Here is a 288,358-nt window from a genome sequence, read left to right on the forward strand (position 1 = left end):
ACTCAGTGCCTTGCAGCAGCCCGGCTCCAGGCAAGGACCCGAAGCGTGGCCCACCGAAGCAGGAGGTGCACTGTGCTTGAGAAATCCCATCCCCGATGGGGGCAAGAGGGGCTGGTGGGATTGAGTGAACCTATAAATGCCCACAGAAATATGCCTGCATTCATCCAAGTGATACCAGCAACAGTAGCAGGCTATTTAACAAAATTTCAATTTTCAGTGGAAATTTTGCCATTCCTTTCCGCCTGTCCCCTGCACTCTGAAACAGGCTTAGGCTCTCTCACACCTGCAGCTCTGAAGCAATAGTTGTGAAGTCATTTTACTTTGCTGCAAGTGTCCTCGGTCCCCTTGTAACTGTGTCTGTCCTCTCTTAACACAGTCGGATATCTTCCTGGATCTCTACCTGAGTTCCTTTCTCCTCCTCCTCAGATCCTGAGATAAAGGACAAGTGAAGGCACATGACCAGAAAAGGCACTGTTGACTTGACCAAAATCCACAGTGACCCCCTAGGTGAGTGCTGCCCACCCCTTACAATCGATTTTCAAGGTTCTGCACAGGGTGACATCCAGCCCAGAGAGGTGGCCCAGGCCCATTGGAAGCTACGTGGCTTGGGCACGGGGACAGATGCAGGAGCTGGTTCCGGGGTCAGGCCCCTCCCCACCTCTGCTCCCCTCTCTCCCGAGGCCCCGCTGCCAAGCACTCAGGCTCCGTGATCTTAGGTCCTTCTCTTCTACTCTAATCCAAACCCTTTTCCTTTTCCTTTTTTCCCTAATTATCCCCAGCTGGAGTGATTTTTCAATCGCAGTATCTGAAAAAATTTCCTGCACCCGAAAATGAGGTCTCAAGAAGTCAAAGCACATATGCTACTTCCTGAAGAGTGCCGCTGGCTAGGGGGACCCTCACCAACACTCACGTGGCATCAGACATGTTTCAGGGTCGGCTACCCCCAACAAGAGTGTGCTGTGACCCCTATGCCCGCACAGCATCTCTGCTCACAAAAATATAGTTGGCCCACTTATCGGTTATTAAGAAGCAAAAATACAAAATTGCTCATGTTTCTTACTAAAATTATCTATGAAGCAGAAAAGGGAATTGTAATAGAAAAGAACAATTTTGACCCCATGTTAGGTCTGTTCCTTTGGCTTTAACCCTGTGCCCTGTTTTCTAGGCTCAGACTTGCTAGCTCTGCACCATTTGTAAAAGAAAGTTGCCTTTAGACTGAAATATCCAGGACAGCCTATTCTCCTGGCCGTGATCTTGAAGGATGCTAATTCATCTGCACTTATGTAGAGATGGCAAGTTGCAAAATAGAGAATAACCTTTGTTTTTTTTTTGGAGTTTTCACAGGGGCAACATGATTTGATCCGCATGGACAGCTGCAAGAACAGCGGATTCAAAGGACAAGCAATTCATACAGCAAGAAGTTTCCAACAACCAATCAAAACCCCGCCCCTTTTTAGTATAAAAGAAGACTCAATTCTGACTTGTGGAAGATGATTCTCCAGGACATCAGTCTGCCATCTTCTGGATCTGCCAGCTTTGCAAATAAAGTCACTATTCCTTGCTCCAACACCTCATCTCCCGGTTTATTGGCCTGTCATTTGGTGAGCAGAATGAGTTTGGACTCGGTAACAAAATGACTGCATTGGAGGTAGTATGTCTCCACTGTTTCCTCGTTTCCAATATGTAACATGCACATTACTTATGATCTAGTGCAAATAATTCATCAAAGACAACCACAAAAAGAAACTATACTCACCCAGCTATCAACACTGAACACAAAACCTGTCAATTTTATATGCTGTTTAAGAACACAACCGAAAAACCTAACATAGGGAGTTGATTCCACGGAAATAAAATTATTTCTACTCCTTCAAAACTTTTTCTTTTCTTTTCTATTTTATTTTGTTTTGCTTATTGAAAAGAAAATAAAAGTCAGATCATTTTATTTCACGTATTTTTGTTATAGCTACATACTTTAAATACTACAGAGACTTAAATTGCAATAAAAAATTGTTCATATATTAGTATAAAGATATATACACAATCAATGGGGATTAGGAATGGAGTGGACATTTACTAAAAATCCACTGCAATCCAGTCTTTTACAAGCATATCCTGGAATATAAGCTCTATTATCCAGGGGTCCTCACCCACATTCTCACTGCTGAGTCCCATAGTAATCAACTACTAAGGCACCAGCATAGAACCATGTGATCTGTATTTTAGGAATAAATGAGGGAATTGATTCATTCAATTCTAAAACAAAAACCCTAAAATAAATACTGAACTTATTTACAGATAAAGAAAATTGGTCCCTCAAAAAGTAAAGTTTCTTCCTCAAGGTCACAAAGTTAATAAATGGTAAAGGCAAGATTTGAACTAATCTGCCTGATTATAAAAACTATGGTGGAAATCCCATTAGACTGGGGAGAGTCCATCTGCACAGCCTATCACCCTATCTTTGTTCAGATCTAGCCTTAGACAGCCTGAGACAGCACTCCATTCCTATGGAACTCGAGGGCAAACGATAACATTAAGGATTTTATATCCAGGAATTTCTTAGGTCTCATGTATATAAAGTGTCAGCAGGTCAGCAGAAAATCTCTGGGAACCATTAGTCGGTCCAGACCTTTTTGCTGATTAGAAACTCAATCTATCAGGACATAGTGACCTTCCCATGAGAGGCCACATGGACATAAACTAAAGGCAGCTGAACAATGAAAATTAACAAGACCCTGGAACTCATGCAAGAAGGATCCCTGCCATCCCCCACCCAGTTTCCTCTTCATCCACGTGGACACGAAGACAGAAGACCCGGGTTCTTGTCCAAGTTACACTATCATGGATTCTCACCCATAAAAACTTACAACTCTATGCTGTCATAAGTCCTTTCCAACTCAAATACGATGACACCAATATCTCAGCAGAATATCTATGTCTCCACTTCCCCTCTTCTAATAGGAGAATATTTCTATGGACACAAAGCAGAAATCCAATTTAAAAAACCATGCACGAAGCCAGGTGAATTTCTGCTTAAGAGACTTTCCTCTCAAGCTCAGTGAATGAAAACTCAGAAAAAGTGGTCCTTCTCCTTCAGCAAACGGGAGGCATCCTGATTGTGTGTGTGTGTGTGTGTGTGTGTGTGTGTGTGTGTGTGTGTGTATAAATCAAATATAATCGTCTGGGTTGTGTACAGATTTTTTTTAATGTCACTGTAATTTCATGGGGATGAGCCAACATTTAAAGTAATTTGAATCTAGTGTTCTCAGTCTCAGTCTCTTTTGGTGGAGGAGGTGAAAGGGGAGAGTAAAGGAGGAAAGAGGTAAATGAAACAAAGAAGTAAGAATACTGCTAGGGAAAGGCAAGACGTTAATTTTGTTCCTCATTGCATCACAACAAATTAGGGACTGGCTTTCCCCCGATGTCTTATCGAGCACTGAGTTGCAGAAGAAGAGGCGACAACCCATTTCTCACTGAGATTGTGGCTGTACGTGGCATCTTATAGACACAAATCATTTACACTGATCAAACACTCTAGCAGCAGGCCGTAATTCTCCTGTTTTGAGAGACAAGAAAACAGGAGTTCAAAGAGGATGTATAACTTGACAGAATTCAGAGGACCAGTAAACTAAAGAGGATGAATTCAAACTCAGATCTGAATGCAGAGTCTGCTCTTCCCAATCCCAGGACTGGAAAATCCTTAACACACAGGCTCCCCAGCTCCCCTGCAGTGTTCCTGGCGCCAAGCATTTCCCATGGTAATGTTAGCCAGTTCTCACAGACACAGCGCTCTGTGCAGCCAATGACCTCCATCGGACCTTGATCATCTACCTGCCACGCCCACTAGGCTTCACCATACAGGCAGGAGAGCTGGCTTTCAAGTGCATACAAAGCCACCCCCGGTCTAACCTGGGCTCTTCTGTGGCTTCTCCAGCCTAAAGGCAGCCATGAAACTGCTCACAGTCTGTACATGAGCCACACTACCTCTCTCCATCTGTCTCCCCACCTATACTACTACTTAGCTATGACCATTTTGAAAATCTTGGAAACAAATTTTTAAAAACAGAAAAGAAAGGATTCTGGAACAAGTGCTTAATACTTACAATTTTAAATGACAAGTTACAAATTGAGTATTGACAAACAGAATCTTCCTTTCTAAATGTCAGTTTTAAGCATTTAAATATATAATAGCAAAAAATTCTCACAAAATTAACAAAAACATAAACAATAAACTGGAATAAATTCAAAAATAATGCCCATGTTCTAAATGGAGAAACTTCAGGACTATACTGAGTGTTAAAGTAAGAGGTATGAATGTAGAGACATAAACATATTGCATGGAGGAAAGCAGTTTTGTAGAGATGTAAGTTCTCCTAAGAATAATTCAAAACTTACTAAAAACTCCCATGAAAATTCCATTCTGATTTTTTTAACTTGAACAAAATATTTTGGAACCCTTCAGGAATAATAAAGTCATAATAGTAGACAAGAAAATTTGGGATGGATGAAAAGAATAAAAAAAAAATCAGATTGCCAGTGATTAAATAAATTTTTACAATATGTAAGATATGGTGCTGGAGTAAGGAAGGGAGATTGACAGAAAGGAACCATGAGTTCAAAAAGAGACTCTAGTGTATGTAATTATTTTGTACAGATGGGATTTCAAATCAAAGAGAAAAGTATGAATTCAATAATTGTCCTGGGACAATCAGAATCACCTAGAAAGAATAAATTCTCTTCCTGTCATAATGACCACAAGATAAATTGCACATAGTGATGTAAATATTAAAAAGTACTAATAACAGCAAATACAACCCTTTGCTCTTATTAACTCAACTTCTCCTCACTATAACAAGTACTATTATAATCACCACCTTAGAGATTAAAAAAACTTACAGAAGAGATTTATTCCATTATAAGGAAGTATTTCTAAGAATGTCAAAGATAAAACCCACAAGGAAGACATTTACTATCTTAAGAGTAGTTTGAGCCACAACAAGAATAAAAAACTTTCTGAACAAAATGAAAGGAAAGAAATGACAAGAAAAAGCTCTGTGATACATGTTGATGAAGTCACGAAGTAAATTTTCATAACATACAAAGAGCTGTCACAAAGCAACAAGAATCTCCCTCACTTAAATGTTTGCAAAGGACAAAATGAATCATTCATTTTAAAAAATTCAAAAGGCTAATGAGTGAAAAAAGCTCAAAATTTCACTGGTCATCAAATGCAAACTAAAACGATGAAAAAGCACTTTTGCTTATCATATTGGCGAATATTTTTAAGATATTCTAGTTAGTGTCCATCTGTTGGAGAACAAATCATGAGCGACTTTTTCAGAGGATGACATATCAATGGATATGTAAACTCTGAAAAACGTACATACACACTGACACAACTCCAATTCTAGGAATCGTTTCCTTTAGAAGAAAAACAATCAGTCCAAACAGATGTATCCATCAGGGCATTTACACAGCACTGTTTACAAAGGTGGGAAGAAAAACTTAAGTGAAATAATATCCAGTGATAGAGAATTGGTTACATAAGTAATTGTGCATTTTTTCATTCCCCAATGGAGAAGGAATTTCTAGAGTCACTTGAAAGGAATCTGTGATGAATGTAAGTGTCACATCCAGGGACTAAATTTCCAGAAGCCTTAACTAAAGGAATATACATACAAGATCACAGGAATGTCTGTACAAGAAGGATGCAAGTCAAACATTCTTTCTGACAGTGGAAAGTGGAGAAAACTTAACTGTCCACCATTAAGACAATGTTACGGTAAATCAAGGCGAGCTGCGGGCGCTGAGGGAACCGGCGTTTCGCCGTGGTCCAGGGCCTTGTCCACAGCACTCTCCCACCAAATGTGTCCATGGACAAGAGACGACACCCGCACATCAGGAGACCCCTCCAATCTATCTGAAAGGACCGGGTGAGTCTGGAGTAGGAGGACGTCTATGATATACCCCTGAGTGAATAAAGCGAGCTGCAGAAAAACATATAGTATGGTCTCATTTTTAAATAAAGCATATATACACACACCTATACATTGATTTCTCATATGTGTATATATATGTATCTCATAGGCATAAAGGTCATGAAATATATATACCAAATTTTCCACAGCTTTTACTCTCAGGAAATAATGGGAAGTGAGTTAGGGGCCTTCCTGTACCACCACAGTTCTCTTTTCAGTATTTCAGTTAAGTATACTTGGAATTTAAATGTTTATTTAAGTCCGAAGTAAAATGGACGATGCATTCCTTAAGACAGAATGCTACACTGGTCATTAAAAATCATGCCAGGGGAGAGAGAATATTGTAGAAAAACATGTAATAAGCCGAATGGAAAATGGAGATTTCCGCACAGTAAACGGGGACAGAGTGCTCACTGGTTTTTATGACAGAGCTGATACACACTGACGAAAAGAACAGAAAATAAATGTTAAATTGTTAATTTTTATCTCTGAGTAGCGGGACCAGGATAGACTCTTTTGCCCCTTTTTTCAGACTTATTATATTAAATGCAAATTATTTTTCATCTGAAAAAATCATTTTTAGGCGTGTAGTACCACGCATTGGGGAATAATACATGAATACTTACAGAAACAAGTAACTAGGAGACACCGCAGCAGCGCTACACAATGTAGAACGGGCGATCCTGATTAACATCGTGCAGTTACATAAGGACCCACAAAGTGAGAGCACCTGCTGTAACAGGGCGTCGCCCCCTTCTATTTGTCAGTTGTGTCTTCAGGTCTGAGGCAGTTCTGAGCACGGCCAGTGTCAGTGCTGGTGTCTGGATGGATGCTACTGGAGGTGAGGGCACCTGCAAGTGGAGAGGAAGAACAGAAATCATCCTCTGCCTTTTCTGTCTTGTTTCTTTGTTACTTTAAAAGAGAGGAATAAATAAGATAAACTGTGTATCTTCCCTACAGAAATTTCAGTAATGAAACCGTTTTTAAAGTCTTCACAGCTTATATTCTGCCTATAACTGTCTTTTCAACAAAGCATCATATTTATTAAATGTGAATTGACTCAGTTAATTAACTCCCTGTTGAAACATTCTAGTAAAGAACATGAAATGCCGTATGTAAAAGAACCACACCTGCAGTGACTAGCACAGCTGTCTTGACGGCAGTGCATTCAGCCCGCACCATCCTGTGGTCCTGAGCTCCTGATGCTGGTAAGAGAGCACGCTGCCGCCTCAGATGGAGAGATACTGTGAAAGAGTTTGAAATCTACAGTACTGACAAAACATAACTGACAAATCCCAGGTTCCTTTGAGGCTGTCATTTTCTGTTTCTGGCCAACCCCCGTCAATGAGCAGAACCACTCCATTCCCGAGCCATGGGAATCATGTGGGAAGCAGTTTTGGAGAAATTTCCAGGTATAGAATGTAACAAACTATACATAGATCTCTGAAAAAAGAAAAGATGCAATATTCTGATTTTGGAAGAAACTCAAAATATTCTCCTAAGCCTTAGTAGCTGGAAAGGCTGGGCATCTCCTAAGCCACTTATTTATTTCGCAGCCAGTGAGCATCTCCCACAAACCCTGTTTCCCTGTGTCTGCTGGAAGCCTCAGGCACACTGTTGCTGTCGATCTTATAAGTCACAAGGCAGACGCGTGTCTCTCATGCCTGCAACCCTCACACAGGCTTGCCTCCTAGCCTCACTGTCTGAACTTGGCCCCATTTTCTCACCTGTTTATTTGGTATCTGTTCTTCTGTAAGCTGCCTGAAATGCTTTTTGGAACATGTCAGAAGATTCAGTGGGTAGATAAATGGACAGATGGACAGGTGAGAAATGGGCAGACAGACAGAGTGACTCCAAGAAAAGGGGAACAAAGAAAATTTCCTATGCAGAACCCTCTTCTAGTCAGGGAAGAAAACCACCACGGAGAAGTGTGAAGAGGCAGGTGGCTTAGGACTGTTTCCTGGATTCCATGAAAAGTCCCACCAAGAGAGAGGGTAGAACTATAAATAATAAAAGAAAAAAGCATGCATGCTTGAAAAATATATCTACAATATGTACTTTCTAAAGAATAGATTCAAATCAGCACGGCCCAATAACACAATCCTTGGGTATTTACAGAAGTGAGAATCCCATCTCCAAACCACAAGGCATCCCTTCGGAGCACTAAGAGTCTACACGGGACGGTCTTAAAGCCGTAATCACAAAAGCTATGCTATCCTGCCCTTACGAGGAATGAGCAGCTGTGCTCGGGCTGCCCACGCGCCATTTACACCCCACAGCACCTCTAAGGGGGAGGGACGCCTAGCAAGCCCGTCTTTGCAGGACAGCAAACAAGTCCGGGAGAAGCTAAGCTGACCTAACATTTCTCCATCTCTCAGGACTGGTCACTCCAGAGCAGGACTCGAACTCGGACCCACGTGTGTAATCACGTTACTACCGTGCTTTGTGTGCTTTTTGTGTGTATAATACATTTGTTTCTGGCATGAAAGGATATTTAATAAATGATCGGTTGTCCTGTCTATCTCATTAGCTCACAATCAATGTTTATAGTGTTGAATTGTACTCTTTTTCCCTGGAGAAAGGAATGGAACGAGCGGGTGTTAGAATGAGGTGGGGCTCCATTCTTTATCTGGTACCTCATCTCATCCAAGTCCCCAACCAGGGAGAAGGAGCAAATGTTCTCTTCATCTTTTAAAGAGAGGGCTCCACTGATGGTGACTTAACTCCAAAACCAAGTCTGGGGAAAGGGCACATTCAGCAACCAGAGCAGTATCACCTGTAGGAAGGCGAAAACAGCTCAAGGGAGGGCTCAGGGGGTCAGCCTGATTTAATTTCAATCGATAAAACAGCAACACACTCTAAAAATACTAGCATGCAATCGATTGGCTCTTTCTGGACATCTAGCAATTTTCCACAGCCCACATGTAAAATGATCGTGAACCAGTGAAAGGTAGTGTCTACAGACAAGAAAAATCAATGCCACAGGTAGACTGAAACCCAGGCTGGAGGAAAGGAAGAGAAAAGGCATAGTAAAAAAGTGGGGAAAGGCTGGGGAAATAAAATCATCACAAGGACTCTGAAGCATCATCCAACAATCATACAATCATTCGAGAGAGAGAGAGTTACTGAGGTCCTATTCTGTGCAAGATTGTAGAGCGGGTGAAGCAAGTGCGCAGTGACCATTGTGGCAGCAAGTGGCGGGGCTCAAATACACTTCTGATTCTGGTACCTTGCACACTTGTCCTCAGTATAAAGGCAAAAAACAAAAAGTAAAATAAAACTCTGTAAACTCAAAGCATTGTTGAGAAAAAAATTAAAGAAGACCTAAATAACTGGACAGACACACCACGCATATTCCTGGATCAGAAGTCAGAGCTCTTGGAATGGCAGTGCTCCTCAAAGCGATCCGTATATTCAACGTGGTCTCGATCACAATCCCAGCGGGCTTCTCTGCAGAAACTGACTAGCTGCTGCTACAATTCATATGGGAATTCAAGGGTCTCAGTAACCAAATCGTACTTGAAAAAGAAGAACAATTTAAGAGGACTTGTAATTCTCAATTTCAATCCTTACAACTGTATCTCCAGGTGAGATTAGAGGCCATTGTGAAGTTATTACTGTGTTTATCCTTATTTTCTAAATTCTCTACAATGAATATAACTGTTACAATAAAAAGAATAAAAAGTAAAGTTTCTTTTAAAATATACACACCGATTCACTCATTGGGAAAAATATATTTTAACTATAAAGAGGTAAACAAATATCTAGTGAAAAAGGACTACTTAAAAACAAGAGTGTATTTACATTTTTCATTAATTGAAAACTGAAAAGCACAAACACATCAAGTTTCTAGGGAGACCGATGCAACAAATTAAGTTATTTTCAAAAATTCTAATTGAACAATGAAAACTCAAGAAAGGGAAAATTGTGATTGACACCCAAGTGCAAACACATGGAAAGCAAAGGCCTAGAAATCACAGTTCCTTTAACTCTGATACTAACACAAGAGAAGAGGAAATTCCTCACTAAGGGGACAGTGGAATCCCATGCATAAGACAGCATACACAGTACAAACTGCACTAGAATCTGAGGTGATTTTCTTAGAAGAATTGCAAAGTTACAACATTGCTGAAAAACTATAAAAACACTGACAGACAGAATAAAACACACAGTCATATATATTATATAGAAACATATGAAGTCTACTCCCATGTTGCATAGAAATACAAATATATTTGTTCATTTATGGGCACTGAATATTTTATCCCAGGTAGAATATTTCAACTAAAACAAATAATCAATTATACACTCCTCTTGTCAAATCTACTTGATAAGTTACTCTGCTATGTAACCATAATTTGTCTAAGATAGATCTAAAATTAGTGAAAAAGATCTTTGTATGGTTTCTTGAACTCTTCTCAAATTTCCAAACTTAATTTTAAAATAGATCTGAGCAGTATTTCTATATTAACTTTTCCCCCGTGAAATGAACAACACAGTCTGTTGTCAAAATTCTGTCCTTAGAATGATTCACAATCACCGTATCCTAACAAATCTGCTGGACAGCAAGGCACTATCCAGACACTGTGACCAAACAAATGAAACACAAGGAAGACAGTGACCCTATTCTGGAGGGCTTACCGTATGTTTCAACACCGGGTATTTATTTGATTGGTTTGATTGGTTAGCAAAATAAAATCAATCAAGTACTTTCTGCTTTGAGCATTCAGTAAGTCATGACTCTGTTGTTAGTGTCATGAGAAGGAAAGACTTAAGCATGACTTGATTAGGTCAATTAGCAAAAGCCATCACTCGGGAGTGAGTAATAAAGAAGTTAACTGATAGCAATGCTTCTGCCTACAAGAGACCTAAAATAAACCTACACTGATCTCTTTAAGGAAATGAGGAGATGAAGCCCCAATGAGAAAAAAAAAACTAACAAGAAATCAAAAAAGTAAAGACTTTTTCATTAACGGTTCCAGGAAGGAGTGGAGCATGGTGGTGAAGATCACAGATACTTGGGACAAACATGAGGGTCTGAATTCCAACAGCACTGTGTAGCTTTGACACTGATAAGTCAGTGAAATTTTCTGAATCTCAGTCTCCTATCCATAGACTGGGGACAACAACAGCACCCGTCTCCTAGAACGGTCCTAATAATTAAGTTATTTTATATATAAAAGGTTAAATAAAATACCTCAGATATTAAATATTACCACAAAAGCACAAGGAAAAAAGAAAACAGAGATAAATTGGAGTTCATCAAAATTAAAAACTTTGCTTCAAATGACACCATACAGAAAGTGAAAAAACAACACACAGGAGAAAATTTTTTCAAATCATTTATCTGATAAGGAATTTGTATGTATAAAAAAAAAAGGACCTCCTACAACTCAACAATAAAAAGGCAACTCAATTAAAAAATGAATAGATTATCTGAAAAGTATTTTTCAAGGAAAATATACAAATGGCCAACAAGCACAAAGAAACGATGTTCAATATCATTAGCTGTAAGGGAAATCAAGTCAAAACCACTAGGAGAAACCGCTTCACACTCACTACAATAGGTTATAATCAAAAAAATATTAACAAGCACTACTGAGGACACAGAAGATGCAGAGGTCGCAGCCGTTGCTGGTGAGGATGTAACACAGCCTGGCCACTTTGGAAAAACGCCTGGCAGGTCCTTAGAGAGTTGAACATTTGGTTTCTGAATGACCAGGCAATTTTGCTTCCTGAGCACACACGTAAGAGAACTGAAAACAAATGTTCATATAAAAACTCCTACAGGAATATTCACGGCGCCATTACTCATCACAGCCAAAAAGCAGAAACAACACAAATGTCTATCACGTGATGAATGGGTAAACAGAGGGGCCCAGACATACAGTGGAATATTATTCAGCAATAGCAAGGCATAGAGTACTGACCCAGGCCACAACTTGGACAAATATTGAAAACGTTACTCAGTGTGAAAGAAGTCAGTCACAATAGATGCTTCCACTTACATGAAGTAACTCGATTTACATGAAATTTCCAGCACAAGCAAATCCACAGAGAGAGAAAAGTGGCTTTCTGAGGCTGTGGGAGGATGGGGAAGATGGGAATGTCTGCATATGCGTAAGGGGCTTCCTGTTGGGGGGATGAAAATTTTCTAAGATTGACTGGGATGAACAATTCTGGGCATAGAGTAAAAACCACCGTACATTTTAATGGGTGAATTGTTATTAAAACTGGTAAGAAAAAAAGCACCTCCAGCCAGTTACCTTCCCATAGTAAATGCAAATTGCTAAATTTTATTACAGGAAGAAGAAACTGCCCTCAGCATGAAAGCAGGAGTTCAGCAAATGTGAGTTAACAGAAATTGGAAAAGAGCATTTCACTTGAAACAATTGATGATTGTACACAAATTATTAAGACATGACAAGGAAAATCAGTTTGACATCACGAAGAAGCATTCTGCTTCAAATGCAGATCAAGGATTCGGCAAGCCCAGCTGCTACAAATGACCAGAGAAGAAACCTGGTTCTTTAAACAAGCGCCAGAGCAAACAAGGAAATAATGGTGAGGAAAGCAGGCGGCCGAAAATCTGGAACAGTTTCCTACTAATACTTTCTCCACTGAAAATTCAAAAACAAAATGAAAGTGATGTGATGTTGTGTTGACCTCATGTGAATGGGCTTCCTCCGGTGCTCGACAGTTTTGTAACCCCGAATGAGAGACTCAGGAGAATCATCATGGCTCCTGGGAGTCACCAAATGACTGCCCACCAGCTCGCTGACCACCATCACATCTGCCAGGGTTGAATTGCAGAGAAGAGACCAACTTCTGAAAGGCACAGGAAATATAGACAAGGGAAGAAAAGGCTGCAGTCAGTCCTGGGACAGAGGCCTTGTGAGCAGAGGCCAGAAGTCTGCAGGTGAACATGAGTGGCCCTGGGGCAGAAAGGGACCACGGGGTAGCAGACCTCAATTCTCTTCTCTCTCTCCCTCGGGTAGGAGAGATAAAGTCTGCATCCTTCTCACCTGGAACTGTGGGTTCTGGCTGGCAGAAGTCTTACCAACATGGAATGAATTACTCAAGACTGTGGAAAAAGGAAAGAAAGCGAGAGGGATTAGGGAGCCAACTCCAAGAACCTCTCAAATGCTCCCATATTTATTGTGTATAATCAAAGGAAATAGTCTTTAACAGTTGTGTGTTAGTAAGGAGGAACTTCGTGAAAGATGGGATGAGGCAGAGATTGTAGAATCCGCAATGAGTAAAAAGGCTTAGTTTACCTTTAGGGGAGACATGGGGAGAGGGGAACAAGATAAATTCTTTAGATATCTTCATTACAAAGCAGACCACCAGATCAGCCAGGTCCCTGTTTTGGGAATAATGTACTATCTAACAGCAAGCACGCCCAGCGTTTATAGATGAGTGCCTGGGTCATTTCTGTGCAGAAATCTTCCACGCAGGTCCGCACGGGTAGAAGTGCCACAACGTGCTCAGAAATTATACCGTCAGCACCCCTGGGCTCCCATGGACTGGTTTCACATTAACCAAACTCATGAGAGACTGATGCAAGAAAACCAGAAATTGAATTTATTAATGTAGCAGGAGATGTGAAACTACGAACCAGACTGAAATATCAGAGTTCAACCATGAGTACAGATTCTCCTCAACAGCCCAATCACAGGCAGGCAGTCACATGACAAGAGTGGACAGAAGCAGAGCAGGAAGGGTTTCTAGATTAACTGAATGGACTAAATTTCTGTTATACGAAAAGATCTGCTGCCCAGAAGACATTTAACGCCAATCACAGTGCACTGTCCGTGGACTGTGGCTGAGACACGACTGTGAGCACCTGTGTAACTCTCCTTTCCCTGTCCTTTCTGGGCTAAGTGATGCACAGAGGTACAGATATCCAGGGATGCAGATACCTCTAAACACCCAAAGCCCATCCCTGGGAGCCTGGAAACCAGACAGCCAGGGTTTAAATACCAGCTCTGTCACTTACTAGCTCTGTGACTTTGGCCAACTTACTTACTCTATCCGTGCCTCAATTTCCACATTGTAAACCTGGGATAACTATCAAACCTTCCTTACTCACTTGTTGTGAAGATTGAAGGATTCATTTCTGTAAAACGCTCAGAAAAGAATGTAGCACATTTTTGGTGCTCAACAAATGTGAATTTAATAAGAAAGTGATTTACAAATCTCCCTTCTAATCATCTTCTGTGTTTCATGGCTAGTCTGAGTCCCAAAGGAAATCCTTATTTCCCCTCTTATAAACTCTTGGGGAGCACCCTTCTGTTGCATCCCACCACCTGTTTAAACTGACGGAAGGGATGCCTCCTCCACAATCTGGTCCATGGAGAGTGTTTTTCCCTTCACACCCCTGACCCCTGGACAACGGCTAGCCCTCCTCACACTAACAGATTGAGGTGTGAGTCCGGATCTACAAGCAGGGCATATGAAACCTTTCCTTTCCCTCCAGTGTTGGCCACCATTGGGAAGCACCCGGGATGCTCAGCTCCATGGCAGGCAGCCCTGTGCATGATGGGGCAGATCCTCTTAAGGGAAGGCTCACTGTGGCCCAGAGCTAACTGGGACTGCATGAGTCTCTAGTTCTGGGGCACAGTATCATGACACGCATTTTCCCACAGCCCTGAAATTCATGGAGAACGTGGCTTCATCAGTAATACAGGAGCCATTTATTGCCTGCCTGTTCTTCTGTGTCATCTCTCAGTTGGCTGCTGGAGAAAACATGTGTATAAGTATTGGGTCCCATTAAGCCCAAATATATATGAAGTAACAAAAAATTCTGTGGCTTAACATTGGTTCAGGGCGACTGTGTAACTCTCCTGACCCTGCTGATGCTAAATTATGGGTATAGGAACTATGGAACCTCCTCAAATATCTTTCAGCATAAAACCAGCTTTTCTTATTTTCCTGTTTCTTAGTAACTGCCAAAGACTGTAAAATGATGGCTTCATACAAAACAGGAGCTAAACTTTATGAGCCCTTTGACATTCCCACTGTGCTAAACACTTTACATAATTTCTAATTCTCACAATTCTGCAAAGCAGATACGAGCGTCCCCATCTCACAGACGAGGGAAAAACTCAGAGCAAACTAATTCAGGCTCACGTGGCTCAGTGGCAGCACGTGCACGCAAACCCAAGACAAAAAACTACACCCCTTCTTATATGTACAAAATCACCTCCCAAAAAATGATACACAGCTGCTGGGTCAATACTCAGGGAACTCAGTACACTTTCCAGCTTTAAGGTGCTCCAGAGGCCGCTCTTAGCTGCTTTATAAAATTCCGGCTCACTGGTTGCTAACACTGGAAGAAAAGACCGATTTTGCCATTGTTTGCACAGCAAGTCTGAAATGTTCACAGCGAGATGACAGAATAAGTCTAAGACATAAGCAGAATAATTTTTCCAGGTAGACAGACATAATGGACATTGTGCTATTCTGAAGCACTAAGCAACGGAATCAAAACAAAATAACATTTGTTAAACCTTCTTTTGCAAAAGGAATATTAAGACTGTTAGAAGGTGCAACAGCACCACCTATGGCTAAATACACCTTCCAGGTTGCTGGGAAAGATGCAACACAAAAATTGCCTGTTGGATCAGAAAGAAGAATCAGATAATTATATCTTATTTAGCACATACTGCACTTTGCTTCGGGGAAGGGAGGTGTATTCAGTATTTAATCTGACATTGCTAATACTCCTGAATATAAACAAAAGACACAGGCTCATGGAAACTTCTTAGTAGAGGAAAGAATCCAGTCCAGCCACTTCATTTTACAGGAGGGGAGACTGAGATCTGGGATCTGTCCTCCTGGCAATCAGCAGCAAATCTCTCCTAGGCCTCATGTCTTGCACTGTAGCAAAAACCAACAGATCTGTTCTAGGCCTATATTCATAAAAGTCACGTCTGTATTTTTCCAACAGTATTTAATCTAGGTATCTTGCAAAATACTTCTCAAAGAGCCAGGAAAGCATACAAGTGTATTGAAATTCAAAAACATTTATTTGCACATTAAAACAGCATGAGATTTATTCTATTAATAAAAGTGACATGTCAAATCAATATTTTGATATTTTAAAACCTATTAAGAGTGCAGAAAAATAAATCAAAATTTTCTTTAATCACAAAAGAGAGAAGCTTATTCCCTGAAAATGATCAATGTAGATTTTTCTAAACTTAATTATTCTGGTCAGATTCCTACGAATTTAAATGTCTGAGTGGATGGTTACACGGCAACATGAATTCTGAGTTGTAACAACACACATTCTGTGTAAATAATATTCAAGGCCGTCTGCTTAAGGTGATTTAACTAGTCTCTGTCTCACTAGAATGATAAAGATTTCATTAAAACTTCATACTGCACACACACACACAAAACCCTGAATCCTTGTTACTTTAAGCCATATTCATATATTCATAAATATGCATATTGAATATGCATCAGAAACAAGCCACCCTCTTTAGTATTCAGAGTTGATCCTTCTAAACTATCTGTCCTTGTGACAGCATATTTTTACTAAGCAGCTCTTGGGTGCTTCATATACAAGGCGTCCACATCTCACAGTCAAACAAGGTAAAGGGCATCACTCAAATTTCACAAATGAGGAAATGTACTTAAGCCATGAAAACAACTTACATATTCATCATCAGGAAAGAAAAGATTAAAGATTTTACTTACAATATTCACTGACAAAACTTTCCTCCATACTAAGACTACATAGAAACAATTCAGTTTTGGAAATTTTTCTGTCAATAAGCACCACTAGAGAAAAACAAGCAACATCATTAGAAATGGTTGGACTTTCAAAGTCCACTCCAATTTTGCAGTATAATCATTTTTAATGTTTTGATTTTAGTGTTTACAGAGCACTAAAATAAAAAAATATAATGTTTTTAACTCATTGCCTGAGAAAGCAACATTTGTGAAAATGTACAATTTTAATTTATGCCACTCTGTCTAACATTCTCACTGGTGTCTCTCCTTTGAAGGCTTCATGAAGCTGAGATCGCTAAAATCGGTCATTTATGGACTCACAGGAGTTCGTGAAACCACTCAACTTGGGGCTGATCAGAGGAGCCATTGAGAATGCATCCTGTGCAGCCTGGGTTCCAGCCCTGAGCCTGCCAACGCCAGCTGCGTGAGATTTGGGACAAGCTGCCCCGTCTCTCAACCCCTCAGCTGCAGAAAAGGAGACACTGATACCTACCCATAAACACCTGCTATGAATTAAAACATGAGGAAAGCATTTTAGCCTTAGGTAAGTGTCCACTCAGAGCAAGCTTGGTCATTATGATGATGAGGATTACTTTTAATAAGTTAAGGCAGACCAAAAATTAGAAATCACCATAAAGGAGAAACATTTTATGTCAATGAGCATTTCCTTTTGAATGGATTGCAGAATGTTCCATTGATTTTTTTAATAAATCAAATTTTGTCCACTAATTATAGATTTACAGGTTCATGGACAAGTCTCCAGAAAAAGAATTAGAGGTCACTAACATCTGCATACAAAGAAAGTAAAGTTTAAAAAAAATCAGGGGGGAGATTATACCTCACTTGAGAGAGTATGTGCTCAGCATGCATGCGGCCCTCAGTTCAGACACCAGTAACTCCATTTAAAAACTTTTTTTTAAGAAATGGAGAATTAACTCAAAAAGGTGGAGGAATGCAGAATTTTTTTAGAGAATCAACTCAGATTTAAGATGGGGAAAAAAATATCCATTTCTCACAGGAAATCTTGAGAACTATGTAAACCGGATCTGAGTTGTCTAATCTTTTAACATTATTCATGAATTCATATTACCAAGTCTTAAAACTGCCTGATAACCCACAGGGGTGATCCTGATCATAACAGCTGCCAACACGGATCGAGCTCCGGCTACGAATGGTCTGTTCTGCCATCTCTGCCCCTGAGGCCTCACCAGGCTGGGAGCACTAAATTCGGTCATTCATGAGCATCACGTGTAAGTCCTCCCTTTGTGCTTCTCACTCCCTCCTCACCAGACCCTCTGAGGGAAGCACTGTTATCATCTTCCCCAACCGAAGATAAGGCCACTGAGGCACAGAGACTAAACCTGCTCCAGTTCACATCGGCAATAAAGGACGTCTATAATTCTGCTGTTCTATTATTGACAAAGGAATCTGACATATCAATTCAAGGGAGACTGTTAAATAATCAAGTCTGTCAGGTCTCCACCTCAAAGAGCAGATACTATAGATTCCTGACGTAGGATGAGGCTGCCGCCACATACTGACTCAGCTTGAAATTAATATCCAAGATGAAGCAGCGGATACATGTAAATATTCACGACTGTCAACTACGCTCTCGGGTCTGGGCCCTTCACTGCCTGAACGGGGGTGAAATCCCCACCCGTGTCAGGGAGGGAAGCGCAGCTCTTCCGGGACTCACCCAGGATTCACGGGCTGTTTCCCACCCACAGGCTGTCCTCAACGATTAAAAAGCTCTCAAGAATTTTACACCATGCAAAACTAAAAGACGTTTCTGCAGATGGAGCACTTTCTCAGGCTTAAACCTTTTTTGCCTACACTCAGCATGTGGGAAAATAACACATGACTCTGCAAAGTCTCTGACCCTCACCACTCATAGGAGTAGAATGGCCTCAGCACAAGATGACTCTTCACGGATGAGAACAAAATAAAGCCGCCCCCAACCACAGGCACTCCCAGAGACAGCGCTCAGCAGTCTTCTGCACACTCACGGTTGTGCAGCCCTCACCACCATCTATTTCCAGAACACTTCATCATCCTAGAAGAACACCCCTGCCACTAGCAATCACTCCCCAGCCCCCCTCCACCAAACCCCTTGCAACCATCACCTGCCTTCTGCCTCTGCATGTGCCTATTCTGGGCATTTCAGATCACTGAATTCAACAATATGTGGCCGTTTGTGTCTGGTTCCTTTCACTTAACGTGCTGTTATCAAGGCTCGTCCAGGTTGAAGTGGTATCAGCATCTCTCTTTTTTTTTTTTTGAAAGTGTTAAAGTTTATTAGAAGGTGGTAAGTACTATCAAAAAGAGTAGAGAGGAGCATAAGTGATTGGGTTTCAAAGGGAAAAGTGCGGGTTGAGCAGTCAGTGTGGACTTCCCAGAGCAGGTGGCCTTTTTCATATTCCCCTATATTTATTTTTTCTTTTTTATTCACTTTTACGTCTGAATAATGTTCCACAACATGGAGATACTACATTCTGTTCATCCATTCAGCAGCTATGTATGGACGAGCTCCAGACTAATGAGTGTAAGAGGTGACTAGGCAGGGATGGCATTTAAGCAAAGGGCAAGATGTGCTTTCAAAAAAAAAAAAAAGCCAACAAACAGAGGCACAAAGAAATTCAGCGCGTTTCTGAGAAAGTGCATGCTTGCTTCACGATGACTGCCATGCAGGGCTGGGGGGGGAGTGTCAGGAGACACAATGAGGGAGTAACCTGAGAATATTCCCCATGCAAGCAGCTCAGCCAATTCTCCTCCCTCATCCTGTATTTTAGAGCCATTTTTGATAGGTTTTCTATTTCAAGTAACAGTACTTAGTTACACATCTGATCATCTGCATCAGATCACCTTACCTCCAAGCCACAGAAAGTCATTCACTGACTGGAGCAGCTCCAAGACATAAAGGTGATGGACCAGGGAGTCCTGCAGCATCCCGACCTGCAGGCACAAACCCCCACATGTTCCATGGTGATGTCCGGAAAGTAAAATGCATGGAAATATCTCACTGCTTGTGCACGATATCTGCCCCCAAATTGCCCCAAAATCATGCTGGCAAAGCACTACTGAGCCCTCTCACTACAAAAAAAAAAAAAAAAAAAAAAAGAGAGAGAGAGAACAGAAAAGAAAAGAATAAAGCTAAGAAGGCAAATTTAGGGTCTTCCATTCAAAACCAGCAAACATCACTGCCAGTAACTCAGCTGGAATGGTCCTGACTTCAAAAACCACTGCGCAGTTACATTGCAAACGTGATAGACATATATGTATTCCACGTAGATGATATTACAGTAGGATTTTTCTTTTCGAAATTTCCAGTTGCAACATTAACACAAGAAAGATTATGTTTCAGCTTTAAAAAAATCAATTATTTTCCACTTTCTTAATTTTGAACCTATTATTATTTTATAAAGGGTGCTATGCTGCAAATTATAAACCAACTATTTGGCTTCTGCCAACAAGACCTTTATGACTTCACTATTTCAGAGCAAGATTTAATGATGCTTTGAGAAGTGGGTCCTGGGGCGCTCACTAACAGCTCTTTAAATACTGACAAGGATGTGCTATTTCAGTAATGCAAAGGCTCTAACTCTACATTAACTCAGAAACCAAAGAAACTACACCAAAGCCTTACTTTATCATTTTTAAATTTTGCTATTCTTTTGAATATTAAATTTCTTAAAAGATAAGATTTTTTTTGAGAAACACAGCAGCTGTATTAAATTTCCTCTCACCAAGAAAGCAATCTTTATCAAGAAAAAATACCCCTATGGAAATCCAAAAGACGGGACGTTTCTAGCTAAGTGAACATGCAGATCTCAACACAAGACTAAATCCTATCAGATCTCACTCGAACGAGCTCAACAATGTCCTGTGCTACCCTGAAACTTAGCTCTTCTCTTCCAAATATTGGCTGAGCTAAGATCATCACACAATGCAGGGAAGAAGAGAAAAGTCCACCTGGTTGCATCCGTTTTCTTCCAGCCACAAGGTGCCGCTAGGGGGTCCCCGTTAATAAGCTCTCCCCATGAGGAAATCCGGCATTCACACTGCCCCTGCCGTCCCCAAGCAGCCCCGACGCCCCTCTCCCACTGGTGGCCCCCCAGCCTGTCAATGGTCTTCTAATGACCCTCCCAGTTGGTGGCACTCTCCCCCTCTTCCCTGCTTCACACACACACACACAAACACACACACACACACACACACACACACACACACACACACACAGCCAGGACAGCCTTCCCAAAGCACAAATTTGATTACATCACCCCCACTTCAAACCCTTCAGAGGCTCCCTGGTAGATTTCTAGCCCCACCCCCGACACTGCTCGCCCAGCCTCACCTCAGTACCCAGGTCCCCAGTGACCTCAGGCGCCCCCTGACCTGCTGCTACTTCCCACTTGCCTCCAAGCCCATTTTGACTGTTTGTCAAGGGAGACTTCCTTCCCTCGAACCTCTACACTTTGAGTTAGGTGCCCCTGCTGTGTTCCTAGAACATTCTACGCTAAGACAACTTCTGACAATGCTAAGCTCTCAAGAAGCAATACATTTTGCTTACTACTGTGAGTCCACCCTCTCTCCCCTGGACACTCAGAATTGCATGTGTTATGAATAAATGAATGAAGGGGTGGGTCTCAAAGGGACGGGCAGAGCTGCTCTCGCCCACCCCGACCCCTTCTTTCTGTAGAACATCAGAAGCAAAACCAGGAGTACCTCTCCTGAGGGTCACTTTCTGCTGACACACTTCACTGCCTCTTCTGTGTCAGTTCTAGTAAAAAACCAACCTCCTCCTAAGCCCTCCATCCCTAGGCCCACTCCAGTGTCCTCCCAAGCAGGGGCACCCTCCACCCTGGACCACACAGTGCACTCTCCCCGAGTCCCCACCCCACAAGCCTCCAGGCCTCTACCCGGGCTGCTCCTGCAACCTGAGTCACCATCTTGATTCCTTCTCCTGGCTGACTCTTACTCTGTCCTCATAACTGAATGTAGAGCACATTTCTTCAAGGAAGCCCTCTCTGATGATGTCCTTTAGCTCTTGGCTGGGCTCCCTCTACAGCAGGACTGCTTGGCGACCAACTGGTGTTTGTCCACCTGCTCCTCGGAGACCATGACCTCTTGGAGGCCACGTGGGAAAAAGGAGTGAGACAACAAGAGGGGTGGGAAGAGCAAAAAGCAAAATCACAGCCCAAGTCCCAGATTCAAGGATTCTGTCTCAGAAGAAAAGAATAAAATGTTTCATACGTATGTCATTTGGCTATGAGTTTTGTGGCTCATGGAAAGCAAGAGGTTGGTGTTCTAGTCTAAAATCCAAGTTACATGCAAAGAAATGTACATATTCATATCCAAAGGAAACCAGAGCTGCTCAACAACAGTTTGCAGTTAAAATCAAAGGAACTTTGATAAAGGCAATCTCTCTCTCTCTCTCTCTCTCTTTTTTTTTTGTATCATATAGTTGTAGAAGTATTTGTGTAACTAAGTGATGGCTACAGCCTATGATTCTGCACTGGAGTGTTTGGGGCTGAGGAAGCCCAGATTACATGCACTGTGTAAATACAATCACACCAACACACTGACAGGCGCCCTAGTGGCTGAGCTGAAGTTCCAAAGCAGACAACCTTACGTTGCAAGACAGCTCTCATTAGAAAGTAAGGAATGCAATATTCTGTATTCAATTACATACGTTATATGGGCCATTAAGCGATAGTGCATCTTGTCTAATGAAACCCCAAAATAAATTCTTAACGTCGATTTTCTCCATCTGACCCTTCTTTGCTAACTTTGGATATCAAACCCTCACTCCATACGGAAAGCTCAGATCTACGCTGCAGCAGGTTACATCCCGTGGAAGAAAGCCTATCAAGGGAGAACTGGAGAGTTTCCCTTCAGAAGCTGCTAAGTCTGGTTTTGCACCTGTAAGTCATTTGCAACCACGTCATCGTCAAAAGAGTAAGACCTTACCTCTGTGGGGCGAAAATCACTGCGGTGCTTCTGAACCGTTAAAGAACACTGAGCTTTGTGAAACAGTCCTGAGGCACTTAAATCGTACTTTTTGTGAAAGGCTCCAAAACTGACCCAATTCACCAATCCAGGTACAACAGGGAGGTACCGGAATTAGTAGATAGAACATGCCCTTGAAGTCTGACAAGGCCCTGCTTGAATCCTGCTACAGCATTGACTAGCCGCTAAACGGACCAATCCCTTAACCCCTCTGAGAAGGCTTCCCAATCTGCAAAAGTGGGCTGCCACCGCCCACCTGGGAGGCACGGATGTGAATGCAACACGCAAGTAGTGAGGCCGACTGCTACCTGACACGAGACCTGGCTAGTTTCCCTCTGCTGCCCTTCTTCCCCTTTAAACTTGCCCTGTTCCCACTGGTAAGGGTCAAGCCCCGGACCAGAATGCCCGATTCTTCTGTGTATCCCCGGATACATGTCTTACCCTTAGGAGGCCAGAAAAAGAACTATCTCCTCCAACGTCACTATCAGTGTTCTTAAGAGTCTGGGTTTTTTAAACTCTATTTTGCAGGGAGACTATTCCAGAACTGTCCAACCACCATTCTCCACTTTGGCTCCTTCTCACCTCAAATCTTCTGACTGCTGGCCTTTTGTTCGTGGGAAAGAGAGTCCGCTAGGGTGGAGACTCCCTAGGCCTCTGTCCCTCCTTCACAGGTGAGTGTGACTACCTTCTCAACACTCCTCACTCCGACTCCATCTTCCGAGGAGGTTCCCCTCCTGGAACATGCAGCCTCTGCATCATCCCCAGACGCGCACGCATGGCCACAACCCTCCATTCAGATTTCTTCCTGGGTGGCCCTGCCCACCCCCAAGACCCTTAAGGATAAATGCCATTGCTCTGAAAATCCCAAACGCCACTGAGTGACACGCCAAAGCTGCATGGTCTGGGCTTTCCTCCAACCCAGGCACAGCCCTGACCCGCCTCAGCCTCAGTCTGCACCTCTCGAGATGAGCTCATCCACCTGCACGGCTGTGAACACCAGCTAAGAATGACGACTCCCAACGTGTATCTCTAGTTCGGCTCCTTCACCTGAGCCCCGGGGCCATAGACCCGAGTGCCTCTTTGAAGTCCTAACTTGGATGACAAATGGAATCTTAAAAATGCCTCATGTCCACCATTTACTCTAGAGTTCGATTCCTGGCAGGTACCTCCCAGGCTCCAGATTTTAGTAACAGACCCAGAACCCACCTAGGTGTTTGAGGTCACATTCAATTTCCCCTGTACCTCAACCCGGCCCTGCCCTGGAATCAGTCTTGTCATTTCTATTGCTTAGCCAGTCTCAAGTCTGGTTCTGCAAGGACCACGGATGGAACCCCACAAGCTGACAGCAAGGTGCAGTGCATCACAGTCCTCCGAAGAGAGCTCCCTGGAGGGGGAGGCATCTCCTGCCTCTGGTCACCTCAGAAGGCACTGGATTCTCACAAAGGAGGCCCAGGAGAAGGGACTCAAGGTTCTCTTGTGGTCTGAACTTTGAAGGTCCCGAAGTTTGGGGGAGTTCCTAGTTAGCAGACACACCTGCCAGTGAGCAGATGAGGATGGGGGAACCCAGGCAAGGCTGTTCTCACTCCGACCCCTGGGCTCTCGGGAGCCACGGGAAAGGCCTGTGTTCAGGGCACAGCCCAGCCTTCACAGATCCCAGCCTGCATTTGCCAACCCAGAGAGCCTAGACTCCTACTTGCGATTCTTGTGATCTGTTCCCCCCCAGAATGTGATGTTCTCTTTCAGAACGTCTGGCCTGTCTCAAGCGAGACCAAGTCAGTGAAGGATGAAGTGTCCACAATTGGACCAGGGCATGAAAGGAGAAACAAGGTCTCATGGCCAGCATGACGGTGGTGGCCAAACCCTTCCCCCGGGTGAGATGAACCAGGGTGTGGGTGAGATTGCAAGGTCACTTCACAGCTGAATAGGGTGTTGGAGACTCACTACCGCAAACTAACGACACGGCCGTCAGTGGTGGACGTCAACTGCAACAGACACGGAGTCAGCTATTTACTGCCATCATGGGTAAATAATAAAGGCTGGTGCAGGGAGGACTGCATGGCTGCTGGAGCAAACCACAGACCCGGCTCTGAATGCCCACTGGCTGGAGCAGAGAGGAAGCTACGGTCCCCTTTAGCGGTCCCTGTGTCCACCAGATCCAAGTGAGCCAGCTACTTAGGAGAAGGCCATGTTGTTCTGATACTCAGAAAAACCAGCCTCGTAAAGGGAAAATAAGTGTGGCATGGAGTTTAGACCCGCTCCTGCCTCTCTATGAAGGCAAAGTTAAGTAAATGGCACCGGGAAAGTGAATGAAAAAACAAAAAACAAAAAACCGGTGACTGCTTCTTCCAACAGCATCCCCTGCAGCTGCTCACCCCCGAGACTGCCACTTTCTCACCAGTGACCGCCGGCCAGGAAGCTCCGTCACGCACGTCACACAGCGACAGCCCTGAACCGCGTGCCAAGCACGTTTGTCTAAAAGCCAGAATCAAGGAAGATGCTGCAGATTTTGACATTCCAAGTTTAAATACTCCTTGAGAAAAATCCCTCAGCAGCCGCCTAAATCAATTCACATCTCACTTCTTCAAAACAATCAAACAAATTTAATAAGGGCGCATTTGTCACCAAACATAAGGAGGACCAAACTGGTTCCTCAAAGCAAGGATTTTAACAGGTATCAAACACCAGTGGGTGATGTGCTAACAAAGCAAAAATTCCAAAAATCTAGAAAATAAAAAAATGACTAGGATAATATATGGATCAAGGCAACTATTAAGTTTTTGCTTTTTAAAGCGATGGGGACAGCACGGAGGACAATCTGGCTATTTCCAATGCAGGGTGTGCACAGTCCACTTTTCAGACGCAACAACATGCTCACAGGGCGGTACAAGATAGAAAGGGAAATAGAAAAAGGAAAAGAGGAACAGCGAAAATTAGAAACACATGAGAACAAAAATAACTGAGAGAAATTACAAGAATTTACGTGAGTTTGGTGAGGACAGGGACGAGGGGACGGTGAGACCCACCCTCACCTATTGTTCCAGGGAAGGCAGGGGCCTGAAGCGAGCGGCGCTGCCGGGGGACCCCAACGTGGTCAGCGCCCCAAACCTAAACTTCACCTAGATGCGTGTAAACAACTTTTGAGCTACAAAATCTGGTCGCATTTCAAGCTGGACAATTTTACTCACTCCCACCAAGAGTAACAGGAGAGAATTAGGCTCTGTTCCTGCACCAAAGCATTGTTTAAAAAAGTAATGACTGTGTAATAGTAAAAGCAACAATGGAGTAAAAGTGACTGGAGGAGAACTTACATGACCCGAGCTCACAGTCCGCGTTATCTCACTGACGTTCAGATGCTGGCTGAGCCCTTATGGTACCAAAACAGACAGACCCACCAGGAGGGAGGTTTAATGCGCAGCTGTATTTTGATGCCGGGAGCCATGCCTGGTACACAAGGTTCTGGGTAAACAATGGTGACAGTGTCAACCACTATGGGCTAAGCACACAACCAGCTACTCCGCCAAATACCAAGGACAGACTTCAAAAGGCAAAAACAAGCTGGCATTCTCTGGTGGGTCTGCAGACTCAGAGCCAAGCAGTTGCTGAGCAAACATGTCACCAGTGCCTCCTGTGACAAAAGAAGAGGCACTGGTCCGGGGGCTGGGGCAGGGCCCCAGGCTTCCACTGCTCACCCACCATTTTGTCCAGGGGGAGATGTTGGTCCCTGCTTACGTTGCACCGATGTACCGACATTGACTGACGCCTGGGGACTCAGCAGGAGGTGACAGGTGACGGGAATGGAGCCAGCCTGGGAGTGGCACGGTGCTGGCATCTGTGTCCTCAGCTTTACCCAGGCCAATACATCTGCCAGCTCATCTACAAGAAGCAGAAGGGGAGAAAGCAGTGTAGATCACGGGGCCCTGTGAGGACAAGTCCTGGTTATGGCCACGACATGCCTCGCCCCTTCCTTAAGATATAGAGGTATGTCCGGGGAGGAAGTGAAAATTCATCCAGAGCCCGCCAGGCACCACAAGCAGGTGGGACTCGGGTCCCCTGTGCCTGTCACTCACAGGACTGGTCTGGACTTTCTTTTTATCAATTTTCTGGCATCTTCTCCTCTAACTTACCAACAACCAGAAAATAGAATCTGACTTTAGACTCACAGAGAATCGCAGAAAACCTCCTCCACATCAGGCCCGGCAGCACGTGCCAGGCCCTCCGACCGTCACCTGTGGGACCGCCATGAGCCCTCTCCAGACTCAAGGCCCGAGGCCGTAGGTCGGGGGGGCACAGATTCCCACACTCTCCCCAGCAAAGTGGGACCACCTCTCGGCAAAGGCATCTCACCTTCTTCTGCCCAAGGGACATCTCGATAGATACACAGGGAAACAGAGCAGAATGTGGGGGGGTAGGCAGCCCAGAAGAGCTCGTCTGCACTTCCAAGGCAAAGTGGGTCCGTTGACCTAATCACAGGGACAAAGTGAGGACGAATCTTTCCCTGCCGTGCCCCATGCTCCGTGACACGCCTTTCCCTGCATAAGGAGCTCATTTGGAAGCCCCTGGCAGTGTTTCTGTTGTCCTAAATTGGCATGGTGGTTGTCAGGCATGGAGAGAGGGCCTGAGCCGTGCAGGTGCTGGACCTGGGAGGCAGGAGATACTGGCTCCACTCCCAGCTCAACCAGCACCTCATTCTGCGTCTCAGGATTCAGCATGACATCTATAAGCAAAGGAATGAGACTGTCCCAGGACATGCTGTCCAACAGGAATGAAATGACAGCCATGTAAAGAAAGTTTCCCAGTTGCCACATTTAAAAATGTAACCCCCCAAAAAAAAACCCTAGAAACTGATTTTAAGAACATATCTTACTTATTCTACAGTATGTAAAATACTATCATTTTGACATGTAATCAATAAAGAAAGAAACAACATAGTTTACATTCTTTTTACTAGACAAGTCTCAGCGTCTGATGTGCATTTGACCTACAGCACATCTCAGCTCAGAGCAGCCTCCTCCCCAGCTCTCCTAGCATCAGTGGCTTTGGCTACTCTATTGGACAGCAACTCCAGGGGTCACACCAGGGGAATTGGCTGAAAAGCGGGAGTAAGTGTCCATAATAACCCTAAAAGAATCTCTCTGAAACAAAGGCGGATTCACTTTTAAACGTCTGAAAACCGGCGGGTTTCACCTCCCTCACGCCTTGGCTACAAGACAGCCCTCCTCCTTGCTGATCCCTTTCTGGATGTAGGGAAGCAACACTTCACACAGCCAGGGTGTCCGGGCATCCAGGTAGAATTTCCTGCTCTCTGTGTCCAATCCCACAAAGTCCTCCTTCTCAAACAGGATGTAGAGAAGGAGGATCTTATCCCCAGTCTTGTCGGATGCACAGTCCAGCCACTTGGACTTGAGCATGATGAAGAGAGACTCAGTGAAGTCCTCGATCCTCTTCTCCACCACCCTGCAGTCCTCGTAAATTGAAGGCCACGTCGGTGCGCGGCTGCTCGGGCACCTCCCCATGCAGCACAAAGACAAAGAGCCGAGAGTCATAGAGCGTGGTGCCATACAGCTCCTCTGCACGTGGAGCTTCTCGAAGGTCTTGGCCAAGAGGCAGTCGGTAATGATGACAAGGCCCACGACCTTGCGGTGGGTCTGGAAGTCGCTCCACCTATTCTCGGGTGCATAGTGGTGACTCTAGTGGATACAGAGTGCCCACTGCGAGCCGCAAGGGATGATCTGCCTCACCAAGGAGATTCGCTTATAGATGCAAAAGAAATTCTCCTCTGAGATGATCCCCACGGGTTGGACCACCACGGGGAGAGTCTGGTGGTCCTAAGCACACTGCACGTAGTCAGGGATGTTCATGTTGCAGGCCCTGACGAGAGGGAAGAGGAGACCGAGGTACATACTGTGCTGCAGGCTGCGGGCCTCACTGGGTTGCGGTGACCTGGTGTGTACCAGTCAGAAGGCAGGGGAAGCCCAAGCAAAGCCGGGGGTACAGTTTGTCCTCAGCGTCTGCACATGGCTACCGCAGCTCGGATCACATTATGCAGCTTTTGGTCTCGGCTTCCGCCCTCTGCAGAAAAGGGTCATTTCTTGTTTTCTGTTTCCAAGCACCTAGCCAGGCCCTGATGCAAAGTCAATGCTCAAAACTGCTGAATAAAGGAATGAATAAAGGAACTGCTTCCACACCCTTCAGCAGGATATAATGCAAAGAAACACAGTAGGATCAAAAGACCTGGATTTCAACTCCAATTTATTTGAACTCCTAAGCTGCAGAATACTTGATAAGAAAACTTGCTTTGGGGAGGAGAGTACAGTTCAGTGGTAGAACACATGCTTAGCATGTATGAGGTCCTGGGTTGAATCCTCAGTACCTCATTTTAAAAAAAATGAAACAAATAAATTAACCTATTTACCCCCCTCAAAAAATATTTTTTGAATTCCAAATTCAAGAAAAAATAAACACCTTGCAATTGACACAACGTGGTAAACATGAGTATACTTCAATTAAAAAAAAATCCTTGCCTTACAAGAATATATCTGGATTATGGAACTTTACAAATGTAAAATGCCTAGGTTACCACCTGCATAAAAAGAAGGAAATGTACAAATTTACTGTCCCTCATTTATGAGCTATATTTCCTTTGGGGGGTTTATAACCTCTCAGAGCTAATTTTCTCAGATTAAAAAAAGAAGGAAACATTACCGGATTCTCCATAGTGCTGAAGAATCAGATAAACATATGATAACATCTGACCCACAGAGTTTACTCAATAAATGCTTGTTGAATGAATGAATAAACAAGCAAAGTGAATGCTGCTCCCTGCCACAGAGCATCATGTTGGTACTGCCTGGAAATTCCAAGCCCACGTTTCACCCGACTCTACACTAACCATGGGTGACCTGGGCAGGCCTGTGTGCTCCTCTTAACCCCAGTTTAATCATGAATAGAAATGAGGGCAATAACACAAACCTCAAAGGGTTAGTGAGTCATTACTGAATTGTATCCCAACTTTGCAAGATGGAACCTTTAAAGAAATTTGGGCAAAAAGTCCGTAGGCCCTCTCCATATTATCTCTTACAACTACATGGGAATCTACATTATATCTCAAAATTAAAAAGTCTAATTTATTAAAGAGGCTATTGAGGTTAAACGTGCTCACTGTCTCAAATAAGGAACACACAGTAAAAATAGGTCAATGCCCAGCCCATGAGATATACTCAGTAAACATTCCCACTGAGCCCACTGGTCCCTCCAACTTCGGAGCACGATGATGTGACCTCATGGCCAGAGGCCCCTGCACCTGAAACTAACAAAGCTAATGGTCCCCACTTTCAAGAACCCCTGCCACCACCGTAGGACTAATTTTGTACTTGTAATTTTTTTCTTTATGTTAAATAGAAAAACGTAATTGCATAGCCTTCAGGCCACCAAAACCTGACTACAGAGACCATGATGGCAGCCCTTCTTCGTGAAACAATAAATTGAAAAGCCATTTCCACAAGATCTCTGTGTAAATCTACTAGGGAACTTCATCCTGGACTGAGAGGAAGAGGACTGGGGAGGAGGGGGCAATCTGCGGCACACAGACCCATGGGCCACCTGTCCCACGATGGAGTTTAGACCCAACACTCACCCTCAAGGAACTTCAGAATAGACACAAGACAGAGTGCTGTGGACAAGATTATTTTTTTTTTTTTTTAAAAATCCCTTATTCCCTCGCAGGATTTGTTTCTACCGAGAAACAAATGTCTTATGTGTATAATGTTTCACAAAACACTTAAATTATTATCACCCCAACTTGACGCATTAAGAAACTGAGGGAGAGAGGTTTATCACATTGTGCAAGATTAGAGAGAGGCAAAAAAAAAAAAAAGATGAGAGAGAGGCCACGTCGGACACCGTATTTAAACCCAAGCCCCTGTTCCAGTGCTCACACTAGAAAGTGGGATATACTGCCCCTTTCCTGCCCTCTCCCTGCAATAAATCTCTGAAGACTCTTTTGTGTGCCACCTGGAATCACAATCACTTCAATTTTCCACAAAGAGCTATGTCACATTTTGGATGTGTCAAAATCTATATGTTGAATGGGAGGAGAGATTTGTATTTTCTGTTTCTCAAAGGAAACATGGCTTAAAAGAAACTGAAAAGCACTTTTCTAGTCTAAGTCTTCATTGTGCAGAGAAGGAAACGGAGGCTCAGAAGAGATGAGGAAAAGGACTTATTAACAAATATTGCCTCAGCGCAGCAACAAGCCAGCCTTGGGCACTTCTGGGGGAGGATCTGGAAGGCCCAGGAGAATGAGTCTTAGAAAACGGAAAGAGAAGAAGCATACAAGGCCCCGTCTCTACACCACCATACCATGAAGTTCCACCAAATTACCCAGTATGTGTGCAGCAAACATTAATGTGGGATAAACAGGTTATAGAAACCTGGAAGTCTCAACCATAGTGGAAATTCCAACATTTACTTTGTTTTTTTTTCCCAGTTCAAGCATCAGCTCAGTGGGCACTCTGTACCAAGCACTACAGGAGGCCTGGGGTTCTCCCAAATACACAACTCTTATATCACGTGAGCAAACCACACACAGGCCCACCAGAAGGAAAATGCCCACAGATAAGGTGGAATTACTGAAACTGAAAGCAGCCAACCAGCATATATTACTAGCAAAAACGGTGCTGCTAGAAATAGACTCATGGACATAGAAAGCAAACTGTGGTTAGCAGGCAGGAAAAGGGGGATTAACAGATACACGTTAATAAATATAAAATAAATGACAAGGACCTAGTATATAGCACAGGGAACTATATTCAATTTCTTGTAATGAGTTGTACTAAAAACAAACTAAAAGATATATAGATACATATGCATATGTTTATAACTGAATCTCTGCTGTACATCTGAAACTAACATTCTAAATTGACTATACTTCAATAAAAAATAATTTTAAAAAATAAGTAAAAATAAAAGCAACGCCATTTAGAAAAAATAAAAGAATACTCTGATCCCCTTAGCTGTAGGTGCTGGAGAATTCTGGTTACAAACACCAAGTCCACTGGGTCACTCCAGCACTGGCTGTCACTCTTTCTGACCATCAGAGAGTCACTTGGCTTCAGTGAGTTTCTTTTCTCTTCTGTGAAAGGCTTCAGTTTGCAACTAACGATGTATAGAATCTCATCATTCACAAACCCAACAATTAATGAGGACTTCCCATGGGCCAGGCTCTGGAAATATGAAAATATAGGGTCCGAGATATTTTCATGGGTAGAAGTAATTTATGCCATAAAGACATTAATTCTTCTTGCTTTGATAGACTGATTCAATACAATTCTGTTTAGATTTCCTACCAGATTTTTTATGGGTAACAAGATAATTTATGGTCAGGAACAACCAAGAATCTTCTTTAGAACCAGCACTGGGAAGGTGTGTATAGGTCAATCATTTCCACTGGTTTTTCTGAAGTGATGAAAACGTTCTGGAATATTAATGGTTGCACCACTGTGAATATGCTAAAGCTGCTGAATTGTAGCATTTAAGTGGGTGGACTTCATGGTGTGTGAACAATATCACAATAAAGACGTTAAATGAAAAAATATTTCTTGACAATTATTTTTCCCTCTATACAACTAGTCTGCCCCACAATTTAAGAAGAAGCAAAAAACCAAAACTAACCAAATTTTGCCAGGAGCTCTTTAGGACTGCAAAGTCCCTGAGTCTCCAACGCCTCTGGTGGTGCTGTTCCTGTTAACAGACCCTAGCTGGGCTGGGCTAGTTAGGGACTGTAACTATCTTTTTAAGATCGAGGTTCACACGTTTCACCCTGGGAGAGGGAAAGATGGAGGATGTCACAGCCTCATGCCTTCAGCTCATTTTTAACTGAATCAAGCCTTGCTTTCAACACTGTAATCCCTTTCACTATAAAAACAGTGACATCATCAAGCACCGCCATCATAACACGTGAAAGTGTTCAAGGTACTTACCTGGGGCAGAAACACTGAGGGAGGAGACGGAAGCTCGCTCAGCACTGACGCTCCCTTTTCCCGACTCCACCAGGAGAAGCTGGGGTTCACAGCCGGAGGCTCTCAGCCCGGGGAGCAGCGCCCACACCACTGAGCTGGTCCCCAGGGAGAGGGGAAGGGAGACGAGGGCAGCCCATGGGTCGCGGGGCAGGGAAAGCCGGGGGGGGGACGCGGGCTGTAGCCCCGCTCGGAGGCCAGCCCCAGCCCCAGCCGCCCGCCCCCATCCGGGTCCGCAGAATCCGCCCGCCCGGGACACAGCCCGCCCAGGGGCGGGGACGGGCCGGCGGCCGAGGAGAGGCAGCCCGGGAGGAGAGGACTCGCGGGTGGGAGAGGGGAAAGGGACGCCAGCCACGGACAGAGGGGAGCCCGGCTGGGGCGAGAGGCGGCAGGTGCACACCTGGCCCTGGACAGCTGTGGCCGGGGCGCCGGTGCAGGAACAAAAGTCCTACCAGGCGGAAGAGCTGAGCAGAATTTGGGGCCGATCCCCTGCTCGGAGCTGGAGCTTCCAACCCTCGTTCCAGCTGGCACCGACTGCGCATGCGCAGGAGGGACAGCGATCCTCTCTGGGTTCTGTGAGAGAAGGTGGGGAAGCAAGGGACGGAGAAGATGGGAGGAGGAGGGGAGAAGGGGAAAAGTGGAGGGAGAGAAATGGACAGGAGGAGCAGAGAGAAGGCAAGGATCTGGAGGGTTGAGGAGAGTAGCAGTGATGGAGAGAAATAGTTTTAACTCTGGGGCATCCTGAAGGAGGCAGCAGTCCTGCCTCTGCACACTTCTCTAACCCTTCAAGGCCCGCAGCTCATATTTTACCTCCCTGGTCCAGCCCTCCACACAAGGCCTCTGCAGGACACCTACGGGCATCACACCCGTTGCCGCAAAGTGGAGCTGGGTTTCCTTTTGCTCTGGGAACCAAGCACCCGCAGGTGTTGTCGCTCAGAACTACCTTGGAAAGAGTACATATTCCCCTTTTACACGCTGGGACACAGGCAGGCAAGATCTCTGCCTTACCACCACTCTCCCAGTTTTTGTGCTGGCGGGGAGCGGGTGGTACGAGGTCAGATACCAGAAGGATCATACTGCCTGAGTGTTGATGCATAGTCCCCATCCTTCCTGGGTAAACCACACCCCACCTTCGGGGAACCATCAAGGGCTCACAGTATGTCCCTGGGTGTGGGATAGCTGCCCTCAATTCCAGTGCCCAGCTTGCTAGGAAGATAGGAGTGTTACTGAGTCCAAATTCATTCTCGTTAGTGCAGGACAGGCCAGTAAGTTGGGAGACCAGGTGTTCGGGCATGGAATAGCAACTTTCTGTAGGCCTAGATGGCAAACTAATGTCCTGGAAAACCATCTCCCCAAGTCAGAATTCAGGCTTCTTTCTACGAGCTTGGTTTTTGCAATCTTCTTGATGTAGGGATTCTTTGTTGTTAGAATCCTTTGTTCTTGCAGCTATCTGCCTGGGTCAGATCCCTGTAAACCTCCAACAAAACAAACGTTATTTTCTATTATGTAACTTGTTATCTTTATATGAATGGAAAAGTGTTAAAAATCCTTACAGGACAGAGCATTCAAAATAGGCTCTCCTGTATATTTTAGGCTCTAGGCAACATTGTTTTACAAGCAAGATGAAGCCTAGGAGACAGAGCACAGGGTTAAGTCAAAGGAACAGATCTAATATGGAGTCAGATTTGCTCTTTTCTATTACCAGGGCAGAAGACACTTGAGGATTTAAATCCCTTTAAGTTAAAAATAAGTAATACTTTAAAGGAATTTACATACATAGGTCGGAATGTGCATAGCATATCTGGAAAACACACAAAGGATTGTAAACAGTGGCATCTCCAGGGAGGGCTGAAAGAAGAGAGGATGAGGGAAAACTTCTTTCACTTGTGTATTTTTGTGCTCTGTTTGAAATTTTTTAACCACATGCATGTATTTCTTTTTCAGTTAAAAAAATGTGTAATGGAGCAAAGGAGTAGCAAGCTCAGCAAATACAGCAGCCATGGAATCACTGAGCCATCACTTTTGATTTCAGCCAGGAAGCATTCATTGACTCTCTCCTATGTGCCCAGTGCTGTTTTAAGACTTCTTTTATTATTTTTCATAAAATAATTTAGTGCTATTCCTCACCCCTGCCCATGGCTGGTGGAAAACCAACTGAGTTTTTTTTGAGTTGTTTTCCAAGAAGTCGAGATCAGTTATAAACAGAACACATCTTCAGGGCAAAACAGGCGGAGTGGTTTTCCAGCAGGCCAGATAGCTATGAAGGGTTTTCAACAGAGGCACACAGAGCCTGAGAGAGAAAGCCTCCAGGACCCTAAAAAAGCTGCCCAAACTGCCTTCTCCATGGCACTACTGAAATAGGAAAGAAAAAATCTGACTCCATATTAGATCTGTTCCTATGACTTTAACCCTGTGCCCTGTTTCCTAGGCTTAGTCTTGTTGGTTCTGCACCTTTTGTAAAACAATGTTGCCTAGAGCCTGAAATATACAGGAGACCCTATTCTCAAGGCTCTGACTTTGAAGGATATTAACACTTTTCTATTCACATAAAGATAACAAGTTACAGAATAAAAAACAACATTTGTTTGTTGGAGGTTTACACGGATGTGACCCAGGTGAAGAGCTGCAAGAACAAAGGATTCTAACAACAAAGAATTCATACACCAAGTTTACAACAACCAAGCATTCCCACTTCCCATTTTTAATATAAGAAGAGCCTGAAATCTGACTTGGGGTGATGGTTCCCCAGGACATTATTCTACCATTTCTCAGCTGGCTTTCCAAATTAAAGTCGCTATTTCTTGCCCCCAAAACCTGGTCTCCTGATTTATTGGCCTGTAATGCACGAGCAGAACAAGCCTGGACTCGGAAACACAGACATTGAAAGTACCCATTTGGTATATTAAATGACCTGCTTCTACTCATCTTCCTGACGTTTTATTCTCTTGACCACTCCTGCTATGTTTATGAAAAACCTGTCATGTGGACACATTTCCACCTCTAGCCACTACCCTTCCAGGTAAGAACTGATGCCAAGAAGGCAATGGAAGTTGCTAGAAGGTATTACCTGGACAAAATAGAGCAGAAGTGGGTTCTGGCTGATGTTCAGGAGCAGGCTGGAACACCTGACAAGATGTTATAAGTACGGATAGACAGCTGGGCACCAAAGGAGAAGCTTCTAAACTTCCATGAGGGACTTATTGGGTAGGAAGGAAAAGTCCCAGACTATAGCTCGGATCCCACCACGAGCTTCCTGGGCGAGTCTGGGCAAGTAATTTAAAATTTCTAGGCCCGTGCTGTCCAACATGGAGCCACCAGCAACATGCAGGATTATGAAGTTATTATGTAGCCAGACAGAATTATAAAAAGATATTTTATTGCAAAGGCCCAGCAGGTATAATATTTAAAAACGTTATTGGTTATCTTGATCTAAAGAGTTATTTTTGTATGTGTAGGTTTCTGTGGTTTGTAAGGCCTGTGACTAATGATTCCGTTACAGTGAAGTATTTTGAAATTATAAGTTACTGGACACAGTACCCTCATATCACAGTTGAAAAAAACTGATCCACATAAGCAAGGTGATCTGACTTATTAGTTATGAGCAGGGGCTCTGGGGCCAGCCTGCCTGAGTATAAATTCTCACTCTGCCTCCAGGGGGTTCTGTGTGAATCTTGGACAAATTATTGTTGTTTTTGTTGTCGTTGTTATTATTTGTGCCTCTTTTTCCTTACCTTTTAAGTAGCGAGGAATATGTAGACTCTATCTCCTACTGTGTTGGCAGGATTAAATGAGTAAACGTCTGTGCTGCCCACTTCCCTGGGTTTCAGCATTCTCCAGGCAATCAGTGCCAAACTCAGAGGCATTCTCCACTGTCTTCGTCAGTCTGGGATGCTGTAACAAATTACCGTGGGTCGGGTGGCTTAAACAACCAGCATATTCCTTATGGTTTGGAGGCTGAGACTTTCAAGGTCAATGTATCCTTGAGAGGATTGCCAGCTCGAAGATGGCTGTCTTCCCAATATCTTCATATCCCAGAGAGCAGAGAGAAGCAAGCACTCTGGGGGCGTGTATAAGAACACTAATCCCATTCATGAGGGCTCTACTCTCATGACCTCATTTTATCCTACTAATCACCTCCCAAAGGCCCCACCTCCCAATACCATCACCCTGGTAGATGGGGTTTCGACATATGGATTTTGAGGGGATGCAAACATTCAGTCCACACAACGGCTAAGTCTCCCCAACATGCAGTCATCAAACCTGTAGCTAATTTCAAAGTAATATTTATGTCTCTCTGCCCATTTCCATTCCTACATCCACTATCACTGAAGCCCTGTTACATTTTATTCCTTATTTTTCTGGTAGAGATTTAATTGATTCATCTAACTCCAATGCTCCCCTCGCTCCAGTCTGCTTAACAGCCCTGCCAGGTAGGTCTTCCTTAAAACACCTTCCCACTTCACCTGGTTGTTTTTTAGTTGTAAATGTCAGAATCCTCTCCACACCCCATCCTATACCTTTAATCCGTTACACTAAGGCTCACTATGTTATTTTCCTCTTACCAATGTAAGAAATTTCCATAAGCTTAAGAGCTTAAACCAGCACAGATTTATCAGCTTATGGCTGTGGAGGTCAGAGATCCAACACAGTTCTCATTGGGCTAAATTCAAGGTAGCAGCAGGGTTCCTTCCTTCTAGAGGGTCTAGAGGAGAATGTTTCCTTGTTGTTGCTGTTTTTTTCCAGTTTCCAGAGGTCACCCACCTTCCTTAGCTTGTGCCCCACGACTTCCTCCATTTTCATGGTCAGCAGCCTTTCTGAACATTGCTCTATGGCTACACCTCCCTCTGATTTTAAACTCAGCTGGGAAATGTCCTCCATTTCAAGGACCCCTGTGATTACATTCGGCCCACCTGGACAATCCAGGCTACTCACCCTATTGTCTCATCTCAGGATCCCCTTGTCCCATCCCATTCAGGCATTATGAATGTGGCTGTGACACTCACCTTGTGTAACATTTCCTCTCATGGGCATTTTATGGTTCAAGGCACATATGGATGACTTTTTGTTTTTCTTCCTTAGCCTTTCTACATTCAGTATGTCTGGTGAGATTATATGAATCCTTTTTATTTGTCCCCCTGCACTAATCTTTAATAATGTATCATGGGTTTAAAATGCTAACTGATAGACAATTTAGAAGACAGAAATCCTCTAAGATTTTTGTCCTAAAATATCTGTCATGCATTTTGCCATTTACAGTAAAATGTCACAGGTGGCTACCCTGTGGCCGGGGAGGGACATGATTCTGCCATCACACTCCCCTCATTCTCACCAATGTGCTGATCACCTAACCAAGGACCTATGCTCCCCGCTTCGCTCACTTCCTCCTCCTTTCCATTGACTACCCTGTTCCCATCGCTTCCTTCATTCAGCACATCAGGATTTCATGACCACATTCTTCTCTAAATGGAATGGGTATCTTGAATCTAATGTCTGACAACTGTTCTTACTGTATATGCACACACTGACCTGCACATAACCCCGTCCAACTCTTTATTTTCCTAGAATCTCCCAGAGGAATCAGTTCCATGATGGTGGTGATGATGATGATGATACTGACAATGATGACAGGGACCTCTCAAGGATTCTGATAAAGAGGGAATCAATAAAGGGAGGGAATCATTGCAAAATTGCCCCAGAGACAGGCTTAAAAGTAAATAACTGCTATAGTGTTTAATGAAATTGACTAATATTTAACTATTTTTAAAACTTTATATCACTGAATTTAAAATTTTAACGGGAATTCTCATTCACCAGTAACCAAGATTCAACTCTAGGACCAAAGTCTAAGGATTTCAATCTTCTAACAAATTGTCCACTAGCCTTTTAAACACGTGATCCTTTTAAAAAGCTTAGTGCTGGGCTGAAAATAAGCAGGATTCATATAATCTCACCAGACACAGTGAATGTGGAAAGACTAAGGAAGAAAAACAAAAAGCCATTCATAACGTCTTGAACTTCACGTTGCTCACAGGAGAAAATGTTAGCCAAGGTGAGCGTCACATCAACATGACACCTGAGTGGGATGGGGAAGCTGATCTTCCTCATCAGACATTTATCCTGATTTGTTAGATGCCAACACAGTTTCCTCATTGGATTTGCTTCTAACAAGTATGGAAGAATTTACGTTCTACCAAAAGCAGTCTAAACATTTTCCCCTGCTGTCAGGTCTCTGGACTGAATGTCCCCACAAGAAGGACATGAATATGTTTCATAGGGAATTCTTCCTGAGAAGCAACAGGATTTTCGAGGGAAGAACTGCAGGCCCCCCATGGAGGGCTGGAGGAGGGCTAGAGGGGGCACTGGAAAAACAGCAGGAGTGAGTTCAGATACTACCGCTCAGGTTGCCAAAGACAGCATTGCTATCTCTGAGGATATGACATTCTCCCAAAAGTTCCATGAGTGAAGGTACCTGTGAACACTAAGCAGGTTGTTAAGAAAGAGCAGCACATAATTTGCGTCACAGCTCAATTACAGTATGTTTTGTTATTTGGAAAATAATTAGCCCATTTTCCTTTGAAACTGCAGCAGTAGCAATAGAAATAAAAAAGGCTGAGCCATCTTGGAGAAAACAATAAACAATTCTAAATCTGCAGGATTCCTTGACGATATGCAAGCAGTGAGCTAGATGTGTGCTGCAGATACCTCTTACTGCAGGTCTCACTCCTGCAAAGCTTAGAACTAGTTTTCTCAACAGACAGATGGAACCAAGTCAAGATTCCAAATCTTGAGAGATTTACTATATGGCAGGAAAGATCACAAAGTACATCCAGCCAAATATGAATAAATGTAATCAAATATTATCAAATGTGATTGGAGCACAGATGAAACAGAAATTCCTTTCACCTGGGATCTAGAGAGACTTCTTCAGAAAATGTGGCTTTGGAGATGGCCAAAGACATGGGTGGAAATTTGGCAGAACAGGATGTAAGGAATTTTAAAACTGATTCTAAAATTCATATAAAAATTCAAAGGATCCCAAATATCCAAAACAATTTTGAACAAGAAAAACAAATTTGGAAGACTTGCACTATCTGATTTTCAGCCTTTTTTTTTTTTTTTAACTACAGTAATCAGAAAGTATGGTGTTGGTGTAAAACAGGAAAATAGAATAATGGAGCAGAATAGAATGTTCAGAACTAAACCAACACTTATATAGACAATTGATTCTCAAAAAGGATGCAGTGGAGGAAGGATCTTTTCAACAAGTAGTGCTGGAAGAATTAGATAGTGAAATGCAAAAAAAAAAAAATGAACTTTGATCCACACCTCACAAAATATACAAAAATTAAGTCACAATGGATCATAGATCTTAATAGGAAATCTAAAACTATAAAACAGCTAGGAGAAAAAGCATAGGCTAAACTTTATGACCTTGGGTTTGGCAAAAATTTCTTTGCTATGACACCAAAAGTATAATGTATTTTAAAAGGAAACTGATAGAGTGAACTTTATCAAAATGAAGACTCTTCAAAGCTGTTCTAAACACTGCTAAGCAAATGAAAAGACAAGCCATAGACAGAAGCTATTTGCAGATCATATATCTGATAAAGGTCTCTCTTTGTATCTGATCCAGAATAAAGAGGTCTCAAAACTCAATAATAATGCAAACACCTGAATGAATGAATGAGGCCAGAAAACACACTTCAGTAAAGATATCCAGATGGATAATAAGCATATGAAAAGATGCTGATTAAAGATGCCATTAGTCATCAGAGAAATGCTTTTAAAAACCAAAGTGAGATACTAGTACACATACATACAAGAATGAATACGATTAGAAAGACTGACCTTACAAAGTGCTGGTAAGGAAGTAGAGCAACCAGAGCTGATACACACCACAAGGAATTTACAATAGTACAATCATTTTGGAAAAGTCTTTAACAGTTTCTTTAAAATAGGTAAATACCTATCTACCATATAACCCAGATATTCCTCATCTGGTGCTTTAGAAAAGAAAAGCATATGTCCATATAAAGACTTGTAACCAAATATTCACTGCAATTTTATTTATAATAGCTCAAGTTGTAAATAACCCATGCATCCATCAAAAAGTAAATGGAGAAACAAATGATGGTCTATCCAAACACTGCTCACAACAAACTCTTCAGTAAAAACTCAGCACTAAACAATACTCTGCTATAAGAAAAATAAGCTATTAATACAGCAACACAGATGACTCTCAAAATAATTACACTGAATGAAAGAAGTCAGACAACATAGAGTAGATACTGCATTAATCCATTCATACAAGGATCTTGAAAATGCAGACCAATATGTTGTGATGGAAAGCAGATCAATGGTTTCCAGGGGAAGAGATGGGGAGGGAGGGAGGGACAACAAATGGCAGGAGAGAAGCTTTGTGGGTGATGGGTATGTTCACTCTCTTGAATGTGGTCATGGTTTCTTGGGGATATACTTATGTCAAAACTTATTAGCTGTACACTTTATACGTGTGAAAATTACTTTGCCAAGTATACCTCAAAGCTGTTTTAAGAAAAAAGGCACTTCAGTCCTGATCCACCTCAGCGCCTGATTGGAGCGACATGATCAGTCCCTCACCCTGTTTGCCTAACAGGAAGGTAGAAAACCTCTCACGGAAAATAACATATGGATTTTTCATTTGCAATGTCTGCCATGTAATAAAGAATTTCAAGACATGCAACATGTCAAGACTATATAACGGATAATATGAGAATAAGAAACATTAGACAAAGGATGCAAACCCCCAGGTGATGTAGGCATCAGAGTTACCAATAAAGGCTATAAAATACTTTTAATATATTCAAGAAAATAAGGAAATTATGGGAGAATAGACAACAGGGTAAAGACTTTCACCAGAGAAATATACTGGAATGTATTTTTAAGAGAAATCAAACAGATACTCTAGAACTGAAGCTTTCAGCTCAGGAAACAGGTAAACAGAGCTAATTAGGATCCCTTTTAAGTAAAACTTTCAGTAATGCCGGGTAAAATACAACAACAAATGTAACACAGAGCTAACTATGGAAAGAGAAGTTCCCAGGTGACAATACAAAGAGGACACTTAAAGCCCAGAGTGGTAATCTTGTGAGCTGATGCCACCACACCCTGGAGGGAAGGGGTTTTAATCTGCACATAAATAGAGATACAATGTCCATTTAGGATAAAGGGTCCATACCAGATGTAGAAGACTCTTCCTTTATATCTATATAGTCAGAGACAGAGATGTAAAGTGGCAGCAGAGGTCACAGTGACACAGGGCCCTGGGCCAAGGAGTGTGAACACCTCTGCAAGCTGGGAAAGGTAGGAAGACGAATCCCTCCCTAGAGCCTCGGTGTGGAACGTAGCCTTGGCCACACGTTGGTTTTAGCCCACTGACAATGATTTTGCACTTCTGCACAATAGAACAGTGAGATGATGAATGTGTATTGCTTTAAGCCACTGAGTCTGTGGTCCTTTGTTACAACAGCAAAAGGAAAGAAACTCAGGAACCAACATGAACATGAACCCCAAGCTGCCTGCTGTGCTGGCAAGAAGTTCTTTGTCTCTGAACCTGGGGGAGTCTCCTGTCTTCTGGCAGCATCCACAAACTACCTCATGCTTACTTGACAGCTTGCAGAGGGTTAAATCTTAACCCTGCACAGTTCTTGATATTTAGTTAATAAAAATGATGGTGTCATCATGGGTATTTTTCCATCTTTTTAATACCCTTCAGTCTTCTAATAAAGCTACCTCTAATTGAGAGACAGTGTAAATAGTTTTCAAACTTCATAATAAATAACTGTGGTTTTATTTGGTTACTTAAATTATGAGTAATAATATTCACATTAGTAAAAGTTATTAAAATCAACATTGTTTAATGAAAATATCATTTCTTTTTGCATGAACATGTATTAACTACAATAAATGTTCCTTGCTTTGTTCTACGATTTACTGTTAGAGCCTTAAAGAATAATATTTTCCTCAAAAGATATTATGGCAAAGGGATTTCTTTTGGTGGAACAGTTCCTGCATCAAATCTGGTGCATGGCTCAGGCCACTGGGAGCCTAGAGATGATAGATATTAGGAGGCATTTTAAACACAAAATGATTTTTAAAGGAATTAAACAACTGGATGTGTGAAAACAAAGAATCTGAGAATATTCTAGTGAAATAAATGTATTTTTCAGCTTAAGCAAGACACTGGGTGAATAAATCTAAAATGAAAAAACCACCCAGAGATCAGCAGTGAGTCATGCATGCCGTGTGACTGATCAAAACCAAGTTGTTTCCAAACCAGTGTGCAGGCTTGATGCCTTCATGAATCAAGTCTGTGTGGCACCAGGCCATCTCGAATACATGTTGATGAGGTATTTATAAGCCCTTCACCATCCCAGCACAAAGCCCACACATGAGCCACAAGACCATCACCTACACATCTGCAAAAGACACAGCATGGTGAATAGCACTTTTCTTGTTCAGTAGCCGGTGGCAGGGCACTGTGAGCAGACAGAGATACAGGGACACAGAGACACAGAGGCACTTCCCCTCACTCAGCTGATAACCTTCCGTGCATTCCTGGGGACAGGATTGTCATAAAATGCACCATGGATTGATCCTCCTCCTAGGAAAGGAACGGTAGGTCTGTCCTCAGGTTGGAGCAAGGGTGGCCGGAGGATCTCAGAAGAGCTGTTTCAGCACAACCAATAGAAATGTCTGCCACCGTGACCACGAGAGACAGGTCTCCTGCCATCCCGGTAGGCACCTGGGCTCCTGACAAAAGCTGGGCTCAGTAAAGGCTTGAGTAGAAGGCACAGACCTGAGGGATGCCCCAGCAAGAGACAGGAGGTAGGGCCTGGTTTATACTGCTCTGGGTGTATCCCAGCCTCATCAGAATACGAAATCAGAAATTTGCAAAACAGCAGAGCTGGGATGGATCATCTACTCCAGACTCCTCACCTTACAGTTTAAAGGGTGGCAGCCCTGGGAGGCAAAGCAACGTGCTAAAGGCAGAGCGTGGAACTGGCAGCGCCAGATGAAACGCACCATGGCAACCCCGTTCAAGGCCGCTGACACTGAGGACGGGGCCAAGGTTTCCAACGAGGAGAATGAGACAGTGTAAATACTTTGTTCCCCCCAAAACCCCAAATGGCACAAAAACTAAGGCACAAAAACTCACCTTAACTAGCTCTCTTCTGAGGGGGCTCTCTTCTGTCTCCGTCTTTCTGTCTGTCTCCATTTCTCTCTCTCAGACACAAACACATACAATTTTGTGAAAGGGGACTTCCTGCCATACAAAGACAGACTTCACATCTTCAGAGAAACACTTGACAAAGCACATTTCCAATTCAAGTCTTTGTGTGAGGTCTGGGCAACTGGCTTATTTTCTAGAACAATAGGTGGTTCCAAAATCAGGAGATCATCTTCCCCAAAGGAAGAGTTCTGGTCCGTGTTGATGAAGCTGGGGGTGTCACATTTCATGAGCCCGTTCGGCTCCTCCTCTGGCCACCTGCTGCATCTGATGGCTTCCTGGAGCCGAACATCACTGTCAAGGGCTATGGTTGGGATACCAGCTTTGGCCTTGTCCAAGCGGTCCACTTCATTGACGTAGCAGTGAAAGAGGGACCTAGATTCGTCATTGTGCTGCCAGAGAACCCCTTGGGCAACAGCGGTCTTCCAAAGTCCGACACAAAGCTGTTCAGTCTGAATCTCTTCTCGGGAGACTCTGCATTGCAATAAAGAAAACCAAAATAAAAGATCGCTCACACTCTAGCTCGGTGACCTGAAGACTTATAGTTTTTGATACCTGCTGAGAGCAAATCCCTGCACAGAGCATGCTGACAAGCACTGGAAGTGAGAGACATCACTTTCGAACACATACAATTACACCCAAGGCAAAAGTCTCGTGAGGGCCCTTGGACCATCCTGAAAAGACATCGCTCCCTGAGAATCCTCAATACTGGTGCATCGCACACCAGTGTTTCTCAGTGGGACACTCAGATCATCTTCATCAGAATTAGTTGAAGTGCTTCTTAAAGTGCAGAATTCTGGGGTGCACACCCTCAGTGTCTCCAGAAGTAGGGACAGGCAGTCTGTATTTTCATAGCCACCAAGATCACTAAACATGCTCAAGTTTAGCACCGCGGTCTACATCGGGTCACCTGAGCATCGACAATGCTGTCTCATGGGGTGGGGGGGTGCCATGTGTGTCAGTGTGCTGTCCTACCCACGTGTATCCCCTGATTCTCAGAACTGACAGTGCAGTCCCATTGGGCAAGAAATACCACCATTTCACAATGCATACTCAGGGCGCCTGACTGACAGATACAATCAGTGCTAGGAAAGGGGACAAAACTCAGGTTCCTCATCGCTTGTTTCACTTACTGTGGGACAAATGATCAATTCAAGGGTAATAAATCAGTGTATGAGTGAATAACATGACTCTCGTTAGTCCCACGAGTGCCTGGAAGAGCGAGCCTGGGCACACTGAGAATCATAACAGCCCATCTACTTAATTGTCATCCTCCCCAGATTTATGTAAAGGTTACTTCCACCCAGGCAGTGACCCCTGAAGGGCAAGAATCATGTCTGAACACACTCTCAAATCCAGAACAGAACCTGACAACAATTAAGCTCTGGGGTCTGTGTTTAGCGAGTGTGGAATCTCAGTGATGCCAGCTCTTAGACCTTGCCTTCCCATCCCACCCCTCACGATATGGCCCTTATGACCAGCCCTCCCGGGGCTGGGGCCACGGAACCCATTTACAGGACTGGAAGAATCTGATCATGTAAACCATCCCCCAGATTATCACCAAGAGTCACCTGCATTTCAGGGATCAGTAATCCCAGAAGCTTTGCAGTTCAGGCAGCTGAGGGATTTTTATATCAGCTCTGTCTTCTACTGTGACTGCCTGGGTGACATCAGACAAGGAATTCTCAAAAGCCTGAGCTTTTCCTTTCAGGAATAATCTAAATAAAAAATCTCGTTGACCACTCAACAAGTGTGATGTGAAGATCAATGATTTACACAGGAGTACAACATTCACTAGGTCATGGATTTAGAATCAGAGAAAAATCATTTGAGAAAGATTGACAGAATGTAGCTTTAATGCAAATTTAAGTATTCTTACCTTTCAGTAAATCATCTTCTTCCCCAACTTATCACTTCACCCAAGTTTAAAAGATGTTTGAGAACAGGGATGAGTGTGCCAGCAATCTGGGACCCAATAACCTAAAATGTCACCTAGGAAAAAGAGGGGAGTAACACATTTTTAAAAAGCATGGTGAGGATGGCGGGGCCATCCCCCAACTCCAGACTAAGAAGCTCTAAGTAATAGATTTCCTGCCTGCCTGGGGCATCAGCTGATGTGAAAACCCACCCAGAAACCTCACTGTCCAGCAGCTCCTCCGTAACACAGGCTACACTTTCTCAGAATTAAGAATTGGGGCCAGTAACCACTTCGCTGAAGAATAAAGTCAAAGAAGAAGAAGAGAGTTCTGCCCCTCCCCAGGGGAGAGCCCAGACCTTGGGCTGCATGCACTGAGCCCACCTCCCAGGAGAAGGATAAACTGGAGAAGGGCGTCCTGCGAAACTGGGGCAGCAAATGTTCAGATGGGAACAAATTGACCGGCTGGCCAGGGACAGCCCCCTCCGTCGCTGCCTTGGCGGCTGCCTCCGCCCCCTCAGCACATCCTGCCCATTTCCGGTGGTTAAGCTGTCAGGGAAACAGTGCTTTGCGACCTGGGGCAACAGAGGCTGCCCCCAGGCGAAGCTGCGGGGGAAATGGGATCTAAACCACCAGCTCCCAAGCGGCAAGCTCCATACCCCCGCCAACAACCCGCCGCCCCCGCAGCCTACAGTACCCCCGGGGCAATATGTCCTGGAGAAGGGTGACCCGGGAATGAGGGGCAGCAGAGGCCACCCCCACGTCTGGCCTCCAGAGAGATGGGAGCTTATCCTCCAGCCCGCCAGGGGCAGACCCCCCTCCTCTCCAACCCCTGATGTCACCGCGCCCACCTCCCAGGAGCAACCTGACCGGGTGTGGGGTTTCAGGCTAATCTTGGGCGGGAGAGGCCGTCCCCAGGCCAGGTCAGGGGAGAGGAGAAGAAGTGGCCCCATTAGGCGGGGCAGCCGGCCGTCGCAGCTGCCTCTGCCCCTCGACAGCATCGCGCCCGCCTCCCAGGAGCAAGCTGACCTGAAGACGGGCATCTGGCTTCTTGGGCAGCAGAGTACGCCCCCAGGTTTGGCCGTGGGGAAGAGGAGAGCAAATTGACAGGCTCCGCGCTGCAGGTCCTCTACCCCTGCTGTCGCCTCCCCCACACTTTAAAGGCACTTCCCAGGGCGCCCCTCCCCCAGCAGGCTAAATGGGACAGGTGTGTCTGGTGATCTGAGGCAGGAGAGGCCACTCCCACACCAGGCCATCGGGGAGACGGGAGCCAATCCACCAGCTCCCCAGGCAGCCCCCTACCCCCACAGCAGCCACCGCTCCTGCCCCCTGACCTCACGGTGGCAGCCTCTAGGGAGCAGGCTGACCTGGAAATGGACTTCCGGCGAACTAGGGACAACAGGGACCGCCCCCAGGGCAAACCATGGGGAGAAATGGGAGCAAATGGACCTGCTCCATGGGAAAACCTGCCGCTGCTGCCACCACCCCCAACGTAACACGCCCGCCTCCTGGGGCCAGGCTGACTAGGATACACGTGTCTCTTAACCCAGGGCAAGAGACACCGCCCCCAGGACAAGCCGCGGGGAAGATGGGAGCAAATGTGCCCGCTCCCCCGCTGCAGGCCCCCGACCCCCGCCACCCGTGCACCCTGACTACCCTGCCTCCCGCCCCCAACAGGCAAAGTGGGAAAGGGTTATCCCGGGACCTGGCGCAGCAGAGGCCGCCTGCAGGCCACGCGGCACAGACATGGGAGCTAATCCTCAAGCTCCCCCGGGGCAGCCTCCCTATCCCCGCAGCCACGACCTTCCCAGCCCCCTGACTGCACCGCACCCATCTCCCAGGAGCAAGCTCACCTGGAGTCGGACCTCAGGCAAATCTCTGGCGGCAGACGTCGCCCCCAAGCCAGGCCGCGGGGGAGAGAAGAAATGGAGCAGCTCCCTGGAACGGACCCAAACCCCCAGCCGCCGCCGCCGCCGCCGCCTCCCAGGACCAAGCTCACCTGGAGACCGGCGTCCCGCCTCTACGGCAGCAGAAGCCGCCCCTGGCTCCGCCGCGGGGGAGAGCGGAGCGAATTGACCGGCTTCCGTGCGGCAGCCCCCCTATCCCCGTGGGCCCTGCACCTTAACCACACCGCCTCCACTCCCCACTAAGCAAGCTGAGTGGGACAGGTGTGTGAGGCGACCTGGGGCAGCAGAGGCCGCTCCCAGGCCCGGCAGCCGGGAGAAGGCAGCTATTCCATCAGTTCGCCAGGGGCAGCCCCGCTCCGCCCCCTTGCCGCTGCCACCGCCCCCGACCTAACCGCCCCACCACCCAGGAGCAAGCTTAACTGGAGTCCAACATCTGGCGAATCTCCGGCGGCCAACGCCCCCCCAGGCCAGGCTGCAGGGAAGAGAAGACATCGACCGGCTTGCCCGGGCAGCCTCCCACCCACCGCCGTCGCCGCCCCCTCCGACCCCTCCGCCAACCCAGACCATTGCACCAATCTCCCGGGGTCAGGCTGACTGCGAGGATGTGCACTTGCCTTCTGACCCTGGCCACGTGCCTGAGCACCTTCCTGCACCCCTACACTCCCTGTACCTCTGCACCCCTGCCACTCTCTGCACTTCCGCACTGCCTGCACCCCCGCATCCCCTGAACTGCCTGCACCCTCCACAGCCCCTGCACCCCTGCCACCACTTACACCTTTGCACTGCGTACACTCCTGCACCCCTGCTTGTCCCACACACCACCTCTTGGGCCTGTGGCAGAGTCTCTGCTGTTAGACCAATGCACAGGAACTCACATCTTTGTCAGTATATGATGCATCAGTGGACGTCTGGGGTTGGCTGCAGGAAGGTACATGTTCCCGGTCACTAGCCTGGGCCACTAGGGTGATCTCTGTGAGGTCACCCAGGACGGGCTCAGAGATGCTGTTCTCTGGGAAGAGAGGAGTTGAAACCGGTCTTGAGGGCAGAGCTGTGCTCACCAGGTCGTCCACGCTTCATGTTTTACACAGGGTTTCGGAGAAGTGAAATTGATCCGGCCAAGTAAGACCGGCCTGCTGTGCGCCCACCTCAGTCCTGGGCTCTGAGGCAGACCGACAGGCTTCCACCATCAGGACACAGTTTGGGCACCTGAATGGTCCCTTGGAGGCATCCTATCACTTCTCGGGAAGAAGTCCGGCTGCTTCCACCCTATGGCCCTCCCTCCCACTGTGCTGGCCTCAGGAAGGTTCCTTATTTGGGGAAGAATGCAGCCCACACCCTACCCGACCCCTCACCTTTCTCTAACCCAGGCTGGTGCTTTCTCTGCCCTTCAGAGTCTGGAAAGCCATTTCTCTTCAGGTATGTCCCTTCTGAGATGGACTTGCTTCCACTCAATTCTAGGCGAGGATGCACCATGGAATGCACTGGGTAAGAGAACCAAAATAAATAGTTTCTTCTGTGAGGTTTTCTGTTTATCTACTGGGGCTGGGCTGTGTGTAGTTTGCTACAGCTATTCGTGCGAGAGGCTAAAGTCACCCGTGTGTCCTTGTTTTCATCTCCCCGCTGTCTTTGGGTTTTCCCTAGACACTCCTGAGACATTTACGTCTTTTAATTTTATTCCTGTTATTACACAGGGGCTCTACTGACATGGAGGTAAGGTGTTGGGGGAGCGGGACAGAGCAGGGCTTCTGTAGTCCTGTGATTAGTTCTCATTGAGCCTGTGCCCTGAGCTGTGACCTCCACAAGTGTGTCTCTTTCCCCCACCCCAATTTGGGTGGCACAGAAGGTATTTCCCTTCCCTCAGGTAGGTTAGGCTCTGGTAAAATAAATTCTCATAAAAAAAAAAAAACAAAACACAACCCCCCACAATGGAAGAGAATGTTCTGGGTGTATTTCAATAGAGCTATTTTTTCCTTTCCTGGCAGGAACCATGAGAAGTTTTCCTATGATCTTCACTCTGAGAACAGGATACGGTCCTGGATGTAAAATGCATGAAAAAGAGCAGGGGGCCCCTGTGACTGGCCCCCTGGAGTTGTCACACTCGGACTTCCCCACGCTGAGCCTCCAGCTGGCCTCAGGAACCTGTTAAATCTGCCTGCCCCCGGGGTTCTTACAAAAGCGGGTTCTGCCCTGGGAGCTGTGACTCTCCAAGCCTGCCCGGCTGCCTCTCTGTGTTGGGAGCAGCTTTCCCCCTCAGTTTTCTTGTGGATCTAAGAAGAGCAGTGGGTTTGCAGCTCCCTCAGCTCTGGTGTTGTTTTCAGGACAGAAGGAGCAACTTCTGAGCTCCACACGAGCTGGACCAGAGGCTGGAAGCCTCCTCTCCTCTGCCTCCATGCAGACAATCAGTGGCTGTGGTTCTGGCCGAGTTTCTGAAGATGTGGATTTAAACACACACATCCCAGCCCCCACAGGAGCACACAGTCCCATAAATCCCTACAACTTCCACTGGTAACTACGGAACTGATGAGGACACGGGTTTCGGGGCTGCAGAGGCCTGACTGCATGACTTTCTCCGTGGCCTATTAATGTGGTTATTATGGGCCTTGTCTGAAGTGGCTTGCTTACCGCACCTGGTACATGGGAAATACAAAATAAGTACTAGAACCTCCACTTTTTCTCCCTCTTGGGCCTTCCAACCTAAAAATAATACGTGAACTCAGATGGCCTAGTCACCACAATGAGGTCGGACCAGCCCGGCTCTCCTGAGTGATGGGCACTGACTTGTGCATTAACTCGGAACAGTAGGGGAACCGCCTTCCTCTAACTGGGCCTCTCCCCACACCAGGCACGCCCTCAGCTGAGAAGGGGCCAACTCCCCCATTGAGGTGTGTGCTGGTGGCTTCAGTGTGACCTGGCCCTGCCGGGACATGAACCTGCAGTGAGGTGGAGAGTCAGGAGGAGGTGGGGTCCCTGCTGGGGGAGCAGGGGGCCCGGTAGCACCCTGCGCAGCCTGGTGCCTGGGGCTCCCCAACATCTCCTACGGCCCCCGGGTCGGCTCTGGTCTGGGACACTCCATGCACCCTCCCAGTATCTTTTCTTTAAGTCCCTTTTTTGCTTTTATCAGCCAGAGGTGGCTTCTGTTGCTTGTTCAGTGAAACAGTGCATCAGGAAACCAGACTATTTCTAAGATCAGTGAAATACGAACTTTGGTCAGCTCGTCGGGCAGACCGTGCAGCACAAATTCCCGCACAGGGCTGTGCAAATGCCTTACGTGAAGGGTCCTCATCATCTGTCTTCAGAGATACAGAAGCTCGTGGTTCAGGTAAAACCTCAGGGAGGGATTGAGGAATCCACAGCTGGTTGGTTTCAAAGACTAACCGGTCGGAACAGACCCCTGAGCTGTGGTCAGAAGCCTGGCTCAATGTCACGCAGACTCAGCACCCTAAGGGTCCGGTGGGGCCGGTGCTGTTTCCTTTACAGGCTCTCGTTGTGGAGTCACTGTAGCCCCTTACACTCAGCAGGGAATCCAGCCCTCTTAGCCCCCACCCTGAGTGTTCCATGACACAAATCTCGGGAGTGTTTAATTTTCATCTTTGTTTAGGAGGATGAAGGTGGGGCAAGAGGAGAGATAAATTCACACTTAGTGACACCAAGTCACAGCCAGTACCTCCTCCTCGGAGAGCTATGTGCTCCCACAGTGGTGGCTGGGGGGCTGGGCAGAGCCCCTCCTCTGGTCACAGAGGGACTCACTGCTCTGACTGCAACTGATGGGTTGGACAACCAATCCAGAGGGGACAGAGAATCTTTCCCGGGAATTTGGAACTGACACACAGAAATTAATTTCACTCATCTGGGGATTGGGAGGAGGGTGGGAATCAAATGAAACCAGAGCAGGAGAGAAAGTTACAAGTGAATGAGAGAGAGACAGAGAGACTGAACTTGTGAGAGTAAATAGTGTGAAGGAAGGATAACAATCAGGGCACAGAGGAATTCCAGCTCCTGGCTGTCTAGTGTGTCCCAGCCCATCAACACACCTGCGGGATGGTTAACATCATTCCAGTTTTGCAGATTAGGAAACAGGCTGAAAGAGACGGGGGTTGGCTTTGGGTGCACAGTTAATTTAATTGCCACTGGACCCCTCAATTCCCACTGCCTGAAGGCACCATGACCCTCACAGGGACCCTGCAGTGCTGACAGCCTAGCACCCTGATCAAAGGGACCCTGCGGGAGTGGGAACCTCTCTGAGTTTGGAGAGTTCCCTGCACCGAGATTCCATGCATCAGCCGGCTCCAGCTCACCCCAGGTTAACGTCTCCCCAGCTGTGTAGTCCCCCGACCCGCTTACCTCCCTGCCAGGCACCCCCGTTCTTACCACCGAGTGTACTGCAGGAATTCAGGCACAGGGATGCCCAAAGCAACACGAGCCCAACGGCTGTACAAACAGCAGACTCCCAGCACCACCTTGGCTCCATGGGGATAGTAGGTGTCCTCACCTTTCATGTACCTAAGGCAATCTGTTTCTTCAGCTGGAGGCTATAGAGAAAAATAAAAGGTCCAAAACATTGTTCAGTGGGGAATTCCTCCAAGGACCTGACTTCAGTGTCTACAACCAGTTGTGCTGGCCGCTCTTACCCCCGGACTTTGGGTGAGGTGGATTATTGATCAGCACAATCGCCGGTGTCCCCGCTCCTGGGCTTGGCTGCCCAGAGGGGCTGGGGGAATGGGTAAGGCCAGGGCAATCAGGAAGAGCACAGAGGACCTGACATCTCGCCTCCGCAGTTGTAAACCCTTCCCCAAATCTCAAGGCATTGGACAGAGTGCAGCCACCACAATAATGAGATGTTCCCATCTCTTCACTCACTCCTGTTGGTTCACTTACGTGCTGAGCATCCACTGGGTCACAGGACATGACACACAGGATGGCCAATGGGACAGGCTTGGTACTTCCCCCTGGATCCTGTTCAATCTGATGGAAGAATGATCACTCATAAACGGTTTCTCAAAAGGATACATAGACAGGAGACAAACTGCAGAGTGAATCAAATTTTAAAATATAAATGAAGATCCCCCAGTCTCCCCGCCTAAGGTTAACAGCATAAAGAAAATAGATCTTGCCTTTGATCACCAAGGTAGTGGTCACCCTCTCTCAGGAGGAAAGGAGAGTTAATCTTTGAGCAGGACACAGAATTGCTCCATCGAATTGGACCAGGACCTCTGCATTCATTCAGCAAATCTGTATAAGCTCCTACTACTTATGGGAATCTAGTAACTATACCCATTCCCAAGGCTCTTGGGCTTTATTAGTCAACAAAATAGACACGACTCCCCATCACTGGGGGCTCAGAGTTTTAGCAGAGAAAACAGGCAACATGATGGGGGTAGCAAGAGCTTGGGGAAAAATAAGAGTGATATGAGCAAAGTCAGGTGATGGTGGTGGGGTGGGAGGCAGGCAGGAGGGAATAAGGCAATCCTGGCAGATCTCAAGGAGTAATGAACTTGAAGCAGAATAGATCCGGAGGAAGAAGGAAGAGCCGGAGCCAGAGGCCCCCAGAGTGATGGGGAGAGTGTGGGCGGAGAGGCAGAGCAAGCCGGGTCCTCGAAGACTTTGGGACGACTTTGGCTCCTAATGGAATGGTGACCATTTTAGTGAGTTTTGATGGGATGGGTGATGTCCAATTTATGCTTTTGTTTTGGGTTTTCTTGGGAGGAGGTTAATTTATTTATTTTAGTGAAGGTGCTGAGGTTTGAACCCAGGATCTCATGCATGCTGAGCATGCACTGTATCACTGAGCTACACCCACCCCCTCAAATGTATGCTTTTATAGGCTCCCTCTGACTCTGTGTGGATGAGATTGTAGAAAAGCAAAGATGGAAGTAGTAGGCTATTTTGTGTCCAACAAGGGGCTGAAAGTGGCTCCTAGGAGGGCGGGGAACAGGGAGTACGTGGTTAATGAATTCAGAGTAGCCAGAATTTTCTAACAAGCTGGATTTGCTGTCTGTGTGTGTGTAAGAGAAAGAGAGAGAAAGAACATGGTTCCAACATCTGGACCTGGAAAATGGCATGGATGACCTCTCCATCCACAGGAGATGGGACAAAATGGGGCTGAGCAGGTGGAAAGGGGCTGGAATCAGCTCAGTTCTTCAATATCATGATTAAGGAGTCTATTAGATATTGCCACAGAAATGCCTAATAGGTAGAGGAGTCTGGTCTTTTTTTTTTCTTTCTTTTTAACATTAAAAAATATAATTTAAATGTATTAATTTTATTATGTGAATGGATTTGGAATTTTATTTCATGCCAAGGTATATGTTATAATAGCCAAATGGAAAATATATCAGAAAAGGGGAGAAATGAGGGCTTTCACAAAAACTGACTGTCCGTAACGTAGGTAAAATTTCAACGAAAGAGTCTTCAGTGCAAAATCCTCATCTTGGTGTTACATAAAATTAAATGAAAAAGGACTATGTTGATGTATCATTATTTCATGTTACATAATAGCCCCAAACAAACACACTGTTTAACTATGAGGCTTGTAGAAATACTATTCACTTTATTGACATAAATACAGAAATGCAGAAAGGTTCTAAGGTAGAATAAGCATCTTAGTGGAATTAATAGAGATCTGAGCATTTCACATGATATGTATGGACTGATTCAAAATTTGGAAAAGTAATTTACACAGTAGAACATACGTAAGAATGTGAAAGCAAGATGAATGAAAGAAAAAGAATATGAGTATCAGGGAGAGAGTTCCAAATGGAAAAGGCCAATCAGGGAGTTTTGGACAAATCGAGAAATTGATGGCATGTCAATTTCCAATTCTGGTTGCTTCTACCAAAAGTATAGCAGTGAGATAGAGGAGAGACCCAGGACCCAACTCCGAGGCACATTCGCAGAAAATATTTGGGAAAAAGAGGAGACGTTGGCAAAAGACCAGCCAGTGGATCGAAAGCAGAGCGATGGGCTGGAGGCCAAGTGAAGCAGGAACACGGGGGAGGAGAAATGGAAGAGCCGGGTCAAATGCTGCCAAAGGGCCATGCATGATGAAGACTAAAAACTGACCACTATATTTAGCAACGTGGGGTCACTGATGGCCTTGACAGCGCAGTTTCCATAGAGCGAGGGATCAGGGGAAAAGCCAGAGTGGGTGCAAAAGGGAATGGCTCAAGAGAATATGCAGACAGTGAGTTTAAACGACTCATTAAAGATTTGCTGCAAAGACATGGGGTGGCAATTGGTGGGGGCCAATTAGAGTCAAGGAGTGCTGTTTGTTTCTTTTAAGAGGATGGACTTTTATATACTGATAGGAGCCAACTAGCAGTAGAACAAAATAGATGAGGTAGTGACAGAGAGGATGGATGTGGGAGTGACAGCCCCGAGAAGATTGTATGGATGGGCCCCCTGGTGACTTTTGGATGACCTGGCTTTCGATGTCACCTGTAATAAGAGGTGGGGCAGCGAGAGTGAGGTCACAGACATCAGAAGGCGAGCGGATGTGCTGGGAGTTGCTGGTGAAAGTTCTTTTCTCTTGGCTTCAGTTTGCTTGGTCAAAGTAGAAAAGTAAACTTACCAGCTGAGGGACGAGAAGGAATAGTTACTGGAGTCATGAACAGAAGATATGAAAGAGACTTCAGGGACAATGGGACAGTGAAAAGAGCAGAGGGAGACGGGGGGAGTGTGCTCTCAGAAAGTTACGTTTTATCTTTGAGGTCCCCAAGTGTTGGATGTGTGATTGCCCTTCCTGCTGTCCACGAAATAAAAATTGAGTATGGTTCAGGGAAAATGCTATTTCATTCTAAGAGGCTGCCTGTTTCTCAGGAACGGTCATCTTAAACTGCAAACACTACAAAAATGTTGAAAAGAAGAACTTGTGTACCCAATGACCCACTATTTTCTATAAATTTGGTTGCTATTTACTTCCCCTATCAATACCACAGAACCGATACTGCCTAGGATGGAGATACATCGATGCTTAAATGGAAATGAAATCTGTATCTTTTCCCTAAACTCCATGGCTTCCTTAACATCCCATTCCCCTTGGAATTTAGGGGTGTCCGGTATAAGAAATAAGAAACAGTTTGAGAAAATCCCGGCTCAGAATTACACAGCACAACCTCAGCTCAGAAGTATACAGCCATAAAAATGTTTAGAAGCAAAACTCCATAACTACTCTTAAAGAATTTTGCAAACCTGGGCCTGCCCAGATGTTTCCAAACTGGAAAGGTACTCCAATCAGTTGACCGGTACGGGAACCAGAGGCTGGTCAGCCTTTTCTGTAAAAGCCAGAGACTAAATATTTTCAGTTTTGCAGATCATTTTGTTGTAACCATGCAGGTCTGCAATAAGAAAGCGAAGAGCACTGGGAGACACGAAACAAATGGGCATGCCCACACCCTCCCTTCCACTCAGGGCAGCTTCTCTGTGGTGGGGAGCTTTGCCACAATGACTTGTTTCTTTGTTTCCATTGGTTTCTTTGTTTCCACCTTACTGCTCAAACTCAGAACTTCAAGTGAGCCTGGTCCTTCAGCATCCATGCAGAAAGAAGGCTGAGTGGGGGTGGGGATCCCACCTGACAGAGAAGAGAGATGGCTTGTCACCATGACATGAGACAATCACACCTTCCGGGGAGAAAGGGAACAAAGATAAGGGAGGGGCACAGCAGTGGGACCCCTGGGTCACCTGCCAGGCTTGCTCTCCCTCCACGGCCACCCTGGGGGCCTGGGTGGTGTTTGAACTCAGCTACAGTGATTAGGCTGAGGGGACTCAGGATAAAGGACCCTCCGTCTCCACACCGGGTTCCAAACGCAGCCTCTCTAAGTCTACCCTCTGAATTTCTGGAACTCAGCTGGAAGAATACATGATCAGGCCAGACCCAGAGCCCAAGCCAAACACGACAAGGGTCACGTGGGGTTGTAACCCCGTGCTCAGCGGTCGGGGTCTCCTTGCAAATCTGCAGAAATCCCTGTTCTGCCTCATTCCTGGGAGAAACCCCACATCTCTTCCTGCTCTGTCTGTTCTTCTCTTGAGGCTATTGTCCTGGAGGGATGCAGAGTCCTTGAACCTGGCCCTCCAAACGTACATAAGCAGCCTGTTCAATAAAACAAATTATGCACTTTTTCACATTTGCCAGTTTTTTGATTCCAGAAAGGCTGCGGGACTCTTTATCACTGTCTCCTGTGCCCCCACCACTTGGTGGCCCTCTCCTCATGGAAACACGATTTCCCACAACTGCACCCTGCCTCCCTGCTTGTCAGAGGGGAGTGACCCACAAAGACACAGGTGTTTGTGAGGATCCTGTCCCCCAGCAGAAAGCCTACTCCTGGAGCCACGGACAGGGATCTGGCCTCCTGAGCCGCTCAGCTCTAATTGAAAGCCTAAACTGGGGACCCCGAACATTGCTGACTGACTTTCTGAGTCACCTGGGCTGGAAGGGCCTGATTTTTCTTTCCAAGAATGGATGTAGCGCAGCCTCCATTTTCAGGGCTGACATTCATGACGTATCTAGTTCCCCCAAATGCACCCCAGGAAGGAAAGGCCCTTCCATCCCACTGGTTAGAAACCCAGCCCAGGGGAGTTCCGAAGCACTGCATTGCTGTCAGGTCCAGCATCCCTGCAGAGTGGCCCCTGCCCCTGAATGAGCCCCTTCCCTGGGCCTTCCCTGCCTCGACATGACCACACCCCAGGTGGTGCTGGGGAAGGCAGGGAGTGCAGTGAGGGGAGGGGGGAAGCAGAGCCCCTTGCTCTGGAGTGAGGAGACCACAGAGAAAGGCACACATCACCCCGACCCTATACCGCAAACTCTTAGCCCCGCCAACACAGGGGCCGCTCTGCGCCCTCTCACCGTGGCTCTCCTGTGAGACTGCACCCAACCCGACATCTGGCACCCAAGCCCTACCTCCCCTCTTATGACAGATCCCGTCTTCTTGGAAACTGCCTAGCAGCGCGTATTCAAGGCCGGCAGCGGGCCTGGCGGATCTGCACTTCAGGTGCCCTACCTGGCCAGCCGTGCGTGCCTGGGCTCAGTCCTCTTTCTTGCCCACCGGTAGCCTGGGTCCACGTCCGGTGCAAGCGGAGGCCACGGAGCCCAGGCTGATCCCCACACACGGACAGGTGAGGGTGCCCCCGCCTCGCTGCCCCGCTGCCCCGCCCACTGTTGGCAGCAACACCCCAGCCTCCGGCCGGCGCCACATGCAGGTCAGGACTTCCGCGCGGCCCTGCCCTCCCCGGCCCCGCCCAGCTGTCCCATAAGCCTCCTCCCACCCCCGTCCTGGCTGTGCCCTGGCTCCCATTGGCTCCGCAAGTTCTGCCCTCGCACAACTAGACTCGGGAGGACGCACGACGCAAGCGCTAGGGGAGGGCCCCGCGGAGTTGCCATGGTTACAGGCGCCACGCTCTGCGCGGGCCGGCGTGCACTTCTGGGGCGGGTAGCGGGCTCCGGAAGTGTGCAGCTGCCCGGGACCATGGCGGTGCTTGCTGCTGGGGATGGCGGCTTGCTCGGCCGGGCGACTAGTTCTGGCCTGGTCAGTCGGCGGCCGACATCCTGTCTGGGGCGGCGTCCCACAGACGGTAAACGTACGTCCGTGCCGTCGGTGGGGCCGGCGGACATGAACCGGGGTGGGATCGGGGTTGGGGCGGTGGCCGGGGAGGGCTGTGGTGCCGGGGAGCGTGTTGGGGCGGGGCGGGGCAGGGCTTGGGCACAGCCTCAAGCTTTCCTCCCCCTCAGGCCCTGGGGCTGGGGCCGCGAGTCTGGGTCTCCCTTGGTGGCCGCGGCCTCCCAGAACCCCCCGGGAAGGGCAGGCGGAGGACCCATCATAGATGAAGCGGGGCCTTACCCGGGTTTTGAAGAGCCCCAGAATCAGATGTTGGAATGGGGTGGCTTATCAGTCTTGTTTCTCTGCAGGGAAATTTCAGTTCCATCCAGATGTTGGTTCCTTCAGTCAACCTCAGGAATAAGACACAAGGGTCAGTGCCGATAAGCAGTTATCTAAGGCTTGACTCAAAATAAACTATGCGGGGTGTAGGGATGGTAGATGGGACCCTCCCTCTTGAAGTTAGCAGTCTTCTGGAATTAGAGGCCCCAGTTGAGGATTACATCCTCATCTGCAGTAATGGAGTTTGTGAGAAACACACAGAGAAGGGAGGGGTGTGGTGGCGGTAACTCATTACAGAATCCAGGACCCTTGCCTGGCTCTTGTGTAGAAGAGTCTCGCCTTGGATAGGGCAACAGTTATCAAAGTGTATCCAAGGCCCCTGAGGTGCAAGACCATTTTCATAGAAACGCCGGGATGTCACCTGCCTTTTGCACACTCTTGCTCTCCCGAGTTCCTGCGGGGTTTTCCAGGGAAAACCTGGCCTGCGATATCACAAAACAGGGAATGCAGAGGCAGATAGGAGAATTCAGCTCTCACCAGTCCAAAAGAGATTTGCAGAAATTAAAATCACTGCTATTCTTCTCACTAATGATTTTTCTTTTGAAAAATAGAATTATATTTTGTTTAAGAGTATTAATGGTAACTTACAGTAGATTGTTAATATTTTTAAGTGAATTCATACACTTTTTCTAACTTCTTGTTTAACTTCTAACACAGGAAATATTGATAGATTAAACTCACATAAATAGCAGCCTTTTGGAGTTCTCAGTAATTGTTAAGAGTGTATAGGGTTCTGTAGAACAAGGAGTTTGAGAGCCCCTGGAGAACGGGTGCTCAGATGCTAGTCGGGTGCTTAGTGGTGTTAGACGGATGCCAAGATGTCTTCCGCAACTGCTCCCGGACTTGAAGTAATTGGCCACATGGAGATGGGTGGGCAGTGCCTCCACTTTACAAACCAGAAGCTGCTGAACGTGTCTGGAGTCTAGGCCATGGGCTGTGCAGGGATTCCCGTTGTATCTGTTCTATCTAAGCCTGGATTCCTGTGCAGAGGCCTGGCCCTGAAGACCCGCTCTCCTTTGCTCCCTGCCAGGTACCTTCTGTGTGACTTCAACCCTCCAGAGGGCTTCAACCTCCGTAGGAACGTCTGCATCCACATTGCCTTCCTCCTGAAGACCCTGCTGAAGATGGAGGAGCCGGTACTGGTGCAATTCCCTTGGGGCCACCTCTACCACTGGCAGAGCCCCGATCCCTGGTCCGACTCCTTTGACCTCCCAAGTCTCAACAGAAACATCCCTGACATTGAGTACGAGCAGTTCATTGCAGGTGAGGTGGTGGTCATTTAACTGGGGCCAGGTGGTCTTTGTTCTGGTTCCGATCTGAACATCGGGCCATCTTACTTTGGACTTGTCGGTCTGCTTAGGGGCCCTGCTCATGTTTCCTTCACTGCAGGTGAATTTGGTTTTTCCATAGTTTTTTCGGGAAATCAATTTGAAGTGTATGAGCTCTATGTCCCCTCCCCTCTGAAAACCCTGGCCTCCTGGTGAGATGGAGCGGTGACAAGGAGGCCACTGCCACAGAGGCCCTTGTCCCAGAAAGAGTCGCTCGCTGTGCACTCAGGGCTGTTCTTACCTGTAGGAAAACACGATGTGTGTGTAACATGGGCCACGTGCTGGAGAAGATATGTAACTGCCCATCCAGTATAATTTGGTCCTGCTCAAGCTACCCATTTTAAATTTTGTAAGAGGGAAGAGTTCAAGATTTTCTTTGAATAAAGGTATTTAGAGCTTATCAATTTTTTTAAAATTGAAATGTGATTGATTTACAATGTTTTGTTAGTTTCAGTTATACAGCTGTTTTGTTAGTTTCAGGTATGCAGCATAGTGATTCAGTTGTACATATACATAGTCTATTCTTTTTCAGGTTCTTTTCCATTATATGTTGCAAGATACTGAATATTCTTCCCTGTGTTCTACAGTGAATCCTTGTCGTTTGTCTGTTTTACATATAGTAATTTGTATCTGTTAATCCCAAACACCTAAGTTTGTTTTATAAGCCTGTGAGTCTGTTTTTTGTTTTATAGATAAGTCCATTTGTATCATGTTTTTAAAAATTCCACATATAAATGATATCATATGATACTTGTCTTTGTCTAACTTATTTCACCTAGTGAGATAATCTCCAGTTCCATCCATGTTGCTGTAAATGGCCTTATTTCCTTCTTTGTTATGACTGAGTAATATTCTGTTATATCTAAATACCACATCTTTATCCAGTCATTTGTCAGTGAATGTTTAGGTTGCTTCTAGGTCTTGGCCATTGTAAACAGTGCTCCTGTGAAAATTGGGGTGCAGGTATCTTTTGGAATGAAGGTTCCCTCTGGATATATGCCCAGGAGTGGGATTGCTGGATTAGGTGATAAGCCTTTTTTTTTTTTTTTTGTCTTTTGAGGAATCTCCATACTGTTTTCCACAGTGGCTGCACCAAACTACATTCCCACCAACAATGTAGGAGGGTTTCCTTTTCTCCACAGCCTCTCCGGCATTTATGGTTTGTGGACTTTTGAATGATGGCCATTCTGACTGGTGTGAAATGATAACATTGTAGTTTTGAGTTGCATTTCTCTGATAATTGAACGATATTAAGCATTTTTTATATGCCTATTGGCCATCTGTGTGTCTTCATTGGAGAATTGCTTGTTTAGTTGTTCTGCCCATTTTTGGATTTGGTTGTTTATTTTTTTCTTATTAAGTTGTATGAACTATTTATATAGTCTAGAAATTAAGCCATGGTCAGTCTCATCTTTTGCAAATATTTTCTCCCATTCCATAGGTTGTCTTTTAGTTTTACTTATGGTTTCTATTGCTGTGCAAAAGTTTATAAGTTTAATTAGGTCTCATTTATTTATTTTGGCTTTTATTTCTGTTGCTTGGGTTGCTTAGATTGCCCTACAAAAACATTGCTGAGATGTATGTCAAATAATGTTTTGCCTATGTTTTCTTGTGAGAAGTTTATAGTGTCGTGTGTAATATTTAAGTCTTTAAGCCATTTTGAGTTTGTTTCTTTTTGGTTTTTTTGCGACTCTATTGTATGCTTTTGATTTGTGGTTACCTTATTCTTCAAATATATCAGCCCATTACTATATCTATTTCCTTTAGACTGATAATCACGTAGGCTCCAACACATCCTAAGAATAACGAAGAAAAAAAAAGAAAGAAAAAAATCTACATTTTCTTGCTCCCCTCTCCCATTCCCAACTTTTTTTATTTTGATGTCCTTTTTCATTTTTACATCTTTATGTTTATTCTCTTGCAACTCGTTTTTGCATTTCCAACTATGGTTTTCCTGTTTCTATAGCATCCTGCTTCCTTTCTGTTTAGAATAGAACCTTTTAATGTCTCTGTTAGGTTCAATATTGCTGAGTTATCTCACCTCCCCCTCCCCCCTTCCCCCCAGGCCTCTGAATCCTCAGTCCAGGGAAGCTAAACCATTCTAGCCTTCATCGGTTCTGGGAAAGCAATCTTCAGAGTGGGAAAAGACATTGAAAAATAATATTCTGTGAGTTGCACTCTACCCTTGCCCAGAGATGAGAAACATCTGAAGGTGGAGGAAAACAGTTGGAGGTGGGGAACACAAAGTCTTTTCTCCTTTTGCTACTGAAGAAATGATTGCTTTTGTAATTAGTGATGATGCCCTTTAAATTGGTGAGATCGAGATTCCACAGCTTCAGCGCCTGTGAATAACCAGCTGGGAGAAAGCTCTCTAGGGCCCCTGCAGTGGGAAAGGCAGCCCCTCTGAGCACCTGTTGTTCTGTATTCTTCCTGCCTCCACACGGGTTCCCTAGGCACCGTGCAGGACGATGCAGTTACCCAAGGTGGAGGACGGGGAGACCCCTGCTGTGTGGCGAGCCACAGAAGCCCACACTTGAAGGACAAAATGTAGAGTAGTGGGGCGGTCATAGGAACAGGGGATGGTTGAGACCCAGGATGGTGTCCTGGAGTCCAGCAGCCAAGGCTGGTGGGGCAGATGGGGCCCTGGGGCATGGGCAGTCCTTGAGGGATCTGAAGCAAAGATAGGAACCAAGAGACTGGATTCGTGTGGGGGTACGGCACCCCTTGGATGCTGCGGGGCAGCTCAGTGGGCCCAGGGGGAGCGGGCACTTCCCCAAAGCTGGGTTGACAGGTCACAACCAACTCACTGGGGACCGAGAGGCACTGAGTCATTTTTAACTTTTTGTCCCTCTTCCTGGAAAAGAAACTGCTGCCTGTTAAATAGCCTGTGTCGTTAGTGAGAATTAAAGACATGAAGCAAGATTGCCTCAAAAGTCATCCATTGTGTAGTTGTTAATAAGGGTCAAATGAAAACTTGAATAGATGAAATGAAGCATTCATCAGAGGATTTGAAACTCCTTTAAAATAAAAATTCTTGCTGCCTTTGTTCTTCATTTCAGGGTTCACTTGGTGATAATAATCATAACCAAAGCAACAGCAAACCCTTACAGTACTCTGTCCTGCTGTTCCAGGAACGCTGTGTTCATGACAACCCAATGAGTTGGCACCACTATGAGTTCCACTTTAAAGGTAAGGACATTCATTAATCACACGGCTAATAAATGGCAGAGCTGGGACTTGAACCCGAGCTCTCTGGCCCCAGAGACCCCTCTCAGCCCCTTCACTGCAGCTCATCACTTGGCATGCCCGACACAGGCCAGCATTTACGAGCAGTGTGACCTTGGCCAAGGCTGCTTCACTGCTTGGTCTCTGATTCCTCATCTGTAGAATGGGGGTGTGGGCAGTGAACTCTGTGAGCTCAGTGGTCACTTCCTCCAGCTCTGCAATTCTACTGCTTTGAGTTAGTATAGTAAGTATCCGAGCCCCTACATGGCCCACACATGGGCTGGCGCTTTGCTAGGCCCTGGGTTACGGAGCAAAGTAAGATCCGCCTGCTCCTCCGAGGAGCCTGTGTCCCTCCACGGCAAACAGCTGCGAGGCCCAGGCTCCCTCGCTGGCGGTCGGGGGCTGGGCAGGAAAGTCTGATAAGAGAAGATGGAGGCAGAGCCCCTCCGGGAACAGTGGTGGCCACACAGCTCTCAGGAGCGAGAGCCTCTGTCCAGGCTGCTGACAGGGGGATCCTCATGAGGCCAGTATTCCCCCCAACCTAAGCCCTCAGGACAAAGATCCAGCCATCCCTGCAGTGTCACCATAGAGCCAGTCCATCCTCATCACTGTGCCTCTGTGCTCCTTTGTCCTCGGGCCTCTCTTCCCCCTACACCCAGAAGACTCTTCTCCCTCTCTTCTCTGAGTGCCCCCTCACTTCACCCGTGGTCCCTGCTTCCTGGGCCACCATCACTGGAGTTGACGCTTTGCACCTTCACAACCCCGTTTGATCAGGAGCCTGGGTTGGCCTCCTTGTGCTCACTTTCCACCTTCAGATGATTGCTCCTCCCCTCGTGGGAGCACATGGAAAACCCAGATCCTTTCCTAGCAGTGCCTGCCACCCTGGCCTCCCTGCTCATCTGCCTCAGTCAGGAGCACCTGGACCACCAGCTCTGTATTGCCTCGCCTCCTACCATCAAGACGTCAAAGTTCATTCTCCTTCCACCTCCCAGTATGGTCATTGTAGGGTCTTCTTCTCCATCAGCCTGAGCCAGCCACCCCCCATTCACCCTACCCCCGGGCTCATACCCGGGCGTGTCTCCACCCCAGGTCCAGCCTCTCTCCTTTAAGTGCCCACCTCTAGCCGTCCAGCTTCTTCTCCACCAGCCTCCCTGGCCCTCCTTCACCCTCACTGGGGCATCATGCGCTGACTCCTCTGCTTTCCTGCCTGTCCACGTTCCTCTTACTTCCACTTCCCCACCTTCCGGCTCTGCATCCACAGTCAGCACTCTCTTTATGACAGACAAAACGCCCTTGAGCCTTGACCTTTTCAGTTCCTCACCAGGCCGACTTCCATCTCGGTTCACCCAGCTCTACTTGTTCTGAGCCTGCAGGCAGCAGGCTCTCCCAGCACAGATTTCCAAGACTACAAATCAATGCCCACCATGTTGCCGCTGCCAGGCAATCCTCCAGGATTTCTATAGTGAGCACATTTCCCCACTTATCACTCAGTGGTGTCAACATTCTCTGCTCTCTGCACACCTCTAACCTTCCCTCTGTCTCTTCCCTGACTCCCAGCAGATGGTCATGCCTCCTGCTTCAGAGAGAATGACATGTCACTGGAAAGGAACTCGCTCACCTGCAGCAAATCTGCTCACCTCACCTTTTATCTGTCCCTTTCCCACCTGGACTGTAGCTGTAGTTGTTCTTAATTCAGTGAGTTTAGTTGACATATATACACACAGTTAAAAGCATAGCACACTATCGGCTACCTTCTAGGGGTTACTTTTTCAATTTAACATGGAGTGTGTGATTCATCCACTTCATTGCATGTACCTGCAGTTCATTTGTTTTAACTGATCTTAAATGTTGTGTGTGTGAAAGTAACACAAGGCAAGGGTAAGCCAGGATTCAGGATGCTGGTTACTTCCTGTGAGAAGAGGCCAAGAGCAGGATAGGTAAAGAGGACACAGTATGTCACTGTCAATATTCCTGTTATGATGCTGGGTGATAGGTTCATAACTGTGTCTTATAATATTAATTTTAATACATAAATAATTCTGACAGGCAAATAAGATGAGAATGTGTCATGAACCAAGACATACAATGGGTAATATTACATCATTATTGTTATGTAATCTTGTTATATTATATATTAATCATAATCTTACATTATTTGTTATGGGTTATATATTATATAGATGCATGAATAATATATTATGTATATAAACACCTACATATGCATTATATACTATCTGCTAATAAATAAACAGAAGATAATATGCTAGTATATCTTCTATTATGTATTATTTAATAAATAATAACATACTCTATCCTGTTATATGACATGGAACATAATCTTTAATAAAATAAGAAATCTGTCAATATATATTGGTAATTAATAAAATATAAAAAAACAGCCCACAGCTTTTAACGCCGACACCGCTCCAGCTGTCACTGTGATTTCTCTTCCCTTTCATGGCCGAGGTCCTCACAGTGCTATCCGTTCCCCCTTTCATCTCCTTATCCTGAACCTTCCTCCTCCTCCCATCCCATGCTGCCTTCTGCCCCGTGGCCCCTCTAGTCTCCAGCGGCCTCTGGGGCACTGATCTGCGGGCACGGTCTCAGGCCCCAGCTCACCTGCCTGTCCGCCGCCTCTGCCACCGCTGGTGGGGGCGGGGCGGGGGTCAGAGTGCACCCCTTGTCCTGGAAGAGAACACAGCACAGACTGTGACCAGCAGCAGGTGTGGCCGGGAACTGCAGGACTTGGGGGAGAGCCAGACTGTCTGCATCCAGACCTGGGGCACTTGGAGTGTGAAGAAGCCCCGTCCTCACTGCCCCTGAAGTGAGGAAAACACCCTCAGGTGAGTTAAAGTGCTTATGACCTAGGTCTGTTGGCTGGAAAGGACAAACGGGCCCCTAAGGGGAGGGTAGTTGATGTTCCAGGCCCCACCAAAGCCCTAAGGGCTGGCGGGGAACCAGGCTGGACGCTCCACTGGACCCAGTGCCCCCTCGGGGGTGGGGCCTTCGGGAACAAGCAGAAAGCCCTCTGTCTCTGGGGGGGAAACGGGGCAGTGTGGGAGCATCCCTGAAGCGAGTCAAGTGAAGTCAGGGCCTGTGGGATCCATTTGTATGGCCACATCGAGCCTCAGCAGAAGCCACAGCAGGAGTGGATTCCTGTCTCTCCAGCTGTCATCCTCGTGTCTGAGTGCCAGGCTTCAGACCCGATCCCCTGGGGCGCTAGGACAGTTATAGAAAGAGGCGGCTCGGGGAGGCCTCAAGAGGGTGGTACTGGCCTTGCTGCCAACACGATTACATGAAGATCAAACAATCCATCGATGGGAAGAAAATAAGAACCATGGTCACCTCTGGACCCCAAGCTTAGACCTGGTGCATGGGGGACATTTATCGACAATTCAGCGAGGTTCTGGCCAGAGCTAGAGGCCAGGGCAGCAAGCCGGGAGTGACCCTGAGGAGCATCATTGTGCAGAGGCTGGACTGGGTGTCTGCAGGCTCCTCCCAGGAGAAGCCTCAGAGTTTGGGAAGTGGCTAACATGGTTCCTTCATGTCACCAGCAAGTGGTGCCACCTGTGGAAAATCAGCTGTGATCCTGAGATGGGTCAGCCCTGGGTGATGTGATAAAGGCTCCTACAAGAGGGGGCGCCAGATGGACAGTGAACCAACCAACAGGCTGATGAGATTCCCACCTGTGTTTATCGTGCTTTCGTAGCCAAAAATGAGGAGAGAGTTGAATGGCTCACCATGAATATTTTAACAACTTTAGAGAGTTCCATGTCTCACTGCATTTAAGTGTCACCTGGAAGAATTCAAGCAGTGTCTAGACCCAGGGGAGGCAAACGGCCTCTCGGTTCCTCTTCAACCTGGCAAACCCAGCAGCCCTCTATGGCCAGACCTTGGCAAGTGCCTTCCCTTGTTATAACAAAACCCTTCCCCCGCACGCCTGTGGTAAGCTTTTGTTTTTTTTTAATTAATGGGAATGAAGGTACCTTACAGCCTCCACAGACTTTTCCTTAGGGCTTCTCTCCTTAGACCCGGGCCCCCCGCTGCCCTGGGTCCTGCACTGCAGAAGGTTCCCCTGGCCCTGACACTTCCTCTGGCCACGCCCTCCATCGGGTGGAGTCAGCAAGGCCAAGGGGACATGGTCATTGGCTCCATCCCATGCTCTAGAAACCCAGGACGCCGAATGCCCTGCCTCAGCAGCCCCTGACCCATTTCTAGTGCCTGCACCGGCTCTCCCCGGAGTTCAGATTCCCAGGACTCACAGAGAGGCCAAAGGGCAGCTGTTTGCATGGAGGTTATAGGCAGAGCCCGGACGTGAAATCTGAGTGTCCCCCTGTGCACATCCAAGGCCACTTATGGCAAGGGATGGACCCAGCATTGGGAAGAAAAGGGTCAGGCTAGTGATCAGAGTCTGGGAATCAGCTCTCCCCACACACTCACTTTCTTTGCAGGACTCCCCTGAGTCTGGTTGTTCTAATTTTGAACCTGGCCTTCCCCCTTATAATGAATGTATATTTGTAAAGGCAGGACTTTAGAACCTACTGCACTTAAAATGTTTAGATATATAGAATGTGAGCTCCCAGGTATGCTCTGGCCCTGCACTTCCAAGGGTCCAGAGCATTTATGTTGGCTCTACTGAGACTGTAAGTGGCAAAGACCATCTCCAGAGAGGAGGGGCTCCTGCTTCACGGTCCGAAGTCAGGATCTTCTGAGCGGATAAAACAATGGACACTGAGACCCTCAATTGTAAATTGATTTAGAATAACGCCAAAGGTGTGTATGACGTGTGTGTGCGCACGCACGCACCTGGGGAATTGTGTGGTACATGACTGTGAGTGTGTGTGTGGCTGTGCGCGCACGCGCCTGGGGATGTGTGTGGTTGTGTGTATGCTATGTGTGTGTGTGCGTCTGAGGACGTGTATGGTTGTGTGTATGGTATGTGTTTGTGTGGTACATGAGTCCATGTACGTGTGTGTGTAGGGAATGTATGTGGGCCAGAGTCAGTGCGTCTGCACGTGTGTTTGTGTGTATGTGCATGCATTAGTTTTAACAGTAGAAGCTGTCCTTTAGAATTATGAAGTAGTAAAATTTGTATGATGTCTTTTGCTGTATAATTCAAAATTAAAAATATCTTCAGTCACTAGAAATTTATTCCCCCCCGATTCTGACTTTATTTTTCCATATTGATATGTCTTCATTTTACTGATGAAGAAACTTAGCTTAGAGATGTTAACTGACTCAACCAAGGACATGGAGCTCGCGCACCCAGGGCCAGGACGCAGTCCAAGCCACGCTGCTCCAGAGGCCTGGAGCCCTACTCAAGATCACGCGTTGCCTCTTGGCGGGGGAACAGATTCTGATGGGCTGTGGCCAGCGTGCAGGCTGCCCAAACTGGGGACACGGGAAGCCGGGCAGAGAGTACCAGACAGCAGAGAAGAGTGAAGCCCTGCTCAGAAATTAGATACGTTCCTAGATCTTGGATGAGTAAGGAGGCTCAATGCTCATCCTTGATCCCTTTGCTGGTGGCCAAAAGGGACCAAGGTCCACGAGAGCACTTCTGGGAGCTGCCTGCCAAAACCTGCAAAAGGACTGCTCAGGACTGGCTCTGCAGTAGGAGCAGAGGAAGGAAATGTCACCTCTTGGTGGACATTATTGGTGATGGCAGTAGGAGGCCTAGCAGCCTCGGTATAGTGGTGGCAGGACAGGGTCCTAGTGGATGATCGTTTTCACCTCTCTTAAAAATCATTGCTTCATATATTGTATCCATTTTGTGGTTTATTTTAGGGTGGTAAATATGGTCTCTGTTACTCCATATTAGCTGGATTGATTAATTTTTTTATTGTTAATTTTCTCTTCAATGATTTGGAAGCTATATTGCCTTTTAATGAAAATTCTCTCTAAATTTTTATAAATCATCTCTAAGTTCATAACTTTATATGTAATTGGACCAGTATTCCTATAACACTATCAAAACTGAAATAACCTATTAGATCCTGTTCCTCAATAATGATAAATTTAGCATATTTTACCTCTCTGCTGTTCCAGATAGTGTGTGTGTGCGTTTGTGTGTGTGTGTGTGTGTGTGTGTGTGTGTGTGTGTGTGTGTGTGTGTGTGTATGTGTCCTCCAGTTACTATGTTTAGACAGTTGCTTCCAGTTTGTTATATTAACAATGAAATATAGCTATAAACTTCCTGGATTTCATTGCTCACTACCACTATTTAATACCATGTCTTTCCCACTTTTGAGTTATTTACTTATCGGACTTTTCAAATCAACTGGACACATGATTGGCTAAGTTTTTTCGAGAAGTGGACTTGGAACACTTTCATGTCTATATGAAGCTTTATGTTCTCCTCCTCAACAACTCTCAGGGTGTTGTTGATGGCCCAAGCCTTGTTTTAAAATATGGCATTGTTTTTCATCACCAAAAAAACAAAAAAGTTTTCTTGATTTAAATTGCTGTCTTTTTATGACTGGCTAGTCTTTTCTGGTGGATAGAGATTTACTTAACCTTCCCCCTTCTTTTCGCCATAACTCGGATTCATTGAGATGCATGTTTTTACCATTTCTCAGATGGGCTTCCGCTTTGACTTCCACTTTAAACCATCACCCCACTCTTTTTCTCCATGCTTATTCCTGAAAAAGTGAGCTCTCTATCGGATTAAAGGTGGTTCCCGTCAGAGAGGTGTGGCTCCCTGTCCAAAGGTCCAAATGAAGAGTAAAGGAAAGATTCCTGTTTCTGGTGGTTACATTTTGTCAGCTTAGAGATCTAGTTATCCGTGTGGCTGCGGTGGAATCTGCAATATCTTGGCTCAGAGTTTCCTTTTTCTGGCTTACTAGGGGAGCCGCAATAGCTGGGGTCACGGCGCTGTGGCCGTTGTCAGGATCCCGGGACTGAGGCAGCCCCTCTCCCCCCTTGTTATTTTGATCTTGCAAACTGGGTCCCAGCTATGCGAACCCTGCACCTGGCGGCCAGGATCGCCCCCCACGTGACGTGTCCCCAGTTCCTCGGCGTCCCTCACTGCTATCAGCTAGCTCCAGTAAGGGTGCGAGCTGGCTTCCACTGCGGTCTTTCCTCCTTCCTCTCCAGGCAGGCCGTCCTTTCCCACTAGTTGTCCCTATACTTTCTCTCCTGTGCTACATAAGCTGAAGGAATTCCTCAGGGTTTCCAGCAGGTACATGGCGCTCTTCTATGTTTGGACCCCTTCAGGGCTTGTAGTGGAAATTTAGGAGGTGGAAAGGAAGAGCTTGGGGGTTCTCCGTATCTAGGGGCTCCCTATCCAGCAGATTCAACTAACTGTGGTTTGAAAATATTCATGAAAAAAACAGTTTCAAAAAGCAACACTTGAATTTGCCATCATTGACAACTACTTACATAGAATTCATGTTGTATTAGATACAGTGAGTAATCCAGAGATGATTTGAAGATATATATAAAGTACATGGGAGGGTGCACATAAGTTCCATGCAAGTCCTATGCCATTTTATACAAGAGGCGTCAGCATCCATGGATGTTGACTTCAGGGGGGAGTCCTGGAACCAGTGCCCCATGGTTACCAAGGGATGACTAGAAGTCCAGGCTCCTTATCCCAGCCTGTCAGGTCCCCATGTGGTCTGAAACCTACCTGTACCACACTTCCCTTGTCACTCTCCTCCAGCCCTGGCAGACTGTCCTTCGATTTTTGAACAGGCCACACTCACTGTGCTTCTTATCTGGCCCCTAGAATTACCCGTTACTTTCTGAGCATGGCTCTGCTTTCACAAAAAGGGCTGCATTGTCAGTAGAGAAGACACTGTGGAATTTCCTTTAAAAACTGAAAATAGACTTAACTCATGATCCAGCCTTCCCACTCCCGGGCATATGTCAGAAAAAAACTCTAATTCAAAAAGTCACATGCACCTCAATGCTCACAGCAGCACTATTTATAATAGCCAGGACATGGCAAAAACGCAAATGTCCGTCGACAGCTGACTAGATAAAGATGTAGTAGTATATTTATACAAAGGAATACTACTCAAACATTAAGAAGAACAAAATAACGTCATTTGCAGCAACATAGATGGATGTAGAGATAGTCATTCTAAGTGAAGTAAGCCAGAAAAAGAGAAGAATGCCATATAATATCACTTTTATTTGGAATCTAAAAAAAGACACAAGTGAACTTTACTACAAAAGTGAAACAGACCCACAGACATAGAGAAACAAACTTACGGTTACCAGGGAGAGAAGGGGATGGGAAGGGATAAATATGGTAATTGGAAAAGTGTCCCTCTTGGAGAGTTATGGAAATGTTAGCTATCTTGATTGCGATGATGTTTTTCTGGGTGTAGACATCTATCAAATTCATCAAATAGTACATGTGAAATATATGTAATTTACTATACAGGAATCGTACCACAATAAATATGCCTGTAAAAAAAAAAAAAACCAAGAAAATATTGGCGGCATTGTGTCCTACGTTTTTATGTGTCTTTAGTGAGTGGGTCTTCAATTTTCCGGTCTGCCATATTTCTGAACCAGAAGTGCCCTCCTTCCCTTTTCTTTGATAAACTATCAGTGGGTGGCATTTATTCCCGTGGCTTCAACTGCTCTCTCTCCACTGATTAACTGTCAAATCTTTTCCAGCAAGGACATTTCATTTCAGTCCCAGAAATATACTTAAAATTGACAAGAGGACATGCCATTGTTTGAAGAAGTAAACCAAGTTCTGAGCGAGTGTAAATTCAAACACACAGAGCTTGAGATTTTTATGGGCTAATCAATTGGGAATGTCTACTTGTATAAGTGATACTATATGGCATTCTTCTCTTTTTCTGGCTTACTTCACTTAGAATGACTATCTCTACATCCATCTATGTTGCTGCAAATGACGTTATTTTGTTCTTAATGTTTGAGTAGTATTCCTTTGTATAAATATACTACTACATCTTTATCTAGTCAGCTGTCGACGGACATTTGCGTTTTTGCCATGTCCTGGCTATTATAAATAGTGCTGCTGTGAGCATTGAGGTGCATGTGACTTTTTGAATTAGAGTTTTTTTCTGACATATGCCCGGGAGTGGGAAGGCTGGATCATGAGTTAAGTCTATTTTCAGTTTTTAAAGGAAATTCCACAGTGTCTTCTCTACTGACAATGCAGCCCTTTTTGTGAAAGCAGAGCCATGCTCAGAAAGTAACGGGTAATTCTAGGGGCCAGATAAGAAGCACAGTGAGTGTGGCCTGTTCAAAAATCGAAGGACAGTCTGCCAGGGCTGGAGGAGAGTGACAAGGGAAGTGTGGTACAGGTAGGTTTCAGACCACATGGGGACCTGACAGGCTGGGATAAGGAGCCTGGACTTCTAGTCATCCCTTGGTAACCATGGGGCACTGGTTCCAGGACTCCCCCCTGAAGTCAACATCCATGGATGCTGACGCCTCTTGTATAAAATGGCATAGGACTTGCATGGAACTTATGTGCACCCTCCCATGTACTTTATATATATCTTCAAATCATCTCTGGATTACTCACTGTATCTAATACAACATGAATTCTATGTAAGTAGTTGTCAATGATGGCAAATTCAAGTGTTGCTTTTTGAAACTGTTTTTTTCATGAATATTTTCAAACCACAGTTAGTTGAATCTGCTGGATAGGGAGCCCCTAGATACGGAGAACCCCCAAGCTCTTCCTTTCCACCTCCTAAATTTCCACTACAAGCCCTGAAGGGGTCCAAACATAGAAGAGCGCCATGTACCTGCTGGAAACCCTGAGGAATTCCTTCAGCTTATGTAGCACAGGAGAGAAAGTATAGGGACAACTAGTGGGAAAGGACGGCCTGCCTGGAGAGGAAGGAGGAAAGACCGCAGTGGAAGCCAGCTCGCACCCTTACTGGAGCTAGCTGATAGCAGTGAGGGACGCCGAGGAACTGGGGACACGTCACGTGGGGGGCGATCCTGGCCGCCAGGTGCAGGGTTCGCATAGCTGGGACCCAGTTTGCAAGATCAAAATAACAAGGGGGGAGAGGGGCTGCCTCAGTCCCGGGATCCTGACAACGGCCACAGCGCCGTGACCCCAGCTATTGCGGCTCCCCTAGTAAGCCAGAAAAAGGAAACTCTGAGCCAAGATATTGCAGATTCCACCGCAGCCACACGGATAACTAGATCTCTAAGCTGACAAAATGTAACCACCAGAAACAGGAATCTTTCCTTTACTCTTCATTTGGACCTTTGGACAGGGAGCCACACCTCTCTGACGGGAACCACCTTTAATCCGATAGAGAGCTCACTTTTTCAGGAATAAGCATGGAGAAAAAGAGTGGGGTGATGGTTTAAAGTGGAAGTCAAAGCGGAAGCCCATCTGAGAAATGGTAAAAACATGCATCTCAATGAATCCGAGTTATGGCGAAAAGAAGGGGGAAGGTTAAGTAAATCTCTATCCACCAGAAAAGACTAGCCAGTCATAAAAAGACAGCAATTTAAATCAAGAAAACTTTTTTGTTTTTTTGGTGATGAAAAACAATGCCATATTTTAAAACAAGGCTTGGGCCATCAACAACACCCTGAGAGTTGTTGAGGAGGAGAACATAAAGCTTCATATAGACATGAAAGTGTTCCAAGTCCACTTCTCGAAAAAACTTAGCCAATCATGTGTCCAGTTGATTTGAAAAGTCCGATAAGTAAATAACTCAAAAGTGGGAAAGACATGGTATTAAATAATGGTAGTGAGCAATGAAATCCAGGAAGTTTATAGCTATATTTCATTGTTAATATAACAAACTGGAAGCAACTGTCTAAACATAGTAACTGGAGGACACATACACACACACACACACACACACACACACACACACACACACACACACACACAAACGCACACACACACTATCTGGAACAGCAGAGAGGTAAAATATGCTAAATTTATCATTATTGAGGAACAGGATCTAATAGGTTATTTCAGTTTTGATAGTGTTATAGGAATACTGGTCCAATTACATATAAAGTTATGAACTTAGAGATGATTTATAAAAATTTAGAGAGAATTTTCATTAAAAGGCAATATAGCTTCCAAATCATTGAAGAGAAAATTAACAATAAAAAAATTAATCAATCCAGCTAATATGGAGTAACAGAGACCATATTTACCACCCTAAAATAAACCACAAAATGGATACAATATATGAAGCAATGATTTTTAAGAGAGGTGAAAACGATCATCCACTAGGACCCTGTCCTGCCACCACTATACCGAGGCTGCTAGGCCTCCTACTGCCATCACCAATAATGTCCACCAAGAGGTGACATTTCCTTCCTCTGCTCCTACTGCAGAGCCAGTCCTGAGCAGTCCTTTTGCAGGTTTTGGCAGGCAGCTCCCAGAAGTGCTCTCGTGGACCTTGGTCCCTTTTGGCCACCAGCAAAGGGATCAAGGATGAGCATTGAGCCTCCTTACTCATCCAAGATCTAGGAACGTATCTAATTTCTGAGCAGGGCTTCACTCTTCTCTGCTGTCTGGTACTCTCTGCCCGGCTTCCCGTGTCCCCAGTTTGGGCAGCCTGCACGCTGGCCACAGCCCATCAGAATCTGTTCCCCCGCCAAGAGGCAACGCGTGATCTTGAGTAGGGCTCCAGGCCTCTGGAGCAGCGTGGCTTGGACTGCGTCCTGGCCCTGGGTGCGCGAGCTCCATGTCCTTGGTTGAGTCAGTTAACATCTCTAAGCTAAGTTTCTTCATCAGTAAAATGAAGACATATCAATATGGAAAAATAAAGTCAGAATCGGGGGGGAATAAATTTCTAGTGACTGAAGATATTTTTAATTTTGAATTATACAGCAAAAGACATCATACAAATTTTACTACTTCATAATTCTAAAGGACAGCTTCTACTGTTAAAACTAATGCATGCACATACACACAAACACACGTGCAGACGCACTGACTCTGGCCCACATACATTCCCTACACACACACGTACATGGACTCATGTACCACACAAACACATACCATACACACAACCATACACGTCCTCAGACGCACACACACACATAGCATACACACAACCACACACATCCCCAGGCGCGTGCGCGCACAGCCACACACACACTCACAGTCATGTACCACACAATTCCCCAGGTGCGTGCGTGCGCACACACACGTCATACACACCTTTGGCGTTATTCTAAATCAATTTACAATTGAGGGTCTCAGTGTCCATTGTTTTATCCGCTCAGAAGATCCTGACTTCGGACCGTGAAGCAGGAGCCCCTCCTCTCTGGAGATGGTCTTTGCCACTTACAGTCTCAGTAGAGCCAACATAAATGCTCTGGACCCTTGGAAGTGCAGGGCCAGAGCATACCTGGGAGCTCACATTCTATATATCTAAACATTTTAAGTGCAGTAGGTTCTAAAGTCCTGCCTTTACAAATATACATTCATTATAAGGGGGAAGGCCAGGTTCAAAATTAGAACAACCAGACTCAGGGGAGTCCTGCAAAGAAAGTGAGTGTGTGGGGAGAGCTGATTCCCAGACTCTGATCACTAGCCTGACCCTTTTCTTCCCAATGCTGGGTCCATCCCTTGCCATAAGTGGCCTTGGATGTGCACAGGGGGACACTCAGATTTCACGTCCGGGCTCTGCCTATAACCTCCATGCAAACAGCTGCCCTTTGGCCTCTCTGTGAGTCCTGGGAATCTGAACTCCGGGGAGAGCCGGTGCAGGCACTAGAAATGGGTCAGGGGCTGCTGAGGCAGGGCATTCGGCGTCCTGGGTTTCTAGAGCATGGGATGGAGCCAATGACCATGTCCCCTTGGCCTTGCTGACTCCACCCGATGGAGGGCGTGGCCAGAGGAAGTGTCAGGGCCAGGGGAACCTTCTGCAGTGCAGGACCCAGGGCAGCGGGGGGCCCGGGTCTAAGGAGAGAAGCCCTAAGGAAAAGTCTGTGGAGGCTGTAAGGTACCTTCATTCCCATTAATTAAAAAAAAACAAAAGCTTACCACAGGCGTGCGGGGGAAGGGTTTTGTTATAACAAGGGAAGGCACTTGCCAAGGTCTGGCCATAGAGGGCTGCTGGGTTTGCCAGGTTGAAGAGGAACCGAGAGGCCGTTTGCCTCCCCTGGGTCTAGACACTGCTTGAATTCTTCCAGGTGACACTTAAATGCAGTGAGACATGGAACTCTCTAAAGTTGTTAAAATATTCATGGTGAGCCATTCAACTCTCTCCTCATTTTTGGCTACGAAAGCACGATAAACACAGGTGGGAATCTCATCAGCCTGTTGGTTGGTTCACTGTCCATCTGGCGCCCCCTCTTGTAGGAGCCTTTATCACATCACCCAGGGCTGACCCATCTCAGGATCACAGCTGATTTTCCACAGGTGGCACCACTTGCTGGTGACATGAAGGAACCATGTTAGCCACTTCCCAAACTCTGAGGCTTCTCCTGGGAGGAGCCTGCAGACACCCAGTCCAGCCTCTGCACAATGATGCTCCTCAGGGTCACTCCCGGCTTGCTGCCCTGGCCTCTAGCTCTGGCCAGAACCTCGCTGAATTGTCGATAAATGTCCCCCATGCACCAGGTCTAAGCTTGGGGTCCAGAGGTGACCATGGTTCTTATTTTCTTCCCATCGATGGATTGTTTGATCTTCATGTAATCGTGTTGGCAGCAAGGCCAGTACCACCCTCTTGAGGCCTCCCCGAGCCGCCTCTTTCTATAACTGTCCTAGCGCCCCAGGGGATCGGGTCTGAAGCCTGGCACTCAGACACGAGGATGACAGCTGGAGAGACAGGAATCCACTCCTGCTGTGGCTTCTGCTGAGGCTCGATGTGGCCATACAAATGGATCCCACAGGCCCTGACTTCACTTGACTCGCTTCAGGGATGCTCCCACACTGCCCCGTTTCCCCCCCAGAGACAGAGGGCTTTCTGCTTGTTCCCGAAGGCCCCACCCCCGAGGGGGCACTGGGTCCAGTGGAGCGTCCAGCCTGGTTCCCCGCCAGCCCTTAGGGCTTTGGTGGGGCCTGGAACATCAACTACCCTCCCCTTAGGGGCCCGTTTGTCCTTTCCAGCCAACAGACCTAGGTCATAAGCACTTTAACTCACCTGAGGGTGTTTTCCTCACTTCAGGGGCAGTGAGGACGGGGCTTCTTCACACTCCAAGTGCCCCAGGTCTGGATGCAGACAGTCTGGCTCTCCCCCAAGTCCTGCAGTTCCCGGCCACACCTGCTGCTGGTCACAGTCTGTGCTGTGTTCTCTTCCAGGACAAGGGGTGCACTCTGACCCCCGCCCCGCCCCCACCAGCGGTGGCAGAGGCGGCGGACAGGCAGGTGAGCTGGGGCCTGAGACCGTGCCCGCAGATCAGTGCCCCAGAGGCCGCTGGAGACTAGAGGGGCCACGGGGCAGAAGGCAGCATGGGATGGGAGGAGGAGGAAGGTTCAGGATAAGGAGATGAAAGGGGGAACGGATAGCACTGTGAGGACCTCGGCCATGAAAGGGAAGAGAAATCACAGTGACAGCTGGAGCGGTGTCGGCGTTAAAAGCTGTGGGCTGTTTTTTTATATTTTATTAATTACCAATATATATTGACAGATTTCTTATTTTATTAAAGATTATGTTCCATGTCATATAACAGGATAGAGTATGTTATTATTTATTAAATAATACATAATAGAAGATATACTAGCATATTATCTTCTGTTTATTTATTAGCAGATAGTATATAATGCATATGTAGGTGTTTATATACATAATATATTATTCATGCATCTATATAATATATAACCCATAACAAATAATGTAAGATTATGATTAATATATAATATAACAAGATTACATAACAATAATGATGTAATATTACCCATTGTATGTCTTGGTTCATGACACATTCTCATCTTATTTGCCTGTCAGAATTATTTATGTATTAAAATTAATATTATAAGACACAGTTATGAACCTATCACCCAGCATCATAACAGGAATATTGACAGTGACATACTGTGTCCTCTTTACCTATCCTGCTCTTGGCCTCTTCTCACAGGAAGTAACCAGCATCCTGAATCCTGGCTTACCCTTGCCTTGTGTTACTTTCACACACACAACATTTAAGATCAGTTAAAACAAATGAACTGCAGGTACATGCAATGAAGTGGATGAATCACACACTCCATGTTAAATTGAAAAAGTAACCCCTAGAAGGTAGCCGATAGTGTGCTATGCTTTTAACTGTGTGTATATATGTCAACTAAACTCACTGAATTAAGAACAACTACAGCTACAGTCCAGGTGGGAAAGGGACAGATAAAAGGTGAGGTGAGCAGATTTGCTGCAGGTGAGCGAGTTCCTTTCCAGTGACATGTCATTCTCTCTGAAGCAGGAGGCATGACCATCTGCTGGGAGTCAGGGAAGAGACAGAGGGAAGGTTAGAGGTGTGCAGAGAGCAGAGAATGTTGACACCACTGAGTGATAAGTGGGGAAATGTGCTCACTATAGAAATCCTGGAGGATTGCCTGGCAGCGGCAACATGGTGGGCATTGATTTGTAGTCTTGGAAATCTGTGCTGGGAGAGCCTGCTGCCTGCAGGCTCAGAACAAGTAGAGCTGGGTGAACCGAGATGGAAGTCGGCCTGGTGAGGAACTGAAAAGGTCAAGGCTCAAGGGCGTTTTGTCTGTCATAAAGAGAGTGCTGACTGTGGATGCAGAGCCGGAAGGTGGGGAAGTGGAAGTAAGAGGAACGTGGACAGGCAGGAAAGCAGAGGAGTCAGCGCATGATGCCCCAGTGAGGGTGAAGGAGGGCCAGGGAGGCTGGTGGAGAAGAAGCTGGACGGCTAGAGGTGGGCACTTAAAGGAGAGAGGCTGGACCTGGGGTGGAGACACGCCCGGGTATGAGCCCGGGGGTAGGGTGAATGGGGGGTGGCTGGCTCAGGCTGATGGAGAAGAAGACCCTACAATGACCATACTGGGAGGTGGAAGGAGAATGAACTTTGACGTCTTGATGGTAGGAGGCGAGGCAATACAGAGCTGGTGGTCCAGGTGCTCCTGACTGAGGCAGATGAGCAGGGAGGCCAGGGTGGCAGGCACTGCTAGGAAAGGATCTGGGTTTTCCATGTGCTCCCACGAGGGGAGGAGCAATCATCTGAAGGTGGAAAGTGAGCACAAGGAGGCCAACCCAGGCTCCTGATCAAACGGGGTTGTGAAGGTGCAAAGCGTCAACTCCAGTGATGGTGGCCCAGGAAGCAGGGACCACGGGTGAAGTGAGGGGGCACTCAGAGAAGAGAGGGAGAAGAGTCTTCTGGGTGTAGGGGGAAGAGAGGCCCGAGGACAAAGGAGCACAGAGGCACAGTGATGAGGATGGACTGGCTCTATGGTGACACTGCAGGGATGGCTGGATCTTTGTCCTGAGGGCTTAGGTTGGGGGGAATACTGGCCTCATGAGGATCCCCCTGTCAGCAGCCTGGACAGAGGCTCTCGCTCCTGAGAGCTGTGTGGCCACCACTGTTCCCGGAGGGGCTCTGCCTCCATCTTCTCTTATCAGACTTTCCTGCCCAGCCCCCGACCGCCAGCGAGGGAGCCTGGGCCTCGCAGCTGTTTGCCGTGGAGGGACACAGGCTCCTCGGAGGAGCAGGCGGATCTTACTTTGCTCCGTAACCCAGGGCCTAGCAAAGCGCCAGCCCATGTGTGGGCCATGTAGGGGCTCGGATACTTACTATACTAACTCAAAGCAGTAGAATTGCAGAGCTGGAGGAAGTGACCACTGAGCTCACAGAGTTCACTGCCCACACCCCCATTCTACAGATGAGGAATCAGAGACCAAGCAGTGAAGCAGCCTTGGCCAAGGTCACACTGCTCGTAAATGCTGGCCTGTGTCGGGCATGCCAAGTGATGAGCTGCAGTGAAGGGGCTGAGAGGGGTCTCTGGGGCCAGAGAGCTCGGGTTCAAGTCCCAGCTCTGCCATTTATTAGCCGTGTGATTAATGAATGTCCTTACCTTTAAAGTGGAACTCATAGTGGTGCCAACTCATTGGGTTGTCATGAACACAGCGTTCCTGGAACAGCAGGACAGAGTACTGTAAGGGTTTGCTGTTGCTTTGGTTATGATTATTATCACCAAGTGAACCCTGAAATGAAGAACAAAGGCAGCAAGAATTTTTATTTTAAAGGAGTTTCAAATCCTCTGATGAATGCTTCATTTCATCTATTCAAGTTTTCATTTGACCCTTATTAACAACTACACAATGGATGACTTTTGAGGCAATCTTGCTTCATGTCTTTAATTCTCACTAACGACACAGGCTATTTAACAGGCAGCAGTTTCTTTTCCAGGAAGAGGGACAAAAAGTTAAAAATGACTCAGTGCCTCTCGGTCCCCAGTGAGTTGGTTGTGACCTGTCAACCCAGCTTTGGGGAAGTGCCCGCTCCCCCTGGGCCCACTGAGCTGCCCCGCAGCATCCAAGGGGTGCCGTACCCCCACACGAATCCAGTCTCTTGGTTCCTATCTTTGCTTCAGATCCCTCAAGGACTGCCCATGCCCCAGGGCCCCATCTGCCCCACCAGCCTTGGCTGCTGGACTCCAGGACACCATCCTGGGTCTCAACCATCCCCTGTTCCTATGACCGCCCCACTACTCTACATTTTGTCCTTCAAGTGTGGGCTTCTGTGGCTCGCCACACAGCAGGGGTCTCCCCGTCCTCCACCTTGGGTAACTGCATCGTCCTGCACGGTGCCTAGGGAACCCGTGTGGAGGCAGGAAGAATACAGAACAACAGGTGCTCAGAGGGGCTGCCTTTCCCACTGCAGGGGCCCTAGAGAGCTTTCTCCCAGCTGGTTATTCACAGGCGCTGAAGCTGTGGAATCTCGATCTCACCAATTTAAAGGGCATCATCACTAATTACAAAAGCAATCATTTCTTCAGTAGCAAAAGGAGAAAAGACTTTGTGTTCCCCACCTCCAACTGTTTTCCTCCACCTTCAGATGTTTCTCATCTCTGGGCAAGGGTAGAGTGCAACTCACAGAATATTATTTTTCAATGTCTTTTCCCACTCTGAAGATTGCTTTCCCAGAACCGATGAAGGCTAGAATGGTTTAGCTTCCCTGGACTGAGGATTCAGAGGCCTGGGGGGAAGGGGGGAGGGGGAGGTGAGATAACTCAGCAATATTGAACCTAACAGAGACATTAAAAGGTTCTATTCTAAACAGAAAGGAAGCAGGATGCTATAGAAACAGGAAAACCATAGTTGGAAATGCAAAAACGAGTTGCAAGAGAATAAACATAAAGATGTAAAAATGAAAAAGGACATCAAAATAAAAAAAGTTGGGAATGGGAGAGGGGAGCAAGAAAATGTAGATTTTTTTCTTTCTTTTTTTTTCTTCGTTATTCTTAGGATGTGTTGGAGCCTACGTGATTATCAGTCTAAAGGAAATAGATATAGTAATGGGCTGATATATTTGAAGAATAAGGTAACCACAAATCAAAAGCATACAATAGAGTCGCAAAAAAACCAAAAAGAAACAAACTCAAAATGGCTTAAAGACTTAAATATTACACACGACACTATAAACTTCTCACAAGAAAACATAGGCAAAACATTATTTGACATACATCTCAGCAATGTTTTTGTAGGGCAATCTAAGCAACCCAAGCAACAGAAATAAAAGCCAAAATAAATAAATGAGACCTAATTAAACTTATAAACTTTTGCACAGCAATAGAAACCATAAGTAAAACTAAAAGACAACCTATGGAATGGGAGAAAATATTTGCAAAAGATGAGACTGACCATGGCTTAATTTCTAGACTATATAAATAGTTCATACAACTTAATAAGAAAAAAATAAACAACCAAATCCAAAAATGGGCAGAACAACTAAACAAGCAATTCTCCAATGAAGACACACAGATGGCCAATAGGCATATAAAAAATGCTTAATATCGTTCAATTATCAGAGAAATGCAACTCAAAACTACAATGTTATCATTTCACACCAGTCAGAATGGCCATCATTCAAAAGTCCACAAACCATAAATGCCGGAGAGGCTGTGGAGAAAAGGAAACCCTCCTACATTGTTGGTGGGAATGTAGTTTGGTGCAGCCACTGTGGAAAACAGTATGGAGATTCCTCAAAAGACAAAAAAAAAAAAAAAGGCTTATCACCTAATCCAGCAATCCCACTCCTGGGCATATATCCAGAGGGAACCTTCATTCCAAAAGATACCTGCACCCCAATTTTCACAGGAGCACTGTTTACAATGGCCAAGACCTAGAAGCAACCTAAACATTCACTGACAAATGACTGGATAAAGATGTGGTATTTAGATATAACAGAATATTACTCAGTCATAACAAAGAAGGAAATAAGGCCATTTACAGCAACATGGATGGAACTGGAGATTATCTCACTAGGTGAAATAAGTTAGACAAAGACAAGTATCATATGATATCATTTATATGTGGAATTTTTAAAAACATGATACAAATGGACTTATCTATAAAACAAAAAACAGACTCACAGGCTTATAAAACAAACTTAGGTGTTTGGGATTAACAGATACAAATTACTATATGTAAAACAGACAAACGACAAGGATTCACTGTAGAACACAGGGAAGAATATTCAGTATCTTGCAACATATAATGGAAAAGAACCTGAAAAAGAATAGACTATGTATATGTACAACTGAATCACTATGCTGCATACCTGAAACTAACAAAACAGCTGTATAACTGAAACTAACAAAACATTGTAAATCAATCACATTTCAATTTTAAAAAAATTGATAAGCTCTAAATACCTTTATTCAAAGAAAATCTTGAACTCTTCCCTCTTACAAAATTTAAAATGGGTAGCTTGAGCAGGACCAAATTATACTGGATGGGCAGTTACATATCTTCTCCAGCACGTGGCCCATGTTACACACACATCGTGTTTTCCTACAGGTAAGAACAGCCCTGAGTGCACAGCGAGCGACTCTTTCTGGGACAAGGGCCTCTGTGGCAGTGGCCTCCTTGTCACCGCTCCATCTCACCAGGAGGCCAGGGTTTTCAGAGGGGAGGGGACATAGAGCTCATACACTTCAAATTGATTTCCCGAAAAAACTATGGAAAAACCAAATTCACCTGCAGTGAAGGAAACATGAGCAGGGCCCCTAAGCAGACCGACAAGTCCAAAGTAAGATGGCCCGATGTTCAGATCGGAACCAGAACAAAGACCACCTGGCCCCAGTTAAATGACCACCACCTCACCTGCAATGAACTGCTCGTACTCAATGTCAGGGATGTTTCTGTTGAGACTTGGGAGGTCAAAGGAGTCGGACCAGGGATCGGGGCTCTGCCAGTGGTAGAGGTGGCCCCAAGGGAATTGCACCAGTACCGGCTCCTCCATCTTCAGCAGGGTCTTCAGGAGGAAGGCAATGTGGATGCAGACGTTCCTACGGAGGTTGAAGCCCTCTGGAGGGTTGAAGTCACACAGAAGGTACCTGGCAGGGAGCAAAGGAGAGCGGGTCTTCAGGGCCAGGCCTCTGCACAGGAATCCAGGCTTAGATAGAACAGATACAACGGGAATCCCTGCACAGCCCATGGCCTAGACTCCAGACACGTTCAGCAGCTTCTGGTTTGTAAAGTGGAGGCACTGCCCACCCATCTCCATGTGGCCAATTACTTCAAGTCCGGGAGCAGTTGCGGAAGACATCTTGGCATCCGTCTAACACCACTAAGCACCCGACTAGCATCTGAGCACCCGTTCTCCAGGGGCTCTCAAACTCCTTGTTCTACAGAACCCTATACACTCTTAACAATTACTGAGAACTCCAAAAGGCTGCTATTTATGTGAGTTTAATCTATCAATATTTCCTGTGTTAGAAGTTAAACAAGAAGTTAGAAAAAGTGTATGAATTCACTTAAAAATATTAACAATCTACTGTAAGTTACCATTAATACTCTTAAACAAAATATAATTCTATTTTTCAAAAGAAAAATCATTAGTGAGAAGAATAGCAGTGATTTTAATTTCTGCAAATCTCTTTTGGACTGGTGAGAGCTGAATTCTCCTATCTGCCTCTGCATTCCCTGTTTTGTGATATCGCAGGCCAGGTTTTCCCTGGAAAACCCCGCAGGAACTCGGGAGAGCAAGAGTGTGCAAAAGGCAGGTGACATCCCGGCGTTTCTATGAAAATGGTCTTGCACCTCAGGGGCCTTGGATACACTTTGATAACTGTTGCCCTATCCAAGGCGAGACTCTTCTACACAAGAGCCAGGCAAGGGTCCTGGATTCTGTAATGAGTTACCGCCACCACACCCCTCCCTTCTCTGTGTGTTTCTCACAAACTCCATTACTGCAGATGAGGATGTAATCCTCAACTGGGGCCTCTAATTCCAGAAGACTGCTAACTTCAAGAGGGAGGGTCCCATCTACCATCCCTACACCCCGCATAGTTTATTTTGAGTCAAGCCTTAGATAACTGCTTATCGGCACTGACCCTTGTGTCTTATTCCTGAGGTTGACTGAAGGAACCAACATCTGGATGGAACTGAAATTTCCCTGCAGAGAAACAAGACTGATAAGCCACCCCATTCCAACATCTGATTCTGGGGCTCTTCAAAACCCGGGTAAGGCCCCGCTTCATCTATGATGGGTCCTCCGCCTGCCCTTCCCGGGGGGTTCTGGGAGGCCGCGGCCACCAAGGGAGACCCAGACTCGCGGCCCCAGCCCCAGGGCCTGAGGGGGAGGAAAGCTTGAGGCTGTGCCCAAGCCCTGCCCCGCCCCGCCCCAACACGCTCCCCGGCACCACAGCCCTCCCCGGCCACCGCCCCAACCCCGATCCCACCCCGGTTCATGTCCGCCGGCCCCACCGACGGCACGGACGTACGTTTACCGTCTGTGGGACGCCGCCCCAGACAGGATGTCGGCCGCCGACTGACCAGGCCAGAACTAGTCGCCCGGCCGAGCAAGCCGCCATCCCCAGCAGCAAGCACCGCCATGGTCCCGGGCAGCTGCACACTTCCGGAGCCCGCTACCCGCCCCAGAAGTGCACGCCGGCCCGCGCAGAGCGTGGCGCCTGTAACCATGGCAACTCCGCGGGGCCCTCCCCTAGCGCTTGCGTCGTGCGTCCTCCCGAGTCTAGTTGTGCGAGGGCAGAACTTGCGGAGCCAATGGGAGCCAGGGCACAGCCAGGACGGGGGTGGGAGGAGGCTTATGGGACAGCTGGGCGGGGCCGGGGAGGGCAGGGCCGCGCGGAAGTCCTGACCTGCATGTGGCGCCGGCCGGAGGCTGGGGTGTTGCTGCCAACAGTGGGCGGGGCAGCGGGGCAGCGAGGCGGGGGCACCCTCACCTGTCCGTGTGTGGGGATCAGCCTGGGCTCCGTGGCCTCCGCTTGCACCGGACGTGGACCCAGGCTACCGGTGGGCAAGAAAGAGGACTGAGCCCAGGCACGCACGGCTGGCCAGGTAGGGCACCTGAAGTGCAGATCCGCCAGGCCCGCTGCCGGCCTTGAATACGCGCTGCTAGGCAGTTTCCAAGAAGACGGGATCTGTCATAAGAGGGGAGGTAGGGCTTGGGTGCCAGATGTCGGGTTGGGTGCAGTCTCACAGGAGAGCCACGGTGAGAGGGCGCAGAGCGGCCCCTGTGTTGGCGGGGCTAAGAGTTTGCGGTATAGGGTCGGGGTGATGTGTGCCTTTCTCTGTGGTCTCCTCACTCCAGAGCAAGGGGCTCTGCTTCCCCCCTCCCCTCACTGCACTCCCTGCCTTCCCCAGCACCACCTGGGGTGTGGTCATGTCGAGGCAGGGAAGGCCCAGGGAAGGGGCTCATTCAGGGGCAGGGGCCACTCTGCAGGGATGCTGGACCTGACAGCAATGCAGTGCTTCGGAACTCCCCTGGGCTGGGTTTCTAACCAGTGGGATGGAAGGGCCTTTCCTTCCTGGGGTGCATTTGGGGGAACTAGATACGTCATGAATGTCAGCCCTGAAAATGGAGGCTGCGCTACATCCATTCTTGGAAAGAAAAATCAGGCCCTTCCAGCCCAGGTGACTCAGAAAGTCAGTCAGCAATGTTCGGGGTCCCCAGTTTAGGCTTTCAATTAGAGCTGAGCGGCTCAGGAGGCCAGATCCCTGTCCGTGGCTCCAGGAGTAGGCTTTCTGCTGGGGGACAGGATCCTCACAAACACCTGTGTCTTTGTGGGTCACTCCCCTCTGACAAGCAGGGAGGCAGGGTGCAGTTGTGGGAAATCGTGTTTCCATGAGGAGAGGGCCACCAAGTGGTGGGGGCACAGGAGACAGTGATAAAGAGTCCCGCAGCCTTTCTGGAATCAAAAAACTGGCAAATGTGAAAAAGTGCATAATTTGTTTTATTGAACAGGCTGCTTATGTACGTTTGGAGGGCCAGGTTCAAGGACTCTGCATCCCTCCAGGACAATAGCCTCAAGAGAAGAACAGACAGAGCAGGAAGAGATGTGGGGTTTCTCCCAGGAATGAGGCAGAACAGGGATTTCTGCAGATTTGCAAGGAGACCCCGACCGCTGAGCACGGGGTTACAACCCCACGTGACCCTTGTCGTGTTTGGCTTGGGCTCTGGGTCTGGCCTGATCATGTATTCTTCCAGCTGAGTTCCAGAAATTCAGAGGGTAGACTTAGAGAGGCTGCGTTTGGAACCCGGTGTGGAGACGGAGGGTCCTTTATCCTGAGTCCCCTCAGCCTAATCACTGTAGCTGAGTTCAAACACCACCCAGGCCCCCAGGGTGGCCGTGGAGGGAGAGCAAGCCTGGCAGGTGACCCAGGGGTCCCACTGCTGTGCCCCTCCCTTATCTTTGTTCCCTTTCTCCCCGGAAGGTGTGATTGTCTCATGTCATGGTGACAAGCCATCTCTCTTCTCTGTCAGGTGGGATCCCCACCCCCACTCAGCCTTCTTTCTGCATGGATGCTGAAGGACCAGGCTCACTTGAAGTTCTGAGTTTGAGCAGTAAGGTGGAAACAAAGAAACCAATGGAAACAAAGAAACAAGTCATTGTGGCAAAGCTCCCCACCACAGAGAAGCTGCCCTGAGTGGAAGGGAGGGTGTGGGCATGCCCATTTGTTTCGTGTCTCCCAGTGCTCTTCGCTTTCTTATTGCAGACCTGCATGGTTACAACAAAATGATCTGCAAAACTGAAAATATTTAGTCTCTGGCTTTTACAGAAAAGGCTGACCAGCCTCTGGTTCCCGTACCGGTCAACTGATTGGAGTACCTTTCCAGTTTGGAAACATCTGGGCAGGCCCAGGTTTGCAAAATTCTTTAAGAGTAGTTATGGAGTTTTGCTTCTAAACATTTTTATGGCTGTATACTTCTGAGCTGAGGTTGTGCTGTGTAATTCTGAGCCGGGATTTTCTCAAACTGTTTCTTATTTCTTATACCGGACACCCCTAAATTCCAAGGGGAATGGGATGTTAAGGAAGCCATGGAGTTTAGGGAAAAGATACAGATTTCATTTCCATTTAAGCATCGATGTATCTCCATCCTAGGCAGTATCGGTTCTGTGGTATTGATAGGGGAAGTAAATAGCAACCAAATTTATAGAAAATAGTGGGTCATTGGGTACACAAGTTCTTCTTTTCAACATTTTTGTAGTGTTTGCAGTTTAAGATGACCGTTCCTGAGAAACAGGCAGCCTCTTAGAATGAAATAGCATTTTCCCTGAACCATACTCAATTTTTATTTCGTGGACAGCAGGAAGGGCAATCACACATCCAACACTTGGGGACCTCAAAGATAAAACGTAACTTTCTGAGAGCACACTCCCCCCGTCTCCCTCTGCTCTTTTCACTGTCCCATTGTCCCTGAAGTCTCTTTCATATCTTCTGTTCATGACTCCAGTAACTATTCCTTCTCGTCCCTCAGCTGGTAAGTTTACTTTTCTACTTTGACCAAGCAAACTGAAGCCAAGAGAAAAGAACTTTCACCAGCAACTCCCAGCACATCCGCTCGCCTTCTGATGTCTGTGACCTCACTCTCGCTGCCCCACCTCTTATTACAGGTGACATCGAAAGCCAGGTCATCCAAAAGTCACCAGGGGGCCCATCCATACAATCTTCTCGGGGCTGTCACTCCCACATCCATCCTCTCTGTCACTACCTCATCTATTTTGTTCTACTGCTAGTTGGCTCCTATCAGTATATAAAAGTCCATCCTCTTAAAAGAAACAAACAGCACTCCTTGACCCTAATTCGCCCCCACCAATTGCCACCCCATGTCTTTGCAGCAAATCTTTAATGAGTCGTTTAAACTCACTGTCTGCATATTCTCTTGAGCCATTCCCTTTTGCACCCACTCTGGCTTTTCCCCTGATCCCTCGCTCTATGGAAACTGCGCTGTCAAGGCCATCAGTGACCCCACGTTGCTAAATATAGTGGTCAGTTTTTAGTCTTCATCATGCATGGCCCTTTGGCAGCATTTGACCCGGCTCTTCCATTTCTCCTCCCCCGTGTTCCTGCTTCACTTGGCCTCCAGCCCATCGCTCTGCTTTCGATCCACTGGCTGGTCTTTTGCCAACGTCTCCTCTTTTTCCCAAATATTTTCTGCGAATGTGCCTCGGAGTTGGGTCCTGGGTCTCTCCTCTATCTCACTGCTATACTTTTGGTAGAAGCAACCAGAATTGGAAATTGACATGCCATCAATTTCTCGATTTGTCCAAAACTCCCTGATTGGCCTTTTCCATTTGGAACTCTCTCCCTGATACTCATATTCTTTTTCTTTCATTCATCTTGCTTTCACATTCTTACGTATGTTCTACTGTGTAAATTACTTTTCCAAATTTTGAATCAGTCCATACATATCATGTGAAATGCTCAGATCTCTATTAATTCCACTAAGATGCTTATTCTACCTTAGAACCTTTCTGCATTTCTGTATTTATGTCAATAAAGTGAATAGTATTTCTACAAGCCTCATAGTTAAACAGTGTGTTTGTTTGGGGCTATTATGTAACATGAAATAATGATACATCAACATAGTCCTTTTTCATTTAATTTTATGTAACACCAAGATGAGGATTTTGCACTGAAGACTCTTTCGTTGAAATTTTACCTACGTTACGGACAGTCAGTTTTTGTGAAAGCCCTCATTTCTCCCCTTTTCTGATATATTTTCCATTTGGCTATTATAACATATACCTTGGCATGAAATAAAATTCCAAATCCATTCACATAATAAAATTAATACATTTAAATTATATTTTTTAATGTTAAAAAGAAAGAAAAAAAAAAGACCAGACTCCTCTACCTATTAGGCATTTCTGTGGCAATATCTAATAGACTCCTTAATCATGATATTGAAGAACTGAGCTGATTCCAGCCCCTTTCCACCTGCTCAGCCCCATTTTGTCCCATCTCCTGTGGATGGAGAGGACATCCATGCCATTTTCCAGGTCCAGATGTTGGAACCATGTTCTTTCTCTCTCTTTCTCTTACACACACACAGACAGCAAATCCAGCTTGTTAGAAAATTCTGGCTACTCTGAATTCATTAACCACGTACTCCCTGTTCCCCGCCCTCCTAGGAGCCACTTTCAGCCCCTTGTTGGACACAAAATAGCCTACTACTTCCATCTTTGCTTTTCTACAATCTCATCCACACAGAGTCAGAGGGAGCCTATAAAAGCATACATTTGAGGGGGTGGGTGTAGCTCAGTGATACAGTGCATGCTCAGCATGCATGAGATCCTGGGTTCAAACCTCAGCACCTTCACTAAAATAAATAAATTAACCTCCTCCCAAGAAAACCCAAAACAAAAGCATAAATTGGACATCACCCATCCCATCAAAACTCACTAAAATGGTCACCATTCCATTAGGAGCCAAAGTCGTCCCAAAGTCTTCGAGGACCCGGCTTGCTCTGCCTCTCCGCCCACACTCTCCCCATCACTCTGGGGGCCTCTGGCTCCGGCTCTTCCTTCTTCCTCCGGATCTATTCTGCTTCAAGTTCATTACTCCTTGAGATCTGCCAGGATTGCCTTATTCCCTCCTGCCTGCCTCCCACCCCACCACCATCACCTGACTTTGCTCATATCACTCTTATTTTTCCCCAAGCTCTTGCTACCCCCATCATGTTGCCTGTTTTCTCTGCTAAAACTCTGAGCCCCCAGTGATGGGGAGTCGTGTCTATTTTGTTGACTAATAAAGCCCAAGAGCCTTGGGAATGGGTATAGTTACTAGATTCCCATAAGTAGTAGGAGCTTATACAGATTTGCTGAATGAATGCAGAGGTCCTGGTCCAATTCGATGGAGCAATTCTGTGTCCTGCTCAAAGATTAACTCTCCTTTCCTCCTGAGAGAGGGTGACCACTACCTTGGTGATCAAAGGCAAGATCTATTTTCTTTATGCTGTTAACCTTAGGCGGGGAGACTGGGGGATCTTCATTTATATTTTAAAATTTGATTCACTCTGCAGTTTGTCTCCTGTCTATGTATCCTTTTGAGAAACCGTTTATGAGTGATCATTCTTCCATCAGATTGAACAGGATCCAGGGGGAAGTACCAAGCCTGTCCCATTGGCCATCCTGTGTGTCATGTCCTGTGACCCAGTGGATGCTCAGCACGTAAGTGAACCAACAGGAGTGAGTGAAGAGATGGGAACATCTCATTATTGTGGTGGCTGCACTCTGTCCAATGCCTTGAGATTTGGGGAAGGGTTTACAACTGCGGAGGCGAGATGTCAGGTCCTCTGTGCTCTTCCTGATTGCCCTGGCCTTACCCATTCCCCCAGCCCCTCTGGGCAGCCAAGCCCAGGAGCGGGGACACCGGCGATTGTGCTGATCAATAATCCACCTCACCCAAAGTCCGGGGGTAAGAGCGGCCAGCACAACTGGTTGTAGACACTGAAGTCAGGTCCTTGGAGGAATTCCCCACTGAACAATGTTTTGGACCTTTTATTTTTCTCTATAGCCTCCAGCTGAAGAAACAGATTGCCTTAGGTACATGAAAGGTGAGGACACCTACTATCCCCATGGAGCCAAGGTGGTGCTGGGAGTCTGCTGTTTGTACAGCCGTTGGGCTCGTGTTGCTTTGGGCATCCCTGTGCCTGAATTCCTGCAGTACACTCGGTGGTAAGAACAGGGGTGCCTGGCAGGGAGGTAAGCGGGTCGGGGGACTACACAGCTGGGGAGACGTTAACCTGGGGTGAGCTGGAGCCGGCTGATGCATGGAATCTCGGTGCAGGGAACTCTCCAAACTCAGAGAGGTTCCCACTCCCGCAGGGTCCCTTTGATCAGGGTGCTAGGCTGTCAGCACTGCAGGGTCCCTGTGAGGGTCATGGTGCCTTCAGGCAGTGGGAATTGAGGGGTCCAGTGGCAATTAAATTAACTGTGCACCCAAAGCCAACCCCCGTCTCTTTCAGCCTGTTTCCTAATCTGCAAAACTGGAATGATGTTAACCATCCCGCAGGTGTGTTGATGGGCTGGGACACACTAGACAGCCAGGAGCTGGAATTCCTCTGTGCCCTGATTGTTATCCTTCCTTCACACTATTTACTCTCACAAGTTCAGTCTCTCTGTCTCTCTCTCATTCACTTGTAACTTTCTCTCCTGCTCTGGTTTCATTTGATTCCCACCCTCCTCCCAATCCCCAGATGAGTGAAATTAATTTCTGTGTGTCAGTTCCAAATTCCCGGGAAAGATTCTCTGTCCCCTCTGGATTGGTTGTCCAACCCATCAGTTGCAGTCAGAGCAGTGAGTCCCTCTGTGACCAGAGGAGGGGCTCTGCCCAGCCCCCCAGCCACCACTGTGGGAGCACATAGCTCTCCGAGGAGGAGGTACTGGCTGTGACTTGGTGTCACTAAGTGTGAATTTATCTCTCCTCTTGCCCCACCTTCATCCTCCTAAACAAAGATGAAAATTAAACACTCCCGAGATTTGTGTCATGGAACACTCAGGGTGGGGGCTAAGAGGGCTGGATTCCCTGCTGAGTGTAAGGGGCTACAGTGACTCCACAACGAGAGCCTGTAAAGGAAACAGCACCGGCCCCACCGGACCCTTAGGGTGCTGAGTCTGCGTGACATTGAGCCAGGCTTCTGACCACAGCTCAGGGGTCTGTTCCGACCGGTTAGTCTTTGAAACCAACCAGCTGTGGATTCCTCAATCCCTCCCTGAGGTTTTACCTGAACCACGAGCTTCTGTATCTCTGAAGACAGATGATGAGGACCCTTCACGTAAGGCATTTGCACAGCCCTGTGCGGGAATTTGTGCTGCACGGTCTGCCCGACGAGCTGACCAAAGTTCGTATTTCACTGATCTTAGAAATAGTCTGGTTTCCTGATGCACTGTTTCACTGAACAAGCAACAGAAGCCACCTCTGGCTGATAAAAGCAAAAAAGGGACTTAAAGAAAAGATACTGGGAGGGTGCATGGAGTGTCCCAGACCAGAGCCGACCCGGGGGCCGTAGGAGATGTTGGGGAGCCCCAGGCACCAGGCTGCGCAGGGTGCTACCGGGCCCCCTGCTCCCCCAGCAGGGACCCCACCTCCTCCTGACTCTCCACCTCACTGCAGGTTCATGTCCCGGCAGGGCCAGGTCACACTGAAGCCACCAGCACACACCTCAATGGGGGAGTTGGCCCCTTCTCAGCTGAGGGCGTGCCTGGTGTGGGGAGAGGCCCAGTTAGAGGAAGGCGGTTCCCCTACTGTTCCGAGTTAATGCACAAGTCAGTGCCCATCACTCAGGAGAGCCGGGCTGGTCCGACCTCATTGTGGTGACTAGGCCATCTGAGTTCACGTATTATTTTTAGGTTGGAAGGCCCAAGAGGGAGAAAAAGTGGAGGTTCTAGTACTTATTTTGTATTTCCCATGTACCAGGTGCGGTAAGCAAGCCACTTCAGACAAGGCCCATAATAACCACATTAATAGGCCACGGAGAAAGTCATGCAGTCAGGCCTCTGCAGCCCCGAAACCCGTGTCCTCATCAGTTCCGTAGTTACCAGTGGAAGTTGTAGGGATTTATGGGACTGTGTGCTCCTGTGGGGGCTGGGATGTGTGTGTTTAAATCCACATCTTCAGAAACTCGGCCAGAACCACAGCCACTGATTGTCTGCATGGAGGCAGAGGAGAGGAGGCTTCCAGCCTCTGGTCCAGCTCGTGTGGAGCTCAGAAGTTGCTCCTTCTGTCCTGAAAACAACACCAGAGCTGAGGGAGCTGCAAACCCACTGCTCTTCTTAGATCCACAAGAAAACTGAGGGGGAAAGCTGCTCCCAACACAGAGAGGCAGCCGGGCAGGCTTGGAGAGTCACAGCTCCCAGGGCAGAACCCGCTTTTGTAAGAACCCCGGGGGCAGGCAGATTTAACAGGTTCCTGAGGCCAGCTGGAGGCTCAGCGTGGGGAAGTCCGAGTGTGACAACTCCAGGGGGCCAGTCACAGGGGCCCCCTGCTCTTTTTCATGCATTTTACATCCAGGACCGTATCCTGTTCTCAGAGTGAAGATCATAGGAAAACTTCTCATGGTTCCTGCCAGGAAAGGAAAAAATAGCTCTATTGAAATACACCCAGAACATTCTCTTCCATTGTGGGGGGTTGTGTTTTGTTTTTTTTTTTTTATGAGAATTTATTTTACCAGAGCCTAACCTACCTGAGGGAAGGGAAATACCTTCTGTGCCACCCAAATTGGGGTGGGGGAAAGAGACACACTTGTGGAGGTCACAGCTCAGGGCACAGGCTCAATGAGAACTAATCACAGGACTACAGAAGCCCTGCTCTGTCCCGCTCCCCCAACACCTTACCTCCATGTCAGTAGAGCCCCTGTGTAATAACAGGAATAAAATTAAAAGACGTAAATGTCTCAGGAGTGTCTAGGGAAAACCCAAAGACAGCGGGGAGATGAAAACAAGGACACACGGGTGACTTTAGCCTCTCGCACGAATAGCTGTAGCAAACTACACACAGCCCAGCCCCAGTAGATAAACAGAAAACCTCACAGAAGAAACTATTTATTTTGGTTCTCTTACCCAGTGCATTCCATGGTGCATCCTCGCCTAGAATTGAGTGGAAGCAAGTCCATCTCAGAAGGGACATACCTGAAGAGAAATGGCTTTCCAGACTCTGAAGGGCAGAGAAAGCACCAGCCTGGGTTAGAGAAAGGTGAGGGGTCGGGTAGGGTGTGGGCTGCATTCTTCCCCAAATAAGGAACCTTCCTGAGGCCAGCACAGTGGGAGGGAGGGCCATAGGGTGGAAGCAGCCGGACTTCTTCCCGAGAAGTGATAGGATGCCTCCAAGGGACCATTCAGGTGCCCAAACTGTGTCCTGATGGTGGAAGCCTGTCGGTCTGCCTCAGAGCCCAGGACTGAGGTGGGCGCACAGCAGGCCGGTCTTACTTGGCCGGATCAATTTCACTTCTCCGAAACCCTGTGTAAAACATGAAGCGTGGACGACCTGGTGAGCACAGCTCTGCCCTCAAGACCGGTTTCAACTCCTCTCTTCCCAGAGAACAGCATCTCTGAGCCCGTCCTGGGTGACCTCACAGAGATCACCCTAGTGGCCCAGGCTAGTGACCGGGAACATGTACCTTCCTGCAGCCAACCCCAGACGTCCACTGATGCATCATATACTGACAAAGATGTGAGTTCCTGTGCATTGGTCTAACAGCAGAGACTCTGCCACAGGCCCAAGAGGTGGTGTGTGGGACAAGCAGGGGTGCAGGAGTGTACGCAGTGCAAAGGTGTAAGTGGTGGCAGGGGTGCAGGGGCTGTGGAGGGTGCAGGCAGTTCAGGGGATGCGGGGGTGCAGGCAGTGCGGAAGTGCAGAGAGTGGCAGGGGTGCAGAGGTACAGGGAGTGTAGGGGTGCAGGAAGGTGCTCAGGCACGTGGCCAGGGTCAGAAGGCAAGTGCACATCCTCGCAGTCAGCCTGACCCCGGGAGATTGGTGCAATGGTCTGGGTTGGCGGAGGGGTCGGAGGGGGCGGCGACGGCGGTGGGTGGGAGGCTGCCCGGGCAAGCCGGTCGATGTCTTCTCTTCCCTGCAGCCTGGCCTGGGGGGGGCGTTGGCCGCCGGAGATTCGCCAGATGTTGGACTCCAGTTAAGCTTGCTCCTGGGTGGTGGGGCGGTTAGGTCGGGGGCGGTGGCAGCGGCAAGGGGGCGGAGCGGGGCTGCCCCTGGCGAACTGATGGAATAGCTGCCTTCTCCCGGCTGCCGGGCCTGGGAGCGGCCTCTGCTGCCCCAGGTCGCCTCACACACCTGTCCCACTCAGCTTGCTTAGTGGGGAGTGGAGGCGGTGTGGTTAAGGTGCAGGGCCCACGGGGATAGGGGGGCTGCCGCACGGAAGCCGGTCAATTCGCTCCGCTCTCCCCCGCGGCGGAGCCAGGGGCGGCTTCTGCTGCCGTAGAGGCGGGACGCCGGTCTCCAGGTGAGCTTGGTCCTGGGAGGCGGCGGCGGCGGCGGCGGCTGGGGGTTTGGGTCCGTTCCAGGGAGCTGCTCCATTTCTTCTCTCCCCCGCGGCCTGGCTTGGGGGCGACGTCTGCCGCCAGAGATTTGCCTGAGGTCCGACTCCAGGTGAGCTTGCTCCTGGGAGATGGGTGCGGTGCAGTCAGGGGGCTGGGAAGGTCGTGGCTGCGGGGATAGGGAGGCTGCCCCGGGGGAGCTTGAGGATTAGCTCCCATGTCTGTGCCGCGTGGCCTGCAGGCGGCCTCTGCTGCGCCAGGTCCCGGGATAACCCTTTCCCACTTTGCCTGTTGGGGGCGGGAGGCAGGGTAGTCAGGGTGCACGGGTGGCGGGGGTCGGGGGCCTGCAGCGGGGGAGCGGGCACATTTGCTCCCATCTTCCCCGCGGCTTGTCCTGGGGGCGGTGTCTCTTGCCCTGGGTTAAGAGACACGTGTATCCTAGTCAGCCTGGCCCCAGGAGGCGGGCGTGTTACGTTGGGGGTGGTGGCAGCAGCGGCAGGTTTTCCCATGGAGCAGGTCCATTTGCTCCCATTTCTCCCCATGGTTTGCCCTGGGGGCGGTCCCTGTTGTCCCTAGTTCGCCGGAAGTCCATTTCCAGGTCAGCCTGCTCCCTAGAGGCGGCCACCGTGAGGTCAGGGGGCAGGAGCGGTGGCTGCTGTGGGGGTAGGGGGCTGCCTGGGGAGCTGGTGGATTGGCTCCCGTCTCCCCGATGGCCTGGTGTGGGAGTGGCCTCTCCTGCCTCAGATCACCAGACACACCTGTCCCATTTAGCCTGCTGGGGGAGGGGCGCCCTGGGAAGTGCCTTTAAAGTGTGGGGGAGGCGACAGCAGGGGTAGAGGACCTGCAGCGCGGAGCCTGTCAATTTGCTCTCCTCTTCCCCACGGCCAAACCTGGGGGCGTACTCTGCTGCCCAAGAAGCCAGATGCCCGTCTTCAGGTCAGCTTGCTCCTGGGAGGCGGGCGCGATGCTGTCGAGGGGCAGAGGCAGCTGCGACGGCCGGCTGCCCCGCCTAATGGGGCCACTTCTTCTCCTCTCCCCTGACCTGGCCTGGGGACGGCCTCTCCCGCCCAAGATTAGCCTGAAACCCCACACCCGGTCAGGTTGCTCCTGGGAGGTGGGCGCGGTGACATCAGGGGTTGGAGAGGAGGGGGGTCTGCCCCTGGCGGGCTGGAGGATAAGCTCCCATCTCTCTGGAGGCCTGACGTGGGGGTGGCCTCTGCTGCCCCTCATTCCCGGGTCACCCTTCTCCAGGACATATTGCCCCGGGGGTACTGTAGGCTGCGGGGGCGGCGGGTTGTTGGCGGGGGTATGGAGCTTGCCGCTTGGGAGCTGGTGGTTTAGATCCCATTTCCCCCGCAGCTTCGCCTGGGGGCAGCCTCTGTTGCCCCAGGTCGCAAAGCACTGTTTCCCTGACAGCTTAACCACCGGAAATGGGCAGGATGTGCTGAGGGGGCGGAGGCAGCCGCCAAGGCAGCGACGGAGGGGGCTGTCCCTGGCCAGCCGGTCAATTTGTTCCCATCTGAACATTTGCTGCCCCAGTTTCGCAGGACGCCCTTCTCCAGTTTATCCTTCTCCTGGGAGGTGGGCTCAGTGCATGCAGCCCAAGGTCTGGGCTCTCCCCTGGGGAGGGGCAGAACTCTCTTCTTCTTCTTTGACTTTATTCTTCAGCGAAGTGGTTACTGGCCCCAATTCTTAATTCTGAGAAAGTGTAGCCTGTGTTACGGAGGAGCTGCTGGACAGTGAGGTTTCTGGGTGGGTTTTCACATCAGCTGATGCCCCAGGCAGGCAGGAAATCTATTACTTAGAGCTTCTTAGTCTGGAGTTGGGGGATGGCCCCGCCATCCTCACCATGCTTTTTAAAAATGTGTTACTCCCCTCTTTTTCCTAGGTGACATTTTAGGTTATTGGGTCCCAGATTGCTGGCACACTCATCCCTGTTCTCAAACATCTTTTAAACTTGGGTGAAGTGATAAGTTGGGGAAGAAGATGATTTACTGAAAGGTAAGAATACTTAAATTTGCATTAAAGCTACATTCTGTCAATCTTTCTCAAATGATTTTTCTCTGATTCTAAATCCATGACCTAGTGAATGTTGTACTCCTGTGTAAATCATTGATCTTCACATCACACTTGTTGAGTGGTCAACGAGATTTTTTATTTAGATTATTCCTGAAAGGAAAAGCTCAGGCTTTTGAGAATTCCTTGTCTGATGTCACCCAGGCAGTCACAGTAGAAGACAGAGCTGATATAAAAATCCCTCAGCTGCCTGAACTGCAAAGCTTCTGGGATTACTGATCCCTGAAATGCAGGTGACTCTTGGTGATAATCTGGGGGATGGTTTACATGATCAGATTCTTCCAGTCCTGTAAATGGGTTCCGTGGCCCCAGCCCCGGGAGGGCTGGTCATAAGGGCCATATCGTGAGGGGTGGGATGGGAAGGCAAGGTCTAAGAGCTGGCATCACTGAGATTCCACACTCGCTAAACACAGACCCCAGAGCTTAATTGTTGTCAGGTTCTGTTCTGGATTTGAGAGTGTGTTCAGACATGATTCTTGCCCTTCAGGGGTCACTGCCTGGGTGGAAGTAACCTTTACATAAATCTGGGGAGGATGACAATTAAGTAGATGGGCTGTTATGATTCTCAGTGTGCCCAGGCTCGCTCTTCCAGGCACTCGTGGGACTAACGAGAGTCATGTTATTCACTCATACACTGATTTATTACCCTTGAATTGATCATTTGTCCCACAGTAAGTGAAACAAGCGATGAGGAACCTGAGTTTTGTCCCCTTTCCTAGCACTGATTGTATCTGTCAGTCAGGCGCCCTGAGTATGCATTGTGAAATGGTGGTATTTCTTGCCCAATGGGACTGCACTGTCAGTTCTGAGAATCAGGGGATACACGTGGGTAGGACAGCACACTGACACACATGGCACCCCCCCACCCCATGAGACAGCATTGTCGATGCTCAGGTGACCCGATGTAGACCGCGGTGCTAAACTTGAGCATGTTTAGTGATCTTGGTGGCTATGAAAATACAGACTGCCTGTCCCTACTTCTGGAGACACTGAGGGTGTGCACCCCAGAATTCTGCACTTTAAGAAGCACTTCAACTAATTCTGATGAAGATGATCTGAGTGTCCCACTGAGAAACACTGGTGTGCGATGCACCAGTATTGAGGATTCTCAGGGAGCGATGTCTTTTCAGGATGGTCCAAGGGCCCTCACGAGACTTTTGCCTTGGGTGTAATTGTATGTGTTCGAAAGTGATGTCTCTCACTTCCAGTGCTTGTCAGCATGCTCTGTGCAGGGATTTGCTCTCAGCAGGTATCAAAAACTATAAGTCTTCAGGTCACCGAGCTAGAGTGTGAGCGATCTTTTATTTTGGTTTTCTTTATTGCAATGCAGAGTCTCCCGAGAAGAGATTCAGACTGAACAGCTTTGTGTCGGACTTTGGAAGACCGCTGTTGCCCAAGGGGTTCTCTGGCAGCACAATGACGAATCTAGGTCCCTCTTTCACTGCTACGTCAATGAAGTGGACCGCTTGGACAAGGCCAAAGCTGGTATCCCAACCATAGCCCTTGACAGTGATGTTCGGCTCCAGGAAGCCATCAGATGCAGCAGGTGGCCAGAGGAGGAGCCGAACGGGCTCATGAAATGTGACACCCCCAGCTTCATCAACACGGACCAGAACTCTTCCTTTGGGGAAGATGATCTCCTGATTTTGGAACCACCTATTGTTCTAGAAAATAAGCCAGTTGCCCAGACCTCACACAAAGACTTGAATTGGAAATGTGCTTTGTCAAGTGTTTCTCTGAAGATGTGAAGTCTGTCTTTGTATGGCAGGAAGTCCCCTTTCACAAAATTGTATGTGTTTGTGTCTGAGAGAGAGAAATGGAGACAGACAGAAAGACGGAGACAGAAGAGAGCCCCCTCAGAAGAGAGCTAGTTAAGGTGAGTTTTTGTGCCTTAGTTTTTGTGCCATTTGGGGTTTTGGGGGGAACAAAGTATTTACACTGTCTCATTCTCCTCGTTGGAAACCTTGGCCCCGTCCTCAGTGTCAGCGGCCTTGAACGGGGTTGCCATGGTGCGTTTCATCTGGCGCTGCCAGTTCCATGCTCTGCCTTTAGCACGTTGCTTTGCCTCCCAGGGCTGCCACCCTTTAAACTGTAAGGTGAGGAGTCTGGAGTAGATGATCCATCCCAGCTCTGCTGTTTTGCAAATTTCTGATTTCGTATTCTGATGAGGCTGGGATACACCCAGAGCAGTATAAACCAGGCCCTACCTCCTGTCTCTTGCTGGGGCATCCCTCAGGTCTGTGCCTTCTACTCAAGCCTTTACTGAGCCCAGCTTTTGTCAGGAGCCCAGGTGCCTACCGGGATGGCAGGAGACCTGTCTCTCGTGGTCACGGTGGCAGACATTTCTATTGGTTGTGCTGAAACAGCTCTTCTGAGATCCTCCGGCCACCCTTGCTCCAACCTGAGGACAGACCTACCGTTCCTTTCCTAGGAGGAGGATCAATCCATGGTGCATTTTATGACAATCCTGTCCCCAGGAATGCACGGAAGGTTATCAGCTGAGTGAGGGGAAGTGCCTCTGTGTCTCTGTGTCCCTGTATCTCTGTCTGCTCACAGTGCCCTGCCACCGGCTACTGAACAAGAAAAGTGCTATTCACCATGCTGTGTCTTTTGCAGATGTGTAGGTGATGGTCTTGTGGCTCATGTGTGGGCTTTGTGCTGGGATGGTGAAGGGCTTATAAATACCTCATCAACATGTATTCGAGATGGCCTGGTGCCACACAGACTTGATTCATGAAGGCATCAAGCCTGCACACTGGTTTGGAAACAACTTGGTTTTGATCAGTCACACGGCATGCATGACTCACTGCTGATCTCTGGGTGGTTTTTTCATTTTAGATTTATTCACCCAGTGTCTTGCTTAAGCTGAAAAATACATTTATTTCACTAGAATATTCTCAGATTCTTTGTTTTCACACATCCAGTTGTTTAATTCCTTTAAAAATCATTTTGTGTTTAAAATGCCTCCTAATATCTATCATCTCTAGGCTCCCAGTGGCCTGAGCCATGCACCAGATTTGATGCAGGAACTGTTCCACCAAAAGAAATCCCTTTGCCATAATATCTTTTGAGGAAAATATTATTCTTTAAGGCTCTAACAGTAAATCGTAGAACAAAGCAAGGAACATTTATTGTAGTTAATACATGTTCATGCAAAAAGAAATGATATTTTCATTAAACAATGTTGATTTTAATAACTTTTACTAATGTGAATATTATTACTCATAATTTAAGTAACCAAATAAAACCACAGTTATTTATTATGAAGTTTGAAAACTATTTACACTGTCTCTCAATTAGAGGTAGCTTTATTAGAAGACTGAAGGGTATTAAAAAGATGGAAAAATACCCATGATGACACCATCATTTTTATTAACTAAATATCAAGAACTGTGCAGGGTTAAGATTTAACCCTCTGCAAGCTGTCAAGTAAGCATGAGGTAGTTTGTGGATGCTGCCAGAAGACAGGAGACTCCCCCAGGTTCAGAGACAAAGAACTTCTTGCCAGCACAGCAGGCAGCTTGGGGTTCATGTTCATGTTGGTTCCTGAGTTTCTTTCCTTTTGCTGTTGTAACAAAGGACCACAGACTCAGTGGCTTAAAGCAATACACATTCATCATCTCACTGTTCTATTGTGCAGAAGTGCAAAATCATTGTCAGTGGGCTAAAACCAACGTGTGGCCAAGGCTACGTTCCACACCGAGGCTCTAGGGAGGGATTCGTCTTCCTACCTTTCCCAGCTTGCAGAGGTGTTCACACTCCTTGGCCCAGGGCCCTGTGTCACTGTGACCTCTGCTGCCACTTTACATCTCTGTCTCTGACTATATAGATATAAAGGAAGAGTCTTCTACATCTGGTATGGACCCTTTATCCTAAATGGACATTGTATCTCTATTTATGTGCAGATTAAAACCCCTTCCCTCCAGGGTGTGGTGGCATCAGCTCACAAGATTACCACTCTGGGCTTTAAGTGTCCTCTTTGTATTGTCACCTGGGAACTTCTCTTTCCATAGTTAGCTCTGTGTTACATTTGTTGTTGTATTTTACCCGGCATTACTGAAAGTTTTACTTAAAAGGGATCCTAATTAGCTCTGTTTACCTGTTTCCTGAGCTGAAAGCTTCAGTTCTAGAGTATCTGTTTGATTTCTCTTAAAAATACATTCCAGTATATTTCTCTGGTGAAAGTCTTTACCCTGTTGTCTATTCTCCCATAATTTCCTTATTTTCTTGAATATATTAAAAGTATTTTATAGCCTTTATTGGTAACTCTGATGCCTACATCACCTGGGGGTTTGCATCCTTTGTCTAATGTTTCTTATTCTCATATTATCCGTTATATAGTCTTGACATGTTGCATGTCTTGAAATTCTTTATTACATGGCAGACATTGCAAATGAAAAATCCATATGTTATTTTCCGTGAGAGGTTTTCTACCTTCCTGTTAGGCAAACAGGGTGAGGGACTGATCATGTCGCTCCAATCAGGCGCTGAGGTGGATCAGGACTGAAGTGCCTTTTTTCTTAAAACAGCTTTGAGGTATACTTGGCAAAGTAATTTTCACACGTATAAAGTGTACAGCTAATAAGTTTTGACATAAGTATATCCCCAAGAAACCATGACCACATTCAAGAGAGTGAACATACCCATCACCCACAAAGCTTCTCTCCTGCCATTTGTTGTCCCTCCCTCCCTCCCCATCTCTTCCCCTGGAAACCATTGATCTGCTTTCCATCACAACATATTGGTCTGCATTTTCAAGATCCTTGTATGAATGGATTAATGCAGTATCTACTCTATGTTGTCTGACTTCTTTCATTCAGTGTAATTATTTTGAGAGTCATCTGTGTTGCTGTATTAATAGCTTATTTTTCTTATAGCAGAGTATTGTTTAGTGCTGAGTTTTTACTGAAGAGTTTGTTGTGAGCAGTGTTTGGATAGACCATCATTTGTTTCTCCATTTACTTTTTGATGGATGCATGGGTTATTTACAACTTGAGCTATTATAAATAAAATTGCAGTGAATATTTGGTTACAAGTCTTTATATGGACATATGCTTTTCTTTTCTAAAGCACCAGATGAGGAATATCTGGGTTATATGGTAGATAGGTATTTACCTATTTTAAAGAAACTGTTAAAGACTTTTCCAAAATGATTGTACTATTGTAAATTCCTTGTGGTGTGTATCAGCTCTGGTTGCTCTACTTCCTTACCAGCACTTTGTAAGGTCGGTCTTTCTAATCGTATTCATTCTTGTATGTATGTGTACTAGTATCTCACTTTGGTTTTTAAAAGCATTTCTCTGATGACTAATGGCATCTTTAATCAGCATCTTTTCATATGCTTATTATCCATCTGGATATCTTTACTGAAGTGTGTTTTCTGGCCTCATTCATTCATTCAGGTGTTTGCATTATTATTGAGTTTTGAGACCTCTTTATTCTGGATCAGATACAAAGAGAGACCTTTATCAGATATATGATCTGCAAATAGCTTCTGTCTATGGCTTGTCTTTTCATTTGCTTAGCAGTGTTTAGAACAGCTTTGAAGAGTCTTCATTTTGATAAAGTTCACTCTATCAGTTTCCTTTTAAAATACATTATACTTTTGGTGTCATAGCAAAGAAATTTTTGCCAAACCCAAGGTCATAAAGTTTAGCCTATGCTTTTTCTCCTAGCTGTTTTATAGTTTTAGATTTCCTATTAAGATCTATGATCCATTGTGACTTAATTTTTGTATATTTTGTGAGGTGTGGATCAAAGTTCATTTTTTTTTTTTTGCATTTCACTATCTAATTCTTCCAGCACTACTTGTTGAAAAGATCCTTCCTCCACTGCATCCTTTTTGAGAATCAATTGTCTATATAAGTGTTGGTTTAGTTCTGAACATTCTATTCTGCTCCATTATTCTATTTTCCTGTTTTACACCAACACCATACTTTCTGATTACTGTAGTTAAAAAAAAAAAAAAAGGCTGAAAATCAGATAGTGCAAGTCTTCCAACTTTGTTTTTCTTGTTCAAAATTGTTTTGGATATTTGGGATCCTTTGAATTTTTATATGAATTTTAGAATCAGTTTTAAAATTCCTTACATCCTGTTCTGCCAAATTTCCACCCATGTCTTTGGCCATCTCCAAAGCCACATTTTCTGAAGAAGTCTCTCTAGATCCCAGGTGAAAGGAATTTCTGTTTCATCTGTGCTCCAATCACATTTGATAATATTTGATTACATTTATTCATATTTGGCTGGATGTACTTTGTGATCTTTCCTGCCATATAGTAAATCTCTCAAGATTTGGAATCTTGACTTGGTTCCATCTGTCTGTTGAGAAAACTAGTTCTAAGCTTTGCAGGAGTGAGACCTGCAGTAAGAGGTATCTGCAGCACACATCTAGCTCACTGCTTGCATATCGTCAAGGAATCCTGCAGATTTAGAATTGTTTATTGTTTTCTCCAAGATGGCTCAGCCTTTTTTATTTCTATTGCTACTGCTGCAGTTTCAAAGGAAAATGGGCTAATTATTTTCCAAATAACAAAACATACTGTAATTGAGCTGTGACGCAAATTATGTGCTGCTCTTTCTTAACAACCTGCTTAGTGTTCACAGGTACCTTCACTCATGGAACTTTTGGGAGAATGTCATATCCTCAGAGATAGCAATGCTGTCTTTGGCAACCTGAGCGGTAGTATCTGAACTCACTCCTGCTGTTTTTCCAGTGCCCCCTCTAGCCCTCCTCCAGCCCTCCATGGGGGGCCTGCAGTTCTTCCCTCGAAAATCCTGTTGCTTCTCAGGAAGAATTCCCTATGAAACATATTCATGTCCTTCTTGTGGGGACATTCAGTCCAGAGACCTGACAGCAGGGGAAAATGTTTAGACTGCTTTTGGTAGAACGTAAATTCTTCCATACTTGTTAGAAGCAAATCCAATGAGGAAACTGTGTTGGCATCTAACAAATCAGGATAAATGTCTGATGAGGAAGATCAGCTTCCCCATCCCACTCAGGTGTCATGTTGATGTGACGCTCACCTTGGCTAACATTTTCTCCTGTGAGCAACGTGAAGTTCAAGACGTTATGAATGGCTTTTTGTTTTTCTTCCTTAGTCTTTCCACATTCACTGTGTCTGGTGAGATTATATGAATCCTGCTTATTTTCAGCCCAGCACTAAGCTTTTTAAAAGGATCACGTGTTTAAAAGGCTAGTGGACAATTTGTTAGAAGATTGAAATCCTTAGACTTTGGTCCTAGAGTTGAATCTTGGTTACTGGTGAATGAGAATTCCCGTTAAAATTTTAAATTCAGTGATATAAAGTTTTAAAAATAGTTAAATATTAGTCAATTTCATTAAACACTATAGCAGTTATTTACTTTTAAGCCTGTCTCTGGGGCAATTTTGCAATGATTCCCTCCCTTTATTGATTCCCTCTTTATCAGAATCCTTGAGAGGTCCCTGTCATCATTGTCAGTATCATCATCATCATCACCACCATCATGGAACTGATTCCTCTGGGAGATTCTAGGAAAATAAAGAGTTGGACGGGGTTATGTGCAGGTCAGTGTGTGCATATACAGTAAGAACAGTTGTCAGACATTAGATTCAAGATACCCATTCCATTTAGAGAAGAATGTGGTCATGAAATCCTGATGTGCTGAATGAAGGAAGCGATGGGAACAGGGTAGTCAATGGAAAGGAGGAGGAAGTGAGCGAAGCGGGGAGCATAGGTCCTTGGTTAGGTGATCAGCACATTGGTGAGAATGAGGGGAGTGTGATGGCAGAATCATGTCCCTCCCCGGCCACAGGGTAGCCACCTGTGACATTTTACTGTAAATGGCAAAATGCATGACAGATATTTTAGGACAAAAATCTTAGAGGATTTCTGTCTTCTAAATTGTCTATCAGTTAGCATTTTAAACCCATGATACATTATTAAAGATTAGTGCAGGGGGACAAATAAAAAGGATTCATATAATCTCACCAGACATACTGAATGTAGAAAGGCTAAGGAAGAAAAACAAAAAGTCATCCATATGTGCCTTGAACCATAAAATGCTCATGAGAGGAAATGTTACAAAAGGTGAGTGTCACAGCCACATTCATAATGCCTGAATGGGATGGGACAAGGGGATCCTGAGATGAGACAATAGGGTGAGTAGCCTGGATTGTCCAGGTGGGCCGAATGTAATCACAGGGGTCCTTGAAATGGAGGACATTTCCCAGCTGAGTTTAAAATCAGAGGGAGGTGTAGCCATAGAGCAATGTTCAGAAAGGCTGCTGACCATGAAAATGGAGGAAGTCGTGGGGCACAAGCTAAGGAAGGTGGGTGACCTCTGGAAACTGGAAAAAAACAGCAACAACAAGGAAACATTCTCCTCTAGACCCTCTAGAAGGAAGGAACCCTGCTGCTACCTTGAATTTAGCCCAATGAGAACTGTGTTGGATCTCTGACCTCCACAGCCATAAGCTGATAAATCTGTGCTGGTTTAAGCTCTTAAGCTTATGGAAATTTCTTACATTGGTAAGAGGAAAATAACATAGTGAGCCGTAGTGTAACGGATTAAAGGTATAGGATGGGGTGTGGAGAGGATTCTGACATTTACAACTAAAAAACAACCAGGTGAAGTGGGAAGGTGTTTTAAGGAAGACCTACCTGGCAGGGCTGTTAAGCAGACTGGAGCGAGGGGAGCATTGGAGTTAGATGAATCAATTAAATCTCTACCAGAAAAATAAGGAATAAAATGTAACAGGGCTTCAGTGATAGTGGATGTAGGAATGGAAATGGGCAGAGAGACATAAATATTACTTTGAAATTAGCTACAGGTTTGATGACTGCATGTTGGGGAGACTTAGCCGTTGTGTGGACTGAATGTTTGCATCCCCTCAAAATCCATATGTCGAAACCCCATCTACCAGGGTGATGGTATTGGGAGGTGGGGCCTTTGGGAGGTGATTAGTAGGATAAAATGAGGTCATGAGAGTAGAGCCCTCATGAATGGGATTAGTGTTCTTATACACGCCCCCAGAGTGCTTGCTTCTCTCTGCTCTCTGGGATATGAAGATATTGGGAAGACAGCCATCTTCGAGCTGGCAATCCTCTCAAGGATACATTGACCTTGAAAGTCTCAGCCTCCAAACCATAAGGAATATGCTGGTTGTTTAAGCCACCCGACCCACGGTAATTTGTTACAGCATCCCAGACTGACGAAGACAGTGGAGAATGCCTCTGAGTTTGGCACTGATTGCCTGGAGAATGCTGAAACCCAGGGAAGTGGGCAGCACAGACGTTTACTCATTTAATCCTGCCAACACAGTAGGAGATAGAGTCTACATATTCCTCGCTACTTAAAAGGTAAGGAAAAAGAGGCACAAATAATAACAACGACAACAAAAACAACAATAATTTGTCCAAGATTCACACAGAACCCCCTGGAGGCAGAGTGAGAATTTATACTCAGGCAGGCTGGCCCCAGAGCCCCTGCTCATAACTAATAAGTCAGATCACCTTGCTTATGTGGATCAGTTTTTTTCAACTGTGATATGAGGGTACTGTGTCCAGTAACTTATAATTTCAAAATACTTCACTGTAACGGAATCATTAGTCACAGGCCTTACAAACCACAGAAACCTACACATACAAAAATAACTCTTTAGATCAAGATAACCAATAACGTTTTTAAATATTATACCTGCTGGGCCTTTGCAATAAAATGTCTTTTTATAATTCTGTCTGGCTACATAATAACTTCATAATCCTGCATGTTGCTGGTGGCTCCATGTTGGACAGCACGGGCCTAGAAATTTTAAATTACTTGCCCAGACTCGCCCAGGAAGCTCGTGGTGGGATCCGAGCTATAGTCTGGGACTTTTCCTTCCTACCCAATAAGTCCCTCATGGAAGTTTAGAAGCTTCTCCTTTGGTGCCCAGCTGTCTATCCGTACTTATAACATCTTGTCAGGTGTTCCAGCCTGCTCCTGAACATCAGCCAGAACCCACTTCTGCTCTATTTTGTCCAGGTAATACCTTCTAGCAACTTCCATTGCCTTCTTGGCATCAGTTCTTACCTGGAAGGGTAGTGGCTAGAGGTGGAAATGTGTCCACATGACAGGTTTTTCATAAACATAGCAGGAGTGGTCAAGAGAATAAAACGTCAGGAAGATGAGTAGAAGCAGGTCATTTAATATACCAAATGGGTACTTTCAATGTCTGTGTTTCCGAGTCCAGGCTTGTTCTGCTCGTGCATTACAGGCCAATAAATCAGGAGACCAGGTTTTGGGGGCAAGAAATAGCGACTTTAATTTGGAAAGCCAGCTGAGAAATGGTAGAATAATGTCCTGGGGAACCATCACCCCAAGTCAGATTTCAGGCTCTTCTTATATTAAAAATGGGAAGTGGGAATGCTTGGTTGTTGTAAACTTGGTGTATGAATTCTTTGTTGTTAGAATCCTTTGTTCTTGCAGCTCTTCACCTGGGTCACATCCGTGTAAACCTCCAACAAACAAATGTTGTTTTTTATTCTGTAACTTGTTATCTTTATGTGAATAGAAAAGTGTTAATATCCTTCAAAGTCAGAGCCTTGAGAATAGGGTCTCCTGTATATTTCAGGCTCTAGGCAACATTGTTTTACAAAAGGTGCAGAACCAACAAGACTAAGCCTAGGAAACAGGGCACAGGGTTAAAGTCATAGGAACAGATCTAATATGGAGTCAGATTTTTTCTTTCCTATTTCAGTAGTGCCATGGAGAAGGCAGTTTGGGCAGCTTTTTTAGGGTCCTGGAGGCTTTCTCTCTCAGGCTCTGTGTGCCTCTGTTGAAAACCCTTCATAGCTATCTGGCCTGCTGGAAAACCACTCCGCCTGTTTTGCCCTGAAGATGTGTTCTGTTTATAACTGATCTCGACTTCTTGGAAAACAACTCAAAAAAAACTCAGTTGGTTTTCCACCAGCCATGGGCAGGGGTGAGGAATAGCACTAAATTATTTTATGAAAAATAATAAAAGAAGTCTTAAAACAGCACTGGGCACATAGGAGAGAGTCAATGAATGCTTCCTGGCTGAAATCAAAAGTGATGGCTCAGTGATTCCATGGCTGCTGTATTTGCTGAGCTTGCTACTCCTTTGCTCCATTACACATTTTTTTAACTGAAAAAGAAATACATGCATGTGGTTAAAAAATTTCAAACAGAGCACAAAAATACACAAGTGAAAGAAGTTTTCCCTCATCCTCTCTTCTTTCAGCCCTCCCTGGAGATGCCACTGTTTACAATCCTTTGTGTGTTTTCCAGATATGCTATGCACATTCCGACCTATGTATGTAAATTCCTTTAAAGTATTACTTATTTTTAACTTAAAGGGATTTAAATCCTCAAGTGTCTTCTGCCCTGGTAATAGAAAAGAGCAAATCTGACTCCATATTAGATCTGTTCCTTTGACTTAACCCTGTGCTCTGTCTCCTAGGCTTCATCTTGCTTGTAAAACAATGTTGCCTAGAGCCTAAAATATACAGGAGAGCCTATTTTGAATGCTCTGTCCTGTAAGGATTTTTAACACTTTTCCATTCATATAAAGATAACAAGTTACATAATAGAAAATAACGTTTGTTTTGTTGGAGGTTTACAGGGATCTGACCCAGGCAGATAGCTGCAAGAACAAAGGATTCTAACAACAAAGAATCCCTACATCAAGAAGATTGCAAAAACCAAGCTCGTAGAAAGAAGCCTGAATTCTGACTTGGGGAGATGGTTTTCCAGGACATTAGTTTGCCATCTAGGCCTACAGAAAGTTGCTATTCCATGCCCGAACACCTGGTCTCCCAACTTACTGGCCTGTCCTGCACTAACGAGAATGAATTTGGACTCAGTAACACTCCTATCTTCCTAGCAAGCTGGGCACTGGAATTGAGGGCAGCTATCCCACACCCAGGGACATACTGTGAGCCCTTGATGGTTCCCCGAAGGTGGGGTGTGGTTTACCCAGGAAGGATGGGGACTATGCATCAACACTCAGGCAGTATGATCCTTCTGGTATCTGACCTCGTACCACCCGCTCCCCGCCAGCACAAAAACTGGGAGAGTGGTGGTAAGGCAGAGATCTTGCCTGCCTGTGTCCCAGCGTGTAAAAGGGGAATATGTACTCTTTCCAAGGTAGTTCTGAGCGACAACACCTGCGGGTGCTTGGTTCCCAGAGCAAAAGGAAACCCAGCTCCACTTTGCGGCAACGGGTGTGATGCCCGTAGGTGTCCTGCAGAGGCCTTGTGTGGAGGGCTGGACCAGGGAGGTAAAATATGAGCTGCGGGCCTTGAAGGGTTAGAGAAGTGTGCAGAGGCAGGACTGCTGCCTCCTTCAGGATGCCCCAGAGTTAAAACTATTTCTCTCCATCACTGCTACTCTCCTCAACCCTCCAGATCCTTGCCTTCTCTCTGCTCCTCCTGTCCATTTCTCTCCCTCCACTTTTCCCCTTCTCCCCTCCTCCTCCCATCTTCTCCGTCCCTTGCTTCCCCACCTTCTCTCACAGAACCCAGAGAGGATCGCTGTCCCTCCTGCGCATGCGCAGTCGGTGCCAGCTGGAACGAGGGTTGGAAGCTCCAGCTCCGAGCAGGGGATCGGCCCCAAATTCTGCTCAGCTCTTTCGCCTGGTAGGACTTTTGTTCCTGCACCGGCGCCCCGGCCACAGCTGTCCAGGGCCAGGTGTGCACCTGCCGCCTCTCGCCCCAGCCGGGCTCCCCTCTGTCCGTGGCTGGCGTCCCTTTCCCCTCTCCCACCCGCGAGTCCTCTCCTCCCGGGCTGCCTCTCCTCGGCCGCCGGCCCGTCCCCGCCCCTGGGCGGGCTGTGTCCCGGGCGGGCGGATTCTGCGGACCCGGATGGGGGCGGGCGGCTGGGGCTGGGGCTGGCCTCCGAGCGGGGCTACAGCCCGCGTCCCCCACCGGCTTTCCCTGCCCCGCGACCCATGGGCTGCCCTCGTCTCCCTTCCCCTCTCCCTGGGGACCAGCTCAGTGGTGTGGGCGCTGCTCCCCGGGCTGAGAGCCTCCGGCTGTGAACCCCAGCTTCTCCTGGTGGAGTCGGGAAAAGGGAGCGTCAGTGCTGAGCGAGCTTCCGTCTCCTCCCTCAGTGTTTCTGCCCCAGGTAAGTACCTTGAACACTTTCACGTGTTATGATGGCGGTGCTTGATGATGTCACTGTTTTTATAGTGAAAGGGATTACAGTGTTGAAAGCAAGGCTTGATTCAGTTAAAAATGAGCTGAAGGCATGAGGCTGTGACATCCTCCATCTTTCCCTCTCCCAGGGTGAAACGTGTGAACCTCGATCTTAAAAAGATAGTTACAGTCCCTAACTAGCCCAGCCCAGCTAGGGTCTGTTAACAGGAACAGCACCACCAGAGGCGTTGGAGACTCAGGGACTTTGCAGTCCTAAAGAGCTCCTGGCAAAATTTGGTTAGTTTTGGTTTTTTGCTTCTTCTTAAATTGTGGGGCAGACTAGTTGTATAGAGGGAAAAATAATTGTCAAGAAATATTTTTTCATTTAACGTCTTTATTGTGATATTGTTCACACACCATGAAGTCCACCCACTTAAATGCTACAATTCAGCAGCTTTAGCATATTCACAGTGGTGCAACCATTAATATTCCAGAACGTTTTCATCACTTCAGAAAAACCAGTGGAAATGATTGACCTATACACACCTTCCCAGTGCTGGTTCTAAAGAAGATTCTTGGTTGTTCCTGACCATAAATTATCTTGTTACCCATAAAAAATCTGGTAGGAAATCTAAACAGAATTGTATTGAATCAGTCTATCAAAGCAAGAAGAATTAATGTCTTTATGGCATAAATTACTTCTACCCATGAAAATATCTATGACCCTATATTTTCATATTTCCAGAGCCTGGCCCATGGGAAGTCCTCATTAATTGTTGGGTTTGTGAATGATGAGATTCGATACAACGTTAGTTGCAAACTGAAGCCTTTCACAGAAGAGAAAAGAAACTCAATGAAGCCAAGTGACTCTCTGATGGTCAGAAAGAGTGACAGCCAGTGCTGGAGTGATCCAGTGGACTTGGTGTTTGTAACCAGAATTCTCCAGCACCTACAGCTAAGGGGATCAGAGTATTCTTTTATTTTTTCTAAATGGCGTTGCTTTTATTTTTACTTATTTTTTAAAATTATTTTTTATTGAAGTGTAGCCAATTTAGAATGTTAATTTCAGATGTACAGCAGAGATTCACTTATAAACATATGCATATGTATCTATATATCTTTTAGATTGTTTTTAGTACAACTCATTACAAGAAATTGAATATAGTTCCCTGTGCTATATAGTAGGTCCTTGTCATTTATTTTATTTTTATTAACGTGTATCTGTTAATCCCCCTTTTCCTGCCTGCTAACCACAGTTTGCTTTCTATGTCCATGAGTCTATTTCTAGCAGCACCGTTTTTGCTAGTAATATACGCAGGTTGGCTGCTTTCAGTTTCATTAATTCCACCTTATCTGTGGGCATTTTCCTTCTGGTGGGCCTGTGTGTGGTTTGCTCACGTGATATAAGAGTTGTGTATTTGGGAGAACTCCAGGCCTCGTGTAGTGACTGGTACAGAGTGCCCACTGAGCTGATGCTTGAACTGGGAAAAAAAACAAAGTAAATGTTGGAATTTCCACTATGGTTGAGACTTCCAGGTTTCTATAACCTGTTTATCCCACCTTAATGTTGGCTGCACCCATACTGGGTAATTTGGTGGAACTTCATGGTATGGTGGTGTAGAGACGGGGCCTTGTATGCTTCTTCTCTTTCCGTTTTCTAAGACTCATTCTCCTTGGCCTTCCAGATCCTCCCCCAGAAGTGCCAAAGGCTGACTTGGTGCTGCGCTGAGGCAATATTTGTTAATAAGACCCTTTCCTCATCTCTTCTGAGCCTCCGTTTCCTTCTCTGCACAATGAAAACATAGACTAGAAAAGTGCTTTACAGTTTCTTTTAAGCCAAGTTTCCTTTGAGAAACCGAATATACAAATCTCTCCTCCCATTCAACATACAGATTTTGACATATCCTCCAAGGAGTGACATAGCTCTTTGTGGACAATTGAAGTGATTGTGATTCCAGGTGGCACACAAAAGACTCTTCAGACATTTCTTGCAGGGAGAGGGCAGGAAAGGGGCAGTATATCCCACTTTCTATTGTGAGCACTGGAACAGGGGCTTGGGTTTAAATACAGTGCCCGACGTGGCCTCTCTCTAATTTTTTTTTTTTTTTTGCCTCTCTCTAATCTTGCACAATGTGATAAACCTCTCTCCCTCAGTTTCTTAATGCGTCAAGTTGGGGTGATAATAATTTAAGTCTTTTGTGAAACATTATACACATAAGAAATTTGTTTCTCGGTAGAAACAAAACCTGCGAGAGAATCTGGGATTTCATTAAAAAAAAAAAATAATCTTGTCCACAGCACTCTGTGTGTATTTTGAAGTTCCTTGAGGGAGAGTGTTGGGTCTAAAGTCCATCGTGGGTCAGGTGGCCCATGGATATGTGTGCCGCAGATTGCCCCCTCCTCCCCAGTCCTCTTCCTCTCAGTCCAGGATGAAGTTCCCTAGTAGATTTACACAGAAATCTTGTGGAAATGGCTTTTCATTTTATTGTTTCACGAAGAAGGGCTGCCATCATGATCTCTGTAGTCAGGTTTTGGTGGCCTGAAGGCTATGCAATTACGTTTTTCTATTTAATATAAAGAAAAAAATTACAAGTACAAATTTAGTCCTATGGTGGTGGCAGGGGACCTTGAAAGTGGGGACCATTAGCTTTGTTAGTTTCAGGTGCAGGGGCCTCTGGCCCTGAGGACACATCATCGTGCTCTGAAGTTGGAGGGACCAGTGGGCTCAGTGGGAATGTTTACTGAGTGTATCACATGGGCTGGGCATTGACCTATTTGTACTGTGTGTTCCTTATTTGAGACAGTGAGTTCGTTTAACCTCAATAGCCTCTTTAATAAATTAGACTTTTTATTTTGAGATATAATGTAGATTCCCATGTAGTTGTAAGAGATAATATGGAGAGGGCGTACGGACTTTTTGCCCAAGTTTCTTTAAATGTTCCATCTTGCAAAGTTGGGATACAATTCAGTAATGACTCACTAACCCTATGAGGTTTGTGTTATTGCCCTCATTTCTATTCATGATTAAACTGGGGTTAAGAGGAGCACACAGGCCTGCCCAGGTCACCCATGGTTAGTGTAGAGTCGGGTGAAACGTGGGCTTGGAATTTCCAGGCAGTACCAACATGATGCTCTGTGGCAGGGAGCAGCATTAATTTTGCTTGTTTATTCATTCATTCAACAAGCATTTATTGAGAAAACTCTGTGGGTCAGATGCTATCATAGGTTTATCTGATTCTTCAGCAGTATGGAGAATCAGGTAATTTTTCCTTCTTTTTTAATCTGAGAAAATTAACTCTGAGAGGTTATAAAACCCCCAAAGGAACTATAGCTCATAAATGAGGGATAGTAAATTTGTACATTTCCTTCTTTTTATGCAGGTGGTACCCTAGGCATTTTACATTTGTAAAGTTCCATAATCCAGATATATTCTTGTAAGGCAAGGATTTTTTTTTAATTGAAGTATACTCATGTTTACAAAGTTGTGTCAATTGCAAGGTGTTTATTTTTTCTTGAATTTGGAATTCAAAATATATTTTTTGAGGGGGGTAAATAGGTTAATTTATTTGTTTCATTTTTTTTTTTAAATGAGGTACTGAGGATTCAACCCAGGACCTCATACATGCTAAGCATGTGCTCTACCACTGAACTGTACACTCCTCCCCAAAGCAAGTTTTCTTATCAGGTATTCTGCAGCTTAGGAGTTCAAATAAATTGGAGTTGAAATCCAGGTCTTTTGATCCTACTGTGTTTCTTTGCATTATATCCTGCTGAGGGGTGTGGAAGCAGTTCCTTTATTCATTACTTTATTCAGCAGTTTTGAGCATTGACTTTGCATCAGGGCCTGGCTAGGTGCTTGGAAACAGAAAACAAGAAATGACCCTTTTCTGCAGAGGGAGGAAGCCTAGACCAAAACTGCGTAATGTGATCCGAGCTGCGGTAGCCATGTGCAGACGATGAGGACAAACTGAACCCACGGCTTTGCTTGGGCTTCCCCTGCCATCTGACTGGTACACACCAGGTCACCGCAACCCATTGAGGCCCGCAGCCCGCAGCACAGTATGTACCTCGGTCTCCTCTTCCGTCTCATCAGGGCCTGCAACCTGAACATCCCTGACTACGTGCAGTGTGCTGAGGACCACCAGACTCTCCCCGTGGTGGTCCAACCCGTGGGGATCATCTCAGAGTAGAATTTCTTTTGCATCTATAAGCGAATCTCCTTGGTGAGGCAGATCATCCCTTGCGGCTCGCAGTGGGCACTCTGTATCCACTACAGTCACCACTATGCGCCCGAGAATGGGTGGAGCGACTTCGAGACCCACCGCAATGTCGTGGGCCTTGTCACCATTACCGACTGCCTCTTGGCCAAGACCTTCGAGAAGCTCCACGTGCAGAGGAGCTGTATGGCACCACGCTCTATGACTCTCGGCTCTTTGTCTTTGTGCTGCATGGGGAGGTGGCCGAGCAGCCGTGCACCGACGTGGCCTTCAATTTACGAGGACTGCAGGGAGGTGGAGAAGAGGTTCGAGGACTTCACTGAGTCTCTCTTCATCATGCTCAAGTCCAAGTGTCTGGACTGTGCATCCGACAATCTGGGGAAAAGATCCTCCTGCTCTACATCCTGTTTGAGAAGGAGGACTTTGTGGGATTGGACACAGAGTGCAGGAAAGTCTACCTGGATGCCCGGACACCCTGGCTGTGTGAAGGGTTGCTTCCCTACATCCAGAAAGGGATCAGCAAGGAGGAGGTCTGTCTTGTAGCCAAGGCGTGAGGGAGGTGAAACCCGCCGGTTTTCAGACGTTTAAAAGTGAATCCGCCTTTGTTTCAGAGAGATTCTTTTAGGGTTATTATGGACACTTACTCCCGCTTTTCAGCCAATTCCCCTGGTGTGACCCCTGGAGTTGCTGTCCAATAGAGTAGCCAAACTCACTGATGCTAGGAGAGCTGGGGAGGAGGCTGCTCTGAGCTGAGATGTGCTGTAGGTCAAATGCACATCAGACGCTGAGACTTGTCTAGTAAAAAGAATGTAAACTATGTTGTTTCTTTCTTTATTGATTACATGTCAAAATGATAGTATTTTACATACTGTAGAATAAGTAAGATATGTTCTTAAAATCAGTTTCTAGGGTTTTTTTTTGGGGGGTTACATTTTTAAATGTGGCAACTGGGAAACTTTCTTTACATGGCTGTCATTTCATTCCTGTTGGACAGCATGTCCTGGGACAGTCTCATTCCTTTGCTTATAGATGTCATGCTGAATCCTGAGACGCAGAATGAGGTGCTGGTTGAGCTGGGGGTGGAGCCAGTGTCTCCTGCCTCTCAGGTCCAGCACCTGCACGGCTGAGGCCCTCTCTCCCTGCCTGACAACCACCATGCCAATTTAGGACAACAGAAACACTGCCAGGGGCTTCCAAGTGAGCTCCTTACGCAGGGAAATGCGTGTCTCGGAGCATGGGACACAGCAGGGAAAGATTCGTCCTCACTTTGTCCCTGTGATTAGGTCAACGAACCCACTTTGCCTTGGAAGTGCAGACGAGCTCTTCTGGGCTGCCTACCCCCCACATTCTGCTCTGTTTCCCTGTGTATCCATCGAGATGTCCCTCGGGCAGAAGAAGGTGAGATGCCTTTGCCGAGAGGTGGTCCCCCTTTGCTGGGGAGAGTGTGGGAATCTGTGCCCCCCCGACCTACGGCCTCGGGCCTTGAGTCTGGAGAGGGCTCATGGCGGTCCCACAGGTACGGTCTGAGGGCCTGGCACGTGCTGCCGGGCCTGATGTGGAGGAGGTTTTCTGCGATTCTCTGTGAGTCTAAAATCAGATTCTACTTTCTGGTTGTTGGTAAGTTAGAGGAGAAGATGCCAGAGAATTGATAAAAAGAAAGTCCAGACCAGTCCTGTGAGTGACAGGCACAGGGGACCCGAGTCCCAACTGCTTGTGGTGCCTGGCGGGCTCTGGATGAATTTTCTCTTCCTCCCCGGACATACATCTATATCTTAAGGAAGGGGCGAGGCATTTCGTGGCCATGACCTGTACTTGTCCTCACAGGGCCCCGTGATATACAAGGCTTTCTCCCCTTCTGTTTCTTGTAGATGAGCTGGCAGATGTTGTGGCCTGGGCAAAGCTGAGGACACAGATGCCAGCACCGTGCCACTCCCAGGCTGGCTCCATTCCCGTCACCTGTCACCTCCTGCTGAGTCCCCAGGCGTCAGTTAATGTCGGTACATCGGTGCAACGTAAGCAGGGACCAAAATCTCCCCCTGGACAAAATGGTGGGTGAGCAGTGGAAGCCTGGAGCCCTGCCCCAGCCCCCTGACCAGTGCCTCCTCTTTTGTCACAGGAGGCACTGGTGACATGTTTGCTCAGCAACTGCTTGGCTCTGAGTCTGCAGACCCACCATAGAATGCCAGCTTGTTTTTGCCTTTTGAAGTCTGTCCTTGGGATTTGGCGGAGTAGCTGGTTGTGTGCTTAGCCCATAGTGGTTGATACTGTCACCATTGTTTACCCAGAACCTTGTGTACAAGGCATGGCTCCCGGCATCAAAATACAGCAGCGCATTAAACCTCCCTCCTGGTGGGTCTGTCTGTTTTGGTACCGTAAGGGCTCAGCCAGCATCTGAACGTCAGTGAGATAACGCGGTCTGTGAGCTCGGGTCAAGTAAGTTCTCCTCCAGTCACTTTTACTCCATTGTTGCTTTTACTATTCCACAGTCATTACTTTTTTAAACAATGCTTTGGTGCAGGAACAGATCCTAATTCTCTCCTGTTACTCTTGGTGGGAGTGAGTAAAATTGTCCAGCTTGAAATGCGACCACATTTTGTAGCTCAAAAGCTGTTTACACGCATCTAGGTGAAGTTTAGGTTTGGGGCGCTGACCACGTTGGGTTCCCCCGGCAGCGCCGCTCGCCTCAGGCCCCTGCCTTCCCTGGAACAATAGGTGAGGGTGGGTCTCACCGTCCCCTCATCCCTGTCCTCACCAAACTCACGTAAATTCTTGTAATTGCTCTCAGTTATTTTTGTTCTCATGTTTTTCTAATTTTCGCTGTTCCTCTTTTCATTTTTCTATTTCCCTTTCTATCTTGTACCGCCCTGTGAGCATGTTGTTGCGTCAGAAAAGTGGACTGTGCACACCCTGCATTGGAAATAGCCAGATTGTCCTCCGTGCTGTCCCCATCGTTTAAAAAGCAAAAACCTTAACAGTTGCCTTGATCCATATATAATCCTAGTCATCTTTTTATTTTCTATTTTTTTGGAATTTTTACTTTGTTAGCATATCACCCAATGGTGTTTGATACCTGTTAAAATCCTTGCTTTGAGGAACCAGTTTGGTCCTTCTTATGTTTGGTGACAAATGCGCCCTTATTAAATTTGATTGTTTTGAAGAAGCGAGATGCGAATTGATTTAGGCGGCTGCTGAGGGTTTTTTTTCATGGAGTATTAAACTTGGAAAGGCAAAATCTGCAGCATCTTCCTTGATTCTGGCTTTCACACAAACGTGCTTGGCACGCGGTTCCGGGCTGTCGCTGTGTGACGTGCGTGACGGAGCTTCCTGGACGGTGGTCACTGGTGAGAAAGTGGCAGTCTCGGTGATGAGCAGCTGCAGGGGATGCTGTTGGAGGAAGCAGTCACCGGTTTTTGGTTTTTTGTTTTTTGTTTTTGCATTCACCTTCCCCGTGCCATTTACTTTACTTTGCCTTCATAGAGAGGCAGGAGCGGGTCTAAACTCCATGCCACTCTTATTTTCCCTTTACGAGGCTGGTTTATCTGAGTATCAGAAAAACATGGCCTTCTCCTAAGTAGCTGGCTCACTTGGATCTGGTGGACACAGGGACCGCTAAAGGGGACCGTAGTTTCCTCTCTGCTCCAGCCAGTGGGCATTCAGAGCCGGGTCAGTGGTTTGCCTCAGCAGCCATGCAGGCCTCCCTGCACCAGCCTTTACTATTAACCCATGTTGGCAGTAAATAGCTGACTCCGTGTCTGTTGCAGCTGACGTCCACCGAACGTGTCGTTAGTTTGCGATAGTGAGTCTTCAAAACCACCGTCAGCCGTGAAGTGACCTTGCATTCTCACTCACACCCTGGTTCATCTCACCCGGGGAAAGGGTTTGGCCACCACCGTCATGCTGGCCATGAGACCTTGTTTCTCCTTTCATGCCCTGGTCCAATTGTGTACACTTCATCCTTCACTGACTTGGTCTCGCTTGAGACAGGCCAGACTTTCTGAAAGAGTCCATCACATTCTGTGGGGGAACAGAACAGAAGTAAGGGTCGCAAGTAGGAGTCTAGGCTATCTGGGTTGGCAAATGCAGGCTGGGATCTGTGAAGGCTGGGCTGTGCCCTGAACACAGGCCTTTCCCTTGGCTCCCGATAGCCCAGGGGTCGGAGTGAGAACAGCCTAGCCTGGGTTCCCCCATCCTCATCTGCTCACTGGCAGATGTGTCTGCTAACAAGGAACTGCCCAAATCCTCGGGCCCTTCAAAGTTCAGACCACAGGAGAACCTTGAGTCCCTTCTCCTGGGCCTCCTTTGTGAGAATCCAGTGCCTTCTGAGGTGACCAGAGGCAGGAGATGCCTCCCCCTCCAGGGAGCTCTCTTCGGAGGACTGTGACGCACTGCACCTTCCTTTCAGCTTGTGGGGTTCCATCCGTGGTCCTTGAAGAACCAGACTTGAGACTCGCTTAGCGATAGAAATGACAGGACTGATTCCAGGGCAGGGCCGGTTGAAGGAACAGGGGAAATTGAATGTGACCTCAAACACCTAGGTGGGTTCTGGGTCTGTTACTAAAATTGGGAGCCTGGGAGGTACCTGCCAGGAATCGAACTCTAGAGTAAATGGTGGACATGAGGCATTTTTAAGATTCCAATTGTCATCCAAGTTAGGACCTCAAAGAGCTACTCGGTTCTATGGCCCTGGGGCTCAGGTGAAGGAGCCGGACAACAGATACACGTTGGGAGTCGTCATTCTTAGGTGGTGTTCACAGCCGTGCAGGTGGATGAGCTCATCTCGAGAGGTGCAGACTGAGGCTGAGGCGGGGCAGGGCTGTGCCTGGGTTGGAGGAAAGCCCAGACCATGCAGCTTTGGTGTGTCAGTCAGTGGCGTTTGGGATTTTCAGAGCAATGGCATTTATCCTTAAGGGTCCTGGGGGTGGGCAGGGCCACCCAGGAAGAAATCTGAAGGGAGGGTTGTGGCCACACGTGCGCGTCTTGGGATGATGCAGGGGCTGCATGGTCCTGGAGGGGAACCTCCTCGGAAGCTGGAGTCGGAGTGGGGAGTGGGGAGAATGTAGTCACACTCACCTGTGAGGGAGGGACAGAGGCCTAGGGAGTCTCCACCCTAGTGGACTCTCTTTCCCAACAACAAAAGGCCAGCAGACAGAAGATTTGAAGTGAGAAGGGTCGGGCGCTGGGAGAGGAGCCAAAGTGGAGAATGGTGGTTGGACAGTTCTGGAATAGTCTCCCTGCAAAATAGAGTTAAATAAACTCAGACTCTTAAGAATATTGATAGTGACGTTGGAGGAGATAGTTCTTTTTCTGGCATCCTAAAGGTAAGGCATGTATCCAGGAATACACAGAAGAATCGGGCAGTCTGGTCCGGGGGCTTGACCCTTACCAGGGGGAACAATGCAAGTTTAAAGGGGAAGAAGGTCAGCGGAGGGAAACTAGCCAGGCCTCGTGTCAGGTACCAGTCGGCCGCACTACTTGCGTGTTACATTCACATCCATGTCTCCCAGGTGGGCGGTGGCAGCCCCCTTTTGCAGATTGGGAAGCCTTCTCAGAGGGGTTAAGGAATTAGTCCGTTTAGCTGCTAGTCAATGCTGTAGCAGGATTCAAGCAGGGCCTTGTCAGACTTCAAGGGCATGTTCTATCTACTAATTCCGGTACCTCCCTGTTGTACCTGGATTGGTGAATTGGGTCAGTTTTGGAGCCGTTCACAAAAAGTACGATTTAAGTGCCTCAGGACTGTTTCACAAAGCTCAGTGTTCTTTAATGGTTCAGAAGCACCGCAGTGATTTTCGCCCCACAGAGGTAAGGTCTTACTCCTTTGACGCTGACGTGGTTGCAAATTACTTACAGGTGCAAAACCAGACTTAGCAGCTTCTGAAGGGAAACTCTCCAGTTCTCCCTTGATAGGCTTTCTTCCACGGGATGTAACCTGCTGCAGCGTAGATCTGAGCTTTCCGTATGGAGTGAGGGTTTGATATCCAAAGTTAGCAAAGAAGGTTCAGATGGAGGAAATCGACGTTAACAATTTATTTTGGGGTTTCATTAGACAAGATGCACTATCGCTTAATGGCCCATATAACGTATGTAATTGAGTACAGAACATTGCATTCCTTACTTTCTAATGAGAGCTGTCTTGCAACGTAAGGTTGTCTGCTTTGGAACTTCAGCTCAGGCAGTAGGGCACCTGTCAGAGTTTTGGTGTGATTGTATTTACACAGTGCATGTAATCTGGGCTTCCTCAGCCCCAAACACTCCAGTGCAGAATCATAGGCTGTAGCCATCACTTAGTTATACAAATACTTCTACAACTATATGATACAAAAAAAAAAAAAATGAGAGAGAGAGGGAGAGGGAGAGATTGCCTTTATCAAAGTCCCTTTGATTTTAACTGCAAACTGTTGTTGAGCAGCTCTGGTTTCCTTTGGATATGAATATGTACATTTCTTTGCATGTAACTTGGATTTTAGACTAGAACACCAACCTCTTGCTTTCGAAGTTCCAGAAAAATCATAGCCAAATGACATACGTATTAAAAATTTTATTATTTTCTTCTGAGACAGAATCCTTGAATCTGGGACTTGGGCTGTGATTTTGCTTTTTGCTCTTCCCACACCTCTCGTCTCACTCCTTTTTCCCACGTGGCCTCCAAGAGTTCATGGTCTCCGAGGAGCAAGTGGACAAAAAGTTTGTCGCCAAGCAGTCCTGCTGTAGAGGGAGCCCAGCCAAGAGCTAAAGAACATCATCAGAGAGGGCTTTCTTGAAGAAATGGGCTCTACATTCATTTATGAGGACAGAGTAAGAGTCAGCCAGGAGAAGGTATCAAGAGGGTGACTCAGGTGGCAGGAGCAGCCCGGGTAGAGGCCTGGAGGCTTGTGGGGTGGGGACTCGGGGAGAGTGCACTGTTTGGTCCAGGGTGGAGGGTCCCCCTGCTTGGGAGGACCCTGGAGTGGGCCTAGGGTTGGAGGGCTTTGGAGGAGCTTGGTTTTTTACTACAACTGACACAGAAGAGGCAGTGAAGGGTGTCAGCAGAAATTGACCCTCAGGAGAGGTACTCATGGATTTGCTTCTGATGTTCTACAGAAAGAAGGGGTCGGGGTGGGCGAGAGCAGCTCTGCCCGTCCCTTTGAGACCACCCCTTCATTCATTTATTCATAACACATGCAATTCTGAGTGTCCAGGGGAGAGAGGGTGGACTCACAGTAGTAAGAAAAATGTATTGCTTCTTGAGAGCTTAGCAGTGTCAGAAGTTGTCTTAGCATAGAATGTTCTAGGAACACAGCAGGGGCACCTAACCCAAAGTGCAGAGTTTCGAGGGAAGGAAGACTTCCTTGACAAACCGTCAAAATGAGCCTGGAGGCAAGTGGGAAGTAGCAGCAGGTCAGGGGGCACCTGAGGTCATTGGGGACCTGTGTACTGAAGTGAGGCTGGGCGAGCAGGTTCGGGGGTGGGGCTAGAACTGTACCAGGGAGCCTCTGAAGGGTTTGAAGTGGGGGTGATGTAATCAAATATGCGCTTTGGGAAGGCTGTCCTGGCTCTGTGTGTGTGTGTGTGTTTGTGTGTGAAGCGGGGAAGAGGGGGAGAATGCCACCAACCGGGAGGGTCAGTAGAAGACCATTGACAGGCTGGGGTGCCACCAGTGGGAGAGGGGCGTCGGGGCTGCTTGGGGACGGCAGGGGCAGTGTGGATGCCGGATTTCCTCATGGGGAGGGCTTATTAACGGGGACCCCCTAGCGGCACCTTGTGTCTGGAAGAAAACGGATGCAGCCAGGTGGACTTTTCTCTTCTTCCCTGCCTTGTGTGATGATCTTAGCTCAGCGAACATTTGGAACAGAAGAGCTAAGTTTCAGGGTAGCCCAGGACTTTGTTGAGCTCGTTCGAGTGAGATCTGCATGTTCACATAGCTAGAAACGTCCCGTGTTTTGGATTTCCATAGGGGTATTTATTCTTGATAAAGATTGCTTTCTTGGTGAGAGGAAATTTAATACAGCTGCTGTGTTTCTCAAAAAAAAATCTTATCTTTTAAGAAATTTAATATTCAAAAGAATAGCAAAATTTAAAATGATAAAGTAAGGCTTTGGTGTAGTTTCTTTGGTTTCTGAGTTAATGTAGAGTTAGAGCCTTTGCATTACTTAAATAGCACATCCTTGTCAGTATTTAAAGAGCTGTTAGTGAGCGCCCCAGGCCCCACTTCTCAAAGCATCATTAAATCTTGCTCTGAAATAGTGAAGTCATAAAGTTCTTGTTGGCAGAATCCAAACAGTTGGTTTATAATTTGCAGCATAGCAACCTTTATAAAATAATAATAGGTTCAAAGTTAAGAAAGTGGAAGATAATTGATTTTTTTAAAGCTGAAACATAAACTCTCTTGTGTTAATGTTGCAACTGGAAATTTCGAAAAGAAAAATCCTACTGTAATATCATCTATGTGGAATACATATATGTCTATCACGTTTGCAATGTAACTGGGCAGTGGTTTTTGAAGACAGGAACATTTCAGCTGAGATACTGGCAGTGATGCTTGCTGGTTTTCAATGGAAGACCCTAAATTTGCGTTCTTAGATTTATTCTTTTCTTTTCTGTTCTCTCTCTCTCTAACTTTTTTTTTTTTTTTTTGTAGTGAGAGGGCTCAGTAGTGCTTTGCCAGCATGATTTTGGGGCAATTTGGGGGCAGATATCGTGCACAAGCAGTGAGATATTTCCATGCATTTTACTTTCCGGACATCACCATGGAACATGTGGGGGTTTGTGCCTGCAGGCCGGGATGCTGCAGGACTCCCTGATCCATCACCGTTATGTCTTGGAGCTGCTCCAGTCAGTGAATGACTTTCTGTGCCTTGGAGGTAAGGTGATCTGATGCAGATGATCAGATGTGTAACAAAGTACTGTTACTTGAAATAGATAACCTATCAAAAATGGCTCTAAAATACAGGATGAAGGAGGAGAAATGGCTGAGCTGCTTGCATGGGGAATATTCTCAGGTGACTCCCTCATTGTGACTCCTGTCACTCCCCACCCCCCCAGGCCTGCACGGCAGTCATGCTGAAGCAAGCATGCACTTTCTCAGAAACGTGCTGAATTTCCTTGTGCCTCTGTTTGTTGGTTTTTTTTTTTCAAAGCACATCTTGCCCATCGCTTAAATGCCATCCCTGCCAAGTCAACTCTTACACTCATTCTTCTGGACCTCGTCCGTACATAGCTGCTGAATGGATGAACAGAATGTAGTATCTCCATGTAGTGGAACATTATTCAGACGTAAGAGTGAATAAAAAAGAAAAAATAAATAAAGGGGAATATGAAAAAGGCCACCAGCTCTGGGAAGTCCACCCTGACTGCTCAACCCGCCCTTTTCCCTTTGAAACCCAATCACTTATGCTCCTCTCTACTCTTATTGATAGTACTTACCAACTTCTAATAAACTTTAACACTTTCAAAAAAAAAAAAAGAGAGAAGCTGATACCACTTCAACATGGACAAGCCTTCATAACAGCACGTTAATTGAAAGGAAGCAGACACAAACGGCCACATATTGTTGACTTCAGTGATCTGAAATGCTCAGAATAGGCACATGCAGAGGCAGAGAGTAGGTGATGGTTGCAAGGGGCTGGGTGGAGGGGGGTTGGGGAGTGACAGCTAGTGACAGGGTTGTTCTCCTGGGGTGATGAATTGTTCTGGAAATAGATGGTGTTGAGGGCTGCACAACCATGAGTGTGCTGAAGACTGCTGAGCGCTGTCTCTGGGAGTGCCTGTGGTTGGGGGCGGATTTATTTTGTTCTCATCCGTGAAGAGTCATCTTGTGCTGAGGCCATTCTACTCTTGTGAGTGGTGAGTCTCAGAGACTTTGCAGAGTCATGTGTTATTTTCCCCCTTGCTGAGTGTAAGCAAAAAATTTTTAAGCCTGAGAAAGTGCTCCATCTGCAGAAATGTCTTTCAGTTTTGCATGGTGTAAAAATCTTGAGAGATTTTTAATCGTTGAGGACAGCCTGTGGGGGGAAACAGCCCGTGAAGCCTGGGTGACACTGGGAAGAGCCACGCTTCCATCCCTGACAGGGGTGGGGATTTCACCCCCGTTCAGGCAGTGATGGGCCCAGACCCGTGAGCGGAGTTGACAATCGTGAATATTTACGTGTATCCGCTGCTTCATCTTGGATATTAATTTCAAGCTGAGACAGTTTGTGGCGGCAGCCTCATCCTACATCAGGAATCTGTACTATCTGCTCTTTGAGGTGAAGACCTTACAGACTTGATTATTTAACATTCTCCCTTGAATTGATATCTCAGATTCCTTTGTCAATATTAAAACAGCAGAAATATAGACGTCCTTTTATGCCGATGTGACCTGGAGCAGGTTTAGTCTCTGTGCCTCAGTGGCCTTATCTGCGGGTGGGGAAGATGATAACAGTGCTTCCCTCAGAGGGGCTGGTGAGGGGAGAGTGAGGAGCATAAAGGGAGGACTTACACGAGATGCTCATGAATGACAAAATTTAGTGTTCTCAGCCTGGTGAGGCCACAGGGGCCGAGATGGCCGAACAGAGCATTCCTAGCCGGAGCTCGATCCGTGTTGGCAGCTGTTATGATCAGTATCACCACTGTGGGTTATCAGGCAGTTTTAAGACTTGGTAATAGGAATTCATGAATAATGTTAAAAGATTAGACAACTCAGATCCGGTTTACATAGTTCTCAAGATTTCCTTTGAGAAATGGATATTTTTCCCCCATCTTTAATCTGAGTTGAGTCTCTAAAAAAATTCTGTATTCCTCCATCTTTTTTATTTAATTCTCCATTTCTTGAAAAAAAAAGTCTTTAAATGGAGTTACTGGTGTCTGAATTGAGGGTCTCATGCATGCTGAGCACATACTCTCTCAAGTGAGGTATAATCTCCCCCGTGATTTTTTTTAAACTTTTCTTTCTTAGTATTCAGATGTTAGAGGCCTCTAATTCTTTTTCTGGGACATGTCCATGAACCTGTAAATCTATAATCAGTGGACAAAATTTGGTTTATGAAAAAATTCTATAAAACTTTCTGCAATCCATTCAAAAGGAAATGCTCATTGACATAAAATGTTTCTCCTTTATGGTGATTTCTAATTTTTTGTCTGCCTTAACTTATTAAAAGTAATCCTCATCATCATAATGACCAAGCTTGCTCTGAGTGGACACCTCCCTAAGGCTAAAATGCTTTCCTCATGTTTTACCTCATAGCAGGTTTTTAAGGGTAGGTATCAGTGTCTCCTTTTTTGCAGCTGAGGGATTGAGAGATGGGGCAGCTTGTCCAAAATCTCACACAGCTGGCGCTGGCAGACTCAGGGCTGTAACCCAGGCTGCACAGGATGCTTTCTCAATGGCTCCTCTGATCAGCCCCGTGTTGAGTGGTTTCCCGAACTCCTGTGAGTCCATAAATGAACGATTTTAGCGGTCTCAGTTTGATGAAGCCTTCAAAGGAGACACACCAGTGAGAATGTGAGACAGAGTGGCATAAATTGAAATTGTACATTTTCACAAATGTTGCATTCTCAGGCAATGACTTAAAAAGTATATGTTTTTTTTATTTTAGTGCTCTGTAAACACTAAAAACAAAACATTAAAAATGATTATAATGCAAAATAGGAGTGGGCTTTGAAAGTCCAACCATTGCTAATGATGTTGCTTGTTTTTCTCTAGTGGTGCTTATTGACAGAAAAATTTACAAAGACTGAATTGGTTCTATGTAGTCTTAGTATGGAGGAAAGTTTTGTCAGTGAATATTGTAAGTAAAATCTTTACTCTTTTCTTTCCTGATGATGAATATGTAAGTTGTTTTCATGGCTTAAGTACATTTCCTCATTTGTGAAATTTGAGTGATGCCGTTTACCTTGTTTGACTGTGAGATGTAGACGCCTTGTATACGAAGCACCCAAGAGCTGCTGAGTAAAAATATGCTGTCACAAGGACAGATAGTTTAGAAGGATCAACTCTGAATACTAAAGAGGGTGGCTTGTTTCTGATGCATATTCAATATGCATATATATGAATATATGAATATGGCTTAAAGTAACAAGGATTCAGGGTTTTGTGTGTGTGTGCAGTATGAAGGTTTAATGAAATCTGTATCATTCTAGTGAGACAGGGACTAGTTAAATCACCTTAAGCAGACGGCCTTGAAGATTATTTACACAGAATGTGTGTTGTTACAACTCAGAATTCATGTTGCCGTGTAACCATCCACTCAGAAGTTTAAATTCGTAGAAATCTGACCGGAACTATTAAGTTTAGAAAAATCCACATTGATCATTTTAAGGGAATAAGCTTCTTTCTTTTGTGATTAAAGAAATTTTGATTTATTTTTCTGCATGCTTAATAGGTTTTAAAATATCAAAACATTGATTTGACATGTCACTTTTTTTTAATAGAATAAAGCTCATGCTGTTTTAATGTGCAAATAAATGTTTTTGTATTTCAAAACACTTGTATGATTTCCTGGCTCTTTGAGAAGTATTTTGCAAGACACTTAGATTACCTACTGTTGGAAAAATACAGACGTGACTTTTATGAATAGAGGTCTAGTACAGATCTGTTGGTTTTTGCTACAGTGCATGACATGAGGCCTAGGAGAGAGAGCTTTGCTGCTGATTGCCGGAAGGACAGATCCCAGATCTCAGTCTCCCCTCCTGTAAAATGAAGTGGCTGGACTGGATTCTTTCCTCTTCTAAGATGAGTTTCCATGAGCCTGTGTCTTTTGTTTATATTCAAGAGTATTAGCAATGTCAGATAATATACTGAATACCCCTCCCTTCCCCGAAGCAAACTGCAGTATGTGCTACATAAGCTTTTAGTTATCTGATTCTTGTTTCTGATTCAACAGGCAATTTTTGTGTTGCATCTTTCCCGGCAACCTGGAAGGTCTTTTTAGCCATAGGAGGCGCTGTTGCACCTTCATACATTCTTAATTTTCCTGTTTGTAAAAGAAGGCTTAACGAATATTTTTTTGCTTTGATTCCTTTGCTTAGTGCTTCAGAATAGCACAATGTCCATTATGTCTGTCTACCTGGAAAAATTATTCTGCTTATATCTTTGTTTTATTCTGTCATCTCGCTGTGAACATTTCAGACTTGCTGTGCAGACAATGGCAAAATCGGTCTTTTATTCCAGTGTTAGCAACCAGTGAGCCGGGATTTTATAAAGCAGCTAGAAGCGGCCTCTTGAGCACCTTAAAGCTGAAAAGTGTACTGAGTTCCCTGAGTATTGACCCAGCCGCTGTGTGTCATTTGGTGGGAGGTGATTTTGTACATAGAAGAAGGAGTGTAGTGATTTGACTTGGGTTTGCGTGCACGCGCTGCCACTGAGCCACGTGAGCCTGAGTCAGTTTGTTCTGAGTTTCTCCCTCGTCTGTGAGATGGGGATGCTCGTATATGCTTTGCAGAATTGTGAGAATTAGAAATTATGTAAAGTGTTTAGCACAGTGGGAATGTCAAAGGGCTCATAAAGTTTAGCTCCTGTTTTGTATGAAGCCATCATTTTAGAGTCTTTGGCAATTACTAAGAAACAGGAAAATAAGAAAAGCTGGTTTTATGCTGAAAGGTATTTGAGGAGGTTCCATAGTTCCTATACCCATAATTTAGCATCAGCAAAGTCAGGACGGTTACACAGTCGCCCTGAACCAATGTTAAGCCACAGAATTTTTTGGTACTTCATATATATTGGGGCTTAAGTGGACCCAATACTTATACACATGTTTTCTCCAGCAGCCAACTGAGAGATGACACAGAAGAACAGACAGGCGATAAATGTCTCCTTTATTACTGATGAAGCCACGTTCTCCATGAAATTCAGGGCTGTGGGAAAATGCGTGTCATGATACTGTGTCCCAGAATTAGAGACTCACGCAGTCCCAGGTAACTCTGGGCCACAGCGAGCCTTCCCTTAAGATGATCTGCCCCATCCTGCACAGGGCTGCCCTGCCAAGGAGCTGAGCATCCCGGGTGCTCCCCAAGGGTGGCCAACACTGGAGGGAAAGGAAAGTTTTCATATGCCCTGCTTGTCTCTCCGGACTCACACCTCAATCTGGTATTGTGAAGAGTGCTAGCCGTTGGCCAGGGGTCAGGGGTGTGAAGGGGGAAGCACTCTCCATGGACCAGAGTAGTGTGGAGGAGGCATCCCTTCTCTCAGTTTAAACAAGAGAAGGGTGCTCTCCAAGAGTTTATAAGAGGGGAAATAAGGATTTCCTTTGGGACTCAGACTAGCCATGAAACACAGAAGATGATTAGTAGGGAGACTTGTAAATCTCTTTCTTATTAAATTCACATTTGTTGAGCACCAAAAATGTGCTACATACTTTTCTGAGCGTTTTACAGAAATGAATCCTTCAATCTTCACAACAAGTGAGTAAGGGAGATTTGATTGTTATCCCAGGTTTACAATGTGGAAATTGAGGCACAGAGAGAGTAAGTAAGTTGGCCAAGGTCACAGAGCTAGTAAGTGGCAGAGCTGGAATTTAAACCCTTGCTGTCTGGTTTCGAGGCTCCCAGGGATGGGCTTTGGGTGTTTAGAGGTATCTGCATCCCTGGATCTCTGTACCTCTGTGCATCACTTAGCCCAGAAAGGACAGGGAAAGGAGAGTTACACAGGTGCTCACAGTCGTGTCTCAGCCACTGTCCACGGACAGTGCACCGTGATTGGCGTTAAATGTCTTCTGGGCTGCAGATCTGTTCGTATAACAGAAATTTAGTCCATTGAGTTAATCTAGAAACCCTTCCTGCTCTGCTTCTGTCCATGGTTGCCATGTGACTGCCTGCCCGTGATTGGGCCGTTGAGGAGAATTTGTACTCATAGTTGAACTCTGATATTTCAGTCTGGTTCGTAGTTTCACATCTCCTGCTACATTAATAAATTCAATTTCTGGTTTTCTTACATCAGTCTCTCATGAGTTTGGTTAATGTGACATCAGTCCATGGGAGCCCAGGGTTGCTGACGGTATATTTTCTGAGCACGTTGTGGCACTTCTACCCGTGCGGACCTGGGTGGAAGATTTCCGCCTTCCGCACTGATTTCCCCGAAGAGCAGGGTCCTCTCCCACCCCCGGATGTGAGGCTGGGAGCTCTCAGAGTAGGCCAGTCAGAGGCCAAGTCCACCAATCAGAAAATGATGAAGTCCTTGGAAGTGGGTTTAATAGAAAAAAAGGGCTTCCAGGTAGTCCGATGGGCTGTTCGAGTCCATTTGGTGAAAAGCTATCCACTGTTTCTGGTTGAGCTGCTTCTTTGCTGTTGAAAAGTCTGGATTACATGGAGGGATTTTAAAAAGCAGAAAGGTGTGATTTCATGAGGTACATCTACACCGGTGAGAAGTGATGGATGACCGCCTGTGTGAGGCATAGACAGAGTCTTACAAACTTCATAAAACAGCTTTAAAACTCTGCCATCTGAGTGCACTTCATATGGGGTCCAATTCATGACTGGGCATGCTGAGAGGGCAAATAATTGATAATGGCAGAAAGGACACGGAGGCATCAAAAAGGTCTCAGTCATGTTCCATGTTTAAAGGATGTGGCACAATGTAATATATTTGAGCTGGTTCTTCACTGAACAGTTTTGAGTGTTTTCTGGGACTCCCCAGTGCACCAAGGTTCCGTGCAGCTGGTTGTCCCCTCAGTGCAGCTCTGTCAGCGCTCATCCTGGGCTGACGTGGTGTCACGGGGAGCAGGACGGTCAGCGTCCCCGGCTCCTCCGAGCTCCGTTTCTTCATCCGCAATGCTGGGTTTCTCTTCGGTGTCTACTTAGTAGGGTTGCTGAGAATCACACGTGATGGTTGTCAGGGGCGATTTGTGGTTGTCTCTGTGATTGTCATATAGTGAATATTTGATAGAAACTCTTGTATTTTATTAAAATTATGGCTCCTAGATTGCAGTGGTTTTTAGTCTGCATTTACTCTTTTTATAAATTTATTCTTATTTTTAAATAAGCACTTATTTTTATGAAGGTACTGGGGACTGAAGCCAGCACATTGTGCATGCTAAGCAGGTGTTCTACAACTGAGTAATACAGACCCTCCTTGTCTGAACTTAAAAATAAATATTTCAATACACAAAATAGCTCTTAAACACCATCATGGGACCTATTTTCTGTATAGACAATTGAATACATATGCTATTTCAATAAGAATAAATGTTGTTGGGACATACTTTCTGAATCTTTTTATGTGTTTAAAAACGATCATAGGTAGTGATAAACACGAGTCTTGGATCCACTACTTAGGGTCTGTTTTGCCATCATGGGAAATTATATTCTACAGAGAAGGCTAATTGGGTCTCGTTGATATTTGGATGATTTAGCAGATGATGAAGGCTTTCAAAAGCTGACAGTTTTGTATTTTAAACTAACTACAAAGTTATCTTCTATAAATTGGAAGTCCTCAGCTTGTGAATTGCCCAGTAATTCAGTGTGTACATGTCTGTGTCTCTGTGAACGTGTGTGTGTGTGTGTGTGTGTGTGATTTCAGGAAGGTAGAAATAAGTTCCATATAGCCTTCTGATACCTTTCTCTTCCAGTTCAAGGTGTAGGCATATATTTATACAAATAAATTGATACTCTTTTGTCATTTGGCATATTGGTGTGTATAAAAGGTTCTCATACTTGAGCTTAGAAAATAGGGGAGATAGAGGCAGGAAGGTTCCTTACACTTTGTGCAGGATGAGAAACAGTAGCTTTTCTTTTTTCTACTAAAGCAAACTGGCACTGAATTGTAACATACTATTACTCAGAATTGCTTTTCTGATCAGATACGAGTGCCTCAGATTTTTCAAGGCAACATGAATGATGAAATGTGTTTTAGCAGTTATCTTTAAATGTAGTTTTATTTTTTAAGTAAAAGGCTATAGCCTGTCCTTTCTTCCAGCGTTACAAGAAGTTCCCATTGATCCAGGTACATGATAAATGTGCTTAGTTTCTTCGGGTTATTGGTTTTTTTTTTTTTTTTTAAGTGCTTGTTTCATTGTGGTGTGAATGAATGTTTAAAATTTCTGGATTTTGATGTTTAGAACATGCTGATTTATCAGAACTGTTAAAAACCTGATTGTTGTTTGGTCCTCGTTTGGTGGGGCAACCTATTGATTTCTGTTGTCTGTTAAAGAGGGAAATTCTTCCTCTAGCCTGTAGATCATTAAGTGAATGGTTTGCAGTGTGCCTTTAAAATTCTTTGAATTCATTGAGCATGTTTGTCCAGTGAATTTTGAATTGACTCATAGTAATGACTTTGTTTGATTCTGTGGCTTTTGCTCCTCTCCACATGAATTTGAATTCTCTGTTGCATTTTATATACGTGTTCTTAACAGGGGAAGAAATTTTGCATTTTTTACATAGGTGGGTTTTCCTATCCCCTCTGAATTCCTTCTGTAATTGATACAGCGAAAATCTGTTATTGCAGTGCTTAATTATTTCATAAACTATTTTTTGGCTTAATCAGAAACAATGACAAAGAATGATAATTAAAAAACATGAAAACCTTCCTTCCTTTGAAGAATAGAAATGAGGTGGTCAGGCTCACGCGTGCTTTGTACCTGACACCCTTACTTTCATGTCATTGTGTATCATGATTCGGAGTTGGAGTTGCTTCAGGTTTGTAGATTTTTGTTTTAACATTTGTGTTGAATTCATTCTCTAGGCTGATGTTTCCTGTTGCGTTTGTGGAAAGTGTAGGTGAAGGGAAACAGATACTACGTTTTGTATTCAGGAGGCCTGAGTTGCTGAAGAGAATAGAGTAGAGGGTGGGCTGAGTAACAGAGTGACACTCCCTCACCTCCAGGCTGAAATTGATGAACAATGAAATCAATTAGGTGTATCGGTATTTATTTGACCAATAGAAGTCAGAGGGCCCAGACTGTCTAGTTATGCGCAATGGAAAGTACTGAATTCACCTGCAGAATTAGGTGATTTACCAAGTAGAAGCAGCTTAGAGCAATCAGAAAAATCAGTTCTATGATGAGATATAAAAAGAATATAATATCTATTATTTCTGAAACTTTTCTATGTTAAGTTGTGTAGAGCTAAAATTAAGTTCCAAGCACCAGGATTTAAGAGTCTGGGTGGTTCTGTGGGATCGTTATTCAGGGATGTGTCTAGACCCTGCTGGAATGCCCGAAGCTGGCAGGAAAAGACCCAGAGCCAGGATTTGTCATTCTAGGGTGTCCTCCATAAGGGTTCCATGTGATAGCCCATGATTGGGTTAACAAATTTAACAGACACCAGACGCATGTCAACCTTAAGAAGAAAAAGTGTGCTTATTAACTGCTTTCAAGCAAGCACCTGTGCATCCTCACTCCTGTCTCCTTGCCATAAAAAGCAGAGACAATGCCTTGCTTGCATATTTGAGGTTTTAGATAGCACTCTGTTCATTGCACAGCAATGACCCAGGCCCTCAGCTATAAATGCTGGGCTTGCCTGCTGTTAGATACTCTATTATCCCCAAAACACGGACCTGGCTGGACTGGTGGTCTGCTTTGTAATGAATATCTAAAAAATTTATCTTGTTCCCCTCTCCCCATGACTCCCTTAAAGGTAAACTAAGACTTTTTACTCATTGTGGATTCTACAATCTCTGTCTCATCCTGTCTTTCCCAAACTTCCTATTTACTATCACACAACTGTTAAAGACTATTTTCTTTGATTATACACAATAAATATGGGAGCATTTGAGAGGCTCTTGGAGTTGGCTCCCTACTCCCTCTCGCTTTCTTTCGTTTTTCCACAGTCTTGAGTCATTCATTCCATGTCGGTAAGACTTCTGCCAGCCAGATCCCACAGTTCCAGGTGAGAAGGATGCAGACTTTATCTCTCCTACCCGAGGGAGAGAGAGAAGAGAATTGAGATCTGCTCCCCCGTGGTCCCTTCCTGCCCCAGGGCCACTGCAGTTCACCTGCAGCCTTCTGGCCTCTGCTCTCATGGCCTCTGTCCCAAGAATGATATCAGCCTTTTTTTCCCTTGTCAATATTTCCTGTGCCTTTCAGGAGTTGGTCTCTTCTCTGCAATTCCACCCTGGCAGATGTGATGGTGGTCAGCGTGCTGGTGGGCAGTCATTTGGGGACTCCCAGGAGCCATTCTGATTCTCCTGAGTCTCTCATTCGGGGTTACAAAACTGTCGAGAACCGGAGGAATCCCATTCAAGTGAGGTCAACACAGTATTACATCACTTTCATTTTTTTTTGAATTTTCAGTGGAGAAATTATTTGTAACAAACTGTTCCAGATTTTCGGCCGCCTGCTTTCCTCACCAGTAATTCCTTGTTGGCTCTGGTGCTTGTTTAAAGAGCCAGGTTTCTTCTCTGGTCATTTCTAGCAGCTGGGCTTGCCGAATCCTTGATCTGCATTTGAAGCAGAATGCTTCTTCGTGATGTCAAACTGATTTTCCTTGTCATGTCTTAATATTTTGTGTACACTCAGCAACTGTTTCAAGTGAAATGCTCTTGTCCAATTTCGGTTAACTCACATTTGCTGAACTCCTGCTTTCATGCTGAGGGCAGTTTCTTCTTCCTGTAATAAAATTTAGCAATTTGCATTTACTATGGGAAGGTACTGGCCCGAGGTGCTCTCGTTCTTAACAGTTTTAATAACAATTCACCCCTTAAAATGTACAGTGGTTTTTACTCTATGCCCAGAATTGTGCATCCCATTCAGTCTTAGAACATTTTCATCCCCCCAACAGGAAGCTCCTTATGCATAAGCAGACATCCCCATCTTCCCCATCCTCTCACAGCCCCATGGAGCCACTTTTCTCTCTCTGTGGGTTTGCATCTGCTGGAAATTTCATGTAAATCGAGTTACTTCATGTAAGTGGAAGCATCTATTGTGACTGACTTCTTTCACACTGAGTAACGTTTTCAATATTTGTCCAAGTTGTGGCCTGGGTCAGTACTCTATGCCTTGCTATTGCTGAATAATATTCCACTGTATGGCTGGGCCCCTCTGTTTACCCATTCATCACGTGATAGACATTTGTGTTGTTTCTGCTTTTTGGCTGTGATGAGTAATGGCGCCGTGAATATTCCTGTAGGAGTTTTTATATGAACATTTGTTTTCAGTTCTCTTACGTGTGTGCCCAGGAAGCAAAATTGCCTGGTTATTCAGAAACCAAATGTTCAACTCACTAAGGACCTGCCAGGCGTTTTTGCAAAGTGGCCAGGCTGTGTTACATCCTCACCAGCAACGGCTGCGACCTCTGCATCTTCTGTGTCCTCATTAGTGCTCGTTACACTTTTTTTGATTATAACCTATTGTAGTGAGTGTGAAGCGGTTTCTCCTAGTGGTTTTAACTTGATTTCCCTTACAGCTAATGATATTGAACATCGTTTCGTTGTGCTTATTGGTCATTTGTATATTTTCCTTGATAAATGTTTTTCAGATCCTCTATTCATTTTTTAATTGAGTTGCCTTTTTATTGTTCTGTAGTAGGAGGTTCTTTTTGTTTTTGTTTTGTTTTTTTTTTTTTTTTTTTGGTAGATACAAATTCCTTATCAGATAAATGATTTGAAAAAATTTCTGCTGTGTGTTGTTTTTTCACTTTCTGGATGGTGTCCTTTGAAGCAAAGTTTTAAAATTTGATGAACTCCAATTTATCTCTGTTTTCTTTTTCCTTGTCCTTTTGGGGTAATATTTAATATCTGAGGTATTTTATTTAACCTTTTATATATAAAATAACTTAATTATTAGGACCATTCTAGGAGACGGGTGCTGTTGTTGTCCCCAGTCTATGGATAGGAGACTGGGATGCAGAAAATTTCACTGACTTATCAGTGTCAAAGCTACCCAGTGCTGTGGGAGTTCAGACCCTCATGTTTGTCCCCAGCATCTGTGCTCTTCACCACCATGCTCCACTCCTTCCTGGAATCGTTAATGAAAAATCTTTACTTTTTTGATTTCTTGTTAGTTTTTGTTTTTCTCATTGGGGCCTCATCTCCTCATTTTCCTTAAAGAGATCAGTGTAGGTTTATTTTAGGTCTCATGTAGGCAGAAGCATTGCTATCAGTTAACTTCTTTATTACTCACTCCCCATTGATGGCTGTTGCTAATTGACCTACTGAAGTCTTGCTTTAGTCTTTCCTTCTCATGACACTAACAACAGAGTCATGACTTACAGAATGCTTAAAGAAGAAAGTACTTGATTGATTTTATTTTGCTACCCAATCAAACCAATCAAATAAAAACCCCAGAGTTGACACAGACGATAAGCCCTCCAGAATAGGCTCACTGTCTTCCTTGTGTTTCATTTGTTTGGTCACAGTGTCTGGATAGTGCCTTTCTGTCCAGCAGTTTTGTTAGGATACAGTGCTCGTGAATCATTGTAAGGACAGAATTTTAACAACAGACTGTGCTGTTCATTTCACGAGGGAAAAGTTAATATAGAAATACTGCTCAGATCTATTTTAAAATTAAGCTTGGAATTTTGAGAAGAGTTCAAGAAACCATACAAAGATCTTTTTCACTAATTTTATATCTATCTTAGACACATTATGGTTACATAGCAGAGTACCTTATCAAGTAGATTTGACAAGAGGTGTGTATTATTGATTATTTGTTTTAGTTGAAATATTCTACCTGGGATAAAATATTCAGTGCCCATAAATGAACAAATATGTTTGTATTTCTATGCAACATGGGAGCAGACTTCATATGTTTCTATATAATATATATGACTGTGTGTTTTAATCTGTCTTTCAGTGTTTTTATAGTTTTTCCAGCAATGTTGTAACTTTAGAATTCTTCTAAGAAAATCACCCCAGATTCTAGTGCAGTTTGTACTGTGTATCCTGTCTTACGCATGGGATTCCACTGTCCCCAAAGGGAGGAATTTCCTCTTCTATTGTGTTAGTATCAGAGTTAAAGGAACTGCGATTTCTAGGCCTTTGCTCTCCATGTGTTTGCATTTGGCTGTCAATCGCGATTTTCCCTTTCTTGAGTTTTCATTGTTCAATTAGAATTTTTGAATATAACTATTAATATGTTGCATCGATCTCCCTAGAAACTTGATGTGTTTGTGCTTTTCAATTTTCAATTTATGTAAAATGTAAATACACACTTGTTTTTAAGTAGTCCTTTTTCACTAGATATTTGGTTACCTCTTTATAGTTAAAATATTTTTTTCCCAATGAATGAATCGGTGTGCATATTTTAAAAGATACCTTACTTTTTATTTTTCTTATTGTAACAGTTATATTCATTGTAGAGAATTTAGAAAATACGGATATACACAGTAAAAACTTCACAATGGCCTCTAATCTCACCTAGACATACAGATGTTAGGTTTGAAAATGAGAATTACAAGTCCTCTCACATTGTTCTTCTTTTTCAAGTACGTTCTGGTTACTGAGACCCTCGAATTCCCATATGAATTGTAGCAGCAGATAGTCAGTTTCTGCAGAGGAGACCGCAGGGATTGTGATCGAGGCCACGTTGAATATACGGATCGTTCTGGGGAGCACTGCCATTCCAAGAGCGCTGTCTTCTGATCCAGCAATGTGCGTGGTTTGTCTGTCCTTGTATTTAGGTTTTGTTTAATTTTTTTTTAACAATGCTTTGAGTTTACAGAGTTATTTTACTTTTTTTTTTTTTTGCCTTTATACTGAGGACAAGTGTGCCAGGTACCGGGATCAGAAGTGTATTTGAGCCCCGCCACTTGCTGCCACCATGGTCGCTGCGCTCTTGCTTCACCCGCTCTACAATCTTGCACAGAATAGGACCTCAGTAACTCTCTCTCTCGAATGATTGTATGCTTGTTGGATGATGCTTGAGAGTCCGTGCGATGATTTTTTTTCCCCAGCCTTTCCCCACTTCTTTACTATGCCCTTTCTCTTCCTTTCCTCCAGCCTGGGTTTCAGTTTACCTGTGGCATTGATTTTTCTTGTCTGTAGACACTTCCTTTCACTGGTTCACAATAATTTTACATGTGGGCTGTGGAAACTTGCTAGATGTCAAGAAAGAGCCAATCCATTGCATGCTAGTATTTTTAGAGTGCATTATTGTTTTATCGATTGAAATTAAATCAGGGTGACCCCCTGAGCCCTCCCATGAGCTGTTTTTGCCTTCCTACAGGTGATAATGCTCTGGCTGCTGAATGTGCCCTTTCCCCAGACTTGGTTTTGGAGTTAAGTCACCATCAGTGGAGCCCTCTCTTTAAAAGATGAAGAAAATATTTGCTCCTTCTCCCTGGTTGGGGACTTGGATGAGATGAGGCAACAGATAAAGAATGGAGCCCCACCTCATTCTAACACCCGATTATTCCGTTTCTTTCTCCACGGAAAAAGAGTACAATTCAACACTATAAAGATTGATTGTGAGCAAATGAGATAGACAGGACAACCGATCATTTATTAAATATACTTTCATGCCAGAAACAAATGTATTATACACACAAAAAACACAAAAAGCACGGTAGTACCGTGATTACAAACGTGGGTCCGAGTTCGAGTCCTGCTCTGGAATGACCAGTCCTGTGAGATGGAGAACTGGTAGGTTGGCTTAGCCTCTCCCGGGCTTGTTTTCTGTCCTGCAGAGATGGGGCTCGCTATGGGTCCCTCCCCCTTAGAGGTGCTGTAGTGTGCAAATGATGCGCGTGGGCAGCCCGAGCACAGCTGCTCATTCCTCGTAAGTGCAGGAGAGCATAGCTTTTGTGGTGAAGGCTTTATAACAGCCCCGTGTAGACTCTCAGTGCTCCAAAGGGATGCCTTGTGGTTTGCAGATGGGATTCTCATTTCTGTAAATACCCAAGGATTTTGTAATTGGGCCCTGCTGATTTGAATCTATTCTTTAGAAAGTACATATTATAGATATATTTTTCAAGCATGCATGCTTTTTTCTTTTATTATTTATAGTTCTACCCTCTCTCTTGGTGGGACTTTTCATGGAATCCAGGAAACAGCCCTAAGCCACCTAGCTCTTCACACGTCTCCGTGGCGGTTTTCTTCCCTGACTAGAAGAGGGTTCTGCATAGGGAATTTTCTTTGTTCCCCTTTTCTTGGAGTCTCTCTGTCTGTCTGCCCACCTCTCACCTGTCCAACTGTCCATTTCTCTACCCACTCATTCTTCTGACTTGTTCCAAAAAGCATTTCAGGCAGCTTACAGAAGAACAGATACCAAATAAACAGGTGAGAAAATGGGGCCAAGTTCAGACAGTGAGGCTAGGAGGCGAGCCTGTGTGAGGGTGGCAGGCATGAGAGACACGCGTCTGCCCTGTGACTTTTATGATCGACAGCAAGAGTGTGCCTGAGGCTCCCAGCAGACACAGGGAAGCAGGGTTTGTGGGAGATGCTCACTGGCTGTGAAATAAATAAGTGGCTGAGGAGAAGCCCAGCCTTTCCAGCTACTAAGGCTTAGGAGAATATTTTGAGTGTCTTCAACATCAGAGTATTTCTTCTTTTCTTTTGTCAGAGTTCTACATATAGTTGGTTACATTCTGTACCTGGAAATTTCTACAAAATTTCTTCCCACGTGAGTCCTATGACTCGGGAATGGGGTGGTTCTGCTCATTGACTGGGGTTGGCCAGAAACCGAAAATGACAGCTTCAAAGGAGCCTGGGATTTGTCAGTTATGTTTTGTCAGTACTGTAGAGTTCAAAAAATGCTTTCACAGTATCTCTCCATCTGAGGCGGCAGCGTGCTCTCTTACCAGCATCAGGAGCTCAGGGCCACGGGATGGTGGGGGCTGACTGCATTGCCGTCAAGACAGCTGAGCTAGTCACTGCAGGTGTGGTTCTTTTACGTAAGGACTTTCATGTTCTTTACTTGAATGTTTCAACAGGGAGTTAATTAACTGAGTCAATTAACATTTAATAAATATGATGCTTGGTTGAAAAGACAGTTATAGACAGAATATAATCTCTGAAGCCTTTAAAAACGGTTTCATTAATGAAATATCAGTGGGGGAGATACACAGTTTATCTTATTTATGCCTGTCTTTTAAAGTAACAAAGAAAGAAGACAGAAAATGCAGAGGATGGTTTCTGTTCTTCCTTTCTGCTTGCAGGTGCCCTCACCTCCAGTAGCATCCATCCAGACACCGGAACTGACACTGGCCGTGCTCAGAAATTCCTCAGCCCTGAAGACACAACTGACAAACAGAAGGGGGCCACGCCCTTTTACAGCAGGTGCTCTCACTTTGTTGATCCTTATGTAACTGAGCGGTGTCAATCAGGATTGCCCGTTTTACATTGTGTGGCACTGCTGCGGTGTCTCCTAGTTACTTGTTTCTGTAAGTATTCATGTATTATTACCCACTGCGTGGTACTACACGTCTAAAAATGCTTTTTTTCAGATGAAAAATAATGTGCGTTTAATATAATATGTCTGAAAAAAGGGGCAAAAGATTCTATCATGGTCCCTCTACTCAGAGATAATAATTAACAATTTAACATTTATTTTCTGTTCTTTTCGTTAGTGTGTATCATCTCTGTCATAAAAACCAGTGAGCACTCTGTCCCTGTTTACTGTTCGGAGACCTCCATTTTCCATTCCGCTTATTACATGTTTTTCTACAATATTCTATCTCCCCTGGCATGATTTTTAAAGACCAGTGTAGCATTCTGTCTTATGGAGGCATCGTCCATTTTACTTCGGACTTAAATAAACTTTTAAATTCCAAGTATACTTAACTGAAATACTGAAAAGAGAACTGTGGTGGTACAGGAAGGCCCCTAACTCCCTTCCCATTATTTCCTGGGAGTAAAAGCTGTTGAAAATTTGGTATATATATTTCATGACATTTATGCCTATGAGATACATATATATACACATATGAGAAATCAATGTATAGGTGTGTGTATATATGCTTTATTTAAAAATGAGACCATACTATATGTTTTTCTGCAGCTCGCTTTATTCACTCAGGGGTATATCATGGACGTCCTCCCACTCCAGACTCACCCGGCCCTTTCAGATAGATTGGAGGGGTCTCCTGATGTGCGGGTGTCATCTCTTGTCCACGGACACATTTGGTGGGAGACTGCTGTGGACAAGGCCCTGGACCACGGCGAAACGCCGGCTCCCTCAGTGCCCGCAGCTCGCCTTGATTTACCGCATCATTGTCTTGATGGTGGACAGTTAAGTTTTCTCCATTTTCCACTGTCAGAAAGAATGTTTGAGTTGCATCCTTCTTGTACAGACATTCCTGTGATCTTGTATGTGTATTCCTTTAGTTAAGGCTTCTGGAAATTTAGTCCCTGGATGTGACATTTACATTCATCACAGACTCCTTTCAAGTGACTAGAAATTCCTTCTCCATTGGGGAATGAAAAAATGCACAATTACTTATGTAACCAATTCTCTATCGCTGGATATGATTTCACTTCAGTTTTTCTTCCCACCTTTGTATACAGTGCTGTGTAAATGCCCTGATGGGTACATCTTTTTGGACTGATTTTTTTTTCCTAAAGGAAACGATTCCTAGAAGTGGAGTTGAGTCAGTGTGTATGTACGTATTTCAGAGCTTACAAATCCATTGATATGTCATCCCCTGAAAATGTCGCTCATGATTTGTTCTCCCAGAGATAGACACTAGCTAGAATATCTTAAAAATATTTGCCAATATGATAAGCAAAAGTGCTTTTTCATTGTTTTTGTTTGCATTTGATGACCAGTGAAGTTTTGAGCATTTTTCACTCATTAGCCATTTGACTTTTTTAAAATGAATGATTCCTTTTGTCCTTTGCCCACATTTAAGTGAGGGAGCTTCTTTTTGCTTTGTGACAGCTTTTTGTATGTTATGAAAATTAACTTCGTGAATTCATCAACATGTATCACAGAGCTTTTTCTTGTCATTTCTTTCCTTTCATTTTGTTCAGGAATTTTTTTGATTTTTGTTGTGGCTCAAACTATTCTTAGGATAGTAAATGTCTTCCTTATGGGTTTTATCTTTGACATTATTCTTAGAAATACTCTCTTATAATGGAATAAATCTCTTCTGTAGGTTTTTATAATCTCTAAGATGGAGATTATAATAGTACATGTTATAATGAGGAGAAGTTGAGTTAATAAGAGCAAAGAGTTGTATTTGCTGTTACTAGTACTTTTTAATATTTACATCACTATCTGCAATTTATCTTGTGGTCATTATGACAGGAATGGAATTTATTCTTTCCAGGTGATTCTCTGTCCCAGGACAATTATCGAATTCATAATTTTTTCTTTGATTTGAAATCCCACCTGTACAAAATACTTACATACACTAGTGTCTCTTTTTGAGTTCATGGTTCCCTTCTGTCAATCTCCTTTCCTTACTCCAGCACCATATCTTACATATTGTAAAAATTTATTTAATAACTGGCAGTCTGATTTTTTTTGATTCTTTTCTTCCATCCCAAATTTTCTTGTCAAGTATTATGACTTTATTTTTCCTGAAGAATTCCAAAATATTTTGTTCAAGTTAAAAAAAATCAGATTGGAATTTTCATGGGATATTTTAGTAAGTTTTGAATTATTCTTAGGAGAACTTACATCTTTACAAAACTGCTTTTCTCCATGCAATATGTTTATGTCTCTACATTCATACCTCTTACTTTAACCCTCAGTATAGTCCTGAAGTTTCTCCATTTAGAATATGGGCATAATTTTTGAATTTATTCCAGATTATTGTTTATGTTTTAGTTAATTTTGTAAGTGAGAATTTTTTGCTATTATATTTTTAAATCCTTAAAACTGACATTTAGAAAGGAAGATTCGGTTTGTCAATACTTACTTTGTAACTTGTCATTTAAAATTGTAAGTATTAAGTACTTATTCCAGAACCCTTTCTTTTCTGTTTTTAAAATTTTTTTCCAAGGTTCTCAAAATGTTCATAGCTAAGTAGTTTAGGTGGGGACACAGATGGAGAGAGGTAGTGTGGCTCACGTACAAACTGTGAGCACATTCATGGCTGCCTTTAGGCTGGAGAAGCTGCAGAAGAGCTCAGGTTAGACCAAGGGTGGCTTTTTCTGCACTTGAAAGCCAGCTTTCCTGTCTGTATGGTGAAGCCTGGTGGGCGTGGCAGGTAGATGATCAAGGTCTGATCAAGGTCATTGGCTGCACAGAGCGCTGTGTCTGTGAGAACTGGAGACCATTACCATGGGAAATGCTTGGCGCCAGGAACACTGCAGGGGAGCTGGGGAGACTGTGTGTTAAGGATTTTCCAGCCCTGGGAGTGGGAAGATGAGACTCTGCATTCAGATCTGAGTTTGAATTCATCCTCTCTTGTTTACTGGTCCTCTGACTTTTGTCAAGTTATCTACCCGCTTTGAACTCCTGTTTTCTTGTCTCTCAAAACAGGAGAATTACAGCCTGCTGCTAGAGTGTTTGCTCAGGGTAAATGATTTGTGTCTATAAGATGCCACGTACAGTCACAATCTCAGTGAGAAATGGGCTGTCGCCTCTTCTTCTGCAAATCAGTGCTCGATAAGACATCGGGGGAAAGCCAGTCCCTAATTTGTATGTGATGCAATGAGGAACAAAATTAGCGTCTTGCCTTTCCCTAGCAGTATTCTTACTTCTTTGCTTCATTTACCTCTTTCCTCCTTTACTCTCCCATTTCACCTCCTCCACCAAAAGAGTCTGAGTTTGTCTCAGAACACTATATTCAAATTACTTTAAATGTTGGCTCATCCCCATGAAATTACAGTGAAATTAAAAATAATCTGTACACGTCCCAGACATGATTATATTTGATTTACACACACACACACACACACACACAATCAGGCTACCTCCCATTTGCTGAGGGAGAAGGACCACTTTTTCTGAGATTTCATTCACTGAGCGTGAGAGCAAAGTCTCTTAAGCAGAAATTCGCCTGGCTTCTTGCATGGTTTTTTCAATTGGATTTCTGCTTTGTGTCCACAGAAATAGTCTCCTATTAGAAGAGGGGAAGTGGAGATACAGATATTCTGCTGAGATATTGGTTTCATCATATTTGAGTTGAAAAGGACTTACGACAGCATAGAGTCGTACCTTTTTATGGGTGAGAATCCATGATAGTGTAACTTGGACAAGAACCCGGGTCTTCTGTCTTCATGTCCACGCGGATGAAGAGGCAACTGAGTGGGGGATGGCAGGGATCCTTGCTTGAGTTCCGGGGTCTTGCTAGTTTCCATTGTTCAGCTGCCTTTAGTTTATGTCCATGTGGCCTCTCATGGGAAGGTCACTCTATCCTGATAGATTGAGTTTCTAATCAGCAAAAGGGTCTGGACCCACTCATGTTTCCCAGAGATTTTCTGCTGACCTGCTGACACTTTATATATATGAGACATAAGAAACTGCTGAATATAAAATCCTTATTGTTATCATTGCCCTCGAGTTCCACAGAAATGGGGTGCTGTCTCAGGCTGTCTAAGGCCAGCTCTGAACAAAGATAGGGTGATAGGCTGTGCAGCTGGACACTCCCCAGTCGAATGGGATTTCCAACTTAGTTTTTAGAATCAGGCAGATTAGTTCAAATCTTACCTTTACCAGTTATTAGCGTTGTGACCTTGAGGAAGAAACTTTACGTTTTTGGGGACAAATTTCTTTATCTGTAAATAAGTTCAGTATTTAATTTAGGGTTTTTGTTTTAGAATTGAATGAGCTAATTCCCTCATTTATTCCTAAAATACTGATCACATGGTTCTATGCTGGTGACTTAGTGGTTGATTACTAAGGGACTCAGTAGTGAGAATGTGGGTGAGGCTCCCTGGATAATAGAGCTTATATTCCATGATATGCTTTTAAAAGACTGGATTGCAGTGGATTTTTAGTAAATGTCCATTCCTTTCCTTATCCCCATTGATTGTGTATATATCTTTATACTAATATATGAACAATTTTTTATTGCAATATAAGTCTTTTTGTAGTATTTAAAGTATGCAGCTATAACAAAAATACGTGAAATAAAATGTTTTGAATTTATTTTCTTTTCAATGAGCAAAACAAAATAAAATAGAAAAGAAAAGTAAAAGTTTTGAAGGAGTAGAAATAATTTTATTTCCGTGGAATCGACTCTCTATGTTAGGTTTTTCCGTTGTGTTTTTAAACAGCATATAAAATTGACAGGTTTTGACTTCAGTGTTGATAGCTGGGTGAGTATAGGTTTTTTTGTGGTTGTCTTTGATGAATTATTTGCACTAGATCATAAATAATGTGCATGTAACATATTGGAAACGAGGAAAGAGTGGAGACATACTACCTCCAAAGCAGTCATTTTGTTACCGAGTCCAAACTCATTCTGCTCACCAAATGACAGGCCAATAAACTGGGAGATGAGGTGTTGGAGCAAGGAATAGTGACTTTATTTGCAAAGCTGGCAGACCCAGAAGATGGCAGACTGATGTCCTGGAGAACCATCTTCCCCAAGTCAGAATTGAGTCTCCTTTTATACTAAAAAGGGGCGGGGCTGCAGTTGGTTGTTGGAAACTTCTTGTTGTATGAATTGCTTGTCCTTTGAATCCGCTGTTCTTGCAGCTGTCTATGTGGATCAAATCATGTTGCCCCTGTAAAACCTCCAAAAATAAAACAAAGTTATTCTCTATTTTGCAACTTGCCATCTCTACGTAAGTGCAGATAAGTTAGCATCCTTCAAGATCACGGCCAGGAGAAGAGGCTGTCCTGGATATTTCAGTCTAAAGGCAACTTTCTTTTACAAATGGTGCAGAGATAGCAAGTCTGAGTCTAGAAAACAGGGCACAGGGTTAAAGCCAAAGGAACAGACCTAACATGGGGTCAAAATTGTTCTTTTCTATTACAATTCCCTTTTCCACTTCATAGATAAATTTAGTAAGAAACATGAGCAATTTTGTATTTTTGCTTCTTAATAACCGATAAGTGGGCCAACTATATATTTGAGAGCAGGGATGCTGTGCGGGCATAGGGGACACAGCAAACTCTTGTTGGGGGTGGCCGACCCTGGAACATGTCTGATGCCCCGTGAGTGTTGGTGAGGGTCCCCCTAGCCAGCAGCTCTCTTTAGGAGCCAGCATATGGGCATTGATATCTGGAGACCTCATTTTCGGTTGCAGGAAATTTTTTAGATACTGCGATTGTAAAATCACTCCAGCTGGGGATAATTAGGGAAAAAAGGAAAAGGAAAAGGGTTTGGAGTAGAGTAGAAGAGAAGGACATCAGATCACCGAGCCTGAGTGCTTGGCAGCGGGGCTTCGGGGGAGAGGGGAGCAGACGTGGGGAGGGGCCTGGCCCCGGAACCAGCTCCTGCACCTGTCCCCGTGCCCAAGCCACATAGCTTTTAATTGGGCCACCTCTCTGGGCTGGATGTCACCCTGGGCAGAACCTTGAGAATCGAAGGTAAGGGGTGGGCAGCACTCACCTAGGGCTTCACTGTGGATTTCGGTCAAGTCCACAGTGCCTTTTCTGGTCATGTGTCTTCACTTGTCCTTTATCTCAGGATCTGAGGAGGAGGAGAAAGGAACTCAGGTAGAGATCCAGGAAGATATCCTACTGTGTTAAGAGAGGACAGACACAGTGACACGGGGAGCGAGGACACTTGCAGCAAAGTAAAATTACTTCACAACTATTGCTTCAGAGTTGCAGGTGTGAGAGAGCCTAAGCCTGTCTCAGAGTGCAGGGGACAAGTGGAAAGGAATGGCAAAATTGCCACTGAAAATTGAAATTTTGTTAAATAGCCTGCTACTGTTGCTTGTATCACTTGAATGAATGCAGGCATATTTCTGTGGGCATTTATAGGTTCACTCAACCCCACCAGCCCCTCTTGCCCCCATCGGGGATGGGATTTCTCAAGCACAGTGCCCCTCCTGCTTGGGTGGGCCACGCTGCGTGTCCTCGCCTGGGGCCGGGCTGCTGCAGGGCACTGATTCCCCGAGGCCCGGCCTGGGAGACACGACAGGAATATCTCTGCTCTCGACTGAGGGCCTCCTTTTCCCCCTGCAGTGTAAGAATGCCGGTGACTGAGTTAGAAGCATGCTCCCAAGCTCTCCATGTCCTTGCCATTCAGAAGCGGACCCTGGAAGCTTCCAAATTTCTCCAGAATGCGTTCTAAATTCACCTTCGGCAGGTGAGATTATGTCTTTACACAAGTGGAGGAATTTCTGCCGTTTTCCTGGAACTTACTCACCACTAGTCCATCTGATTTTTCTGTGCTAGGATTCAGTATGGCCTGCTAAAATATGTGGAGTCAGATCTTGAAACACTGATGAAGAGGATCATTTATTTTATTTCTATATATGATAGCCTTTTACTTTCAAAATTCAGAATTATTGGTTCTTTCAGGAATTTTTGGGGGGTTGGCGAAACAACTTTGCTCATCTTTAAGACCTGTTGCTTTGTGCCTCTCTCCTGTCTTCTGTCACTTGTGAGGCGATACCATTTGTGACCCTGTCCGTGTTTTTCATGTTATAAAACATATAGTCTGTTAAAGTACAGTCCCTTTTACTCCGAAGATATTCCACAAAAACTACTAAAACCTGGGTGTGGTTTTAAGAAGACAGAATCATTAGAACATGTACTTGCAGGTTGCTAGTGCAAAATCCCCAAATCAATAGTCTAGCTCAACATCTAAAATCTTTCTTATCTACCTTGGATTTGTATGGATAAGTGAAGCAGTTTGCTAAGAACTCAAGACCAGGGTTAGAATACAGGCTGGTGTAGCTCAGCAGGTCCTCCTGAGCCAGCGCTGTGCCAGAGGGTGGGGCTGATGGGGAGAGGGCTGGGCCTTGGGGAAAGGGGAGGGCCAAGAAGGAGGGGGGTCCTGTCGTTCCTGAGCTCAAAGTTTCATGGCAAACACCTTCACCAGGTGAAAAACTTGGAGTTTCTTCTAAGAACAGTAGGTTTGAAAAGAGTCATAAAAGCACAGGAGTGACAATATCTCTTTTGTGTCTAGTATGGGAGAGCGGCTGTGGGGCCACTTGGGAGACTCGTGAGTCCAGGTGTGCAGTGTTGGTGGCTTCCACCTGAACGGTGGGACAGTCAGTGGGATAGTCACTGGGAAAAAACGAACAGACTTTATGCATGTTTAGATGGTAAAAAGGAAAGGATGAATGATGTCTGTGAAGTTAGGATGGAGTTAGGCCCAGGTTTCTGGGTGGATTAATGAGGTAAGTGATGGTCCAGCTGTGCTCTGAGGAGGGAAAGCTGCAGAGGTAGCTCTGGGGGAAAACTGATGAGTTCAGCTGTGTGTAAAGTGAAAGGCTGTTCGATGTGTGGTCTGGGAGCTCAGGTGAGAGCCAGTAGTGAGTAGCGGGAGGGGAGAGAGACTGTCAAATCATTTTGTGAGCATACAAATAATTATGATTAATGATACACTTAAGCCTCTACATTCTGGATTTAAAACCCATTAACATTTTGCTATATTGACTGCAGAGGTTCCTATTTTTTTTTAACAGAAATAAAATAAATAGAAAGAAAATAGTGGAGTTAATGAACATCATAGAGTTGATGTGTGTCCTTGTATGTATTTTGATACCTCATCTGTTTACAACCATAATCTGTAAAAAGTTAACTAGTTTAGCATAAGAGTTAAACAGAGGGACGTGACACACAGTGTTGGTGCTTGAAGCTGATCTTCTCAGGCAAATTATGTCGCCTCTCTGTGCCTTAGTTCCATCTTCTGAGACTGCCCCCGGGCCCCTCATCACAGCTCATTTCCTAGACTAGATGTTGGGAGGGAGGCTGCTGAAGGGAGTAAGAAGTGGCAACTGCTAGGGACACTGAAAAGAGACACAAAAAGTGATTAAAGCCGATAAACTCAGTACACACTAATACTCTCAAAAGAAAAAGAATCCCGCAGTGTTTTGAGCCACTTAGCGTATGGGAAACAAAACCGCGTGGACCCAAAGCTCTTGAGCATGTGAATATTGTGGGTGGGAGGGTGTCATCAGAAAAGTGTTGAGAAAAGGCCTTTTGGTTTCCCTTGACGTTTCCAGTAAGGATGGGGAGCAGAAGAGAAAACCCCCTGCTTCACAGTGGAAGCTGCTGTTTTGTGCAAAACTGACCAAAGGTTGGAGAACATTCATCAGCGGTGCTGGCAAATGAAGAGACTTCGGGATTGGGTGGGGCACTTGCTGCGACTTCCAGGTGACCTGCTGGCTGGGGGCTGTGTGGCGGGCAGTAGGTTTGCAGGGTGACCCGGGCATAAACCCTGGCTCTGAGGCTGCTGCTCTGACTAGCAAACCTGGGCACCCGCAGTCCTAATGGGGCAGCTCGGGATGTGGCCTGGGACACCTGCCATGCTGAGGGCGAAAAGAGGGCTTCCCTGAGGGGTTGTCCCTGCGGAGAGTGGAAACGTCCTCCTGCAGGGGAGGAAGAGCCTCTGAGCATGGTGCTGGATGCACAGGCAAGACCACCCTGAGCACGGAGGGTTTGGGGAGCTGGAAGTCACACAGTGTCCCGAGCAGCCTTGTTTCTGAGAAACTAGAGGGAGAAGAGGCTGAAAAGCAGGTTAGTGTCAGACACTGTGGTGGGCTATGAGTGACAGTAAAGGACTTGTCAGGCAGGCACGAGAGAACCCTGTGGGCGTCCCAGCGGGGGCGTCACACCGGAGGGTGTAGCTGGGTTACAGACTTTGCCACTTATTAGCTGTGTGACTTTGAGAAAGATCACCCCACCTCTCTCTATATATCTTCATCTGTAAAATGACACAGTGACAAGCTCGTGTCATCAGAAGGCTTAGTTTAGCTCTGATCCTCTGTGTCCAGTCTTGTCAGTGCTTCCCTGCAAGGTTCTGCATTGGCTGCTCTTACCCTCAGATGGGAGGGCGTAGAGGGACATTGTAGCACCTGACGGCAGGAAGGGGTTGTTTTAAAAACAGACATGTAGCCGCCTGCAGCTGCAGGCCTGCAGGCAGTTAGATTGATGGTCCTGGAGAGGACTTTGGAGGCCTTAGCATGGTTTTAAGACTTGTTTTCCCTTGGGGGCAGCATTTGCCTTTGCAGATTAATGTTGAAGATTTGGGCTTCTTGCAAAGCTGTCTTCAGAGATGGTTATATACGTAACTAATCGTATAAAATAAAACGCTTTTATTTAATGTGTGGGACTTTGCAGCTGTTGGGAATAGCTCTGTTGGCCTGGTCTCCACGGAGGACACTAGGCGTCAGCAGAGCGTGCGGGAGGGCAGGCAGCTCGCCATGCTGCTGCGGGGTGTTCTCCCCAGCACGGCACTCTGCTGAGTTGACTCTTCTCTGAGTTTGGTTGCCAGATGAGCAGACAGCAAATTAATGAGTTCTGGTCGGATTGTATAATGACAGGAAGAAACAGGGTCCCGTAGTTTTTCTGGACTAGAACATGCTTTTGGTTCCTGATCCAGTGTGTTCCATTACAGAATTGATGAGTTGTGTCTATTCTGGGACTTGTCGACTGAAAGAAATGTGTAACCTGAAAGTTTAGAGTTATGCTTTATTTGGCGGGAGGACTCGAGGCGGGATGACAGCGTTCAAATGTGTCTGAGGGACTGCTCCCAAGAAGTAGGGGAGGAGCTAGGATTATATAGGAACTTTACAACAAAGACCAGGGAGTTGGAAGAATAAAAGATTGCTTGTTATCTAAAGAAATCCAGGCATCTCAAGTTCAAGAATTTAGTGATTTTCTTTGTATGGGAGGAAGTAAACATTTTGGCTCATTGAATTCATTATTTTTACAAGCACCTAGTTATCTAGGGCCAGTATTCTGTCCTTTCTTATTCTGAGTCCCCTCAGAGGGCACCATTCTGAGTGGCTGCCTAGGCTGAGCAGGGGAGGAAGAGCCTCTGAGCAGGGTGCTGGATGCACAGGCCTGTCCTCCCTGGGAGATGGTGGCAGCTGCTGATGACTTGGTTTCAGCATTCTTTGTTTACTGACATGGTTGCCGTATTTTCATTCACATTGTAGTATTTTCATTCACAGTGCTCCCCCTTGGTCCTAAATTCGACCAATATTTTGAGAGACATTTCATGACCAATTTTGTCCCAGGGTGCTATGAAGTCTCATTCCTAGTTCAGTTTGAAGAAACTTCTGACCTGCCATTCAAGGTGTTAGGTGTTTTTATCAGGCCCTGTTGATACTAAAAGTTCTCTGGATGGCCTGTCTTACTAGTCTGTTTTGATCCAGGAAATGTTTACCCTTCGTTGCTCATTCCCATACCTAGTATCACACTGTTATAATTATTTTATGCAGGGTTATAAATTTTATGTATTTCTTCCATATGATTTGCCATCATCAATCTTGTTGTAGGCCTAGCTACACTTTGGGAAATGTAAGAGAAAACAATCTTATAAAATAGACAGGATATAAGTAATAGAGCTAGTTACGTTAATAAAGTCACGATTAAGAATTTAATAGTCAAGAAGTTGTATTTTTGGGTTAAAATTTTTCTTGTGTTTCTGACTGAGTTTAAGTGATCTTACGAGAAAGTTCGTATTTATGGTCAGGCTTCGAGCAGGTATTAATTGGCCAGGTGAGGTCTCCCACCTTGTAAGATCAACAGTGGCCTAAACAGAACTATAATTTCCTTTTTAGAATAACGTTTCTGAGGGCTATCTAGTTAGAGCCTTGGAGTAGGGAAACCCACCAAGGTAACACAGAAGTACTAGACATAGGTAATTTACCATAAACTTAACAATTGGAGTAGTTCATAATCAAAGGTAGGAGAAATTATCAAAGTAACTGGTATACAGGCCTGGTCTGGTGTCTTGGGTCAGCTGTCTACCTCATATGTCGTCGTCTTCTCATCCTGGCCTGGTAGCTTTTTCTCCATTTGGGCCTTGTTTTAAGGTGAGCAGTGCTCTATAGGCCAGTGCACTGCAGGGGCTCATTCTCATTGGAAATGAATCTGAAAGTCAGTTTCCTTCAGCTTTGCTGTGTATGGTCTAGTTAAGAGTACCTGATAGAGTCCTTCCATTCAAGTTGGAGACAGTTTTTTAAGTCATGCCTGTTCCAGTATGTATAATCCCCTGGCCGCATGTCATGGGGCATTGAATCTTTACCCAAGGATATATTACTAAGCTTCAGAAAGAAACATACAGTGTCCTTTTAATAATTCAATTAAACTTTGCAGCAATGTAACATGACAGCAAGGAATGATCTGGGAAGTGTCTTACTAAATATAGACCTCAATTAACAAAACGAGAATTTAATATCCACTAAAATATAATCTTTTTCTCTCTAAAGTTCCCTCATTTTTATCAAATATAGTCAAATCAAGGTGAATTTGTTTACAAGTTGTCTGATTATTTGATCATATAGGCTCTTTTAAATTGGCTGTGTTGGAAATTTTAATAAGGACTTTTAAGCTAGAATGTTAATAAAGTTTGCTAAGGCCAGGAAAGCCCCGTCAAGGGCTTGTCATAGATTTCTGCCTAACAGATTTAGGTAAATTCTTTTCTTTTTGAAGTCCTTAAAATACCTTGAGGTTCCTATACCTGTTAGGAGACGATATTCCTAATTTATCTCATAGAGCCACTGGGGACCTTAAAGATTTTAGTCTCTTGAGAGATCAGATAGAGAGAAAAGATAACTGTTCTAAGTCTGCTTACATAGGTATAATTTATCAAATTGATGTGAGTCATAACTAGTTTAAGGAGAAGAGTTTCTTTATGTCTGGTAAACAGGTTAAAAGCCAGTAGTATTTCAGACAAAATCAAAAATTGTAACCATATTCATCAGTTTACTCAGTCCCACGTAACTAATTCTTTTAATCAGAGTTTTCATTAGACCTTTAAAATTTCTTACCCAGTTTATTTCAGTGCTATAGTTTGAAATTTATTAGAAATCAGTAAATCTCCTTGAAGAGAGAGTATTTTGCAAAATCATCAGAAGAAAACAATTACCTGCCTATAAATGACAACAGAATTAACAGCATGGTTAAACAACATTACACTGTAATCTATAAAGAAACCTGGTCACAATAACCAGAATTATGACTGGTAACATTTCAGATATACCAGAATGTTAGGGAGTCCATATAATTTCTAGAATATCTATATTAATAATATTTTCTCATACAATATAACCTAGGAAGATTTATTATTCATTTGACAATACTTCCCATGTTAGTTAACATGCCAAATGAAACTTACTACTTTAAAATCTCTCTTTGAGATGTTTCAGGGACCCTTTGTAGCATCCCATAGTTAACTGGAGACCAAAAGAATTTCAATGAGAAATTGATATTTGGGGAGCTTGTTAAAAGTTTTCAAAACACTTGGTCAGATAAACGTATAGATCACTGTAAAGTAGTACTTACTCATTAACAAGAAAATATTTCAAAGGTAAAGGCACAACAGATCACTTAAGTCGCATAAGAAGCTTTACAATTTGTTACTGAAGGTGGATTAATATTTTAAGAAAATTTTGTCCCCTTAACAGAGAGAAAACCAAATCTAGTCTTGTACCAGCTTACTTCTAAGATTCATTTACTTTGCCCAAATTGATTCTAAACTTAGCCAATTCTGACCACGTACAAAACTCTTTCCTCAGTGTTCCTCTTCCACAAGCCTTCCCTAGCTTTCTATACTCGTATTAGTGTGTCCCTTATTTTTTCTTCCATTCACAAGTAACCAGATTCAGGACAAAGTCACTATTTTTCATTAACAAAATATAATTCCATTCCTTATATCTTCCTTTACACATTTATCTTTCCTTCCTAGGATACTGAGATCTTTCCCTTAATAATAGAGACTATTTCAGAGTGGCACCAAGCATTTATTAATATTTCTAAACACCTTTAGTTTCTCTGTAAGAGGAAGTCATATGTTAAGTAATTCATATTTCAATCTTATTTTATCTGAAAATGGTTTAGCTATTAAATAAAATCCTATCATTTAACTTAATTTAGCACAACTCTAGAATTTAGATACCAAACATTTAGAGATTATAATAAGCATATATTTTAAATATATATTTTAAAAAATTTACCCAAAACTCTCATCTGATTTGCATTTAATTTACTTCAAATTTTATCACACCACATTACTATTATTTTTTTTGACAAATCTGTAACATATATAACAGGATCTTATTTGACTTTCATTAATCCTAGGTACAGTAAAAGTATTATACTTAATATTGATGACTTTAAAGATGTCTATATTAATTAGAACATACTTAAACTAAACAATACCAAGTGTTATCTTAATATTGAATATTTTCCAGTTCACGTGAACCTGAAGGTCAACTTAGTCAGTTTTTATTTTAAAAATACTTAATTTGTAAACTATTACTTTTTACGTCAATTAAGCAGTGCTCTTTGACTTTGTTTTTTTTTTTTTTTTTTTTTTTTAGCTGTAGAAACATCTCACATCTATAATGTGTACTCAGGCTTATAAACAGACCAAAGCTAGAGATCTCATAGCTTCACTTTAAAACTTACTTATAAGATAGGTATAACAATAGTTGGAGTAAACTTAATTTGCTTGCTCAAATCACTAAGGCTTACTATTTATGAAAAAGACATTTAAGATTTCTTGACAAAGTCTGACGGACCCATCAGAGTTCTGGGTTCTAAAATGCCAAAAATTTCTTTGGCCTTAAGTTTTCTCTCATTGAGCTAATTAGGCTCAGTCCTAGGTCACTGTTTGCTGTATATACATTTCTGATCTGCAAGACAATGACAGACACTTCCAGTTCCCCAGAGAACTGCTCTGTCACGCAGGCCCAATTGTATCTCCTTATTTGGCTTTTTTGGATCAGTGAGAAGAGCTGTAAACAAAGAATTCCATGTTTTAAAACTTTAAGGTTCAATTTATCTTGTCTTCCAAAGCTTGCATAAGGCATTTAGTAAGGTCTCTTTTCCTTGAGTTATAAGTTAAACCCAGGGTAAACCTCTTATTATATTTTTCTATTAGCAACTGAATATTAGTTTTTAGTTTTACATTATATTGGACGGCTCATGTAACTCTATTGGTTTCCTTTATTTTGTTCAATTAATATTTTCTGAGGGACAGAAATGTGCCCAGCCTTGTAATACCAAGAAGGGGAAGCGTTTTTCCATTGAAACAAATCTTTCCCACAACATAATTAAGCAAAAAGTTTATATAAAGCCCATTTAAACATACCAATTTTACAAATTTTTATCTCAATTTTATTAACACTTATACCTTTAATTTTAATATTTATTAGGTTTAATCAATAATTTTTATTTCTAGAATGAATGCCAGAAGCCTTTTTCTTCTTTTCTTTTCTTTTCTTTTTTTTTTTTTTTACTGTATCTAAATTTATAGAAAAGTCTCTGGGATCACCAAGTTTGAGCCAAAGAACTTAGGCCCTTCTCAACTTTTAATTTGATTAATTGGTCTGTTACCCCATTCATTGATCAAATATCACAGTCTACATATATTATATGTATCTATCCCTATAAATACATACATTTTAAACTGGGGCAAATAAAACGGACTTCTTTGAACTTTAATTTTGGGGGGCAGTAAGTGATTTTCTTTGGCCATTTTTTTTTAACTTTACGTAGTGTAGTATCAAAACCTTGTCTCTAAATCCAAAAATGTCCATTTTATTTATCACATTCAAAATAACCATCAAAAAAATTTACCCATTTTGGATAATCCCCTTATCTTTTTTTTTTTTTCTGTTAAGAAAAAATTCTTTCGAAATTTTTACATTCTTTTTTCCAGTTACTCAACCTAATTAACATTAATTATTCTAAGATTTTATTAACATCTCTAAAACCATTAATGGGAAAGGAAAAACATAAATGTAGCTTTTTAAACCAGTTTTTGTAAAATAAGTTCTTAGATTAACCATTAGATATATTTTCTACCTTTAAACTTGATACTAATAGGTACCAATAAAACGGCTGTTTATAACGAGAGCTCTTTCAACTTTCACCAATTTAAAAGTTTTTCCAAATTAAGGGATCCATCATATGGCCATCAATTTATATATATATAGTGATTTTAAACGACTAAAATGAAGAGGCTTTTCCAAATGAGAGTAGGGGTGCTGCCTAAATAAAATTCAAAATTTTACTCTCCAAAAGGTAAAGCAGTTCATGGTCCAGACTGATGCAACAAAGGTTAAGATGGCAAAATGCCTGAAAATTGGTACAAAGGATTGTTGAGAATCCCAATTTATTTGTGTGGCCACCATATGTACACAATACTTGTACCTTTTGCATGGCAGAGTCCAAATTTTCCATTAAAAACAAAAAGGAAACAAATATATACATACATACACACACATAAAACACCCAGCGAAAGATAAAACGTTTATATTTCAAGGACACAGGAAGAGAAATCCAAGTTCCCCCTAAAAGGGTTTTGGTTTTTATAAGTCCAGAATTCCAAAAAATGTTTTTATCAGGCCTGGTTAGTTATTTTAAGAGGGAGATTTTTTTTTAATTCCCAATTAAAATTGTAAGTTTTGTATGTATATAAAACTGGCTGGGGTATTAGCTGGAGGCTGGCAATCTGTCATTTCTTTATCTTTTTTTCCTTTTCTTTCTTCCTTTCGTTCTTTTTTTATTTTTTTTTTTTTGAAAGTTCTATTCCCCATTCTAAGGTAGGGTTGTCAGAATAAAATTGCTAGTAGGTTTTCCCACAGGGACAACTCTATGGCATGAAGTCTTTGCCTATACCACTCCTGCAAGTTTCTCAGTCATCTGAGAAAACTGTTACCAGCCAGGAAGGGGGTCCCATTTTTGGAGTTGAAAGGTTCCTCATAAGAGTTTTACTTTTATTCTGAAAAATTCAATGGAGGTAACCAAATTGAGGAAGACATTAGACCAGCCTCTTACCTAACCACTCAGTCCTGACCCCAGTGTCTTTCAACATGGACCCACTCTGGATATCTCCACTGGGAATTTTCCTGGTATCTTTCAACCAGCCCCACCTTGGACGTCTACTAAAGATGGGTGTTTCCCGTTATCTTTCAACAAGGCCCCACCCAGTATGTCTCCACTGGGTGGGATATTCCCCCCCAGTATCTTTCAACTGGAGAGCCAGGTACCTGGATACACCACCAAATAAAACTCAGGATTATCACCCAATATGGGAGATCCGAGAAACAAGATAGACTTACCCAAATTCATCTGGACTCCCCGAGGAGGTGGATGGGCACAAAGGGCCACTGCTGGTACAAAGGCTCCTGATACTCGGAGAGTTCAGGTGGAGAAAGTCTGCTCTGGGTCCCTTCATGGTGTCCAAAACTGTTGACTGAAATACATGTGCAGCCTAAAAGTTAAGAGTTATGTTTATTTGGCGGGAGGACTCGAGCCGGGATGACAGCCTCTCAGATCTCTCTGAGGGACTTCTCCGAAGAGGTTGGTGAGGAGCTAGGATATATAGGAGCTCTACAACAAAGACCAGGTAGTTGGAACAATAAAACATTGTTTGTTATCTAAAGAAAGCCAGGTATGTCAAGTTAAAGAGTTTAGTGATTTTCTATGTATCATTTGGGCTCACTGGTTTCATTCTTTAGACAAGCACCTAGCTATCTAGGGCAAGTATCCTGTCTTGTCTTATTCTCATTCTGTTCAGAGGGCACTGTTGTGAGTGGCTGTAGAGGCTGGTCTTCAGGCCTGTCCTCGCTGGGTGATGGCGGAAGCCACTGATGACTTGGTTTCAGCATTATTTGTTTACTGACATGGTTGCAGTATTTTCATTCATATTGTAGTATTTTCATTCACAGACTGATTTTGGATAATCTGGAAAATTGGAAAGGAACCGAGATAGAATTACTGCAGGTACCTTCTACTTTAATATTTCGTGTGCAAACATAAACACGGATGAAGCATACATTTGAATTTGGTGGTGTAGGGAAGGATTTCTGCACATTACAGGAGAAGGCAAGGCAGAATTCTTCTACTTTGTTGGCAGGGATGTGGGTCCACCTGTCTTTTCTGTAGCGGTTTCTGAGAGCAGTTTATGGTAACTAACAAACATTGACAAACGGTGGCACACATTGCATTTAAGAGCTGGCCTGTGCAAACTTGTGTATTGGGCAGGTGGAATGGAGAGAGATGTAGCCCAGGCCTGGGCTCAGATACAGGTTTAAATCGCCATTTCCTCACCAAAGGGCCTTGGACTAGAGTGTAACCTCCCTTAACCTGTTGGTGAATCTGTTAAATGTGCATTATAATATTCGTTTCTTCCTGGGTTTGTTGTAAGTTGTAAACAGTATTATAACACTCATGAAACACTTAACAAACAGGCACTTAGCAGTGTTCACTGTGTCTGTCCGCCCCGCTTAGCGTGTGTCACAGCCGTAAAGGTAGCATGTGCCTGTTGAGGATGCACTGGTAGCCCCTTGAATAGGTTGTGAATTTGGTGATTTCCTTTAATCCTGGAAACTCTATATGCCATGGGCAGTTATTTTCATGGACAGATGAGGAATCTCAGGGTAAAGAAGACTGTGTAATTTGCCCAAAGTCAGACCATAATTTTGGGTGCTGGGGCCTCGGTTCAGCATTGGCCCCTGGGCCTTCTGCCCTCTCCGTTCAGCCCCAGAGCCAAACGTGGGGTCGCCTGTCTCCCAGCCCAGAATATCCAGTAGGCAGCAACACAAACCTGGACCTGTGCTGCTTAAGCAAAACTCCGGAGGGGAGGCAGGTACTAAGGGGATAAATGTAAAAACAGACGACTGCAAACTGTGATCAGCTCTGAGAAGGAAAGGAACACGCCTCGCCGTGCAGAGCTGGGAGCTTTCCCTTCGGGGCTGCTCTGGGGGCGTTCATCTCAGCTAAACAAACTCCGGTCCTGCACCAACGCAGGAAGGCAGGGCGCGTGTGACCAGGTTGACTTGGCCTCGTTGATCATACTCATTCCCCATTCAGCGGCAGCTCTTACGGGCACTTACCTAGTAAACAGATTTTGGCCATTATCATAACGCACTTTGCTTGGTAGTTTTATTGGCCTCACATTTGAGATGAGGTAATTGAAGCTGGGGAGTTTGTTGCATGCCCGTGATTACTTTGGAAATACCCCCACTGGTCTTTCAACCTAGACTGGTGTGGCTGTTATATCCCAGCCCTGTGAATGGCATCGTGTAGCTTCTACCAAGTGGTGCAAATGACTGACATTGATTTTTCTTAATTCGTAGGAAATGGTATGTGACAATAAGAGAAAAAGGTAGTCAGAAATTGTTTGGAAAACTAGAACAAAATCCAATTCTTCCCCAGCTGGGGAAGCGTACCCAGTGTCACTCACCCCACTCACTGCCTGGCATCTCCTCCCTGCCGACTCCATGTTCAGAAGCCACTCTGAGCCTTTGAAGAACATTTTGCCTCATGACACTGTTGACTAAGACTTGCAGCCTCTCTGTCCCTGGTTAACTCTCTCTTCAAAGCCATTTAAATTTTATGCAGGCTCCTCAGCTCAGATGTAAGAATAGCCTCTTTAAACTTCTTGATGCAGCTCCTTAGAGAAGATCTTGCGAAGGAAAACTAGCCAAAACCTGGGAGGTATGCACACAGTGACTGCAACCTCAGCACTTTTTGAAGTTTAGAATCAGATTTGTGGGTGACTCAGGAAAGGCTTTTTTACGGTAACAAGGGGAAAGTGAAAGGATGCAGGCTGTGTGAGACTGAAGCATCTCGGTCCCAGCTAGTAAGGCAGCTGCGTTCAGGATGGTATGTGAGGAGTACAGAGTTCTCACAAAGAAAGAAATGATGGGATGGGAGGGAGGACAGATAGATTCTTTACTAGGGAAGGAAAAAGTGCGCTGAAAACTTCCTGGTTGAATAAGAGGACTGTGACATGATGTGCTTGTATTTTGGAGAGAAGGGTTTTGTGGGGACAGGCCTAGGAGAACGCTGTCTGGCTAGGGTGTCAGCACAACAGGGAACCACAGAGAACAGGGCCGACCTCAGGGCACCTGCTGGGGGAGGGTCTGCCCGCCATTTTGAGCCCTGGGGGCTGCTTCTTTCCCTTAGCTGGGGCCTCAGAACACCCTTCATATCCCAGTCCTGTTGATACAAGAAAACAGATGTGGGGCATGAGAAGGGCTGTGTCCCAGGCTTTGGTTGAGCCCCTGGAATGTGCCCCACCTGACGTGGGTCCTTGGCTTCATGCAGGAAAGATTTCAAGAGCAAGCCACTGTTGAGTAATGGTAGATTTATTCACAGAGACACATTGAAAGGCAAGAGAAAGGCCACGAGTTGTGGGGTTCGGGTGCTCAGATTAAAAGTAGGTATACACTCCACAGACAGAGTGTGGGCCTTCTCGGAAGAGGGAGAGAGAGTGGTGACCGCGAGGTGGCGCTGTGTTGCTCGTTTTCTTGGGCTTGGTTGTTTCATATGCTAATAAGTAGACTGAGCAGCCTAAGGGCAAGGGGCTGGGATTCACAGGGAGTTGGCCATTTCCCACCCTGTGACCTTTTGTGGCTAGCCTTGGTATGGCCATGGTGCCTTGGGGCATGTTATTCACCATGTTACTATTACAATGGGTGTATAATGAAGCTCAAGCTCTGCTAGAAGTTATATCTCTTCATCTTGAGCCTCAAGGCCTATTGGGGATTGAATCCTTCACCATTTTGATGTTAATTGTTGTGGCCTTCCTTGAATGGCTGTGCTCTGCCCCCTTCCATCCTGTCTCACTGTGATGACACAGAGAGAGCAAAGGCCGGGCCCTACCCGTGCTCCTGCATTTAACAGGGGGATGGGTGGTGTGGGCTGAGGATGACTCTGAGTGGTGAGAAGGATGTTTCAGATTTTCCCACGTGGGACATGGGGACGTGCCAGCAGCCACTGCAGATTGATCTCACTGGCATTATCGCTTGTGTCACTCATCTTTTCTATTTTACTTTTTTTTTTCAAGTATTTAATCTAAATTTAATATCAGTTTTTTTTAGGAAACAAATTTCTCTTTTTCTTTTCTTTGGGGCTCTTTAGGGGGTAGGTAATTAGGTGTATTTATCTGTTCGTGGAGGCCCTGGCACTTGAACCCAGGACCCCGTGCACGCTAAGCACACGCTCTACCACTGAGCTCTACCACCCATCACATCATCTTTTCCTTTTTGCTTTAGCTGCCAAGAATCTTAAGCTGAATTTCTAGTCGGCCTTTAACACTTACCCTAACTTCATGGCATTCATTTTTATGACTTTACCTTCCCCTGGTTTCATTTAATTATTCAATCTCCATTTTGTCTTCACTCTCACTTTTGTCTTTTTGTTGTTATGGTTGTTAAGCTGTGTTTAAAAAAATTGTTTAATTTCTCTTTTAGCAGGAGGCTGAAAGTAAATAAATATGTAAACAAACTTATCACACTTAAATATTTTATACTTTCTAAGCTGTTTAGTAGTTACTTAAAAACCGAATTGAATACTAAAGTGATAAAATTTTTAAAATATTTTTTAATTTTTTATAAAGGTATAGCTGATTTACAATATGATATAAGTTTCAGGTGTACAATAGTTGCACAATTTTTATTTTTATGTTCCATTTGTAGTTATTGTAAAACATTGGCTATATTCCCTGTGTTGTAAGATCCATCCCTGTAGCGTGTTTATGTTAGATGGAGCAGTTTGTTTAAGAAAGCTGGGTAACGCAGAGTCTGGGGAGTGGCTCTGTCTAACCCATGTTCATGGTCACCCTTCCTGTCAGAGCCCAGGCCCTCACTCCTCTCTGCAGGGGAGCGAGTGGAGGCAGCCCTCATCAGAGCTGGCACCACCCACTGAGAGGCAGTGACAACAGTGACTCTCTGTGGACATGCAAATTGTTGTTCCAGGAGCTTTACATGCATTTCTGCATTTAATAATTAAAGCCCTCCTGTGAGGAATCATTTTATGTTTTTAATGAATAATACATTTTATTTTGATTTTGATAGACTTCAAACCTCCAGAAAATGTACTGGAATAGTACAATAAACGCTTAGAGCATTTCACCTAAAAGGGCACTATTTGCCCTTTTGTGTGTGGCTTATTTTAGTATAAAGTTTCAAGGTCCATCCATGTTGTAGCCTCAATCAGTAATTTTTTCTTTTGATTTGATAATATCTTTTTCCTTTTTTTTGGTTTTTCTCTATTTAAAAATATTTTCATTGAATTCTAGTCAGTTTATAATGTTGCATCAGTTTCTTGTGTACAGCACAACACTTCATTTATATAGAAACATACTTGTATTAATTTTCATATTCTTTTTCAACATAAGTTACTATAAGATACTAAATATATTCTCCTGTGCTATACAGTATAAACTTGCTGTTTACTCTATACATACTATCTGCAAATCTTGAACTCCCAATTTATTCCTTCCCACACCCTCTCCCCTCTGGTAACCATAGTTTGGTTTCGATGTCTCTGTGTCTGTTTCTATTCTGTAGATAAGTTTATCTTTTTGTTTGGTTGTTTTTTCTTTTTTTGTTTTTTTTTTAGATTCCACATGTGAGCGATCTCATATGGTATTTTTCTCTCTCTTTCTGGGTTACTTCACTTAGAATGACATTCTCCAGGTCCATTCATGTTGCTACAAATGGCATTATTTTATTATTTTTTTTATGGTTAATAGTAGTCTATTTTACAAATATACTACTACCTCTTTATCCAGTCATCTGTCAGTGGACATTTAGGTTGTTTCCATGTCTTGCTATTGTAAATAGTGCTGCTGTGAACATTGGGGTGTAGGTGTCTTTTTGAATTAGGGTTCCTTCTGGATATGTGCCTAGAAGTGGGATTGCTGGGTCATATGGGAGGTCAATTTTTTGTCTTTTGAGGAACCTCTATACTGTTTTCCACAATGGCTCCACCAAACTTCATTCCCACCACAGTGTAGGAGGGTTCCCTATTCTCCACAGACTCTCCAGCATTTATTGTTTGTGAACTTCTGAATGATGACTATTCGGACTGGCGAGATGTGATATTTGATTGCAGTTTTGATTTGCATTTCTCTGATAATGATATTGAGCATTTTTTTATGTGCCTATCGGCCATTTGTATGTCTTCATTTGAGAACAGTCTCTTTAGGTCTTCTGCCCATTTTTGGATTGAGTTGTTTGTTTTTCTTTCTTATGAAGTTTAAAACTGTTTGTATATTCTGGGAATTAAGCCCTTGTCAGTCTCATTTATTGCAAATATTTTCTCTCATTCCATAGGTTGTCTTTTTGTTTTGCTTACTGTTTCCTTTGCTGTGAAAAAGCTTGTAAGTTTAATTACATCCCACTTGTATATTTTTGCTTGTATTTCTATTGCTTGAGTAGACTGCTCTAGGAGAACATTGCTGAGATGTATGCCAGATGTTTTCCCTATGTTTTCTTCTAAGAGTTTTATAGTGTCTTGTCTACATGTTTAAGTCTTTAAGCCATTTTGAATTTATTTTTGTGTATGCAGTGAGGGAGTAGTCTAACTTCATTGATTTACATGCAGCTGTCCAGTTTTCCCTACACCATTTTCTGAAGAGGCTGTCTTTATTCCATTGTATGTTCTCACCTCCTTTGTCAAAGATTCAATGACCAAAAGTTTGTGGGACTATTCTTGGTAATTTTGTTTATCCGTTCATTGATGGATGGATATTGTTTGTAACCTTTGGCTACTCTGAATGATACTGCCATGAATATTGATGTGCAAGTTTTTGTGAGAATATGTTTTCATTCTGTTGGCTGTACAGTTGGCCCGCCATATCTGTAGTTTCCACTTCATGGATCCAGATGGCTGATTGTAAAGGGACTCGAACATCCTTGGATTATGGAATCCAGGATGGGGTGTTCCTGAAACCAACCCCTCGAGGATACTAAGGGATGACTCTACATGTAGGAGTGAAATTGCTGAGCCATATAACTCTAACCTTTTGTGGAAACAACAGACTTCTCCCAAGAAGCTGCACCATTGTCCCTTTCCACTGGCCGCATATGAGGTATCTCTGCCTCCTGAACAACACTTGTTATTGTCCATGTTTTGATTATAACCATCCTGGTGGTTGTAAAAATCGATCTCATTTTCATTTTGATTTGGCTAGTGATGCTGAGCTTGTTTTCATATGCTTATTGGCCATTTCTGTATTTTTTTAAATCCTTGGAAATTTTAAAAATTGGGTCGATTTTCTTTGTATTGTTCAGGTGTAAGCATTTGTTATGTATCCTGAATACTAGTCTCTTATTAGATACATGCTTTGTAAAATTTTTCTCCTATTCTGCAGATTGTGCTTTCACTTTAGTTCTTTTAAACATTAAAACAATTTCTTTACAGGTGAGGTAATTAGATGTATTGATTTATTTTATTTTTCTTGCTAATCACGCCCTCTATCAGTTGAGATACCCCCTTCCCCTGTCATTTCACTTTCTTGATGATGTCCTCTGTAACAAAAAGGTTTTAATTTTGATGAAGTCCAGTTTATCTGCTTTTTTCTTCTATCACTTGTGCTCTTCGTATTGTATCTAGGAAACCAAAGCCTATCCTTGGACCTCAAAGATTTATACTGTGTCTTTTTTTAGAAGGTTTATAGGTTTAGTTTTTACGTTTCTGTCTCTGATCCATTTTGAATTAATTTTTATTTGTTATATAAAATATGGGGGTCCAGATTCCAGATTCATTCTTTTGCCTGCAGATACCCAGCTTTCCCTGCACCATTTGTTGAATAGACTATTCTTTCCATGGAGTGTTGTTGGCACACTTGTGGAAAACTTTGTTTAAATGTAAGTTTTTTCCCCCTGGGATTTTATTGTGTCTCATAGATTTATTTATCCAAACTTATGCCAGTAACATACTGACTTAGTACTATAGCTTTTTAGTACACTTTAAAGTGAGTCATCCCACTTTGCTCTGCTTCTTCAAGATTGCTTTGGCTGTCCTGGGCCCCTTGCACTTCCATATGAATTTTGGGATAAGTTTTTCAATTTTTGCAAAGAAGTCAGTTGGAATTTTGATAGGGATTCCACTGAATTTGTAAATTACTTTGGGGAGTCTTAACATTTTTAACAATATTGTCTACCATTCCATCAACATGAGATGTCTTCCATATATGTAGATCTTTTAAAATGTATTGGTGATACTTCAAAATATTCAATGTACAAATCTTGTAAATTTTTGTTAAATGTATCTCTCATTTAATTTTTAATGCTGTTGTAAATGGAAAATCTGAGCTTCTTGGGGTAGGACTATATATCAATTTGTTTATTTCTAGGATTTCTATGCAGCAACTACCCTAGGTTTATATTTGCAACATAAATCTATCCACAACTCTTCCCACCCCCATGTTATAAGAAACCAAGACCCAGGTTAAGCTACCTGAACACCTATGTGGAATTGAGAAATGAGACCCTTGGGTGGGGCTTTTTGAAGATGATACTGAGAGCTTATTTAGGATGGCTTCATCTTAATTTCTTTTAAACAACACTTTCGGTGTAGTCAGATATATTAAGAACATGCCCTTTTGATGTGCAGAGGAGCTAAGACTATTATCAAATAATTTCTAGAGAGAGTGTTGTACTTGAAATCTAATTTGCATCAATCTTTGAAGATTTATGTTTCAGGAGCTTTGACTAAAGAACACCTGTCTTTATTCATTAGTGACAATTAAATGCTCAAGCAACATGTAATAGTCTGAGAAACTGCCCCCGCCCCGTAGTGCTGGGTGGCTGCAGCTGTAACAGGAGTCAGCGCTTACCTTTCCCAGTATGCTTGTGCTGATCCGCTCAAAGAGGTTCGTCCAACAGTGTGTCAGTTGTCTGTTGGACATAGCCATAAAACATTGAGTTAAGGTTGCTGGAATGCATTATATTCTTATTAATAATAAGTAAGCACATATTGAGTACTTACTGTATGTTGGGAATTGTCCCTCAGCCTCACATGAATATTATTTCTCTTAAAACCTCACATATTTTCTTGTTATTCTCACTTTACAGATAAGGAGACTGAGAATTAAGTCTTCTCTCTTTTGGGTGGAGCTCATTATCAATGACGGGAAGTTGTAAGGAAAAAGATATTGATTCATCCTGAGAAAACAGTTTTCTGAGAGTCAGCAGTAAAGAAGTTGGACACTGAAGAAGGTGATCATTGTTCGATTGAGACGAGCCCCGGGTTGTACGGAGTCAGCATCCCTGTCCTGGACACAGCCAGTGTAGAGCTGCGTGGTGGGTGAGGCGGCGATGCCGTGCAGGGAACGCAGATGCCGGGCCATTGGGCTGTGCTCAGGCCCTGTGGGGCTTTCTCCTAAGGGCAGTGGACAGTCATTGACAGATTTTAAGTAGGGGAGTGGGGTGCTCTCGTAGATCACTTTTGTCTTGTAGAATGCTTAGAAACATTTAGAAGGCTCAGCTGGAGGTGATGTGATGAGTCAGATTAGGGTGGCTGCCAGGTGTAGGAGTGTAGAATTTTCAAGTGGTTTTCAGTCCCAGTTTTGTGGCTCAGTAGCCATGTCACTTTGGATGATGCACTCAAGGAAGAGAAACAATTTATCTAATCAATAAATGCAGTGATGTACCGACCTCCCAGGACTGCTGTGGAGATCCAGTGAGATAACGTGTGCACAGTGTGCAGCATGGTACCTAGCACAGAGTCAGTGCTGAGTGAGTGCCAGTGAGTATCTGGTAGGACAGGTGTGGGTGGTGGGACTCGGTGACTGAGGAAATCTGGGCCCTGAAGGAGGGGTCCAGTCACATCTGTGAGTGATGGGCCTGAGCTCGGAGAGGCAGAGAGACCTTGCCCCCCGACCAGGGGCCCTGGGCAGGACGGCTATGGGAGGAGAACCGTGAAGTCAGCTCTTTGCAGGTGGAGTTGGAGTTGCCCTTGCGACATCTAAGTGCAGTGTCACGAGCTCAAAGAGGAGATCTGGGCCCAGGCTGTGAATTTTCCTATAATCTTAATCCCTGAGGATGCTGAGGTAGTGATCACTGAACGTGAAGACATACTTTACAGGACAAGTGAATAGTAGTATCATCTCTGTCATCAAAGCTCACGTCTCTTTATTCATCACCCACTTTGCTAATTGGGTACTTACAGAGCTCACTTCACCGACCTCCCCTGGGCTCAGGCTCCACAGTAAAGAGCTGGTGAGCCTCCCTCCTTTCCAGAAGACGAGACATTTTGCTGGTAGCCTTCTGTAACTAGCCAGACTTAGAATTTTATTTTGTTGATTTAATTCTATTTTCTATTAGCCATCTCCTGACAAGAGAGACCTTTTACCTCATGGTCATATTTCAAATAGCTGTTACTGAGAATTGCTGATCTGATCCATAGAGTAATTATTATATTAACCTTGTAGAGTACTTATCATTTTTCTGTCTTTGCCCTTTAATTTTGTATGCCCTTTCTCTATCCTTTTTGGGGCCTTAATTTTTTTTAATTAAAAGATGTCTGTTTGCAGTTAAGAAAACAAAAGAAAAAATACATATGATAGCTAAACATAGAAAATATCTAGTGTGTTTTCTGTCTTGGCAATGGAGGGTTGTAGAAACTTGTGAAAACCTTCATTACACAGGTTTCTTAAAATGCGGATTAAGAAATAAAACCTTCTTTCTTCATCTTACAAGCTGCACAGCTAATTGTCAAGAAAGTGAGGGGAAATCCTCAGAAGCCAAGACAAACCAGAAAGCAGGGATTCTGGGTGATACATGAGCCTTAGAAGCCCTGGGGTGCCTGTTGGCTCCTGTACTGAGTTTCAGTTGCCTTGACAGTAGGGCAGGGGGTTAGCCCGAAGCCTCTCACACTGGGAGTTGGATGACTGATCATATGTAAGGCCAAGCCCATTCCGAGAAGCATGGTTTACTAAAGGGTGAACTAGGAAAAAAAAATTCCTCAAGGCAAGACAGTTAGGAAAGTCAATTTTGTTGGAAGAGGGGAAAAATTACAAATCCAAAATAAGGATATAGTTTAAAGCTCTTCTGGCATGAGAGTGACCACAAACTCCTGGCAGAGAAGCACAGCTACTCCTGGAATGAGAAGCTGTGGTTTGAATGAATCAGTGAGCAGCCATTCCGAAAAAGGCCTCCAGAGTCTTGTGGATCAAGATACTGGACGGCAAACACCTCTCTTCCAAGGTCTCATTCAAATAACTGGAAATGTTTTAAAGGAAAGAATCCATAATCATAGTTCTGTTTATTAACATTACTATATGCTAGGAATTCAGAAGTGACTATGGAGTTGACTCCTCATTTATGGACCTTACTTTCTCTTTGGGGAGAAAAACTGACATAGTTGGGGAGCTTGGTAGAGGGAGGTGTTAGTCTGTTGCAATTAGCCAAGAGAGGAGATTAAGAAAGCAGTGAAGGGTGGGTGAACTTTTTAGCTGAGGACAGATAGTCTTGTTCAGTTGGCTTTTAATTGCAGGCTCAATGAGCTGTCAGTGGAGGGAATAGATCTTACGGAGGATGGACTTAGCTCAGGCCTCTTTAGAATGGACACGTGAAACTGGAGAAAGAGAGTGAAATCTGTGCAGACATTAAAGTTCACTTGAACATGCTCCATCCCTGAGCCAAAGATAGGACAAATATGCAGCACTTCTTAAGGACAGAGGAGTGGTTTCTAAGGTTCTCCAAGAATGAATCCCAGGGAAACGGGATGGCCAGGTGTCAAACTGTGACTTTGCTCTTTGGACGGTGTACCCACCAAGGGTATTGGACTTTTATAGTTTTCCATTTCTCTTTAATACACGTCAGGTGATTAGGACGTGGGCACAAGTATTTGACACCTTGTCGAGGCGACTTTGGTTACCTGCCTAGAAGCACGGGCACTGCTATGGCTGCGTCATACATCTTGCCGCCCATCCCGTTCCCCGGCTCAGTGATCACGGCAGAGTGGTCCCTTGTTGACCTGTCCGTCTCCTCTGTGACATCATAACCCATGAAAAGACCGGAGCGTATTAACGTGGTTTTCTTAAAGTCAAAGGAACAGATCAAATATGGATTCAGATTTGTTCTTTCCTACTTCAGTAGTGCCATGGAGAAGGCAGTTTGGGCAGCTTTTTGTAGGGCCCTGGAGGCTTTCTCTCTCAGCCTCTGGGCACCTTTATTGAAAACCCTTCATAGCTGTCTGGAGTGCTGTAAAACCACTCCGCCTGTTTTGCCCTGAAGATGTGTTCAGTTTATAACTCATCTCTACTCCTTGGAAAACAACTCAATAAAAACTCAGTTGGTTTCCCACCAGCCATGGGCAGGGGTGGGCGTTACCTTGTTATTATTTCATAAAATAAAAATAACAATAATAATAATAATAGTAATAATAATAATAAATAATAATAATAAAAGAAGTCTTAAAACAGCACTGGGCACATTGGAGAGAGTCAATAAATGCTTCCTGGCTTAAGTCAAAAGTGATGACTCAGTGATTCCATGGCTGCTGTATTTGCTGAGCTAATTACTCCTTTGCTCCATTACACATTTTTTTTAACTGAAAAAGAAATACATGCAATTGGTTAAAAAAATTCAAACAGAGCACAAAACTACACAAGTGAAAGAAGTTTACACTCATCCTCTGTTCTTCCAGCCCTCCCTGGAGATGCCACTGTTTACTATCCTTTGGATGCTTTTCCAGATATGGTATGCACATTCCCAATTATGTATGTAAATTCCTTTAAAGTTTTAGTTATTTTTAACTTAAAGGGATTTAAATCCTCAAGTGGCTTCTGCTCGGGTAATAGAACAGAACAAATCTGACTGCATATTAGATCTTTTCATTTGACTTTAACCCTATGCTCTGTCTCCTAGGCTTCATCTTGCTTGTAAAACAATGTTGCTTAGAGCCTGAAATATACAGGAGAGCCTATTCTGAAGGCTCTGACTTTTAAGGATATTTAACACTTTTTCATTCATAAAAAGATAACAAATTACAGAATAGAAAATAACGTTTGTTTTGTTGGAGGTTTACAGAGATTTGACCCAGGCAGATAGCTGCAAAAACAAAGGATTCTAAAAACAAAGAATTCCTACACCAGGAAGATTGCAACAACCAAGCACGTAGGAATGGAGCCTGAATTCTGACTTGGGGAGATGGTTTTCCAGGACATTAGTTTGCCATCTAGGTCTACAGAGACTTGCTATTCCTTGCCCCAACACCTGGTCTCCCAACTTATTGGCCTGTCCTTCACTGAGGAGAATGAATTTGGACTCGGTAGCACTCCTATCTCCCTAGCAAGCAGGGCACTGGAACTGAGTGTTATGGAAACAACAGCCCAGCCAAGAAACAAGCACCACTGGGAGGGTTGGAGTACTCAGATTTATTATGCCTGCGGGCTCAGAGGGGCTTCTGCTCCGAAGTTCTGAGCAACTCCAAGACGTGCACATGAGGTTTTAAAGGGTTAATTACAAGTAAGGGGTATTAGCCAATAAGGCTCAAACAACAAAAAGCAAGGAATCAGTACACTGGAGCTTATCAACTTGTAATAGATCATGTTACTGACACCTGTTGAGGTTGGATTTACGAGTTAGCCCAGCAGAATTTAGATCAGTAAACCGACACTTATCACACTTAGATTTGTGACTTAGCTTGTTAGCCCAGCTGGGCTTTTCCTTTACATGAGGATAGCTCTCCCACACCCAGGGAACTACTGTGAACCCTTGGTGGTTCCACTAGGGTGGGGTGTGGTTTACCCAGGAGGGATGGGGACTGTGCACCAACACTCAGGCAGTCTGCTCTGTCTGGGGCTCTGATCTTGTACCACCCCTCTCCCCGCCAGCCCAACACCTGGGAGAGTGGAACTAAGGCAGAGATCATGCCTGCCTGTTTCCCAGCGTGTAAAAGGGGAATAGGTACTCTTCCCAAGGTAGTTCTGAGCGACAACACCTGCGGGTGCTTGGTTCCCAGAGCAACAGAAAACCCAGCTCCGCGTGGGGGCAACGGGTGTGATACCCATAGGGGTTCTGCTGAAGCATCAGATGGAGGGCTGGATCAGAGATGTAAAACATGAGCTGCGGGCCTTGAAGGGTAACAGAATGGTACAGAGGCAGGACTGCCGCCTCCTTCGGGGTGCCCCCAGAGGTAAAGCATTTTCTCTCCATCTCCGCTACGACCCTCCCCTCTCCAGATCCATCCCTTTTCTCTGCTCTTCCTGTCCATCTGTCTCCCTCCACTTTTCCCCTCCTCTCCTCCCCCTCCCATCTTCTTCCTCCCTCGCTGCCCCACCTTCTCTCGCAGAACCCAGAGTGTATCGCTGGCCCTCCTGCGCATGGGCAGTCGGTGCCAGCTGGACCGCGGGTTGGAAGCTCCAGCTCCGAGCCGGGGATCGGCCCCAAAGGCTTCTCATCTCTGTCGACCGGTAGGCCTTTAGCTCCTGCCCGGGGCAGGGGCCTCTGGCTGTGGCAGTGCAAGTTGGGGGGCTCCCGGGGAAGGGGTCAGTCGGCTGCGGGAGGGCGGTCGGCATGTCACAGCCCCCCAGGGCGCCAGTCAGCCTGTGTTCAGCTGAATTGCTCTGGCCAGACCCCTCTGCCAGCGCCACCTACCCCGGCGCCCCGGCCACACCTGTCCATGGCCAGGTGGGCACCTGCAGCCTCTCACCCAGCCGGGCCCCCCTAAGACCGTTGCTGGCATCCCCTTCCCCTCTCCCGCCGGCGAGTCCTCTCCTCCCGGGCTGCCTCTCCTCGGCCGCCGGCCCGTCCCCGCCCCTGGGCGGGCTGTGTCCTGGGCGGGCGGGGTCTGCGGACCCGAACGGGGGCAGGCGGCTGGGGCTGGGGCTGGCCTCCTAGCGGGGCTGCAACCCGCGTTTCCACAAAACCCCCCCCGCTTTCCCTGCCCCGCGACCCCGGGGCTGCCCTGCTCTTCCTTTCCTGCTCCCTGAGGACAAGCTCTGCGGCGTGGGCGCTGCTCCCTGGGCTGAGAGCCTCCGGCTGTAAAGCCCAGCTTCTGGTGGAGTAGGGAAAGTGGATCCTCAGTGCTGAGCGAGCTTCTGTCTCCTCCCTCAGTGTTTCTGCCCCAGGTAAGTACCTTGAACACTTTCAGGAGTTATGATGGCGGTGCTTGTTGATGTCACGTGTTTTTATAGTGCCAGGGATTACAGTGTTGAAAGCAGGGCTTGGTTCAGTTAAAAATGAGCTGAAGGCATGAGGCTGTGACATGCTCCTTCCTTCCCACTCCCAGTGTGAAACGTGTAACCGTCGATTTTAAAAAGATAGTTACAGTCCCTAACTAGCCCAGCCCAGCTAGGGTGCGTTAACAGGAACAGCACCACCAGAGGCGTTGGAGACCCAGGGACATTGCAGTCCTAAAGAGCTCCTGGCACAGTTTGGTTTGTTTTGGTTTTTTGTTTTTCTTAAATCGTGGGGCAGACTAGTAGTATAGAGGGAAAAATAATTGTCAAGAAATATTTTTTCATATAACAGCTTTATTGTGATATTGTTCACACACCATGAAGTCCATCCATTTAAATGGTACAATTCAGCAACTTTTAGCATATTCACAGTGGTTCAACAATTATTATTCCAGAACGTTTTCATCACATCAGAAAGACCAGTGAAAATGAGTGACATACCCACCCTTCCTCAGTGGTGTTTCTAAAGAAGTCTCATGCCTATTCCTGACCATAAAATAACTTGTTACATTCCATGAAATATCTGGTAGGAATTCTAATCAGAATTGCAATGAATCTGTGTATCAAAACAGGAAGAATTAATGTCTTTATGGCATAAATTTCTTCTACCCATGAATATATCTGGGACTGTATCTTTTCATCTCTCCAGAGCCTGGCCCATGGGAAGTCCTCACTAATTGTTGGGCTTGTGAATGATGAGATTCTATACATTGTTAGTTGCTACTGTAGTCTTTCACAGAAGAGAAAAGTAACCTCCGTGAAGCCAAGTGACTCTCTAATGGTCAGAAAGAGTGACAGCCAGTGCTGGAGTGATCCAGTGGACTTGGTGCTTGCAACCAGGATTCTCCAGCACCTACAGCTAAGGGGATTACAGTATTCTTTTTTTTTCTTAATGGCGTTGCTTTTATTTTTAATAATTTTTTAAATTTATTTTTTATTTAAGTGTAGTCAATTTACAATGTTAGTTTCAGATGTACAGCAGAGATTCAGTTATAAACATATGCATATGTATATACATATGTATTATATTGTTTTTAGTAGAACTCATTACAAGAAATTGAATATAGTTCCCTGTGCTATATAGTAGGCCCTTGTCATTTATTTTATATTTATTAACGTGTATCTGTTAATCTCCCCTTTCCTGCCTGCTAAGCACAGTTTGCTTTCTATGTCCATGAGTCCATTTGTAGCAGCACCATTTTTCCTTGTAATATATGCTCTTTGGCTGTTTTCAGTTTCAGTAATTCCATGTTATCTTTGAGCGCTTTTCTTCTGGTGGCCTTTATGTGGTTTGCACACGTGGTAATAGAGATCTGTGTTTGGGAGAACTCCAGGCCTCGTGTAGTCCCTGGTACAGAGTGCCCACTGAGTTGATGCTTGAACTGGGAAAAAAAAAACATAGTAAATGTTGGAATTTCCACTATGGTTGAGACTTCCAGGTTTCTGTAACCTGTTTACCCCACCTTATTATTGGCTGCCCCCATACTGGGTAATTTGGTGGAATTTCATGGTATGGTGGTGTAGAGACAGGGACTTGTATGCTTCTTTTCTTTCCGTTTTCTAACACTCATTCTCCTGGGCCTCCCAGATCCTCCCCCAGTAGTGCCCAGAGCTGGCTTGGTGCTGTGCTGAGGCAATATTTTTTAATAAGGCCCTTTCCTCATCTCTTCTGACCCTCCATTTCTTTATCTGCACAATGAGGGCTTAGACTAGATAAGTGCTTTTCAGTTTCTTTTAAAGCCATGTTTCCTTTGAGAAACAGAAAATGCAAATCTCTCCTCCCATCCCAACACTTTAGATTTTGTTACTTCCTGCAAGGAGTCAAATAGCTCTTTGTGGAAAATTGATGTGATTGTGATTCCAGGTGGCACAGAAAATACTCTTCAGAGATTTATTACAGGGAGAGGGCAGAAAAGGGGCAGTATGTCACACTTTCTAGTGTGAGCACTGGAGCAGGGGCTTGGATTTAAATATGGTGTCTGTCGTGGCCTCTTTTTAATGTTGCACAATGTGACAAACCTCTCTACCTCAGTTTCTTGATGTGTCAAGTTGGGGTGATAATATTTTAAGGCTTTTGTGAAACAATATACACATAATCTCTTTGTGTCTCAGTAGAAACAAGACCTGCAAGGGATTCAGGGATTTAAAAAAAAAAAAAATCTTGCCCATAGCACTATGTCGCTGTGTATTTTAAATTTCCTGGAGGGTGATGGTTGAGTCTAAAGTCCATCGTGGGACAGGTGGCCCATAGTTCTCTATGCCCCAGATTGCCCCCTCCTCCCCAGTCCTCTTCCTCAGTCCAGGATGAAGTTCCCTAGTAGATTTACACAGAGGTCTTGTGGAAATGGCTTTTCATTTTATTGTTTCACCAAGAAGGGCTGCCATCATGATCTCTGTGGTCAGGTTTTGAAGGGCTGCCATCTTGATGTCTAGTCAGGTGAAGGCTATGCAATTGGGAGTTTCTATGTAATAAAAAGGAAAAAAATTACAAATAGAAAATTAGAACAAGGGTGGTGACAGGGACTCTTGGAAGTGAGCACCATTAGCTTTGTTAGCTTCAGGTGCAGTGGCCTCTTGCCACGAGGACCCATCCTCTTGCTCTGAATTTGGAGGGACCTGTGGGTTCAGTGGGAATGTTAACTGAGTGTATCTCATGTGCTGGGCATTGTCCTATTTTTTCTGTGTGTTCTTTTTTTGAGACAGTGAGCACATTTAACCTCAATAGCTTCTTTAAAAAGGTAGAAATTTTATTTTGAGATATAATGTAGATTCCCATGTAGTTGTAAGAGATAATATGGAGAGGGCCTATCGACACTTTTCCCAGTTTTCCTTAATGGTTCCATCTTGCAAAGTTGGGGTACGATTCATTACTGATTCACTAACAATTTGAGGTTTGTGTTATTGCCATCATTTCTATTCACGATTAAACTGGGGCTTAGAGAAGCACACACGCCTGCCCTGGTCACCCACATGGTTAGTGTAGAGACGGGTGGAAAGTGGGCTTGGGATTTCCAAGCAGTACCATTATGATGGTCTGTGGCAGGGAGCAGCATTCATTTTGCTTGTTTATTCATTCATTCAACAAACATTTATTGAGTAAAATCTGTGGGTCAGATGCTTTCATAGGGTTATCTGATTCTTCAGCAGTACTGAGAATCAGGTATTATTTACTTTTTTTTAAATCTGAGAAAATTAGCTCTGAGAGGTTATTACCACCCCGAAGGAAATATAGCTCATAAAGGAGGGATAGTAAATTTGTAGTCACCCCTTTTTATGCAGGTGGTACCCTAGGCATTTTACATTTGCAAACTTCCGTAATCCAGATATATTCTTGTAAGGCAAGGATTTTTTTTTTTTTAATTGAAGTATAGTCAAGTTTACAATGTTGTGTCAATTGCAAGGTGTTTTTTGAATTTTGAATTAAAAAGTATTTTTTGAGGAGGGTAATTAGGTTTATTTATTTGTTTCATTTATTAAAATGTGGTACTGGGACCTCGTACATGATAAGCATGTGCTCTACCACTGAATTGTACCCTCCTCCCCAAGGCAAGTTTTCTTATCCATTATTCTGCAGCTTAGGGGTTCAATTAAATTGGAATTGAAATCCAGATCTTTTGTTCCTACTGTTGTCCTTTTCTTTATATTCTGCTGAAGGGGGTTGCGGAAAGCAGTTCCTTTTTTCATTTCTTTATTCCGCATTTTTGAGCAGTGACTTTGCATCAGGGCCTTGCTAGGTGCTTTGAAACAGAAAACAAGAAATGACCCTTCTCTGCAGGGGCAGGAAGCCTAGACCAAAACCTGGGTAAAGTGATCCGAGCTAAGGTAGCCATGTGCAGGCTCTGAAGGACAAACTGTACCACTGGATTTGCTTGGGCTTCCCCTGCCTTCTGGCTGGTACACACCAGGTCACCGCAACCCAGAAGCGCCCACAGCACACAGCACAATATTTACCTCGATCTCCTCTCCCCTCTCGGCAGGGCCTGCAACATGAGAATCCCTGACTACGTGCAGTGTGCTGAGGACTATGAGACTCTTCCCGTGGTGGTCAAACCAGTGGGGATCATCTCAGAGGAGAATTTCTTTTGCATCTATAAGCGAATCTCCTTGGTGAGCTAGATCAGCCCGTGCAGCTCCCAGGGCACACTCTGTACGCACTACAGGCACCACTATGCGCCCAAGAATGGATGGGGCGTCTTCCAGACCCACCGCATGGTTGTGGGCCTTGTCACCATTACCGACTTCCTCTCGGCCAAGGCCTTCGAGAAGCTCCACGTGCAGAGGAGCTGTATGGCATCACGCTTAATGACTCTCAGCTCTTTGTCTTTGTGCTGCATGGGGAGGTAAGCCAAGCAGCCGCGCACCGACGTGGCCTTCAATCTACGAGGACTGCAGGGTGGTGGAGAAGAGGATCGAGGACTTCACTGAGTCACTCTTCATCTTGCTCAAGTCCAAGTGGCTGGATGGTGCCCCTGACAAGTCTGGGGACAAGATCCCACTCCTCTGCATGCCGTTTGAGAAGGAGGACTTCATGGGACTGGACACAGACAGCAGGTAAGTTTACATGGAGGCCAGTCCACCCTGGCTGTGTGCCGGGTTTCTTCTCTCCATCCAGAAAGGGATCAGCACGGAATAGGACTCTTTTGTATCCAAGGGGGGAGGGAGGTGCAGCCCGCCGGTTTACAGACATTTAAAAGTGAATCCGCCTTTGTTTCAGAGAGATCCTTTTAGTGATAGTGTTAGAGCACTTACTCCTGCTTTTCAGCCAGGACCCTGGTGGGACCCCTGGAGTTGCTGTTCAATAGAGTAGCCACAGCCACTGATGCTAGGAGCACTGGGGAGGAGGCTGGTCTGAGCTGAGATATGCTGTAGTTCAAATGCACATGAGACGCTGAGGCTTGTCTACTAAAAGCATATATACTATCTTGTTACTTCCTCTATTGATTACATGTCAAAATGATAGTATTTTACATACAGTAGATTATGTAAGATATGTTCTTAATATCAGTTTCTAGTACTTGTTTTTTGTTTGTTGGTTTGTTTCTTTGTTTACATTTTTAAATGTGGCAACTGGGAAACTTTCTTTACATGGCTGTCATTTCATTTCTGTTGGGCAGCCTTTCCTGGGACAGTCTCATCCCTTTGCTTATAGATGAGATGCTGAATCCCGAGAGGCAGAAAGAGGCACTGGTTGAGCTGGCTTGGAGCCAGAGTCTCCTGCCTCCCAGGCTCAGCACCTGTTCGGCTCAGGCCCTCTCTTCCTGCCCGACAGGCAGCATGCCATGTTAGGACATCAGAAACACCGCCAGGGACCTCCCAATTAACTCCTTATTCAGGGAAAGGCGTATCACGGAGTATGGGAAAGAGCAGAGAAATGTTCATCCTCACTTTGTCCCTGTGATTAAGTCAACGGCCCCACTTTGCCTCCGAATTACAGACGAGCTCTTCTGGGCTGCCTAACCCCCCAACTTCTGCTCCGTTTCCCCGTGTATCTATTTTGCTGTCCCTCGGGCAGAAGAGGGTGAGATGCCTTTGCCGGGAGGTGGTCCCCCTTTGCTGGGGAGAGTGAGGGAATCTGTGTACCCCCGGCCTACAGCCTCGGTCTTTTTTTCTGGAGAGGGCTCATGGAGGTCCCACAGGTGATGGTCGGACGACCTGGCACGTGCTGCCGGGCCCGCTGTGGAGGCGGTGCTCTGTGATTCTTGAACTTAACTAAGATCAGATTCTACTTTCTGGTTGTTGGTAAGTTGGAGGAGAAGATGCCAGAGAATTGATAAAAAGAATATCCAGATCAGCCCTGTGAGTGATAGGCAAGAGGACCCGAGTCCCACCTGCGTGAGGTGCCTACCGGGCTCTGGATGTATTTCCTGTTCCTCCCGGACATGCTTAAGGAAGGGGCAAGGCATGTCGTGGCCATGATCTGTTCTTGTCCTCACAGGGCCCTGTGATCTACATGCCCGCGCTCCCCATCTGCTCCTTGGAGATGAGGTGTCAGGTTTAGGAGCCTGGGGACTGCTGAGGGCACAGCTACCCACCGTGCTACACCGAGGCTGGCTCCGTTCACCTCACATGTCACCACCTGCTGATCCCCCAGGCATCGGTCAAGGTAGGTGCATCTGTGCAACGTAAGCAGGGACCACCTTCTCCCCCTGGACAGACTGGTGGGTGAGCAGTGGAAGCCTGGAGCCCTGCCCCAGCCCCCAGGCCAGTGCCTCCTCTTTTGTCACAGGAGGCACTGGTGACATTTTTGCTCAGCAACTGCTTGGCTCTGGGTCTGCGGACCCACCAGAGAATTCCTGCTTGTTTTTGCATTTTGAAGTCTGCCCGTGGGATTTGGAGGAGTAGCTGGATATGTGCTTAGCCCATAGTGGTTGACACTGTCACCATTGTTTACCCAGAACCTCGTGTACCAGGCATGGCTCCCGGCATCAAAATATAGCAGCGCATTAAACCTCCCTCCTGGTGCGTCTGTCTGTTTTGGTAACGTAAGGTCTCAGCCAGCATCTTAACGTCAGTGAGATAACGCGGCCAGTGAGCTAGGATCAAGCACGTTCTCCTCCAGTCACTTTTACTCCAATGTTGCTTTTACTATTCCGCAGACATTAATTTTTTAAACAATGCTTTGGTGCAGGAACAGAGCCTAATTCTCTCCTGCTACTCTTGGTGGAAGTGCGTAAAACTGTCCAGCCTGAAATGTGACCACAATTTGTAGCTTAAGACTTGCCTAGACCAATGTATGTGGAGTTTTGATTAGGGGCGCTGACCACGTTGGGGTCCCCCGGCAGCTCCGCTCCCCTCAGGCCCCTGCTCTCCCTGGAGCAGGAGGTGAGGGTGGGTCTCACCATCCCCACGTCCCTGGCCTCACACACTCACGTAAATTCTTGTACGTGCTGTCAAAGTCATTTTTGTTCTTGTGTGTTTCTAATTTTCTGTTGTTTCTCTTTTCCTTTTTCTTTATTCCTTTTTCTCTTGTACTGCCCTGTGAGCATGTTGTTGCGTCTGAAAATGTGGCTGTGCACACCCTGCATTGGAAATAGCTAGATCGCCCTCCGTGCTGTCTCCATCGCTTTAAAAAGCAAAAACTTAACAGCTGCCTTAATCCATGTATTATCCTTGTCATCTTTTTATTTTCTAATTTTTTTAGCACATCACCCACTGGTGTTTGATACCTCTTAAAATCCTTGCTTTAAGGAACCAGTTTGGTCCTCCTTATATTTGGAGACAAATGCGCCCTTATTAAATTTGTTTGATTGTTTTGAAGAAGTGAGATGCGAATTCATTTAGGCGGCTGCTGAGGGATGTTTTTCATGGAGTATTTAAACTTGTAAAGTCAAATTCTGCAGCATCTTGCTACATTCCTTCTTTTACACAAACGTGCTTGGCACTCGGTTACTGGCTGTCGCTGTGTGACGCGCGTGACAGCGCTGCCTGGCCGGCGGTCACTGGTGAGGAAGTGGCAGGCTCGGGGGTGAGCAGCTGTTGGAGGAAGCAGTCACCGTTTTGTTATTTAATTTTTTTTTTTTTTTGCATTTTACTTCTCGTGCCATTTACTTTACTTTGCCTTCACAAAGAGGCAGAAGTTGGTCTAAAATCCGTGCCACTCTTTTGTTCCCTTTACGAGGCTGGTTTATCTGAGTATCAGGACAACATGTCCTTCTCCTAAGTAGCTGGCTCACCTGGATCTGGTGGACATAGGGACTGCTATAGGGGACCGTAGCTTCCACCCTGCTCCAGCCAGTGGGCATTCAGAGCCGGGTCTGTGGTTTGCCTCAGCAGCCGTGCAGGCCTCCCTGCACCGGCCTTTACTTTTAACCCATGTTGGCAGTAAATAGCTGACTCCGTGTCTGTTGCAGCTGACGTCCACCACTGTCGGCCTTGTCGTTAGTTTGCGGTAGTGAGTCTCCAACACCCCAGTCAACTGTGAAGGAACATGCTTTGGCCGACGTAGGACCTTGGATTCTCACCACCACTATGGTTCATCTCACCCGGTGAAAGTGTTTGGCCACCACCATCATGCTGACCATGAGGCCTTGTTTCTCCTTTCATGATCTGGTCCAAATGTGGACACTTCAGTTTTCACTGAATTTGTCTCGCTTCAGACAGGAGAGAATATCTGAAGGAGTCCATCTCATTGTGGGTGGGGAACAGATCAGAAGTAAATGTCGCAAGTAGAAGGAGTCTAGTCTGTCCAGGTTGGCAAATGCAGGGTGGGATCTGTGATGGCCGGGCTATGCACTGTACACAGGCCTTTCCCGTGGCTCCCGAGAGCCCAGGGGTCGGAGTGAGAACAGCCTGGCCTGGGTTCCTCCATCCTCGTCTGCTTACTGACAACTGTGTCTGCTAATTAGTAGCTCCCCCACACCTCGGGCCCTTCAAATCTCAGACCACGGGAGAACCTTGAGTCCCTTCTCCTGGGCCTCCTTTGTGAGAATACAGTGCCTTCTGAGGTGAACAGTGGCAGGAGATGCCTCCCCCTCCAGGGAGCACCCTTTGGAGGACTGTGACTCAGTGCACCATGCTGTGAGCTTGTGGGGTTCCGGCCGTGGTCCCTGCAGAACCAGACTTGAGATGGGCTTAGTGACGGATATAACAGGACTGATTCCAGGGCAGGGCTTGGGGGAGGGAACAGTGGAAATTGAATGTGACCTCAAACACATAGGTGGGTGCTGGGGCTTTTACTAAAATGGGGTGTCTGGGAGGTACCTGCCAGGAATCGAATTCCAGAGTAAATGGCGGACATGAGGCATTTTTAAGATGCCATTTGTCATCCAAGTTAGGACTTCAAAGAGGCACTCGGGTCTATGGCCCTGGGGCTCAGGTGAAGGAGCCAGACTAGAGATACACGTTGGGAGTCGTCATTCTTAGCTGGTGTTCACAGCCACGCTTGTGAATTAGATCATCTTGAGAGCTGCAGACTGAGGATGAGGGGGGGCAGGGCTGTGCCTGGGTTGGAGGAAAGCCCAGACCATGTAGCTTTCGTGTGTCAGTCTGCGGCGTTTGCGATTTTCAGACTAATGCCGTTTATCCTTAAGGGGCCGGGGGTTGGGCAGGGCCAGCCTGGAAGAAATCTGAAAGGAGGGTCGTGGCCACGTGTGTGTCTTGGGAAGATGCAGATTCTGCAGCGTCCGGGAGGGTAGACTTCGAAGAAGCTGGAGTTGGAGTGGGGAGAAAGTAGTCACACTCACCTGTGAGGGAGGGAGGGCGTCCTTGGGAGTCGCCACCCTACTGGACTCGCTTTCCAATGAACAGAAAGCAATCAGACTGGATCTGAGGTGAGAAGAGATGGGCCCTGGGAGGGGATCCAACCTGGAGAATGGTGCATGCAAAGTTCTGGAATAGTCTCCCTGAAAATTTGAGTTAAAAATACCCAGACTCTTAAGAACATTGATAGTGACTGGGGAGGAGGCAGTTGTTTTTCTGGCCTCCTAAGGGTAATTCATGTATTCAGGGATACACAGAAGATTCGGGCAGTCTTTTCCAGGGGTTTGATCCTTACCAGGGGGAACAGTGCAAGTTTAAAGGGGGCGAAGGGCAGCAGAGGGAAGCTAGTCAGTCCCCGTGTCAAGTACCAGTCGGCAGCCCTACATGAGTGTTGCATTCTCATCCATGCCTCCCAGGTGGGCGATGGCAGCTCCCTTTTGCGGATTGGGAAGCCTTCTCAGAGGGGTTAAGGAATTGGTCCGTTTAGCGGCTAGTAAATGCTGTAGCAGGATTCAAGAAGGGCCTTGTCAGACTTCAAGGGCATGTTCTATCTACTAATTCCGGTACCTCTCTTTTGAACCTGGATTGGTGAATTGGGTCAGTTTTGGAGCCTTTCACAAAAAATACGATTTAAGTGTCTCAGGACAGTTTCACAAAGCTCAGTGTTCTTTGATGGTTCAGAAGCACCGCAGTGCTTTTCGCCCCACAGAGGTAAGGTCTTACTCCTTGCCGATGACGTGGTTGCAAATGACGTACAGGTGCAAAACCAGACTTAGGAACTTCTGAAGGGAAACTCTCCAGTTCTCCCTTGATCGGCTTTCTTCCACGGGATGTAACTGCTGCAGCATAGGCCTGAGCTTTCCATATGGAGTGAGGTTTTGGTAACCAAAGTTAGCATAAAACGGTCAGATGAAGAAAATCGACGTTGACAATTTATTTTTGGGTTACATTAGTGAAGATATTCTATCAGTTAATGACCCATATATCGAATGAAATTGAGTACAGAACATTGCAATTCTTACTTTCTATTTAGAGTTCTCTTACAGAGTAAGGTTGCCTGCTTTGGAACATCAGCTCCACCACCACGGCACCTATCAGTGTGTTGGTGTGATTGCATTTACGCAGTGAATGTAATCTGGGCTTCCTCAGCCCCAAACACTCCAGTGCAGAATCACGGGCTATAGCCATCTCTTAGTCACGCAAATACTTCTAAAATTATATGATGCCAGAAAAGAAAGAAGAGGGAGAGAGTGATTGCCTTTATCAAAGTTCCTTTCTATTCTAACTGCAAACTGTTGTTGAACAGCTCTGGTTTCCTTTGGATATGAATATATACATTTCTTTGCATGTAATCTGGGTTTTGGACTAGAACACCAAGCTCTTGCTGTCCACAAGCCACAAAATTATTAGCCAAATTGCACAGGTGTGAAATAGTTTATACTTTTTTCTGAGAAAGAATCCTTGAATTTGGGACTTGGGCTGTGATTTTTGCTTTTTGCTTCCCCCACCCCTCTTGTAATCTCTCACTCCTTCTCAAGTGGCCCCCAAGAGTTCGTGGTTTCAAAGGTGTGGGCAAACACCCAGTTGGTCACCATGTACTGTTGCTATAGATGGAGCCCTGCCAAGACCTAAAGGACATTATCAGAGAGGACTTCCTGGAAGAAATGGGCTCTACATTCAATCGTGAGGACAGAGTAAGTGTCAGCCAGGAGAAGGAGTCAAGCGTGTGGCTCAGGTAGCAGGGGCAGCCCGGGCAGAGGCCTGGAGGCTTGTGGGGTGGGGAAATGGGGAGAGTGTCCTGTGTGGTCCAGGGTGGAGTGTTCCCCTGCTTGGGAGGACCCTGGAGAGAGCCTTGGGTGAAGGGCTTTGGAAGACGTTGGGTTTTATTTGAACAGACACTGGAGGCAGTGAAGGGTGTCAGCAGGAAGTGACCCTCAGGAAAGGTACTTCTGGTTTTGCTTCTGATATTCTACAGACAGAAGTGTCGGGACTGGCGAGAGCAGGTCTGTCTGTCCCTTTGAGACCCACCCCGTCATTCATTTATTCATAACACGTGCACTTCTTTGTGTCTAGGGGAGAGTGGGTGGACCCACATTATTAAGCAAAATGTATTTGCTTCTTGTGAGCTTAGCAGTGTCAGAAGTTGACTTAGCCTAGAATGTTCTAGGAATAGAGGAACAAGTTGCGGAGGTTGGAGGGAGGGAAGTCTTCCTTGGGAAACAATCAAAATGAGCCTGGAGGCAAGTGGGAAGTAGGAGCAGGACAGGGGGTCCCTGAGGTCACTGGGGACCTGGGAACTGGGGTGAGGCTGTGTGAGCAGTGTCGGGGGCGGGGCTAGAATTCCACCAGGGAGCCTCTGAAGGGTTTGAAGTGGGGTGATGTAATCAACTTTGTGATTTGGGAAGGCTGCCATTGCTCTGTGTGTGTGTGTGTGTTTGTGTGTAGCGGGGAAGTGGGGGAGGGTGCCACCAACTGGGGGGGGCCACTAGAAGACCATTCACAGGCTGGGAGAGGGGCGTCAGGGCTGCTTGGGGACGGCAGGGGCAGTGTGGATGCCGGATTTCCTTATGGGGAGGGCTTGTTATCGGGGTCGCCCGAGAGGAGACTTTTCGCTTGAAGAAAAGAAATGGAGGCTGCCAGGTGAACTTTCCTCTTCTCTCCTTCCCTGCCTTGTGTGATGATCTTAGCTCAGCCAACTTTTGGAACAGAAGAGCTAAGTTCCAGGGTAGCCCAGGACTTTGTTGAGCTGGTTCGAGTGAGATCTGATAGGATTTAGATTTCTGTTCAGATCTGCATGTTCACTTAGCTAGAAACCTCCCGTCATTTCGATTTCCATGGGGTATTTATTCTTGATAAAGATTGCTTTCTTGGTGAGAGGAAATTTAATACAGCTGTTGTCTTTCTCAAAAAAAAATCATATCTTTAAAGAAATTTAATATTCCAAAGAATAGCAAAATTTAAAAATGATAAAGTAAGGCTTTGGTGTAGTTTCTTTGGTTTCTGAGCTAATGTGGAGTTAGAGCCTTTGCATTACTTAATAGCACATCCTTAGTGAGCTGTTAGTGAGCACCCCAGGCCCCACCTCTCAAAACACCATTAAAGTTTGCTCTGAAATAGTGAGGTCATAAAGGTCTTGTTTGCAGAATTCAAACAGTTTGTTTATATTATGCAACATAGCTCCATTTATAAAATAATAATAGGTTCAAAATTAAGTAAGTGGAATATAATTGATTTTTTTAAAGCTGAAACATAAACTTTCTTGTGCTAATGTTGCAACTGGAAATTTTGAAAAGAAAAATCCTACTGTAATATCATCTACGTGGAATACATATATGACTTCCACATTTGAAAAGTAACGGCGCAGTGGTTTTAGAATTCAGGAGCATTCCAACTCAGATACTGGCATTGATGGTTGCTGGTTTTCAATGAAAGAGCCTAAATTTGCCTTCTTAGCATTTTTTTTTCTTTGCAGTGAGAGGGCTGAGTAGTGCTTTGCCAGCATGAGTTTGGGGGAATTTGAGGGCAGATGTCGTGTAGCAGCAGTGAGATATTTCCATGTGTTTAATTTTCCGGACATCACCAGGGCACATGTGGGGTTTGTGCATGCAGGCTGGGATGCTGCAGGACTCCCTAATCCATCACCGTTATGTCCTGGAGCTGCTCCGGTTAGTGAATAATTTTCTGTGACTTGGAGGTAAAGTGGTCTGATGCAGATGATCAGATATGTACTTAAAGTGCTATTACTTGAAATAAGAGAAACCTAGAAACATGGCTCTAACAATACAGGATGAGGGAGGAGAATTGGCTGAGCTGCGTGCAGTGGGGAGTCTTCTCAGCTGACTCCCACGCCGTGATTCCTGCCAAAATCCGCCCCAGCACTGCACGGTTGTCCTGCCGAAGCAAGCATGCACTTTGCTCAGAAACGCACTGAATTTCCTTGCGACTCTGTATGTTGGTTTTTTTTTTTGAAAGCACATCTTGCCCTTTGCTTAAATGCCATCACTGCAAGTCGCCTCTTACTCTCATCCTTCTGGACCTCGTCCATACATAGATGCTGAATGGATGAACAGAATGTAGAATCTCCATTTAGTGAAACATTATTCAGACGTAAGAGTGAATAAAAAAGAAAAAGAGGAAAATGAAAAAGGCCACCTCTTCTGGGGAGTCAACTCTGAATGCTCAACCCACACTTTTCCCTTTGAAACACAATCACTTATGCTCCACTCTACTCTTTTTGATAGTAATTACAACCCTCTAATAAACTTTAATGTTTTCAAAAAAAAAGAGATGCTGATACCAGTTCAACAGGGACGAGCCTTGACAACAGCATGTTAAGTGAAAGGAAGCAGACACACACGGCCACACATTGTTGACTTCAGTGATCTGAAATGCCCAGAATAGGCACATGCAGAGGCGGAGAGCAGGTGATGTTTGCAAAGGGCTAGGTGGAGGGGGTTAGGGAGTGACTGCTAGTGACAGGGGGATTCTTTTGGGGTGATGAAGTGTTCTGGAAATAGATGGTGATGAGGGCTGCACAACCGTGAGTGTGCAGAAGACTGCTGAGCTCTGTCTCTGGGAGTGCCTGTGGTTGGGGGCGGCTATATTTTCTTCTCACCCTGCACTCTGAAGAGACATCTTGTGCAGTGGCCTTTCTACTAGTGCGAGTGGTGAGAATCAGAGACTTTGCAGAGTCTTGTTTCTTTTCCCCCTCCTGCTGAGTGTAGGCAAATAAGTTTAAGCCTGAGAAAGTGCTCCATCTGCAGAAATGTATTTCAGTTTTGCATGGTGTAAAAATCTTGAGAGCTTTTTAATTGTTGAGGACAGTCTGTGGGGGGAAATAGCCCGTGAAGCCTTGGGGAGACCTGGAAAACCACGCTTCCCTCCCTGACACGGGTGGAGTATTCACACCAGTTCAGGCAGTGAAGGGCCCAGACCCGTGAGCGGAGTTGACAATCGTGAATATTTACGTGTATCCGCTGCTTCAACTTGGATATTAATTTCAAGCTGAGTCAGTTTGTGGCGGCAGCCTCATCCTACATCAGGAATTTATAGTATCTGCTCTTTGAGGTGAAGACCTGACAGAGTTTATTATTTAACAGTCTCACTTGAATTGATATCTCAGATTCCTTTTTCAAAAGCAAAACAGCAGAAATACAGACGTCCTTTAATGCCAATATGACCTGGAAAGGGTTTAGTCTCTGTGCCTCAGTGGCCTTATCTGCGGTTGGGGATGATGATAACAGTGTTTCCCTCAGAGGGGCTGGTGAGGGGAGAGTGAGGAGCACAAAGGGAGGACTTACAGGAGATGCTCATGAATGACTGAATTTAGTGCTCTCAGCCTGGTGAGGCCTCAGGGGCAGAGATGTCAGAACAGAGCTTTCCTAGCCAGAGCTAGATCCGTGTTGGCAGCTGTTGTGATCAGTATCACAACTGTGGGTTATCAGGTAGTTTTAAGACTTGGTAATATGAATTCATGAATAATGTTAGAAGACTAGACATCTCAGATTCAGTTTACATAGTTCTCAAGATTTCCTCTGAGAAATGGATGGATTTTTCCCATCTTAAATCTGAGATGAGTCTCTAAAAAATTTCTGTATTCCTCCATCATTTTGCTTTACTTCTCCATTTTTTAAAAAAAGTTTTTAAATTGAGTTAGTGGGGACTGAACTGAGGGCCTCATGCATGCTAAGCACATACTCTCCCAAAAGAGGTATAATCTCCCCCATGATTTTTTTTAAAATTTACTATCTTAGTATTCAGAGGTTAGAGGCCTCTAATTCTTTTTCTGGAGACTTGTCCATGAACCTGTAAATCTATTATTAATGGACAAAACATGGTTTATTAAATAAAATGAATAGAATATTCTGCAATCCATCCAAAAGGAAATGTTCATTGGCTTAAAATGTTTCTCCTTTAATGTGATTTCTCCTTTTTGGTCTAGCTCAATTTATTATCAGACATCCTCATCATCATAATGACCAAACTCGCTCTGAGTTTACACCTACCTAAGGCTAAAATACTTTCCTCATGTTTTACTTCATAGCAGGTGTTTGACGGTAGGTATCAGTGTCTCCTTTTTGCAGCTGAGGGATTGAGAGATGGAGCAGCTTGTCCCAAATCACACGCAGCTGGCGGTGGCTAGCTCGGTGCTGGAATCCAGGCTGCACAGGATGCATTCTTAATTGCTCCTCTAATCAGCCTCCCGTTGAGTGGTTACCCGAACTCCTGTGACCCCATAAATGGCCGATTTTAGTGATCTCAGCCTGATGAGGCCTTCAAAGGGGAGACACCAGTGAGAATGTGAGACAGAGTGGCATAAATTAAAATTGTACATTTTCACAGTTGTTTAATTCTCAGGTAGTGGCATAAAAAGTTAATTTTTATGTATTTTAGTGCTCTGTAAGCACTAAAAACAAAACATTAAAAATAATTATAGTGCAAATGAGAAGGGGGCTTTGAAAGTCCAACCACTGCTGATGATGTTACTTGTTTTTCTCTAGTGGCCCTTATTGACAGAAATACTTACAAAGACTGAATTGGTTTTATGTAGTCTTAATATGGAAGAAAAGATTGTCAGTGAATATTTTAAGAAAATCTTTATTCTTTACTTTCCTGATGATGTATATATAAGTTGTTTTCATGGCTTAAGTACATTTCCTCATTTGTGAAATTTGAGTAATATCGTTTAACTTGTCTGACTGTGAGAGTTAGTAGCCTTGTATACAAAGAACCCAAGAGGTGCTTAGTAAAAATGTGCTGTCACAATGACAGATATTTTAGAAGGATCAACTCTGAATACTAAAGAGGGTGGCTTATTACTGATGCATATTTAATATATATATATATGATATATATGAATATGGCTTAAAGTAACAAGGATTCATTTATTTTTTAGTGCACTATGAAGTTTTAATGAAATCTGTATCATTCTAGTGAGAGAGGGACTAGTTAAATTGCCTTAAGCAGACGACCTTGAAGATTATTTACACAGAATGTGTATTGTTAGAACTCAGATGTCATGTTGCCGTGTAACCATCCACTCAGACATTTAAATTCGTTGGATTCTGACATCCACATTGATCATTTTCAGGGAATAAGCTTCTCTCTTTTGTGATTAAAGAAAATTTTGATCTTTTTTCCTGCACTCTTAACAGGTTTAAAAGATCAAAACACTGATTTGACATGTAACTTTTTTAATAGAGACAATAAAGCTCATGCTGTTTTATTATGTAAATAAATGTTTTTGTATTTCAACAAACGTATGATTTCCTGGATTTTGAGAAGTATGTTGCAAGATACTTAGATAACCTACTTTCGGAAAAATACAGGCGCGACTTTTATGAATATAGGCCTACTACAGATCTGTTCGTTTTTGCTACAGTGCAAGACATGAGGCCTAGGAGAGATTTGCTGCCGATTGCAAGGAGGACAGATCCCATGTCTCAGTCTCCCCTCCTGTAAAATGAAGTGGCTGGACTGGATTCTTTCCTCTTCTAAGATGAGTTTCCATGAGCCTGTGTCTTTTGTTTATATTCAGGAGTATTAGCAATGTCAGATTAAATACTGAGTTACCCTCGCTTCCCCCGAAGAAAAGTGCATTATGTGCTACAGAAGCTTTAAGTTATCTGATTCTCGTTTCTGATCCTACAGGCAATTTTTGTGTTGCATGCTTCCTGGCAACCTGGAAGGTCTTTTTAGCCATAGGTGGCGTTTGTTGCACCTTCTTACCGTCTTAATATTCCTGTTTGTTACAGAAGGCTTAAACAAAGTTATTTTGTTTTCATTTCTTTGCTTGATGCTTCAGAATAGCACAATGTCCATTATGTCTTTCTACCTGGAAAAATTTTTCTGCTTATATTTTAGTTTTATTCTGTCATCTCGCTGTGAACATCTCAGACTTGCTGTGTAAACAATGGCAAAATCGGACTTTTCTTCCAGTGTTAGAAACCAGTGAGCCGGGAATTTATAAAACAGCTAGTAGCGGCCTCTGGAGCACCTTAAAGCTGAAAAGTGTACTAAGTTCCCTGAGTATTGACCCCACTGCTGTGTGTTAATTGGTGGTAGGGGATTTGGTACATATAGGAAGGGGTGTAGTTCTTTGACTTGGGTTTGCGTGCACGCGCTGCCACTGAGCCATGTGAGCCTGAGTCAGTTCGTTCTGAGTTTTTCCCTCGTCTGTGAGATTGGGACGTTGGTATCTGCTTTGTAGAATTGTGAGAATTAGAAATTATGTAAAGTGTTTACCACAGTGGGTATGTCAAGAGGGCTCATAATCTTTAGCTGTTGTTTAGTGTGAAGCCATCATTGTATAGTCTTTGGCAATTACTAAGAAACAGGAAAACAAGAAAAGCTGGTTTTATGATGAAAGATATTTGAGGAGGTTCGATAGTTCCTATACACATAATTAAGCATCAGCAGAGTCAGAACTGTTACACAGTCACCCTGAACCAACGTTAAGCCACAGAATTTTTTGTTACTTCATATATGTTGGGGCCTAAGGGGATCCAATACTTATATGCATGTTGTCTCCAGCAGCCAACTGAGAGATGACACAAAAGATTAGGCAGGCCATAAATATCTTCGTTGTTACTGATGAAGCCACGTTCTCCATGAACTTCAGGGCTGTGGGAAAATGTGTGTCATGATACTGTGTCCCAGAATTAGAGACTCACCCTGTCCCAGGTAGCTCTGGGCCACAGCGAGCCTTCCCTTGAGAGGACCTGCCCCTTCATGCACAGGGCTGTTCTGACATGGAGCTGAGAATCCCAGGTGCTTCCCAATGGTAACCAACACTGGAGGGAAAGGTAGGGTTTCACATTCCCTGCTTGTCTCCCCGGACTCACACGTCACCCTGTTAGTGTGACGAGGGCTAGCTGTGATCGAGCGGCTAGGGGTATGAAGGGAGAAGTACTCTCCATGGCCCAGAGGAGTGGGGAGGAGGCATCCCCTCCCTAGTTTAAACAGGTGGTGTGATGGAATGGGAGGGTGCTCCCCAAGAGTTTATAAAAGGAGAAATAAGGATTTTCTTTGGGACTTACACTAGCCAGGAAACACATAATATTATTAGAAGGGAGACTTGTAAATCACTTTTATATTAAGTTGACATTTGTTGAACACCAAAAATGTGCTACATTCTTTTCTGAGCATTTTACAGAAATGAGTCTTTCAATCTTCTCAACAAGCGAGTAAGGAAGGTTTGATTGTTATCCCAGTTTTACAGTGTGGAAATTTCGGCACGGAGAGGGTAAGTAATTTGGCCAAGGTCACAGAGCTAGTAAGTGGCAGAGCTGGTATTTAAACCCTGGCTGTCTGGTTTTGAGGCTCCCAGAGATAGGCTTTGGGTGTTTAGAGGTATCTGCATCCCTGAATCTTTGTACCACTTTGCATCAGTTAGCCCAGAAAGGACAGGGAAAGGAGAGTTACACAGGTGCTCACTGTCATGTCTCGGCCACTGTCCACAAAGTGTGCACTGTGATTAGCGTTAATTATTTTCTAGGCAGTAGATCTGTTCGTATAACAGAAATTTAGTCCATTGAGTTAATCTACAAACCCTTCCTTCTCTGCTTCTGTCCATGGTTGCCATGTGACTGCCTGCCTGTGATTGGGCTGTGGAGGAGAAAATGTACTCATGGTTGAACTCTGATATTTCAGTCTGGTTTATAGTTTCACTTCTTCTGTTACATTAATAAGTTTCTGGTTTTCTTGCATCAGTGTGTCATGAGCTTGGTTAATGTGAAAACAGTCCATGGGAGCCCAGGGATGCTAACGGTATAATTTCTGAGCACACTGTGGCACTTCTACCCGTGCAGACCTGGCTGGAGGATGTCCGCCTTCCTCACTGATTTCTCCAAACAGCAGGGTCCTCTCCCAACCCCGGATATGAGGCTGGGAGCTCTATGAGTTGGCCAGTCGGTGGCCAAGTCCACCAATCAGAAAATGATGAAGTACCCGTAAGTGGGTTTAATAGAAGAAAAGGGCTTCCAGGTAGTCCGATGGGCTGTTCGAGTCCATTTGGTGAGAAGCTGTCCACTGTCTGTGGTGAGCTGCTGCTTTGCTGTTGAAAAGTCTGGATTAGATGAAGGGATTTAAAGAAGGAGAAAGGAGTGATTTCAGGTGGTACGTCCACACCGGTGAGAAGTGATGGATGACCGCCTGTGTGAGACATAGACAGACTCTTACAAACTTCATAAAACAGCTTTAAAAGCTCTGCCATCTGAGTGCACTTCATATGGGGTCCAGTTCATCTCTGTTCGTGCTGAGAGGGCAAATAATTGATGATGGCGGAAAGGACACGGAGGCATCAAAAAGTCTCAGTCATGTTCCCTGTTTAAAGGATGTGGCACAATGTAATATATTTGAGCTGGTTTTTCACTGAACAACTTTTAGTGTTTTCTGGGACTCCCCAGTGCCCCAAGGCTCCATGCAGCTGGGTGTCCCCTCAGAGCAGATCTGTCAGCGCTTGCCCTGGGCTGACGTGGTGTCGCGGGGAGCAGGACGGTCAGCGTCCACAGCTCCTCCGAGATCCGTCTCCTCATCCGCAGTGCCAGGTTGCTCATCCGTGTCTACTTAGTAGGTTTGCTGAGAATCACACGTGATGGTTTTCAGGTGTGATTTGTGATTCTCTCTGTAATTGGCATATAGTCAGTGTTTGATAGAAACCCTTGTTTTTTTAGTATAATTGTAGCAGCTAGATTGCAGTGGTTTGTAGTCTGTATTTTTTTATAACTTTATTCTTATTTTTAAATATGCACTTATTTTTATTTATTTTTTTGGAGGTACTGGGGATTGAAGCCAGGACATTGTGCATGCTAAGTAGGTGCTCTACAACTGAGTAATACACACCCTCCTTGTCTGCACTTGAAAATAAATATTGCAATACACAAAATAGATGTTAAACACCATCATGGGACCTAGTCTCTGTATAGACAATTGAACACGTATGCTATTTCAATAAGAATAAATGTTGTTGAGACATACATTTCTGAATCTGTTAATGTGCTTAAAAACGATCATAGGTAGTGATAAACACGAGTCTTTGATCCAGTACTTCTTAGGGTCTGTTTTGCCATCAATGGAAATTACATTCTACAGAGAAGGCTAATTGGGTCTGTTTGATAATTGGATAGTTTAGCAGATGATCAAGGCTTTCAAAAGCTGACAGAATTGTATTTTAAACTAACTACAAAGTTATCTTCTAGAAGTTGGAATTCCTAAGCTTGTGAAGTGTCAAGTAGTCCAGGGAGTATGTGTCTGTGTCTGTGTGAACGTTTATGTGTGTGATTTCAGGAAGGTAGAAATAAGTTCCATATGGACTTCTGATACCTTTCTCCTCCAGTTCAAGATGTAGGCATATATTTACACAAATAAATTGATATTCTTTTGTCATTTGGCATATTGGGAATAAGAGGTTGTCATATTTGTTTCAGAAGGGTTGGGGAGCATGAGCTTAGAAAACGGGAAGAGAAAGAGGCCGGGAGGCACTTCACACTCTGTGCAGGATTTGAGGAACAGTAGCTTTTCTTTTTTCTTCTAAAGCAAACTGGCGCTGAATTGTAACATACTATTGCTCAGAATTGCTTTTCTGATCAGATACAAGTGCCTCAGAATTTTGAAGGCAACATGAATGGTGAAATGTGTTTTAGCAGTTATCTTTAAAAGTAGTTTTATTTTTCAAGTAAAAGGCTATAGCCTGTTCTTTCTTCCAGCGGTACAAGACATGCTCATTAATCTATGTACATGATCTGTGTGCTTAGTTTCTTTGGTTTTTTTTTTTTTTTTTTGAAATGCTTGTTTTATTGTGGTTTGAATGAATGTTTAAAATTTCTGGATTTTAATGTTTAGAACATGCTGATTTATGAGAACCGTTAAATACCTGATTGTTCTTTGGTCCTTGTTTTTGGGGAACCCTATTGAATTCTGTTGTCTGTTAAAGAGGGAAATGCTTCCTCTAGCCTGCAGATCATTAAGTGAATGGTTTGCAGTGTGCCTTTAAAATTATTTGAATGCATTGAGCATGTTTGTCCAGTGAATTCTGAATTAACTCATTCTATTGACTTTGCTTTTGTTCTGTGGCTTTTGCTCCTCTCCACAAGAATTTGAATTCTCTGTTGCATTTTGTATACATGTTCTTAACAGGGGAAGAAATTTTGCATTTTTACAGAGGTGGCTTTTCCTATCCCCTCTGAATGCCTTCTATAATTGATACAATAGTAATCTGTTATTGCAGTGCATAATTCTTTCATAAACTATTTTTTGGCATAATCAGAAACAATGACAAAGTATGATAATAAAAAATATGAAAACCTTCCTTCCTTTGAAGAATAGAAATCAGTTGGTCAGGCTCACGCATGCTTTGTGCCTGACACACTTACTCTCATGTCATTGTGTATCATGATTCGGAGATGGAGTTGCTCCAGGTTTATAGATTTTTGTTTTAGCATTTGTGTTGAATTCTTTCTGCAGGCTGATGTTTCCTGTTGGTTTTGTGGAAAGAGTAGAAGGGAAACAAATACTTTGTTTTGTTTTCGGGAGGCCTGAGTTGATGAGAAAAATGTTGAGGGTGGGCTGAGGAAAAGTGACACTCCCTCTCCTCCCGGCTGAAATTGATAAACAAAGAAATCAATTAAGTGTATCGGTATTTGACCAATAGAAGTTAGAGAGCCCAAAATGACTAGATATGCCCAATGGAAATTACTGAATTCACCTGCAGAATTATGTGCTTTACCAAGTAGAAGCAACTTAGAGCAATCAGAAAAATCAGTAATATGATGAGATATAAAAGGAATATTATATCTTTTATTTCTGAAACTTTTCTACGGTAAGTTGTGTAGAGCTAAAATTAAGTTTCAAGCACCAGGAGTTAAGAGTGTGGGTTGTTCTGTAGGATCGTTATTCACGGATGTGCCTAGACCCTGCTAGAGTGGCTGAAGATGGCAGGAAAAGACCCAGAGGCAGAATTTGTCTTCCTAGGGTGTCCTCAATAATGGTTCCATGTGGGAGCCCATGATTGGTTTAACAAATTGTAACACACTCCTGCCGCCTGTGAACTTTAAGAAGGAAAATATATGCTTAGAAACTGCTTTGCAAGCAAGTGCCTGTACATCCTCACTCCAGTCTCCTTGCATTAAAAAGCAGAGACAATGCTTTGCTTGCATATTTGAGCTTTTAGATTGCACTCTGCTGGTTGCAAAGCAAGGGCCGAGGCCCTCAGTTATAAACGCTGAGCTTGTGTGCTGTTAGATAGTCTATGATCCACAGAACAAGGACCTGGCTGGTCTGGTGGTCTGATTTATAATTCACATGTCTAAAAATGGATCTTGTTCCCCTCACCACATGACTTCTCTAAAGATACACTAATCCTTTGTACTCATTGTGTATTCTACCATCTCTGCTTCATACTGTCTTTCCCGAAGTTCCTGTTACTATCACACAACTTTTAATGAATTTTTCCTTTGATTATACACAATAAATAAGGGTGCAATTGAGAGGCTCGTGGAGTTGGCTCCCTACTCCCTCTCGATTTCTTCACTTTTTCCACAGAGACTTGAATAATCATTCCATGTCGGTAAGACTTCTGCCAGCCAACCCACAGTTCCAGGTGAGAAGGATGCAGGTTTATCTCTCCTACCCGATGGAGAGAGAGGAGAGAATTGAGATATGCTCCCCGATGGTCCCTTCATGTCCCACGGCCACTGCAGTTCACCTGCAGCCTTCTGGCCTCTGCTCAGAGGGCCTATGTCCCAGGACTGACTGCAGCATTTTCTTCCCTTGTCAAAATTTCCTGTGCCTTTCAGAAGTTGGTCTCCTCTGCAATTCAACCCTGGCAGATGTGATGGTGGTCAGCGTGCTGGTGGGCAGTCCTTTGGGGAATCCCAGGAGACATGCTGATTCTCCTGAGCCTCTCAATCGGGGTTACAGAACAGTCGAGCACCGAAGGAAACCCATTCACATGAGGTCAACAGAGCATTTTATCACTTTCATTTTATTTTAAATTTTCAGTGGAGAAATTATTTGTAGCAAACTGTTCCAGATATTCGGCAGCCTGCTTTCCTCACCACCATTTCCTTGTTGGCTCTGGTGCTTGTTTTACAAACCAGGTTTCTTCTCTGGTCATTTTTAGCACCTGGGCTTGCCGAATCCTTGATCTGCATTTGAAGCAGAATGCTTCTTCCTGATGTGAAACTGATTTTCCTATTTCTGAATATTTCGTGTACACTCAGCAACTGTTTCAAGTGAAATGCTCTTGTCCAATTTCGGTTAACTCACATTTGCTGATCTCCTACTTTCATGCTGAGGGCAGTTTGTTCTTCCTCTAATAAAAGTTAGCAATTTGCATTTACTAGGGAAGGTACTGGGCCGAGGTGCTTTTTTTCTTACCAGTTTTAATACAATTCACCCATTTAAATATACAGTCGTTTTTATTCTATGCCCAGAATTGTGCATCCCATTTAATCTTAGAATATTTTCATTCCCCCAACAGGAAGCCCCGTATGCATAAGCAGTCATTCCCATCTTCCCCATCCTCCCCCAGCCCCAAGGAGCCACTCTTCTCTCTCTGTGGATTTGCCTGTGCTGGACATTTCATTTAAATCGAGTCACTTCATGTAAGTGGAACCGTCTATTGTGACTGACTTATTTCACACTGAGAAACGTTATCAAAATTTGTCCACGTTGTGGCCTGGGTCAGTACTCTATGCTTTGCTATTGTTGAATAATATTCCACTGTATGGCTGGGCCCCACTGTTTACCCATTCATCAGGTGATAGGCAATTGGGTTGTTTCTGCTTTTTGGCTGTGATGAGTAGTGTCGCCATGAACATTCCTGTAGGAGTTTTTATGTGGACATTTGTTTTCAGTTCTCTTACGTTTGTGCCCAGACAGCAGAGTTGCTGGGTCATTCAGAAACCAAATGTTCAACTCTCTGTGGACCTGCCAGGCTGTTTTCCAAAGTGGCCATGTTGTGTTACGTCCTCACCAGCAAGGGCTGATCGGTCCGCTTCCTCTGTGTACTTATTACTGCTTGTTACACTTTTTTTTATTATAACCTATTGTAGTGAGTGTGAAGCGGTTTCTCCTAGTGGTTTTGACTTGATTTCCCTTACAGCTAATGATATTGAACATCGTTTCATTGTGCTTATTGGCCATTTGTATATTTTCCTTAAAAAATACAATTTCAGATCCTTTATTCATCTTTTAATTGAGTTGCCTTTTTATTGTTGAGTTGTAGGAGGTACTTTTTTTTTTATAGATACAAATTCCTTATCAGATAAATTATTAGAAAAAATTTTCTCCTGTGTGTTGTTTTTTCACTTACTGGATGGTGCCCTTTGAAGCAAAGTTTTAAATTTTGATGAACTCCAATTTATCTCTGTTTTCTTTGTTCCTTGTGCTTTTGGGGTATTATTTAAAATCTGAGGTATTTTATTTAAAATTTTATATATAAAATAACTTAATTCGTAGGACCGTTCTAGGAGATGGGTGCGGTTGTTGTCCCCAGTGTATGGATAGAAGACTGAGATGCAGAAAATTTCTCTGAAATATCAGTTTCACAGGTACCCAGTGCTGTGGAAGTTCAGACACTCATGTTCGTCCCAAACATCTGTGATCCTCACCACCATGCTCCACTACTTCCTGGAACCGTTAATGAAAACGTCTTTCCTTTTTTGATTCCTTGTTAGTTTGTTTTCACATTGGGGACCTCATCTCCTCATTTTCCTTTCGGATATCAGTGTAGACTTATTTTAGGTCTCATGTAGGCAGAAGCATTTCTATCAGTTAACATGTTTATTACTCACTCTCCAGTGATGATTGTTGCTAGTTGACCTAATCAAGTCATGCTTAAGTCTTTCCTTCTCATGACACTAAAAACAGTCATGACTTACAGAATGCTAAAAGCAGAAAGTACTTGATTGATTTTATTTTGCTACCCAATCAAACCAATCAAATAAAAACCCGCTGTTGACACAGAATATAAGCCCTCCAGAATAGGGTCACTGTCTTCCTTGTGTTTCATTTATTTGGTCACAGTGTCTGCATAGTGCCTTGCTGTTCACCAGTTTTGTTAGGAAACGGTGCTCGTGAATCATTGTAAGGACAGAATTTTGACAACAGACTGTGTTGTTCATTTCACAAGGGAAAAGATAATATAGAAATACTGCTCAGATCTATTTTAAAATTAAGCTTGGAATTTTGAGAACAATTCAAGAAACCATACAAAGATTTTTCCCTAATTTTAGATCTATCTTAGACACATTATGGTTACATAGCAGAGTTACTTATCAAGTAGATTTGACAAGAGGAGTGTATTATTGATTTTTTGTTTTAGTTGAAATATTCTATCTGAGATAAATGAATCAGTGCCTATAAATGAACAAATATGTTTGTATTTCTATGCAACATGGGAGCAGACTTCATATGTTTCTATATAATATATATGACTGTGTGTTTTAATCTGTCTGTCAGTGTTTTTATAGTTTTTCAGCAATGTTGTAACATTAGAATTCTAAGAAATTCACTCCCGATACTACTGCAGTTTGTACTGTGTATCCTGTCTTATGTATGGGATTCCACTGTCCCCTAAGTGAGGAATTTCCTCTCCTATTGAGTTAGAAGCAGATTTAAAGGAACTGTGATTTCTAGGCGTTTGCTCTCCATGTGTTTGCACTTGGGTGTCAATCACAATTTTCCCTTTCTTGAGTTTTCATTGTTCAATTAGAATTTTTGAAAATAACTATTAATATGTTTCACTAGTCTCCCTAGAAACTTGATGTTTTTGTGCTTTTCAGTTTTCAATTTATGAAAATTGTAAATGCACACTTGTTTTTAAGTAGTCCTTTTTCACTAGATATTTGTTTACCTCTTTATAGTTAAAATAAGTTTTTTTCCCAATGAATGAATCACTGTGCATGTTTTACAAGATACCTTACTTTTTATTTTTCTTATTCTAACAGGTATATTCATTGTAGAGAATTTTGAAAATAAGGATAAACCCAGTAATAACTTAAAAATGGCCTCTAATCTCACCTGGAGATACAGTTGTAAGGTTTGAAATTGAGAATTACAAATCCTCTCATGTTTTTCTTCTTTTTCAAGTACGTTTTGGTTACTGAGTCCCTCGAATTCCCATATGAATAGTAGCAGCAACTAGTCAGTTACTGCAGAGGAGCCCGCTGGGATTGTGATCGAGACCACGTTGAGTATACAGATCGCTCTGGGGAGCACTGCCATCCCAAGAGCGCTGTCATCTGATACAGGAATGTGCGTGGAGTGTCTGTCCAGGTATTTAGGTATTCTTTAATTTTTTTCAACAATGCGTAGAGTTTACATAGTATTATTTTACCTTATTTTTTTGCCTTTATACTGAGTAAAATTGTGCAAGGTACCAGGATCAGAATTGTATTATAGCCCCGCCACTTCCTGCCACCATGTACGCTGCACTCTTGATTTGCCCTGTGTAAAATCTTGCACAAAATAGGACCTAAGTAACTCTCTCTTGAATGAATGATTATATGATTGCTGGATGATGCTGGAGAGTCCTTGTGATGATGTCTTTTTCCCAGACTTTCCCCTCTTCTTAACTATGCCTTTTCTCTTCCTTTCCTCCAGCCTGGGTTTCAGCCTGCCTGTGGCATTGATTTTCCCTGAGTGTGGACTCTTCCTTTCACTAGTTCACGATAATGTTTCATGCGGGCTATGAAAATTTGCTTGATGTCAAGAAATAGCAAATTCACTGCATGCTAGTATTTTTAGTCTGTGGTATTATATTATCCATTGAAATTAAAACAGGCAGACCCCCTGAGCTCTCCCCTGAGCTCTTTTCTCCTTCCTACAGGTGATACTTCTCTGGTTGCTGTCTGTGCCCTTCCCCCAGACTTGGTTTTGGAGTTGAGTAAGTCACCATCAGTGGAGCTCTCTCTTTAAAGATGAAGAGAACATTTGCTCCTTCTCCTTGGTTGGGGACTGGATGAGATGAGGTAACAGATAAAGAATGGAGCCCCATCTCATTCTGACCCCCGCTCTTTCCGTTCCTTTCTCCAGGGAAAAAGAGTACAATTCAAAAATATAAAGATTGTGAGCTAATGAGATAGACAAGACAACCGAACATTTGTTAGATATCCTTTCATGCCGGAAACAAATGTATTATACACACAAAAGCACACAAATCACGGTAGTACTGCGGTTACAAACGTGGGTCCGAGTTCGAGTCCTGCTCTGGAGTGACCAGTCCTGTGAGATGGAGAACTGATAGGTCGGCTTAGCCTCTCCCGGACTTGTTTTCTGTCCTGCAGAGATGGGGCTCGCTAGGCGTCCCTCTCCCGTAGAGGTGCTGTGGGTTGTAAATGGCCCGCGTGAGCAGCCCGAGCACAGCTGCTCATTCCTCGTAAGGGTAGGATAGCATCGCTTTTGCGGTGAGAGATTTATGACCGTCCCGTGTAGACTCTCAGTGCTCCGAAGGGATGCCTTTTGGTTTGGAGATGGGATTCTCACTTCTGTAAATACCCAAGGATTGTGTTATTGGGCCGTGCTGATTTGAATCTATTCTTTAGAAAGTACATATTGTAGGTATATTTTTCAAGCATGCATGCTTTTTTCTTTTATTATTTATAGTTCTACCCTCTCATCTCTTGGTGTGACTTTTCATGGAATCCAGGAAACAGTCCTAAGCCACCTGCCTCTTCACACTTCTCCGTGGTGGTTTTCTTCCCTGACTAGAAGAGGGTTCTGCAAAGGAAATTTTCTTTGTTCCCCTTTTCTTGGAGTCACTCTGTCTCCCCAACTCTCACCTGTCCATCTGTCCATTTCTCTACCCACTGATTCTTCTGACTTGTTCCAAAAAGCATTTCAGGCAGCTTACAGAAGAACAGATACCAAATAAACAGGTGAGAAAATGGGGCCAAGTTCAGACAGTGAGGCTAGGAGGCGAGCCTGTGTGAGAGTTGCAGGCGTGAGACACACGCCTCAGCCCTGTGACTTATAAGATCGACAGCAACAGTGTGCCTGAGGCTCCCAGCAGACACAGGGAAACAGGGTTTGTGGGAGATGCTCACTGGCTGTGAAATAAATAAGTGGCTTAGGAGATGCACAACCTTTCCAGCTACTAAGGCTTAGGAGAATATTTTGAGTTTCTTCCAAAATCAGAGTATTGCATCTTTTCATTTTTCAGAGTTCTATGTATAGTTGGTTACATTCTATACCTGGAAATTTCTCCAAAACTGCTTCCCACGTGAGTCCCATGGCTCGGGAATGGGGTGGTTCTGCTCATTGACGGGTGTAGGCCAGAAACAGAAAATGACAGCCTCAAAGGAGCCTGGGATTTTTCAGTTATGTTTTGTCAGTGCTGTAGATTTCAGAAAACGCTTTCACCGTTTCTCTCCATCTGAGGTGGCAGCGTGCTCTCTTAGCAGCATCAGGAGCTCAGGGCCACGGGATGGTGGGGGCTGACTGCACTGCTATCAAGACAGCTGTGCCAGTCACTGCAGGCGTGGTGATTTTACATAGTGCATTTCATGTTCTTTAATAGGTTTCAACAGGTAGTTAATTAACTGAGTTAATTAACATTTAAGAAATATGATGCTTTGTTGAAAAGACAGTTATAGGCAGAATATAAGTTGTGAACACTTTAAAAACGGTTTCATTACTGAAATTTTAGTAGGGAAGATTTAGTTTATCTTATTTACACCTCTCTTCAAAAGTAACAAAGAAACAAGACAGAAAAAGCAGAGGATGATTTCTGTTCTTCCTCTCGGCTTGCAGGTGCCCTCACCTCCAGTGGCATCCATCCAGACACCAGCACTGACACTGGCCGTGCTCAGAACTGCCTCAGCCCTGAAGACACAACTGACAAATAGAAGGGGGCTACGCCCTGTGACAGCAGGTGCTCTCACTTTGTGGGTCCTTATGCAACTGCGAGGTGTTATTCAGGATCTCCCGTTCTACACTGTGTGACGCTGCTGCCGTGTCTCCTAGTTATTTCTGTAAGTACTCGTGTATTTTTTTCAATGTGTGGTACTAGACATCTAAAAATGCTTTTTTCAGATGAAAAATAATGTGTATTTAATATAATAATTCTGAAAAAAGGGACAAAAGGGTCTATCCTAGTCTCACTACTCAGAGATAATAATTAACACTTTAACATCTATTTTCTGTTCTTTTCATCAGTGTGTATTACGTCTGTCATAAAAACCAGCGATCACTCTCTGCCTGTTTACTGTGTGGAGACCTCCATTTTCCATTCGGCTTATTACACGTTTTTCTACAGTATTCTCTCTCCCCTGGCATGATCTTTAATGACCAGTATAGCATTCTGTCTTGTGGAGGCATCATCCATTTTACTTCGGACTTAAATAAACTTTTAAATTCCAAGTATATTTAACTGAAATACTGAAAAGAGAACTGTGGTGGTACCGAAAGGCCCCTACATCCCTTCCCCTTTTTTTCCTGAGAGTAAAAACTGCTGACAACGTGGTGTATATATTTCATGACCTTTATGCCTGTCATATATATATACACATACATACATACATGTATATGAGAAATCTATGTATATGTGTGTGTATATATGCTTTATTGAAAAATAAGGCCATACTATATGTTTTGTGCAGCTCGGTTTATTCACTGAGGTGTATATCATAGACCTCCTCCCACTCCAGACTCACCTGGTCCTTTCAGATAGAGTAGAGGGGTCTCCTGATGTGCAGTAAATTTGGTCTCTTGTCTAAGGACACCTTTGGTGGGAGAGTACTGTGGACAAGGCCTTGGACCACGCCAAAACGCCTGCCCCTTAGTGCCCACAGCTCGCTTTGATTTACCGCATCATTGTCTTGATGGTGGATACTTAAGTTTTCTCCATTTTCCACTGTCAGAAAGGGTGTTTTACTGGCGTCCTTCTTGTACAAACATTCCTGTGATATTGTATGAGTATTCCTTTAGTTAAGGTTTTTGGAAATTTAGTCCCTGGATGTGACAATTACATACATCACAGGCTCCTTTCAAGTGACTCTAGAAATTCCTTCTCCTGCGGGGAATGAAAAGATGTAGAATAACTTATGTAACCAATTCTCTATCGCTGGATATGATTTCACTTCAGCTTTTCTTCCCACCATTGTAAACAGTGCTGTGTAAATGCTCTGATGAGTACATATTTTGAACTGATTTTTTTCTAAATGAAACGATTCCTAAAATGGAGTTCAGTCTGTGTACACACATTTTTCAGAGTTTACATATCCATTGACACGTCGTCCTCCAAAAAATCGCTCAGTTTGTTCTCTCAAAGATGGACACTACCTAGAATATTTTTTAAAAACATTTGCCAATATGATGAACAAAATTGCTTTTTCATTGTTTTAGTTTGCACTTGATGACCAGTGAGGTATTGAGCATTTTTCACTCATTAGCCATCTGACTTTTAAAAGGTGAATGATCCCTTTTGTCCTTTGCACACATTTAAGTGAGGGAGCTTCTTGTTGCTTTGTGACAGCTCTTTGTATGTTATGAACATTAACCCCTTGTCTTCATTAACATGTATCACAGAGCTTTTTCTTGTCATTTCTTGCCTTTCATTTTGTTCAGTAGGTTTATTTTTGTTGTGGCCGAAAATAATCTTAAGACAGTAAATGTCTTCTTTTTGGGTTTTATCCTTGATATTATTCTTAGAAATAATTTCTTAGAATGGTATATATCTCCTCTGTAGGATTTTTTAATCTCTATGATGGAGATGATAATACTACTTGTTATAGTGAGGAGAAGTTGAATTACTATGAGCAAAGTGTTGTATTTGCTGTTATTAGTACTTTCTAATATTTACATCACTATCTGTAATTTTTCTTGTGGTCATTATGACTGGAATAGAATTTGTTTTTTCCAGGTGATTCTCTGATTGTCCCAAGACAATTATTGAATTCATACTTTGCTCTTTGATTTGAAATACCACCTGTACAAAATATTTATGTACACTAGAGTCTCTTTTTGAGCTCATGGTTTATTTCTGTCAGTCTTACTTTCTTACTCCAGTGCTATATCTTACTTATTGTAAAAATTTATTTAATATCTGACAGTGCGATTTTTTTTATTCTTTTTTCCATCCCCAATTTTCTTGTCTAGTATTATGACTTTATTATTCCTGAAGAGTTCCAAAATATTTTGTTCAAGTTAAAAAAAACAGATAAGAACTGTCATGGGATTTTTTAGTAAGTTTTGAATTATCTTTAGGAGAACGTTCATCTTTACAAAACTGCTTTCCTCCATACAACATGTTGATGTCTCTGCATTCACACTTCTTACTTTACCCCTCAGTACAGTCCTGTGTTTCTCCATGTACAACATGGGCATTGTTTTTGAGTTTATTCCAGATTATTGTTGATGTTTTTGTTAATTTTGTAAGTGAGAATTTTTTGCTATTATATTTTTTAACTGTTAAAACTGACACCTAGGAATGCACATTCAATTTGTAAATACTCACTTTGTAACTTGTCATTTAAAATTGTAAGTATTAAGTACTTGTTACAGAATACTTTCTTTTCTGTTTTTAAAAATTTGTTTCCAAGATTCTCAAAATGGTCATAGCTAAGTAGTATAGGTAGGGAGACAGATGGAGAGAGGTAGTGTGGCTCATGTACAAACTGTGAGCACTTTCATGGCTGCCTTTATGCTGGAAAAGCCACTGAAGAGCCCAGGTAAGACCAGGGGTGTCTTTGTACGCACTTGAAAGCCAGCTTTCCTGCCTGTATGGAGAAGCCTGGTGAGTGAGGCAGGTATATGATCAAGGTCGAATGGAGGTTATTGGCTGCACAGAGCACTGTGTCTGTGAGAACAGGAGACCATCGCCATGGGAAATGCTTGGTGCCAGGAACAATGCAGGGAGCTTGGAAGCCTGTCTGTTAAGGATTTTCCAGCCCTGGGAGTGGGAAGATCAGACTCTGCATTCAGATCTGAGTTTGAATTCATCCTCTTTAGTTTACTGGTCCTCTGACTTTTCTCAAGTTATACATCCTCTTTGAACTCCTGTTTTCTTGTCTCTCAAAACAGGAGAATTACGGCCTGCTGCTAGTGTTTGATCAGGGTAAAAAATTTGTGTCTATAAGATGCCATGTACAGTCACAATCTCAGTGAGAAATGGGCTGTCGCCTCTTCTTCTGCAACTCAGTGCTTGACGAGACATAGGGGAAAGCCAGTCCCTAATTTGTGTGTGATTCATGTAGGAACAAAATTAAAGTCTTGCCTTTCCCTAGTAGTATTCTTACTCCTTTGCTTCATTTACTTCTTTCCTCCATTCCTTTCCCCTTTCCCCTCCTCCATCAAAAGATCCTGGGACTCTCTCAGAACACTAGATTCAAGTTACTTTAAAGGTTGGCTCATCCTCATGAAATGACAGTAACATAAAAAAAATCTGTACACATCCCAGAATGCATTGTATTTGATTTACACACACACACGCTTGCACACAAACACACACACAATCAGGCTACCTCCGACTTGCAGAGGGAGAAGGAACACTTTTTCTGAGTTTTCATTCACTGAGCGTTAGAACAATGTCTCTTACGCAGACTTTCACCAGCCTTCGTGCATGGTGTTTTTAATTGGATTTCTTCTTTTTGGCCATAGATATAGTATCCTAATAGAAGAGAGAAAGTGAAGACATAGACATTCTGCTGAGATATTGGTGTCATCATATTTGAGTTGGAAAGGGCTTAAGACAGCATAAAGTCGTAACTTTTTATCAGTGAGAATCCATGATGTTGTAACTTGGACAAGAACCTGGGTCTTCTGCCATCTTGTCCATGTGGGTGAAGAGGCAACTGGGTGGGGGATGGCAGGGATCTTTCTTGCTTGAGTTCCATGGTCTTGCTAGTTTTCATTGCTCAGCTGCCTTTAGTTTATGTCCATGAGGCCTCTCATGTGAAGGTCACTCTGTCCTGATAGATTGTTTCTTATCAGCAAAAAGCTCTGGACCCACTCATATTTCCCAGAGTTTTCTGCTGACCTGCTGACACTTTATATAAATGAGATCTAAGAAACTACTGAATATAAAATCCTTATTGTTATCGTTTGCCCTCGAGTTCCATAGGAATGGGGTGTTGTCTCAGACTGTCTAAAGCTAGTTCTGAACAAAGATAGGGTGATAGGCTGTGCTGCTGGACCTCCACAGTCGAAGGGGATTTCCAACTTAGTTTTTAGAATCAGGCAGATGAGTTCAAATCTTGCCTTTACCAGTAATTATCTTTGTTACTTGGGGGAGAAACTGTACTTTTTTGTGTCCAATTTTCTTTGTTTGTAAATAAGTTCAGTATTTATTTTAAGGTTTCTGTTTTAGAATTGAATGAGCTAATTCCCTCATTTATACCTAAAATAGTGATCGCGTGTTTCTATGCTGGTGTCTTGGAGGTTGATTACTTTGGGACTCGGCAGTGAGAATGGGGGTGGTGGACCCCTGGATAATAGAGCTTATATTCCAGGATATGCTTGTAAAAGACTGGATGTGCAGTGAATTTTTAGTAAATATCCACTCTTTTCCTACTCTGCATTGAATGTGTATATATCTTTATACTAATATATGAACAATTTTTATTGCAATTTAAATATCTTTGTAGTATTTTCAATATGTAGCTATAAAAAATACGTGAAATAAAATGATTTGACTTTTATTTTCTTTTCAATAAGCAAAACAAAATAAAATAGAAAGAAAAAATTTTGAAGGAGTAGAAATAATTTTATTTCCATGGAATCAATTCCATATAATAGGTTTTTTGGTCGTGTTGTTAAACAGCATATAAAATTAATTGGTTGTGACATACTGGAAATGAGGAAACAGTGGAGACATACTACCTCTAATGCAGTCATTTATTTACCAAGTCCAAACTCGTTCTGCTTGCTGCATGACAGGCCAATAAATCGGGAGATGAGCTTTTGGAGGAAGGAGTAGTGACTTTATTTGAAAAGCTGGCAGACTCAGAAGATGGCATACTGATATCCAGGAGAACTCTCTTCCCCAAGTCAGAATTCAGTCTCCTTTTATACTAAAAAGCGGTGGGGGTGTGGTTGGTTGTTGCAAACTTCTTGCTGTACGAATTTATTTCCTTGGAATCCTTTGTTCTTGCAGCTGTCCATGTGGGTCAAATCATGGCGCCCCTGTAAAACCTCAAAAAAAACAAAGGTTATTCTTTATTTTGCAACTTGCCATCTCTACATAAGTGTAGAAGAGCTAACATCCTTAAAGATCAGAGCCCGCAGAATAGGCCCTCCTGGATATTTCAGGCTAAAGGCAACTTTCTTTTACAAAAGGTGCAGAGATAACAAGTCTTAGCCTAGAAAATAGGGTACAGGTTTAAAGCCAAACGAACACATCTAACATGGAGTCAAATTTGTTCTTTTCTATTACAATTTCTTTTTCCACCTCATAGATAATTTTAGTAAGAAACATGAGCAATTTTTTTACTTTTGCTCCTTAATAACGGATAAGTGGCCCAACTACAGTTTTGTGAACAGGGATGCTGTGCGGGCATAGGGGTCACAGCAAACTCTTGTTGGGGGTGGTGGACCCTGCAACATGTCTGATGCCCTGTGAGTGTTGGTGAGGGTCCCCCTAACCAGGGGCTCTCTTCAGGAACCACCATGTGGGCATTGACCTCTGGAGACTACTTTTTCAGCTGTAGGAAATTTTTTTAGATGCTGTGATGAAAAAATCACTCCAGCTGAGGATAATCAGGGAATAAAGGAAGGGGAAAAGGGCTTGGAGTAGTGTATAAGAGAAGGACAGAATATCAGGGAGCCTGGGGGCTTGGGGGCAGGGCCACGGGAGAGAGAGTAGCAGAGGTGGGGAGGGGCCCGGCTCCAGAACCAGCTCCTGCACATTTCCCTGCACCCAAGCCACACAGCTTTTAATTGGGCCCAAGACTCTTTCCTGTCTGGATGTCACCCTGGGCAGAAAGTTGAGAATCGAAGGTAAGGGGTGGGCAGCACTCACCTAGTGGGTCACTGAGGACTTTGGTCAAGTCCACAGTGCCTTTTCTAGTCATGTGTCTTCACCTGTTCTTTATCTCAGGATCTGAGAAGCAGGAGCAAGGAACTCAGGGAGAGATCCAGGAAGACATCTGACTCTGTTAAGAGACGACAGTCACAGCGACACGGGGAGCGAGGACACTTGCAGCAAAGTAAAATGACTTCACAAATATTGCATGAGAGCTGCAGGTGTGAGAGAGCCTAAGCCTGTCTCAGAGTGCAGGGGACAAGAGGAAAGGAATGGTAAAATTAACACTGACAATTGAAATTTTGTTAAATAGCCTGCTAATATAAATTTTGTCAGATGAATTTATGAAGGTGTAATTCTATGATCATTTATAGGTACACACAACCCCACCAGCCCCTCTTTCTCCCATCGGGGATGGGCTTTCTCAAGCACAGTGCCCCTCCTGGTTGAGTGGGCCACGCTGCGGGTCCTCGCCTGGGGCCAGGCTGCTGCAGGGCACTGAGTCCCCGAGGCACGCCCTGGGAGACACGACAAGAACATCTCTGCTCATAACTGAGAGCCTCCGTTTCCCCCTGCAGTGTAAGAATGCCGGTGACTCAGTTAGAAGCATGCATCCAACCCGTCCTTCCGTGTCATCACCATCTAGAATCGGTGCCTGAATCTTCTGAATTTCTCCAGAATGTGGTTTAAAATCACTTTCGACAATTGAGTGTGTGTCCTCTTACAAGTGGAGGAATTGCTGCCGTTTCCCTGGAACTTACTCACCACTAGTCCATCTGATTTTTCTGTGCTAGGATTCAGTATAGCATGCTAAAAATTCTGCATTCAGATCTTGAAACACTGATGAAGAGGATTATTTATTTTATTTCTTTATATGATAGTGTTTTACTTTCAAAATTCAGAGTTTTCTGTTCTTTCAAAAATTTTTTGGGGGGTTGGAGAAACAACTTTGCTCTTACCATCTCTGTGACCTGTTGCTTTGTGCCTCTCACCTGTCTTCTGTCACTTGTGAGGTGGTTCCATTTGTGACCCTGTCAGGGTTGTTCATGTTATAAAACATATAGTCTGTTAAAGTACAGTCCCTTTTACTCCGAAGATATTCCACAAATACTCCTTAAATCTGGGTGTGGTTTTAAGAAGACGGAATCATTAGAACATGTACTTGCAGGTTGCTAGTGCAAAATCTCCAAATCAATAGTCTAGCTCAACATCTAAAATCTTTCTAATCTACCTTGGATTTGTATGGATAAGTGAAGCAGTTTGCTAAGAACTCAAGACCAGGGTTAGAATACAGGCTGGTGTAGCTCAGCAGGTCCTCCCAAGCTGCTGCTCTGCCAGAGGGCGTGTCCTAGGGGATAGGGCGTGTCCTCCCCTCCCTGAGCTGACAATTTGATGGCAAAGATCTTTACCAGGTGAAGAACTGGGAGTTTCTTCTAAGAAGAGTGGGTTTGAAAAGAGTCCTAAAACCGCGGAAGTGACACAATTCCTTTTGTCTCAAGAACGTGAGAGCGGCTGTGGGGACACTTGGGAGACTCGTAAGTCCAGGTGTGCAGTGTTGGTGGCTTCCACTTGAGCGGTGGGACGGTCAGTGGGTAAAAGCGAACAAATTGAAGGCATGTTTAGATGGTAAAAATGAAAGGATGAATGCTATCTGTGAAGGTAGGATGGAGTAAGGCCCAGGATTCTGGGTGGATTAATAAGGTAAGTGATGGTCCTGCTGTGCTCTGAGGAGGGAAATCTGCACAGGGAGCTCTGGGGGAAAACTGATGAGTTCAGCTGTGGGTGAAGTGAAAGGCTGTTAGATGTGTGGACTGGGAGATTTGGTGAGAGCAGGTACTGAGTAGGAGGAGGTGAGAGATACCTTCAAGTCACTTTGTCTTGTGAACTTACAAATAAGTATGAGTAATGACACACAACACCTCTATATTCTGGATTAAAACCCAGTAACATTTTTCTATATTGACTGCAGAGCTTCTTAATTATTTTTTAATAGAAATAAAAAAATAGAAACAAAATAGTGGAGTTAATGAACATCTTAGAGTTGATGTGTGTCCTTGTATGTATTTTGATGCCTCATCTGTTTATAACAATAATCTACAAAAAGTTAGCTTGCTTAGCATAAGAGTTAAACAGAGGGATGTGAAACACACTGTTGGGGGTTTAGGCTGATCACCTTGGGCAAACTATGTCGCCTCTCTGTCCCTTAGTTGCTTCTTCTGTGACTGCCTCCAGGCCCCTCATCACAGCTCATTTCCTAGACTAGATTTTGGGAGGGAGGCTGCTGAAGGGGCTAAGAAATGGTAACTGCTTGGGATACTGAAGAGAGAGACAAAAACAGATTAAAGCCGAGAAACTGAGTACAAATACCCTCAAAAAAGGAAAAAAAAATCACACAGTGTTTTGAGCCACTTAGCGTAAGGGAAACAAAATCACGTGGACCCAATTTTCTTGAGCATATGAGTATAGTGGGTGGGAAGGTGTCATCAGAAAAGTGTTGAGAAAAGGCCTTTTGGTTTCCCTTGACGTTTGCAGTAAGGATGGGAGCTGAAGCGAAAACCCCCTGTTCACTGTGGAAGGTGCTCTTTTTTGCAAAACTGACCAAAGGTTGGAGACCAGTCATCAGCGGTGCTGGCAAATGAAGAGACTTCTGTATTGGGTGGGGCACTTGCTGTGACTTCCAGGTGGCCTGCTGGCTGGGGGCTGTGAGGTGGGCAGTAGGTTTGCAGGGTGACCCGGGCATAATTCCTGGCTCTGAGGCTGCTGGTCTGACTAGCAGACCTGAGCACCCGCAGACCTAATGGGGCAGCTCAGGATGTGGCCTGGGACACCTGCCGTTCTGAGGGCAAGAAGAGGGCTCCCCTGAGGGGGTGTCCCTGCGGAGAGTGGAAAAGTCCTCCTGCAGGGGAAGAAGTGCCTCTGAGCAGGGGGAAGGATGCACAGGCAAGACCAGCCTGAGCATGGAGGTTTTGGGAAGCCGGAAGTCATAAAGTGGCCCAAGCAGCCTTGTTCCTGCGAGATTGGAAGGAAAAGATGCTGAAAAGGCAGGCTAGGGTCAGACCGTGTTGTGGGTTATGAGTGACAGTAAAGGACTGGTCAGGCAGGCACGAGAGAACCCTGTGGGCGTCCCAGCTGGGGCATCACGCCAGAGGGAGGAGCAGAGGTATGGACTTTGCCACTTATTAGCTGTGTGACTTTGAGCAATATCACCCCACTTCTCTCTATATATATCTTCATCTGTAGAGTGACACAGCTCGTGTCATCAGAAGGCTTAGTTTAGCTCTGATCCTTTTGTCCAGTCTTGTCAGTGCTGCCCTGCAAGGTTCTGCAGCGGCTGCTGTTACCCTGAGATGAGAGGGCATAGAGGGACATTGTAATTCCCGAGGGCAGGAAGGGGTTGCTTTAAAAGCAGACATGTAGCCGCCTGCAGCTGCAGGCCTGCAGGCAGTTTGGTTGATGGTCCTGGAGAGGACTTTGGAGGCCTTAACATCATCTTAAAACTTGTTTTCCCTTGGGGACCGGATTTACCTTTGCAGATTAATGTTGAAGATTTGGGCTTCTGGCAAAGCTGTTTTCAGAGATGAGTATATACATAACATATAGTATAAAATAAAATGCTTTTATTTAATCTGTGGGACTTTGTAGCTGTTTGGAGCAGTTCTGTTGGCCTGGTCTCCACGGAGGACACTAGGGGTCAGCAGAGCGTGCGGGAGGGCAGGCCGACCGCTGTGCTTCTGCAGGGGGTTCTCCCCAGCATGGAGCTCTGTTAAGTTGAATCTTCTCTGAGTTTGGTTGCCAAGCGTGCAGACAGCAAATTAATGAGTTCTGGTGGGATTGTATAATGACAGGAAGAAAGAGGAAACCGTAGTTTTTCGGGAATAGTACATGCTTTTGGTTCCTGATTCAGTGTGTTCCATTACAGAATTGATGAGTTGTGTCTATTCCGGGACTTCGTTGAAATAATCGTTCAGCCTAAAATTTAAGAGTTATGTTTAATTTGGCGGGAGGGCTCGAGCCTGGATGACAGCCTCTCAGATCTCTCTGAGAGACTGCTCCCAAGAGGTAGGGGAGGAGTTTGGATAAATAGGAGCTTTACAACAAAGACCAGGTACTTGGAACAATAAAAGATTGCTTGTTATCTAAAGAAAGCCAGATATCTCAATTTCAAATATTTAGTGCTTTTCTATGTATGGGATGAAGCAAACATATGGGTTATTGAATTCATTCCTTTGGCAAGCACCTAGCTATCTAGGGACAGTATCCTGTCCTTACTTATTCTGAGTCTGCTCAGAGGGCACCACTGTGAGTGGCTGAAAGGCTGGGTTTCAGGCATATCCTCGCTGGGGTGTGGCAGCAGCTGCTGAGGGCTTGGTCTCAGCACTCTTTGTTTACTGACATGGTTGCAGTCTTTTCACTCACATTGTAGTATTTTCATTCACAGTGCTCCCCCTTGGTCCTAAATTCGACCTATATTTTGAGAGACATTTCATGACCAATTTTGTCCCACGGTGCTAGGATGGCTCATTCCTATTTCAGGTGAAGAATTTTCTGAGCTACCATTCAAGGTGTTAGGTTTTTTATCAGGCCCTGTTGATACTAAAACTTCTCTGGATCGCCTGTCTTACTAGTCTATTATGATCCAGGAAATGTTTGCCCTTCGTTGCTCATTACCATACCTAGAATCACACTATTACATTTATTTTATGCAGGGTTAAAAATTTTATCTATTTCTTCAGGATGTTTAGCCATCATCAATCTTGTAGGCCTAGTTACACGTTGGGAAATGTAACAGACAACAATTTTATAAAATAGAGAGCATATAACTAATATAGCTAGTAACGTTATAAAGTCACGAGTAAGAATTTAATAGTAGAGAATTTGTATTTTTGGGTTAAAATTTTGCTTGTATTTCTGATTGAGTTTGAGTGATCTTATGAGAAAGTTCATATTTATGGTCAGGCTCCGAGCAGGTATTAATTGGCCAGGTGAGTTCTCCCACGTTGTAAGATCAACAGTGGCCTAAACAGAACTATAAATTATTTTTAGAATAACGTTTCTGAGGGCTATCTAGTTAGAGCCTTGGAGTAGGGAAACCCACCAAGGTAACACAGAATACTAGACATAGGTAATTTACCATAAACTTAACAATTGGAGTAGTTCATAATCAAAGGTAGGAGAAATTGTCAAAGTAATTGGTATACAAGCCTGGTCCGTTGTCTTGGGTCAGCTGTCGAGCTCAGATGTCGTCTTCTTCTCATCCTGGCCTGGTAGCTTTTTCACCATTTTGGCATTGTTTTCAGGTGAGCAGTGCTCTATAGGTCAGTGCACTGAAGGGGCTGTTTCTGATAGGAAATGAATCCGAAATTCCGTTTCCTTCAGCTTTTGTGTGTATGGTCTAGTTAAGAGTACTTGATAAAAGGTCTTTCCATTCAGGTTGGAGACAGTTCTTTAAGTCATGCATGTTCCAGTATGTATAATCCCCTGGCTTAGGTCATGGAGCATTGGAAATTTACACAAGAATAGATTACTGAGCTTCAGGAACAAACCTAGAGTATCCTTTTCATAATTAAATTAAACTGTACAGCAATATGACATAAAAGCAAGGAATGATCTGGGAAGTGTCTTAGTAAATATAGACCTCAATTAACAAAACTAGAACTTAATATCCAGTAAAATATAATATTTTTTCTCTCTAAAATTACCCTCATTTTTCTCAAATAAAGCCAAATCAAGATTAATTTCTTTACAAGTCAAGTCTGATTATTTGATCATATAGGCTTTTTTAAATTGGCTGTGTTGGAACTTTTAATAAGGAGTCTCAGGGTAGAATGTTAATAAGATTTGCTAAGGCCTGGAAAGCCACGTCAATGGCTTGTCATTGATTTCTGCCTTACAGATTTAGGTAAATTCTTTTCTCTTTAAAATTCTTAAAATACCTTTAGATTCTTATATCTGTTAGGAGATGATCTTCCTCATTTGTCTGATTGAGTCATTGGGGACCTAAGAGTTTTTAGTCTCTTGAAGGATCAGATAGAGAGAAAAGATAACTGTTTCAAGTCTGCTTACATAGGTATAATTTATCAAATTTCTGTGATTTATAACTAGCTTAAAAGGAAGAGTTTATGTCTGGGAAACAGGTTAAAAGCCAGTAGTAGTTCAAACAACATCAAAAATTATAACCATATTCATCAGTTTACTTAGTCCCACATAACTAATTCTTTTAATCAGAGTTTTCATTAGATATTTAAAATTTCTTACCCAGTTTAGTTCAGTGCTATCGTTTGAAATTTATTAGAAATCAGTAAATCTCCTTGAAGAGAAAGCATTTTCAAAATCATTAGATGAAAACAATTAAAAGTCTATAAAAGACAAAGATTTAAAAGCATGCTTAAACACCATTACAGTATAATCGATAAAGAAACCTGGTCACTATACCCAGAATTATCACTGGTAACATTTCAGATATACCAGAATTTTAGGGAGACCATATAATTTCTAGAATATCTATATTAATAATATTTTCTCATACAATATAACCTTAGAAGATTTATTATTCATTTGACAATATCATGTTATTTAACATGCCAAATGAAACTTACTGTTTTAAAATCTCTCTTTGGGATGTTTCAGGGGCCATCTGTAACTCCCCAAACTTAACTGGAGATTAAAAGAACTTTAATTAGAAATTGATATCTGGGGATCTTTTTAAAAGATTTCAGAACACTTGGTCAGATAAACATATAGGTCACTGTAAAGCAGTACTTATTCATTAACAAGAAAATACGTCAAAGGTAAAGGCAGAACAGATCAGTTAAGTGGTATAAGAAGGTTTACAATCTGTTGCTGAAGGTGGATTAACATTTCAAGAAAAATGTTTCCTCTTAACAGCGAGAAAACCAAATCTAATCTTGTACCAACTTACTTCTAAGATTCATTTACTTTGCCCAAGTTGATTCTAAATTTAGCCATTTCCGACAACGTACGAAACTCTTTCCTCAGGGTACCTCTTCCACAAGCCTTCCACAGCTTTCTATTCTCATATTAGTGTGTCCCTTATTTTCTCTTCCATTCAGAAATAACCAGCTTCAGGACAAAGTCACTATTTTTCATTAACAAAATATAATTCCATTCTTATATCTTCCTTTACACATTTATCTTACTTTCCTAGGATACTGAGATCATTCCCTTAAAAATAGAGTCTATTTCAGGGTGGCACCAACCATTTATTAATATATCTAAACACCTTTAGTTTCTCTGTAAGAGTAAGTTAAATGTTAAGTAATTCATATTTCAATCTTATTTTATCTGAAAATGGCATAGCTATTAAATAAAATCCTATCATTTAACTTAATTTAGCACAACTCTAGAATTTAAAGATACCAAACATTTAGAGATTATGTGAAGCATACATTTTAAAAATATATTTTAAAAATTTACCCAAAGCTCTCATCTCATTTGCATTTAATTTACTTAAAATTTTACCACACCACATTACTGTTATTTTTTTCTTGACAAATCTGCACCAGATATAACAGAATCTTATTTGACTTTCATTAAACCTAGGTACAGTAAAGGTATTATACTTAATATTGATGACTTTAAAGATGTCTATATTAATTAGAACATACTTAAACTAAACAAAATCAAATATTATCTTAATATTGAATTTTTCCAGTTCACGTGATGCTGAAAGTCAATTTGTTCAGTTTTTATTTTAAAAATACTTAATTTATAAGCTCTTATTTTTTACGTCAATTAAGCAGAGCTCTTTGACTTTGATTTATTTTTTAGCTGTATAAATATCTCACATCTGTAATGTGTACGCAGGTTTATAAACAGACAAAAGCTAGAGATCTCATAGCTTCACTTTAAAAGTTACTTATAAGTTAGGTATAATAATAGTTCTATTAAGCTGAATTTGCTTGCTCAAATCACTAAAGCTTACTATTTATGAAACAGATATTTAAGATTTCTTGACAAAGTCTGAAGGACCCGTCAGAGTTCTGAGTTCTAAAATGCCAAAAATTTCTTGGCCCTAAGTTTTATCACATTGAGCTAATTAGGCTCAGTCCTAGGTCACTGTTTCTGTATTTACATTTCTGGTCTGCAAGACAAAGACACAAGCTTCCAGTTCCCCAGAGAACTGCTCTGTCACCCAGACCCAATTGTATCTCCTTAATTGGCATTTTTTTATCAATCAGGAGAGCTGTAAACAAAGAATTCAATGTTTTAAAACTTTAAGGTTTACTTTATCATGTCTTCCAAAGCTTGCATAAGGTATTTAGTGAGGTCTCTTTTCCTTGAGTTATAAGTTAAACCCAGGGTAAACCTCTTATTATATTTTTTTTTATTAGCCACTGTATATTAGTTTTTAGTTCTACGTTATATTGGATGGCTCATGTAACTCTATTGGTTTCCTTTACTTTGTTCAATTAATATTTTCTGAGGGACAGATATGTGCCCAGCCTTATAATACCAAGAAGGGGAAGCGTTTTTCCATTGAAACAGATCTATCCCACAACATAATTAAGCAAAAGGTTTATATAAAGACCATATAAATATACCAATTTTATAAACTTTTATCTCAAATATTTTAAATCTTATACCTTTAATTTTTATATTTATTAGGTTAATCAATAATTTTTATTTCTAGAAGGATTGCCAGAAACTTTTTTGTTGTTGTTGTTCATTGTATCTAATTTTATAGAAAAGTCTCTAGGATGCCCAAGTTTCAGCCAAAGTGCTTAGGTCCTACTCAATTTTTAATTTGATTAATTGGTCTGTTGTCCCAATCATTAATCAAGTATATCAGTCTATATATACATATATTTTAAACTGTGGCAAATAAAATCGACTTGTTTGAACTTTAATGTTGGGGGACAGTAGGTGATCTCTTTGGCCCTTTTTTTTAACTTTACTAGTGTAGTATCAAAACCTTGTATCTATTCCAAAAATGTCCATTTTATTTATCTCATTAAAATAACCATATAAAAATATTTATCCATTTTGGATAAGCCCTTATCATTTTTTTCCACATTTTTACAATCCTTTCTCCAGTTATTCAAACTAATTACCAATAATTATTCTAAGTTTTTATTAACATCTCTAGAACCATTTATTGGAAAGGAAAAACACAAATGTAGCTTTTCAAACCAGTTTTTTTTTTTTTAACTAAGTTCTTAGGTTAACCATTAGATATATTTTTCTATCTTTAAACTTGATTTTAATAGGTACCAATTAAACAGATGTTTATAATGTGATCTCTTTCAACTTTCACCAATTTAAAAGTTTTTCCAAATTAAAGGATCCATCATATGGCCATCAATTTATATATATATATAGTGATTTTAAATGAATAAGATGAAGAGGATTTCCACATGAGAGTGGGGGTGTTGCCTAAATAAAATTCAAAGCTTTACTCTCCAAAAGCTAAAGGCGTTGTGGTCCAGGCTGATGCAACAAAGTTTAAGATGGCAAAATATCTGAAAATTGGTACAAAGAATTGCTTAGAATCCAAATTATTTACGTGGCCACCATATGTACACAATACTTGTACCTTTTGTATGGCAGAGTCCAAGGTTTCCTTTAAAAAGAAAGTAAACATACATATACATACATACACACACTTAAAAGACCCAGAGTAAGATAAAACGTTTACATTTCAAGGACACAGGAAGAGAAATCCAAGTTCCCCCTAAAGTGGATTTTGTTTTTATAAGTTCAGAATTCCAAAAAATGTTTCTATCAGGCCTGTTTATTTACTTTCATATTGAGATTTTCTTTTCTAATTCCCAATTAATGTTGTAAGTTTTGTATGTACATAAACCTGGCTGGGGTATTAATTGGAGGCTGGCAATCTGTCATTTCTTTTTCTTTTCTTTTCTGTTTTTTATTTTTTTTGAAAGTTCTATTCCCCATTGTAAGGTCGGGTTCTTAGAATAAATTTGCTAGTAAGATTTCCCGCAGGGACAACTCTATGGCATGAAGTCTTTGTCTCTACCACTCCTGCAAGATTCTCTGTCACCCGAGAAAGCTGTTACCAGCCAGGAGGATGGTCCCATTTTTGGAGTTGAAAGGTTCCTCATAAGAGTTTTACTTTTATTCTGAAAAATTCAATGGATGTAACCAAATTGAGGAAAACATTAGACCAGCCTCTTACCTAACCACTCAGTCCTGAACCCAGTGTTTTCAACTTGGACCCACTCAGGACGTCTCAACTGGGTGAGTATTTTCCTAATAGGTTTCCACCAGCCCACTTCGGAAGTCTCTTCAATGTGGGTATTTCCTGTTACCTTTCAACGAGGTCCCACCCAGTATGTCTCCACTGGGTGGGTATTTCCCCCCAGTCTCCTTCAACTGGAGGGCCAGGTACCTGGAAACACCGCCAAATAAAACTCAGGATTATCAACCAATGTATGAGATCCGAGAACCAGGAGAGACTCACCCAAATTCATCTGGACTCCCCGAGGAGGCGGATGGTCACAAAGGGCCACTGCTGGTATAAAGGCCCCAGTTACTCGGAGAGTTCAGGTGGAGAAAATCTGCTCTGGGTCCCTTCATGGTGTCCAAAACAGTTGACTGAAATACATGTGCAACCTAAAATTTAAGAGTTATGTTTTATTTGCGGGAGGACTCGAGCCGGGATGACAGCCTCTCAGATCTCTCTGAGGGACTGCTCCGAAGAGGTTTGGGAGGAGCTAGGATATATAGGAGCTTTACAACAAAGACAAGGTTGTTGGAACAATAAAAGATTGCTTGTTATCTAAAGAAAGCCAGGTATCTCAAGTTCAATAATTTAGTGCTTTTCTATATATGGGAGGAAGAAAATATTTTGGACTCACTGAATTCATTCTTTGGACAAGCATCTAGCTATCTAGGGCCAGTATCTTGTCCTTTCTTATTCTGAGTCTGCTCAGAGGGCACCATTGTGAGTTGCTGCAGCGGCTGGGCTGCAGGCCTTTCCTCGCTGGGGGGTGGCAGCAGCCGCTAATGACTTGGTCTCAGCATTCTTTGTTTACTGACATGGTTGCAGTATTTTCATTCAAATTGTAGTATTTTCGTTCATGGACTGATTATGGATAATCTGCAACCTTGGAAAGCAGCCGAGATGGAAGTACTGCAGGTACTTTCTACTTTAATAAGCCGTGTGCAAACATAAACATGGAGGAAGCATACATTTGGATTTGGTATTGTAGAGAAGGGTTTCTGCACATTACAGGAGAACGCAATGCAGAATTCCTTAAGTCCACCTTTCTTTTCTGTAGTGGTTTCTGAGAAGAGTTTATGGTAATTAACCAACATTGACAAACGGTGGCACACATTGCATTTAAGAGCTGGCCGACTGCACACTTAGGTATTGGACAGGTGGAATTCATAGGCAAGGGATCAGGTGGCTGGGAGAGAGTTGGAGACAAAGCCTGGGCCCAGATTCCGGTTTAAATCGCCAATTCCTCACCATAGGGCCTTGGACTAGAATGTAACCTCTCTTAACCTGTTGGTGAATCTGTGAAATGGTCATAATATTATTCGTTTCTTCCTGGGATTGTTGTAAGTTCTGAAGAGTATTGTAGCACACATGAAGCACTTAACACACTTTCACTTAGCAGTGTTCACTATGTGCGGCCGCCCCGCTTCGCGTGTGTCAGAGCCGTAAAGGCAGCATTTGTCTGTTGAGGACGCACTGGTAGCCCCTTGGCTAGGTTATGAATTTGGTGATTTCCTTTAATCCTTGTATCTCTGTGTGCCATGGGCATTTATTTTCATGGAACAGATGAGGAATCTCGGGGTAAAGAAGACTGTAATTTGCCCAAAGTCAGATCATAATTTTGGGTCAAGTGACCTCGGTTCAGCATGTGCCCCAGGGCATTCTGCCCTCTCCGTTCAGCACCAGAGCCAGATGTGGGGTCAGCTGTTTCCCAGCCCAGAATATCTGGCAGGCCGCAAGATACACTGGCCCTGCGCTGCTTGAGCAAAAACTCCGGGGGGAGGCAGTTATAAAAGGGTTAAACATAAAAACAGATGACAGCAAACTGTGATCAGCTCTGAGAAGGAAAGGAACACACCTCGCCGTGCAGAGCTGCGAGCTTTCCCATCAGTGCTGCTCTGGGGGCGTTCATATCGGCTAAACAAACTCTGCTGCTGCACCAAGGCAGGAAGGCAGGGAGCGTGTGGCCAGGTAGACAGGGCCTTGTTAATCATACTCATTCCCCATTAAGCTGCAGCTGTCACGAGCAATTACCTAGTAAACAGTTGTCGGCAATAATATCACGCACTTTTCTTGGTAGTTTTATTGGCCCCACCTTTGAGATGAGGTCATTGAAGCTGGGGAGTTTGCTGCATGCCCGTGATCACCTTGGAAATACCCCCACTGGTCTATCAACCTAGACTGGTGTGGCTGTCATGTCCCAGCCCTGTGAATGGCATCGTGTTGCTTCTCCCAAGTGGCCCAAATGACTGACATTGATATTCTTAATTCGTAGGAAATGGTATGTGACAATAGGTGAAAAAGGTAGTAAGAAATTGTTTGGAAAACTAGAACAAAATCCAATTCTTCCCCAGCTGGGGAAGCGCACCCAGTGTCACCCACCCTACTCACTGCCTGTCACCTCCTCCTTGCTGACTCCAAGTTCAGAAGCCACTCTGAGCCTTTGAAGAACATTTTGCCTCATGACACTGTTGAATAGGACCTGCGACACCTCTGTCCCTGGTTAACCCTCTCTTAAAAGCCACTTAAATTTTTTGCAGGCTCCTCCGCTCAGATGTAAGAAAAGACTCTTTAAACTTCTTGATGCAGCTCCTTAATGAAGATCTTGTGAAGGAAACCTAGTCAAAACCTGGGAGGTATGCACACAGTGACTGCAAACTCAGCACTTTGTGATGTTCAGTATCAGATTCATGGGTGACTCAGGAAAGGCTTTTTTAAGGTAACAAGGGGAAAGTGAATGGACGCAGGATGTGTGAGACTGAAACATCTCGGTCCCAGCCAGCAAGGCACCTGCGTTCAGGATGGTGGGTGGGGAGTGCAGATTTGTCACAAAAAAGAAGTGGTGGGATGGGAGGGAGGACAGTTAGGTACCTTACTGGGGAGGGAAACAGTGGGCTGAACATTTCCTGGTTGAACAAGAGGACTGTGACATGATGTGCTTGTATTTTGGAGAGAAGGGTTTTGTGGGGACAGGCCTAGGGAGAACGCTGTCTGGCTGGGGAGTCAGCACAACAGGGAAACACAGAGAACTGGGCAGACCCCAGGGCCCCTGCTGGGGAAGAGGCTGCCCGCCAATTCGAGCCCTGGGGGCTGCTTGTGTCTCTTAGCTGGGGCCACAGAGCTCCCTTCACAACCCAGTCCTGTTGATACAAGAAAAAAAAAACCTGATGCATGAGAAGGGCTATGTCTCAGGCTTTTGATGAGCCCCTGGGACGTGCCCCACCAGATTTTGTTCCTTGGCTTCATGCAGTAAAGAATTCCAGAGCAAGCCAGTGTTGAGTAAAGGTATATTTATTCAGAGAGATACATTGAAACGCAAGAGAAACGTCACGAGTTGTGGGGGTTTGATGCTCAGATTAAAAGTAGGTACACACTCCACATAGTGTGGGCCTTCTCTGAAGAGAGAGAGAGTGGTGACCCCGAGGTGGTGTGGTGTTGCTCTTTTTTCTTGGGCTTGGTGGTTTCATATGCTAATAAGTAGAAGGATCAGCCTTAGGGCAAGGGGCTGGGATTTCCAGATAGTTGACCATTTCCCACCCTTTGACATTATGTGGCTAGCCTTGGGACTGCCATGGTGCCTGGGGCATGTTATTCACCATGTTACTATTACAGTGGGTGCATAATGAAGCTCAAGATCTGCTGGAAGTTAAATCTCTTCATCCTGTGCCTCAAGGCCTATTGGGGGTTGAATCCTTCACCATTATTATGTTAAATGTTGTGGCCTTCCTTGAATGGATGTGCTCTGCCCCCTTCCATCCTATCTCACTGTGATGACACAGAGACAACAAAGGCCGGGCCCTGCCTGTGCTCCTGCATTTAACAGCGGGAGGTGAGGTGTGGGTTTATGATGACTCTGAGTGGTGAGAAGGATGTTTCAGATTTTCCCACGTGAGACATTGGGACCTGCCATCCGCCACTGCAGAACTATCTCACGGGCATTGTCGCTTGTGTTGTTATGGACACAATAGCCCAGCCAAGAAACAAGCACCACACAGAGGGTTGGAGCACTGAGATTTATTACCCCGGCGGGCTAAGAGGGGCTTCTGCTCCGAAGCTCTGAGCACCTCCAAGACCTGCACGTGAGATTTTATAGGTTTAATTACAAGTATGGGGCTATTAGCCAATAAGGCTCAAACAACAAAAAGCAAGGAATCAGTACACTGAAGCTTATCAATTTGGAACAGATCACATTACTGACAATTGTTGACATCGGATTTACGAGTTAGCCCAGCAAAACTTAGATCAGTAAACGGACACTTATCACACTGAGATTTGTGACTTAGCTTGTTAGCCCAGCTGGGCTTTTCCTTCACAGTGTCACTCATCTTTTCTGTTTTTCTTTTTTTTTTTTTTTTAAGTATTTAATCCAAATTTAATATCAGGATTCTTTGGGAAAGAAATTTCTCTTTTTCTTTTCTTTGGGGCTCTTTGGGGGGGTAGGTAATTAGGTGTATTTATCTGTTAGTGGAGGCCCTGGTGTTCGAACCCAGGACCCTGTGCACGCTAAGCACACGCTGTACCGCACTCCCCATCATCTTTTTCTTTTTGCTTTATATGTCAAGAATCTTACACCTGAATTTCTAGTCGGCCTTTAACACTTGCCCTGACTTCATGGAATCCATTTTTATGACTTTACCTCCAACTGGTTTCATTTAATTATTGAATCTCCATTTTCTCTTCACTCTCAGTTTTGCCTTTTTGTTGTTATGGTTGTTAAGCTGTGTTTAAAAAAATTGTTTAATTTCTCTTTTAGCAGGAGGCTAAAAGTAAATAAATATGTAAACAAACAGCACACTTAAATGCTTTTATACATTCTAAGCTGTTTAGTAATTACTTAAAAACTGAATTGAATATTAAAGTGATAACATTTTTAAATTAATTTTTAATTTTTTACAAAGATATAGCTGATTTAAAATATGATATGTTTCAGGTGTACAATAGATGCTCCATTTATAGTTACTGTAAAACATTGGCTGTATTCCCTGCGTTGTAAGATACATCCCTGAGCGTGTTTACATTATATGTTGCAGTTTGTATAAGAAATTTGGGTAACGCAGAGTCTGGGATGTGGCTGTGTCTGACCAAGGTTCACGCTCACCCTGCCTGTCAGAGCTCAGGCCCTCACTCCTGTATGCAGGAGAGCGAGTGTAGGTAGCTCTCATCAGCGCTGGTACCAACCTCTGAGTGGCAGTGAAAGCAGTGACTGTGTGTGGACTTGCAAAGTGTTGTTTCAAGAGCTTTACATGCATTTTTGCATTTAATAATTAAAGCCCTCCTGTGAGGAAGCGTTTTATGATTTTAATGAATAAAATTTTTTTTGATATTGATACACTTCAAACCTCCGGAAAATTTACAGGAATAGTACAATAAACACTCAGATACAGTTCACCTTAAAGGGCACTATTTGGCCTTTTGTGTCCGGCTTACTTTAGTATAAAGTTTGAAGGTTCATCCATGTTGTAGCCTGAATCAGTACTTTATTCTTTTAGTTTGATAATATCCTTTTTCTTTTTTTTCATTTTTGGTCTAATTAAAAACATTCTCATTGAAGTCTAGTCAGTTTATAATGTGTCAGTTTCTTGTGTACAGCACAACACTTCAGTTAAAGAAGAACATACCTGTATTCATTTTCATATTCTTTTTAAACATAAGTTACTATAAGATATTAAATATATTCTCCTGTTCTATACAGTATAAACTTGCTTTTTATTCTATACATACTCTGTATCTGCAAATCTTGAACTCCCAATATATTCCTTCCCACACCCTCTCCTCTCTGGTAACCATAGTTTGGTTTCTATGTCTCTGTGTCTGTTTCTGTTCTGTAAATAAGTTTATCTTTTTGTTTCTTTGCTTTATTTTTTGTTTTTTTTTTGTTTGTTTGTTTGTTTTAGATTCCACATGTGAGCGATCTCATATGGTATTTTTCTTTCTCTTTCGGGCTTACTTCACTTAGAATGACATTCTCCAGGTCCATTCATGTTGCTGCAAATGGCATTATTTTATTATATTTTTTTATGGGTGAATAGTAGTCTATTGTACAAATACACTACAACCTCTTTATCCAGTCATCTGTCAGTGGACATTTACGTTGTTTCCATGTCTTGCTATTGTAAATAGTGCTGCTCTGAATATTGAGGTGTAGGTGTCTTTTTGAATTACGGATCCTTCTGGATATACGCCCAGGAGTGGGATTGCTGGGTCATATGAGAGGTCAATTTTTAGTCTTTTGAGGAACCTCTATACTGTTTTCCACAATGGCTCCACCAAACTGCATTCCCACCACAGTGTAGGAGGGTTCCCAATTCCCCGCAGCCTCTCCAGGATTTACTGTCTGAACTTCTGAATGATGGCTATTCTGACTGGTGAGAGTTGATACTTGATTGCAGTTTTGATTTGCATTTCTCTGATAATGATATTGAGCATTTTTTCATGTGCCTATTGGTCATTTGTATGTCTTCATTGGAGAAATGTTTCTTTAGGACTTCTGACCATTTTTGGATTGAATTGTTTGTTTTTCTTTCTTATGAAGTGTAAAAGCTGTTTACATATTCTGGGAATTAAGTCCTTGTCAGTCTCATTTATTGCAACTATTTTCTCCCATTCCATAGATTGTCTTTTTGTTTTGCTTATTGTTTACTTTTCTTTGCTAAAGCTTGCAAGTTTAATTAGATCCCACTTGTATATTTTTGCTTGTATTTCTATTGCTTGAGTAGACTGCTCTAGGAAAACATTGTTGAGATGTATGTCAGATGTTTTGCCTATGTTTGCTTCTAAGAGGTTTATAGTGTCTTGACTACGTGTTTAAGTCTTTAAGCCATTTTGAATTCATTTTTTTGTATGCTGTGAGGGAGTAGTCTAACTTCATTCATTTACATGCAGCTGTCCAGTTTTCCCTACACCATTTGCTGAAGAGGCTGTCTTTACTCCATTGTATGTTCTCACCTCCTTTGTCAAAGATTCAATGACCAAAAATTTGTGGGACTATTCTTGGTAATTTTGTTTATCCGTTCATTGATGGATGGATATTGTTTGTAACCTTTGGATACTCTGAATGATACTGCCATGAATATTGATGTGCAAGTTTTTGTGAGAATATATTTTCATTCTGTTGGCTGTACAGTTGGCCCGCCATATCTGTAGTTTCCACTTCATGGATCCAGATGGCTGGTTGTAAAGGGACTCGAACATCCTTGGATTATGGTATCCAGGGTGGGGGGTTCCTGAAACGAACCCCCCGAGGATACTGAGGGATGACTCTATATGTAGGAGTGGAATTGCTGAGCCATATTTTTCTAACCTTTTGAGGAAACACCAGGCTTTTCCAAAGAAGCTGCACCATTGCTCCTTTCCAAAGGCTGCATATTGAGGGTTCCCATTTCTCTGCCTCCTGACCGACACTTGTTATTGTCCATGTTTTGATTATAACCATCCTAGTGAGTGTAAAATCAGATATCATTTTGATTTTGATTTCGCAAGTGATGCTGAGCATCTTTTCATATGATTATTGGCCAATTGTGTAGTTATTTAAATACTTGGCATATTTAAAAATTGGGTCGATTTTCTTTGTATTGGTCAGTTGTAAGCATTTGTTTTATATCCTGGATACTAAACTCTTATTAGATATATGCTTTGCAAAATTTTTCTCCTATTCAGCAGATTGTCGTTTCACTTTACTTTTTTTAAACATTAAAACAATTTCTTTCTAGGGGAGGTAATTAGATTTATTCATTTTATTTTTCTTGCTAAGGACGCACTGTATCACTTGAGCTACCCCCTTCCCCTTTCATTTCACTTTCTTGATGATGTCCTTTGTAACAAATGGATTTAATTTTGATGAAGTCCATTTTATCTTTCTTTTTTTTCACTTGTGCTCTTGGTATTGTATCTAGGAAGCCATAGCCTATCCTAGGACCACAAAGATTTAAACTATGTCTTCTTTTAGAAAATTTATATATTTAGTTTTTACGTTTCTGTCTGTGATCCATTTTGAATTAATATTTTATTTGTTATATAAAATACGGGGGTCCAGATTCCAGAATCATTCATTTGCCTTCAGATACCCAGGTGTCTTTGCACCATTTGTTGAATAGACTATTCTTTCAATGGAGTATTGTTGGCACATTTCTGGAAAAATGACTGTAAATGTAAGTTTCCCCCCTGGATTTTTTATTGTGTCTCATAGATTTTTGCATCCAAACTTATGCCAGTACCATAATGACTTGAGTACTATAGATTTGAGTAACCTTTCAGTGAGTCCTCCAACTTTGCTCTTCTTTTTCAAGATTGTTTTGGCTGTCCTGGGCCCCTTGCACTTCCATATGAATTTTGGCATCAGTTTTTCAATTTTTGCAAAGAAGTCAGCTGGAATTTTGATAGGGACTCCATTAAATTTGTAGACCACTTTAGGGAGTCTTAACATTTTTAACAATATTGTCTACCATTCCATGAACATGGGATGCCTTCCATATATGTAGATCTTTTAATTTTTTTTTTTGGTGATACTTCAAAATGTTCAATGTGCAAATCTTGTAAAATTTTGTTAAATGTATCTCTCATTTCATTTTTAATGCTGTTGTAATTTGAAAGTCTGAGCTTCCTAAGGGTGGGACTATATATCAATTAATTTATTTCAAGGATTCCTACACAGCAAATAGCCTAGATTTATATTTGCTACATAAATCTATCCACAATTCTTCCCACCCCCGTGTCATAAGAAACCAAGACCCAGGTTAAGCTACCTGAACACCTATGTGGAAGTGAGAAATGAGACCCTTGGGTGGGGCTTTGTGAAGATGATACTGAGAGTTATTTAGGATGGCTTCATCTTAAATTCCTTTAAACAACACTTTTGGTATAGTCAGATACATTAAGATCATGCCCTTTTGATGTGCAGAGGAGCTAAGACTATAATTTTCAAATAATTTCTAGTGAGAGTGTTGTACTTGAAACCTAATTTGAATCAATCTTTGAAGACTTATGTTTCAGGAGCTTTGACTATATAATACCTGTCTTTATTCAATAACTACAACTAAATGCTCTAACAACATGTAAGAGTTTGAGCAAACTGCCCCCGCCCCGTAGTGCTGGTTGGCTGCAGCTGTAACTGGAGTCAAGGCTTACCTATCCCAGTAAGCTTGGGCGGATCTGCTCAAAGGGTTTCGTCCAATAGTTTGTCAGTAGTCTTTTGGACAAAGACATAAAACATTGATTTAAGGTTGCTGGAATGGAATCTATGTTATTAATATTAAGTAAGCACATATTGAGTGCTTACTGTATGTTGGGAATTGTCCCTCAGCTTCATATGAATATTATTTCGCTTAAAACCTCTCATTTCCTTGTGATTCACACATTGCAGATAAGGAGACTGAGGATTAGGTCTTCTCTCTTTTGGGGGGAGCTCATTATCAATGATGGGAAGTTGTAAGGAAAAAGATATTGATTCACCCTGAGAAAATATTTTTCTGAGAGTCAGCAATGAATAGGGTGACCACTGAAGAGGGTGATCATTGTTCGATTGAGACGATCCCCGTGTTGAAAGGAGTCAGCATCCCTGTCCTGGACACGGCACGTGTAATGCTGAGTGGTGGGTGAGGTGGCGTGGCCGCGCAGGGGACGCAGATGCCGGGCCATTGGGCTTTGCTCAGGCCCGGTGGGGCTTTCTCCTAAGGGAAGTGGGCCGTCATTGACAGATTTTAAGTAGGGGAGTAGGGTGCTCTCGTATATCAACTTTGTCTTGTAGAATGCTTAGAAACATTTAGAAGGCTCGGCAGGGGCTGATGTGATAAGTCAGAGTAGGGTGTTTTTGAGGTGTAGCAGTGTTCAATTTTCAAGTGATTTTCAGTCCCATGTTTGTGGCTCAGTAGCCGTGTCAATTTGGATGACACACTCAAGGAAGTGAAACAATTTATCTTATTAATTGAAGCAGTGATATACCGACTTCCCAGGACTGCTGTGGAGATCCAGTGAGATAACGTGTTCATAGTGTGCAGTGTGGTCCCTAGCACAGAGTCAGTGCTGAGGGAGTGCCAGTGAGAACGTTGTAGGTGAGGTGTGGGTGGTGGGACTCGTTGACTGAGGAAATTGGGCCCTGAAGGAGGGGTCCAGTCACATCTGTGAGTGATGGGCCTGAGCTGGCAGAGGCAGAGAGACCTTGCCCCCCGACCATGGGCCCTGGGCAGGACGCCTATGGGAGGAGCACCATGAAGTCAGCTCTTTGCAGGTGGAGTTGGAGGTGCCCTTGAAACATCTAAGTGCAGTGCCACAATCACAGAAGAGGTCTGGGCCTGGGCTGTGCATTTTCCTATAATCTCAATCCCTGAGGTCGCCGAGGTATTGATCATTGAACGTGAAGACATACTTACAGTACAAGTGAATAGTAGTATCATCTCTGTCATCAAAGCTCACGTCTCTTTATTCATCATTCACTTTGCTAATTGGGTACTTAAAGAGCTCACTTCACCGTCTTCACCTGGGCTCAGGCTCCACAGAAAAGATCTTATGAGTCTCCCTCTTTTCCAGAAGAAAACACATTTAGCTGGTAGACTTCTCTACTTCGACAGACTTAGAATTTTAGTTTGTTGATTTAATTCTATTTTCTGTTGTTCGTCTCCTGACAGGAGAGACATTTTACCTCATAGTCAGGTTTCAATTAGTTGTTACTGAGAATTGCTGATCTGATCCATAGTGTATGTTTTCTATTAACTTTGTAGAGTACTTATCATTTTTCTGTCTTTGCCCTTTAATTTTGTTTCCTCTTCAATGTTCTATCCTATTTGGGGCCTTATTTTATTTTTTAATTAAAAAATGTCTGTTAGCAGTTAAGAAAACAAAAGCAAAGGAAAAATGAACATGATAGCTAAATTTAGAAAATATCTATTGTGTTTTCTGCCTTGGCAATGGAGGGTTCTAGAAAGTCTTGAAAACCTTCATTACATAAGTTCCTTAAAATGCTGATTAAGAAATAAGACCTTCATTCCTCATCTTTCAAGCTGCATAGCTAATTGTCAAGAAAGTGAGGGGAAATCCTCAGAAGCCAAGTCAAACCAGAAAGCATGGATTCTGGGAGATACGCGAGCCTTAGAAGCCCTGGGGGGCCAGTTGGCTCCTGAACTGAGTTTCAGTTGCCTTGACAGGAGGGCAGGAGATGAGCCCCAGGCCTCTCACACAGGGAGTTGGATGGCTGTTCTTATGTAAGGCCAAGCACATCCTGAGAATCCAGCTTTATAAAACGGTGAATTAGAATGAAAAGTAAAAAAACATTCCTCAAGGCAAGGAAGTAAGGAAAGTCAATTTTTTTGGAAGCGTGGAAAAATAACATATCCAATGTATGTATTTAGTTTAAATCTGTTCTGGCATGAGAGTGACAACAAACTCCTGGCAGAAAATCACAGCTCCTCCCGGAAAGAGAAGTTGTGTTTTGAATGAATCAGTGGGCAGCCATTCTGAAAAATGTCTCCAGAGTCTTCTGGATCAAGATACTGGACCCAAACTCCTCCCTTCCATGGTCTCATTTAAATAACCAGAAAGGTTTTAAAGGAAAGAAGCCATAATCATAGTTCTATTTATTGACATTAACATATGTTAGGAATTCAGAAGTGACTATGGAGTTGTTTCCTCTTTTATGGACCTTACTTTCTATTTGACATAGTTGGGGAACTTGGTGGAGTGTTGTGTTAGTCTATTGCAATTAGCCAGGAGAGGAGATTAAGAAAACAGTGAAGGGTGGGTGACATTTTTAGCTAAGGACAGTCCTGTTCAGTTGGTTTGTAATTGCAGACTCGTTGAGTTGTCACTGGAGGGAATTGATCTTATGGAATTTGGACTTAACTCAAGCCTCTTCAGAATGGACAAGTGAACCTGGAGAAAGACAGTCAAATCTGTGCAGACATTAAAGTCCACGTGAATGTTCTCCATCCCTGAGCCAAATATAGGACAAGTAGGCAGCACTTCTTGAGGACAGAGGAGTGGTTTTTATGGTTCTCCAAGAATGAATCCCAGGGAACCGGCTGGCCAGTTGTCAAACTGTGACTTTGCTCTTTGGACGGTGTACCAACCAAGGGTATTGGCCGTTTATAGGCTTCCATTTCTCGTTAATACATGTCAGGTGATGAGGACGGGCGCACAAGCGTTTGACACCTTGTCGAGGCGCATTTGAGTACCTGCCTAAAAGCGCGGTCGCAGCTGCGGCTGCGTCATATATCTTGCCGCCCATCCCGCTCCCCAGCTCCGTGATCACGGCAGAGTGGTTCCTTGTTGAGCTGTCCGTCTCCTCTGTGACATCGTAACCAAACAAAAGTGTGGAGCATATTAGCTTGGCTTTGTTCTTTTCCATCCTTCCCTTCGAATGATGATGACTGATAGTGGACCTAGTTACGTTTGCAGATGATTTACAAGTAGTGCTGTCAGTACAAACCTTGTAATCCCCGCTGTGTGATCTAGAGAAGAAAGTGACATTCTTTCCAAATTGTTTTGATGCACTTATGTGGGAAAATGATGTACGTTTGAATATGTATTTCCTCTCTGAATCATCATGGCTAGAGATGAATATTTGTAGACATGGAATGAGTTTTCTGTATTTGAACTGTATGGTCCCCTAAATTCTCCTCAGCTTTTAAAGTCATCACTGGAGTGCTATCTCCAGAGTGCCCCCAAAGCATCCACCACTGCATGTTCTTCGGACGTTGTGAGTTTCAATGTTGGAGAAGGCTGCTGGATGATGAGGCATTCTCTGGCACATCTCTGGCTGGCTGACGTGAGCTTAGCACCCAAGACTTGGCAGACAGTATCTAACCATTGTCACGTCCATTTCTGGGACTCTCATGGAGGATTTTACACCTATGCTAGTGGCATACGTTATTTCATTTAGTTTTCCCAACAATCATAATTAGATTTTATCACCTGTAATAAAAAGGAAACTGTAAAAGCGAGTGACGTGCAGACTTTCGACTGGAACACGGGTCTTTCTGATCCCTGTCTCTGTTCCCTCCCCGGCCTATCCATCCAAATGGCCAGGAGACTCTTCCTCAGTCTTGAGTTTCCTGCTGATGTTACCACTCTCTTTGATTCTGGAGAGGAAAACAAGTCTAAACTTACTTTCCATTGGAAATGGAATGGAGAGTTAATGTTGGAAGCCAGGAGAGACTGTCCTGTGATGAAGTGGTCCCCGAGCCACTTCCACTGGGATGTCACATCACTGTCTGGGCCCCTTGATCAGCCTGTGCACAGGTGATAAGCAAGATGTGCCGAGCAGTCCTCCCGGACAGGGCAGTGGGTTGGAAATGAGTTTGGGGATTTGGTTTCATTATATATGTTCCTGAGGGTCTTGGCCTGGCACTTCGAGTCGGAGCATTCCCAGTCACACAGACTCGCTCTGGGTCCGTGCAGACCTGACGTGGCCTCAGCCTGAGGCTCAGGGCCCGTGGTGATGAGGAGCATTTTAGTCCATGGTCTGCCGGATGCTCTGACACTTCTGGGCTGTGGGACTTTGTCCAGGATGATAATAATTCCTCCCCGAGTTTCAGATTTCCTTGCCTGTGAGCCGGGGTAGTAATAGTTTCTGAAATGATTGTAATGATTCAGTAAGGGGTGCAGCGTTTGCTGGCAGGTAGCTGGTGTTTAAGGAGCAGAAGTTGCAGTCACACTGTCAGCCTCTCACTGTGTGCTCTGTGCTTGGAGAGGTTGTGTGTTTGGTGAAAGTCCCGCCCAAATACTAGGGCCTAGATGAAATTTTGTTCCTTTCATTTCCTTTCCTTTTCCTCTTTCCCTTCTCTGTGTCCCATGTTTAGGTAGCAGATTCCTCTATTTCAGGGAATACGGGCCTTTCTAGTAAAAGGACAGGCGGAACGCGGAAAGATGGGGCCCGTCTGAACAGCGCTGTTTCCCTGCATTTCTGCATCCGGTTCCATCAGTGCACGAAGTCAGCCTTCCTCTTCCTTCCTGTGTCATTGGGTCTTTGTTTTAAGGGAAAATTTTTACGGGTCTTTTTTCACTTACATGTTTCGTTCAGATGCTTGTTGCTTTTCTCCCTGTGCTTCAGCGTCCCGAGGAGAGAATTCAGCAGTGCAGCATCCTCTCCGAGCTCTATGAGTTGATCGGCTGCCACTGCAAGTCCGCCTTCTTAAAGCGGGTGGCATCCGTGCAGCGCGCGGCCCCCGGCATCATGGAGCCTGGCGGGAAGAGCTGCTACCGTCTCCTTCTGCAGACGCTTACTGGCTACAGTCTGTCGCTTTATCTACAGGACTTCAGGAAAGGTGTTGGAACTAAAACATCGCTTTAGTCCCATTAACCATGCCTAGTTTGGGCCCTGCTGCCCTGTCTCATCAGGGTGAATTGTGATTCGTTTTGAACAGGGCTCAGCATACTTTTTTCTGTCAAGAGCTTGGGAGTAAATATTTCAGGGTCTGCAAACCTCCTGATCTCTGGTGCAGCTGCTCAGCTCTGCCGTTCAGACGCCAGAGCAGCCGGACAGTCCAAACAACCACAGAGCTAGATTAACAGCGGTGGCTGGGGCTGGATTGGGTGTATGAACAGCAGTTTGTCCCCACAGCCTCCTCACTATTGACGCCTGCACCAGAGCGTGCATTTGCGACAATGGGTGAACCTGTACTGACACGTCATCATCACCCAGAGCCCATACTTGACACTACGATTTACACTTGGTGGTGTGCACTCTATGGGTATGGACAGATGTACAATGACATGTATCCACCGTCACAGCATCATACAGAGTAGTCTGTCTTAGTGACCCTAGAAATGCTCCGTGCTGCACCTTATTCATTGCTCCTTCCCCTCTAGCCTCTGACAGCAACTGATCTTTTAGTCTCTGTGGTTTTCCCTTTCCCAGAACACCATACAGTTGGAATCAGAGAGTTGCAGAACCTTCCCAGATTGGCTTCTTTCCCTTGGTAATATGCATTTAAGGTTCTTCCATGTATTTCCATGCCTTGATAACTCATTTCATTTTAGCACCAAATAATGGTCCATTCTCTGGCTGGACCACAGTTTATTTATCCATTCACCTACTGAAGAACAGCATAGTTGTTTCTGAGTTCTGGTGATTATGAATAAAGCTGCTATCAACATCTGTATGCAGATTTGTGTGTGGACACAAGTTTCCATTTCGTCGAGTAAACACCAAGGAGCACAGTTGCCAGATCATATGGTAGGAGAATATCTAGTTTTGTAAAAAATTGCCAGACGGTCTTCCTAAGTATTTGGGCCATTTTACATTCCCAACAACTATGCATGAGAATTCCTTATGCTCCACATCCTCACCAGCATTCGGTGCTGTCAGTGTTCTGCGTTTTGGCAGTTCTGACAGGTGTGCAGTGGTACCTCGCTGTTTCAGTCTGCATCCCCTTGATGACAGATGCTGTGGAGCATCTTTCCATAGACTTCTTTGGCATCTAGATTTCTTCTTTGATGAGGTCTGTGTTCAGGCATTTTGCTCATACTTTAATCGGGTTATTCATCCTTCTTGTTGAGTTTAAAGAAATTTTGGTATATTCTGGATATCAGCCCTTTATCAGTGTGTCCCTGCCCTTCACCTGCAGTACTGGAGTTGTCCTTTGGTTCTCAGTGGAGTGTCAACTCTTCAAAGAGATTCCCTGTCTTCCTTCAGCCTAAATACTCTCCTGGTATTTTTCACTTTCATTGACTCATTTTGTTCTTTTTAAATAGCATTTCCCATAATTTGTACTTACATTAAAAAAAAAGGCAATGATTGAACACCGCCTCCCCCACCAGGCTGTGTGCCCTGTGAGAGCAGAGGCCCTGACCCCACTCACCGTTTCCTAAGACAGCACATTGCACATGTCCATGTAAAAGTGTGTAACGTGGGGCCAAACCTGATAAGCAGCTATGATGACTTGTGTTGTCTACCATTTATTGAGTAGACTTTGTTTCTGATCTTAATTATTAAATCACATGAATGAAACTTGTTTGTTTTGAAAAATAAAACAACAAAGCACACCTCCATGTGATTGGTACTTTCTACTTAGCCTTCTGACCCAGGAGGGGATGTTCACCATCATTTTGTGGAGGAGGTTGGGGAGGTAAAGTAAGAGAGTGAGATCAAATAAAGTAAAAATGATAACTATCAGTTGGCTTTATTTTCACTAAGACAAAAAAGTTACTTTAAACCCTATCTCAGCAGTTGTTCTGTTGTTTTAAACATTTCTCATAGAATTAAATGGAAGCCCACTAAACCCTGAAAGGGAAATTGTGTGCTCAGGTCCTGAAAAGAGTTTATGTCTATTTCTTGAAATGCACAATTTCCCTGCTGGTTACAGAAATTCGAGGCGGGAACACAGCCGTTCGCTGTGTGTTTCTGCCGGCTTCACGGGCTACTCAATGTCATTTTCATTTTCTTGTGTTGCAGTTTATGAAGGTTTTCCATGAGATATATTGCTCAGCCTTTTCCTGAATGAAGGATTGAATTTTCCACAGGAAATCTTATGAAAGAGAGTGACAAGGCACATGGGTTTCCCAAAAAGGAAGAGTTGATGTAATAAACTTTCACTATGGTGAACTTTTTTAATACAAGCCAGTTGAAAATTTTATCACTAGGTCATAGGCCACAAATCTGTCTTAAGAATAAAAAGATTCAAATTTTATAGAAGAAGCAGTTTGAATCAAGTAATAATTATGATTTGTACGTTATTTGGTGTTAGAACTTATACTCAGTCTTATCATAATTGCCTGTGGTAGGAACTGGATCATTACTTATTTATTAAAAAAAAATCCACTAGGTGCTATTTGTCCCATTCTTGATGCGGCAGTGCTGAGGTTAGTTATGTTGGGCCATTTAGGATTGTTAGCTAGGTTTTCCGGACATTGATTTCAGCCTTTTTATCTTTTTTAAAATCTTTTCATATGTGTCGGCCTTTGGTCTTTTTACAACGTGGAAAAACTGCACGGATCTGCCTTTCCCTTTTTTCCTGTCTTTGTGGGAAAAGATTTTTAAGAGAAATTACTAGGATATTAAGGATTTTGTGTGGGGTAAGTTTATTCAGTTCTAAGGATTTCAATTAATACGTATTAATACTTGCCATTCAGCTAATGACAGTAAAATTATAAACTAACTTATGTATACATCAGTAAGTATAGTACAATCAGCCCATCACCCAGATTAAGGAATTCACATACTTTTCCATATTTCCTTTATTCAGACCTTTGTTCTTTTATTTGTCCTTTGTTGAAGTATTTGACAGCAAATCCAAGAAGACATGTCATTTTACCCTATGTACTCAAGTAGGCATGTCTGAGAAATGAGGGCCTTTTCTTTGATCAGGTTTTTCCATTTGACTTATGTGCTCGTTAAGTACCAGCTGTATCAGGCATCTCACTAGGAATTAGGGATCCTTGGGGCAATGAGACAGTCCTGGCTCCCAAGGAAGTTAAGGGCTGATGGAAGAAATCAACACAGGAGCTTGGGTGCCTCACTTAAGGTTCCTACTGGATGACACCAATTGGACAAAATTTGTGCACAATACAGTAGGAATCACAGAAGGGACTGATCAGACTTGTAGGGCCGGCCGTGAGAGAGGCGGTCGGCAGGGCTACAAGAGGAGGAATCATTTGATCAGAATCTGAAATCTTTTCTGCCAACCTTCCTACCAAGCCCCCAGGGCCCATCACACACAACCCTGTGCTGTAACTGTTTTTGATTCCAGTTACCACATCTCTTTCAGGAAGGATTTTAAGCTGGAAAATATTTAAAATCAGTAATTGTTGCCAGAAGGGACATAGAACAAGGAACATGGAAACAACACAAATGTCCATCAGCACATGACTGGATAAAGACGAGGTGATACATATATACAATGGAATACTACTCAGACATAAAAGATGGCATTTGCAGCAATATGGATGGACCTGAAGACTGTCATTCTAAGTGAAGTGGGGTGGAAAGAGAAAGAAAAATGCCATATGACTTCATTTATGGGGAATCTAAAATTAATAGCAAAAATAATAAGACCACAAATGAACTAAATATTATTTTGATTTCTTGAATATGTGTAAGTACATCTGACTGTCCTTTGTGATAGGATTACAATATTCTGTTTATTATTCTTTTGTAGATGTCCTTATTCCTCTGGTAACTGTAATTTTAAAAATCAAAAGCTCTAATCTGTTCTTAGAAAGAATAATTAGTACATATATGTAAACTAAAAAATGCAGTATGCTCTATACATGTATTTACAAGCAATATGTGTATGTGAAGTTGAACTGTAATAATTCTACCCAATAAAACTGAAAAAGGAAAAAAATAAAAAATTTATTTAGCAAAATCACCCCTCTTTAGATATTAAAACGTTCATTTCTGAGATTCTGTGAAAGACGGCATGGAAGTAGGTTTTTAAGATTTTCCCCTTGCTCCTCGGTGAGCAGCCTGGGCTGCAGAGCTTGGCTGCTACAGGCACCCAGGTCTTACCGGCTTGCTTCTCACTTGTTGGGAGGAAGATTAGCTGCTTCAGGAATATTTATGCTCTTAGAAGTTGCTGAAAACCCCACAGAGCTTCTGTTTACATGGGGTGTATCTGTCAATATACCCCATTTTAGAAATTAGAACAGAAAATTTAAACTCAAGAACTGACAAGCACACGCTGTCCCAGCACGTGGTCAAAGCATTGCTGCCACGGTGGAGTGTGTTGGTTCTAGGAAAAATGCACCGTACACTCAAGAATGAGGATGAACCCACAGATCTCATCTCAGCAATGCTATGAAGAGGTGGGACCCAAAGACCCTAAAACAGTGCTGAAGTCCCCAGATGTCTCAGAACATACAGAGCCATGGGATCAAGAATCCAGTACCTCATGGATCATCAGCTGTGGAGACCGCGTCCTGGGCCAGGAGGAGCAGAATTAGGGATAGAAGGCACACATTCCTATTGACAGCAAAGCTTTAAAGGTTTTGAATTGACTGAAAGTTTGGCAAAGATTTGCATTTAGACTACTACATTTCCTCTCCTGGAGACGTTAGAAGTAAAACACTGATTAATAGAGGATGATTGTAATGGATTAATTATGATACTGATGACATGGGCTGTGAACACTAACCCTGCACTCAGTGTAGAATAAGCCTTTTATGTACACACTTCATTAGGTCTCCACACCCCTGCAACGTGGCATTAAGCACTCATACAACCATGAAACCAGTGACTATAAAACAGTCACAAGCCTTCCTCTCCAGCATGAGGTAGCAAAACCAGCAAGGATTTTCAATGACAAAAGCCAAAATCATATATTTTTGGGAAAGAAAGCAAATGAAACACTGAAGAACAATAAACCAAAAGAGCAGATGGAATGGAAAATTTTATTGAAGAAAGCAATGATTGATTCAATTAAAACAGCTAATGTCCCTGGTATAATTGAACCATCAATCCAAATTTTTGGAAAAGTGGGTTGTGAAATTACTGTCTCATTTAATGTTGGAATTCCTATTTGGACCAATTTGATATGCATCACTGGTGTGAGGTTAGATATTTAGGTAATTAACAATATTCCTATTTTTTAAGTTAACAGGAAACATAACACAGGACTCCAGATTTAGGGAGAGAATGCAAACAACTACTATCATAACCCATCCAGTAACGACACGTGTCCCTGCGTCACCAAAGCAATGAGAATTTGCAGAAAGAAAACACAGTTCTCCAATTGTGACAAATACGAGACAGTGAGCCATAAATTACGAGAACTAGCAACTGTTTAAATGCCATGGGCAAATTTTTTTTATCATCTTGAAAACATCACTGATGTTCTAGGTAAGAAAAAGAATTGTTTTACTAACAAATCCAACTGACACAGGGGTTTTTCCAAGTGAGAAGGTGATTCTAAAAAGTGCAGTAAAATGAGTAAAGATGATCTGCGCAGTGATGGAGATGGTCTAGACTAACCAGCATCAAGATTCCTGGTTTTACACTTGCACTCTGCTCGTCATCTATGACGCAAGAACTCATGAAATGATTTTTTTTTCTTTAGGGAAAAAAAAGATTAATAAAATCTAACTATAAGATGTGATATGTAAAGCGGTAATGAAGTTTTCTAACCTTATGATGCAGCCAGTGTAATGTAGCACTTATTCGGGCAATAGAATTTTTTAATTCATGATTTCTTTTATACCCTATTTCTATCCTAAAGGAGACACTTAAAATTTTCTACTTTATTCAACGTATCTTGTGAGGGTTGTGATATACACTGGTATGGCAGTTTTAAGAGATTCAAAATCGCCTCTGTGGTTGTGGTCAGGAAAGGCAAGGCTCCCTCACAGCTGCGACGGAGAAGGAATCACCGGAGTCAGCCTCCGGGCAGCTTCCGAACCGCATCTGCTTGCACTTGGCACAGGACACCATAAGCAAGTGTAACTCTGACAAGTAGATTTCCCCGGGACCTGGGAGGTGCTCATTGTGAAGCCACTTGTTTCCCAGTTAGGTAAGGGTTGGAAAAATAGTTTATTAGAAGTGACTCCCTTTGTATGTGCCTTTTGTCCTAAGAGGACAATAATTAGCATAGAATATAAAATACCCCATAATATAAGAATTTGGGTATCCCATCTTTCCAACTACCTGTCTATTTGTTTATCATACTTATAGTTAGGTTACATTTTCTATGACGTTCACTTCCGGGCACCAGAAAAGAAAGGTTACAAAATATTTATTATAAATAGGGGGGACTGGGTCTAAGGGTTAAAAACCACTTCTGCTAACAATAAAAACCATATAATAATTTTAATCTCAGTTGCATCAGACCTTCCAGAATTAATCCCTCAATTTCACTGTTAAAACAGTAATGGAACCTCGGTTCTTCCAAGACTCGGGCCTGATCACCACCCATCCAGACATCTATCTGTGGGTCCCTACTTGTCCTCGAGGACACCGAACACACCATACTGGGTGAAATTTCTTCACTGTCCCTACTGTAGTGGAAACCTGGAAGTCCCAGGTACTGTCCAGGATTCACACCTACCTGCAAAAATCAAAGTCATGTGACTGAAACGGGAAAACACAGGTGGTGTGATAGGGCTGAAAGCTCACCATAAACAGGTTTGGGGGCCTAACCAAAGCCCTCAGGCTCCTAACATGAAGAAGGACAGGGAGTCCCAATTAGCCACGAGACTGGGGGGCTTCATTACTCCATGAATAAAGGATTTGTGCCAGTGCCACCTTTAGACAGGGAACCCCAGAACCCAGACTTGGAAGCATCCTGTCCCCTCCCCTCTGAACAAATATTCTCTCAAGACACTTAGTGAGAGATGGGAGCCCCAGTGAGCTCTGGAATAAGATGCAATCTGAAAGACTGCTGGTAACAAATGGTGTGGAGCTCGGGCAGCCCCCAGGGCCACCAAACATTCTGGTACCACTGATGCCCACACTTCCACCCACAACAGTTTCTTCAGGACACTTACGCATAATAACCATCACACAAAAATGGTTGCTTAGACATGTTTTAAGAGAAATAACATTATGAGAATGCCAAATTCATGACAAGTCAGAGTAAAGACCCCAGAGTATTTACTGAATGAGATCTCACGTGTGCTCCGCATGAGCTTTAAACCCTTAGGACACAGTCATGGAACAGTAGGCATTTTCTTTCTTTCCTCCAAGTTGACTTTGCTGGAGAACTCCGTAGACACAGGAAGACTCTGTATCCCACCTCTACTACTTACACAAAGGGCTCAACATATAGAGAAGTATCAGCGCTGGTGCGGCCGGCTCCAATGTGCGCACTCCAGTGCCCAGCTCCCCGAGGAGCAGAGCTCCCCCCACAGGAGCAGAAACCCCCAGGAGCAGAGCGCCCCCCACGGGCACTGCAGTGCCTGCGAGAATCAGGTATCTGATGAGTGAGCCTGGGGCGGGCAAGACAGGAAGCAAGCACCGCTCCCTCACGCTCTGCAGGTGATCTCTGTGTCATCTTGAATAAATAAAATCAGCATTAAAGATGTTTGACCAGAGGGTAAAAGGTAAGGCCTCCCCAAATCTCCTCGCATTCCTTTAGTGGGAGTCCTGTTAGAACACATGGTGACAAGAGACACTGGCTTTACATGCGCACGTTGCCCTCAGGGCTGCAGTGGAGGCCACGGTGCTGCCTCTGCCCCACATCCTGCCTTCGTCCTGCAGACCTCACAGGGGCCGCTGACTCGTTTCTCTGACTTTCTCTCCTTGGTTGTGCTGCTCTTCCAGCTTTTAAGAGCTCATAAGATCCTCACCAGAAAATCTTTAACAATGAATGCAAATCAAATGAAATCAACAACAGAAACACAATGCCTTCATCATTACTTTACATTTTAGGATGAAATTCTTGAAGACGACTCCCTGACCAGAAGGGATGGATGGAGTAGGAAAGAAAAGAAGACAAGCATCTTTGGCCCATAAAAAATGAGAGGTAACCAGATGGTGGCTAGTTTTCATTGCACCTCTCTGCCAGCCTCAATTTCACATGCCCCTCCCAACTCAACTCATCGGAACTCCACTGAAAGAGACGGCTTTGCAAATTTATTGGTAGCCAAATAAATCGCTTGAGAAATAGTCTCCCAAACCCAGCGAGAACACTGAAAGCTGACAAGTGCCAGAATCAGAATACTGAAACACACAGATTCAAACTCCGACACCCTCCCTGGTGGGTGTACTTACAGTGGGGGTGTGGCCGTGCAATTTGTCAGCATCCAACATATCAAAATGAAAGGGACACCAGTTTTCAACATCACAGTCCCTCTGAAACAACTGGTAGTCAATTAGCGTTTGTCGGCAGCAAAAGTCGATTTTCTCCCCTGCACGTGGAGGTGAACACACAGAAGAGACTGATGATCCCCGCTGCGAGTGTAGCTAAGTGTGTCCAAGCAAACTGACTCCACCAGCCTTCTGATGAACAGGGGAGTGTGTGAGCCGTGTGGCTTTGCAGACTGATGGCCAGGCAAAAAGGGCGCTTCCTTAATTTGGGGAGAAAAACGCGGAATCAGCACTCGCTGGAAATAAATTCTAATTAAAATTTCAGTTGCGCTTCCTGCAGCGTAACCCACGCCAATAGATGAGGCTCCCTCCGTTCTGTCCAGTCATGTGAGCCAGGCTCATTACTGTACCTGTTTGTTTGGTTTAGCAAGTGAATCATATCTGTTTTCTGGAAATTACATGAGGGTGGAAAACCTTCCAAACATGTTCATTTATTTGCTGTGGAATTTGTTTAATCCTCTTGAGAGCATTTACAATGACAACCTTCTTAAATAAGCATCTTTGCCCAAGAGGCCTTCCCAGGCACATGCGCCGAAATCTAGGACAACCCAGAAGCAAAATCAAAACCGTTAATAAATAATAATATGTCATAGCACTAACCACCAAAATTATATATATTAAAAAAAAAAGCCAGGGCTTTATGCTGTCCAGGGTTTGAAACATTTATTTAACGTGTCAATTGTTACAAGAATAAACAGTTCTAAATGTAAAACCTCCTCAGAAAGCTTAAACTACTATTCAAGAAAAATATCACAGATAAATTCTGAAAAGTATTTAAAGGAAAATCATTTTTAACTGAATCATATTCTAGGCACACAGAATAAATTCTCTTTAGAGAACTCCTAATTTTTTTTTAATAAATGACCTATAAAAATACAACCAGCATTATTCAGTAAATCTTCATTCCTTATTTTTAAAATTTTTAGGGCATGCTATTTTTTTTAAATCAAATGAGGAGGTATTTGCAAGCCAATGGACAACGGAATTACCTAAGAAGACATTATAAAGCAGCAAGAGCAACTAGCACTTTTACAAGCATTCTGCCTGAGAGTCACTCGTACCATCTCATTTTGACCTAGCCACTTGGAGGTGAGCTCCATCAGCCCATTTAACACATGAAGAAACTGAGGCTGTGGGTGGTCATGTTTCCAGTACTTAGGGGAGCCAGTATCCAAACCCGGATCACTGTCTATAGAGCCTGTGCCTTTACCAGATCACACTTACATTTCTCACACTTCAAATGCACTCAGTCCCCGAGGTAACACACCTTCCTTGCGTTTCTAAGAGTTTTAAGAAGTACTGAAATACAAAGACTTATCAGGCATTTTTGTGGGCTAATTTTTTATTTTCTGATTTTCCTGAATCAGTTCAGGCTGAATTCATACAACTTATGAGGAGAAGTCCTGAGGCAAAGGAGAGAGGGGAAGATAATCCAGACATAAACAATTTCAAGAGATCCACTTCATCAAGGAAGCAAAGTATTAAATAAACCACTTCAACAACACGCTTGTCAATAAACTTTGGTGTCTCTGTCTCAGCCTGGAGGGTAAGCCATCCAGCCCATCTGCCTTCCAGCCACATACCCTGGACGATCTTGGTTCCCTCAACTGTGACACTTGTGTTCTCCAGGGAATCTTTGTAGAGATTAAACGATAAAACTATATGCATAGGGGATACTTATTTGTTAGGCAGTAGGCACTAAACAAATAATAAAATTATTTTATTTCATGAAAATGGGAGTTAGGACTCCCAATTAAACCTTCCTGACAGAATCCCAACAAACACTTTAATTTATCTGCCAGAAATTGTAAAATAACATTTCTTTTTAAAGGCTGTATCCATTCTCCCTACTTTTTACCAATCCTGGCTGTTATCCTGAAAATCTATTCCCAGAACTTGGCATCCATCTCCCATATTTAAATCATTTAAGTTTGAAATTTTGATGAAGCTTGGGCACATAAAGTTTCACACCATAATTCACAGAATAAACAAAGACCACAGGAACAGTGCCACTTCCAGACCCCATGTGCTCAGGACAGGCTCCAAACTTCATAAAATCAGATGCATGCTGTTTGAAGAGAAAGAAAATTGAATGTGATCAAGGAGGCTGACATAGAGCACTGGCTGGCTCAAGAGACGACTCCTTCAACCCCTCGTCTGACTTAAGTCATCTAACAGTTATCAGGTGATCTCTAAATAAAAGTAAAACAGGGGTAGGGTTGAAAAGCAAATTTTTTCCTACAATATATACATATTGTCAAATAAAAATTGGCACTTGCCATCTGCCTCTGATTTGATTAAGTCATGAGCCACTGCAGCTGCTGACCTTCAACACCCTCTGAAAGTAGTTCTGTGTGGAGATCAGGAATGGGGCACTCTGTGCTCTGGGAAAATGGGCAGAAAACCTTCAGATAGACATTTTCAGGAAACTTTAAGAGCCCAAATTCTTGCATTTCCTCCTATCTAGAAAAGCACTAAAATCATTAAAAGAGACACCTGTTCCTCGACTAGCAGCAGCCTCTGACTTAATGTATACTTGACGGCACGTCCCCCTTCAATGAAATCTCATATTACGCTGAGCTCCCCCTCATTTTCAGAGCAGTTCCTCCGAGCTCTCTGAGATGCTGTCACCTGGGTTCTGGTCCTCATTTTGCCCCAGATAAAACTTAACCCAGAACTCTCACTTTGTGTGGTTTATTGACAGTACCACAAAAATTAAGCTTACATACTTGAACTCATAGTAAACATTCAGTATCAAACATTTCTTGACTTAAATTACTTTTTAAAAGTAAATAATTATTCCATTTCTTAAATATAGCATCTTTAAATATAAATTAACAGATATTTGTGAATCTTCGAAAAATATATTCTGGAAAAATTTTTAGCTAATTAATAAAAAAGCTATTGTGTGGAGTTTTAGAAATTCAGAAGTGGAAAAGAATAGTATTTTAACTCAAGTTCTTGTTTTAATTGCAGAGATCCTGAGGCCTCAAAAGACATATAAAGTTTCCTGATTTTATACAGTGTCCTTTAACAGATAGCCTAGAACTAAGACCCTGGTCTTTGAGAAACCAAGACTTGCTCGGCTGGTGCAGGGCTGAACTTTATGAAAATGGGTCATGAGAAAGAACCAGAATGCTGGGGCCTGGGCGAGGCAGCGGAAGGAAGGAGGGTCTCACCTGGTAGTGGGTGAGAAATAGGCTCCCGCAGTGCTGGTGTGATGGGCATCCCCCAAGTGCCTGAAAAGTACTATTTAGCACACCTGCCACCGAAATGCACACATGCTGTTTAACTAGAAGGCTGACCAGGAGGCTTTCTCAGTGACACAAGAAGCTATTTTCATGTTAACTCTACAACTACAGGAAGAGAAAGAATAGAAAGCTGATATTAATTATTAATAATTTACACCAAGAACCAAGGAATTTCCAGGAGAAATATAAAGACTTGTTGGAAGTTTCATTATGTGAACTTACTGCCAATTCAGTTATCTTAAAAATTGTTCTATAAAATATATTGTCCTTTGCTGTTCCAAATCACATTTGAAAGAATAATGTTTCTTAAGGGTGTTTCTGGAATTTTCTTCTATTTCCTAACACCAAATCTCAGATCTTTAAAGAAATGGAAGGTTGGAATTTCGTCCACTCTTTTCTAGGCAAATTATTGTTCCTGCAAAGAACAAGGGGGGAATCACACAGAAAAGCATTTGAGCATCAGGCTGCTTAAATTTCCTCCGGAAGTCTTGGAAAATAACGTGGAAATGAACAGCAGGACAGAAACCTGGCGGGAGGGTCCCTGGCTAGAAGGTGAGAACAAATGTGTTCTCCAACGTGCTCTGGTCGCCACTAGTTTAAATGAACCGAGCAATTGTTCCAGCATACACGCACCTCTACGTGAAAATCTCAACCGTTACCAACTGCTCAGTGCAGCCCGAAGCAATGGACGGACTGCAGAGGCCCCCGGCGGCTCATCGTGGTGTCTTACACCATGTGCAGGATGATCGGTTCCTTCCCGCCCATTCCCTCAGCTCCTCTCAAGGGAGATGGCTGGTCCTGAGTTGAGCTTACCTCATAGAAAGCTGTCTCTCACCCCTCTGTCTAAAGCAAAATAAAAGCAGGAAAGCTACAAGGGACTTTACAGAACCATCCCAAAAGGGAACTGAAGCACATTTCTTCCTTCCTTTCTGCTCCTGGAATGTGGACCTGATGGTTGACCCTCAGGCAGCCACTTTGAGCCATCAGGTTGATGGGCTGAAGATAACAGGCATCTTGTACTCTGACCCAGGGGCCATCATGCAAACCAGCCCTGGGCTACCGATTGCTTGACTTCTTTATGTAAGAGGGAAATACAATTTTAGCATGTTTAAGCCACTGCTGTTATCTGGGGAACTAGGTGTTGTACATTGCCATGGTAAGACCTAATAATAAAGTTCAATATTCACCAAAAACAATTTACCAAATAGTTAATAAATGATAAAGAGATCTTGATTTTTGTTTTAATGCTATGAAATGTAAATCAAGTTTCAGCATATGCCAATAAAACAAGACACTGCGGAGATGAAGCAAAACAGAGTTTGTAGAACAGAGACCCAAAGCATCCTCCTCTCCAAGGCACAGGAGTACAGCCGTGACTATACATGCCAAGGCTGGAGTCACATGGGCTCCCTGTTATCCATGTCTTGGGTTGTGTTCTGTTTCCAGCCTTGGGAATAATGGATAAGACTGCTGGTCAAATCATTTCCGGAGCAGCTTCCATCGTGTAAAACCCATGTCTCTTCCTTTCCTCTGCCTCCTGGAATTTTCTGACACAATTAATCAGTCCAGCCTTCTAAATTGAGCAAATGGAGCTCAATCAATCTGCTTTTAGACAGAGCTAAAAATAGACATTAAAAAGCATAACTAGGAAATCTTACCTTCCAGAGGTCATTGCACAGATGAAATAGGAGAATATCTGTGAATCACTCTGTAAACACTAAGTACAATACAAACAATATTAGTACTGATTCTATGTTACTCTCATCAATAAAGGAATACAGAACCCTTTCTTACCAGAAGGAAAAGTGCTTTGTAATTTTCTGTCACTTTAATTCTTCAAAAGTTTCTATAAAATTGATGTCCTTAAAAAAATCAGAATTTGGAACTAATTTTAATTCCTTCATCTCCCCCGGTTTAACAAATATCAAGAATGTTACCATTTCTAGATTTTTATTTAGGAAAGCCTTTGGTATTCATGAGGCACAGAGCACGGCAAATTGTGAGTATCACTCAGGATAGGAAAAGCATTTTTGATACCCGAACTTGAAGACATGAAGAAGATGCCTGACATGTCCCACTGACCTATCAAGCTATTCTTTTTTCAAACACTTGCTTCTTCTTGGTCCAGAACAGACACGCATTTGTTGATATGAGTCTCTTTAAGTGAAAATGTCAACCCATCATTACCACTTTAGAGACTGAAATCTTACCCTACTCATCCATGTGGACATAGCATCCTTACTGATTCCTAACATGAAAAATGACCATCGATGACATCTCAGGAAGCTCCAATGCAGAGGATCTCTGCTGCAGTGAGGAGGAAAGAGCCGTGTGCTTCAAGACTCACTTCCTGTCTGTAGCTCACTTGGCAAGACGCTACAACTTGTCTAAGCTAAAGCTTAAAAGTGGAGAATACAGACAGCATCCATGGCAAAGGGCAATCGGAGGCTAATTCCTTGGCCCCAATTCATCGCTTCTCAAGAGCCTTGGGCAATACCTTGGGAAAGGCATCAACATTGTACCCAATTCATCAAAACCTGCACCTCCTACTAGTTGACAGTAAAGCAAGTGTCACCTGGCTCAACAGATCTCCCTGTGTCTCTACAGTGTACGGCTACATTTTCTTTATTTTCTCGGTTGGGGGACATTCCATTTCTGAAAATCCCCCTCCCTGCAGTAGAAGTTCTTAGTTGCCCAGTCACAATGCATGCTTGAAGGGGGGGATAAAAGATCTGACAAAACATAGATCACTATTTATTCCTTGATATATTTTTGGCACATGGACTAAAATTCTTTGGGTCAGTTGGACATCAAGATCATATCTAATTTACACAATTGTCAAATGTCATTTTAAAACCAGCTCCTGAAACATTCACGTGGTCACTAGTTTTTTTTTTCTTTTCTCAACTTGACCCATGGATTTGATGATTTCTAAACAGACACAATAGATTTTTGAAAAGAAATTTGGTTCACCTTTTGCTTTTAAACCTAATTTGTGTACCTGACAATGACTTCACTCTAACATTCACAAAAAGCTATCCAAAGACACCCCCTTTTGACATCATATCTAGATGTCTTGAATACACTGCTGAGCTGATTCTTCCAGATCATTAAAATATATATGCACATTATGCTGTGGTCCTCTTCAATTTGTGGTGTTTTCAGTAATCATTTCCTCTTTGGATACTTTATTACACATTTAGCATTTCTTTATCCAATTCAGTTACATTAGTATATAAGATTTCAAAAGAACTGCTTTCTCAAATTGATGATATTTAACATCTATGGCATTTTCTTAATCAAGTAAATCTATAAGGCTGTCAAGGGCAGCAGTGAACTTTGTGTGTGGTGATTGCTGCTTCAGAGTCTCCGGTGCCGCCACAAGATCTTGCTGGTGTTTACGCATCCTTGTGAATATCAACACATCAATCTATTAGGAGCTGAAATTAAACTACCTGGATGCTAATTTTTCTTTTTAAAAACAATAAACTCAATTTCTCTTACTAATTCTTTATTGTTTCTTATACTGAGTCTCACCACTTTTCCTAATATATATGTTTGGTGGGGAGGGGGGCACAGCCCTGAATGCCTGCAGACAGCATCAACTCTATAAGATTAACCAGAGGTGGCCGTGGATATTGTGTGACTTCAGCCACTGAGCACGAGCACCTGCTGTCCATCCAACTGTTCTGCCTCCATTGCTGACCGCCCTGAAGGTCACTGCCTCTTGTAAAATTCTACAACATTACAGTTCATATATTTTTAAAAGGTATCAAATTGTGAAAGTCGTCTGTGTAAAATGGGGGGTACTTGCCTTTGCTCATTTCAGGCTAAACTAAGTCCAGAAGGACACACACACTCACACACACACTTAGTTCTGGGTGCCCCCAAATAAAATTATAAAAGGCTTTGGGAGAGTGGTGGCACTCAAACCTTTGGAATTTTGAGCTCTATGAAAGTATCACTTATTCAGAAATTAAGCATTATAATTCTAGGCCAAGAGAATCAGAATCCCCCACAAGTTACTTACCAGAAATATTTTAAAGAAACTATCTTCCCTAAAATCCAATGATAAATCAAATATCCATGGAAAGAATATAGATCAGTAATATCAAGCAACAATTTCTACACTAATGCTGATTAGCCATCAGCCCAAACCAAAGGACATAGAAATAAGACACCTGGAGATAAAGAGATGGAAGAGAGGTATTAAAAAGCAAGAATATAAAAGAAGTAATGGCCCTATGGATACCTGTTCATTTTTTTGAAATAATTACTTGGTTATAGGAACTCAATCTTGAGAATTTGAAATGCACCAAGGGGAAATCTAGCAGGGAAAAGAAGCAGAAGCAGGTCTCAGTTTTCTCCGAGGATGATCCTAAATGAAAAAAAAATCCTTGGCTTCCACAATACACAACCTGCATTGATGTCTAAGCAGAAGAGTGAGGAGGAGAGAAAATCGAAAGTGTGTGGAAGCCATCCTTCACCAACACTGCTGGAAACACAGAATTGTGGTGTTGGGGCACTGCCCGACCGATATATATAACAGCAGGAATAAGCTCTAACTAGGTTTCTGAGCGAAAAATGCTTTTAGCTTTAAATCTACTCAAGTAAACATGCAGAGAAATCATGATAAGTGCTTGAGATTTAGCCTTGCTGTTTAGGTGAGATAAAGGAATTCTTCTACACTTGTTCCATTTTTGAAACATATGTGAGTGGAAGCCTACCTTCACATAGGTTTTTGAGAACCCAGAATTTCTGGCCTCGGGGGATTACGGTACTTAAATATATAAGGTGAGGCACAATCTCCAGGAGGCTTTTCCATTCCAAAGAGCTTTCACTTGAAACCGGCATTCAGAATCATGCTGAGAAATCAGAGTTAGTGTTTCTATATGTCACTCCACCTTTTATGCTGTATCAAAGAACTCCACACCACATGCTCTATTTTTAGATATGTATGAGTTTCGAAGCCATCCTTCAACTAGCTAATTGGGACCCCACAGTTTCTGGGATAGGGAAACTACGCTACATACATATCTATAGTACCAAAACTGTTTTACACTGCAAACCGCGTTTACTTGCAACCGGCTCTGAAAAACATACTGAGAAATCAGAGTAAGTGTTTCTGTATGTCACTTAACCTTCAATGCTGGATGAAAGAACGCCTCTCCACAAGATCACTTCTGACATTTGAATTTGTGTTGGAGACGTCCTTCTCCTAACATGTTGGAAACCCAGAGTTTCTGGTCTAGGGGAACTACGCTACTTACATATCTAACCGGAGGCACTCGCTCCAACGCGGTTTTCCTAAGCAAACCACTTTTACTTTGAAACCAGCGTTAGTAAACAAGCTGAGAAATCAGAGAATGTGTTTCTACATGTCACTCTGCCTTTTATGATGGATGAAAGAACGCCACTCCACATGCTCTATTTTCAAATCTGTATATGTATGGAAGCCATCTTTCACCTAACTTGTTGGGAACCATAGTTTCAGGACTAGGGGAACTACGCTGCTTTCTTATATTTGGGGACGTCCTAGCACCAACTCACATTTCCACTGCAAAACGTTTTTACTTGAAACGGATTTCAGAAACATGCTAAGAAATCAGAGTGAGTGTTTCAGTATGTCACTTAACCTTCAATGGTGGAAGAAGGAACGCCTCCCAACATGCTCACTTCTGACATCTAAATGTGAGGTGGAGCCATTCTTCACATTACTTCTTCGAGAACAAGGGTTTCTGGTCTAGGGGAACTACGCTGCTTACATATCTAAGCAGAGGCTCTCGCTCCAAAGCGGTTTTCCACAGCAAACCACTCTTCCTTAGAAACTGGCATTAGGAAACAAACTGAGAATTCAGAATAAGTATTTCTGTATGTCACTTAACCTTCAATGCTGGATGAAAGAACTCCTCTCCACAAGATCACTTCTGACATTTGAATTTGTGTTGGAGACGTCCTTCTCCTAACATGTTGGAAAACCAGAGTTTCTGGAATACGGGAACTACCCAATTTACATATCAAAGCAGAGGAACCCGATTCAAAACAGTTTACCAAAGCAAAGTAATTTTTTTGAAACCATTATTTCACAGTAAACATAAAAGGCAGAGTGAGATGTACAAACACGTTCTCTGATTTCTCAGTATGTTTCTTAAACCTGGTTTCAAGTAAAAGCGGGTTGCAGTGAAAAACTGAGTTCGTGCTAGTACATCCCCGTATATATGAAAGCAGCGAAGTTTACATTGGACTGAAAATCTGGGTTTCCAACAAGCTAGGTGAAATGCGGCTTCCACACTCCTACATTCCTGAAAATTGAGCATGTGGAGAGGCGTTCCTTCAGCATAAAAGGCAGAGGGACTTCTAGACACACATTCTCTGATTTCTGACGGTGTTTTTACGCCGGTTTCAATGTAAAAGTGGTTTGATCTGGAAAACAAAGTTGGAGCGAGAGCCCCCCTTTACATATGTAAGTAGCATAGTTCCTCTATACAAGAAACTCAGGGGTTCCAACAAGTTAGGTGAAGGACGGCTTTCACACTCATACAGATCTGATAATTGTTTATGTTGAGAGGCGTTCCTTCATGCAGCATTAAAGGCAGAGGTATTCTAGACACAAATTCTCTGTATTTCTAAACATGTTTCCTAACGCCTTTTTCAATGTAAATCCAGTTTGCTGTGGAAAACCGCGTTGGAGCGAGTGCCTCCCCTTAGTTATGTAAGTGGCGTAGTTCCCCTATAACAGAAACTCTGGGTTTCCAACAAGTTAGCTGAAGGACGGCTCCAACACAAACTCAGATGTCAGAAGTGAGCTTGTGGGGAGGCGTTCTTTCATCCAGCATTGAAGGTTAAGTGACAGAAATAATTACTCTGATTTCTCAGCATATTTCTCAAAGTCGGTTTGAAATAAAAGTGGTTTACAGTGAAAAACCTTGTTGGTGCCAGTACGTCTCCATATATATGAAAGCAGCGTAGTTTACCTTGGACTGAAACTCTGGGTTTCCAACGAGCTAGGTGAAGTACGGCTTCCATACTCATACATATCTGAAAACTGAGCATGTTGAGAGGCGTTCCTTCATGCAGCATAAAAGGCAGATATAGTCTACACACACAATCTGTGATGTCTCACCATGTTTCCTAACACCGTTTTCAATGTAAAAGCGGTTTGCTGTGGAAAACCGCTTTAGAGCGAGTGCCTCCCCTTCCATATGTAAGAAGCGTAGTTCACCTATACAAGAAACTTTGGGTTTCCAACTAGTTAGGTGAAGGCGGCTCCAACACAAATACAGATGTCAGAAGTGAGCTTGTGAAGAGGCGTTCTTTTATCCAGCATTAAAGGTTACGTGACATACATAAACATTTACTCTGATTTCTCAGCATGCTTCTCAAGGCCGGTTTCAACTAAAAGCCGTTTGCTGTGTAAAACCGAGTTCGTGCTTGTTCGTCCCTATATATATGAAAGCAGCTTAGTTTACCTTAACTGTAACTCAGGATTTCCAACAACCTAGGTGAAGTACGGCTTCCAAAATCATAGAGCTCTGAAAATTGAGCATGTGGAGAGACGTTCTTTCATGCAGCATAAAATGCAGAGGTATTCTTCACACACACTCTCTGATATCTCAGCAGGTTTCCTACCGCCGTTTTCAATGTAAAACCGGTTTGCTGTGGAAAACCAAGTTGGAGCAAGTGCCTCCCCTTAGATATGTAAGCAGCTTAATTCCTCTATACCACAAACTCTGCGTTTCCAACAAGTTAGTTGAAGAATGGCTCCAAGACACATTCAGATATCCGAAGTGAGCTTGTGGAGTGGCGTTCCTTCATCCAGCATTGAAGGTTAAGGGACATACAGAAAGAAATACTCTGATTTCTATGCATGTTTCTCATAGCCGGTTTCAAGTAAAGGCGGTTTGCAGTGTAAAATCGAGTTCGTACTAGTACGTCCCGATATATATGGAAGGAGCGTAGTTTACCTTGGACTGGAACTCTGGGTTTCCAACAAGCTGGGTGAAATACAGTTTCCACACTCATACAGTTATGAAAATTGAGCATGTTGAGAGGAGTTCCTTCATGCAGCATAAAATGCAGAGGTATTATAGACACACATTCTCTAAAATTTCAGCATGTTTCCTAACACCGTTTTCAAAGTAAAAGCGATTTAGTGTGGAAAACCACGTTGGAGCAAGTGCCTCCCCTTAGATATGTAAGTATCGTAGTTCCCCTATACCAGAAACTGTGGTTTTCCAAAAAGATAGGTGAAGAACGTCTCCAAAACAAATTCAGATGTCAGAAGTAAGCCTGTGGAGAGGCGTTTTTTCATCCAGCATTGAAGGTTAAGTGATATACAGAAACACATTTTCTGAGTTGTCAGCATGTTTCTCAAAGCCGGTTTCAAATAAAAGCGGTTTGCAGTGTAAAACCGAGTCCGTGCTAGAAAGTCCCCATATATATGAAAGAAGCGTAGTTTCCATTGGACTGAATCTCTGGGTTTCCAACAAGGTAGGTGAAGGATGGCTTCAACACTCATTCAGTTCTGAATATTGAGAATGTGGAGAGATATTCGTTTGTCTATAATAAAGGGAATGGTTTGCAGTAGAAACACCTACACTGGATTCTCAGTAAGCTCCCTAGTGCTGGTTTGAATTTCATGCAGTTTTCATTGTAAATCCCAGTTGGAACTAGTACCTTCACATTTACACAAATGTAGTGAATTTACCCACTCATAAGAAACTGTGTGTTCCCAACAAGCTAGCTGATTGAAGACTTTCACACAACTTAACTATCAGAATTGTGCAAGTGGAGAGACGTTCATTCATCTAGCATGAAATAATGGGTTGCAGTAGAAACACTTGCTCTGCTTTCTCAGTATGTTTTCCTAGTGCCGGTTGGAGATTCATGCAGTTCTCACTGAAAAACCGAGTTGGAGCTTGTACCTCCCAAAATATATTTATTTAGCTTAGTTTTCCACACAAAAGAAACTGTGTGTTCCTAACAAGCTACGTGATTGACGGCTTTCATACTCATTTAAAAGTCAGAATTGAAAATGTGAAGAGACGTTCGATAATCTAGCATAAAGGGAATGGGTTTGTAGAAACACGTACTCGGGTTTGTAGAAACACGTACTCGGGTTTCTCAGTATGTTTTCTACTGCCGGTTTGATGTTCATGAAGTTTTCACGATAAAATCGAGTTTGAGCTAGTACATCCATATACATATATAAGAAGTGTAGTCCCCACATAAAAGAAACTGTGTGTTCCCAACAAGCAAGGAGATTGATGGCTTCACAATTAAATCTCATAAATGAGCATGTGGAGAGGAGTTCTTTCATCTAACTTAAATGGAATGGTTTCTACTAGAAAGATTTCTACTGGGTTTTCAGTATGTTTTCCTCGTGCCAGATTGAAGTTCATGAAGTTTTCACTGTAACACCGAATTGGAGATAGTACTTCCCATTATGTATGTAAGCAGTGAATTTCCCGGCTCTAACGAAACTGTGTGATCCCAACAAGCTAGGTGATTGAAGGTTACCCACACACTTAAATCTCAGAATTGAGCAAGTGGAGAGACATTCGTTCATCTACACAAAGGTAAAGGGTTGAAATAGAAACACTTACCCTGGACACACAGTATGTTTCTTAGTGACGCTTGGAAATTAATGGAGTTTTCACTGTAAAACGGATTTGGAGCTATACCTCCACACATGTATTCATGTAGTGTAGTTACCCACTGAAAACAAAATGTGTTCCAAACAAGTAAGGTTTTTGATGGCTTGCAAAATCATTTATCTCTCAGAATAGAGCATGTGGTGAGACGATATTTCATCTAGCAAAAATGGAACTGATTGAGGTAGAAAAAATTTCAATGGTTTCTCAGGATCTTTGCCTAGTGCCCTTTAGAAATTCATGAAGTTTACTCTGTAAAGTCGAGTTGGAGCTAGTAATTCCACATATATATGTATGCAGTGTAGTTACAAACTGAAAAGAAAATGTGTTCCAAACAAGATAGAAGATAGAAGACTTCCCACACACTTAACACTCAGTATTAAACATATAGACAGACGTTCGTTCATTTAGTTTAAAGGTAGTGGTTTCTAGTAAAAGAAATATTCTGGTTTCTCAGTCTGTCTCCTAGTGCCTCTTTGAAGTTCATGCGGATTTCAATGTAAAACCGAGTTGTACCTCCCCATATATATTTATCGAGTATAGTTTGCAACTGAAAACAATCTTTGTGTTTCCAACAAGCTAGGGGAAGGACTGCTTTCATACACCATTATCTGAGAAATGAGTATGTGGAGAGAAGTTTTTCATCTAGAAAAAAGGGGACGAATTGCAGGAGAAACACCTACTCTGGTTTCTCAGACTGTTTCCTAGTGCCGGATTGAAGTTCCTGCAGATTTCACTGTAAATCCGAGTTTGAGCTATTAACTACCCTTATATAGGTATGTAGTGTAGTTTCCAACTGAAAAAGACCTTTGTGTTACCGACAAGCTAGGTGAAGAACGGCTTTCACACACACACTTATCTCTCAGATCTGAGCATGTGGAGAGACGTTCGTTCATTTAGCACACAGGGAACGTTTACAAGAAAATCACTTACTCAGTTTTCGCACTCTGTTTCCTTGTGTCTGATTGAAGTGCCTGCAGTTTTCAATCTAAAACCGAGTTGAAGATAGTACCTCCCTATATATACGTATGTACTGTAGTTTCAAACTGAACAGATTATTTGTGGTCCCAACAAACCTTGTGAAGTTCGGTTTTCACACACAATTTTCTCTCAGATCTGAGCTTGTGGAGAGACGGTCGTTCAACTAGCACAAAGGGAACGGCTTGCAGGGGAAACACTTAATCTGGGTTCTCAGACTGTTCCCTAGTGCCGGTTTGAAGTTCCTGCAGTTTTCACTTTAAAACCGTATTGGAGCTATTATCTCCCCAAATATATGTAAGAAGTGCAGTATTCAAATGTAAAGAAAATTTATGTTCCTAACAAGCTAGGTGAAGGAAGGTTTTTACACATAATCATCTCTCCGAAAAAAGCACGTGGAGAGACGTTCGTTCATTTAGCACAAAGGGAACGGGTTTCAGGGAAATCACTTTCTCTGTTTTCTCATAGAGTTTCCTAGTGCCTGTTTGAAATGGCTGCAGTTTTCCCTGTAAAACCGAGTTGGAGCTTGAACCCACCAATATATATGTATGAAGAATAGATTCCAACTGAAAAGATATTTGCGTTCCCAACATGCAATCTGAAGGACGGCTTTCACACACACTAATCTCTCATAACTGAGCATGTGGAGAGACATTCGTTCATCTAGCACAAGGGGAAGTTTTTGCAGGATAAACAATTACTCTCGTTTCTCAGTCTGTTTCCTAGTGCAGGTTTCAATTTCCTGCCGATTTCACAGTAAACCCGAGTTTGTGCAAGCACTACCCCATATATATGTATGGAGTGGAGTTTGCAACTGAAAAGAAACTTTGTGTTCCCAACAAGCTAGGTGAAGGACGGCTTTCACACACACATTATTCTCAGAACTGAGCATGTGGAGAGACATTCTTTCATCTGGCAGAAAATGAAAATGCTGCAGGAGAAACACTTTCCCTGGTTCTCAGTCTGTTTCCTAGTGCCGGTTTCAATATCCTGCCCTTTTCCTTGTCAAACTGAGTTGGAACTTGTGCCTCCTTGTATATATGTATGTTTGGTAGTTTCCAAAGGGAAAGAAATTTGTGTTCCCGAAAGTTTGTTGAAGGACTGATTCCACACACAATTTTCTCTCAGAAATGAGCATGTGGATCTACTTTCGTTCATCTAGAACAAAGGGAACGGGTTGCTGGGAAACAATTACAGTGATTTCTCAGTCTATTTCCTTGTGTCTGTTTGAAGTGCCTGCAGTTTTCACTGTAAAATCGCGTTGGAGCTACTACCTCCTCATATATATTTTTGTAGTGTAGATTCCAACTGAAAAGAAACTTTGTGTTCCCATCAAGCTAGCTGCAGGACGGCATTCACAGACACTTAATACTCCGAAATGAGCATGTGGATAGACGTTCGTTCATCTAGCAAAAAGGGAACGGTTTTCAGGGGAAACATTTACTCTGTTCTATCACTCTGTTTCCTAGGGCTTGTTTGAAGTTCATGCAGTTTTCCCTCTATAACAGAGTTGGAGTTAGTACCACCCCATATATATGTATGAAGTGTAGTTTCCAAATGAAAACAAACTTTGCTTTCACAAAAAGTTTGCTGAAGGACGGATTCACACACAGATAGCCCTCAGAACTGAGTAAGTGGAGAGAAGTTCGTTCACCTTGCAAAAAGATAACGGGTTACAGAGAAACTCTTACTCTGTTTTCTCACTCTGTTTGCTAGTGCCGATTTGAAGCTCCTGCCGTTATCACAGTAATGAATATTTGGAACTAGTACCTCTACATATATATGTATGTAGTGTAGTTTCCAATGGAAATGAATCTTTGTGTTCCCAACAAGCTTGGTGAAGGCGGCTTCCACAAAACATTATCTCTCAGAACTGAGCATGTGGATAGACGTTCATTCATTCAGCACAAAGGGAACGGGTTGCAGGGAAAACACTTTCTCTTCTTTCTTAGTCTGTTTCCTTGTGCCTGTGTGAAGTTTATGAATTTTTCATGCTTAAAACGTGTTGGAACTTCTACCTCCCCATATAAATGTAGATAATGTTTTTTCATCTGAAAAATATTTTGTGTTCTCAACAAGATATATGAAAGACGGCTTTCTCACAAACATCTCTCAGAACACAGCATGTTGACAGACGTTCGTTCATCTAGCACAAAGGAAACGGTTTGCAGTGGAAACTTTTGTTCTGTTTTCTCAGTTTGTTTCCTAGTGCCGGTTTGATGTTCCAGCAGTTTTCACTGTAAAACGTTATTGTAGCTAGTACATCAATATATATATCCATATAGTGTACTTTCTAACTGATAAAAAATTTTATGTTCCCAGCAAGCTATTTGAAGGACGGTTTTCACAAATAATTTTCTCTCAACTGAGCATGTGGAGAGACGTTCCTTCATGTAGTCCAAAGGGAACTGTTTGTAGGAGAAACATTTACTTTGTTTTCTCAGTCTGGTTCCTAATTCTGGTTAGAAATTCCTGCAGTTTTCAATGAAAAAACGAGTTGGAGTTTGTACCACCCTTTATACATTTATGCAGTGTACTTTGAAATAAAAATAAACCTTGTGTTCCCAAAAAGCTAGGTGAAGGGTGGCTTTCCCACACACGTAGCTCTCAGAACTGAGCAAGTGGAGGAATTTCGTTCATCAAGCTCTAAGGGAAAGTGTAATAGTAGAAACGGTTACACTGGATTTTCAGTCTGTTTCCCAGTTCCCGTTTCAAGTTCCTGCAATTTTCACTGAAAACAGAGTTGGAGCTAGAACCTCCCGAAATATATATGTATGTAGTAAAATTTCTAACTGTAAAGAATCTTTGTCTTCCCAACAATTAAGGTAAAGTATGCATTTCACAAATACGTATCTATCAGACTGGGCATTTTGAGAGATATTCGTTCCTCTAGCACGAAGGGAACGTGATAAAGGAGAAATATTTTGATTTCAAAGTGTTTTTCTTTCTGTCGGTTTGAAGTTCCTACAGTTTTCAGTGTAAAACCGAGATGGAACTAGTACCTCTCCATATATGTGTAAGTAGTGTAGTTTCAAAATGAAAAGAAAATTTGTGTTGCCAACAAGATATGTGAAGGGCTGCTTTCACACGCACTTCTCTCTCTGAAAAGACCATGTGGAGAGACGTTCGTTCATCTAGCACGAAGGCAACAGTTTGCAGGAGAAACACATAGTCTGGTTTCTCATTCTGTTTCCTAGTGCCGGTTTTAAATTCCTGCCATTTTCACTGTAAAACTGAGTTGGATTTAGTACCTAGCCATATATATGTATGAAGTGTTTATACCAAATTAAAAGAAACTTTGTGTTCCCAATAAGCTAGGTGAAGGACGGCTTTCACACACACTTATCTCTCAGAACTGAGCTTGTTTAGAGACGTTCGTTCATCTAGCACAGAGGGAACGGCTTGAAGGTGAGACACTTACTCTGGTTAGTCAGTCTTTTTCCTATTTCCGGTTTGAACTTTAAATTTTTCACTGTAATACCGTGTTGGAGCTAGAAACTCCCCATATATATGTATGGAGTGTAATTTCCAACTGAAAATTAGCTGTATGTTCCCTATAGTCTATGTGAAGTTAGGCTTTCACACAAATTTACCTTTCGGAACTGAGCCTGTGGAGAGAAGTTCTATAATTTAGCAGAAATGGAAGGGGTTGCCGTAGAAACACTTACTGTGTTTTCTCAGTATGTTTCCTAGTGCTGGTTTGGAATTAATTCAAGTTTCACCTTAAAACCATGTTGGAGCTTGTACCTCCCCACATATATATATTTTCTGTTTTTTCCAACTGAAAATAACTTTTTTTTCCATCCAACTATGTGAATGTCGTCTTTCACACACATTTATCTCTGAGAACTGATCATGTGGCGAGACGTTCGTTCATCTAGCACAAAGGAAATGGGTTGCTGTAAAAACACTTACTCTGGTTTCTCAGTATTTTTCCTAGTACCGTTTTGAACTTCATGCAATTTTCAGTGTAAAACCGAGTTGGAGCTTGTACCTCCCCATATATATGTATGTCGTGTTGCTTCCAAATTAAAGAAACTTTATGTTCCCAACAAGCTAGATGATTGACGGCCACACACACACGTATACCTGAGAACTGAGCATTTGGAGAGATGTTCTTTCATGTAGCACAAACGTAATTGGATGCTGTAGGATCACTTACTCTGGTTTCTCATTCTGTTTCGAAATGCCGGGTTTTAATTCATGCAGTTTTCACTGTAAACCCGAGTTCGAGGTAGTAACAATAAATATATATCTATGTAGTGTAGAATCCAACTGAAAAGAAATTTGTTTTCCTAACGAGCTAAGTGAATGTCTTCTTTCACTCACACTTATATCTCAGACCATAGCATGTGGAGAGATATTCGTTCATCTCGCTCAAATGAAGTGAGTTTCAGTAGAATCACTTACTCTGGTTTCAGTATGTTTCCTAGTGCCTGTTGGAAGTTCATGCAATTTTTACTGTAAAACAGATTTGGAGCTAGAACCTCCCCATATATATGTATGTAGTGTAGTTTCCCACTGAAAAGAAGCTGTGTTCCCAACAAGCTACGTGATTGACTTTTTTCACTCACACTTAAATCTCAGAATTGATCATGTGGAAAGACGTTCGTTCATCTAGCTTAAGGGAAATGGTTTGCAGTTAAAACACTTACTCTGGATTCTCAGTATGTTTCCTCTGCCGATTTTAAGTTCCTGCAGTTTTCAATTTAATTCCCAGTTGGAACTTGTTCCTCCCCATATGTATGTATGTAGTGTTGTTTCCCACTTAAATGAAACTGTGTTTTCTCAATAAGGTAGGTGACTGACGGCTTTCACACACACTTAACTCTCAGAATTGAGCATGTGGGGAGACGTTCGTTCATCTAGCATAAATGGAATTTGAAATTGATGATCATGACCTGTGCTTGTAAAAAAAACAGTTAAGGGAGCATTAATTTAGAGCCTTTATAGTTATGGCCATGAGACATTACAGAATTTCGTTTTCAGCAGTTGATTTCTTTTTTTTAAACTTCAGAAAACTTAAGTCTTTCCTGTAACTGGATATAGATAGTGAATATCTTAAAATCTTGAGCGACCGCTTCAAAGTAGACTAGTTACTTTGCTTTTGGTCTTTAACCTAAAGGAATATCCAGAAGTCCAGTGGCAGTTCGTAAGCAAGGTCCTTATCCTTGCCTTTTCATTTTTTTATGTTGAATAGGTATAACTGTATACTAGGTTAATGTGTTTATCTGAAGAGCTTCTTGGATATGTATATGTAAGTTATATTTTGAAAAATTATAATACTATGAAAATCAATTAACCTTGGAGATATATTGCATATATTTTATTCTTTAATAATATAGATTTAGATAGCCCCATTTTATGTAACACTTATGAAAATAAGTTGGCTTTATATAACTCCTTTTTCTATAAATCATTTAAAAATTGGGTATTTTTTATCATTTGCTTCTTAAAAATAAGATATTAATTGCACAATATGTATTTTCCTTCAAGTTCATACTTTTACTCTATACTATCTTGAGTTGCTTAGATAATTTTTCCCATAGTATTATTTATTTTAAACACTCAGTATGTGCTTCTGTCTGTTGCTTTATTAGAGAGCAAGAATTCTTTATTATTTTTAATAAAATATTCTTTCAGGAAACTATACTGGGATTCTTTCATTCACAGTGTTGAGCAATGATACCTGTTCTGTTATATCAATTGTCTAAGCCTCTCAACTTCCAAAAGATTACATGGACAAAGTATAAAACGTCATAAATGATCGACTAAAAAAGTTTATTGTGTTCCTTGATTAAAAGTACAAGTATGGGTCAGTCTTAAATTCGGAAGTAAACGTCTTATAAATTACATGAGTCTTCTCCAAAATTCTTTAATTTGGACTTTAAACCCTCCAGTAAAAAACTGGTTTGAAGAAGAAGGAAGTCGAGAATAGATTCAATCCAAATTCTATGGGAATAAACAAAGCTAAATGTTTCAGTCATCTTTTGAAGCAGAATAGATATGTTTTCTGCACCATATGATTTTAATAGTACTCATCTTAACATACGGTTTTGACACCATGAGACCACAAGCCAACAAACAAGATCTCAGGCAAAGCAAGAAAAACAACTGAGGGGATTTTCTGCTGCAAAATTTCCCCTAACTAAAACTGTAATTGAGAACAAATCTGACGCCATATTGGATCTGTTCCTTCAGTTTGAAGCCCTGTGACCTGTTTTCCAGGCTTAATCTTGCTGGCTCTGAACCTTTTGTAAAACAACGTTTCCTTTAGCCTAAAACCTACAGGAAAGCCTATTCTCGGGGCTCTGACCTTTAAGGATGTTAGCACTTCTGCACTTACGCAGAGATGGCAAGTTGCAAAATAGAGAATAACCTTTGTTTTGTTGCAGGCTTACAGGGACACAATAGCCTGAGCCACATGGATGGCTGCAAGAACAAAGAATGCCGGCAGCAAGAAGTTTGCACAACCAACCACACCCCTTCCCCTTTTTAGTTCAAAAGGAGCCATAATTCTGACTTGGGAAAGATGATTCTCCAGGATATTAGTCCCCCATCTTCTTGGTCTGCCAGTTTTCTGAATAAAGTTACTATTCCTTGCCCCAAAACCTTGTCTCCTGATTTATTTATTTATCACTGTTGTGCAGTGAGCAGAACAAGTTTGGCCTCGGTAACAGAACCAGCTTTGTTATTCCCTCTGATGTGAAATCTCTCTGGGTGTACAAGTGTTTGCCTGGTGGTGGTGGTTGTGGTGGTGGTGGTAGGCAAAAACATTTCACTTCTCCTGATTTCAATAGGCTAAAATTTCCTGCTACTTAATTCAACTCTAGGCTTTTACAGAATCACCTGCTGATGTGCTTCTGGAAGCTACAATAATTCCAAAAATGCAAATAATTTGATTGTCTCCAGAAAAGATAATTTTCCTCAAAATTGAGCAGCTCTGAAACACACTTCAGGAGTACAGATAGATGCAGTGTTCTTCATTTCCCATGCTGTTCTGACACAATTTTCCACTTATATCAAAGTAAATTAAAATTGGTCTTCAATTTCAGATGCTCTGCCATGATACAACAATGTCAATTCCACTTATTTATTGAGCCAGAGCAGCTTTAGAATAAATGACTTTATACCAAACTCCTGCTTGATATCCTGTCTTCTCCATGGTGGCAAATTCCTTCTTCTTACTTCCTAAAAGTTCTCCTGTTATGGGAAGTTAGCCTTTACTGTGCACATTCAATTGGGAAGGCACAAATTAAATATGTGAGGGGATGACATACATATTTAATTCTTACTTATACATATATACAAGCACACAGGACCTGTGTCTTGGAAGATGTCACTTCCTAATGTGGGCAAAAGGATGGTCTATAGTTCAATCAATGATCTAAAAGCAGTTTTCTAGGATATAATAAAGCAATGCTTGAGTTATAAGACAGAACAACTCCTGGATATGAATCAGTGGCACAAATCAGTGGGTGCACATGTGTGCATACACACGCCTATGCACACGGAGCAGCCTTGGAGACACTCCATCTGTGCTGATGGAGCAAAACCATGCTGGGGAGATGAGGAAAAAGTGCCTAATACAATAAAACCAGGACACCTGAGTAATGGGTAATAGGAGTCAATTGAATTTTCTGGTTAGCTGAAGGCCAAACAAAAACACTTTTAGTTTCAAACGTCATTGTTAAAAACTTTCTTAAAGCACAGAAGCCTGTTTTCCTGCTTTGCTTAGTGTCACATGGCATATTAAACATGACAGATTCGTAGTTCTCTGACTGTGGAACGGGAAAGGCCTTGCTGTCATATTTCTGAACATTAGTCTATGTTTTGCAGCACAGTGGATACTGAAAATGGGGCAATTTGAGTGAATGGGAATGGACATAACCTAGCAGCCATTGACTGTGTGTGATTTGCCAACTTCCTCCAAAAAGTAGGGGTAGCAAGCAAATCAGATAAATTGAGGGATCCTGGGGTGGGGATTCGGGTGGGCTGACAGCTGGGTGGTCCCAGGTAGCTTGTTTTACTGTGTAAAATTGTGACTATGATCCAGACAGTAACACACTGTCAAATTCTTGTGCCTGTAGCTTTGATACCTGGCCAAGTCTGTGAGCCAATTTTATCGATGGGGCATAATGAAGATAACTAACATTCCCTGAGGACCAGGTTATGTGACTTCCATGCATTGACTCACTGAATTCCCTAAGCACCCTTTGTGGTACATAACAGTATTAAAATATGTAGCAGGGGATTATTCTGTTTGCAGATGATAAAATGAAACTCTGAACTGTTGAAGCCTGGCCCGAAATAATGCAGATGGGAAAACGCCGTGCTGGGAGCTAACTCGGGCCAGGCTACAGAACCTGAAGCTCCCAGCAAGTCCCCTCACCCAGGAACCTGACCCACAGCCACTGTCTGGCCTTGTTCTATTTCTATGAGTGCTCATAGGAAAATGCCAGTTACTCAGGGTCAATGCGACTTGATTAAGAAATTCAAACTGGGATAGCCTTTTGTTGGGGACTGTAACCTGGGAGTGAAACTGGCAGTGAAGTAAGGGAGGAAACATCTCTGGTTGTAAGAATATTTCTAGGGAAGTAGTTTTCCTGATGGGCTGGCATGGGAATCGCTGTGGTTGTGAGCCACCTGTTGCCCTGTGGGGTTGTGGGCAGGGAAGGAGAGAGGCTGTTCCGACTGGTCATAGTCAATACAGATTGTAAACAGCTGAGTTCTGTTCCCTCACAGCTCAGACACATGCAGGACTTGAGGATGCTTAGCTAATGACCAACAGTTGGTAGCAAAGCCCAAGAGTGGGGTGGGGAGGAGAGATGGGGCCACCTTCTGGAAGAACAGCTGCCCCAGGGGACCAGGAAGGTAGTGAATGTTTGGAGATGCACAAAGGGTTTCTATGGCCTCATCAGGTAGTTCCTATTTTAAACTGATAGTCTGGAATATATGGTCAAATGCGGTGGAATGTCTGCTCTTATTTTAAGTCCTACAAACAGTTAAACGGATAGATTTCTATCTCCATTATACAAGCACTGCTGGGTGACCTTTATAGTCTATGTGAGGATCAAAAGAGTGAGTACTTATTAATGCTATTACCATGCTTCTACTGAATTAACACTTCAGCAACAGTATAACGGCCACGCTCTTTAACAACTGCCTCTGTAAGGGTCTTGTAAGTCACAAATAATAATTATAAAGAAAATATATTAAAAATAATAACAATTACAGTTACAACAACTATGTTGTTTATAACGATGATAGTGTTAGCGTCTCCCTCTCATATTAAACAGTACCCAACACTAGATTCCTTAGGAAACAACACCAATGCATTTTTGGACTTTTCTAAGTCTTCACCCAATGAAGCCTTTTTATTCACATTGGTCCACCACAGCCAGAATTGCTGTTCCTTGCATGGTGGGCTGCCATGCTGCGATATTCTGGGCTTTTTCTGGCAAAATGCGTCTATACTGGGTAGTCAAGGTTCCACGAACCCACTCTGATTTCCAATATACTGTTCTCCAGAGCCAACAGAGGGGCCACTGGAAAGAGGCCACATATACGGTGGTGAACCCAAACTGAATACCTGTTGAAGGAATGGACACACAACATGGAGTGGTGGATGGATGGAAGCACAACATAAATTCTTTTACTCCTGTATAGAGAGAGGGGAAAATGGTGAACTAAATCCGAAAGAGAAAAGACGTTCATGGTAATAATAATGTTCAACAGTGAAAGAATCCAAACAAAAGGCAAATATAAAATCTCTGGGAAGAAGACTCATTACAACCTGTTTCTTTCACATATATAACCTTAGTAGGAATAACATACTTAAAAATCTTTAACCAACCATAATTATTTGCTCATAATAAACTTGGGAATCTTGAAGCATATTATTCACTCTCAGTGTTGAAATAATACAATCTTGGAAGATGATTTGTATTTGAGGATTAAAAAAAGAATATTGTGGATGTATCTAACAATTTAAATAGAAATAAGAAATGTACCTTTGGGAAAGCTATGCATAGAGAATGTTGGAGGAAATACACTGAATATAGGCAAGTGAGCAAGCTCCCTTGAGTCTGGGAAGGTGAGTGCAGCACATTCAGAGAGTCTATGAAGTTATTACAAGTCACAGAAAGGTATGCAATTAAAGTGTCTTCCTAAGCAAAATATTCTTCTTCAAGAATTTTTATCTTGATATTTCTATGGTCTGTGTGGTCACAGGAAGTCAAAGTTATGGTGGTGGCTTAGAAGTTCTTTTCTCTCTGTGTGTAATTTACAGGGCAATGCTACAGATGGGGCAGCAGAGATCTGTGGTAAGCTGTTTCATAGGGTGGGGGAGCGGTTAGAAATGATAAGGTCAGAGATCTAAAAGACTTTTAGACCCTCCCCTCCTAACTGGCAGACCTTTAAAGTAAACTAGCACAGGTATGTAACTAAGACAGTGGATGAGAGGCAAATTTATAGTCCCTTTAGTGTTACTGCTCAGTCAAGGGGTAGGGACCACTCTGGCCAGGAACGGCAAGACCGTGAATGGGGTGGATGGGTAGGAGGAGCTGACATTTGCTTCTGACCTGAGAGGCAGGGGTGTGTTGCAGAAAAGCCGACAGTGCTGGAAAGATGCAGTAGTTCCACAGCCCAAAAGGAGCTGTCATATTCAGGGAGGTCAGAGAGCAAGAACCAGAGTTAGTGACGCCACAGGGTCAGCAGCGTGGCAGCATTGATGTCAGTATCTGTGTCCATAACCCACCTAACCCTACATGAGCTCATCTGCCTACGGGGGCAGGTAAGTAGCAGAAATGCTTGGAGTGGGTGCAGCCACTGGCAAATTGGCAAGTGGGCATCCTAAGGAAACGCAATGCTCACCATCACCATATTGGAAATAGGGCCTCACAGTGTCAGATCTCCTTCTTATTCAAGAGAAGCCAGAAATTACGAGTTTATTAGCAATCAACCCAGATCAAAACCCAGAAAAGATATCATTTTATAATGACAAAGAAGGCACAGACTATTCAGAAATAAATTAATGAAAAATATTAAGAAGATTCTGATAAATGATTTAAAAAAAGAAAAAAAAAAGATGATTGAATGAACAGTAGAATGCACCACCCTCTTCAGTGGGCAGACTCAAATTTGGGGGACATAGAACATTTTTTCTCCAAAATAAATTTAGTATCTGAATGCAAATTTAGTTAATAATCCCAAATGGATTTAAGAAAAAAATCTGAAAGGTGATCCTAAATGTATTCCAGAAATATACCTATATATACAAATAAAGTAATGAGGAGGGATGTTTGAATTTGTAGTATTAGGGATATTCTGGAAAAGGATAAAACAGGACCAACTCTAGGAGGTATTAATCTATGGTCATGGAAAGAGTATAGAAATAGTGCACTGAGAGTATGAATGAAATACATTACATTTCAAGAATAGACGTGGATATTTATGAGATTTTAGTAATATTATAAAACTGACACTTCAAATCAGTGGATTCAAGTTCTGCAGTAATTAGCGAAATCAATGGATGACCTGGTAGAGTGTCCTCATTTATGACATTAAAATAAATTCCAGATAATTTTTTAATTAAAAAATAAAACACCAGAAATAACCCAACATGATTTAATCTGTTCAGATTTTCAAGCGAGAAGAACTTTCTAAAAAGCTTTTGGAACAAAGACCAAAAAGAGCAAAGGCCTAGCAACTCAGCAAGGCCAGAAACGCCCACTGTAAAAGAAAACGAACCCTCGCCCAACCCTCTCTCACGGCCCTGTATGCTCTCTGATATGTTCTACACTTTCTTCTTCCATTTAAAGTCCAGTTTCTTGGAGAAGTACCTGCGCTGAAGACTCCTCAGGGCTCAGAGCCCTGCAACCCCCACGGCCCTCATCGCAGCACTGAGACAGGAGTTGCACTGCCGGTGGCTGTTTGTTTCAAACTAGTCAGCATTTTCAGCTCGTGTTTATTTGATTACCAGTTAGCTTTTGCCGTGGACAAATATTTTCCTCTCAGTGGGATGTTTTCCCCCTTAATTTTTGTTTTACTTAAATACATTTAAAAAGCCCAGACAGAAAATTGTGTGTGCACATATGCACACACACAGATACACACAGATCTGTTTTTTAAAGTCTACCTAAGTATAGTCCTCCTCCTCCTTTTCCCCAGGCTTGGCAATTAAAGGTGGGCTTTACCTCTTGCTTTATTGCCCCACACACCCCCCCCTTTCTCACTATGCTCCTTTTAGTCAGTGTTCAAATCCCTCTTAAGCCAGGTTACAGCCTTCTCTGTGTTGCCTCAACTAGTTTCTCCCAACTGCTCTGCTATTCTTCTTTCTCTTGGTGGATTTCTCTTCTCCCATGTGCCATGTACATGGCCCTTTTCCCCAGGGCCTCGTCCTCAATCCTCCACTTGGCAGGAATGAATCGCCCCCACGGCCTCACCCACAGCTCCTCTGAGCTCCTGACTGTTGAATCCAGCTTAACAACGGGCATCACCCCTCAGATGACCCATAGACATTTAGCAATCAAAATGCCACCCACAGAACCATCTCCTCGAAATCATCTCCTCCCCTTACACTCCCACTGCAGATCCACTCTCCAGATGGGTCACTGGAAAGTCACCTCAGCAGCTCTGCAGCCCGCCGCCCCGGCCCTGTAGTCCCCTCTGCAGCAGTCACCACTTCTGCCACCCATGACTCTCTCCCTCTGCCCAGGGCCTCTCTGCAGGCGTGTGCCACTTGTCTGGATTACCTGGGGTGGCCCCCGAAATATCCTTTCCCCCCAAAATATGGGCCTCCCCCCAAAAATGTTATTATCCATTCTGCTGCCAGTATAACCAGATCTACTTTAACATAATCACTATACAATTCTCTTGCTTACATATATTCCAATATAGCCCTGTTTCTTTAAGGATACATTCAAGTCTAATCACAGAAGACCCATCGTGACAGTGGCCTTGTGCACCTGATATTCCCACCTGTGGATACTTTGTTCTAACCCTACTTGTTGTTCTTCAGTCTGGCCAAGCCGCTTCATGCCGTGTACTCTTATATGTCTCTACCTCTCTGCATGAAGTGTCCACTCCCTCTACCACACATTAGAGAGCTAACTTCTTTTCACCTTTCAAAATTCAGTTCAAATATTCCCAGCTCTATGAAGTCCAATGTGTGTTCACCTGCTTAGGAATCCATCAACTACTCGCCAAGTCTCGCCTGCCCTGCGGAGTGCAGACACCAAGTCTTACCTGTCTTGGTCTCCTCAGCAGTTGATACAGTGTTTGGCATAGCAGGTGCTCAGTGTTTGTTGGATAGATAAATGAATGAATCAGTAAAGAGATGAGAGGTCTACAAACCCCCCCAGTTACTCAGCTGCCATTTTGGAAAGTTCATTCTGTGGAGTTAAGGAAATGTCAGTGCAGGTGGTGGGCAGACAGAACAGAGATGAGGGCGTGGGGGAGAAAGGCCTGGTCCTGGAGAGCGCAGGAGAGGCGTGGGTGGGAGAGCACTGGAGAGAGAGGGAATGGAGGGGGCGGGTGCAAGGAGATGTTGAAGAACAACTGATATTAACTGCAGTAAATTAAATGGAGAACATAATATATGAAGGGAAGATCAAGTTAACACAGCAAGGGTGGAAAAGGCAGTACAAGAGACGGAGAGCTCTCACTTCATCACTCACTGCATTTCACTTACGGCACCCGCCCTCTGGGAAGGCAGCGCCAAGTTCTTGAGAGACTGATGTTTGTGCTGTGGGTGCTCTAAGTACAAAACGGTATCTTATGGCTTCCAGATTTTAAGACTGATAGATTATTTCTCTTATGTCCCGTGTCTGAGTTCTCAAACAGCAGGATCTTTTGCTTCTGGGGTTGAGATATTGTGGTTAATAACTCAGGGTTACTCCAATAACCTCAAAGGACAGTGGGGAAATCACTAGAACAAATAAAAGAGAAATTTCACTCAGAAAAAAACATATGCCCTATAGAACCTTGTGGGGGCCTTGGGGACAATGTTACCGCCAACTCATCTAACAGTTGTATGTGAGTGCATTGAAACTCCAAGCTCAAGTCACTTAAACACGTATGAGAACCAGGGTCCAGGCTGTGGTGCTTCAGACATGCACGGGAAGATGAAAAGCCTGACTATTGCCTCCGACAGGATCAGTCCATCCGGGGAGCGCAATGGGCACAGACATGATCACGCACCATCAAGACAAGAATCAACTGCAATTCATGCTTAGAGAGGAGAGCAGAAAATCTCTAAAAAGTTGAGGGTTTGCTGCCAAGGATTGGCAAGAGCCCTTCCAGGCAGAAAAGCAGAGAAAGATACTTCTGGCGAAGGAGACTAGGGATGGTGGCAGGGTGCGAGGCCTAAAGAAGCAAGGGTGGAGGGCTCCAGGGTCATCTGTCAGAAGCTGTTCCCCTTCAGCGGCTAAGAGGCCTAACTAAAAAGGCAGGTGTTGTGTCATTAATGATCATGGGGAATACTGGGAGGAGGAAACTGAGGTCAGGAGATCACCATCAAAGGCACTTTATTTGAGAGGAACAAAAATAATTCAAAAAGCACTTGGAAATTCTATCTCCCATGAATGAAAAGAACACAAAATAAGTTTCACTCCAGCGTTGAATATAGAATAACAGACTGCCTACTCTCAGAAATGGATTGAATTTTCTAATTCGTTAGGGATTATTTAGAGAATAGGAAAACGAATAAATCTGAACAATCTCTCTACAATAGCTGTTACTCCATCCTGTTATGTAGGGTAGAGTTAGGCTGAATTATTTAATTAGTATTTTAATGAGACTATAAAGTTCTAAAAGTCCTATCAATTTCTCCCAAAAGCGTACAACTTTTCCTTTCAATGACCTTTATTTGACTTAACTAGAACAATAACTATTTTCCAAGGCTTTTTTCGTGTGTGTTAAAATACCAAATGATATGCTGCCCTCAGAATGTTGTTGTTATTATTAATGCTGATAATAGCCCCAATAAGAAATATTTACAATTATGACTCATTTTGGAATAACAGGTCATTGGTTTAAAGTCCTTTTGAAAATAAGCAGAAAAAACGAACATAATTTCTACACCAGGGACAGGAGCTGCACACTTATTCGAACCTGGTCACTAAGCACAACAAAAGCAAAGATGAAACTCAAATCAGACACCAGGCCACAAAGCATAGCTGACTGAAGATGACACAAAATGACCTTTCATTCACCGAGGGAATCAGATGCGTTTCTATGTATATTATATATTTTAAAAGCAATTATTATATATATAGCATGTAATTTAGGGAAAAGAAAACTCCCTCTTTCTGTAGACTTATAAACAGGAAGCCCAATGTGGTGTCTTGCAGACATGAACCGGCATGCATAAATGCAAAGCCTATTGACAAAAATACTTTCCTGTCTCCTAAGCTTAAAAAAAAAAAGTAATTCAAGGCAGTGGTGAGCTCAAAGGTCTCAGATACAAAACGTGCACATCATCAGCCTTCTAGTAGATAAAAGTGCGCCATGCATAATAGAAAAGATGAAGTTTCCTATGGAAATCTATTTTGAGATGCAACAATTTAAAGGCAACCGAGAGCTCAAAACCAAGTTCAAACAAAGAGAAACAAAGGCCAAGCAAATTTACAGAAATGGACAAAGACATTGGAGAAGGAGGGGATCTGTGTTCTACCAATACTCCAGATCAGCAAATTCATCCTGAATTCAAGCCAGTGATGTGCCATGAGGTGACTCAAGGAACCAGGCTGAAACCATCGGCCAGAAGAAATAGGAAAAATGTCAAAGGCAGGTGTGAGGTGTGGAAGGGGTGACCCTGTGACCCTTGCTGCCATGAGGCAGGATGCTCTTGCGGGCTTTCTGCACAGGCTGGCGGGCTCACATGACTCTGTTTAGAAGGATATCAGCCAACAGCTGTGCCACACGGGCTGCAGCCCGTGCTGAGTCATATCTAGTAACGGTTCTGAGTTCATCCTTAGACGACATGACCAGAAGGATCTGAGAATCAATGATGGAGAATTACCTGAATGAGTATTCCATTTCATTCCTTGGCAGTAAACCTTCAGCTTTGTACAACATAAATATTGACAAAGATATACACAGGCAACCTATTTGAAAGCCTGACTGCATAATTGCATCTAATTGAGAAAAGCGGGCTCCGTTTCGGTATGCTAGGTCTTTGTTTGGCTCGGTAACCGATGCTTCTGAGACCCAAAGCATATTCTAGTATAACCGACAGCACAGAAATCCCCACTGATGACTTACTCATTTCAGGGTATTCATAAAATAAACCCAGTTTGCCCGTTGGATACAGATGGTTGTCCCATTCCCATCGTGGGGTGGTCTGTTCTGCTCCCGAAACCGTGGCATCATTAGATTCATGACCCAGCTGTCAAACAGATCAAATTTTAAAGAAAGATATTATCAGACCAAGGTCATAAAAGTATTACTGACATTTCAAGCTGAACACATCATCTTCCCAAGAATTTAATTTCTTGTTTTCAGGATAAATTTCTTTTTATTGCTGCCTACCTGCACTCAAGTATTGTGAAAACTAGTCCTGACTACGTACCTTGTGTTTACCAAAATTGTAACGACTACTACTACTTTATCTCCTACCTCCTTTTCAGGTGGGCACTTTAGATTTTAGAAGATACCTACCCTCATTTGTTTTTTCCCCCATTTCTCTGCTATTATCCACCATGGCATTTCCAGTTTGTAAATTGTCAGAGAAAATAAGTAAAAGAAAGAAATACAGGGTCGGTGAGCAGGTGATAAGTGCTGCAGAGGAAAATAAAGGAGGGCGAGGAATGTGTGGTAGGGAGGAGTGTGGATGGGGCAAGTGACCTTTGAATAAGGCAAAGACGGAGGCAAAGTGGTGGGCAGAGGGAACAGTGATCACAGGCCTTGAGGTCCCTCACGCTGGACAGACAGCATGGAGGCTGATGTGGGCCAGAATGAATAGGAAATAAGTGGTGGTTTTGGGGGGTGGAGCCTTAGAGGCTGCCGTGAGGATGTTCATTTTTCCCTCTGAAGGAATTGTGGAACCATGGAGGATCACTGAGCAGAAAAGTGATACTCTACCGTTGGATCGAACAGGTCCAAGACAATAATTTCAGCTGAACAAATCAAGGGCCAAAGAGGTGACATGCCACCTCAAATTCAGTGCAGAGCTTGAAAGAAACAGCCTCGACTCGCAGCCCAGTGCTTTGCACCCTTCTGGATGTTGTCCCACAGAGCTGTCTCTAAGGTTAAATTTTTTCCTCACTCAGAGGCTTGTGGGACAACTGAATGCTTCCCCCTTTTTCAAATGGCAATTTGTCCTGAAAGGAATTCGGAGTTGGCAGTGAAACAAGGCATGGACCTGTAGACTACAAAGCTGTTGTTCCTGAAAGCAACAGCTGGCGCGTGGTTTACTCGTGGAGTTCAGCAGAAGAGACAGAGCAACAACAGACAACTTACCATCTGGCGGAGCTTCGGCTGACTGCACTGCACGTTTGGATGGATTTCAAATTTGGACAGTGAGGCGTCTTCACACGAAAGGCAGGTGTATACATCATACATGCCCACACGTCTGTATGCACACACACGTGGACACACACAGAGTATATGATGTGACTTGTAAAGAGCTTCCCCTGCTAGGTTTCCCACTGCCTCTGATCTCAGCGTTAACCTTTCCCTGGCCATAGTCCCAGGGTTACTACGAGATTTCTTTGCAATGGAACATGCCCTTCGCTTCACAAACTTTCCCCAATTCTTTCAATGACATTAGGGGAAGAGCAGGGAGCTCTGGGAAGGGGTGGGGATATGGACTCGAGATACCCCTGAATCTGAATCCACACTTCATGGCTTATTTGTTATTTAACTTTATTTACATTCAAAATGCAATTGTTGCAGATCTCAGAAGTTGATTTACACTCACTGCTGTGGCAGAATGTTGCGGTCAGTAGACCCACCACTGGATCCTCTTATTCAACACGTCCTTCCAATAATTCAGATATTACTGTATCACAAATGCCCATTTCTATATTTTGATACCTGCTTTTCAGTATAATTATCTTCCTTCTTTATTCTCTAAATCTTATGATTTTTAAACATTTTTCTGAGAAGTGTTCCACAGGCACTTTACATATGATAAGTTGATAAAGAGATCCTGGAGCTCAAAACCACATTTAAATCCTGAGATAAACTCAACTGTGCCGTATACATGGATAGGTTTAGTCTGCTTCCTTTGTTACTTTGTTTAGTAATTTTTGTTTCAAACAAGATCCTACTGTATAGCACAGGGAACTACATTCAATAACTTTTAATAGCCTATAGTGGAAAAGTATATGACAAGGAATATATATATATATATATGTATGTATATGTGAATCACTATGCTGTATACCAAGAATTAACACAATATTTTACACCAACTATACTTTCAACAAAAAATGTTGAAATAAAATTGGGAGGTGAAACTTCGACTGCCCAGGCTGCTGTCAAGATGAAACGATTCAAAGCAGGCCAGGTATTAGCAAACCCCCTAACACATCAAAACCCCATATGGGATCTTCTTTTTGAGCAGCACAGGCTAACCAGCTGTGGTCACCTGTAAATAAGGTTGAAGTCACTTAGACCCTTGGCTTGGGAATGCCGTGGCCACCGGGGTGGGGGTCACTGCAGCACCTACGAGAATGACGGGGACAGCCTGCTCCTGACGCCGCTCCCCAGGCCGCAGCCCGGAGCACTGCAGTCAGGTCTGAGGTCCGGCCGGGAGCGCACAGCTCCACAGCCACTCGGAGCCCTGCGGTGCGGGTGGAGCTGGGACCGCGCTCGTCCATCACCCTTCCAGGCACCCAGACTCGGGAGTCCCCTGGGGGAATTTTTCTCTGCCTCATAATTCCTGTCACAGCCTCTTGTGGAATGCGGTCCATGCCCAACGGAAGCAGGGCTTTAACCCTCCGGGACCCAAATCCATCACGGTTTGGATCCAGGATGTAACTTCCATGTTAACTCACCTGGTGCTCTCTTCTTGTGCTGAACTGCCCTCCCCCGTCGATGACATTAGATCGTATTAGAAGTCCCGACTTGCTTGTCCTTAGCTAAGACTCTGAGCCTCTTGCTCAGTCTTCCTGACTGGAACCAATCTTCTGTGGTAGAAAAGCTTGGGCTGTCGGCAACCCATCATTGTCCTCGGTCTTTTGGGTTTTCTGTTGGTTTATGGTTCTCATGCAGGGATACCAATTTGCACATGAGAAACACCTGTAGACATTTTAAAAAATACAGACACTGGATCCTCCCCACTCTTCAGCCAAGGCTGGAAGCTTTCTCCCTCTAGCAGGGGTTACACAATAATTTGCTTGGGAATTGACCACACATATTGGCATAATCATGGTAAATTGCCCTTTACTCAGTGCTTCCCACGTGGCATTTTCTACTTCATGTTGTCTTTGTACGTTCATTATCACATTTAATCCCTGAATTATAGATAATCACCATTTCTTTTGAGGACACTCCTACTTGCTAATCTTGAATACAAGTATCTTTGATTCTCTTAATCTATTTCATTCCTGAGTTTCCTGTTCCTGGATTTAAAGAGTGAATTATGGACACATGTATTTAAGATTCTCTTAATATATCTATCTGACTCATCCTCTAACCAAATCATATCTGGAGAAGAGAGATTTTCTCTTTTAAATATTTGCATTTTCTTACTATATAGTAGTGCATACACACGGTGGAAAATGTAGAAAGCATATAAAGTAAGAAAATTACAGCCATACATTATCTAAACACCAAAGGACAGTGCTATGTCATGTTGGGCATTTAACCATTTTTCTTAATATTTTATCATAAAATTTCCCTAGGGCAAGTTACTTAACCCTGGAATTGTACTAGACTTTTGTCAAGTACAGAATAACATTCCCAGAAATGACCCCAACATCAAAATAGTACGTGAGGCTGGGAAGGCCATAGGGCACTCAAGTTATTCTCTGAGTCCTACAAAGAATGCTGTTAATTCACTGATGTTACTCATTCGATGCCTGTGAGTCACTCACTCACTCAGCTGGCTCGGACTGAGACCTACTTTATACCAAGTGCCGATCCAAGTGCTGGGGAGACCCCAGAGAGAGCCTGGATCACGGCATCACTGTCCTTCTTCATTTGCTCCCAGAATCCTACTCAACAAACCCACATGGGATTGGGGGGTGGAGGCAGGTGAGATATGGTAAAATTCATTTCATTATGTTCCTTTAGACATATTTAAATAGCATGAAAATAGTCACTAACTTTGATAAGTTTTCTTTTCCCTTCCTATGTATTTTTGAGGATGGGTATAGTTTTGGGGCAGCAAGAGTAATTGATAGATCTTTAGTATGTTAGGATTTTATATGAAAAATTAAGAAGGAAACTGGCACCTTATTCAAAGAGAAGAGGCAGTGAGGAAAACACAAGCCACCCTCAAACTTGGCTACCATTCAGAATTTCTGGTATTCAAAAAAGGGAAACATAATTCAAAATATTTTCCCTAAATATTTTAGCCCAGAGTAGAAATACATGTAGGCAAAGTTCAGCTCACTGGAACCTACAACAATGTGCTTACTTAAGCGAAGGTATAAACAGACCACAGATACTATAATGCATCCTTTACTTTAAACTAGTTAATGTGAGCAAGTTTCATTTCACATGAATTGCTCAGTACCAATTTAGGAAATATATCCTTCTTGATTGGTAAAAATAGCTCACTGATAACCAGATTCAACAAAATTTAGTGTTAAATAATTAACCTATTTCCTTCAGGAAATGCTTTTCGGTAATCTGAGTTAAGTATTTCCTCTATCTGATCTATTTCTTTTCACAGAGAAAAGTAGTATTATTTGCACATGAGCTACTTTTACTCCTCTGGAGAAATCTGACTGTGAGCTCAGGGTAAGTGTTGTCTACTGCACAGTAGGGAAAAAAAAGATTCATTTCACAGCAAAGATCAGAATCTTTTTTTTGAGGGGCATGGTGAGCTGGGGGACAAGGGAAATGCCTTTGTTTAGAGACAGACCACAGTAATCCATCCTGAAGCTGAAAGATGAAGACCTTGTGAAGAAATGTGGAAGGACACACTGATACACAAATGTGTTCACTCTGCAAAAACAGAAAGAAGGAAAGAAAAAATAATTTAACTGCCCTATAAAGAGAATGGACAGAAAATTGGTAATAAGGGAGAATGAAGGAAAGTTAGGGAAGGGAGGAGAAACAGTGAAAGTGAACTTGGATGCGGTGGACAGAATAGCAGGTTTCTGGAGCTTACAATGAAGGATGATAAGAAAAAAAGTAAAGTTTAAAAAAAGTTACAAAGTTTAAAATTTAAAAATTAAAAAATGAAGTTAAAAAATAATTTTTTTTATAGTGGCATGGAAGATTTTAAAATGATGGAGGTTTTTATTTCAAAATTCAAGTTGTTTGAGTTTCTCCTCCATGCTCCAAACAACAGTAAGAATTGCTTGTGTAATTGGTTTTGGGGGACACCACAGAGAGTGGTGAGCAATGCAGTTAGGTTGGCCAGGAGCAGAATGATTTTGTGGAAGGCAAGACAGAAGAGAGATCAACAGTTTCATGAGGACAGAAACTCAAAGCCAGAAATTATCTTAAAAAGCTTAGTGTGGTGGGCAGAAAAATGTTCCCCCCCAATATGTCTATGTCCTTATCCCCAGAACATAGGAAGAGGTAATATTCCCTGGCAAAGGGGGTCTATGATTTCAGATGTGGTTAACGTTGCTAACCAGGCTTCTCTAACAGAGACGAGCTGGATTATAGAGGTGAGCCCATTGTAATCACCAGGGTCATTAAAGTAGGAAGAGGGAGACAGAAGAGGGGAGAGAGGAGAGGAGATTTGACCACAGAATCAGAGTCAGAGGCACACAACCATGCTGACCTTGAGAGAAGGAAAAGAGGTCACAGACCAAGAGACGTAGGTGGCCTCTGGAAGCCAGAAAAGTCAAAGATACAGTTTCCCCTGAGGCCTTCAGAAACATCCGTGCCAATATTTTGACTTCAGCAGGCTCCTGCGTTCAAGAACCCTACAAGGTTAAATTTGTGTTGTTTAGTGGAGACTATTTCTTTTTTCTTCCTACTACCATGTCATTTGGGGATACTTGTTACAACAGAAAGTGAATACACTAAGCTCCTTGAAATGTTCAGAAATTGCAGATAACACTGGAATGTCCACTTTGATATGGGATAGGGCTTATGTGAAAATCCAAAGGACAGTGTGACCTTTGCTAACATCTGCTTTTCTCATTTTTAGGAAGAGAACAGTAAGTCAAAACCTCTGTAGTTATTATTTTAGACAAGTGTCTCTTAAAACATTATGTAGCCCTGTGCCTTAGGACACCAAGAGAGTCTCTGTTCTTAGAAGAACATGAATTCCATGAGATAGGGTCCTACATCTGAGTCCCACAGTGGTCTCTTATTGGCAATGAGAACTTGGGCAAATCATTTACCCTCTTTAAGCCACAGGATCTTCATTTGAAAAGGAAGATAAGAATAAGGGTTGTTTGGGTGATTAAATTGTACACACACACACACATATATGTACAACATTTAATACAGTGACTAACACATACTAGGCACTCAACAAATTCCTGTTATGGATTTTTAAATGCATGTATAAAAGGAGGAGAAAGTTGCGGGAAGTTGTGGGAAAATTAGTTCACGGCCCCAAAAAGGGCCATCTCTCAACGGGCTCTGATCAGTCAGTCCCCAGTGATGGGCTAATAAGCAGAAACTATAGCACTTGAGGATTTAATTTAAACATAAAAAGGGAGGAATTTAAACATAATTATTAAACAGGAGGTATGTTTACACTGTTGGCTGGATCATCTCATCTGGAGAGCTTTAATAAGCAGAGAGTCTCCCCTGTTTTAAAGATGGGCATGCAGGAAAATTACTTGGATGTGTGGGCCGTTCTCACCCCAAGATCACATGACTTATTACTCACGGAAGTAACACCTCTTGTATGTTAATCCAGATGGAATGTCCTCCCATGATTATTGTCAGCTGCATCATCAGTTCAAGGAGACAGCCACCTGGGTCACACTGGAATATTAGACAGAAAATCTCATTTAAATTTTAGATAGCTCTAACATGAAATAAAGTCATTATTTTATGCCTAAAAAAATCTAAGGAACAGAGAGTAAAGACACTCTTCATTGGGCAACTAAGAGAAAACATGAAACAGGTTAGACTGTCAGAACACAAAGCTGTATTCACACGTCTTCATTTCTGTATTTTCACAGCCAATACACCAGATCTCCAGGATAAGTCACAAATCTGCCCTTAAAGAATGTGATGTAGAAACACGAGGAGTAGTAGTTGACAAACTGGAAGAAGAACACCTTCATGGCTAGGTTGTTCTCATAGTCAGTCTGGTCCTTGGGATCTCTGCAGCTAGAATAAAGAAAAGTTAAGTCTGTAAAACTGTGAACAGCCTTGAGACCCTAATCAAAGCCACGGACACATGAGTTAACACGCTAAATATGTATATATATTTATATATATATATATATACACAATTCACACTTTTTTCCATATAAGCTGTTTTGAATTCCTTAACATAGCTACTATATTAATTCCAACTGTACACACTGTTGTAAGAGTTTCTCCCACTATGAATGCAATATCACACAAGGCAAAAAAAAAAAAACAAGTCACCCGTTCCTTAAAATTTATAAGCACAACAGTATCCAATGGGCAAGAACTGTCCTCTGTCAGGTGTAAGTTGAAAGAAAGCTACTTCTAAACATCCTGCTAAATGAAATTCTCTTGTCTCCCTGGACAGCAGGAAGGCAGGACTATTGAAGAAAACAAACAAAACACGGGGCAACTTGCTAGAAGCATTTGGGGAACATAAAACATCCTCCTAGTTCAAAATTTGAATTAGTCTTAGTGTTTTCAGAAGATGACCACTGAGCAGACAACTGGGAGAATGACCCAGCCACATGCAGTGTGTGGGAAGCAGTTAACTTGGGCCGCTAAGCTGCTGGCTGGGATACAAGCCAGAGAGAAGAAACATTTGTTATAGAAGCCACAGCTGATGAGAATGGAGCTACACTAACAGGAACAGCATGGGGGGAGGACACAAAACAGTGTGATTACTTGTCCTCTCCGTAACGCACAAGCAAATTTGCCACTGGAACCACGAACCTCTTCCACTTATTTGCAATAGAGAGACTATTTACTTTCAACAATAGGGTACATGATCTAATGTAATTGAAATTATTATTAAGCACTGACATATTTACACAGAGCTTGGACATTCTAAAGCTTTCTTTATCCCTTTTACTATTGCAAAGCTGCAGCTACTTCACTTCTCATATAGGCTAGAGAAAACACGTTTACACTTGAAGTTTTCTAAAGACTGTAATGTACTGGAATTGAAGTGCCTAAAAGATAAAGTCTCTGTTTTGACCTGGTTCTAAAACTGGTGTAGAAATGACCTCAGCTGCAGAAGGAGCTTAACAGACTCAGTCATCTTGATTGCCACTTTCTCATATATGGCGTTCAGGGTCACGATGATGATAAAACTGATGAGGGAAGCAGTGATGGGCGTGGCCCACCTGCACAGTCAGGTACTTCTGGATTGGGTCTCTTCCATTCAGGTTCTAGGGAAGTTCTGCTGAAAATACAATGAACACTGAAAGTCCGTAGACAATGATCCCAATAACTGAAGCAATGGTCAACAAGACCTGACAACCCAAAAACCTAGCAACATAAGGCTCACTAATGATCGTATTTTTACACAGAAAACTTGCCCCCAATCCACGCTTAAACAGAAAACATGCACGTGCTGTAAACCTCACATAAACGTGAAAAGTGATGTAAATCGCATGTAAATGCCACAAGAGACGTGAATATCAGGCATGTTAAATTTTAGGGGAGGAGGAATGAAGGATGTCAGAAAGAATGAGTGCATCCACTAATATAACATGCTGACAGCAGGAGCAGCTGTTTGCAGGGCATAGGGAATATATGGGAACTCCACTTTCTGTGAACTTTTCTGTAAACCTAAAACTGCACTAAAGAAGGAAGCCTGTTAAGTATATCATTAAATGGCTGAAAATGGAGTAACTGGTGGCATGTTCTTTTGGAGACAATTCTGTGATAGCAGAACCAATGAAAGTATCCCTTCTACATCTATAGAATTACTTAGGTTATGAACTATTTGTAACCCATGAAGGGGATATGCTTCCTTTCAAGGGAGAACCTATCACTGATTCAGGGGTCAGCAGTTGCTAGCTGTCATCTTCATTCTTAATAGGACAAGTGAAGCTGTGGACATGCCCTGAGGGAAATAGTGGAAGTGACAGCAGGTCTCTGCTGATGAAAGCTTCACATGCTTTTCATACTCCTTGAGATCTTAAAATGGCAGGTATTCCTACTCCCTGCATTTGCACAAGATTCATGTCCCTGATCCATTGTAGTTCTGACTGTGTGGACCCAAGGACAACGGGAGTGTCTGAAGCATAATTTGCACGTGGCTGGTAGGGCTTCAGTTCCTCACTAGGCAGGTATTTTTCTGCCCACTGAAGAATGCACATTAAAGGTCCCATTTTTAAACTGTTTTCCTTCCATCTACCTTCTTGGTCATAGTCCAGAAGCATGTACTCAGGGTCCCTGGCTGCTCCTGATGGCTGCCCCAGAGAGAAAGCTACAAAGAATGTGAATTTCAAGACTAAGTGAACCACATCATGTTATTTACAGTAACAGCGGGAGGCTGGCTTGCACCTGCAAGGGAGAGCAGATGGAGTGTTTACAAGCCCCTCCTGGAGCCACACTCCTGCATCTAGATCCCAGCTCCGATGCTAGCTGTGGGGCCTTGTGCAAATTTCTTATCTTCTAGGGGCTTCAATCTCCTCACCCATATAATGGGGGGATAATAATAGCAATTTATAGGACTATTGTGATGAGTCAATGATTTACTAATTGTGAAAACAATTAGAACATTAACCACAGGCATGTGAAAAACTCTACCTAAGTATTAGCTATGAATATGGTGACCAAAGTCTTAAAAAGGTGTTTTTCTTAGTTTTTAAGCCATCAGTTTGTAGAGAAAGCATTTTATTTTCTCCTCTACTCTCTTTCATCATCCTTTTCTTCACAGAAAGTCTTCATGATTGTGAAAGGAATAACTTTTTGGTGTGTGTGTGATTAAATGTGAAAATTAGTTAAGGCTGAGAAAAATGTATTATAGAAGGTATATAAAGCCTTTCCCACTTGTACAGCACATATAGGCCATTTAAATGCTATGCATTTTTAAAAAGTCTGCATAATAATTTTTTAATAATTTATTAAGTAATCTTAATAGTTAAGACTCTTTAAATGCTTACTATTGCTTCAGCACACGTCTGTTTTTCTAAATCCTCACAATCACCCTGTTGGGAAGGTAATATTATATCTCTTTTACAGATGAGGAAATAGAGCCACGTGGAAATGATGCAATTTCCCCAAATGAAGCAACTATTAAGTGAAAGAATTGAAATACTCAAAGAGCCCAAAGACACACTAACTGTATAGCACTGTCTCCAACATGGTCTGTGAAATTAATTGTAATTCATTTCAGAACTTTTACAAACTTGACACATTTCCATTTTCTTCCAAGCACTTAATGGGTTCAATAATTCTTATGAAACAGGAAAGCTTTCCATTCTCCTTCCTCAAGTTTCTTCGTATTTATCATATTTTCTGATCATAACTTTAACATTTGCTCATTAAAGAAAATTTGAAAGTACTCAGTAGTGGACAGAACTGTTGTCCTGGATCTGTCCCCAGTCTTAGAACGGGACCCAGATTTTGCTTTAGGATAAATAACCTCCCTTTTGTTTTTTGTCCTGTGATTTAAGCTCGATTAACCCACTCTTTCTGAAGCACCAGAGGTAGATCTCAGTTGGTTTAAGACAAATAATACCCGTCATTGTATTGGCCTCGCACATGATTGGAGAATTGACAAATAACCCAGTAAGAGCCACTATTATGTGAGGAGATACGTGCTTGTGCCCATGTGAATGATAAGCTTCCTCTATCAAGAGAGGAAGCTGCCAAAAGAGACCTCTCTTGGTTTGGATGGATGATCTGGGATGCTGAGTGCCTAGAAGCAGCATGCTGAGACATCATTGGACACCGAATGAAGACAGGACAAGACCAGCCCTTGACATCATCTGGGCTACAGTATCTCTCCTTGACTGAAGCCAGACCTCAGATCTGAGGTTTTCATTTACAGGAACCAATAAATCCCATGCATCCCCATTTTTTGGGTGTTGTTTAAACACATTGGAAATTGATTTTGTCACCTACAATGAAAAGACTCCAACTCTGAAAATGAATAAAAAATAAATTAAGAAAAATGCTTCTACCTATAGACATAATTCCTTCAGAAGGGTTCATTGTTTGTATATTACAAATCATTTTATATATTAATTTTATTCTCAAGCCTATCTTAAGCATAACATTTTGACATGTCATAAAAAATTTTCATGGACACACTTTTTCATGGCTGGGTATTGTTCTACTTTGTGAAGGGTTGGAAGAATATTTTGGCTGAGATTTTATATATATATATATACATATAAAAGTATGTCTGTGACTTGCATCCATACTGACTTTTCCCTGCCATTTTGAAATACTTCCTGATTAAAAGTTTTTCAAAGCTGAATTAGTGGATTAAAGCATAGGAATATTTTTGACTCTTGATATCAACTGCCAGACTGCTTTCTAAGAAGGCTTGAGGAGTACACTAGAAATTAACACAGCATTGTAAATCAACCATACTTCACAAAAAATATCCAGTAACCTAGGCATGGGATTGGTGATCACTGGCATTTCATCCTCATAAACAGAGCTGTGTCACTTGAGAGGTGGAAAACTACTTCATTTTGATGTGCACTGAATTACCATTGGAGTGTGACATCTATTTTTTCTTTGTGAATGTGTGTTCCTTTTCTCTGCCTTCTATGCTCCTGAGATTTTTTGATGTTACCTTTGAAGTGATCTGAACTCTCTATGTATTGAAGGAATTAGCCCCTTGTTGGATTTGTAAACAAATAACAACCTCTGGTGTTTTGTTTAAAATTAGGATGCTTCTGATGCATGGAAATCTTTGTATACATTCCTCAGAAACTTACTGCTCATCTAGAGTTTGTGTAAACATCCATATTTATTTCTAGTTTTTTTCTAATTGTGTTACTTTTTAAATGTTTCTGGAATTTATCACAATATATGGTTCACTGTATGATTTCAATCTTTTCTTTTCCCCCCAATTAGCTAACGAGTGTTCCATTCACTGAATAACCTTTATTTATCTCCCTGATTTGTAATGCCTTCCATCTCTTATATTAAATTATTATTGATATCAGAGCCCATATCTGGACTTCCTGTCCTATTTTCTAATCTGGCTATTCTTGAACTACTAAAAGTCTCATTATCTTATTAATTATTATATTACTAATATGATTTTATTCACAATAAACCCCAAATCAATTTTATAACTTCTGATATTTTGGAGATATGATATTTTAATCTAGAATCATGTGATTAAAGCTTCTTTTATATCTTTCAGTAGTTTTTACTTTTATTTTATGATAGTTCCTACTATCCTTTTCTTAGGTTATTCTTAGATATTTTACCTTGTTTGTTAATCTTGGAAAATTTTAGAAATCTTAATGCCTCCATCTGGTCTCTTAATCAGACCCTGGAGAATCCTAAACCACTGATCTGATTTGAACAAATGAGGTGAAAAGAATTGGGGGAAGCACTGTGAGCAGAAGAGACTCTGGAATCTCAAGAGTGGCGCCCTGCATTGGCTCAGATGTTCTCTGGAAAAACTTTTCTCTATGAGACTTCATAGTTCCCGGCTTGATTTTCAGTTTTCTCAGGATTTCACATTAGATTTTAAAAAGTCTGTGGCAGGTTCTTACCCAGAAAAAGAGCACTTGCACAAAGGGTTATATGTATACACTTTCCCCAGGTGGTAAATGGAACACGCTCTTCTTCCTAATTAAAAAAACAAGTTAAGTCAATCAAGGGATTACACCTATGAAATGACTTTTCTCCTAACTGGTCAATAAATCCTAAACATAATTTAAAAAAAAATAATTTTCAGACATAGCCTCATTATTTGTAATTGCATGGGTTTTTTTCCTGTTTTTTTTTTTCTTTTCTTTTCTGTTAACGATTTCAAACAAACAACAAAATACGTACAGTGTTCATTTTAATACTATTTTTTGAAAATGCATATGTGAACAGTAAACTGTTTCCCTGCCATTGTCTGAGCTTGGGGATCTGGGTACCTGACGAGGCCAAGCTGTAAAGCTCTACTCCTGAGCTGGCCTTAGGTTTCAGAAGTGACGCTAGTGACAGCAGAGTCCGTGCAGGACAGAATGTTTCACAGGTGTCGGCAGCTAACTGGTCTCCACTGTATGTTCCTTTGTTGAGCTTTATGTGTTTATTAGCAACAACTATGAAGTTTTAGAGTTTCCATTTTAGAGTTTATATTTATATTTCATTTTTAGAGATGAAATCAGTAAGACTCAAGTTTTACCTGGATAATGAAAGCAGATAAAGTATAATAATAGCTGTCACTAAGTACATGGCCTTTCCTCTGTGCCAGGAAGTCTTCCAAGTAGATTCTGCACATAAATTCAACCCGTCCTTACCATAGTCATGAGGAAGCAACTCTCTTATTCTGATTTTATAGGAAACTATGGTACAGAGAAGTTAAGTTGTCCAAGATCACTCAGGAAGCAAGCTGCTGTGTTCAAATATGAATTTAGGCAACTTCATTTCCAAGCTCTCACTACCACAACGCTGGCCTCTCTAAACAATGGAGCATACTTTCGCAAGTAAAGTAAAATGCTTCAATTAAAAAACTAAACAAAATATTAGGCAATTTTTTAAATAAGGAAGAACAATAAAGTGAAATGAGTTTTCATCTTCAATTTTTCAACAAGCATGTTCTAATGAAAATTTAAACTTATTAGCTGGCAATTTTAAATTTAAAATTGGCAGTTTAAATGACCAAAAAACTTTTATTCAGTATTTTTTTGTATACTGCCAATATGATACGTTTTTGTTTTTCAGGACTCAAAAGCATTATGAACATCTAATTTTGTCTAAGTTTCAGCTTTCAACTCTGAATGTACAGTCTTTTACCAACATATGCTTTGACTCACATCTTCAGTTGTAAACAATGGGAAATATTCATAATGGGGATTATTAGAAGCTTATTACATTGTAAAAGACAAATGTCACTTTCTATTTGTAGCTGAACCTCATTTCTTTCCATTTATAAAAAGAAGAGTTTGACTTGCTCCCTCCAGAACTTTTCAGTGCCAACATTCTGTAGATCTGTGATTCAATTTATTAAATCTATAGTTGGAGACATTTTCAGATGCTCCTAGTAAAAGCATTTTCTTTCCAAGAGTTATTCATGCTCACAACCTACTGTCCTGCTGCTGCTGCTGATTGCAAGTACCATTAGCTCTAAATTATCTCAGCTGATGGAAAGAAGCAATAATACAGATGACTCAAAAAATCATCTTTTCATAGCTCTGGAATGTTGATACAAAGATATATAGTTTTATTTTTTTAATTTTGCAGCAGGAGAGGCAGCAATAAATTTACATTTTAAGTTATGTAACATGCCTAGCTCAAACACTGCTCAAACACTGATGGCACCTCAACAAATGTTTCCCTGCTTGTTCTACCCTTTCTCTGACTTTAGGATGAGAGCCATGCTGCTTTGTGCACATCCCAACCGGAAGGGGGAGCAGTGACCGCGACTTAGTTAAAGACAAATGGGCACCTAGTCTACGATGAAAAGGAGGCGGCAATAATGAAGGCACATGTGAAAAAATGGGAGTCAACTATAAAAACCAATGTGTCTTTCCTCCTACATCTATGTCATAGCAGCTAATTTATATTTTGCATTTATTTATTGGTGTTATGAAAGGATACAAGTCAATGCCTCTTTTCTCATACACTTATACCAGACCTTTTCTTTTCCCCATTTTTACTGTTAATATGAATGAAGGACCTCAGTTCTCTTCTGTGTCCACCATTCCAGGGAGTGCTCCTTCACCTTGGCTGCACATTATAATAACAAGAGGAACTTTAAAAACTTCCCTATGCCAGAATGTACCCCAGGCCACTAAGTACCATCCGAGTTAGCAGTGATGGAATCCAGGCACCAACATTTTTTAAGGTCCCCTGGTGATTCCAACATGCAGCCAAGGCTGACAAGCCCAGAAGTAAACAGACTAAAGTGAATCTAAACAGCGCCCGCTTTTCCTGGGTAATCTCATCTGTCTCCACGTGGGGACACCGCTCCTCCTATTCTGACCGGACTTGTTCTTCCTGCTCAACCGTGTCCCATTTGTACTCAAGTTATGCCTGGTGCCGCTTCCAGAGCTCCAGAAGTAAGGTGACTAACACAGAGAGAGAACAGCAGAATGTGGATCTTCAGTGATGACTGATGCTTCAGAAATCTGTACTTAATATTTATTACCCTTAACACTTTCGTAAACGGTTAATAAAATCACATTTTATTTATAGGCGATACTAAAGAGAAACATGAGTTAATGCCTTTTTTTAAGAAAAAAGAAAATGTAGATTATTTATTGAACTTTTGGAAACAGACTAGCTCTCTAGCTCATGGGAAAGGTATTAACGTGATGGTCAGACACAGGTGACTGTGTCTGATGCTAAAGTATCTGCTACCAGCACATTATGCCCGCTAAAAACACAAATATCGGGGGGATGGGTATAGCTCAGTGGTAGAGCACGTGCTAAGCATGTACATGTTCCTGGGTTCAAGCCCAGTACCTCCATTAAAAAAGAAAATTAAAAAAAGTGAAAGTAACTGTCACAATTTAAAAGCAGTGCACGGTCCACCTGCCAAAGAGGAGGTCCTTTTCCTCACATAACTCTGTCTCTTCTGTCCAATGGACCTGAGGGTGGGGAAGGGGATTAGAATGCTTTAGTAACCCCTCCATTTCTATTTTCCACCACCCCAGTCACACAAAATTAAAATAATATTCTTAAATATGGAAAACTGCCATTTTCCTCAATCTTCGGTAAGGTAATTTTTAGAAATCGTCATTCTGTTTTAAGACTCGTCAATTCAAATAGACAAAAACAACATGAAATGTTTATTGAAAAATGTGGCTTCAGGGTAAATCCCCTAAGCCCTTCTTCCAACCAGACTGTTACTCCTAGGCCATAACTCTAGAGAAATTCCAGAATAACCACTGTTCCCTCCACCATTATACCTGAGTCTCTACCATGCTCTGAGAATAAAGAGAAAAAAGACACAGTCCCTGCTTCCGGGAGCTCCTAGGTGCACAGGACTCATCATGAAATGATGGCTGAGGAGGCGTGTTAAGACGGCTTGGATAACAGTCAGCAGTGGGTGCTCGGTGCAGAGAGCCGGAACTGTAGCCAACGCTCTCCCAGAGGAGGGAACCACTGTGGTGAGTTCTGAGATGCCCTAGAAGTGATCAGGTGAAGTTATAATGTTAAGGCCATTTCTCCCTGGGGAGCTGCACATGCAAAGGAGGGAGGCCAAAGAGAGCCAGGTCACTTCCAGGAACTGCAAATAGTCTAGAAGTGAGAACAGGGTGTGGGAGGCAGGTGAGGCAACCAGGTGGAGAGATCACAGGTGCACATCACACAGGACTCTGTGTGCCTCCAAGGTAAAGGAGACATGCAAAGTGATCTAGAAAGAAAAAAGATAGAGGCAGGGAGACCTATTGGCAGGTTCATGTGAAGGCCTGCTGAGGCCCCGCTAGGAGGAGAGAGAAGAAAACATTTCAGCAGGTGGACGGATTGGCCACAGATGTGATGGAAGGGCAGGAAGAGGTCAAAGATGCCGGCCAGCTTTCTGGCTTTGGCAGTGTCCTAAATTATAGTGCCATTTCCTAAAACAAGAAGGGCAGGAAGAGGAGCAAGTCGTGAGAGGAGACAACTGATTCAGTTCTGGCTGGGTGCCTGTGGGCTCCAGGAGAGATGTCCAATAGGCAAATAAAAGTCTAGAAATCGGGAGAAAGTTCTAGGCTGAGCCAAGTAGTTTTCCTGCTTCAAGAGGCTAATGGATGTGAGTGGACAAGCTCACGAGAAGAGATGTAGAGGGGTAGCTCTCACCGTCCTGCACATGGGAAGCATCTGGGAGCCTTTAAAACATAGTGCGCCCCAGCCTGGTGTGGGGCCTTTGTACTGTTTATTGTTTTTTAAATACTTTCCTTTTTTGGGGGGGTAGTTAGATTTATTTATTTTAATGGAGGTACTTGGAATTGAACCCAGGACCTCTTGCATGCTAAGCAAGTGCTCAGCCACTGAGCCATACCCTCCCCACCATTTTTTTGTTTTTAGACATTAGCTCTACTGAGCAGTCAGGGTTGAGAATCAACCTGTAGAGAGCAGAGATCCTTGGGGTAGAGATCAAGGAGAAGCTTCCCAGAGCCCTGCAGACCCCAGCAAGGGCAGCCGGAGATGCAGGGAGCCTCGGATGGGCTGTGAGGAACGTGAACTCAACACTCCCCAATGACAAACATGTTTCAAGCACCCACTTCCCAGCAGTGTTTCTTCTGAGTTTACTACATTTCCAGTAATACTGGGTGAGAATAGAAATAATCTGGACAAAGGGATCAAATTCAAATGCTCGTTCTGACCATTCTTAGCTGCGTGATTACTGATTAAAAGGTTACCGGTCTGCCACGTGTAAACTGGGGGACCTAGAACCGTGCTCGTGGGCTGCTGTGAGCGTAATGAAATGACAACTATAAAGGCACTCCTGACTCTCAGAGGTAATTGCTACTATTGTCCCCATTTGGGACACCAAGAAACAGAGTCGCAGAAAGCTTCAAACATTTGCCCAAGATGAAGGTTAGTGTCTGGAATCAAGCCAATGACTTCGTGGATCCAGAGCCCAGGATCTTCTTACGAATAACACGGCACTGCCCAGGTTCCCTGCTCCAAAACCCGCCTCCCTTTGGCTCAGTTCCATGGGCCCTGCGCTGCACAGATGTCGTCACTGCCTGCCTGCCCGCCCGGTGTCTGACCCCGGCACTGCTCCCTCCATCTCACACACCGCTTCCTTGGGCACACCAACCCTCACGAGGCCATTGCTGTGGGTACTCGGATGTTTACACGGAAACGCAGGTGGCAGCCCAGCTTTTTGCTATAGATGCTGCTGTCAGTGGAGGCAAAGAGCTCACAGTTGGTGGCAGAGGCCACTTCTGGTATCCTCCTTGGCTGGAGAGCTGGATGGAATCCAGTTTCCCTCTGCAACTTAGACATCCAGCATGAGAGTTATGTAAGGCCATCTGGCCTCTCAACATAGAAATGATGCCCCCGCAGTCGTACTTAATATTGTAATCTCCTGGCTCCACCAGGGAGCAGAGGCCATGGCCTGTTGTCCAACAAGTTTTGTTTCCTTACACGACAGCTACAATGGGGTGAGTAAACACCGGACCAGAAAATCTACAAAGCCCTCGTGTACTATTTCCTGACACTTGCAGGTCA

At 43.6% G+C, this 288,358-nt stretch overlaps 4 protein-coding genes across 59 annotated transcripts; 2 read left to right on the plus strand and 2 right to left on the minus strand.

Moving 5' to 3' along the window:
* Positions 1-19,796: 19,796 nt before the first annotated feature.
* Positions 19,797-58,067, minus strand: LOC141573431 (uncharacterized). Of its 21 annotated transcripts, XM_074341524.1 has the most exons (15): positions 57,824-58,067; positions 56,019-56,397; positions 55,266-55,401; positions 52,707-52,793; positions 52,200-52,360; positions 51,863-51,909; positions 49,184-49,312; positions 48,707-48,840; positions 48,252-48,303; positions 47,778-47,965; positions 45,889-46,473; positions 43,938-44,483; positions 36,472-36,631; positions 32,705-33,423; positions 19,797-19,811 (listed from the first exon to the last, which is right to left on the minus strand). In XM_074341524.1, exons 3-11 carry the CDS (start codon positions 55,305-55,307, stop codon positions 46,147-46,149), a joined length of 1,167 nt encoding a protein of 388 aa, XP_074197625.1. In that variant the 5' UTR covers positions 55,308-55,401; positions 56,019-56,397; positions 57,824-58,067; the 3' UTR covers positions 19,797-19,811; positions 32,705-33,423; positions 36,472-36,631; positions 43,938-44,483; positions 45,889-46,146. The 21 variants fall into 21 exon arrangements, with proteins under 21 accessions (XP_074197625.1, XP_074197628.1, XP_074197621.1 ...); XM_074341527.1 differs by lacking the exons at positions 19,797-19,811; positions 32,705-33,423; positions 36,472-36,631 and adding an exon at positions 38,278-38,384; XM_074341520.1 differs by lacking the exons at positions 19,797-19,811; positions 32,705-33,423; positions 36,472-36,631 and having other exon boundaries at positions 42,547-44,483; positions 56,019-56,101; positions 56,317-56,397.
* A 55-nt stretch (positions 58,068-58,122) lies between these two features.
* On the plus strand, positions 58,123-65,678 carry LOC141573432 (GDP-fucose protein O-fucosyltransferase 2-like). 14 transcript variants are annotated; one of them, XM_074341549.1, is made up of 6 exons: positions 58,127-58,400; positions 58,729-58,790; positions 59,790-60,022; positions 62,153-62,254; positions 63,147-63,276; positions 64,873-65,678. In XM_074341549.1, the coding sequence occupies exons 1-4, from the start codon at positions 58,311-58,313 to the stop codon at positions 62,158-62,160; spliced, it is 393 nt and encodes a 130-aa protein (XP_074197650.1). In that variant the 5' UTR covers positions 58,127-58,310; the 3' UTR covers positions 62,161-62,254; positions 63,147-63,276; positions 64,873-65,678. The 14 variants fall into 14 exon arrangements, 12 of the variants coding, with proteins under 12 accessions (XP_074197642.1, XP_074197640.1, XP_074197643.1 ...); XM_074341547.1 differs by having other exon boundaries at positions 58,128-58,400; positions 62,153-62,319; XM_074341541.1 differs by lacking the exon at positions 62,153-62,254 and having other exon boundaries at positions 58,123-58,400; positions 63,219-63,276; positions 64,181-65,678.
* A 12,180-nt stretch (positions 65,679-77,858) lies between these two features.
* Positions 77,859-85,413, minus strand: LOC141573433 (GDP-fucose protein O-fucosyltransferase 2-like). Of its 14 annotated transcripts, none has more exons than XM_074341561.1 (6): positions 85,136-85,409; positions 84,746-84,807; positions 83,514-83,746; positions 81,283-81,384; positions 80,261-80,390; positions 77,859-78,664 (listed from the first exon to the last, which is right to left on the minus strand). In XM_074341561.1, the coding sequence occupies exons 1-4, from the start codon at positions 85,223-85,225 to the stop codon at positions 81,377-81,379; spliced, it is 393 nt and encodes a 130-aa protein (XP_074197662.1). In that variant the 5' UTR covers positions 85,226-85,409; the 3' UTR covers positions 77,859-78,664; positions 80,261-80,390; positions 81,283-81,376. The 14 variants fall into 14 exon arrangements, 12 of the variants coding, with proteins under 12 accessions (XP_074197662.1, XP_074197660.1, XP_074197653.1 ...); XM_074341559.1 differs by having other exon boundaries at positions 81,218-81,384; positions 85,136-85,408; XM_074341552.1 differs by lacking the exon at positions 81,283-81,384 and having other exon boundaries at positions 77,859-79,356; positions 80,261-80,318; positions 85,136-85,413.
* A 55-nt stretch (positions 85,414-85,468) lies between these two features.
* LOC141573434 (uncharacterized) lies at positions 85,469-233,298 on the plus strand. Of its 10 annotated transcripts, XM_074341570.1 has the most exons (31): positions 85,469-85,712; positions 87,139-87,517; positions 88,135-88,270; positions 90,743-90,829; positions 91,176-91,336; positions 91,627-91,673; positions 94,224-94,352; positions 94,696-94,829; positions 95,233-95,285; positions 95,572-95,759; positions 96,563-97,228; positions 97,536-97,648; positions 99,054-99,599; positions 106,906-107,065; positions 110,114-110,344; positions 110,698-110,831; positions 116,928-117,071; positions 117,176-117,492; positions 123,674-123,896; positions 137,366-137,530; positions 140,035-140,259; positions 146,910-147,033; positions 165,728-171,729; positions 175,818-176,391; positions 177,776-177,943; positions 195,518-195,641; positions 198,130-198,315; positions 200,791-201,011; positions 207,074-207,273; positions 219,740-219,835; positions 231,238-233,298. In XM_074341570.1, the coding sequence occupies exons 3-10, from the start codon at positions 88,229-88,231 to the stop codon at positions 95,615-95,617; spliced, it is 699 nt and encodes a 232-aa protein (XP_074197671.1). In that variant the 5' UTR covers positions 85,469-85,712; positions 87,139-87,517; positions 88,135-88,228; the 3' UTR covers positions 95,618-95,759; positions 96,563-97,228; positions 97,536-97,648; positions 99,054-99,599; positions 106,906-107,065; positions 110,114-110,344; positions 110,698-110,831; positions 116,928-117,071; positions 117,176-117,492; positions 123,674-123,896; positions 137,366-137,530; positions 140,035-140,259; positions 146,910-147,033; positions 165,728-171,729; positions 175,818-176,391; positions 177,776-177,943; positions 195,518-195,641; positions 198,130-198,315; positions 200,791-201,011; positions 207,074-207,273; positions 219,740-219,835; positions 231,238-233,298. The 10 variants fall into 10 exon arrangements, 8 of the variants coding, with proteins under 8 accessions (XP_074197671.1, XP_074197670.1, XP_074197666.1 ...); XR_012499122.1 differs by lacking the exons at positions 88,135-88,270; positions 91,627-91,673; positions 116,928-117,071; ... (12 more) ...; positions 219,740-219,835; positions 231,238-233,298 and adding exons at positions 111,588-111,719; positions 112,528-114,573 and having other exon boundaries at positions 95,233-95,759; XR_012499123.1 differs by lacking the exons at positions 88,135-88,270; positions 91,627-91,673; positions 116,928-117,071; ... (12 more) ...; positions 219,740-219,835; positions 231,238-233,298 and adding an exon at positions 112,528-114,573 and having other exon boundaries at positions 95,233-95,759.
* The last annotated feature ends 55,060 nt before the right edge of the window (positions 233,299-288,358 follow it).

Source organism: Camelus bactrianus, chromosome 15 (assembly GCF_048773025.1).
Source record: "Camelus bactrianus isolate YW-2024 breed Bactrian camel chromosome 15, ASM4877302v1, whole genome shotgun sequence".
NCBI lineage: Eukaryota > Metazoa > Chordata > Mammalia > Artiodactyla > Camelidae > Camelus > Camelus bactrianus.

Excerpts from the sequence above, each read along its gene's own strand:
- LOC141573431 (XM_074341524.1), bottom strand. The coding sequence starts at position 55,307 with ATGTCTGTGACCTCACTCTCGCTGCCCCACCTCTTATTACAG. Across the intron at positions 52,794-55,265 it reads TGCCCCACCTCTTATTACAG|ATTGAACAGGATCCAGGGGG; the intron begins GTGACATCGAAA and ends TTCTTCCATCAG. Across the intron at positions 48,841-49,183 it reads CCAGCCTGGGTTAGAGAAAG|AGAACAGCATCTCTGAGCCC; the intron begins GTGAGGGGTCGG and ends CTCTCTTCCCAG.
- LOC141573432 (XM_074341541.1), top strand. The coding sequence starts at position 58,311 with ATGGCGGCTTGCTCGGCCGGGCGACTAGTTCTGGCCTGGTCAGTCGGC. Across the intron at positions 58,401-58,728 it reads GCGTCCCACAGACGGTAAAC|GGAAATTTCAGTTCCATCCA; the intron begins GTACGTCCGTGC and ends GTTTCTCTGCAG. Across the intron at positions 58,791-59,789 it reads CTCAGGAATAAGACACAAGG|GTACCTTCTGTGTGACTTCA; the intron begins GTCAGTGCCGAT and ends GCTCCCTGCCAG.
- LOC141573433 (XM_074341552.1), bottom strand. The coding sequence starts at position 85,225 with ATGGCGGCTTGCTCGGCCGGGCGACTAGTTCTGGCCTGGTCAGTCGGC. Across the intron at positions 84,808-85,135 it reads GCGTCCCACAGACGGTAAAC|GGAAATTTCAGTTCCATCCA; the intron begins GTACGTCCGTGC and ends GTTTCTCTGCAG. Across the intron at positions 83,747-84,745 it reads CTCAGGAATAAGACACAAGG|GTACCTTCTGTGTGACTTCA; the intron begins GTCAGTGCCGAT and ends GCTCCCTGCCAG.
- LOC141573434 (XM_074341563.1), top strand. The coding sequence starts at position 109,503 with ATGCCCGAACACCTGGTCTCCCAACTTACTGGCCTGTCCTGCACTAAC. Across the intron at positions 109,987-110,113 it reads TGGAGGGCTGGACCAGGGAG|ATCCTTGCCTTCTCTCTGCT; the intron begins GTAAAATATGAG and ends TCAACCCTCCAG. Across the intron at positions 110,832-140,034 it reads CCTCAGTGTTTCTGCCCCAG|GTGCCCTCACCTCCAGTAGC; the intron begins GTAAGTACCTTG and ends TTCTGCTTGCAG.